Source organism: Sturnira hondurensis, unplaced genomic scaffold (genome assembly GCF_014824575.4).
Source record: "Sturnira hondurensis isolate 20B ecotype Veracruz unplaced genomic scaffold, ASM1482457v3 Scaffold0000523, whole genome shotgun sequence".
NCBI lineage: Eukaryota > Metazoa > Chordata > Mammalia > Chiroptera > Phyllostomidae > Sturnira > Sturnira hondurensis.
In genome coordinates, this window is record NW_028073154.1 from 229560 (window position 1) to 517917 (window position 288358).

Below are 288358 nucleotides of genomic sequence, written 5' to 3' on the forward strand. Positions count from 1 at the left end.
AAAAAAATTAAACTTGATCACCAACTTACACCATGCACAAAAATAAATTCAAGGTGGATGAAAGAATAAACACTAAAATATAAGTCGTGACACCATAAAAGTACTTCAGGAGAACATAAACAGGAAAATCTCAGATAATCCACACAGTAATATTTTCATTGATATGCCCCCTAGAGCAAGATACATTAAGGGAAGAATAAACAAATGAGATCTCATCAAAATAAAAAGATTCTGCACAGTTACAGAAAACAGCATTAAAAAGAAAGAGGACCAACCATATGGGAAAACATATTTGCCAATGATACCTCAGAGAAGGGGTTTCATCTCTAAAATATATAAAGAAATCACATGACTCCACTCTAGGAAGATGAAAAACCCAACTAAAAAATGGGCAAAGTACTTGAGCAGACACTTCTCCAAGGACATACAAAGGGTCCAGAGACACATAAAAAGATGCTCAGCATTTCTAGCCATCAGAAAGATGCAAATTAAAACCACAATGAGATACCACTCACAAAGCTGAGAATGGCCATCATAAACAAAGCAACAGACAGTAAGTGTTGGAGAGGTTGCACAGAAAAGGGAACCCTAGTGGCACTGTTGGTGGGATTGCAGACTGGTGGAACCACTATGGGAAACAGTATGGAATTTCCTCAGAAAACTAAAAGTGGAACTGCTTTTTGACCTGGCAATTCCACTACTAGGATTGTATCCTAAGAACACTGAAACATCAATCCAAAAGAACCTATGCACCCCAATGTTTGTAACAGCACAATTTACAATAGCCAAATGTTGGAAGCAACCTAAATGCCCATCAGTAAATGAATGGATCAAAAAACTATAGTACATTTACACAGTGGAATTCCACACAGTGGAAAGAAAGAAGGAGCTCCTACCCTTTGCAACAGCATGGATAAAACTGGAGAGCATTATGCTAAGTTAATTAAGCCAGGCAGTGAACAACAAATACCATATGATCTCAACTTTAACTAGAACTTAATTGACAAAATGAAGAAGAAAACAAAATATAACCGGAGACATTGAAATTAAGGACAGACAGACAGTCACAAGAGGGGAGATGGGGAGATAATAGGGGGAAAAGGGTGAAGGGATTTCAGGAAAAAGTATAAAAGACACATGGACAAAACCAAGCGGGGGTGGAATCAGGGGAGGGAAATGGGGATGGCTAAAGGGGCAGGGTGGGGGGGGGAGGCAAAAAACTGCACTTGAACAACAACAAAATATTAAAAAATGGGGAAAAGAAAACTTCAAATGTTAAAAAAAGAAACTCTGAAAAAATAAAGAGAGTAAAACACACGAGTTTAAGAACCACAAGTGGTCCCAACCAAGATGAACCAAAAGAAGCCTACTCCGAGACACAGCATAATTAAAATGACAAGTTTTAAAGAGAAAGACATAATCTTAAGAGCAGTAGGGGAGAAACACGAAGTAACATACAAAGTGGCTCCAATAAGACTAGCAGCTGGCTTCTCAACAGAAATGCTCCAATCCTGAAGAGAATGGCAAGAGACATACCAAGTAATGAAAAACAAAGGTCTGCAACCAAGACTACTCTATCCAGCAAGGCTCTCAATTAAAATGGAAGGCCAAATAAGGAGCTTCCCAGACAAAAGAAGGCTTAAAGGATACACTTCCACCAAAACAGCATTTGTAAGATATGCTAAAGGGACTACTATATGAAGTGGAAGGAAAAGAGTGAGAGGGAGAGAGAAGAACACAGGTACAAAGGGGATAAAATGAATAAATACCTATCAATAATAGCCTTAAATGTAAATGGGTTAAACGTTCCCATCAAAAGACATAGAGTAGCTGAGTGAATAAGAAAACATGACCTGCACATATGCTGCCTATTGAAAGGGAAGGATTGGAAAAAATATTCCAAGCAAATGGACAGGAAAAAAAAAAGCTGCAATAGCAATATTTATATCAGAAAAAGTAGACCTCAATGCAAAAGCCATAAAAAGAGACACAGAAGGAAACTTCATAATGCTCAAGGGAAGACTCCATTAAGAAGACACACATTGTAAACATATATGCACCAAACATAGGAGCAGCCAAGTATATAAGGAAAATCTTGAAATATTAAAGAAAGATTTAGACAGCAACAGACTTCTACTAGGTGATTTTAACACCCCACTGTCAAAAATGGATTGTCCTTCCAAACAAAATATCAACAAGGATATTGTGGCATTGAACAATGCCCTAGATCAAATGGACTTAACTGATAAATATATAAATAAGTATATATATAACCTTTCATACCAAAGAAGCAAAATACACAGTCTTCCCTGTTCTTGGATTTTTAAAAATAGCCTGAGAAAAATAGGGGTTAGCTCTTCCTTAAATATTTTCTAAAATTCTCCTGTGAAACCATACTGTCCAGGGTCATCCGTGTGCTAGTTTTTTTTTTTTTTTACTGCTTCAATCTCATCAGCTGTTATTGGTCTGTTCAGGCTTTCTGCTTATTCTTCATTCAGTTTTAGGAGATTATATGTTTCTAGAAATTTGTCAGTTTCACCCTGGTTTTCAAATGTCTTGGCATATAGTTCTTCGTAGTAATTTCTTACAATCCTTTGTACCTCTTATAATCTCTTTTTTTTTCATTTCTGATTTTATTTATTTGGGTCCTATCTTTTTCTTAATGATTCTGCTTAAAGGCTTTTTGATTTTGTTTATGTTTTCAAAGAACCAGCTCCTGAATTTGTTGATTGTTAGAACTGTGCTTTTAGTCTCTGTTTTTTAATTGTGCTCTGACCTTGGTTATTTTTTTCCTTCTACTCCCTCTGGGCTTTGCTTGTTTTTTCCTCTACTTCTTGTAGATGTAAGGTGAGGTTGTTTATTTGAAATGTTTCTATCATTTTTAGGTAGGCCTGTATCTCTAACTTCCCTCTTAAAACTGCCTTCACTGTGTCCCATAGGTTTTGGAGTATTGTGTGTTTATGTTCATTTGTTTCCAGAAACTTTTCCATTTTTTGTTTGGTCTCTTTTTTATCCCATTAATAATATCATGGTATTCAGTCTCCATGATTTTGAATGCTTTTGAATTTTTTCCTTGAGGTTCATTTCTAGTTTCAAGCCACCATGGTCTAAGAAAATGCTTGATATGATGTCAATTTTCTTGAATACGTTGAGGCCTGTTTTGTGTCCTATCATGTGGTCTATCTTTGAAAATATTCTATGTGCATTGGAAAACAATGTGTATTTTGCTTCTTTGAGATGAAAGTTATATATATATATATATATGCACACACATATATATAATCAGTTAAGTCCATTTGATTAAATGTGTCATTCAGTTCCACAATATTGTTGATATTTTGCTTGTCAGATCTATTCATTGTTGTCAGTGCAGTGTTAAAATCACCTACTATAATTGTTTCTGTCTGTATATTTTTTAAAAAATATTTTAATTGATTATGCTATTACAATTGTCAATTTTTCTCTCTTTTATTTCCCTTTGGCCTACACACCCCCACTCACTTGCTATCCCCCAACTTAGTTAATGTCCATGGGTCATACACATAAGTTCTGTGGCTTTTGCAGTTTCTATTCTATTCTTGAATTACCAACTGTTTATTTTTTACCTAATATTTATGGTACTTACTCCCTGTACCTTTTCTCTTGTTCCCCCTTTCCCTTACCCAGTGATAACCTTCCATGTGATCTCCATTTCTGTGAATCTGTTTCTGTTCTAATTGTTTGCTTAACTTGTTTTTTTTTTTTTAGGTTCAGTTCTTTTTTATTTTTTTAATTTAAATTACTTTATTGTTGTTCCTTACAGTTCTTGATAGCTGTGATTTTGTTGTTCATGGTTTTAGTCTTATTTTTCTTAGGTAAGTCCCTTTAACATTTCATATAATAAAGGCTTGGTGATGATGAACTCCTTTAACTTGACCTTATCTGAGAAGCACTTTATCTGCCCTTCCATTCTAAATGGTAGCTTTGCTGAATAGAGTAATCTTCAATATAGGTCCTTGCCTTTCATGACTTTGCATACTTCTTTCCAGCTCCTTCTTGCCTACAAGGTTTCTTTTGAGAAATCTGATAGCTTTATGGGAACTCCTTTGTAGTAACTGTCTCCATTTCTTTTGTTGCTTTTAAGATTCTCTCCCAGTCTATGTTGGCACCATACTGAATCAATTCTGTGAGCATTCTGATTACTAGTGTTTTGAACTGTACATCTGATAGGTTAGCTATCTCTTAGTCAATTAGTTGTATTTATTTTCTGGAGCTTTGATCTGTTCTTTCATTAGGGCCCCCTTTTTTTGTCTCAGCATGCCTTTTCTGTAGTACAAGGCAGAGCCTTATGTATTAGTTAGGGCAGGACAACCCACATCACTGCTCTGTGGGGCTATATGTGGGGGAGGGGTTCAAGAGGGAACAATGCCACTTGCTCAGCTCTCTGCTGGCTTGCCTTCACTTCCTCCACTACCCACAAGCAAATTGTACTTTTCTGGTGCTGCAGTGAGTGGTTTTGTGTACATTCCAAGACCCTATAGGTCTCTCCAATGAACTCTCCTGTGAGGCTTGGACTTCCTCCCACCTCTTCGACACCCACAGGTTTTTTCAGTCAGAGGTTTTGAGGCTTTATCTCTTTACACTAGAGCTTTAGGTTTTGTGGTCTCTCTTACTCTCTAGTTGTTCTCCTGGTTTATCTGCAGACAAATGTTGGACCACCTGCTATGCCATCCACTGCCTCAACTGTTCCAACAGCTGCCTCCTTGCTATGAGTCCCCTTCACCCAGCTGCCCATCTCCATCCCTCCTACTGGTCTGGGTGAATATTTCATCTTTAACTCCTTCGTTGTCAGACTTTCATACAGTTCAATTTTCTGGAAGTGCTGGTTGTTTGTTGTTTTTAATTTTGTTGCTATCTTTCTTTTGGTTGTATGATCAGGCACAGTGTATCTACCTATGGCTCCATCTTGGCCAGAAGTTCCCCCATTTCTTTCTTGAAATCCTCCAAAATGTTCCTTATATATTTGGGTTTTCTTATGTTGGGTGCATATATGTTTACAATGTTCACGTCTTCTTAATAGATTCTTCCCTTGAGCATTGTGAAGTATCCTTCTGTGTATCTTTTCATGTCCTTTGTTTTGACACCTATTTTGTCTGATATAAGTGTCGTTACCCCAGGGCTTTTTTTCCTGTCCATTTGCTTGGAATATTTTTTCCAATCTTTCACTTTCAGTCTGTGTAGATCTTTCATTCTGAGTTGGGTCTCTTGTAGGCAGCATATGTGCAGGTCATGTTTCCTTATTCGTTCAGCTACCCTATGTCTTTTGATTGGAGCATTTAATTCATTTACATTTAAGTTTATTACTCATAGGTTTTCGTCCTTGCCATTATATCCCCTTTGTACCTGCATTCCTCTCTCTCTCTCTCTCTCTCTCTCTCTTCCTCTTTCAAAGCTCTCCCCTTAGCATTGCAATGCTGGTTTGGTGGTTTTAGCCTCCAAATTTAGCTTCCTTTTGTAGTGAAAGCTCCTTAGTTGCCTTCCATTTTAATTGAGACCTTGCTAGGTATAGTTCTCTTGGTCACGGTTTTGCTTTTCATTAATTGGGATATTTCTTGCCATTCTCTTCTGGGTTGTACTATTTCCATTGAGAAGTCAGCCTCATGTAGACTCCCTTGTATTTTACTTTCTATTTATTCCTTGCTGCCTTTAAAATTCTTTCTTTGTCTTTGAATTTTGCCATTTTAATTATGATGTGTCTTGGAGAGTGGCTTTTTGGGTTCCTCTTGATTGGGACCCTCTATGTTTCTGTCATCAAATTAAGGAAGTTTTCCATCATTACTTTTAAAAATAATTATATTCTTTTTTAATATTTTATTTATTTATCTTTAGAGGGGAAGGGAAGGAGAGAAGGAGAGAAATATCAATGTATGGTTGCCTCTCGTGAGTCCCCTGCTGGGAACTGGCCTGCAACCCAGGCATGTGCCCTGACTGGGAATCAAACCATGATCGTGTGGTTCACAGGCCCGCGCTCAATCCACTGAGCTACACCAGCCAGTGCCATACCATAGTTTTTTGATCCATTCATTTACTGATGGGTACTTAGGTAGCTTCCAATACTTGACTATTATAGATTGTGCTGCTATGAACATCAGGGTGCATAGGTTCTTTTGGATCGGTGTTTCAGGGTTCTTAGGAAATACTCCTAATAGTGTAATTGTTGGGTCAAAAGGCATGTTCATTTTTAGTTTTCTGGGAAAATTCTATACTGTGTTCCATAGTGGTTGTACCAGTCTGCAACCCCACCAACAGTGAACTAGAGTCTCCTTTTCTACTGTGTTCTTGAATTCAGAAATTGTATTCTTCATTTCCTCTTGGACCTTGTTGATTGTTACCATGTTGTTTATTGTGCTGATTTATGTGCAGTAAGCTCTTCACAGTTTCTCTGTAGTTTCTGTTAGTTCTCCCTGAGTTCATTGATCTTCCTTATAAGTACCGTTTTGAATTCAATATTTGAAAGTTCACTTCCCTCTATTTAATTTAGCGTTCATTCTAAAGATTCATAGTTTTTTAAAATTGGGGGTTGTTTTGTTTGTTTTTACAATATTTTTGAGACTCTCTTTGTTTTCTTCTGCTTCTTAAATTGATCTGTTTTGAGTCCTTGTCTTTGTAGTGTGAACCTCTATGGTAGGAGACCTGTGAGACTCAGCGATGCAGTCTCATTGATATCCTAAATTTGATGCTCTTGGAATGCCCTTTATGACATTTATGTTGGCTCTCTGAGTGTAATTGGGTTTTGATTGTTGTTGACTTTTTCTGTGGTGGTTCCTTCCCTCCAGATGTTTGACTGAGGGTCACTCCACCCACCATGTCTTGTATGCTGTTTTGCAGGCACTGCAAGAACAAAACCACAAAGCCCTGGAAACAAACCCATACTCGAAAAATTACCCCCCCCCCCGAAGGATCCCACTATCAACTGCAAATGAACCAGTGCTGATAAAGATGTAATGAGATTATGAGTATTAAGCTAAAGGAGAGTGAATATGAGATGACCTTCTGAAAGAAAAACGCTTTTGATAGGGGAAAGGGAGGAGCACTAATAAGAGTTGAACATCAGAGCAATGTGAAGAAAGTAAAATTTACTTTATGAATAAAAAAAGGAATTCACCAACAGTGGACCAGAGTCCCCTTTTCCCCACACCCTCTCCAACATTTGTTGTTTATTGCTTTGTTTATGATAGCCATTCTCACCGGTGTAAAGTGGTATCTCATTGTGGTTTTAATTTGCAACTCTCTGATAGGAAGCGATATTGAGCATGTCTTCGTGTGTCTCTGGATCTTCTGTATGTCCTCCTTGGAGAAGTGTCTGTTCAAGTCCTTTCCCCATTTTTTAATTGGGTTAGTTGTCTTCTTAGAGTGAAGTCGTGTGAGTTCTTTGTATATTTTGGAGATTAAACCTTTGTCTGAGGTATCATTGGCAAATATGTTTTCCCATACACTTGGTTGTCTTTTTATTTTCATGCTGTTTTCTTTAGCTACGCAGAAGCTTTTTATTTTCATGAGATCCCATTTGTTTATTCTTTCCTTTATATTCTTTGCTCTAGGGGACACATCAGTAAAAATGTTGCTGCATGGAATATCTGATATTTTCCTGCCAATGTTCCCCTCTAGGACTTTAATGGTGTCACAGCTTATATTTGAGTCTTTTATCCACCTTGAATTTATTTTGGTGTATGGTGTAAGTTGGTGTTTGAGTTTCATTTTTTTACATGTAGCTGTCCAGTTCTCCCAACACCATTTGTTGAAGAAACTATCTTTACCCCATTTTATGTTACTTCCCCCTTTGTTGAATGTTGGTGGTACTGCAGACTGGTACAACCATTATGAAAAACAGTATGGAATTTTCTCAGAAAACTAAAATTGGACTTGCCTTTTGACCCAGCAATTCCACTACTAGGATTGTATCCTAAGAACCCTAAAACACCAATCCCAAATAACATATGCACCCCAATGTTCATAGCAGCACAATTTACAAGAGCCAAGAGTTGGGAGCTAACTAGGTGCCTGTCAGTAAATGAATGGATCAAAAAACTATGGTACATATACACAATCGAATTTTATGCTGCAGAAAGGAAGAAGGAGCTCCTACCCTTTGCAACAACATGGATGGAACTGGAAAGCATTATGCTGAGTGAAATAAGCCAGGTGTTGAAGGACAAATACCATATGATCTCACCTTTAACAGGAAGCTAAACAACAAAACAAACAAGCAAGCAAAATATCACCAAAGACACTGAAATAGAGAACAGGCTGACAGTGACCAGGGGGGAGAGGGGAGGGAATTTCAGGGGAAATAGGGGAGAGATTTAGAGGAACAAATATAAAGGATACATGGACAACAACTGAGAAGGGTGGAAATGGGAGGGAGGGGGAGCATAGGGGGGTGGGATGGGATGGGAGTAATAGACAGAAAACTGTACTTGAAAAATAATTAATTAAAAAAATTGGAGAAAATGAAAAAAAAGTAATTCAGAATGCGGAATAGAGTATGAGAAGAAAAGCATATAATATTAAGTTTAAACAGAAAATAAAATAAAATAAAATGATAGAAAGGAAGAAAAATTAAGGAAAAAAGTAAATAAGCAATAAAAATATAGGGGCCAAAGTACAGAGAAAGATCCACTACAGTACTACCAACAACAAATGAGCTAAAATTGATATAGTTGGCATGGGAATAAGAGAGGAATAAGAAACAAAGAAAAGCTTAAGATATGTCTAGAGGAATGGGAAGTGATTTTGAAATGATAGAGGAAGAGATAATTCTAGGAATGAGGAAAATAACCAGGCTAGGATGGGGAAAATCTAAAATTTGAGATGAAAAGGGAAAAAAGGAGAATAAAGACAAATAAAAAGGTAGAGTGAAAGAGAAGTAGAAGAAATAAAAATAATTAAAAAGGATAATACAGGGAAAAACTAAAAATTTAAGATGAAAAGGAGTAGAAGAGGGGATCAGTAAAATTTGATATTTGAAATACAAAATTAGTGAAGATTCAGTAATAAAATTGAAAAAATGCAACAACTTCCTTAATCACAACCAACTAGAAATATTGCTAAAGGTGAAGCGAGAACACAGGTATTTTAAGAGAAGGAAAAAGGAATGTGAGATGACCTTGATGAGAAAATTGGTTTTGTGTATCTGGATGGAGAAGAACTAGTAAAAGTGTGGAATGGAAACAAGTTGTAGCAAGAGGAAAAACAAAACTTAAAATGAAAATAATGAGAGAAAAGAAGAAGGTGAACTACGGTAAGAGAAGGGAGGAGCAAAAATACGTGAATTGAAATAAACAAACAGTAGTATAAAATCTAGTGTCTTACTATGCACAAATTTGCTGGACAAGCAGTGAATGTTCAAAAGCTATGCAGGAAAGAAAATATTGGTAATCATGGAGAAGACCATAGTGGGCTTTGTCGGTGGCCTCTAGTATTTAGCACTATTTTTTTTTTCTGTATCTGCCTCTGGTGATGTCCAAAGTTGATTCCATCTGACCTTAGGCAGCCTGTTTGAGACTGCCAGAGATCTACTGTCTGGGGCTGTCTCCTTCAGTTGTTAATCTAGTCACACCAGCAGTCAGGCTTAAGGCACATAATGAAGGGCAGAATCCCTCTGAGGGTTGGGGCTATTGTTTCCCCTCAGGCTGCTGCTGCTCCAACAGGAGTGATCTTCTTGAGCAGGATGATTGCTGCGATATGGGGCTTGGATCAGCACTGGAATCCTGGAATCTAGTCTCTCGGATCTCTCTCCAAAGCTTCCATCCCCAGTCTGTCCTCAAGTGTCTCTAGTCCACTGTACCCCCATTTTGCCATGGATTTATTGTCTATGACTGTCTCCTTCAGTTGTTAATCTAGTCACTCTGCACTCAGCAGCTAGGTATAAGCACCACAGAGCTGGGGCAGAGTTCCTCCTGGGGTCAGGGCTATTGTTTTCCTTCAGGTTGCCACTGCTCAGGGAAGTGATCTGTCTGAGAAGGGTGGCTGCTGCCATATGGGAGATGATTTTGCACCAGGATCCGAGCATCTACTCTGTCAGTTACCTTCCCAAAGTTTCCATCTCAAGTCTCTCCTCAGACATCTCCAGCCTTCTCTGCCTCCACCTTTGCCAGAGCCCAGGGTATGTGATTGAAATGAAAATTTATGTGTTGGCCCTTTAAAAGGGCTCTTTGCATCCCTCTCTCTCCACTTTTGGCAGAGAGCAATCCTGCTACTTTTCTCTGCTGGTTGTTATCTGTGTATTTTTTGGGCTCTGGTGCTCTAGGCTGGAGATCCCATCTCAGGATTTAGACCTTACTCTTCTCAGGGGATCCAACCTGCTGCTTAATTATCCCTCCAGCACCGCCACCTGTGGGCACCCAGCCAGCTCTCTTGAGTCTCCACTTCACTCCTTACCAGACAGGTTGTACCAAAGCTGATTCTACTTTCTGTCCAAGGTTATAAAGCTTCTCTCTCCTATTGTTTAGATGTTTGTTCTGGGTGGTTTCTGCACGATTTAGTTGTAACTCCAGATTGGTGCTGGAAGGAGGTTAGTATGCTTCCATTTACTCCTCCATCATCTTCTCCCCCTTTCACCTTCTTTCAGTCAGCACTGAAACCCTCTTCTCTCTGACGGATGTCAGTATTTTCCATGTGCCTATGAATCTGCTGCTATTTTGTTCATTGGGCTGTTTTGCTAATTTGATTCTACATGTAAGTGAGATAATAATATATTTGTCTTTCTCTGGCTATCTTATTTCACTTAGCATAATTCTATCTAGGTCCATGCACACTGTCACAAAATGTAAGATTTCCTTCTTTTCATGGATATATAGTATCCCATTGTATAAATGTACAGTAACATAACTTTTTAATCCACTCTTCTACTGATAGGCACTTGGGGTGCTTCAAATCTCGGCTATTGTAAATAATGCTGCAAGGAACATTAAGGCTGCATATACTGTTATGAATTGGTATTTTGGGATTCTTAGGGTATAGTTCATGAAGTGGAATAACTGGGACATAAGGCAGTTTCATTTTTATTTTTTTGAGGAAACTCCCTACTGTTTTCCAGTGTCTATAGCAGTCTGCATTCCCACCAACAGTGCACTAGGGTACCCTTTTCTTCACAACCTCACTAGCACTTGTTATTTGTTAATTTGCTTATGATGACCATTTTGACCAGTGTGAAGTGGTATCTTATTGTGGTTTTAATTCGCATTTCTCTGATAATTAGTGACCCTGGTCATCTTTTCATATGTCTATTGACCATCTGTATGTCCTCTTTAGAGAAGTGTCTATTCAGCTCCCTTGCCCATTTTTAATTGGGCTGTCAGTCTCCTTGGTGTTGAATTGTATAAGTTTTTCACATATTTTGAAAACTAACCCCTTATCAGAATTATTATTAGCAAATATGTTTTCCCATTCAGTGGTTTCTCTTGATTTTGTTGATGAGTTCTTTCACTGTGAAAAAGCTTTTCAGTTTGATAGAGTCCCATTTTGAAAAATTTCTCCCTTGTATCACTTGCCAAAGGAGGTGCCAAAAATTTTGTTATGAGAAGTGGTTGATATTTTACTGCCTTTATTTTCTTCTAGAATTTTTATGGTTTTGTGATTTACATTAAATCTTTAATCTATTTAAGTTTATTCTTCTGCATGGTGTAAGATGGTGATCTAGGTGATCCAATTTTTTGCATATATCTGTCCAATTTTCCCATACCATTTATTGATGAGTCTTTACCTCATTGTATGTACTTGTTTCCTTTGTCAAATATTGGTTGAGTAAAAAGATGTTTGTTTATTTCTGGGCTCTCTATTTGGTTCTGTTGATCTATATGTCTGTGTTTATACCAGCACCATGAAGTTTTGATTACTATCTCATTATAGTTTGATATCAGGTAATATGATACTTCAAATGTTGTTGTTTCTTTAATTAAATATTTTGTTTATTTAATTTTTAGTCAGATGAGAAGGGAGGAAGAAAGAGAGAGAGAGAAACATCAATGTATGGTTGCCTCTCACATGACTCCCACAGGAAACCTGGCCTGCAACCCAGGCATATGCTCTGATTGGGAATGTAACTACTGACCCTTTGGTTTGCAGGCTGGTGTTCAATTCACTGAGCCACACCTACCAAGGCTGTTCTTTTTAAAGATTACTGGGACTATTCAGAGTCTCCTGTGGTTCCATATAAATTTTTGAAATGGTTATTCTACATATATATGAGATATCATTGGCATTTTTACAAGAATAGCTATGAATCTGTAGATTTGTTTGGGTAGTATGGTCCCCAGATTTTTTCCTATGAATATAAATGTTACATGCTTCCACTTATTTATGTATTCCTCAATTTGTTTACAGTATCTTACAATTTTCTGAGTATAGGCCTTTTACTTTCCTGGTTAAATTTATGCTGAAATACCTTATTTTTTGCTGCAATTATAAATGAGTGGTTTTAATTTTTATTTCTTTTTTTGTAATGCCTTTTCTTTTTTCTTTCTTTATTTATTTAATTATTTTTCAAGTACAGTTTTCTATTACTCCCATCCCATCCCACCCACCCCCATGCTCCCCCTCCCTCCCATTTCCACCCTTCTTTGTTGTTGTCCATGTGTCCTTTATATTTGTTCCTCTAAATCCTTCCCCTATTTCCCCTGAAATTCCCTCCCCTCTCCCCTCTGGTCACTGTCCCCCTGTTCTCTATTTCAGTGTCTTTGGTTATATTTTGCTTGCTTATTTCTTTTGTTGTTTAGCTTCCTGTTATGCTACTGATTTGTGAATACTAATTTTGTAGTCTGATACTTTGTCTATTCAAATTATCTGATTCTTCTTATTCAGTTTTGGAAGATTGTACATTTCTAGGAATTTATTCATTTTGCTGAGGTTGTTCAATTAGTTGGCGTATACCTGTTCATAGCATTTTCTTACAATCCTTTGTATTTGTATGGTGTCAGCTGTTACTTTTCCTCTTCCATTTCTGATTTTTTTTATTTCAGTACTCTCTTTTTCTCTTTATGAGTCTGGTCAAAGGTTCATCAATCACGTTTACATTTTCAAATAACCATCTCTTTGTTTCATTGAAATTAAGTTAGAAATAAATCTGTAAGGAACTCATATCACTCAACATTAAAAAACACACAATCCAATTAAAAACTGGGCAGAACACCTGAGTAGACATTTCTCCAAAGAGAACATACAGATGGCCAATGTACATATGAAAAGATGTTCAACATCACCAATTATTAGGAACATCTGTCACAATGGCTATCATCAAAAACTCAACAAATAACTAGTGTTGGTGAGGGTGTGCAGAAAAAGATTCTTATGTGCAGTGTTGGTGGGATTATATATTTGTGCAGCCACTTTGAAAAATACTATTGAGATTCCACAAAAAATAAAAAATAAAATTACCACATAACCCACCATATAAATATTCTGGATATTTATGTGAAGGAAACAATAACACTGATTTGAAAAGATATGTATATCCCTATGTTCATCACAGCATTACTATTTTTAAAGATATTTTATTTTTTCATTTATTTTTAGAGAAAAGGAGGGAGAAAGAGAGGGAGGGAAACACCAATGTATGGTTGCCTCTCATACACTCCCAAATGAAGACCTGGCCTGAAACCCAGTCATGTGCCCTGACTGGGAATCAAACATGCTGTGACCCTTTAGTTTATAGGCTGATGCTCAATCCACTGAGCCACACCAGCCAGGGCTCATTACACCAGTATTTATAATAACAAAAAAGGGAAGCAACAAAAGTGACTTCATATATATATAATTTACTCATTAATTGCCATATTCTATTTAATGGCAAAATATTTTACATAAATATTGTTCATGTGCTTAGTTTTCTCATGTAATATTTTTGTGAAGTTTATTGTTTATGTACTCTTATTTTCTGTATTTCCTTAATTCTTCCCATTTCTTATCCTACTGTTTGTTCAAGGTAAAAATGGTGAAGAGCTGGCAGAGTAAATGAAATTAGTCACAACCTCAATTTTAGAATATTACCTCAAAATAATACACTTTCATATCAGCTGTATGTAACTATTTTATGTTAAATATTGTCATTTCTTCCTTTGGAATAAATAATTTATTCTGTAGGAGTAGAACACAACTCACAGTAATGCTGAAGATGTCAAAAATTCCCCATGACACTTACCATGGCCAAGCATTTGAAGAAACTAAATATATTGTATCCATACAGATACATGACTTTTTAAGTCTTTTTCTCCACCATCTTTCTGAATGGATCTAAATTTTTATGAGAATAGTTTCCTTTTTCCCTAAAGCACTTCCATAGACATAGTCCTTGCATTATAAATTAAAGAATCATTAGCTACTTGTTTCAAGATCTATAATTTATTTTAAAGAAATCATTACTTCTGTGACACTTATACAGGTATACATTGGCTTCTCAATTTACTCCAAATCTTACTCTATCGTTCACATTTTCCTTATATCTCTGGTTTTATGTTTTAGTTATTACATAATTTATTTAAAAAGTTCTCTACTTTCCATGCTTTACTAGTTATTTTAAAGATTTATTTAATTCTTATGAGAGACACATATAGAAAGACATTGATGCAAGAAAGAAACACCAATTTGCTGCCTCTTGCATGTGCTTCAACTGGGGATAGAGCCTGCAACTCAGGCATGTGCCCTGATTGAGAATGAAACTGGCAACCTTTTAGTTACTCAACCACACTCCAACCAACTGAGCCGCACCAGAAAGGGCCATTGTATACTAATTTTGGTATGTTCTATGGAGAGGAGTATAACAGGTGTGTGTGTGCAAATTTAACAATTGTCCAGTTACATGAGTTTTGGTAAATTCACATGCCAATGTAAATTATAACAAAATCAAGACAACATTTTCATCACCTTGAAAAGTTTCTATTGTGTCTTTCCAAGACAATTCTTTTCCCCAGTTCAGGAAAAGTATGTCATGGATTTTTTTTATAAGTGGGACCATATGGTGTGTATTCCTTTGCTTCTGGCTTCCTTCATGCAGAATGCTTTTTTTTTTTTTGAAATTTAGTCATATTGTTACATGTAGCAGGAATCTGTTTCTTTTAATTTCCAAGTATATTTGATTTTAAAGATTTGCCACAACTTGTTTATCACATGTTGGTGATCATTTTTTGTTTACAGTTTTTTACTATTATGAATAAATATGCTATGAATATCTGTAGACAAATAAAAATGAACACATACTGTTTTTCTCTTAGATAAATACCTAGGAGTGAAATTCTTTGTCATACAGTAAGTATATGCTTAACTCTAAATGAACTGGCAAACTAATTTTAAAAATTGTTGCATCCTGCTCTGACTGGTGTAGCTCAGTGGACTGAGTGCAGGCCTGCAAACCAAAGGTTCACCGGTTTGATTCCCAGTCAGGGCATGTGCCTGGGATGCAGACCAGGTCCCCAGTAGGGAGTGTGAAGAAGCAACCACACATTGATGTTTTTCTCTCTCTCTTTCTCTTTACCTTCCCCTCTCTCTAAAAATAAATAAATAAATAACATCTTAAAATTGTTGCATTCTTTTACATTTCTATGTTATACATGAGAGATTTCATTATTCCACATCCTTGCCAACACTTGATATTTTTAGTGTTTTAAATGTTATTGATTCAAATGTGAGTGCATTAGTATCATCTTGTAGCATTAATTTGAATTCCCCTTATTATGAATGATGATAAGCATTTTAATAGCTTATTTATTTTGTAGGGGTTCAGAATTCCTCCAACTTTAATGGTGGGATAAGATCAGATGGCCACTGAAGGTAAAATTCAGTCCCCAGGTGCAATCACAATGCTGTTAATATGCTTATTTACTATTTAGATGCTCCTCTGTGAAATGCTTGTTTGAACTGTCTGTTAGTTTTAATTAGGCTTTTTATACCCATAATGATTCATAACATTTTTATACATTCTTTTTTTTAGTCTTTATTTTTTTTATTTTTCCCCCATTTTTTATTTAATTATTTTTCAAGTACAGTTTTCTGGCTATTACTCCCATCCCATCCCACCCCCCATCCTCCCCTCTCCCTCCCATTTCCACCCTTCTCAGTTGTTGTCCATGTATTCTTTATATAGGTTCCTCTAAATCCCTCCCTTATTTCCCCTGAAATTCCCTCCCCTCTCCCCTCTGGTCACTGTCAGCCTGTTCTCTATTTCAGTGTCTTTGGTTATATTTTGCTTGCTTGTTTGTTTTGTTGTTTAGCTTCCTGTTAAAGGTGAGATCATATGGTATTTGTCCTTCAACACCTGGCTTATTTCACTCAGCATAATGCTTTCCAGTTCCATCCATGTTGTTGCAAAAGGTAGGAGCTCCTTCTTTCTTTCTGCAGCATAAAATTCCATTGTGTGAGTCTTCTGCCATATATATGAATTTTGGGAGTAACATTTTTTCTGAAGTATATTTTTCACAAACTATTGTTTACTATGTTCCTTTTCTTGCATCATTCAGTTTATTTCCTGCTTTCATTATTCCTCAAGATAAAAACAGGGAAGAGTAAGAGCAGTGAAAAAGAATAGTCCCAACTTAAATTTGAGTATGTTGCCACAGATTTTTGTCTATCATCTAATAGTTAGTTGCGTACCTAGCTCTCACTAAATTGAGTTTTTGTGAGAGCAAGTATGATAAATTTTAAATAAATACCTTCAAACATATCTCCTTCTGACATCCATTTCTTGTCATGTGGTAGAAGAAATCAGTTCATTCAACAGGAGACACTAACAACTTGGACTTGGACTTTGCATCCCACAGCTTAATATGACTACTATCATAAAGAAGGTTTTTTGTTTGTTTATCTTTAAAAAAAAACCAACTCCTGGATTCACTGATCCTTAGAATTGTGCTTTTAGTCTCTATGTCATTTAATTCTGCTCTGATCTTGCTTATTTCCTTCCTTCTACTTACTCTGGGCTGTCTTTGTTGTTGTTCCTTGAGTTCTTGCAGGCGTCGGGTTAGGTTGTTTGTTTGAAAGATTTCTGTCTTCTTTAGCTAAGCCTCTATTGCTATGAACTTCCCTCTCAGGACTGCCTTCACTGTGTCCCATTAATTTTGGGTCATTGTAGAAACATATACCGGGTTCATGGATTAGAAGAATTAACATAATCAAAATGTCTATACCACTCAAAACAATCTACAGATTCAATGCAATACCTATTAAAGTACCAATGGTATATTTCACATAGAACAAATACTTCAAAAATTTATATGGAACCATAAAAGACCCCAAATAGCAGCTGCAATTTTGAGAAAGAAAAACAAAGTAGGAGGAATCACAATACCTGATATCAAACTGTATTACAAGGCTACTATGATCAAAATAGCCTGGTACTGGCATAAGAACAGGCACATAGACCAATGGAATAGAACAGAGAGCCCAGAAATAAACCCAACTCTCTAAAGTCGATTAATATTCGACAAAGGGAGCAATAACATAAAATGGAGTAAAGATAGCCTTTACAACAAAGAGTGTTGGGAGAACTGGACAGCTAATGAAAAAAATGAAACTCGAGCACCAACTTACACCATACACCAAAATAAATTCAAGGTGGATAAAAGACTTAAATATAAGCAATGAAACCATTAAAGCCCTAGAGGAGAGCATTGGCAGGAAAATCTCAGATATTCCTCGCAGCAAGATTTTTACTGATACATCCCCTAGAGCAAGGGGAAAGTATCCCCTAGATACTGGCTAAGGAAAACAGTATCAAGATAAAAAGAGAAGCAACAGCTTGGGAAAACATATTTGCCAATGATACCTCAGACAAAGGTTTAATCTCCAAAATATACAAAGAACTCACTCGACTCTACTCAAAGAAGATGAGCAACCCAATTAAAAAATGGGCAAAGGACTTGAACAGACATTTCTTCAAGGAGGACATACAGAAGATCCAGAGACACATGAAAAGATGCTCGATATTGCTAGCTATCAGAGAGATGCAAATTAAAACCACAATGAGATACCACTTAACACCAGTCAGATTGGCTATCATAAACAAAGAAACAAACAACAAGTGCTGGAGGGGTTGTGGGGAAAAGGGGACCCTAGTTCACTGTTGGTGGGATTGCAGACTGGTACAACCACTATGGAAAACAGTATGGAATTTTCCAAGAAAGCTAAAAATGAATGTGCCTTTTGACCCAGCAATTCCACTCTTAGGAGTATATCCTAAGAACCCTGAAGCACCAATCCAAAAGAACCTATGCACCCCGATGTTCATAGCAGCATAATTTACGATAGCCAAAAGTTGGAAGCACCCTAGATGCCCATAGGTAAATGGCTGGATCAAAAAGCTATGGTACATTTACACAATGGAATTCTATGCTGCAGAAAGGAAGAAGGAACTCCTACCCTTTGCAACATCATGGATGGAACTGGAAACCATTATGCTGAGCAAAATAAGGCAGGCGGTGAAAGACAAATACCATACGATCTCACTGTTAGCAGGAATCTAAACAACAAAACAAACAAGCAAGCAAAATATAACCAATGACACTCAAATACGGAACAGGCTGACAAGGTCTTGAGGGAAGAGGGGAGAGACTCATAGGGGAAAAGGGGATGGACTCCCATGAACAAGTATAAAGGACACATGGACAACAACTAAGGTGGGGGGGAGAAATGGGAGGGAGGTGGGGAGCACTGGTAGGGGGCAGGGCTGGCAATATAAAACAGAAAACTGTACTTGAACAAGAATTAAATAAAAATTAAAATTAAAAATTAAAATAAAAAAGAAGTTTTATTTTGTGAATTTAACATGGCTAGTGTCTATTGTGCCCACAGAAAATTTGGTTCGCAAAAGTTGCTTTAAAATTTCATATTTTCCAAGGAGATACTTGAGCTATATATTAAGGGAAGCCTCTAATATAAATTAATGTGATTAAAAATCCCTCTAGGTTTTTGCATATAACTAAACAAGATAGATATTTTAATATGATATATTATTCTCAAAGAATCTAAACACATTTCAATAAATAATGATGATGATGGTGATGATAAATACTGCAAAAGAAGCAAGCAAACAAAATTTAACCAGAGACGTTGAAATTAAGAAAAAACTGACAATAAGCAGAGGGGAGGTGTGGGAAATAACAGGGAAAAGAAAGGAAAGGGTTATCAAGGAAATGTATGAAGGACCCATGGACAAAGCCAAAGGGGGATAGGATTGAGGTTGGGAGGTGGGGGTGGATGGAGTGGGGGAAAATGTTGGTGGGAAAATACAGACAACTATATTCAAACATCAATAAAAATAAAAATAAGTAAAAACATTAATAAAAAATATATATATATAAACATTACCAATTGGACTGTATTTATACTATCTTACTACAGCAAGTGATTCTAAAACTCAAGTGGATATATTAAACTTGATGTAAATAAAAATATATTTATAACATATTTAAAAACTCACATGCAGTCATTTGCTTCTCAGAAATGTCAAAAATAATTTTTCAATTGGCTATTAAATTTATATGTACAAAAGAAAGGAATTTGTTTATAACCCACAACATTGTACAAATTGTTCTGAAAATTGTTCTTCATTCTAATAATAGAAATAATCCACTAAAAAAGTATGGCCCAATGTTATCCAAAGCTTCAAACTACACAATATAATGCAAGAAGAACAGGGCTGAGACTTTTGGTTTTGAAAAAAATTAATGCCTCAATACTACAACAAAAATTGGAACGATTCTTTTTTTTCTTTCATTAGCTATTGAAATTTTATTAATATTTATTTGCTGTCATGCTGTCACGATATTTTTTATCTTTCTATTTTTATTTATTTTTCTAAATGTTGTTCAAGTACAGTTTTCTGTCTTTTACTCCCATCTCATCCCACCCATCCAACCCTCCCCACCTCCCTCCAATTTCCACCTCCCTATTTTTGTCCATGCGTGCTTTATACTTGTTCCTGTAAACTCTTTCATCCCCCTTTCCCCTGAAATTCCCTCCCCTCTTCCCTCTGGACACTGTCAGCCTGTTCTCTATTTCAGTGTGTTTGGTTATACTTAGCTTGTTTGATTGGTTTTTTGTTTAGGTTCCTGTTAAAGGTGAGATCATGTGGTATTTTTCTTTCACCACCTGGCTTATTTAACTTAGCATAATGCTTTCCAGTTCCATCCATGCTATTGCAAAGGACAGGAACTCCTTCTTTCTTTCTGCTGCATAGAATTCCATTGTGTAAACATAACATGGTTTTTGGATGCATTCATTTACTGATGGGCACTTAAGTCTCTTCCAGCACTTGGCTATTGTAAATTGTGCTGCTATGAACATTGGAGTGCATAGGATCTTTTGGATTGGTGTTTCAAGGTTCTTGGGGTATAATCCTAGCTGTGGAATCACCAGGGCAGAAGGGAAATCCATTTTTATTTTTGTGAGAAAAGTCCATATTCTTTTCCATAGTGATTATACCAACCTACAACCCCACCAACAGTGCACTAGGGTTCCCTTTTCTCCACAACCTTTCCAACACTTGATGTCTGTTGCTTTGTTTATGATGGCCATTCTGATCAGTGCGAAGTGATATATCATTGTGGTTTTAATTTGCATCTCTCTGATAGCTAGCAATATTGAGCATCTTTTCATGTGTCTCTGAATCCTCTGTATGTTCTCCTTGGGAAAGTGTCTGTTCAAGTCCTTTGACCACTTTTTAACTGGGCCGCTTGTCTTCTTAGAGTGGAGTCATGTAACTTCTTTGTGTATTTTGGAGATTAAAACCTTGTCTGAGGTATCATTGGCAAATATGTTTTCCTATACAGTTGGTTCTCTTTTTATTTTAGTACTATTTTCTTTAGCTGTGCAGAAGCTTTTTATTTTGATGAGATCCCATTTGTTTATTGTTTCCTTCATGTCCCGTGCTCTAAGGGACGTATCTGTTAAAATTCTGCTGCATGAAATATCTGAGATTTTCCTGCCAAGGTTCTCCTCTAGGATTTTAATGGTGTCATGGCTTATATTTAAGTCTTTTATCACCTTGAATTTATTTTGGTGTATGGTGGAAGTTGGTGCTCGAATTTCATTTTTTTTTTGCACGTAGCTGTCCAGTTTTCCAACACCATTTGTTGAAGAGGCTTTCTTTACTCCATATTATGTTGCTGCCCCTTTTGTCACATATTAATTGACCACAGAGATTTAGGTTTATTTCTGGGCTCTCTGTTCTGCTCCATTGGTCCATGTGTCTATTTTTATGCCAGCACAAGGCAATTTTTATTGCAGTGGCCTTGTAATACAGTTTGATATCAGGTATTGTGATCACTCCTACTTTGCTATTCTTTCTCAGAGTTGCAGCAGCTATTAGGGGTCATTAGTGGTTCCATATAAAATTTTGAAGTGTTTGTTCTATGTCTGTGAAATATGCCATTGGTACTTTGATAGGTATTGCATTGAATCTGTAAATTGCTTTGGGTAGTATGGACATTTTGATGATGTTAATTCTTCCAGTCCATGAACATGGTATATGTTTTCATTTGTTTGTGTCTTTTTTATTTCTTTCATGAGTGTTGTGTAGTTTTCTGTGTACAGGACTTTTACTTCCTTGGTTAGGTTTATTCCTAGGTATTTTATTTTTCTTTTTGGTATATCAAATGGCATCTTTTCATTACTTGAGCTTCTGCTGTTTGATTGTTGGTATACAGATATTTCTTTGATTTCTAGATATTGACTTTTTATCCTGCTGTTTTGCCAAATTCATTTATTAGGTCCAGCAGTTTTTGAGTGGAGTCTATAGAATTTTCCATGTACACTTTCATGCCATCTGCAAACAGTGACAGATTTGTTTCCTCCTTTCCAGTTTGGATACCTTTTATTTCCTTTTCTTGTCTGATCACTGGGGCTAAAACGTTCAATACTATATTGAATAGAAGTGTTGAAAGTGAGCAACCTTCTCTTGTTCCTGATCTTAGTAGAAAAGATTTTATTTTTTCCCATTGAGTATGATGTTGTCTGTAGGCCTCTCATATATGGCCTTTATTATGTTGAGGATTCTTCCCTCTATTGCCATTTTGCTGAGTGTTTATATCATAAATGGGTGCTGCAACTCATCAAATGTTTTCTCTGTATTTATTGATATGATCATGTGATTTTTGTCTTTACCTTTGTTTATGTGGTGTATTACATTTACTGATTTGCTCGTGTTGAACCATCCTTGCATCTCTGGAATTGGATCCCACTTGGTGATGGTGTATGATCTTTTTAATGTATTGTTCGATGTGGTTTGCCAATATTTTGATGAGGACTTTAGCATCTATGTTCTTTAGCAATATTGGCCTAAAGTTTTCTTTCTTTGTTTTATTTTTATCTGGTTTGGGAATTAGGATGATGTTGGCTTCATAAGAAGAGTTTGAGAGTTTTCCATCATTTTGGTTTTTTGGAATAGTTTGTGAAGGATAGGAGTTAGCTCTTTCTTAAATGCTTTGTAGAATTGTCCTGCGAATCCATCTGGTCCAGGGATTTTGTGTGACTGGAGTTTTTTTGTTTTTTTTTACTGCTTCAATTTCATCTGCTGTTATTGTTCTCTTCAGGCTTTCTGCATCTTTTTCATTGAGTTTTGGAAGATTATATTTTTCTAGAAATTTATCCATTTCACGTAGGTTTTCAAATTTCTTGGCATACAGTTCTTCATAGTAGTTTCTTACAATCCTTTTTATTTCTGTGGTGTCCATTGTAATCTCTCCTCTTTCATTTTTGATTGTGTTTATTTGGGTCCTCTCTCTTCTTGATGAGCCTACTTAAAGGTTTGTCTATTTTGTTTATCTTTTCAAAAAACCACCACCTGGATTCATTGATCCTTAGAATTCTGCTTTTAATCTGTGTCATTTAATTCTGCTCTAATCTTGGTTATTTTTTTTATTCCTCTTAGCCCTTGGCTGTCTTTGTTGTTGTTCCTCAAGTTCTTGAAGGAGTAGGGGTAGGTTGTTTGTTTGAAATGTTTCTATCTTTTTTAGGTAAGCCTGTTTTGCTATAAACTTCTCTCAGGACTGCTTTTGCTGTGTCTGATAAATTTTGAGCTGTTGTGACTTCATTTTTGCTTTTTTCCAGAAAATTTTGTTATCTTCCCCAATTGCAATCTTGCCCCATTCATTGTTTGATAGCATGCTATTCAATCTCAATGTCTTTGAGTGTTTGTTTTTTTTCCCCTTTGTGTTGGTTTCTAGTTCCAGTCTCTTGTGGTTGGACAAAATGCTTGGTATGATTTCAATTTTTTTGAATTTGTCGAACCTTGTTTTGTGTCCCATCATGTGGTCTATTTTTGAAAATAGGCCATGTGCATTTGAGAAGAATATGTATTTAGCTTCTTTGGGATTAATGGTATATATATATATATATATATATATATATATATATATATATATTAATCTAGTCTATTTCATCTAGGGGTTTGTTCAATGCCACAATATCTTTGTTGATATTTTGTCTGGGAGATCTGTCCATTTTTGACAGTGGGTGTCAAAATCCCCTACTATAATTGTGTTGCTGTCAATATCTTTCTTGAAGTCCTCTAAGATTTTCTTTATGTATTTGGGTGCTCTTTTTTGGGTGCATATATATTTACAATGTTTATCTCTTCTTTGTGGATTATTCCCCTGAGAGTTATGAAGTGACCTTCTGGGTCTCATTTTATGGCCCTTTATTTGAAGTCTATTTTATCTGAGTATGGTTACCCCAGCTTTTATTTTCCTGTCTATTTGCTTGGAAAATTTGTTTACAGCCCTTTACTTTCAATCTGTATAGCTCTTTTGAGCTGAGGTGCGTCCCTTTTAGGCAACATATGTGTGGGTCATGTTTTCTTGCCCATTCAGCTAATCAATGTCTTTTGACTGGAGTATTTAATCCATTTATTTTTAAATATATTTTATTAATTATGCCATTGCAGTTGTCCCATTCTCCCCTTCACTCCCCTCGACCCTGCACAACCCTCCTCCACCATTTCCCCCCTCCTCAGTTCATGTCCATGTGTTACAAGTTCTATAGATTCTGTATTTCCCATACTATTCTTGCCCTGCCCCCTGTCTATTTTCTACCTACCATTTATGCTACTTTTTCTCGGGACCTTCTTCCCCGTTCTCCTCCTCTCACTCCCCTGTTGCTAACCCTCCATGTGTTCTCCATTTCTATGGCTCCACTCCTAATCTAGCTGTCCTCTTAGTTTGCTTTTGTTTTAGGTGTGGTTGTTAATAACTGTGACTTTGCTGTCCTTTCACTATTAATATTTTTTATCTTCTATTTCCTATGTAAGTCCCTTTAACATTTCATATAATAAGGGCTTGGTGATGATGAACTCCTTGAACTTGACCTTATCTGAGAAGCACTTTATCTGCCCTTCCATTCTAAATGAAAGCTTTGCTGGATAGAGTAACCTTAGATATAGGTTCTTGCCTTTCATGATTTCGAATAATTCTTTCCAGTCCCTTCTTGCCTGTAAGGTCTCTTTTGAGAAATCAGCTGACAGTCTGATGGGAACTCCTTTGTAGGTGACTGTTGCCTTCTCTCTTGCTGCTTCTAGGATTCTCTCCTTCATTTTCATCTTGGCTAATGTAATGATGATGTGCCTTGGTGTGTTCCTTCTTGGGTCCAACTTCTTTGGCACTCTCTGAGCTTCCTGGGCTTCCTGGAAGTCTATTTCCTTTGCCATATTGGGGAAGTTCTCCTTTATTATTTGTTCACATAAGTTTTCCACTTGTTGCTCTTCCTCTTCCCCTTCTGGTACCCCTAAAATTCAGATTTTGGAATGTTTAAAGATGTCCTGGAGGTTCCTAAGCCTCTCCTCATTTTTTTAAATTCTTGTTTCTTCATACTTTTCTGTTTGGTCATGTTTTCTTCCTTCTGGTCCACTCCCTTGATTTGAGTCCCAGTTTCCTTTCCATCACTATTGGTTTCCTGTGCATTTCCCTTCATTTCAATTAGTTTAGCCTTCATTTGTTCCTCTAATTTGTGACTAAAATCAACCAATTCTGTGAGCATTCTGATCACCAGTGTTTTGAACTGTGCATGTGATAGGTTGGCTATCTCTTGGTCACTTAGCAGTATTGACTCTGGGGCTTTGAGCTGTTCTTGAGTCAGAATGTTTGGTCTGTTTGTACCTGTTATGTATGAGGGGTGGAGCCTTCGGTGTTCACCAGGGCGGGGAAACCCAGTTGCTGGGTTGTGATGTTGATTTGGGGGCAAGGTCATAGAGGGGCAATGGTGGTCCTCTCTGTTTCTTCCTGCAACCCGCAGGGGCCTGCTTGGTCTGTCTCACTGCTCACTCCTTTGCTTGGTTTGTCTGTATGCAAATGTGTGGCCGCAGGCAGCCAGCCATCTTGCACCTTCACTGGGTCTGCCTGTTGCCACCCCATGCCTGGGATCTGCCAACTGCCATCTGTGCACCTGGGTCAGTCTGGCCGATTTTTCCCACATGACCTGTCTCCACCAGCTGCTGGCTCCACCCCTCTTGCCAGTCTGGCTGAATGGTTTATTGTTGTCAGACTTCCATACACTTCAATTTTCTGTGTTTTGGTTGTGTTTTTGTTACTAAAACTTTGTTGTCTTTAAACTTGGTTGTGCAAGGAGGCACAGTGTTTACACCTACGCCTCCATGTTGTCTGGAAGTTTCTAGAATAATTACAGTTCTAACAAATGCATAATGGAAGGAAGCAATGCATTGTAGAGGAGATAAAATATATTCATATTATAAGCTCCTTCTCTAATAAGAATATTGTTAGTGCCACTGATGCAACTTTAGATAAATTTCTCAAAAAGTAGAATGTTTTGTAGTGTTAAGTGTACCTTACATAATAAGATAAATATATAACAAAATATATATTCATTTCTCACTGCTTGGTAAAAGCTCAAGGGACCCCTCTTTGCATCAGTAAAAAAAAAAACATGTCAAGGGGTTATGGTGAAGATGGAGGTATAGGTAGACACGCTTCATCTCATTGTACAACCATAAGAAGGAGCACAACTAACCTAAAAATGAAAAGCACCCAAAACTGTAAAAAATACACCCAGACCTGTACAGAAATCTGACAACCAAGGATTTGAAGAAGATATGTTCATGTAGACAAGTTGGGTGTGCAGAGACAGGGAGTCCAGGTGGAAAGGATGTGGGGAGGTGGTGGTGGCTGACAAAATGGGTGGTCCCACATTCATTTGTGGTGGATAAGAATGAGGGAGAAAACTTGTGAGCCAGCGATCCAAGCCCCTGGCCATATGGTGCAGACCAGGGTTTCAGCACTGGGAAATAAAGCCTCATAACTTCTAGCTGTAAACTCAGTAGGGGTTGAGTGGTGGAAGAAACTGCTGGTTTCTCAGGAGAGCACAGAATGTATGCAGACCCACCCACCCTATGAACCACAACCAGAACAGCAGCTAGAGGGGTGCCAATTGCATATGGAAAGTAGATGGAGTGACTGGAAAAGAAGCAAGAGCTAGGCAAGCTCCCTAATGTCAGCCAGTAGTGGCATTGGCCCCTCTTTCACCCCTCTTCCATACATGGAGCCACAAAGCAGGGAAACAGGTTGCCCTGCTCTGGTGAATACTCAAGGCTCTTCCCCATACAACTTAACAGGTGTATTAAGGCAGGAAATCAAAGCAGGTCTACCTAGTACATAGACACAGGGAGGCTGCCAAATGAGGAGACAAAGAAATATGGCTCAAATGACAGAACAGTACAGAACCCCAGAAAAATATCTAAGCAATGAGGAGATAGCCAACCTATTAGATGCAGAGTTCAAAATACTGCTGATCACAATGGTCAAAGATCTCATTGAATACATAAAAGCAAAAGGGAGGAGATTAAGGCTATACCAATGTAAATAAAAAAAAATCCATGGGAAACCAGCAGTGAAGGGAAGGAAGCCAGGCTTCAAATACACAATTTGGAACATAAGAAAGAAAGAAATATTCACCTGGAACAGAAAGAAGAAACAAGGATTCAAAAAGAAAGAGATTTTAAGAAGACTCTGGGACATCACTAAAACAGCCAACATCCAAATCACAAGAATGCCAGAAGGAGAAGAAGAAAAGCAAGAAATTGAAAACTTATTTGAAGAAATAATGAAAGAGAACTTCCCTAATTTGGCAAAGGAAATAGATTATATAAGTCCATGAAGCAGATGGGTCCCATACCAGTTGGACCCAAAGAGGTCCACACCAAGACACATCATAATTAAAATGCCAAAAGTTAAAGATAATGACAGAATCTTAAAAGCAGCAAGGCAAGGGCAGAGAGTTACCTACAAAGGAGTTCCCATAAGACTGTTAGCTGATTTCTCAAAAGAAACTTTGCAGGCAAGAAGGGCTGGAAAGAAATATTAAAAGCGATGAAAATCAAGGATCTATAACCAAGCTTACTCTATCCAGCAAGGCTATTATTTAGGATTGAAGGACAGATGAAGTGCTTCTAAGACAAGTAAAGCTAAAGGAGTTCATTATCACAAAGCCCTTATTATATGAAATGTTAAAGGTTCTTACTTAAGAAAAAGATCAAAAGTATGAACATTAAAATAACAACAAACCCGCACTATCGACAACTGAATCTAAAAAACAAAAAGTAAGTAATCAACTATAACAGAAATAGAATCCTAGATATGGAGGTCATTTGGAGGGTTATTGGCTGGGAGAGGAAGAGGGAAAATGGAGAAAAAGGTATACATATTTAGAAGCATAACTGGGTAGGTAAAAATTAGACAGGAGATATAAAGAACAGTATAGGCAATGGAGGAGCCAACGAACTTATATGCACGACCCATGGACAAGAACTAAGGGGGAGGTCGCTGGAGGGTATGGGGTTACCAGTCAGAGAGGGGGCAAAGGGGAAAAAATTAAGACAACAGTAATAGTATAATCAATAAAATATACTTTGAAAAGAGAACATGTCATGCTTATGAATTTAAATTAGTACTCATTAATTAGAGACGTTTGTAATACAAAGAGTGTAAATGTTGAGTGCGGGAAAAATTGTGCATAGCAGCCTTGGGTGAGTCTCAGTCCACAAGAGAATGATTATGGCAAAGCAGAGCAACTTAGATTCAAACTGGGAGAGAAAAGGGAGACCCAGATATGGTAGAGGTTATCATGGTTTCTATGGGAACACAATAAAAAACTTCTAATCCTTTGAATGTTCGTTAAAGTCTTGACATTCTTTGGATCCAAATTTCTAGAGCAGATCAAGTCTTAGAAATAAATATCATACAATTCAACCTTTTGACAGGCCTTATAACTATCCTGTGCAGTTGGGAACTATGACTCTATCTGTTTTAAAGATGAGGAAACTAAAATTTAAAGAGGTTAAATCCATGGTTGTACAGCTAGCAATTATTATAATTAAGAATTTAACTTTGGTTGTCTGATTTCCAAGTCTGTGTTCCTAAATATCATACTATATTGCATAAGAAGTCAGACAGCGATTTTACATTTATGCCAGCATAAGTGTGATTCTTTCATTTTTAACATGATTTAAGAAAAAGAGAAGCCCTGGCTGGTGTAGCTCAGTGGATTAAGCGCGGGACTGTGAACCACACAATTGTGGTTCGATTCCCAGTCAGGGCACATGCCTGGGTTGCAGGCCAGTCCCCAGCAGGGAACTCATGAGAGGCAACCATACATTGATGTTTCTCTCCTTCTCTCCTTCCCTTCCTCTCTAAAGATAAATAAATAAAATCTTTAAAAAAAGAGGAAAGAGGTAATTTCACTCTAAATTACTTTTCAGTGGTCTAAACTGAGGCATTTGTTTATTAACTCAATAAACAACATGCCAGTTGCACGGGAAAAATTTGGAACATGTTAAAGAGCATACCATGTATTAGGTAAGATAAAATGATTTACAATATCATTTTCTATCTTTAGTTTTTTTCCTACCTTTTTCATGTACATAGATTAAGGAGGATTTGAATGAAAATGTGGAAGACAGATTGTGGGTATGGTATTCCAGAGAATACATCCACGGAAAAGTTTTTAAGTCTGAAACAAACAAAAAAATCGTAGGGTTCAGTGGAAATACTGGTAATAGTAAATATTTTGGTTTGTATGACATATAGAATTTATAAATGGGATAACTAGAAGAGGGCTCAACATCATAGAAGACATTGAATTCTAGACTAAGGAACATGCATTATATCTTGGGGCCAATGCAAAATAATTAGTTTTGAGAAAAAGTGAGATATTGAGAGTTTGGTGTTTAGTTATTGTTATGTTTTGATTTACATATCAGTTTGAGTGCAAAACGCTAGAAGTAGGTGGGAAAAATAGAAAACTCATGAGGCTATGAGAGAGAAGAAGTGATGTGAACCTAGAGAAGATGGTAGTAAGGTGAAAAGTTAAGGCTGTGTGAAAGAATTGTTAATTTATTAACACAATTTTAAAATACTACCTACTCTGAGTAAACATGTGTATTGGGAAACATTATGAAGTCTGCAAACCTAAGGCCCAGTTTTGTTATATTTAACTTTGTACAAGTTATCAACACTCATATTTCTCCAGTGTATATGAGAATATATAATATTTAAATTTGTATAAAATACCTGCAAAATATAGGGTGCAAAGATTCTCAATACATGTTAATTTCCTTATCTTTTCCCTTTGTGTTTTTATTTCAATGGTACAAAAACAAGACAATAGAATATTAGTATTTTAATCTATGCTTTTAATATAACTTTGACATTTTAGAGTTAAGGGAGTTCCAAGGACCAGGCTAATCATTCTAACCAAAAAAAACAAAACACCTTTTACAAAATAAAGGCGGACTATATGGAGCAAAATAACAGCCTAGAAAGCTCTAAGCTCTCATTCTCCAACAGCAACATTTAATAAGGAGAAGGAGAAGGAGAAAGCAGCAACTGACTGAATAAATTTTATTGGAATTCTAGAAAACAGGCTCACAGCAACCAGGTGAATCACTAATTAAGAAAAAGTCATCTTCAAAATGGGTAGAAGATTTGTGGCGTTTTTACTTACTCTTTCCCCACCCCCTCCCCAGCAGTGGTTTTCATCCAGAAGCTCCACCAGCCAAGTTCTGTTCCATCCCTGGAACCAGAGTCAGAAAGCAGACTTTATTTGAAAATTATTGTGTATATTCGTTCCAAACTATCCAAGGATTACCTGAAAAACTGATGCAATGTGCTTGACTCTTCTTTGCATACGTAAGAACTCAGACAGGAAAAACAGTAGACACTGAGGACAAAAGCTGCAAGGTAAACTATACACCCCAGATAATTGGAGCAAGAGATCACTGGTAAAAATATAATATATACCATTTATACACGGAAGAACAGCTGGGTTGAAACTCTGGGAAATTAAAACAATCAAAAACCACTGTGGCTAGGAAGACAGCATGCATGCTCAAAAAAGACCTGAGAAGGCCTTAAGCTTTCACCTTGGGCAGATAGCTAGTCCCCTAACAAGCCTAGTTAAGTGCTGAAAGAGTTTACTAGCACAGAGTCTATCTATAAAGATTGAAATAGCTATTTTTGTTCTTGTTGTTGTTTGTCTGCTTCATTCCTTTTGGTTTTTAAATTTTGGTGTGTTGTTTATTTCTTGCCATTCAAGGTAACCTCTGTGAAAAAATTAGCTGAACATGAGCAACTTCAGTGATCACATACAACAAAAATTAGTTTTACAAAAATGCTACATACCTGAAGCTAATACAAAATAATATTGAATTTGAACTGTAATTTAGAAATAAAATTAAAATCAGTATATAATATAAAATATTGACTGCAAAAAAATTTAGAAAGTCACAAAACAAATGGACTGCTACTGCTTTCAACAATTAAAGAAAAATATAAAACAAAAAATAATCCCTGGGGAAGTGGAATCATGTGATTTCCAGAGTTATCCATTAAAATAGTCAAATGCCAAAGATTCTACAAAGATCATAAATAATACATAGAAACAAAAATTATGGCTTAATTAAATAAACAAAATAAATTGACAGACACCATTTTAATTACCCCCTAATAAATGTGTTGAATAAAAAATGACAAAATTAAATATATTAAAATCTACAATTAATATAGATATGATAATCCTCATGCCACAAGCATAATAAATAAACTTTTTTTAGGATCTTATTTTTGGTGTTTAGATTTCAGTAGGGTTTATATACAAGTTTGTCTTCATTTTGTTTGTTAGCTCAGGCTTTTTATTAGATTCCTCTTGTGAGCAAATTTATATTGTGTTTGTCTTCCTCTGACTGGATTATTTCACTTAGCATAATGTTCACATAGTTGGCTGACAGCTCTAGGGAGGCATTAGGGTGTGGAGGGATTAAGCGAAAAAGAAAAAGAACCCATGGACCTGGACAACAGTGTGGTAATTGCAGGGGCAGAGGTGGAAGAGAGTATAAGGGGGATAAACAATAATGGAAAAATACAATAAAAATAAATTAATTAAAAAAAGAGATCCAAGATGATGGACCAGGAAGTGGAAGCCACAATAACCTCCTCCCAGGAACAATCTGGAATCACAACAAAATTGTAGGAAAATCATCCAGAATAAACAACTGAACAATAGTGGGAGAGAAGCCTTATAACCACAGAAATACAGAAGACAAAGTTCCACCACAATGTGACTAGAGGAGAGTACAGAGGAGACACAAGAAGGCTGACTACACTCCCATGGTGGGTGGCTGAAGTGCCAGGGGAATATTTCAGTGGCTGGGGGGATCCCTCTAAGAACTGTGGAGTTTAAACCCCAGTATGGGCTCCATAGCCTATAGCACCAGAGCAGGAAAAGAACCTATATAACATCCAGCTGTGAAAAGCAGCTGGGTTTCTGTATGCCTGGAAGAGATGGTTGGAGTCACAGAGAGCCTTTTAAAGAGTCAATGCACAAATTTTTATTTGCAGCCACTTACCCTGAGCTCTGGCAAAGGGGAGGGGGGAAGAGTGGACTAGAGATGCTTGAGGAGAGACAGGGGACAGTGGCTTTGGGGAGAGAACTGAGGGGGCAATGACCAGCACCCAGGTGGCTTCTCCCTCAGTTCTTCAGGAGCCATCTTGCTCAGGCAGACCACTACCTTCTAGTGACATCAGCCTAAAGGGATACAATAGCTTCACCCACAGGAATTACTCTGCCCCACCCTGTGGAGTTTAAGCCTCAGTGCTGAATACAGACTAGATTAACACCTGTAGAAGTCAGCCATAGATTGAGAATCTCTTGTACTCTCAAACAGGCTGTCTAAGGCCAGAATGGAACACCATCTGACATCACCAAAGGCAGATCCAGGAAGGAAAAAAAAAAACAGTGCTAAATACTAAATGCTACCAACACAAATTCCACAGTGGTCTTCTTCATGATTTGGATATTTTCTCTCCTGAATATCTTTCTAACATTCATTTCTTGTCCTTCCAGTTTGTGCATATTAAGTCACCAGATTTTATACTACAGTTTATTACAAATCTCATATTTTGCTCCTTCCTTCCCTCATCCTATTTACCTTCTTTTTCATTTTATTATTTTCTTTTTTTTAATATAATTTTTATTTAATTCTTGTTCAAGTACAGGTTTCTGTCTTATAATCCCAACCCTGCCCGCCCCCCACCCCATGCTCCCCGCCTCCCTCCCCTTTCCACCCCCCACCCTTAGTTATTGTCCATGTGTCTTTTATACTTGTTCATGTGAGTCCATTCCCTTTTCCCCTATGATTCTCTCCCCTCTCCCCTCTGGGCCCTGACAGCCTGTTCCATATTTGAGTGTCATTGGTTGTATTTTGCTTGCTTGTTTGGTTTGTTTAGATTCCTGTTAATGGTGAGATCATATGATATTTGTCTTTCACCGCCTGGCTTATTTCGCTCAGCATAATGCTTTCCAGTTCCATCCATGATGTTGCAAAGGGTAGTAGTTCCTTCTTCCTTTCTGCAGCATAGAATTCCATTGTGTAAATGTACCATAGTTTTTTGATCCAGTCATTTACCGATGGGCATCTAGGCTGCTTCCAACTCTTGGCTATCGTAAATTATGCTGCTATGAACATCGGGGTGCATAGGTTCTTTTGGATTGGTGTTTCAGGGTTCTTAGGGTATACTCCCAAGAGTGGAATTGCTGGGTCAAAAGGTACGTTCATTTTTAGTTTTCTTAGAAAATTCCATACTTTTTTTCATAGTGGTTGTACCAGTCTGCAAAACCACCATGAGTGAACTAGGGTTTCCTTTCCCCACAACCTTTCCAAAACTTCTTTGCTGCTTTGTTTATGATGGCCATTCTGACCAGTGTGAAGTGGTATCACATTGTAGTTTTAATACGCATCTCTCTGATAGCTAGTGATATTGAGCATCTTTTCATGTGCCTCTGGACCTTCTGTATATCCTCCTTGGAGATGTGTCTGTTCAAGTCGTTTGCCCATTTTTAAATTGGGTTGCTTGTCTTCTTAGAGTAGAGTTGTGTAAGTTCTTTATATATTTTGGAGATTAAACCTTCTCTGAGGTATCACTGGCAAATATGTTTTCATATACAGTTAGTTCTCTTTTTATTTTAATACTGTTTTCTATAGCTATGCAGAAGCTTTTTATTTTGATGAGATTCCATTTCTTTATTCTTTCTTTTGTATTCCTTGCTTTAGGGGACATAGCAGTGAAAATGCTGCTGTGTGAAATATCTGAGATTTTCCTGGCTATGTTCTCCTCTAGTACTTTAATGATGTTATGGCTTGTATTTAAATATTTTATCCACCTTGAATATACTTTTGTGTATGATTTAAGTTGATACTCGAGGTTTTTTTTTTTTTTTGCATGTAGGTGTCCAGTTCTCCCAACACCATTTGTTGATGAGACTATTTTTACTCCATTTTATGTTACTGCCCCCTTTGTCAAATATTAATTTCCCATAGAGACTTGGGTTTATTTCTGGACTCTCTGTTCTGTTCCAGTGGTCCATGTGCCTGTTTTTATGCTAGTACCAGGCTGTTTATATTATAGTGGCCTTGTAATACAGTTTGGTACCAGATATTGTGATCCCTCCTACTTTGCACTTCTTTCTTAAAATTGCAGCAACTATTTGGGGCCATTTATGGTTCCATATAAAATTTTGAAGTGTTTGTTTTATGTCTGTGAAATATGCCATTGGTACTTTAATAAGTATTGCATTGAATCTGTAGATTGCTTTAGGTAGTATGGATATTTTGATGATGTTAATTCTTCTGATCCATGAATATGGTATATGTTTCCATTTGTTTGGTCTTCCTTGATTTCTTTCTTCAGTGTTGTGTAGTTTTCTGTATACAGTTCTTTTAGCTCCTTGGTTAGGTTTCTTCCTAGGTATTTTATTTTTCTTATTGCTGTATCAAATGGGATTTTTTTCTTGATTTCTGCTGCTGCTGTTTCATTGTTCATATTCAAAAGTGCCTTTGATTTCTGGATATTGACTTTGTATCCTGCTGTTTTGCAAAATTTATTTATTAGGTTGAGCTGTTTGGTGGAGTATATAGGATTTTCTATGTACACTATCATATCATCTGCAAACAATGACAGTTTTGTTTCCTCCTTTCCGATTTGGATGTCTTTTATTTCCTTTTCTTGTCTGATTGCTGTGGCTAGAACTTCCAAAACTATATTAAATAGAAGTGGTGAAAGTGGACAACCTTGTCTTGTTCTTGATCTTAGTGGAAAAGCTTTCAGTTTTTGCCCATTCAGTATGATGTTGGTTGTAGGTTTTTCATATATGGCCATTATTATATTGAGGAATGCTCCCTCTATTCCCACTTTGCTGAGTACCTTTAACATAAATGGGTGTTGTACCTTATCAAAAGCTTTTTCTGCATCTATTGATATGACCATGTGGTTTTTGTCCTTGCTTTTGTTTATATGGTGTATTACATTTACTGATTTGCATATATTGAACTATCCTTGCATCCCTGGGATGAATCCCACTTGGTCCTGGTGTATGATTTTTTTGATGTATGGTTGGATGAGATTTGCCAATATTTTGTCGAGGATTTTAGCATCTATGTTCATCAGCGATATTGGCCTAAAGTTTTCTTTCTTTGTTGTGTATCTATCTGGTTTGGGAATTAGGATAATGCTCGCTTCATAAAAAGAGTTTGGGAGTTTCCCATCATTTTGGATTTTTTGGAATAGTCTGTGAAGAATAGGGGTTAGCTCTTCCTTAAATGCTTTGTAGAATTCTCTTGTGAAACCATCTGGTCCAGGGCTTTTGTGTGATGGGAGTTTTTTGATTACTTATTCAATTTCATTTGCTGTTATTTGTCTGTTCAGGCTTTCTACTTCTTCTTCATTGAGTTTTGGAAGATTATATTTTTCTAGAAATTTGTCCATTTCCTCTAGGCTTTCAAATATCTTGGCATACAGTTCTTCATAGTAATTCCTTACAATCCCTTCTATTTCTTTGGTATCAGTTGTAATCTCTCCTCTTTCATTTCTGATTGTGTTTATTTGTGTCTTCTCTCTTCTTTTCTTAATGAGCCTACTTAAAACCTTGTCTATTTTGTTTATCTTTTCAAAAAACCAACACTTGGATTCAGTGATCCTTAGCATTGTGCTTTTAGTCTCTATGTCATTTAATTCTTCTCTGATCTTGGTTATTTCCTTCCTTGCACTTGCTCTGGGCTGTCTTTGTTGTTATTCTTCAAGTTCTTGCAGGCATCCGGTTAGGTTGTTTGTTTGAAATGTTTCTATTTTCTTTAGGTAAGTCTGTATTGCTCTGAACTTCCCTCCCAGGACTGCCTTGGCCGTGTCCCATAAGTTTTGGGTTGTTGTGAGTGCATTTTCATTTGTTTCCAGAAACTTTTTGATTTCTTCCCTAATTTCAATCTTGACCCATTCGTTGTTTAATAGCATACCATTCAGTCTCCATGATTTTGGTTGTTTTGGGTTTTTTCTTTTGGAGTTGGTTTCTAATTTCAATTCCTTGTGGTCAGAGAAAATGCTTGGTATGATTTCAATTTTCTTGAATTTGTGGAGGCTCGTTTTGTGTTCCATCATGTGGTCTATCTTTGAAAATGTTCCATGTGCATTTGAAAAGAATGTGTATTTAGCTTCTTTGGGATGGAGGGCTCTGTATATATCAGTCAAGTCCATTTCATCTAGGGTGTTTTTTAGTGCAGCTATGTCTTTGTTGATATTTTGTTTGGAAGATCTGTCCATTTTTGACAGTGGGGTGTTAAAATCCCCTACTATAATTGTGTTGATGTCAATATCTTTCTTGAAGTCTTCTAAGATTTGTCTTATATATTTGGGTGCTCCTATGTTGGGTGCATATATATTTATGATGTTAATGTCTTCTTGATGGATTCTTCACTTGAGTATTATGAAGTGACCTTCTGGGTCTCTCTTTATGGCCCTTTTTTTGAAGTCTCTTTTGTCTGATATTAGAATTGCTCCCCCGGCTTTTTTTTCTTGTCCATTTGCTTGGAAAATTTGTTTCCAGCCTTTCACTTTTAGTCTGTGATGGTCTTTTGTCCTGAGGTGGGTCTCCTGTAGGCAGCTTATGTGTCGGTCCTGCTTTCTTATCCATTCAGCTATTCTATGTCTTTTGATTGGAGCATTTAATCCATTTACATTTAAGGTTATTATTGATAGGTACTTATTCATTGCTATTTTTGTACCACAGTTCCTCTCTGTCTCTCTCTTTTCCTTCCTTTCCATAAAGGAGCACTTTTAGTATTTCCTGTAGAGGTGGTTTGGTGGAGGCATATTCTTTTAGAATTCTTTTGTCTTGGAAGCTCTTTATTTGGCCTTCTATCTTGATTGAGAGCCTTGCTAGGTAAAGTAGCCTTACTGGTAGGCCTCTGGTTCTTGTTACTTGGAATATTTCTTGCCATTCTCTTCTTGCTTGGAGTGTTTCCATTGAGAAGTCAGTAGCTAACCTTATTGGGGCTCCCTTGTATGTTACTTCCTTTTTCTCCCTTGCTGCCTTTAGGATTCTCTCTTTGTCTTGAAATTTTGCCATTTTAATGATGATGTGTCTTGAAGTGGGCCTCTTTGGGTTCCTCTTGAATGGGACTCTCTGTGATTCCTGTATTCGTGTAACTTTTTCTCTCATCAAATTAGGAAAATTTTCCATCATTACTCTTTCAAATAGGTTTTCTATCCCTTGTTCTTCTTCTTCTCCTTCTGGTATTCCTATTATTCGGATATTATTACGTTTCTTATTATCTTGCATTTCTCTCAGTCCATCTTCATTCTTTTTGAGCTTCTTTTCCCTTTCTTGCTCTTTCTGGGAGATTCTTTCTACTGTGTCCTCCAACTCACTGATCCGATCTTCTGCCTCATTGATCCTGCTTTTCATTCCTTCTACTGTGTTCTTCATTTCAGAAATTGTATTCTTCATTTCTTCTTGGCCTTTGCTGATTGTTTCTATTTCCTTTTTCATGTTCATATAGTTTGTGGAGAGCTCATTGTAGCTCCCCTCTAGTTTCTGGTAGCTCCCCTCTAGTTTCTGGTAGCTCCCCTCTAGTTTCTGGTAGCTCATTGTGAGCTCTTTGAATTTCATGATAACTAGTTCTTTGAATTCAATATCTGATAGCTGACTTGCCTCTCTTTCATAACATTATTTCTGAGACTTCCACCTTTTCTTTCATTTGGGCATTGTTTCTTTGTCTTCCCATTGCTTATGAGACTCCTCTTGTTAGCTTCAGCTTCTTAAATTGATCTATTCTGACTCCCTAGGTTTATGGTGTGAACTTCTGTGGTAGAATTCCTGTGAAATTCAGTGGTGCAGTCTCCTGCATGTATCTTGATATTCTCTGCTTCCAGCTAGTCCTTTCTTTGTGTGTGTGTGATCAGCTGGAGGGGGAGGCAAAATGATTTATGACTGGAGGAGAGTACTTTATGATATTTATAGTCACAGCTGGTAGAGAGGAGATAGAAGATCTTTAGGCTCTATATAGTGTTAACTGTAACCTTCAACCCAATTTGCCACCTCTAGGAAAGAATAGACCAAAGATAAGTCTCTTGTTGGGGAGGGAAGGCTTGTGAGTTGTATCTAGAAAGCAGTGAGGTTGCAGGTGGTCAGATTTTGAGGTAAGGTGAGTGTAAAGAATAGTAAATAGACGTAGTGTGTGAGCAAGTAGAGTTAATCACTACAGTAGTAGAATTCAGGAACCTGTAAAGTGGGCTAAGACCGGAGAGATGTGTTGTGAAGTATTTACAGTGGTATAGAAAGCAACAAACAAACAAACAAACACACAAAAAAGGGCAAGAGAAATGAGGAAAAAGCAATAAGTTTGGGGTGAAATGAAGAAGGACTAAAACAGGAAAAAAGAAAGGAGAGGAACAGAGTACTGAAAGACACGGCAACAATAAAATTAAAAAATATATACGATTACTGAAAAAAGTTTAAAAATAAAAGTAAAAACAACAACAACAACAACAACAACAAAAACTCCTTCCTTGTTGGTTTCAAATTGTCCAATCCGGTTTTTCTGGTTTCAGCAGCGGGACCCCTCTGTGGGCTGGGTTGTAGGCCTAGGCGCACACCTGCCCACCAGCCAGGCTAACAGACTGGGGTGCGGGTGCCCGCCCACCTGACAGGCTGCCTTGGTCCCGCGGGATCTGGTACTGTCCTGTGGCTGGGTGAGAAGCAAATCAAGCTGCCTTCACAGGAGAACACCTCAGTCCACTTTCCAGTAAAAACTTTTCCAGAAAGCGTGCCTTTCAGCCCAGCCCAATCCCCAACCTGACTGGTTAGGACAATGTTCCTCTCAAATTTCCTGGGCTGGCAGGCTGGTGGGCTGGTGACCACAGAGATGGCAACTCAACATGGCCCCCTGTCCTTGCCACCCTCCCTGCACACCTAGGGAGACAGGTCTCTGCCACCCAGCCCCACCTAGATGGTGAGGGAGGGAGCCAGCTCTTCCAGGGACCCCGCAGCCGGCCCAACCCTCCACTGGGTGCTGGGCTCCCTATGAGTCCTCCGTGGCACTGGCCACAGACAGAAGCCTCTACACCCCTAACACAGCGGCAGCTGCGGCTCTGAGGCATTTTGGGCTGGCCCAGGGCAGCCGGTCCTGCCACTGCCGCTTTTGTCTTTACTCAGTTGCTGGGCTCCCGCTGAGTCCTCTGTGGCAGACGCCCCAATGCTGGCCATAGACAGAAGCCTCTGGGCCCTGGAAGCTGCAGCAGCAGCAGCTCCGAAGTCTTTATGCGCCGGCCAATGGCTGCTGTCCCCCCGCCGCCGCCACCGCTGCTGCTGCCCTTGACTTTTCTCAGAGTTGCCAGGCTCCCGATGAGTTCTCAGTGGCAGATGCCCCTGTTGCTGCTTACAGATGGAAGGAAGCCTCTGGGCTCCAACTACTGCGGCAGCCGCGGCTCCGAGGTCTTTACGCACCAGCTAATGGCTCTGGCCGGTCTGGCCACCTCCATCCTTACTCGCGTCCCTGAGACCCCAAGGACCTCTAGCTGTCTTGTTCGTCACTATCTCTGGTCTCTTATTTTCATAAATGCTTGGGAATTGTTGGTTGGGGAATTGATTGCGCTGTTCTTCTGTGAATCTGCCAGGATTTTCTCCCAGGTGTAGGAGAATTGCAGTCGCTCCGTCCTACTCTGCCTCCATTTTTTTTTTCTAACCGTCTTCTTCCTGATCTTAGTGGAAAAGCTTTTGTTTTTGTTTTTTGTTTTTTTGCCAATTGAGCATGATGTTGGCTGTAGAACTCTCATATATGGCTTTTATTATATTGAGGAATGCTCCCTCTATTCCCATTTTGCTGAGTGTTTATATCATAAATGCGTGCTGTACCTTATGACATGCTTTTTCCGCATCTATCGATAATACCATAAATTTTTTTGTCTTTGCTTTTGGTTATGTTGGGTGTTACATTTACTGACTTGTGAATGTTGAACCATTCTTGCATCCCTGAGATGAATCCCAGTTGGTCATGGTGTAAGATCTTTTTAATGTATTGTTGGATGTAATTTGTCACTATTTTGTTGAGGATTTTAGCATCTATATTCATCAGCAATATTGGCCTAAAGTTTTCTTTCTTTGTTGTGTCTTTGTTTGGTTTTGGGATTAGAATAATGTTGGCTTCATAAGAAGAGTTTTAGAGTCTTCCATTATTTTGAAATTTTTGGAATAGCCTTTGAAGAATAGGGATTGATATTCCTTAAACACTTTGTAGAATTTTCCTGTGAAATCATCTGGTCCAGAGATTTTGCGTGATGTGTTTTTTATTACTGCTTCAATTTCATCTGCTGTTATTGGTCTGTTCAGGCTTTCTGCTTGTTCTTCTTCATTGAGTTTTGGAAGATTATATTTTTCTAGAAATGTGTCCATTTCACCTAGGTTTTCAAATATCATGTCATACTGTTCTTCATAGTAATTTCTTACAATGTTTTGTACTTCTGTGGTGTCAGTTGTAATCTCTTCTCTTTCATTTCTCATTGTGTTTATTTGGGTTCTCTTTTTTTCTTGATGAGCCTGCTTAAAGGCTTCTCTATTTTGTTTATCTTTTCAAAAAAGCCAGCTACTGGATTCATTGATTCTTACAATTGTGCTTTTCATCTCTATGTCATTTAACTCTGCTTTGATCTTGGTTATTTCTTTCCTTCTATTAGCCCTGGGCTGTCTTTGCCGTTTTTCCTCAAGTTCTTATAGGCATAGGTTTAGGTTGTTTGTTTGAGATGTTTCTATCTTTTTTAGGAAGACCTGTATTGCTATGAACTTCCCTCTCAGGACTGCCTTAGCTGTTTCCTATGAGTTTTGGGTTGTTGTGAGTTCATTTTTGGGTTTTTCCAGAAACGTTTTGATTTCTTCTCTAACTGCATTCTTGACACATTCATTGTCTAGTAGCACGATATTCAATCTCCATGACTTTCAATGTTTTGTTTTTCCCCCTTAAAGTTAGTTGCTAATTTTAATCTCTTGAGGTCAGAAAAAATGCTTAGTACAACTTCATTTTTCTTGAATTTGTTGAGGCCTTGTTTATGTTCTATCATGTGGTCTATCTTTGAAAATATTCTATGTGCATTTGCAAAAAAGTGTGTAGTTGGCTTCTTTGGGATGAAGGGCTATATATATATATATATATCAGTTAAATCCATTTCATCTAGGGCATTGTTCAGTGCCACAATATCTTTGTTATTTTTTGTTGTTGTTTTGAAGACCTGTCCATTTTTGACAGTGGGGTGTTGAAATCCCCTACTGTAATTGTGTTACTGTCAATATCTTTCTTGAAGTCCTCTAAGATTTTTATTATGTATTTGGGTGCTCCTATGTTGGGTGTATATATATTTACAATGTGTATGTCTTCTTGGTGGATTCTTCCTTTGAGTATTAGGAAGTGACCTTCTGGGTCTCTCTTTATGGCCCTTTTTTAAAGTCTATTTTATCTGATAGGAGTATTGTTACCCTGGATTTTTTTTCCTGTCCATTTGCTTGGAAAATTTGTTTCCAGCTCTTTACATTCATTCTGTGTAGGTCTTTTCCAGAGATGGGTCTTTTGTCCAGAGATGGGTCTTTTGAGGGCAGCATATGTGTAGGTCTTGCTTTCTCCATTCAGCTATTTTATGTCTTTTAATTGGAGGATTTAATCCATTTACGTTTAAGGTTATTATTGATAGGTACTTATTCATTGCCATTTTCATACCTGTGTTCCTCTCTCTCTCCCTCTTTTTCTTCCTTTCCTTAAAGCAGTACCTTTAGTATCTCTTGTAGAGTTAGTCTGGTGGAGGTGTATTCTTTTAGATTTCTTTGTCTTGGAAGCTCTTTATTTGGCCTTCTATCTTGATTGAGAACCTTTCTAGGTAAAGTAGGCTTGGTTGTAGGCCTCTGGTTCTCATTACTTGGAATATTTCTTGCTGTTCTCTTCTGGCTTGGAGCGTTTCCACTGAGAAATCAGCAGCTAACCTTATTCGGGCTCCCTTGTATATTACTTACTGTTACTCCCTTTCTGCCTTTAAGATGCCCTGTTTGTCTTGGAATGTTGCCATTTAAATTATGCATCTTGAAGTGGGCCTCTTTGGGTTCCTCTTGATTGGGACTCTCTGTGTTGCCTGCATTTGTGTGACTTTTTCTCTCGTCAAATTAGGTAAGTTTTCCATCATTACTTTTTCAAATAGTTTTTTTATTCCTTGTTTTCTTTTTCTCCTTCTGGTATCTCTATTATACAGATATTATTATGTACCATATTTTCTTGTATTTCTCTTAATCCTTCTTCATTCATTCTGAGCCTCTTTTCCTTCTCTTGCTCTATCTGCATATTTTTTCTACTTTGTTCTCCAGCTTGGTGATTCAATCTTCTGCTTCATCAGTCCTGCTTTTGGTTCTTTCTACTGTGCTCTTCAATTCAAAAATTCTGTTCTTGATTTCCTCTTTGCCCTTGTCAATAGTTTCTATTTCCTTTTTCATTTTGATATGGTTTGCAGTGAGTTCATTGTAGCTTCCCTGTAGTTTTCAGTACCTCATTATGAGCTCATGGAGCTTCCTGATATCTATTGCTTTGAGCTCAATATCTAATAGTTGAGTTGCCTCTATTTCATTTAGCATTCTTTCTGAGGCTTCCTCCTTCGCTTTTATTTGGGGATTGTTTCTCTGTCTTCCCATTGCTTGTGACACTCTTCTTGTTAACTTATGCTTCTTAAATTGATTTGTTCTAGCTCCCTGGGTTTGTGGTGTGAACTTCTATGGTAGAATATCTGTGAGATTCAGTGGTGCAGTCTCCATGATCTCCCAGTCTCACTGGTCTTAGGCTGTTTTTTAAGTTAGTTCTGTGTATATCTTTGGGTTTTGATTGTTTTGGGTCTCTCTTTGATGGGTCCTTCCCATCTGCTGGTTAACTGAGAGTCACTCTCCCCCACCCAACCTTTTGTATTTTGTTGTGCTGTGAAGGCAGGTTTTGTTGAAGCTGGTTCCTCTATGTATACAAGGCTTTGAAGATTCTCTTTTGCTCTTGTTCAGTTGTTTTTACTGGGTAGTTTCTCCACTATTCAGTTCTATTTTCATATAGACCCTGGATTAAGGTTTGTGTTGTTTGCACTCCCTCCTTCACCTTCTTCTGTTGTTATCTGTTGGTGGTTCCTTTGTTGTTGGGTTTCCTCATCCAGTGTATATCCTGCTGTTCACCACTTCCAACTACTCTTTTTTGTTCTCAGTTGGAGGGGGAAGTCAAAATGGCTTAAGGCAGCAAGAGAGTGCTGTATGATATTTACAGTAGTGGCCAGTAGAGACGATACAGGAGATCTTTTGGCTATGTATAGTGTTAACCGTAATCTTCCACTCAACTAGCCACTTTTTAGAAAGGATGGAAAGAAAATAAGACTTTTGTTGGGGAAGAAAGGCTTGTGAATTGAATTAGAAAGCAGTGAGGTTGTGGGAAGTCAGATTCTGGGGTAAGGTGAGAGTAAAGGATAGTAAATAGGTATAGTGGTTGAGAGAATAGAGTTAACCACTATAGTAATAGAGTTCAGGAAACTGTGAAGTGGGCTAACATCTGGAACCAGTGTTGTGAAGTATTTACAATTCCATGGAACACCTATTATTTACAATAATATTAGAGCAACAATCATATGACAGAATCTATTTGATCTGAATAACAAGAATTCCCCAAATAGTGTCCTCTTTTCAATTTTTCTTTTCGAGAAATTCCTCCTACTCAAGCCTTTGGGTCAGAGCCCATCACTGTATGACTCTCAACTCTCCAGACCCAATGTCCACAAACTCTGCAGGTGCTCACAGCCCCTCTTTTTTGCCACTTAGTCCTTATTCCCTTCTCTGTGACTTCAAGCAACTAGGTCTCTCTTGCTGCTGCTCAAATCTTTGACTGGAGAGGGGGCAGTTGACCTGGCTCTCTCCAAAGGACTCTTTGGCAGACTCAGTAGGAACCAGGTAAGGGCTGCAGCTGCCCTGGTTCCTGTGCTGGTCCCTGAGATCTTATCATCCTGAAGCACTCTCCTTACCATCTCTTTTTTCACTGTCCACTACAATGTTCAGTCTCTTATTCTCATATATGCTGAGGTACTGTTGGCTGTTTGTTCTGTTCCTTTGTAGATCAGCTAGGTTTTTCTCCCATGTGAAGGGGGAAGTGGAATCTGCTCCCTCCTACCTCACTGCCACCTTCCTCCTCTTCTTTACTTGTGATGTAAATTTTATTGTTTTTTTTTTTGCCTTGCCCTTATTCCCTATTTTTATTATTACTTCCTCATTCTACCTTCTGGAAATCACTTTTCTTTCACTTAGTAATAGCATATTTATTTCTCCTTTCTTATAATAATTTTAATATCTTTACACCCTTATTAATATCTTCTCTTTTGCTCTTTATAGTGTGATTATGGATGGAGGTTATTTTTGCAGGTGTTGGTTTGTTTCCTGGTTTGTGTGGCATTGTTCTGGAAGCACCTGCACAACCGCATAGAACATGTGGTGGCTGGAGTGAGTTTATGTCAGCCAGACAAAGGGAAGGACCACAAAAGAAAAACCCAACAACAATCAAAACCTAATTATGACCAAATTACATGAAACTCATTGTTGCTGCAGATGATAATCAGATGGCACAAGGGAGCTCTGTTTTGGGATGATGGAGTAACCAAAGACAGCCTTGACAAGCACCGTATTGGAAAATTTTTACATAAACACAAATGAAATGAGGCTTCAATTCATCAGCATATGGGGGGGATGAATGACTTCTGTTAATAAAGTCAATCTCATAAATAATGGAAACAAATAGTCATTTAAATTTACTCATTAACCAGATAAAATATATTAAATGTTAACATGAAATTAATAGTGTTATTCTAAATGAACTAGTAGAAATCAACTGATCATGAATATCATCATTGATTCCAGTTGCCAAAGGGATGTTAACATTGGGATTTACATTTCACTATACTTATAAACTTTACTCTTCATTGGTTTCTAATATTCTGTAAAATGTGATTTTTAAAAAATCAATCTAAAGTTATTGTACATTATATTACAACACGAATACTAATGGTTATATTATGTGTCCTAGAATCAAGTTTAAACATATTTAGTGGGATTTAAATAGTTCTATTACCCTAAGTATCAAATAAAACTGTAAACTAGTGACTAAATATATGTGTGTGACAAAGACATAATTAAAACAAGTGATTTTTAGAAACCTAATTATGACCAGAGAGTCAACATAAATGACATAAAGGGCATCCCAAGAGCATAAACTTAGGAGATTAAGGAGACTGCACCACTTTATCCCACAGGTCTCCTACAATAGAAGGTCACACTATGAAGACAGGGACTCAACGAAGATCAAACTAAGAAACAGAAAAAAATGAGTACATAAAAGGCAAAGAAAGAAACAACCCCAAATAAAAAAGAATGGAGGAATCCCCAGAAACAGTGCTAAATGAAATAGAGGCAAGTAAACTATCAGACATTGAGTTTAAAATAATATTTATAAGGAAACCCAATGAGCACAGTGAGAACTGCAAAGAACTATGAAGAAGCTACAGGCAACTTGCTGAAAACTATACATGCATATAATAGGACAAAAAAGTATCAACTATCAATAAAAGCCAGGAGTAAATGAAGAATAAAACTTCTGAATTGAAGAATACAGTAAAATTAATTAAAACCAGCCTAGATGAAGCAGAGGATCTATCTAGTCAGTGAGGTGGAAGACAAGGTATCAAAAATTTTCACAGACAGAGGAACAAAATAAAATAAAGACTCAAAAACCATCAAGAGTATTTGAAGAATCTGCAGGACAACATGAAACATAATAACATCCATAGGAATACCAGAAGGAAAAGAAGAGCAAGGCATAGAAAACCTGTTGGAAAAAGTAATGGCAGAAACCTTCCCTAGTTTGATGAGAGAAAAAGTCACATAACTCCAGAAAGCACAGAGGATCCCATTCAAGATGACGTCAAAGAAGCCCACTCAAAGCCACATTATTATAAAAATGGAAAATCCTAAAGATAAAGATGGAATATTAAGAGCAACAAGTGAGAAACAGCTAGTGACATACAAAGGCGCCTCAATGAAGCTATCAGCTATTTACTCAACAAATACACTATAAGCCAGAAGGGAATGGCAAGAAACAACCAAGTAATGAAGAAAAAAGGTATGCAACCAAGACTACTTTACCCAGCAAGGGTCACATTTAAATGGAAGGAAAAATAAGGAGTTTCCAAGGCAAAAAGAAGGTTGAAAGAATACGACTCTACAAAACCAGCAATGCAAATGATGATAAAGGCATTGCTTTAAGAACAGAAAGAAAAAGAGAAAGACGTGGAGAAACACAGACACATAAGGGGAAATGCAATGAATAAGTAAATATCAATAATAACTTTAAATGGAAATGGATTAAATATTCCAATAAAAAAACATAGGGTAGCTGAGTAGATAAGAAAACATGACTCACACATATGCTGTCTACTAGAAACCCACCCCAGAAAAAAAGACCCAGGCAGTGAAGGGTGAAGGGTTAGAAAAAAATATTACAAGCAAATGGACAGAAAAAAAGCTGGGGTGCAATATTTATATCAGACAAAATAGACTTCAAAAGAAAGGCCATAAAAATAAACAGAGAAGGACACTATAACACTCAAGGAAATAGTCCATCAAGAAGATATAAACATTATAAAATATATATGCACCCAACATAGCAGCACCTAAATACATAAGGAAAGTCTTGGAGGACTTCAAGAAAGATACCAACATTAACACACTCAGAGTCGGGGATTTTAACAACACATTGTCAGCAAAGGATAGATTTTCCAAACAATGAAACAACAAGGATACTGTGGCAGTGAACAACACTCTATGTCAAATGAACTTAATTGATATATACAGAATCTTTCACCTTGAAGAAGCTAAATAAACATTCTTTTCAAATGCACATGGGGCATTTTCAAAGATAGACCATGTGGAAATTCACAAAACAATCCTCAACAAATTCAAGAAAATTGAAATCGTATCAAGCATCTTCTCAGATCACAACAGCTTGAATCTAGAAAACAGCCTCAAGGAAAAAAAAAACTCAGAAACATTCTAATTCACAGAGACTGAATGACATGCTATATAATAATGAATGAGTTAGGATAAATGAGATAAAAATGAGATCAAGGATAAATTTAAAGTTTCTCAAATCAAATGAAAATGAACACTTGACAGCCCCAAACCTTCAGGACACAGCAAAGGCAATCCTGAGAGAGAAGTTTATAGCAATACAAGCCTATGGAAAAAAAAGATAGAAAACGTTGAAGTAAAAAACTAACCCTACATGGACAAGAACTAGAGGAACAACAACAAACAAAGCCCAGAGCAAGTAGAAGGAAGGAAATAAAATTAAAACAGAATTAAATGAGCCCTGGATGGTGTAGCTCAGTGGATTGAGCGTGGGCCTGTGAACCAGACGATCGCGGTTCGATTCCCAGTCAGGGCACATGCCTGGGTTGCAGGCCGGTTCCTTGCAGGCTAACTACCAGCAGGGGATGCACAAAAGGCAACCATACATTGATGTTTCTCTCCCTCTCTCCTTCCCCTCTAAAAATAAATAAATAAATAAAATCTTTAAAAAAACAGAATTAAATGACATAGAGACTGAAAGAACATTGAAAGAAGCAATAAATAGAGTAGCTGATTCTTTGAAGAGATAAGCAAATCAACAACCCTATAACCAGACTCATCAAGAAAAGGAGACAGACGTCATAAATAAATAAAATCAGAAATGAAAGAGGAGAAATTACAACTAATACCACAGAAATAAAAAGGATTGTGTGAAATTAGTATGAACAAATATATGCTAAGAAAGTTGACAACCTGGGTGAAATGGTCAAATTGCTAGAAAATATAATCTTCCAAAAGTGAATCAAGAAGAAGCAGAAAGACTGAATAGATTGATAACCATTAATGGAATTGAGCAGTATTCGAAAACTCCCAGTATACAAAAGCAATAGACCCGATGGCTTCACAGGAGAATTTTACCAAACATTTAAAGAACTAAGTTCCAAAAACTATTTTAAAAAATTCAAGAAGAGGGAAGACTCCCAAACTCTTTTTATTCTTTTTTCTTTTAATTTTTTTAAATTGTTGTTCAAGTATAGTTGTCTCCATTTCCCCACCACCACCACTCCCCCTCACTCCATTGATCCCCACCACCCATCCTCGATCCTACCCCCATTTGGCTTTGTCCACATGACTTTTATATGTGTTTCTTGACAACCCTTTCCCTCCATCATAGCCTTCCATCTCACCTGTGGTTACTGCCAGTTTGTTTTTTATTTCAATGTTTCTGGTTATATTTTGCTTCCCTGTTTGTTTTGTTGATTAAGTTCCACTTGTAGGTGAGATAATATGGTATTTATCTTTCACCACCTGGCTTATTTCACTTTTCATGAGGGCAGTATTATCCTAACTTCAAAACCAGGTACAGACACAGCAAAGGAAAGAAACTACAGGCCAATATTGCTGATGAATATAGACACCAAAATCTTCAATAAAATATTGGCAAACTGGATCCAGCAATACATTAAAAAGATTATGCACTGTGATCAAGTGGGATTCACCCCAGGGATGCAAGAATGCTATAATATTCTCAAGTCAATAAGCATATTACACCACATAAACAAAATGAAGGGAAAAATCACATGGTCATATCAATAGATGCTAAAAAAGCATCTGATGAAGTACAGCGCCCATTTATGATAAAAATGATTAGCCAACTAGGAATAGAGGGAGCATACCTCAACATGATAAGGACATATATGAGAAACCTACAGCCAATATCATATTCAATTGACAAAAGCTAAAGCTTTCCCTCTAAGATCATAAACAAGGCAAGGATACTGCTTTCACCACTTTTACTCAACATAATGTTGAAAATTATAGCCACCACAAGTGATCAGGCAAAATAAATAAATAAAGACAACCAAATTGTAAAGGATGAAGTAAAATTCTCATTGTTTGCAAATGACATGATAGTGTACATAGAAAATCCTATAGGCTCCAGTGAGAAACTATTCTACCTAATAAGTGAATTTTGCAAAAGGTGAGATACAAAGTCAATATTCAGAAATCAAAGGTATTTTTTTCATGGAAGCAATAAAATATCAGAAACAGAAACTAGTAAATAAATTTCATTTACTATGGCAACAAAAATAAATTAAGTTCCTAGGAATAAACTTAACCAAGGGAGTAAAAGACCTGTACTTGAAAACCTACAGAAAACTCAAGAAAGAAATTAAGGAAGATGCAAATAAATGGAAGCATATACTGTGTTTATGAATTGGAAGAATTAATGTAATTAAAATATTCATGCTATGCAAAGTAATCTATATATTTAATGCAATTTATTGTAAAATACCATTGACATATTTCACAGATTTAGAACAAATATTTTGAAAAGGCAGGACAACTTTAACTGAACAATAATAAAAATTTGTGAAAGTAAATAAAGACAATTTATAAGGAACCAAAAATAACCCCAGATAACCTCAGAATCTAAAGAAAGAAGAACAAAGAGGAATCACAATACCTGATATCAAACTTTACTACAAGGCCACCATAATCAAAAGAGACTGGTACTGGCATAAAAACTGACACAGATCAATGGAACAAAATAGATAGCTCCCAAATAAACCCATGTTTCTATGGTCAATTAATATTTGACAACAGGGACAGAAGCATAAAATGGAGTAAATATAGCCTCTTTAGCAAATGCTGCTAGGAGATTTGGAATGGTACATGCAAAAAAAAATGAAACTTTACCACCAACAAACACCATACACCAGAATAAACTCAAAATAGATAAGACTTCAACATAAGTCATGACACTTTAAAGGACACATAGAGGAAAACCTAGGCAGTAAAATTTCAGATATGCCATGCAGCAATACTTTCACCAACAAATCTCCTAGGGCAAGGGATATAAAGGGAGGAATAAACAAATTAGATAACATCAAATTATAAAGCTGTTGCACAGGTAAAGTTACCATCATCAAAATAAAAAGGGAACCAATTTTATGGGAGAACATATTTGCCAACAATACCTTGGACAAGGATTTGATCGCCAAAATATATAAAGAACCCATACGACTCAATGCCAGAAAGATAAATAATTCAATAAAAAAATGGCAAAGAACCTCAATAGACAGTTCTACAAGGAGGACATACAGAGGGCCCATAGTCATGTGAAAGGATGCTCAACATCACTAGCCATCAGGGAAATGCAAATTAAAACCACAATGAGATACCACCACACACCAGTCAGAATGACCATCATTAACAAATCAACAAACAACAAGTGCTGGTGAGGGTGTGAAGAAAACTGGATCCTAGTGTACTGTTGGTGGGAATGCAGACTGGTACAACCACTGTGGAAAACAGTATGGAATTTCCTCAAAAAACTGAAACTAGAACTGCCTTTTGACCTAGCAATTCCACTGCTGGGTCTGTACCCCTAAAAATCCTGAAACGCCAATTTAAAAGACCCTATGCACCCCAATGTTCATAGCAGTGCAATTTGCAATAGCCAAATGCTGGAAACAGCCAAAGTGCCCATTAGTGAATGAGTGCATCAAAAAAATGATAGTATATTTACACAATGGAATACTCCACAGCAGAAATGAAGCAGGAACTCCTACCCTTTGCAACAGCGTGGATAGAACTGGAGAATATTATGCTAAGTGAAATAAGCCAGGTAATGAAAGAGAAACACCATATGATATTACCTATAACAGGAACGGAATGAACAAAACAACTGAACAAAATAGAACCAGAGGCATAAAACCATGGAAAACACTGATACGGACCAGAGTGGAGGGGGAAGTGAGTAAAGGAGGAAAGATGGGGATGGGTCTAGTTAAAAAAAAAACAAGTATAAAGGACCTATGGCTATGGAGGACAGTGTGGCAATTGACTCCAGGGAACAGGGGTTTGGGTGGGGTGAGGATATCCCAGCCATCCTATGCTGAACCAGTCCAAGGCTGTGACCAGAGTTCCTTCTCCCATTCAAAATACCATCCTTCTAGAATTTCATGGAGCTGCTGAGTTGTGCTCCAAGCAGGTCCGCTTCTCTCCCTACCACTGTCAGGCCTCAGGCTCCCTCCTTTTCAGAACCACCATTTTGCCACATGGCTCCCAGGGTCAGCTGGTCCCCAAAGCACCAGCCCACCTGTCTACGTGGTGGGTCCAAGAGAAGGAGAGAGGGAATGTGAGCCTCTCTCCCTTCCCTAGGTTTATATAAACTACCCCTGTGGGCAGGGCCTGGTGCTCCAACTTCCATTAGCTTCTGAAGTGTCTGTCCTCCAACCCCAAACAATCCCATCTCTTTTCAGGCTAGACTGACAGGACTTGACTGGACTGGAAGAGAGTAGGAAGGCTTTCCCCTTAGCCAATCATCTTTGCTAACCTCGTGCATGCTTGGCACAATGGCTTCCTCTTTCCACATCATGCCTGAGGGTGAGGATTGATCTGACATCATAGGCACAGTAAGCCTGGTTATGCAGCAAAGTTATGCTTCCCCTGTGGCCCCTCACCTCCACTCCCTCTCACATTCTGGGCAGTAGCCAGGCTACCCATACTAGCCAGGTTCCCAATGTCAATATATGGAATATTCTAGAGAATATTCTACACAAGTTGAGAAAAATGCATATTCTATTGTTTTTGGTGTAGGTTTGTTAGTACTAGTTACAATATGAGATTGCTCAAGACCTATTATTTCCTTAATTATCTTCAGTCCAATTATTCTTCTCATTATTGAAAATGAGATATTGAAATCTCAGATTGTTAGGAACCTCTTCTTTCATTTCTGTCAGTATATTTTGGGGTTTTGCTTTTAGATGCATATATGTTCATAATTGTTACATCTTGATGGACTGAATATTTTATCAATATACAATGCCCTTCCTTGACTGTTGCAAAAATTTTTACCTAAATTCTAATTTGTAAGTACTGGTATAGGTTCTTTAGCTTTCTTTTGGTTACTGTTTTTTATTTATTTATTTATTTATTTATTTATTATTTTTTATTTTTAAAATTTTTTTTATTTAACTTTTGTTCAAGTACAGTTTTCTTTCTTGTATTCCAAGCCCTGCCCCCCCCAGTGCTCCCCATGCCCCTCCCATCTCCGCCCCCCATCTTAGTTATTGTCCATGTGTCCTTCATACTTATTCATGTGAGTCCATCCCCTTTTACTCTGTGCTTCTCTCCCCTCTACCCTCTGGACCCTGTCAGCACGTTCTGTAATTCAGTGTCTTTGGTTATATTTTGCTTGCTTGTTTGTTTTGTTGTTTAGTGTTAACATGGAATATATTCTTCATATTTTTACTTTCAAACTATTTGTGTATTTGAATATACAGTGAGTTACTTGTCACAGTATATAGCTGATTGTACTTTATTACCTATTTCTCCATATCTTCATACTAAATGAAGAGTTCTATCAATTTATATTTAAAGGAATTACTAATAATAAGATACTTATTTCTTCCATTTTGCTATTTGTGTTCTATGCTATGTATTTTTTGTTCTACAGTTCTTCTATTAGAGACTCTTTTGTGTTTTCTCTGTTGCTGTTGTGTTATACTGCTTTTATTCTCTTCTAATTTTCTTTTCTGCACTTTTTAGATATTTCTTTCATAGTTACCATGGGGACTGCAGTTAGAATCTTATAATTATAATAATCTAATTTGCATTAATACCAACTTACCTTTAGTATCATTCAAATTTCTGCTGCCAAACACTTCCGTTTTCTCTATTCATGTTGTTATTTTCACTAATTACATGTTTACACATTGTATGCCCACTTGCATATTTATAATTATTCCTTTATGTGTATGTTTTAAATCACATATATAAAGGAGGATTTATAAATTAAAATAAAATAATTTCAACTTTTATATTTGCTTATTTAATTTTTTCAATGTGCCTTATACTTCATATAGCTTCAAATTACTGTCCACTGTCCTTTTCTTTCAGTCTGAAAGAATCCTTTTAGCATTTGGGATAGTGCAAGTCTTCTAGCAATGAACTTTCACAGTTTTATTTTTAACCTAAGAATTATTTAAGGGTAACTTTCCTGAATGTAGAATTTTTAGTTGGTAGTGATTATTTTCCAACACTTTAAATATACAGGGTCCAGCACAAATAACACCCATTTTGTTACAAAATATTTTATTACAAAATCATAAGCATGTAATTCTGTAACCTAAAAATATCACGCTCAAGCATACCATATTGTATTTTAGGTGAAATGTTCAAGTTAAAACTATAATTAATACACCTGTAGTATTACCCTACCAACCACACTCAAGCAAGCCTTACTTCTGCTAGACCATGTATTATTCTATTGCCTTCTGTTCTCAAGGATTTTGATAAGAAATCAGCTGTTAACCTTCTTGAGAATCTTTTCTACCTGAAATGTTATTTTTTAAAATTTGTTTCAGGATTCTCTTTTGTTCCTTACTTCAATAATTGGGTTGGAGTATGTCTGTATGTGCATCTGTCTTGAGAGTTTTTATAGTTTTGTGCAATTCTTTGATGTGTAAATCTGTGTATTTTACCAAATTTGTAGATCTATTTTATTAAATTTATCAAATTAAAAAAATTGGCCGTTATTTCATTTTTAATAGGTCATTTTATTATATTTTTCTATTGCCATTTATCTCCCCTGTACCTCCTTCCATCTCTAACCACTCCTCTCCTCCTGTAATTGTCATATTGTTGTCCATGAGTTCTTTTTCTTTTTGGTCAATTCCTCCACCCACACCCCAGAGCTGTCAGCCTCCTCTCTATCTATGAGTCTGTCTCCATTTTGTTTGTTAGTCCAGTTTATTCATTACTCAGTGCTATTTACAATAGCCAAGATTTGGAAGCAGTCTGAGTACACATCAGCAGATGAGTGAATACAAAATTGGTGATACATTTACATAATGCAGTACTACTTGGCCATAAAAAGAAGAAAAATTTACCCTTTTGCACAGCATAGATGGACCTGGAGAACATTATACTAGGTGATATAAGGCAGTCAGAGAAAGTTAAAAAATACCATATGATTTCAATCATATGTGGGATCTATTGGCCAACATTTCTTTAAAAAAAATCGTTCTGCACCTTACTCTCTTACTTCTCTTAAGACTCCTATAATGTGAATATTTGCAAGCTTGATGGTATCCCACAAGTCTCATAGATTGGTACATATGTTACAACTGATGAAACTGCATGGAAACATGATAGTCACCCAAAGTCCATAGTTTACCTTAGGGTTTCACCCTTGGTGTTGTACATTCTATGGGTTTAGACAGATGTATTATGGCATGTATCCACAATTACAGTATTATACAGAGTAGCTCCACTGACCTAAGAATTGTCTGCACTTTACCTATTTATCCCTTACAACCTCCTAACACATGTCAACAATAAATCTGTTTACTGTTTCCAGTGCATTTTGTTTTCCAGAAATTGTCATATACTCAACATAATACAGTATTTAAACTTATCAGATATTATTTTTGTACTAAGTATTAGACAATAAAGTTTCCTCTATATCTTTCTGTGGCCTAATGACTCATTTCTTATTTAGCGCTAAATAATATTCCATTATATGAATGCTAAATGATATATTTTTATTATTTTTATAGATTGTGCAATTTATTCATGAGAATTGCATAGCTAATTCATCAAATATTTTCATTGACTACCATTTATTTCTTTAAAATTTATATTTATTGTATTTTTATTACCTTGTATCCTCCTATACCTACCTTTCCATCAATCAGCACAGTGTCAATGCCCATGCACCCTTTTTCCTTTGTGCTTTATCCCTCCACCAACCAACTCCCCCAGAGCTGTCATCCTGCCCTCTATCTATGAGTCTGTCTCTAATTTGCATGTTAGGTCACTTTGTTCATTAGATTATACATATGAGTGAAATAATATGGTATTTGTCTTACTCTGGCAAGTTATTTCACTTAGAATAATGTTCTCTAGGTCCATCAATGCTGTCGTAAATGGTAATTTTTTTACGACTGAGTAGTACTCCATTGTGTAAATGTCCTGTAGCTGTTTTATCCACTCATCTACTGATGGACACCTGAATTGCTTTCATATCTTGGTGATGGTAAATAATGCTGCGATGAACATAGAAGTGCTATTGTTCTTTCAAATTAGTGATTTTGGTTTCTTCAGATACATTCTCAGAGTGAAATTAATGGAACATAGGCATTTCTATTTTTATTTTTTTGAGGTATCACCATACTGTTTCCACAGTGGATGAACAAAAGTGCATTCCCAACTTTGCACATCCTCACCAACACTTTTTGGTTGGTTTATTAATTATAGTAATTTTGACTGGTGTGACATGATATTTCATCATTATTAATTAATATTTCTCTGACTATTAGTGACATTGAGTATATTTTCATATGACTCATGGCCATCTCTATGTTCCATTTTGAAAGGGCTCTATTCATGTCCTGTCCCTATTTTTTAATTGAATTGTTAGGTTTTATTTGGTATTGAGTTTTAGAAGTTCTTTATAAGTTTTGGATATTAATTGCTTATCCAATATATCAGCGAATATGTTATCCCATCCAGTGGGTTGTCTTTTCTTGTGTTGATGGTTTCCTTTGCTATGTGAAAACTTTTTAGTTTTATGTAGTCCCATTTGTTTATACTTTCTACTGTTTCCCTTACCTGAGGAGACATCTTAAACAAAATATTGGTATGAACAGTGTCAGAGATTTACTGCCTATGTTATCTTCTAGGATTTTTGTGGTTTGGGGTCTAATATTTAACTTTTATACCATTTTGAATTTATTCTTATGTGTGGCATGAGGAGGTGGTCCAGTTTCATCTTTCTGCATGTATTTGCCCAATTATCCCAGCATCATTTATTGAAAAAAAATAACTTTAGCCCATTGTTTCTGCTTGGTTACTCAGTCAAAAATTAATTGATCACAAAGATGTAGATTTCTTTCTGGGCTCTCTATTCTGTTCCATTGATCTTTCCATCTCTTTTTGTGAAGTACCATGCTGTTTTGATTACTATGGCCTTATAATACAGGATGATATTAGGCAGCATGATTTCTCCAATTTTGTTCTTCTTCCTTGAAGAAGGAAGGTAGCAATTCTTATTGCTACCAGGGCATTTTCTGGTTCCATATACATTTATCAAATACTTGTTCTTAGTCTGTGGATAAGCTATTGGTATCTTGATATGAACTGCATTGAATTTATACACTGCATTGTGTAGCAAGGACGTTTTAATTATGTTAATTCTTTCTACCCACAGCATGTATGTGCTTTCGTTTATTTGTTTCTTTTACAATTTATTTCTCCAGTGTCTTATAATTTTCCAAGTACAGGTCTTTTACATTTTTGGTTAGATTTACTCCTAGGTATTTTTTTGACACAATTATGAATGGGGTGTTTTATTTATTTTTCTTTTTGTTGGTTTATTTGTTTCTTTTGTTTTCTTATTATTTTATTTTTAAATATATTTATTATAATTGTTCTTGAAGTAAAGTTTTCTTTTACTCCCATCCAAGCCCACCTCTCCAGTGCTCCCCACTTCCCTCCTATTTCCAGCCTCCTTAGTTTTTGTCCATGTGTCCTTTACACTTGATCCTGTAAACCTTCCCCCTTTCCCCTGAAATTCCCTCCCCTCTCCCTTCTGGTCACTGTCACCATGTTGCCTATTTCAGTGTCTTTGGTTATATTTTGCTTGCTTGTTTCTTTTGTTGTTTAGCTTCCTGTTAAAGGTGAGATCATATGGTATTTGTCCTTCAACACCTGGCTTATTTCACTCAGCATAATGCTTTCCAGTTCCATCCATGCTGGTGCAAATGGTAGGAGCTCCTTCTTTCTTTCTGCTGCATAGAATTCCCCTGTGTAAACATAACATAGTACTTGGATCCATTCATTTACTGATGGGCACCCACGTTGTTTCCAGCACTTGGCAACTGTAAATTGTGCTGCTATGGACATTGGGGTGCATAGGTTCTTTGGGGTTGGTGTTTCAAGGTTCTTAGGATACAATCCTAGTAGTGGAATTGCTGGGTCAAAAGGCAGGTCCAATTTTAGTTTTCTGAGAAAATTCCATACTGTTTTCCATAATGGTTCTACCAGTCTGCAATCCTACCAACAGTGGGCCAGAGTCCCCTTTTCCCCATACCCTCTCCAACATTCGTTGTTTATTGCTTTGTTTATGATAGCCATTCTCACAGGTGTAAAATGGTATCTCATTGTGGTTTTAATTTGCATCTCTCTGATAGCAAGCAGTATTGAGCATCTCCTCATGTGTCTCTGGATCCTCTGTATGTCCTCCTTGCAGAAGTGTCTGTTCAAGTCCTTTCCCCATTTTTAAATTGGGTTAGTTGTCTTCTTAGAGTGAAGTTGTGTGAGTTCTTTGTATATTTTGGAGATTTTTATCTTTGTCTGAGGTATCATTGGCAAATATGTTTTCCCATAGAGTTGGTTGTCTTTTTATTTTCATGCTGTTTTCTTTAGCTTCACAGAAGCTTTTTATTTTCATGAGATCCCATTTGTTTATTCTTTCCTTTATATTCCTTGTTCTAGGGGACATATCAGTTAAAATGTTGCTGCGTGAAATATCTGAGATTTTCCTGCCAATGTTCTCCTCTAGGACTTTAATGGTGTCACGGCTTATATGTAAGTCTTTTATCCACCTTGAATTAATTTTGGTGTATGGTGTAAGTTGGTGCTTGAGTTTCATTTTTTGACAGGTAGCTCTCCAGTTCTACCAACACCATTTGTTGAAGAGGCTATCTTTGCTTCATTTTATGTTACTGCCCCCTTTGTCAAATATTAATTGACTGTAGAGAGTTGGGTTTATTTCTGGGCTCTCTGTTCTATTCCATTGGTCTATGTGCCTGTTTTTATGCCAGTACCAGGCTGTTTTGATGACAGTGGCCTTGTAATACAGTTTGATATCAGGTATTGTGATCCCTCCTACTTTGTTCTTTCTCAACATTGCAGCTGCTATTCAGGGTCGTTTATGGTTCCATATAAATTTTTGAAGTGTTTGTTCTGTGTCTGTGGAATATGCCATTGGTACTTTAATAAGTATTTCATTGAATCAGTAAATTGCTTTGGGTAGTATGGACATTTTGATGATGTTAATTCTTCTCATCCATGAACATGGTATATGTTTTCATTTGTTTGTGTCTTTTTTATTTCTTTCTTGAGTGTTGTGTAGTTTTCTGTATACAGGTCTTTTACCTCCTTGGTTAGGTTTATTCCTAGGTATTTTATTTTTCTTTTTGGTATATCTAATGGCATTTTTTCATTACTTGTGCTTGTGCTGTTTCATTTTTGGTATACAAAAATTTCTTTGATTTCTAGATATTGACTTTTTATCCTGCTGCTTTGCCAAATTCATTTATTAGGTCCAGCAATTTGGGGGTGGAGTCTATAGGATTTTCCATGTACACTGTCATGTCATCTGCAAACAGTGACAAATGTGTTTCCTTCTTTCCAATTTGGATGTCTTTTATCTCCTTTTCTTGTCTGATTGCTTTGGCTAAAAATTCCAATACTATATTGAATAGAAATGGTGAAAGTGGACAACCTTGTTTTCTTCCTGATCTTAGTGGAAAAGATTTTAGTTTTTGCCCTTTGAGTATGATGTTGGCTATAGGCCTCTCATATATGGCCTTTATTATGTTGAGGAATCCTCCCTCTATTCCCACTTTGCTGAGTGTTTTTATCATAAATGGATGCTATACCATATCAAATGCTTTCTCCACATCTATTGATATGATCATGTGATTTTTGTCTTTGCTTTGTGTATGTGATGTATTACATTTACTGATTTGCAAATGTTGAACTATCCTTGCATCCCTGGGATGAATCCCACTTGGTCATGCTGAATGATCTTTTTACTATATTGGTGGATGCGGTTTGCCAATATTTTCTTGAGGACTTTAGAATCTGTGTTCATCAGTGATATTGGCCTGAAATTTTCTTTGTTTGTTGTGTCTTTATCTGGTTTTGGAATTAGGGTGATACTGGCTTCATAAAAAGGGTTTGGGAGTCTTCCATCATTTTGAATTTTTTTTGGAATAGTCTGTGAAGAATAGGAGTTAGCTCTTCCTTAAATGCTTTGTAGAATTCTCCTATGAAAGCATCTAATCCACAGCTTTTGTGTGATGTGAGTTTTTGATTACTGCTTCAATTTCATCTGCTGTTATTGCTCTGCTGAGGCTTTCTGCTTTTCCTTCATTGAGTTTTGGAAGATTATATTTTTCTAGAAATTTGTCCATTTCACATAGGTTTTCAAATTTCTTGGCATACAGTTCTTCATAGTAATTTCTTACAATCCTTTGTATTTCTGAGGTATCACTTGTAAAATCTCCTGTTTCATTTCTGATTGTCTGTATTTGGGTTCTCTCTCTTTTTTCCTTCTTAAGCATGCTTAAAGGCTTTTCAATTTTGTTTATGTTTTCAAAGAACCAGCTCCTGGATTCATTGATCTTTAGAATTGTGTTTTTAGTCTCTACATCATTTAATTCTGCTCTAATCTTGGTTATTTCCTTTCTTCTACTTGCTCTGGGCTCTCTTTGTTGTTGTTCCTCCAGTTCTGGTAGGTATAAGGTTAAGTTGTTCGTTTGAAATGTTTCTATCTTTTATAGGTAGCCCTATATTGCTATGAACTTCCTTCTTAGGACTGCCTTAGCTGTTTCCTATGAGTTTTGGGGAGTTGTGAGTTCATTTTCATTTGTTTCCAGAAACTTTTTGACTTCTTCCGTGATTTCATTCTTGACCCATTCATTTTTTAGTAGCATGCCATTCAATCTCCATGATTTTGAGTGTTTTGGGTTTTTTCCCTTGAGGTCAGTTGCTAGTTTCAGTCCCTATTTTTCAGAGAAAATACTTGGTGTGATTTCAATTTTCTTGAATTTGTTGAGGCCCGTTTTGTGTCCTACCATGTAGTCTATCATTGAAAATGTCCATGTCCATTTGTAATGAATGTGTATTTGGCTTCTTTGGAATGAAGGGCTGTATATATATCAGTTAAGTCCATTTCATCTAAAGCATTGTTCAGTGCCACAATATCTCTGTTGATATTTTGTTTGGAACATCTGTCCATTTTTGTCAGTGGGTGTCAAAATCCCTACTATAATTGTGTTGCTGTCAATATCTTTCTTGAAGTCCTCTAAGATTTACTTTATGTATTTGGGTGCTCCTATGTTGGGTGCGTATATATCTATAATGTTTATGTCTTCTTGGTGGATTCTTCCCTTGAATATTATGACATGACCTTCTGGGTCTCTCTTAATGGCCTTTTTTTTGAAGTCTATTTTGTCTAATATGAGTATTGCTACCCTGACTTTTTTTTCTTATTTGTTTGCTGGTAAAATTTGTTTCCAGCCCTTCGCTTTTAGTCTGTGTAGGTCTTTTGTTCTGAGGTGGGTCTCTTGTAGGCCACATATGTGAGGGCCATGCTTTCTCAATCATTCAGCTATTCTATGACTTTTAATTGGAGCATTTGATCCATATACATTTAAGGTTATTGTTGATAGGTACTTATTAATTGCCATTTCTGTACATGTGTTCCTCTCTGTCTCTCTCCTTTTTTTTCTTTCCTTAGAGCAATTTCTTTAGCATGTTTAGCAGAGCTGGTTTGGTGGAGGTGTATTGTTTTAGATTTCTATTGTCTGGGAAGCTCCTTATTTGGCCTTCTATCTTGATTGAGAGCCTTGCTAGGTAAAGTAGCCTTGGTTGTAGGCCTCTGGTTCTCATTACTTGGAGTATTTCTTGCCATTCTCTTCTGGCTTGGAGTGTTTCCATTGAGAAGTCAGCAGCTAACCTCTTTGGGGCTTCTTTGTATGTTTCTTCTTGTTTCTCCCTTGATGCCTTTAAGATTCTCTCTTTATCTTGTAATTTTGCCATTTTGATTATGATGTTTCTTGAAGTGGGCCTTTTTTCTGGTTCCTGCTGATTGGGACTACCTGTGTTTCCTGGATTTGTGTGACTTTTTCTCTCACCAAATTAGGTTAATATTCCATCATTACTCTTTCAAATAGGTTTTCTATCCGTTGTTCTTCTTCTTTTTCTGGTATTCCTATTATTTCGATATTATTACATTTCATATTGTCTTGCATTTCTTAAATCTCTCTTCATTCTTTCTGAGCCTCTTTTCTTTTTCTTGTTCTTTCTGTTTTTTTTCTACTTTGTCCTCCAACTCACCTATCTAATTTTCTGCTTCATCGATTCTGCTTTTGATTTCTTCCAGTGGGTTCTTCAGTTCATAAAGTGTATTTTCATTTCCTTTTGTTTTTGTTTTAAGATTTTATTTATTTATCTTTAGAGGGGAAGGGAAGGAGAGAAATATCAATGTATGGTTGCCTCTCGTGAGTCCCCTGCTGGGAACTGGCCTGCAACCCAGGCATGTGCCCTGACTGGGAATGGAACCATGATCGTGTGGTTCACAGGCCCGCACTCAATCCACTGAGTTACACCAGCCAGGGCTCCTCTTGGTTCTTTTGATAGTTCCTATTTTCTTTTTTATGTTGACATAGTTTTCATTGAGTTCATTGTAGTTCCCCTGTAGTTTCTGGTATTTCATTGTGATCTCTTTGAATTTTCTGATAACCATTGCTTTGAATTCAATATCTGATAGCTGACTTGCCTGTATTTCATCTAACATTCTTTTTTAAATTTTTGTTTATCTTTGGAGGGGCAGGGAAGGAGAGAGGGATAGAAATATCAATGTATGGCTACCTCTCATGTGTTCCCTGCCAGGAACTGGCCTGCAACCCAGGCATGTCCCCTGACTGGGAATTGAACCATGATCCTCCAGTTTGCAGGCCTGCACTCAACCCACTGAGCTACACCAACCAGGACCATCATCTAACATTCTTACTGAGTCTTCCTCCTTTCCCTTTATTTGGGAATTGTTTCTTTTTCTTCCCATTGTTTGTAAGACTCTTCTTGTTAGCTTCAGCTTCTTGAATTGATCTGTTCTGGCTTCCTGGGTTTATGGTTTGAACTTCTATGGTAGAATACCTGTGAGATTCAGTGTTGTGGTCTCCTTCATCTCCCAAGTTCACTGTTCTTGGGCTGTCCTTTAAGTTGTCTCTGTGTTTGTCTTTGGGTTTTGATTGTTTTTGTGTCTTTCTTTTGTGCATCCTTACCACCAGCTGGTTAACTGAGAGTCACTCTGTCCACCACCTTGTGTAATTTGTTGTGCCGGTGAGGGCAGGGTGTGTTGAAGTTCTTCTTTATGTATAAGGTTTTGAGGATTCTGTTTTGCTGTTTTGTTCAGTTGTTTGTACTGGGTAGTTTCTCCACTATTTAGTTGTATTTCCAGATAGGTCATTGATTGAGGTTTGTGTGGTTTCCACTCCCTCCTTCACCTTCTTCTGTTGTTATCTGTTGGTGGTTCCTTTTTTTTGGGGGGGGGGTTCCTCTTCCAGTGGGTATCCTGGTGTTCACCATTTCCACCTACTCTTTTTTTGTGATCAGTTGGAGGGGGAAGGCAAAATGGTTCATGACAGCAGAAGAGTATTCTGTGATATTTACAGTAGCAGCCAGTAGAGAAGAGACAGGAGATCCTTTGGCTATGTATAGTGTTAATCATGATCTTTAACCCAACTAGCCACGTTTTAGAAAGGATGGAATGAAGATAAGACTCTTGTTAGGGAGGTAAGGCTTGTGAGTTGGATCTAGAAAGCAGTGAACTTGTGGGAGGTCAGATTCTGTGGTAAGGTAACAGTAAAGAATCGTAAATAGGTGTAGTGTGTGAGGGAATAGAGTTAACCACTATAGTAATAGAGTTCATGAAACTGTGAAGTGGGCTAAATTCCGGGAGGGGTTTTGTGAAGTATTTACAATTTTATGGAACAGCCATTATTTACAACAATATTAGAGCAACAGTCAGGTGACAGAATCTATGTGATCTGCATAACATTAATAGGGAGTATAGAACTTTGAATAGTGTGCTAAAGGGACAGAAGTGACATGAAGGATAGTAAATTAGCAATATACTGTGGAAGAGAGAACAGGGGAAACCTGTCAAATGATACCATATAACCAACCAAGCAAAGAAGACTATACAGAAAGTAGAAGAATACAAATATACTATTAAAATAAAAGATTTGAGAATAATGAAAAAATAATAATACAAATAGGAGGTAAGTTGTAGTTTCTCTGCAATAGCAAAGTGAAATTTGTCTTACTGTCTTAACTGTTGGGATGCCCCTCTTTGGGTCCGACTCTGGCCCTTTCACAGTTCCAAGTTTTTGTCTCACTTGCGGGTATTTTTTTAAAAAGGTAGAAGAAAGAAGGAAGAGGAGGTAAAATTGGAAAGAAAGGAAGGAATAAAACAAGAAAGAAGACAAGAGGAAAAAGGTATTGAAAGATAAAACAATAAAAACAATTAAAAATAAATATTACTTTAAAAAAAACCAAACAACTCTTGTTGGTTTGAAAGTGGCCAAACCTGTTTTTCTGGTCTTGCTGGCTGCAGCAGGCTGAGGGGAAATTGGTGTGGCTTTTCTTCCTTCTAGATGTATACTCATCTAGTCTTGTGGGCACTCTCCCAAGAGCTAGTCTGGTGCCTCTCGTGGGAACCTTAGGTGGGGGATATAGGTCTTTTTTTCCCAGGGGTTTATCCCCGTGGGCTAGGGTGTGACTGCGTGTGCCTGGCCAGGCTGCCTCAGTCCTGTGGGTTTGGTCATGAACCCTTCCCAGTGCTATGGGGGAACGCAGACCCTTCTTTGCAACCTCGGGGTCAATGCCTAGCAGCTGTCACAGGAGAGTCCCCCAGTTTTACTTTTTGAGAAATTCCTTCTACTCAAGACTGCCACTCCGTACAGCCCAATTCTCCAGCCAGCCTGGTGACTATCAGGGTCAATGCCTGACACTATGCAACTCTCAACTCTCCCAAGCTGGCAACCAGACTCTGAGGGTGATCACAGCCCTTGTGTGTTTGCCTCTTTGTCGTTATTCCCCAGTCTGTGACTTCAAGCAACCAGATCTCTCCCAGTGCTGCTCAAACCCTGCTTGGCCAGGGAGGGAGGGAGCAGTTGACCTGGCTCTCTCCCAAGGACTTTGTGGCAGACCCACTGCTCCCAAAGAGTCTGTGGTAGACCCAGTGTCAGCACCAGGCACCAGGTATCTAGCCTGGGGCTACAGCCACAGTCCCTGTGCTGGTCTCTGGGACCTTATTGTCGTGCAGCAGTCTCCTTACTGTCTGGTTTTTCAGTGTCCGCTACAATTTTTGGTCTCTTATTTTCATATATGCTGGGGCACTGTTGGCTGTTTGCTCTGTTCCTCCATAGATTGGGCAGGTTTTTCTCCCATGTGTAGGGGGAAGTAAAAACTGCTCCCTCCTACTCCATTGTTATCCTCTAGCCAAGTTTGGGAATGGTTTTCTTAATTTATCTTTCTAATGGTTTTCTTAATTTTCTCTTTCTCTTTCATTTTTGGCAAATAAAATGCAACTTATTTCTGGATATTAATTTTGTATCCTACAATTTTATTGAATTCATTTACTAGTTCTAGCTTGTTGGTAGAATCTTTAGGGTTGTCTATGAACAAGTATCACATCATCTGCAAATGACATCTTACCTCTGCCTTTCCAATTTGGATGCCTTCTGTTTATTTTTTATTTTTCTATGAATTTATGGCTTGAGCTTCCAGGACTACATTGAATAAGAGAAGTGAAAGCAGACTCCCTTGTCTTATTCCTGATCTCAGGGGGAATACTTGTAGTTTTTTCATAAATGGGTGCTGGATTTTATTCAATGATTTTCTGCATCTGTTGATAAAATCATGTGGTTTTTTATCCTTCGTTTTGTTTTTTATGAAGCATATAACATTTATTGATTTGATAATGTTGGGTTAACCTTTTATCTCTGGAATAAATCCCACTTGATCAGGATGTATTATCTATATCATACATTGCACTATTTGGATTGCTAATATTTGTTGAGGATTTTAGCATGTATGTTCATCAGGGATATTGATGTGTACTTTTCTTTTTTTTTTTATAGCGTCTTTATCTAGTTTTGGAACTAGGATAAAGCTAGCCTCATAAAATGAGCTAGAGAGTTTTCCTTCCTGTTGAATTTTCTGGATAAATTTGAGAAGGATGGGTGCTAGTTCTTCTCGGAATGTTTGATAAAATTCACCTGTAAAGACATGCAGTCCAGAGCACTTTTTTGTTGGAAGGAATTTTTTTATTACTGCTTTAATTTCACTTGTGTAATTTGTTCAAATTCTTTTATCCTTCCTGATTTAGTTTTGGAAGTTTGTATGTTTCTAGGAATTTATGTATTTGGTCCAACTTGTCCAAACTTGTTTGCATGCAGTTGTTCATAATATTTTCCTACAAACCTTCGCATTTTTTGGTGTCAGTTGTTATTTCTTTAATTTCACTTCTGATATTTTAAAGATTTTAGTTATTTATTTATAGAGAGGGGAATTGAGTAATAAAGAGAGAGAAACATCAATGTATGGTTGCTTCTCATATGCTCCCCACTTAGGACCTGGCCCACAATCCAGGCATGTGCCCTGACTAGGAATCAAATGAGCAACCCCCTAGTTCATAGGTTGGCACTCAATCTACTGAGCCATACCAACCATGGCTTACTTCTGGTTTTACTTATTTGGATCGTCTATTTTTTTCTTTATGAGTTTGGTTATATGTTTACTAGTTTTGTTTATCTTTTCAAAGAGTCAATTATTGGATTCAATTCTTAGGGGTGGGTTTGAAGGGTATAAATTGAGTTATTAGTTCAGAGTATTTGAGCTTCTTTCTTTTTCTAGTGCTTTTATTTAGTTTCTGACTTTGAGATCTTTCCGCATCATTTTGCAAGGTTTTTCTTAAAGTTACCCCTTTGTGGAAATGTATCTCTTTGTTGAATCTCCTGAAATTTTTATTGATTTGCAATTCCTTCATTTTGGAACAAATCCTTAGTTATCTCAAATGCTATGTTTGGTGTTTTAGCATTCCTTTTATTGTTTGCTATATATGTTCTCTTTGATGTTTTGATTTTCTAGTCTTCAAGCAAAGTTTTTATCTTGAGTTCTCAATGCAGAGTTCTCAACATTATATGTTTGAATACTTTTTATTGAGGTTAAGTTTTCAAATAAAATTATTAATAATTGCATTGTCTCTCCCTTATTTGGTACTATTTGATAGCATTTCCAAAACACATGGCTGGCAGTTGTATTTTCTCTCTTTTTATGGTTGTTGATCTATATTTGCCCCTTTTTTTCTAATAAAATAAACTGTATTATGGCTCCTAAGCTGTTATTCAAGTCAACTGTCTTTTTACTATATTTCACATGTTTAAGTCATAAATGGTATAATGATAACATTTTGTTTAGCCAAGCAGAGGTACTCCTTGGGACCCTTATTATCAAAGTAATTTTAGGCTATGTATCTTTTCAGTGGCCATTATGGCATACCACTGGCATGTTGCAATGATTCAGGGTTTGTTTTCTAAGATCTCATACACTTACATTTAATTCAATTCAAGTAAACCTTGATGATATGAAAAAGATCCAATAACATTCAACTAAGACTCTAAAGCAATTTCTACATGCAATCAAAGAATCAGGTACTTGACAAATCAAAAAATTCTCCTGTTAAGTAAAGCTAAATAAATAATATGCAGTGACCAGTGCTCCATTTGTCAAAAAAAGTGAACTGAAAGAATTAGTAAAAAATATAATGTTTGTTTGTATTTCAGTTTTCCAGCTTTCTTTGGTCATGGAAATAAAACCATGTTGTTATTTCAGTAAAAGTGTCCACAGTAAAGGCCTTAGGAAATTTGTGAACTTTATAAGAAAAAATTGTTCTATTTGGAAGTAAACTTTTATCAAAATTGTAACATTAAATGAAAGTTTGACTTTTTAAAAACCAGGACCAAAATTAACTCAGGTTTATTATTATGAAGATATTAAAAGCTAAATTTTACCCCCCCAAAACAATTATTGGATTAATTGCTCTTTTGTATTATATTTAAGATTGTATTTTATTTATTTGTGCTCTGATTTTTATTATTTTCTTCCTTCTACTCACATTGAGCATTGTTTGTTCTTTGTAAGTTCCTTTGAGACTGAAGTTATATTTTGGGGGACTTTTTCTTGTTTCTTGAGATAATCCTGTAATGCTATGAATTTCCCTCTTAAGAATGCTTTTCCTGTATCCCACAGATTCTGGGTTATTATTTTCTCATTTTCATTTGTTTCAAGATATATTTTAATTTCTTCCTTGATGTCATTGTTGACCCATTCACTGTTTAATAATATGTTATTTAGTTTCCATATCTTTGTGTATTTTTCAGTGTTCTTGTGATTAATTTCTAGATTCATAGCATTGTGGTCTGAGAGATGTTTGATATGATTTCCATCTTCTTAAATTTCTTGAGATATTTTGTATTCTAACATATGGCCTATTCTAGAAAACAATGTTCCCTTGCAAAGAATGTATATTCCACTGCTGTGGGATAAAATGTTCTGTACATATCAATTAAATCCATTTCATCTAGTTTGCTATTTAAGGCCAATGTCTCATTTTTGTTGTTCTGTCTTGAAGATCTATCCATTGAAGTCAATAGGGTGTTAAAATCCCCCAGTATGAGTGTCTCTCTCTTAATGTTCATCAATATTTGCTTCACATATAAAGGGGCTCCTATGTTGAGTGCATAAATGTTTACTAGGGTTATATTCTCTTGTTGGATTGTTCCCTTTATCATTATGTAGTGTCTTTTTTGTCTCATACTATAGGCTTGGTTTAAACTCTATTTTCTCAGACTTAAGTATTGCTACCCCAGCATTTTTTCCTTTGCATTTCATGAAATATCATTTTCCATTCCTTTAATTTTAGCCTGTGTTTATCTTTCATTCTGAGGTGGCTTTCTTAGAGACAGCCAAGAAACAAGAAACCCATATATATGGGTCTTGTTTCCTTATCCATTCAGCTGCACTGTGTCTCTCAATAGGAACATTTAAGGTATTACATTTAAAGTGATCATTGATAGATACATATTTATTGACATTTTAATTTTAACTATTATCCCCCCTTTTTTCTTCTTCTTTTTTCTTGAAGCAAGTCCTTTAACATTTGTTGCTGTACACTATGGTGTTAACAAGCTCCTTTAGCTTTTTCTTGTCTGGGAAGCACTTTATTTCTCCTTAAATTTTAAAAAGTAGCCTGCTGAGTAAATTAGCCTTGGTTTTAGGTCTTTGATTTTCATCTCCTTGAATATTTTAGTCCAATTTCTTTTGGTCTGAAATGTTTCTGTTAAGAAATCAGATGAGAGTCTAATGGGAGCTCCGTTGCAGGTAACTAATTGCTTTTCCCTTGTAGTTTTTAGGATTCTCTCCTTCTCTTTAAGCTTTGCCATTTTAATGATGATGTATCTTGTTGAGGGCCTCTTTGGGTCCATCTTGTTTGGGACTCTCTGCACTTCCTGGACTCGTGTCTTTACCTTTACTAATTTAGGGATTTTTCTGTTATTTCTTTAAATAAGATCTCAATTCTCTGCTTTCTCTCTTCTCCTTTTGATATTCTAATGATGCAGAATTTGTTATGCTTCATGTTGTCCAAAAGGTTTCTTCAAATCTCCTTATTTTTAAATTACTTTTTCTTTTTCCTTCTCTGTTTGGGTCTTTTTTTTTCCTACCACGTCTCCCAAATCACTGAATCGCTCCTGTGCTACATCTAACCTACTGTTTATTCTTTCCAGTGTATCATTTATTTCATATTTTGCATTCTTTATATATGACTGGCCCTTTTTATTGTCTCTATGTCTTTTTTCATGCTGTTGAGTATCCTTATAATTATTACTCTGAAATCTGTATCTGATAGATTGCTTGCCTCCATTTCATTTAGTTCTTCCAGAGAGTTCTCTTGTCCTCTCATTTGGGGCTTGTTTCTTTGTCTTTTCATGTTGGTTGCCTCTTTCTATTTGTTTCTATATATTAGATATATCTGCAAAGAATCTGATGAGTGCCTATGTCAGAAGCTGCCTGTGACTGGCCCTGGACAACCTGTTTGGAGAAACCAATGATCCACAACTTTTGGCTCTCTCTGCTGGGGCTGGGTGTGTGCAGAAAGAAAAAAGCTGTGCCCTGGCTGGTGTAGCTCAGTGGATTGAGCACAGGCCTGTGAACCAGAGGATCACGGTTCAATTCCCAGTCAGGGCACATTCCTGGGTTGCAGGCTGGTTCCCTGCAGGCCAACTCCCAACAGGGGATGCACAAAAGGCAACCATACATTGATGTTTCTCTCCCTCTCTCCTTCCCCTCTAAAGATACATAAATAAATAAAATCTTTTTTTAAAAAAAGAAAAAAGCTGTGCCCTGGGCTGGGGAAAAGTCAAGTAAAGTCTCAGAGCTCCAAGATATCTGCCCTTACCTGCAGGCATTCTGTTAGGCTTGATCATTGCAATTGCCTCCAGCTGTATTCTTCAGCAGACTAGCTTAAGTTTCACAGTGTGGGGTGAAAGGTATTCCTGCAGGTGGGGCTCTTGCTTCCCCCCAGGCTGATGACATATGGAGGGAGTGCTCTTCCCAAGGAAAATGTCTTCTACAGTATGAGGGATTATTTAGCAGAGGGATCCTAGTGGCTAACACTTCAGCTCTTTTCCTGGAGACATCAATCCCAGACTCTCCTCACATTTTTTTGCTCTGTCCCGCTCTTCCTGTGCTGAAGCCGAGTAAGTGGCTATAAGCAAAATTTTGTGCATTGGCCCTTTAGTAGCATCTCTGGATCTCTAGTCATCTCTCCCTGCTGGACAGAACTCTCAATGGTTTTTACAGCTGGCTGTTAGTTGGATTCTTTTCTGGGTCCCAATACTCTAGGTTGGGGAGCCCAGCTTGAAGTTTTGACCCCACACTTCTCAAGGGGAACACCCAGCCAGTGAAATATTCCTCCAGAAATAAGCTGCTGTCCATGGGAGCCCAGCCATCCCTCTCGGGACTCCACACTTTCTACCCATTTTGTTGTAATGATGTAGTTTCTTCTGTAAGTTCTTGAGTATAAGGCTTCTCTCCAGCTAGTGTTTGGTTGGTTATTCAGGATGACTATTCTGTAATTTAGTTGTAATTCCAGTTTGTTGCTGAAAGGAGGTTAGCATGGCCTCCACCTATTTCACTTCCATGTTACGTCTCAGCTCATCAAACTTTAATGAGGATCTTTTCATGACAATGTATTTATTGATTTACTTACTAAAGGATTTTGTGGTTGCTTTCATGTTTTAGCAATTATGAAAATCCCTGCTATGAACATTGGTGTGCAGTTTTTTTTTACTTGACATATATTTTCAACACCTGTGGGCGAATACCAGTGAACATATCACTGGATCATATGGTAAAAGTATGTTTACTTGTTTGTAATTAATTAATTAATTTTATAACATTTTTAATTGTTGTTCAAGTACAGTTGTCTCCATTTTCTCCACACAACTCCCCCTGCCCCACACCTTCCCCCCTCCCCCCTCAATCCTAACCCCTTTGACTTTGTCCATGTGTCCTTTATAGATGTTCCTTTATTACCCTTCCGCTTTTTAGAACCACCAAACTATCTGCAAAGTGGCTGTATCATTTTGCATTCCCAACAGTAGTGAATGAGATTTCCTGTTGCTCCACATCTTTGTCAGCATTTGGTGTTGTCAAAGTTCTGGATATTATCTATTCTCACAAATAGGTATTGGTACCTTATTGTTGTCTTAATTTGTATTACTGTATTAAATTATGTTGTAAAGCATTTTTTCGTATGATTATTTATCATTTGTATATCTTCTTTGGTGAGCTATCTGTTAAGATTTTTAACCTTTTTCTTCAATGGGTTGTTTGTTTTCTTATTGTTGAGTTTTCAGGGTTCTTTGTATATTTTGAATAACAATTCTTTATTAAATGTGTCTCCTGAAAATATGTTCTCCCTATCTGTGGCTTTTTTCTCATTCTTTAGACATCATCTTTTACAGAGCAGAGTTTATAATTTTAATAAAGTTCAGCTGATCAATCATTTTTTGTGAACTGTGCCTTTGGTATTGAACCTAAAAATTATCACCAAACCCAAAGCCATTTAGGTTTTCTCTTGTTTTGTTTTTTTTCATAAGCTTTAAAGTTTTCTGTTTTATATTTAGTTCTATGATCCATTTTTGCTTTCACTTTTGTGAAGGGTATAAAGTCTTTGTCTTAATTACATGTTTTACATGTATATGTACAGTTATTTCAGCACCATTTGTTGAAAAGGATATCTTTGTTCCATTGTATTACCTTTGCTTTATTGTCAAAAATCAATTGAGTTTATGTACATGGGTATATTTCTGAACATTCTATTCTGTTCTATTGACTACTTGACTATTATTTTATGACTACCACACTGTCATGATTATGGTGGCTTTATAATAAATCTTTGGGCTAGGTATAGTCAGTCTTCCACTTTTTTGTCTTTTCCTTCAATATTTTTGTTGAATATTCTGGATATTTTGACTTTGCATGTAAGGTTTAGAATCAGCTAATGGATGCCCACAAAATAAAATACTGTGATTTTTATCTTGATTTCCATGAATAGAGAGATCAAATTAGGAAGAATTGATGATATCTTGGTCATATTGAATCTTCCATTCTATCATAATTTAGTATCTTTCCATTTATTTAGTTGTTTGATTTTGTTCATCTGAGTTTTGTGGTTAGAATAATATAGACATTGTATGTGTTACCGTTAGAGTTATATCTAAGTTTTTCATTTTGAGGTCTATTAATGTAAATAGTATTGTGTTTTAATTTCAGATTCCACTCGTTCATTGCTGGTATATAGAAAAATATTAATTTTTCAATATTAATTTTATATCCTGCAACTTTGTTATAGCCACTTATTAATTTCAGGAGGTATTGTTGACTCTTTTAATTTTTCTACAAACTTATAATTTATAAATATTATATATTTATATTTTCATCTCTTTATCTGCCATATGAACTGATTAATTCCCAAGTACTAGTTCCTAACTAATTAATTTTTTTACACTTTTGATGAGTATTGAGCTAGTCCCATTTACTATTTTTTTACTTTAAATGACCATAGATTTGCTTCATTGAACTTCTGATTATTTATTTTTCATGTATATCCCATAGTTGCATCCCTTTATTTAATAACTTAACTTTATTGTTTATAGATTGTATTTCCTCATTTGTTTCTTAGGTCTGGGGTCAGAAAATTTATTCTGTAAATGACTAGATAGCAAATATGTTAGGATTTGCAGGCTATATGTTCTCTGCTGTAAGTATTCAACTCTACCTTTATAATGTGAGAGCAATAATATGAAATATGTAAAATGTGTCTATTTCTAAGTGAAAGTAAAATTTGAAAATCATAAATTATTGTGTCACAAAATATTAATATGCTTTTTCCTTTTATTTTATTTTATTTTTAGATTTTATTTCTTTATCTTTAGAAGGGAAGGGAAGGAGAGAAGCAGAGAAGTATCAATGTATGGTTGCCTCTCATGAGTCCCCTACTGGGAATTGGCCTGCAACCCAGGCATGTGCCCTGACTGGGAATCGAACCACGATACTCTGGTTCTCAGGCCTGCGCTCAATCCACTGAGCTACACCAGCCAGGGCCTTTAATTTGCCTTTTTAACTATGTGAAAATATATAAACTGTTTTTAGTTTGCTGGCTATATAAAAACATTACTTATAGTTTAACTAATTTAGATGATATTAAATATATGATTTGGTGTAATTTGAATTTGCTTTATTATTTGTACTGCATTCTGGGTAAAATTATTTATTTTTTAACTTATCTGTAGGTTTATTTCCTTTTTAGTGTTATTTGTTATTCCATAGTTTGAAACTTTATTAGGAAGGTCTATTTTGAATGGGATTATTTTTTCTTTCTCTTTCAGAATGACATCTCTTATTAGTGACCCGGGGCCCATGAATCTATGGTGATATACAATATGTAACAATTCCAAAATATGTCAAACCACTTTCATGTTCTTTTTCAGATTCTTTCAGCCTTGTTTGTCTTCAAGAACTTTTGCCATTCATTTTAACCTAAGCTGAGATGGAGTTACAAATTTCAAATGCAAACTATCTGAATATATCTTACCTCATTATGCACTAGATCCTTCGTTTCCTTTGCTGAACATTCTTGAAGCTGAAGTTTATATCTGCCCACATTCCATCAAAGTATTGGAATTAAAATCTGAGGCATGAAACTTTCCCCAATAGGAGATAGGAGCTGGTATATAAATTCTTCTTTGTCCCCAAGGTGGACTTCCCTAAGAAACAATTATTTGACCCCCTGCAAGAAAGTAGGATTGAGAAACACTACCAAGTGATGACAGGTTTGGTATCTTATGTTGATTTTAACTTTTTTAAATTGCCCCAATCTTCTTTTTCTTTTATGTATGCTTCCAAAATTATATTCCTAATTGGGAAAAAAAAGAGCATTCTGCCTCCTGTTCTGTTTTCTGGTGAATTCAGGGTAAGCCTGCCACTAAGCTTGCAGTTTGGCTAGTTTGGGTCATTTTATTTCTGTGACTTTTTATGCTTCTCCCTCCAAAAACAATGCTAACACCACTTCTGGTCCCTGATTTTACTTAATGAACCTTTCTGTAATCCTGCCACCAGTATTTTTTCCTCCACAGTAATTGATTTCTAGGTTATTTCTACATTCATCCAGCCCTTAATCTCAGTAAGGCATAATGTTAACCTTAGCTTACAACTGTGTATTTCTTTTCAATTTCTCATCCAGAAAAATAGTTATTTTGTTTATAACATTATTTTGTTTAACAAGTCATCTTTCATTACTATATTTGCAGATGAGGGAGAGAGTACAAATTGACATGGGAATGGTGAAAATTTCTAAACAGAGACATTTGTGTGAAAATATTGACAAAGATAACAACAATTTGATGAATAAGGTACAATTCTGATAAATTTATCAGTTTGAATATTTTTAGGTTGAAAATTCTCTGAACACGATCAGCATCTACAATTTTTAGCTGAATATCTATAGATAACCTCCCTATCTCTTCCTAAAATCTGTTATTTCTTCATTAGGGACTTATTTTTTTTATTTGAAAAGCTTTGCTAAAGTAAACATTCTCCACTAATAATTTATTTCCATGAATGGATGGCCTGAGTGATGATACAGTGTAGTCGACTAAATGATGGTTCCCATAGATGTCCATATCCTAATCTCGAGAACCTGTGAATAAGTTACCTTACATGACAAAAGGAACTTTGTGGATTTGATTAAGTATCTTGATTTAGGGAGGTTATATGCCATTATCCCAAATTGCCTTATTTAATCACATGGATCTTTATAAAATGGAGGTAGGGGGAACAAAGTCAGAACAGAAAATGTGTCAACAGAAACTAAGAGTTTGGAGTAATCTGAAGAATAGACCATCAGCCAAAAACACCCTCTAGAACAGGGGTGACAAATTCATTTTCCCCAGGGGCCACATCAGCCTCATGGTTGCCTTCAAAGGGCCAAGTATAGTTTTAGGGCTGTATAAATGTAACTGTTCTTAGCAGTTAAGTGAGACCTTGGTACTGCTGCTGGGTAGAAACAAGGCATCAGGCCAGATAAAATAAGGTGAAGGGCCGGATTTGGCCCATGGGCCTTGTTTTTACCACCTGTGTTCTGCAAGATGCAAAAGGCAAGGAAATAGATTCTTCCTTCAGAGTGCTGAAGACTGAGCCTAGTTTAGAGAAGGAATCAGCCTTGTGAAAACCTTGTTTCTTACCTGTAAGTTTCATTTAAGATATATGACATCTAGAACTATAAGACAAAAATAAGTGTATTATTTTAAGGCACTAGCTTTGTACTAAAATGTCATAGCAGCAATAGACAGCTAATACATATGACCATAGCTGTACTTGTGCCATATATTTGCTCTACATAGAAATCTAGAATTTAAATATTTGTAACTTACATACAGAATACATCAAAAGTCAGCCTGGGCTGGTGTGCCTCAGTGGACTGAGTACTGGCCTGTGAACCAAGGGCCACCAGTTCAATTCCCAATAGGGAACGTGCCTAAGTTGCAGGCTATGTCCCCATTAGGGTGTTTGTGAGAGGCAACTACACACTGATGTTCCCTTCCCTCTCTTTCTACATCCCTTATGCTCTCTAAAAATAAATAAATACAATAAAAATTATATCAAAAGTCACCTTACAAACCAAAACTTACAAACTTAAATGACATATTTTATTTATTTATTTATCATTTTTTTAATTTAATTCTTGTTTTTTTTTTATTTTTATTTAATTCTTCCTCAAGTACAGTTTTCTGTCTTGTATTCCCAGCCCTGTGGCCCCCAGTGCTCCCCACCTCCCTCACATCTCTGCCCCCCACCTTAGTTATTGTCCATGTGTCCTTTATACTTGTTCATGTGAGTCCATCCCCTTTCCCCTATGATTCTCTCCCCTCTCCCCTCTGGACCCTGTCAGACTGTTGGGTATTTCAGTGTCATTGGGCATATTTTGCTTGCTTGTTTTTTTTTTTTTGTTTAGATTCCTGTTAATAGTGATATCATATGGTATTTGTCTTTCACCGCCTGGCTTATTTCCCTCAGCATAATGCTTTCCAGTTCCATCCATGATGTTGCAAAGGGTAGTAGTTCCTTCTTCCTTTCTGCAGCATAGAATTCCATTGTGTAAATGTACCATAGTTTTTTGATCCAGTCATTGACCGATGGGCATCTAGGTTGCTTCCAACTCTTGGCTATCGTGAATTGTGCTGCTATGAACATTGGGGTGCATAGGTTCTTTTGGAATGGTGTTTCAGGATTCTTAGGATATACTCCTAAGAGTGGAATTGCTGGGTCAAAAGGCACGTTCATTTTTAGTTTTCTTAGAAAATTCCGTAATATTTTCCATAGTGGTTGTACTAGTCTGCAATCCCACCAACAGTGAACGAGAGTCCCCTTTTACCCACAATCTCTCCAGCACTTGTTTGTTTCTTTGTTTATGATAGCCATTCTGACTGGCGTAAAGTGGTATCTCATTGTGGTTTTAACTTGCATCTCTCTGATAGCTAGCGATATCGAGCATCTTTTTATGTGTCTCTGGATCCTCTGTATGTCCCCCTTGGAGAAATGTCTGTTCAAGTCCTTTGCCCATTTTTTAATTGGGTTGCTCATCTTCTTTGAGTGGAGTAGTGTGAGTTCTTTGTACATTTTGGAGATTAAACCTTTGCCTGAGGTGTCATTGGCAAATGTGTTTTCCAAACCTGTTGCTTCTCTTTTTATCTTGATACTGTTTTCCTTAGCCATGCAGAAACTTTTAATTTTGATGAGATCCCATTTCTTTATTCTTTCCTTTATGTCCCTTGCTCTAGGGGATGTATCAGTAAAAATCTTGCTGTGTGGAATATCTGAGATTTTCTGCGAATGTTCTCCTCTAGGATTTTAATGGTTTTGCCCCTCATATTTAAGTCTTTTATCCACCTTGAATTTATTTTGGTGTATGGTGTAAGTTGGTGCTCGAGTTTCATTTTTTTGCATGTAGCTGTCCAGTTCTCCCAACACCATTTGTTGAAGAGGCTATTTTCACTCCATTTTATGTCCTTGCCCCCTTTGTGGAATATTAATTTGCTGTAGAGATTTGGGTTTATTTCAGGGCTCTCTGTTCTGTTCCATTGGTCTATGTGCCTGTTTTTATGCCAGTACAAGGCTGTTTTGATTACAGTGACTTTGTAATACACTTCTGTATCAGGTATTGTGATCCCTCCTACTTTGTTCTTCTTTCTCAAAATTCAAACTGCTATTCCGGGTGGTTTATGATTCCACATACATTTTTAAACTGTTTTTTCTATGTCTGTGAAATATGCCATTGGTACTTAAATAGATATTTCATTGAATCAGTAAATTGCTTTGGGTAGTATGGACATTTTGATGATGTTAATTCTTCCAATCCATGAACATGGTATATGTTTCCATTTGTTTGTGTCTTCCTTGATTTCTTTCTTCAGTGTTGTGTAGTTTTCTGCATACAGGTCTTTTACCTCCTTGGTTAGATTTATTCCCAGATATTTTATTTTTGTTTAGCTATATCGAATGGGATTTTTTCTTGATTTCTGCTTCTGCTGTTTCACTGCTAGTATACAAAAATGCCTTTGATTTCTGGGTACTGACTTTCTATCCCGCTGTTTTGCCAAATTCATTTATTGCGTACAGCAATTTTAGGGTAGAGTCTACAAGATTTTCCATGTACACTGTCATGTCATCTGCACACAGTTACAGCTTTGTTTCCTCCTTTCCAATTTGGATGCCTTTTATCTCCTTTTCTTGTCTGATTGCTTTGGCTAAAAATTCCAATACTATGTTGAATAGAAATGGTGAAAGTGGACCACCTTGTCTTCTTCCTGATCTTAGTGGAAAAGATTTTAGTTCTTGCCCATTGAGTAAGATGTTGGCTATAGGTCTCTCATACATGGCCTTTATTATGTTGAGGAATCCTCCCTCTATTCCCACTTTGCTAAGTGTTTTTGTCATAAATGGGTGCTCTACCTTACCAAATTGTTTTTCTGCATCTATTGATATGATCATGTGATTTTTGTTTTTGCTTTTCTTCATGTGACGCATTACATTTACTGATTTGAGAATATGGAGCCATCCTTGCACCCCTTGGATGAATCACACTTGGTCATGGTGTATTATATTTTTAATGTATTGTTGGATATAGTATAAAAATATTTTGTTGAGGATTGTAGCATATATGTTTATCAGTAATATTGACCTGACATTTTCGTTTTACTCCATTTTAAAAGTATATAAAATCTCTTATTTTATTTTATTTTATTTTATTTTTTAATATATTTAATTATTTTTCAAGTACAGTTTTCTGTCTATTAGGTTTTGGGATTAGGATGATGCTGGTTTCATAAACAGAATTCTGGAGTCTTCCATCATTTTGGATTTTTTTGGAACAGCCTGTGAAGAATAGGGATTAGCTCTTCCTGAAATGCTTTGTGGAATTCTCCTGTGAATCCATCTGGTCCCGGAATTGGTGTTTTGGGAGTATTTTTTATTATTGCTTCAATTACATCTGCTGTTATTGGTCTGTTCAGGCTTTCTGCTTCCTCTTCATTGAGTTTTGGAAGATTATATTTTTCTAGAAATTTGTCCATTTCACCTAGATTTTCAAATTTCTTGGCATACAGTTCTTTATAGAAATTTCTTACAATCCTTGGTTTTTCTGTAGTGTCAGTTGTAATCTCTTCTCTTTCATTTCTGATTTTGTATATTTGGTTCCTCTCTTTTTTTTCTTGATGAGCCTGTTTAAAGGCTTGTCAATTTTGTTTATCTTTTCAAAGAAACAGCTTGTGGATTCATTGATTCTTAGAATTGTGCTTTTAGTCTCCATGTCATTTAATTCTGCTCTTACCTTGGTTATTTTCTTTTTTTCTACTCTCTCTGGGCTTTCTTTGTTTTTGTTCCTCGAGTTTTTGTAGGTCTAGGGTCAGGTTGTTTGTTTGGAATGTTTCTATCTTTTTAGATAGGCCTGTATGGCTATGAACTTCCCTCTCAGGACTGCCTTTGCTGTGTCCCATAAGTTTTGGATTGTTGTGAGTTCATTTTCATTTTTTTCCAGAAACTGTTTGATTTCTCCCCTAATTTCATTCTTGACCCCTTCATTGTGTAATAGCATGCTATTAAATCTCCATGATTTTGAGTGTTTTGGTTTTTTTTCCTTTGAGTTTGATTTTCAGTTTCAGTCCCTTGTAGTTGGAGAAAATGCTTGGTATGATTTCAATTTTCTTGAGTTTGTTCTTTCGTTTTATGTCCTATCATGTGGTCTATCTTTGAAAATGTTCCATGTGCATCTGAAAAGTATGTATATTTACCTTCTTTGAAATGAATGGCTCCATATAGATTAGTTAAGTCCATTTCATCTAGAGTGTTGTTCAATACCACAATATCTTTGTTAATATTTTGTTTGAAAGATCTGTCTGTTTTTGGTAGTTGGGTGTTAAAATCCTCTACTATAATTGTGTTGCTGTCAATATCTTTCTTGAAATCCTCTAAGATTTTCTTTATATATTGGGGTGCTCCTATGTTGGTTGCATATATATTTACAATGTTTATGTCTTCTTGATGGATTCTTCCCTTGAGTATTATGAAGTGACCCTCTGGGTCTCTCTTTGTGTCCCCCTTTTTGAAGTCTATTGTGTCTTATATGAGTATTGCTTCCCCAGCTTTTTTTTTCTTGTCCTCTTGCTTGGAAAATTGGTTTCCAGCCCTTTACTTTTAGTTTGTGATGGTCTTTTGTCCAGAGGTGGGTATCTTGTAGGTAGCCTATGTGTGGGTTATGCTTTCTCACCCATTCAGCTATTCTATGTTTTAATTAGAGCATTTAATCCATTTATGTTTAAGGTTATTATTAACAGGTACTTATTCATTGCCATTTATGTACCTGTGTTCCTCTCTCTCTCCCTCTTTTTCTTCCTTTCCTTAAAGAAGTACCTTTAGCATCTTTTGTACAGTTGGTCTGGTGGAAGTGCATTCTTTTAGACTTCTTTTGTCTTGGAAACTTTTTATTTGGCCTTCTATCGTGATTGAGAGCTTTGCTGGGTAAAGTAGCCTTGGTTGAAGTCCTCTGGTTCTCATTACTTGGAATATTTCTTGCTATTCCCTTCTTGCTTGGAGTGTTCCCATTGAGAAGTCAGTAGCTACCCTTATTGGGGCTCCCTTGTATGTTACTTCCTTTTTCACCCTTGCTGCCTTTAGGATTCTCTCTTTATCTTCGAATTTTGCCATTTTAGTGATGATGTGTGTCAAAATGGGCCTCTTTGAGTTCCTCTGTATTGGTACTATATGTGATTCCTTGATTTGTGTGAGTTTTTCTCTCATCAAATTAGAGAAATTTTCCCTCATTAATTTTTAAATAGGTTTTCTATGCCTTCTTCTTGTCCTCCTTCTGGTTTCCCTATTATTTGGATATTATTTTGTTTCATATTGTCTTCTATTATTCTTAATCCCTCTTCTTTTTTTATGAGCCTCTTTTCTTGCTGTTCCTGGGAGTTTTTTTCTACTTTGTCCTCCAACTCACTGATCCAACCTTCTGCTTCATTGATCCTGCTTTTGAGTCCTTCTATTGTCTTATTCAGTTCAGAAATTGTATTCTTCATTTCCTCTTGGCCTTTGCTGATAGTTTCTATTTCCTTTTTCATGTTGATATAGTTTGAGGTGAGTTCATTGTAGCTCCCCTGTAGTTTCTGGTAGCTCATTGTGAACTCTTTGAATTTCCTGATAACCAGTGCTTTGTATTCAATATCTGATAGTTGACTTGCCTCTATTTCATCTAACATTCTTTCTGAGGCTTCCTCCTTTCCTTTCATTTTGGGGTTGTTTGTTTGTCTTCCCATTGTTTGTGAGCCTCTTCTTATTAGCCTCAGCTTCTTAAATTGATCTGTTCTGACTCCCTGGGTTTATGGTGTGAACTTCTGTGGTAGAATACCTGTCAACTTCAGTGGTGCAGTCTTCTTTGGGTATCATGGTGTTCTTCACTCCCATCTACTTCTTATTTTTGTACAATCAGTTGGAGGGGGAGACAAAGTGGTTTATGACATCAGGAGAGTATTTTATCATCTTCATAGTCACAGCTGGTAGAGAAGAGATACAAGATCTTTAGGCTATATATAGTGTTAACTGTAATCTTCAACCCAACTTGCCACTTTTAAGAAAGGATGGACAAAACATAATTCTCTTGTTGGGGAAGGGAAGGCTTGTGAGTTGGATCTAGAAAGCAGTGAGATTGCAGGCCGTCTGATTCTGAGGTAAGGTGAGAGTAAAGCATAGTAAATAGGTGTAATTTGTGAGCAAATAGAGTTAAACACTACAGTAATAGAATTTAGGAACCTGTAAAGTGGGCTAAGATCTGGGAGATGTGTTGTGAAGTATTTACAATAGTATAGAACAGCTATTATGTACAATAATATTAGAGCAACAATCATATGACAGACTGTATATGATCTGGATAACATGAATAGGGGTATAAACTTTTGGTAGTGTGCTAAATGAAAATAAGTGGTGTGAAGTATAGAAAATTATCAATACACTGTGGAGGAGAGAACAGGGGAAACCTGTCAAATGATACAATATAACCAGGCAAGGCAAAGAAGCCTATACAGAAAGAGGAGGAATACAAAGATACTATTAAAATATAAAAGAAGGAAGAATAATGAACAAATAATAATACTAATATGCAGTAACTTGTGGCTTCTCTGCTATAGCAAAGTAAAATTTGTCTCTCTGTCTCTACTGTTGGGATGCCCCCTCTTTGGGTCCAACTCTGGTCTTTTCACAGTTCCAAGTTGTTTGTGCCACTGTGGGTAAAAGAAAAAAAGCAAAAAAGGCAGGAGAAGGGAGGAAAAAGTGATAAGTTTGGAAAGAAAGGAAGAAGGAATGAACCAGGAAAAAAGAAAGGAGAGGAAAAAAGTATTGAAAGATAAAACAATAGTAAAATTAAAAAGATACAGGATTACTTAAAAACAAAAACAAAAACATCTCTTGTTGGTTTCAAACTGGCCAAATAGGTTTTTTGGCTGCAGCAGGCTGAGGGGCGATTCCTGTGGTCTTTCTGCTAGAGCTTTCCCAAGAGCTAGCCTGGCACCTCTCCCCAGCCCCCCATGAAAAGGATCTAGGTTCTTTTAGGAGCACTTTCCCCAGGGGTCCTCGCTGTGGGCTGGGGTGCAAGCACAAGCGTGCCAGCCAGGCTGTTTGGATCCCGGGAGATCTGGCTTGGTTTTTCCCAATTCTTAGAGAAAACTCAAGGGCGTCTATCCATCCTCAGGATTGCTGTCAGGCTGGGTGGGGAGCAGGCCAAATGGCTGTCACAAGAGAATTCTACAGTTTACTTTCCAAAATTTTTTTCAAGAAAGCCTGCCTCTCAGCACAGCCTAATCCCCCAGTCAGACTGGTGACTATCAGAGTCAGAGCCCGACAGTGTGCCTCCCAATTCTCCTTGGCTGGTGACCACAGAGTCCGTGGTTGAACACAGCCCTTTGTCTTTATTACCCTCTCTGTAAACTCAAGCAGAAAGATCTCTCTCTGGTGTTGCCCAACCTTGCTTAGAGGGGGAGGGAGGGAGCTAATGACCCAGCTCTCTCCCAAGGACCCAGGCCTGAGGCTCCCAAAGAGTCTGCCCAGACCCGCCAGGTGCTGGGGCTCCCAAAGAGTCCGTGGTAGATGCACTGGGCACCAGGCGCTGGTAGCCAGCCGAGGCCACTGGGCACTGGCTGAGGCCACTGCAGCTCTTGTCTTTGCTCCAGTCCCTGAGACCCTACTGACCTGCAGCCGTCTCCTTACCATCTGGTTTTTCAGTGTCCATTACAATTTCTGGTATCTAATTTTCATATATGCTTGGGAACTGTTGGCTGTTTGTGCTGTTCCTCCATAAATCGACCAAGATTTTCTCCCATGTGTACAGGGAAATGGAATCCACTCCATCCTACTCCGTCGCCATCTTTCTCCAGATCTTAAGTTTTTCTTGATTGTTAAGTGAAATTTCCTGATTTCAAATCTTATAGCTCAATAAAAATTAAAACATTGCATAAACAGACACTGTATATACTAAGCAAAACATCTGTAGCAGGCTGTTGTGTTTGCTTATGTTATGGGAAGTCTGCAATCTCCTTATTATGTCTTGAGAACTCTGTGTCAGGAAAAGATCTCAATACATAACAGGCCTGCTTGGGGAAAATACTTTTTCAATCTCTTACTGTCACTGAACCAAAGTGGGGGTTCAGCTGCCTGCCACCCCAACAGGCAAATTCCAGAGGCAGAAATTGGTGAGAAAGAAGAGAAGTCCTTATTCAAATCATGCACAACTTGGAAGAATGGTATGCTCTTGTCTCAAAAGACTATCCCTTCCAGAAACCCAGAGGAAAACTCAGCCACCCTCAGTCAGACTAAAACCAAAGGCAGCATTGAGATTTCCTTCTCCCATTTAAAATACTATCCTTTGGAAACCACAGTCATCTGCTGAGTGGCCATCCAGGTAGCTTAGCTTGTTCCAGGTTGCTTTCTGGTCTTAGGCTCCTTCCTTAGAACCTATGTTTAGGGCCAGTGCCACCATTGGCCACGTGGCTTCCAGGACCAGAAGGTCCTGTAAAGGCACTGACCTGTACATTCACAAGGGGGCCCAGAGAATAGTCCCTTCCTTCCTCTGGGTTTTTATTAGTTTTCCATGTGGGCCAGACCAGGTGCTTCTCTTAGGGCAAATATCCACATGCTTTGGGTTCAGCCCTTAACCAATCCCTTCTTTTCCCCAGAATAGACTGAAAGGTTTCTTCAATAAAGCACTTCCCTTTGCTGCCATCTTGACTTCTATGGCACGTGTGCCTTCCTTCTCCTGGTCCCACTCCCAGTCAGGTACCAGAAGTGGGTAGGAGGGCTTCCCCCCTGTGTCCAATTGTATAGCTAGCCTTGTATGTGTTCAGTGTAAAGCTTCCTTCTGTCACCATCCTGCCCTGTTCCTGGGATTTGTCGCCAGGAGCAGATTATGCTGCTCTGAGGTGGTGCCTTCTCAAGGCACTAGATTGGTTACCTGGGCAAAGAGGTCTCACCCTGCTTCGGGCAGATTGCAATCTCCTCCTGTGGTCCCCTCCTTTTCCACCATGGTCTGACCAAACTATCAGTATTATTTCCACTTTCAAATAAATTTATTTCACTAGATTAAGGATGGGGATAGTGAATTTCAATGTTTGGTTATAAAGGTATACTACGCAATTGCATAGTTTTAGTGTTTTAACAGATGACTCGTAAAATCCTCATTTAAACTTTCTTTTAAAACCACATCCTTTTTATTTCATAGAGTGTGCCATAGAATACCATATGTTTCTGTAACCAAGGAGCCACAGACATTTTGAAAGACCATGTACTATTCTAATTAACATAATTCCCCAAAGGAAACAATTCTGTGAAACTTCAGAATACAAGGAACTGAAGAGTATGCTTCCTGGAGAGGGATAGGAGGAGAAAGAAAGGAGATAATTGCTGATGGCCTCATAGCAGGTGTTTTCCCCTCAAGAATAATGATGACACTGCTCATATATTCAGGGACAGCCTCATATGCTCCTTGGAAACTTTATACAGATTTCTTTTTGTAAGCAAGTCAAGCGTCTACATCTGAGGCAAACAACTACATGCTTTAAATGGTGCTTCACAGACTGAAGGCCCTAGTAACAAAGCCAGAATAAAAGTTTATCAAGGCGGTAACACCTAATTCATGGCTAGTAGACTTAAAAGATCATGTGTGGTCTGATATCAAAAAAGATGAAAATGAATTAGCGGCATTAAAAGAGGAATCTTGACAGCTAGTGAGTTTCATAAAGAAATACTGATTAATATATTTGATGGCTGAATACTAATCACTGCATAGTTGCTCTCTGGCAGGGTCAGAAATTATAAACTGCCAGTCCAGGGAATCACAACATGTGGTCTAGCCATCTGGTAACACTTTCTGAGAGTATGGATATGCTCTATATCTTCCCTTTTTGTTAAGAAAAATTATTTCAGCCCTGGCTGGTGTAGCTCAGTGGATTGAGTGCGGGCCTGTGAACCACACGATCGCGGTTCGATTCCCAGTCAGGGCACATGCCTGGGTTGCAAGCCAGTTCCCGGTTCCCGGCAGAGGACGCACGAGAGGCAACCATACATTGATATTTCTCTCTCTCTGTCCTTCCCTTTCCCTCTAAGATAAATGAATAAAATCTTAAAAAAAGAAAAATTATTTCAATATCTATGGCTGAAGCATGGAAAGGTCTAGTATTTAAAAGAGGAAGCAGAGGGTTTTTTTTTTAATGTTTCATTTTGGTAGGGCCTCAATTTCTTTGTTTCCTCACAAATATCTTGAGCACACAGAAGTAAATCCTTTGAGTTCCCCTGGAACAACTTGCCAAGACATTATAGTAAAGAGGCAAATCCTTGGGGTAAATGTTAGAGTCTTGGAGTCCTTTATTTGCAACTCTTATTTCTGGGCCAGAGGCTATGCTTGTATTTAAAATATCCTCAACATATTATAGATGCATTCAACCAGAGGTTACAGGATAAGGACCTTGATTAGGGCATTGATTCAGTCATTTGGCAAACTATGTAAAACCTGTGTTGGTGATATGGGAGAAATAAAAAAAAGCATACATAGTTCTCAAGGTAGACTCTTAGAGTCTAAGAAGGAACAAGTATAAAAACTATAATTTATGACACAGTAGCATTTATTGAGAACATTATGTACAGAATCATATTTAATAATTGAAGTGATACTGCAAGACATGTGCCATCATGTTTCTTTTGCAAATATTGAATTTGACATTCACACAGAATTAGTGATTTACCCAAGGTCATATAGTTAGTGAATGGCTGAGCTCAGTTCAAACCTATGTTATCTCACCACATAACCCAATGGATAGCTAGCTGTCCAATTGTTTTATTGGAGGATGAGTGATAGGATCTTCTATTTCCTCATAGTGATGGTGTCACCCCAGAGTGACTATTTTTAAGATATATACTCATAAACGCAAAATAAAACTATGCATTCAAAGGAAATAAAACATCTTCAGTCTTTTATGGAACAAGTTACTAAGACATTCTGAAAACACAATTCTAGATCTCAAACACAGGGACCTTTCAATTTTCATCTTAGCTGGAAATCTTCCTGGTATAAAGAAACAAATTGAAGATAATGTAGTTCTATGAGTAGGCCAGTTCTTTGATATCATTCTGGCTGCATATCTAATTATTTCTGCAATTAAAACAACTGACCTTGCCTTACAAATAGTCTAAAAGAGTAAAAATGCAGTTTTAGTAGCCATTCAAAACCAACCTGTCCTTCTTACCAATCCCCAACCCCCCCTATTAATCTCAGAATGTTTGCAAATATTATAAAATAATAGCACATTTCAAACAGAACCCTCCTGCAATTAAGAAAAGAAAGGATATTTGCCTTTCACTGCCTGGCTTATTTCTCTTAGTATAATGCTCTCCAGATCCATCCATGCTGTCACAAAGGATGGGAATTTTTTTTCTTTCTGTTGCATAGTATTCCATCCTGTAAATGTACCATAGTTTTTGATCCATTCACTTGCTGATGGGCACTTAGGTTGCTTGGCTATTGTAAATTGTGCTGCTATGAACATTGGGGTAAATACTATATGATTTCATCTATAAGTGGATCCTAATCGACAAAACATACAAGTAAGCAAAATATAACCAGAGACATTGAAATTAAGAACAAACTGAGGAGAAGTGGGAGGGAACAATGGAGGTTAAGGGGGAAGCATTTTCCGGAACATGTATAAAGGACACACGGACAAAACTGAAGTGGGGTAGGATCATAGTGGAGATGGCTGAGGGGGGGGAATGGAGACAATTGTACTTGAACAACAGTAAAAATGTGAAAAAAAGAAGAAAGAATAAACTTAGTTATTCTAGATCTCTAATAATAATAGGCAAATATGCCCCAAACTCCTTCTTTGAGAAAAGTTGCATCCTTTCTGTATGTCCTTGAAATGTAAATTTTCTATGTTGTGTTCCCTGGAATGCAAGCTTAAAGTAGATGATTCGCCACAAGAGAAAAATGGGAACTATTTGGAAACAAATTGAGCAAATGAAAAACATTAAGCATATTTTCCACAAGTATTAGTAAAATCTTTTAGCCATCTGAGTGAATAGCCTTAAATTATTCCATCTGCCAGAAACATAATTTAGATTTCAGCTATTCTTTTATAATCTAGGGAAGTTTGTATTATTATACATGACACATAGCTAAAGTTGTAAAATAAAATTTAAAACTGTGTTTCTCTGTACATTTATGTATATTATATGTATGTATGTATGCTATGCACATGTGGGTTTTTTTTTTACCTCATGATGATATTACCAAAATAATTTCTAAAAGAGCTCTTTTTAATTGGCTTAAATAGAAATAAACAGTTAAGTTAAATATTCTCTCAGAAAAGAAGTAACTAACAAAATGCCTTTCCGGGTCATATGGCTTTGTTAATCTTTGGCATGTAAGAACACTCTTGGTTTGGCAAAATAAAATAAAAAAACAAAATAATAAGTTAGTATGCCATCAAATTTGTCATTATTAAATATAATGAAGATGTACAACTATTAATCTATTCATGTTTAATAGACAAATTTATGTTATATCTCTGTTACAAAAATTTGTTAGCAAGGAAAACAACTTAAGATAATGGCTAGCTAGCTGTTTTACATCTCATGAATTGTTTAATGACTAATCCAATCCAAGAAAAATTGTCAAAAAATTGAATTAAATAGATGTAAGTGGGACAAAAGTTTATAAATGAATTTACAACAATAATTGTGTTTTATAATGTTTACTTAAATATAACTTCCAAATATCATATAGTATTTCTCTTTCACTACCTGGCTTATTTCACCTAGCATAATGCTTTCCAGTTCCATCCATGCTGTTGCAAAGGGTAGGAGCTCCTTCTTTCTTTCTGCTGCATAGAATTCCATTGTGTAAATGTACTGTGCTGTTTTGATCCACTCATTTACTGATGGGCACCTAGGTTGCATTCAGCACTTGGCTATTGTAAATTGTGCTATTATGACCATTAGAGTGCATAGGTTATTTTGGATTGGTGTTTTAGGGTTCTTACATATCTTTGGTAACTTAGAGTTTTTCAAAGCTAAGTTAAATGATGATTATTCATTGGCTATCTAAATCACTCCCCCCCCATTTTTCCTGTTTATTGATCTGTAAATTTTATTAATTTCAACTTATAACTGGAAATTCATACCTTTTGACCCCTTTCTCCAAGCTCCCACCCCCACCCCTGCCCATCACCAATCTTTTCCCTCTTTCTGTGACTTTCAAACATTGAAATGGTTAAACATTAATAGCTAAACATAAGTTTATGTAATTTGGGCTTCTTAATTTTTACAGAGATACTTGGGTCAATTAGATATTTGGTTCTGTTAGTAAACATGTTTTGTGCCACATTGAAAAATATACTATGAGGGAGCATAGACTTCCAGAAATTATGAAATGATTTATTTGTATGATTGCTAATCTACAGAATGCTGGTGTGCCAGAGTTCACAATTACTACCAGTGCTCTATGTCTCTAAAGAGATGTTATTCTGAAGAAAACAACAACAAAGAATAGACTAGACAGATTTTCTCCTTATATTCTTCTGTTTGTCAATCACATAAATTTAGAAAGACTATGCCTTTGCCTCATGCTCTTATGTTTTCATTTTAAGAAACAGCTTATTATTTCCTTATGTTTCTCTCACAGCTATTGCTGGGTATGTCAAGGGAGGAAATGTTAGTGAGGTGAGATAAAATTCAACCATTTCTACATGTTGATGAGCTGACAGATGGAATATACCTGGACATTTCTTTTTTCAATTCTCACCCCAGGTGAGAATAACTCAAATCCTTCTTGAGTTATACTTCTGGAAAAGAGGAATTTGTAAATCTCAGGGCAGGTGAAATATTGAGCCAATAGCACTATGGTGGTACACCAAGCAAGGTTGGGATTTGGCGTCTGACCCAGTATGTACATTTATTAGTTGACATCTATTCAGCTGTCATTTCTTGATGATTTCATTTTAACTCACTGACATTGTTGCTACCCTCAACACAGGAGTCCATCACAAACTAGATAAATTATCTGATTATATAAATGAAAAATCATTTAGATTACAAGTAAAGTAAGAAATTCTCAGTATCTGTCATATGTTTTATAAAAGAAAAACAAACTGACATCTCTCAAACAAATCAAAGGCTGGTGATTAGAAAGACCTCCACAGCTGGCAATAACGTAACAAGGCTGCTTCCTAAAGAAGAGGAAAACCTGCTTCCTGGAAAAAATAGAAGAGGTTAAAATTTTACCCTCCCACCCAGTAGTTCAAAGGATGAAAATAAATTTCTGTTTATACACAAAAAGAAACAGGATATATATTTTTTCTAAGAAAAATGATCATTGTAAAAAAGTAATGCCCTAGCCCTGGCTGGTGTAGCTCAGTGGATTAAGTGCAGGCCTACAAACCAAAGGACTTCGGTTCAATTCCCAGTCAGGGCACATGCCTGGGTTGCAGGCCAGTTCCCAGCAAGGGACACATGAGAGGCAACCATACATTGATATTTCTCTCCCTCTCTCCTTCCCTTACCCTCTAAAGTTAAATAAATAAAGTCTTTTCAAAAAGAGTAATGCACTGATTGGTGTGGTTCAGTGGATTGAGTGTCAGACTGCAAATCAGAGGGTGGCTGCTTTAATTCCTAGTTTGGGGCACTTGCCTGGTTTGTGGCCAGCCCAGGTGGGGGGGGTATGTGGGAGGCAACCACACATTGATGTTCATCTCCCTCTCTTTCTCCCTCCCCTCCCATTTCTAAAATAAATAAAGACATTTTAGAAAAGTTACTATTGTTGAAGGTTTACACAAAGAACTTCCATATGGAATAAACAAGGGATATGGAGATTGCAGAATTATAGACAGCATAAGCTATATATAGTGTACATGGTCAAATACACCTACTTCTATTCATGTAGAAGGACAATTGTATCTAAAAAGGTGAAAGGACTTATCCTGAATTTCACTGCCTCTAAGTCATAAACTCAGGCCAGAAATCCAAAGAATGATTTCGACTATACCACAATGCTACTGAAAGGTATGGAAAGGGGACAGGGGAATTATGTTTCTCCTTGTTGATGTATGTATGTTTGGTTTTTATTCCTCTTAGAACAAGTGGTCCAGTTTAAGTCCATTATGTAGCAAAGATGGTAAAGGGAGATCATAAAATATTCATTTGCTAAATGTGATTCATTTCATATAGAAATATATATCTCACTCAATGAACTGTATGCTCCTTGAGGTCAGTTACGGTTGTGCTTTCTTGCCTTCACCACCTTTCTTACTATCATAGCTTGAAGTATTTGAGTACAGCAAATTTATATAAATGAGAAAATTAATTTGTATCATATATCATTTTGTAGTCATGTTTTGCAAATATAAAATGTAACATATGTGTGATTTTCAGAGAAATTCTATTACACTCTTAGCAATTCTTGCAGACTTATAGGCAATACATGTGTTAGAATTATACATAATTTACTGTTTTAGCCAATATTTGTGTAATATGGTACAGTTCAGTTCATATTGACAAATATATTTGAATAATTTTTACTGTTTACCTTATATTTTCCTTTCCCATTGTTATTATTCCTATCTTTTGTTGTTTATCTTTTTCTGGATTTATTGGGATGACATTGATTAATAAAATTATATAGGATTCAGGCATACAATTTTATAATATATTGTCTGTATATTGTATTGTGTGTTCACTACCTCCAATCAGGATTTGTTCCATCACAATTTACCCCCATTTTACCCTCTTCTACATCCCCCTACCCCACTTTACCTCTGGTAATCACCTTACTGTTGTTTTTGTCCATTAAGTTTTTTTTCTTAATCATTTCACCTTTTTCACCCTTCCCCTTACATCTTCTCTTCTAAAGCTATCAGACTGCTCTTTGTATCTAAATGTCAGTTTCTGTTTGCTTTTGTTGTTTTGTTCATGTCCTTTATTTAATTTTAATTATATTGTTTCATTTTTGTGATGTTGAGTTTTGTATGTTTTTTATAAATTTTGGATATTATCCCATTATCAGATGTGCTACTGGTGAATGTGTTATTCTGTTCCATGAGTTTTCTTTTTATTTTGTTGATGTTTCCTTTGCTCTGCAAAATCTTTTAAGTTTGATGTAGTCCAATTTGTTTATTTTTGTTGTTGTTGTTTCTCTTGCCCAAAAAGATATATTGGTGAAAATATTGTTATGAGAAATGTCCAAGATTTTGCTGCCTATGTTTTATTTTAGGATATTTATGGGTTTGAATGTAACATTTAAGTCTTTAATCCATTTTGAGTTTAATCTTGTTTGTGGCATAAGAAGGTGGTGTAGTTTCATTTTTCTGCATGTATCTGTCCAATTTTCCCAACACCATTTAACAAATAGACTACCTTTACCCCATTGCATATTCTTGATTCCTTTGTCCCTATCAATTGACTGCATAAGCATGAGTTTATTTGTAGACTCTCTATTCTGTTCCATTGGTATATATGTTTGTGTTTATTCCTGTATCAAGTTGTTTTGATTACTATGGCTTTGTAATATAGTTTGTTGTCAAGTAGTGTGATTCCTTCAACTTTGTTCTTTTTTCTCAAGATTTCTGTGTCTATCCTGGATCTTCTGTGGTCCCATATAAATATTTGAATATTTGTTCTAGTTCTCTGTTGGTATCTTGATAAGAATTGTATTGTATCTATTGATTGCTTTGGGTATTATAGCCATTTTAATGATGTGAATTCCTATCCATGAACACAGTACATCTTTTGACTTCTTGGTACCTCCTTCAATGTCTTCAGTGTCTTTTAATTTTCCAACTACAGGTCTTTTTACCTCCTTGGCCAAATTTATTGCTAGGTATTTTTGATGCTATTGTAAATAGTATGTTTTTTCCATTTCTGATAGTTAATTATTGGTTTACAGAAATGCAGTTGATTTCTTGATATTTATGCTGTATCCTGCTACTTTACTGAGTTAATTTATCAGTTTTAGGGTTTTTTGGTGGAATCTTTAGGGTTTTCTAATTTGTATTACTTTGTAAATCCTTCCAAAATAAGCATGGATCAATGGTACAAAACTTGAACATCAAAACGTGATAGTAATAGTAATGATAGTGAAATATTGTTTCTTAAAACACAGTCATAAAGTCAAATAATGATTATATATATTATATATAATATACATATATTTTATATTATATACATTATATACTACTATATCCATTATATATTACACACACATACTACCTTTACCCCATTGCACATATATGACAAGGTTGGTCCAGAAAGTATCCATCCATATTGGTCCGATGTATCCATTGTACATAGGACAATAACACCTTAGTCCCCCTCAAAATAGGCACCTTGGGACCTCACACAGTTCTCCCAGCATCTCTTCCACTGTTCAAAACACTGAAAAGACCTCTGTTGGAATGGCCATAAGCTGCACTGTTTTATTTCTTAAATGTCATTGACAATCTGAAATCTCTGCCTTTTCAAAGGTGATTTTAGTTTTGGGAAAAGCCAGAAATTTCAGGGCACCAAATATGGGCTGTAATGGGGACGGAGTCACCTGGGTGATTTGATATTATGCCAAAAAATTCTGCACAAGACATGATGCATCAGTGGGAACATTGTTGGGATTAAGTTTCCAATCTCCAGTTGCCCATAGTTGTGGCCTTCTGAATCATTTGAATAATTTCCCTGAAGGAATGTTCAAGCTTAAAGCAAAACTTGAAACAGATCCATTGCTCCACTCACTCAGTCACTGTGAATGTGATGGCTACAGAGTACACATGTTCACTTAATGGTGTCTACTGCCCCCACTGAGAAGTAGTACAGTGAAGAGATCATTTTTCATGAATGCCCATTCCAATCCACCCTCCTTGGCTACAAGGTCACACCAATACCATGCACATCATTCTCATTATATTATCAATAGCTGGACTTTTTCCAGACAGAATATATATATATTCTGTCTGGAATATATATATATATATATGGAGAGAGAGGGAGAAAGATTTTGTGATAATGGTACATGTGACTTAGCAAATGTGATTATACTAAGGAAGCAGACAAAAATTATAGGGTGGGTTGAAGATGAATTTATATAATTTTAAACATCTGTCAATTGGCCTACCTCAGCAGTGACACATTGTCATGAGTTTCTTATATATAGCCTGTCATTTAAGGGATGTGATATCTTACTTATTTTTATATTGAAGATGAGATAGCAGAATTGTATAAGATGACTGAACTGTGATGCAAGCAGCTTGATTACCAAGAGTTTGACTCTTTTGGAACACTTGGTAATGTTATTTACTCAATAGAGAAATAAATAAATGACACTTCTTTGGGTATATTTAAAAACCATATCTGAAAGTTGCAAAAGAATATTAATACACATTTCCTAGAATTGAAAGAAACTGGAGAGTAGATGTGAAGTTCATTTATATCTAATGAGCAGTGTAAACATGCAGCCATCCAACTTTTGCATATGATGCATTCATCAGCATAGCCACTGAAAAAGTGCTGAAAGTATTCTTAAATAACAAATACCTACCTTTTGTGACAGCATGCATGGAACTGAAGAATATTACATTAAGTGAAATAACCCAGTTGGTGAAAGACAAATACCATATGATCTCACCTGTAAGTGGAATGTAATGAACAAAATAGAACCACAGGCATGAAAACATGAAACGGACTGAAAATGACGAGAGGGGAGGGGAGGGGGATAATGGTGGAAAAAGGGGAAGGAACTAGACAAAGAACGTGTATGAATGACCCACAGACACGGACAACAGTGTGGGAATCAACTGTGGGAACGGTGGTAGGATGGGTGGAGGGGAGAAAAGCAGGAAAAATTTGGACAACTGTAATAAAATAACAACAAAAATGATTAAATAAAAAATAAAAATATATTTTAATAACTTGTGATCTAATTTTGATACAAATATCTACCAATATTTGATGGAGTCATCACATAATTATATTTTATAAGCAAGAAAGTTAAAACTTTCAAACTTCATTTAAATAAAGCCTAACAAAAGATGACTGAATATAAAAACTAACCTATTAGTTAAATTTGTTATAATTGAGCAGGCTATAGATGCATCTGCAAAAGCTTGCAAAAAGTGAATTAATGTTAAAATGGCACATATTTTTGTTATTTAAAATTACAATTAATTTTTTCACTTACCTAAATGTGATAGTCCTGTGTGTGGTAAATGCCCTTTAATTGTTGACTATGCCTAGATTTTGTCAAACACAGAGCTAGATGAATCATACAGTTCTCATAGTACTCTATATTTTCTCACTGCCTTCTTGATGCCCTGCTCTTTTCACTGTAGTCTCTAAGAAAACTGATAAACAATAAGCCAAACCTGCAATTACTTTTCTTTTACTAAACATCCCCAATACCTTCTTAAAGTAACTAGAACCAAACTTTTCATCAGTGAATACCTGTTCCAATAGATGCTTTTCTTTTCTTTATTTTGTTTGGTTTTTAAACATTTAAATTTTTTTCAATTATAGTTGTCATACAATATTGTATTAGTTTCAGGTTTACAACTCAGTGATTAGACATTTATATAACTTATAAACTGATCATGCTAATAAATCTAGTTCCCACCTGGAACCATAAATATTTCACTTATATGCAGAATCTAAAGAACATATATATATTTGTTTTTCACAAGAAAGAAAGCTCATGTGGCTGCTACTCTCCTCAGCCTTACAGAACATCCTTAGGAGTTGCATTTGACCATTTATTTCCTTAACCAACTCAGATGCTCTCATTAAGATATTATTCTATCCTAGAAAACTACCTGCTGTGTATTCTATTTTAGAAGTACACTTATCATTGCTGATAGTGTCATCTTGCTTTTAGAAACATTCATGGAAACAAGCATTCAAAAAGTGACAATTTTTTTGAAAGTTTGAAAACTTCTCTGTAGGAGTTCCAGTCCTCAGAACAAACACAGGCTGAGCCTAACTAATACAACAACAAAAGAGCTAAAATACCACTCAAACCATAATATCATGATAATAATATTATTATAAGGTGATACAGAATAATCATCAATGTTAGCTGCCCTGCATTGTTTCCCACTTTTTCTAATGCTTCACGTTGATTATCTCAATTAACATTCACAGAAGTCTATATAAATGTATAAAGTGAAGCTCAGAGATGTTAGGAAATTTTCCCATGGTTATCCAAATAATAAATGGGCCAAAGCATCTGAACCCAAAGCATCTGCTCTTTTCACCAACCCAATTCATTTTTGTACCATCCAGGAATGGAACCTAACTTTTAAAACAGGTATAAATGTGATAAAAATTTGAAGTAAGTAAGCTGAGCTCTTTCTGAGTTTATATGGTGAAAAAAGCAGTGTCTTCTGACATTTTGACTCTGCTATATTTTTATCTACAGACATTTTTTTTGCTTTTGGTTTTCAAGAGAAAATTGTACAAATTATAGAAACCTGAGAAGATAGTCATGATTTATTTTTGCTTGTTCTCTGGTGTTGTGGAGCACTCTGCCTGGTTTCAGGAATTATAACTCTCTACCCCTTGTGGCTTAAGGATCAGTGTGTGACTACCTCTGGAATGCAAGCGGCAGGAGACAAAGCTTGTCTCTGGTAGCAAATGCTACCTCAGTTTCCTCTCCCTTCCCCCAAAGCTTGGTCAAAAGTCAATGACAGGTAAGACCCTTCACAGTGGGGGACAACCTAAGCCAGACTTGATCACTTGGGAGGCCTTCATGGAAGGACTCGGGGGGCTACAACAAAGAGCAATGGACTCTCACCCCCCGGCTTTGACAAAGTCGGAGTTCCCATGTTCTCTGGGAGAAGTGCTTCCTGGCTCTAATCCCCTTAGGCCTGAATTGGGGAGAGGTTCATCTCCTTGCCTTGCTAGAGCGTGTCCTGGGGAAAAATCTGGCATCACAAAGACTTCCTGATATACCTGTGAAATCGGCTCTGCTGAGAATGCTTTCATTCATATGTTAAGGGTTTGATCAGGAAACCCTAAAACTCTGTTCCTGACACTCCGAAGCCCTCAGATTTTTTTGAAATGTTATCTACTGTTGGATTCTTGCCACCTTGTATTCCTGTGTATTACAACCCAATAAAAGCCCTGGAGGAGGGGGCTCAAGGCCTTTTTTCTCATGGGAGAAACTGGCCACTGCTGGCCTTTTTTCCCCTGAGAAACTGGCCACTGCCCATGGCCTTTTTTCCTCTGTGAAAATGGCCACTTCTCCTCCCTAAGCAGATCACATCATGTCTTGGTCATATTTACTTTCATCCGTGGTACAAGGGGGCACTTGTGAGAAAAGTCGCTCCAACACTCTGGCAAGTACATTACATATATGACTTCTTGTTTTTAGGATAACCCTTCAAATTATACAGTTTCATTGCCATTGAATATATGAGGAAATAAAGCTTGGAAGGACAGTTACAGAACTAGAACCTGAGTTCCTATATTCCTAAGAGTCTTAATGTCTACATTGCTGTTTTAGTAATTAGAAGCATTTTGGTGCTGATGCCCTCATCTCTAACCATATCTTCTCCTGAAGCAGCTTTTGTCATAAAATATGTTAAATTAAAATCAAATAGGAAAATATTCATTTGCAAAACCTTTTTTCAAAATATTAAGGGAGAATTATGAAACCTTATCTTTAATCAGGCTTTGGGTGTGCCAAATTTAATTTTTACCAAATGAATATAATTCATCAATTATGTTGATAGAATCTAAACCATAGTTTGCTTTATTTGCCAATAGGTGGATTATTGAAATATACTCACATAAGATATAGTAGCTCAGAAATATGAGGCTTCTCTATTATATACAGACACCAATTACCAAAATATACAGATTTCTCTCCTATCCCACCCCTATTATACACCAGCTTATTTTTATCATTCATTTATTGTTAAAATAATTCTGTATAACACACCACCTAAAAACATATGGCCTTTAAAATAATAATCCTTTATTTAGGTCAGAAATCTGTTGGTTGGCAATTAAAGCTGTACTCAGATGAATGGTTCTTCTGGTCTTAGAAGGGTTTCTTTATATGTCTGGTGTTTGGTGGTTGATAGTTGAGTGATAATGGTGTCAGGGACACATGTCTTTCATTATGCAGCAGTCTAACCTAAGCCCATTCTCATGTTGAAGTGACAGTACCAAGAAGAGGCAAAAACACACAAGCACTTTTTAAATGCTTTGCCTGAACTTCTGGCCAAGACAGAGGCATAGGTGGAAATACTCTGCTCTTCACACAACAAAATTTAAGGACGACAAAGATTTAGAAACAAAAACACAACCAGAACGAACAGAAAATTGAACTGTACAGAAGTCCTACAATGAGCCATTCATCTAGACTGGTAAGAGGGGCAGAGTTGGCAGCTGGCAGAGAGGGTAGTGTTGGGAAAAAGTGGTCATTGGCAGACCCACAGGCACAAGGAGAAAACAAGCAGACCCACTAAGGTGCACAGGGCAGATGGCTGACAGCAGACACACATTTGTGTGCAGACAAACCAGGCAAAAAACGTGCAGTGAGAAAGACCACACAACCCAGGGCCCCAGAAATGGTAAATAAAGCCTAAAAGCACCAATTAAAAAACTTGTGGAGGTTGAGGTGCCAAGAGAGACTCCCACCCTCACAGGAGAGTTCCTTGGAGAGACCCTCAGGGTCCTAGAATGTACACAAGCCCACCCACGCACAACCAGCACCAGAAGGGCCCAGTTTGCTTGTAGAAAGTGGCAGAGGGGACTGAAATCTGAGAGTGAGCAGAGCAAATGCCATTATTGCCTCTCTGACCCCGCCTCCATATTCACCATCACAACTCTTAGGTTGTCCCGCCCTGCTGAACACCTAAGGCTTCGCCCCTTATACATAACAGGCGCGAACAGACAAAAAAATTATGGCTCAAATGGAAGAACAAATCAAAGCCCCAGAGCCAATACTTTTAAGTGACCAAGAGATAGCCAACCTATCAGGTGCACAGTTCAAAACACTGGTGATCAGGATGCTCACAGACCTGGTTGATTTTTGTCACAAATTAGATGAAAAAATGAAGGCTACACTAAGTGAAATGAAGGAAAATGCACAGGGAACCAAGAGTGATGAAAAGAAAACTAGGACTCAAATCAATGGAGTGGACCAGAAGGAAGAAAGAAAAAGCCAAAGAGAAAAGAATAAAGAAACAAGAATTCAAAAAAAATGAGGAAAGGCTTAGGAACCTCCAGGACATCTTTAAACATTCCAACATCCGAATTATAGGGGTACCAGAAAGGGAGGAGATAGAGCCATGAGTGGAAAACTTATTTGAACAAATAATAAAGGAGAACTTTCCCAGTCTGGCAAAGGAAATACACTTCCAGGAAATCCAGGAAGCTCAGAGAGTCCCAAAGAAGTTGGACCCAAGAAGGAACACACCAAGGCACATCATCATTACATTACCTAAAATTAAAATGAAGGAGAGAATCCTAGAAGCAGCAAGAGTTAAGGGGACAGTCACCTACAAAGGAGTGCCCATCAGACTGTCAGCAGATTTCTCAAAAGAGACCTTACAGGCAAGAAGGAACTGGAAAGAAGTATTCCAAGTCATGAAATCCAAAGACCTACATCCAAGATTGCTCTATCCAGCAAAGCTTTCATTTATAATGGAAGGGCAGATAAAGTGCTTCTCAGATAAGATGAAATTCAAAGAGTTCATCATCACCAAGCCCTTATTGTATGAAATGTTAAAGGGACTTATATAAGAAAAAGAAGATACAAAATATGAACAGTGAAAGGACAGCAAACTCACAGTTATTAACAACCACACCTAAAACAAACTAAGAGGACAGCTAGATCAGGAGCAGAACCATAGAAATGGAGATCACATGGGTTAGCAACAGGGGAGTAGGAAGAGGAGAAGGGGGAAGAAGGTACAGAGAATAAGTAGCATAGGTGGTGGGCAGAAAATAGACAGGGGTAAGGGCAAGAATAGTATGGGAAATACAGAATCCATAGAACTTGTGACACATGGACATAAACTAGAGGAGGAATGTGGGTGGGAGGGGGTGTGCAGGGTGGAGGGGAATGAAGGGTGGGAAATGGGACAACTGTAATGGCATAATCAATAAAATATATTTTTAAAAATGCTTTGCTTACATTGTATTTTCAATTCTCCAACTAGCCAAATCAAATCACAAGGCCAATTCTATATTTTATAAAGGGCTAATGATACCGAGAGGCGTGACACATATGATCATTAAAACAATACATATGTCATATTTCACTCTTTTCATAATTATTCAAATCCTTCCTACATGCAAAATATGCTTACCTCCAACCCAGGATCTCAAAAGTCTCATTAGGTCACATCATCAGGCCAGAATCCAGTATGTCATGATCTATATAATCAAGTACTGATGTGGCTCTCAGATGAGGAACCAAAAACCAATGAAATATAATGACAATTTATTGCCTGCCCATATATGCAACATTCAGTGATGATATAGGGATTTGATAATTATAAAACGTTCTTCTTCCGAAAGGGAAAATGGTAAATCCTAGCCCTGGTATACATATATAGCAATTCCCATCAGATAACTATGGTCAGGACCCTACAAAGTAGGAGTGGGGAAACTTTCTTAATTATATTCCATTACACTCATGACAGTGGCAAGCCAATCCATTGTTCTCCATGTTCCATAACTTCACTCTCTGATTTTTTCTTTTTTGCTTGGTAATTTCTGAAGAGGGGATTGAAATACATGATTTCTAAGCAACGTTTTAGCCTGTATCCTGCTCACAGAATATTGAAGGCCCACTTCTTCTCTGAGTTTTATACAATCTCATTCTTTTTAATTAAAAAAGAAACTTTTAATCCACACCAGAGTATATACTTATTTATTTTAGAAAGAGAGGAAGGAGAAGACAGAGTGAGAGAGAAGAAATATTGATGTGAGAGAGAAACATCAATCAGTTGCCTCCCATTCATGCCCCAACTAGAGATCAAATCCATAACATAGGTACGTGCTCTGACTGGAAATTGAACCAGCAACCTTTCTGGTGTACCAGGCAATGCTCCAACAAACTGAGATATTTAAATCACTAAGTATTTAGCTTGCAAATCTGTGGGTTAATGATTTACAATTGACCTACCTGTGCCATTCTTGTCATCTTGAGCTCAATCACTTGTTTAGAAGATGGCTGGCTATCAACCAGGGTAATAGCCATGATTGGGCCATGTCTTACATCATCCAACAGGCTAGCCTGGAAATTTTATGCTAAAGAAGGCAGAGAAAAAAGGTGGGTAGAAACAAGTGTTTTTCAAGTCACTGATCATACTAAATTTTCTGATGTTGCATTGGCCAAAACAAGGTTTACAGTCAATCTCAGAGCCAATGTGAGGAGGAAATGCCAAATGATGTTGACACTGGGATACATGAAAAATCTGGGCCATTAATTCAATCAATCTAAAACATTTGTTATATAAAACTCTCAAACATGATAACATTTTTTCTAATAAGATGATATACATCTCCAGGAAAAGAAATTGCTATGTCTTTTTTACTTTTGCAAAGAATGGTAAAAAATATTTTTGAAATTGAAGATATGGAAAACAAAGTAATAGTTCAAAGAGATAAGGACTTACATAAGGATTTTTAATATCCAATGCCTATAGGGTTCAGGAAGGTACTATAATTAATTAACCCAATAGGAGCAAGAAACAATGGGTTTTGGTAGAAACTGTGGTGAATTATAAAGTCCCATTAAGAAAAACCAGCCACTCTTCAATTTAGTATATCAGTATCTCAAATATAGGCAAAGTGTTGTCAAATGTTCTAATTTTTTCAAAAGAAACTGAAAATCAAATTTTATGGGAAATCTCCTGCTTTTCAATTATTGCCAAATAACAAAATAAAAGGTGAAACAAACAAAACACTGAGAAAACTATTTATTACTAGACGATTTCCAAAATAAAAATCAAACTGTCCACAACTGCAACCTGGATCTAAACCATAGATTGCTAGTTAGTGATATTTGCTTTAGACCTTTGTAGGTAAATGGTCTTTAACTTTTCTTTAAATTAGTTGAGGTATAATTAGCAAGTAAAACAGAAAGATATTTCACATTGTACACTTTAAGTATTTTACCATTTTGTCCATTATACCTCAATAAAGGATTCTCTCCATCGAGTTAGTCAACACATTTATCTATCACTTTACATATGTACTTTTTTCTTTCTTTTTTCATTTTTTGATGAGAGTATTTGAGTTCCACATTCGACCAAACTTCTCTTATATGATATTGTGATCAACTACAATCACTATGTTATGCATTAGATCCTTAGAGCTTATTCATCTTCTAACTAAAAGTTTGTATCCTTTTATCAATCTCTCTATTTTCTGCAACTTCCAGCCCCTACCATCTTCCTACTTTCTCTTTCTATGAATTTGACTTTTTTTAAGATTTTATTTATTTATTTATTTTTAGAGGGGAAGGAGAGAGGGAGAGAAACATCAATGTATGGTTGCCTTTTGTGCATCCCCTGCTGGTAGTTAGCCTGCAAGGAACTGGTTTGCAACCCAGGCATGTGCCCCGACTGGGAATCGAACCGCGATCATCTGGTTCGCAGGCCCGCACTCAATCCACTGAGCTACGCCAGCCAGGGCTGAATTTGACTTTTTATATTGATTTATTTTTTATTTTTCAAATATTTTATTATTGTTCAAGTACAGATGTCTGCCTTTCCCCCACCGCTCCCCACCCCACCCCAGTCATCTCCACTTCCCTCCCCTAATTCCACTCCCTCTTGGTTTTGTCCATGTGTTCATTATACATGTTCCTGAAAACCTTTCTCCCCTCCCCCCCCAATATCCCTTCCCACTTCCCCTCTGGTTACTGTCAGATAGTTCTTAATTTCAATTACTCTGGTTATATTTTGCTTGCTTGTTAATTAGTTTCCACTTAAAGGTGAGATCATATGGTATCGGTTTTTTACTGCCTAGCTTATTTTACTTAGTGTAATGCTCTCCAGTTCCATCCATGCTGTAGACAAATCTACATGGTACCACCCAGATGTGGAAGTTTTTCAAAAAGTCGAATTCATGAAAAAACTATGGTACATGAATTTGACTTTTTAAAAAACTTCCACATGTAAGTGGTACCATATGGAATTTGTCTTTCTCTCTCACTTATTTCACCTAGCATAATGCTCTCTAGTTTCATATTTTCTTTATACATTCATCTTTCAATGAATACTTAGGTTGTTTTCATACGTTGGTAATTTGTGAATAATGCTGCTATAAAGAAGACAGTAAAGATTATAGATGGTATTTTATTTCAAATTCAGTACATCACAAATTATTCTAATCTTGCAATGAGTTGGAAGTTAACACATAATCTAAGAATTTTCTATTTTCATGTAGATATTTTTCTTGTTTTGATAATGACCATGCAAATGAACAGGTTATAAAGATTAAACCTGGACAAAGCCCAATTCAAACTGGTATAGGCTTAATGAGAATCTGACAAAATACCTTATTTTTCTTTCTGGTGTTTCCCATATATGTTAGTCTCCATAGAAATCTGGGGTTTTCCATAAATATGAATGTTCTGAAAAAAAGTCATTAAAGAAAGTCTAAGACACATCCATGATTCACAAACTAGGAAGGTCAATCAAATTAACTCTACTCATTAGCACCAAATATACAGCAAAAAATAGTCAAGTTCTGGTAGAACTCTTAGGTTTACTTTTTTCCAGTATTGTGAAGAAATAGTACATGAAGATTGTAGAGACTCAAGAGGCTTAGTAAAAATGACTTGAACAAATGTAAATTTAACTGCTAAGATATATTTTAGTACCTATCTCATACTTTGGTACACTAAAAAAAGATGGTTTGCAAATAAGTGGGTTTTGTTGGACTTGGACTATAAAAGCATAAGATTCTTTTAGCAATCAACTGGACAAGTATTCCATATAATATTAAATTTTGTTCCATGGCAATAAGGAAAAAGTCTGATCAGTTTCAACCACAAATGGTAATCCCTTTTTCATTTCCATTCCTGGATGGTTTAGAATTGTGATCACAACCCAATTCTGGATACAAACTAAGGAGATGTCTGGCAACTCCTTATTTCTGGGTTATTTCTGGGAAAGGTTTCCTCAAAGATTTAAGTAACCATGCAGGATGAGGTGAAATCTTCTGTTGAACATATCCTTATCTGGATATGTTGCCTGGATATGTCTTTCAACAGTGAATTATAGATTGGGGTCTCAGGGACGCGAGTAAGGATGGAGGAGGCCAGGATGGTGGCAGCCCTTGGCTAGCACATAACAGCCCTGGAGCTGTGGAGGCCTCAGCTATTGGGGCCCAGAGGCTTCTGTCTGTGCCCAGCGAGAGGGGCATCTGCCAGGGAGAACTTGGCGGGAGCCTGGCAACCCTGAGTAAAGTCAAGGGCGGAGGCAGCTACAGCGGCAGCAGGACCACAGCCATTGGCCGGTGTGTAAAGACCTCAGAGCTATGGCTGCCACAGTGGCCGGGGCCCAGAGGCTTCCGCCTGCGCCCAGTGACAGGGATGTCTGCCACAGAGGACTCATCGGGAGCCTGGCACCTGTGAGTAAAGTCAAAAGCAGTAGTGGCAAGACCAGCACCTGGACCAGGACCATTGGCTGGCGTATAAAGACCTCGGAGCTGCTGCTGCCACAGCTTCCAGGGCCCAGAGGCTTCTGTCTATGACCACCATCCGGGCGTCTGTCACAGGGGACTCACTGGGAGCACAGCACCTGTGAGTAAAGACAAAAGCGGCAGCGGCAAGGCCGGCTGCCCTTGGCCAACCCTAAACACCTTGGAGCCACCGCTGCCACTGAGTTACAGGTGTAGAGGCTTCTGTCTGCGGCCAGTGCCACAGAGGACCCATAGGGAACCGAGCAGCCAGTGGAGCATTGGGCCAGCTGCGGGGTACTTGGAAGAGCTGGCTTCTTCCCTCACCATCTAGGCGGGGCTGGGTAGCAAAGACCTGTCTGCCTAGGTGTGCAGGGAGGGTGGCAAGGACGGGGGCCATGTTCAGTTGCGATCTCTGTGGTCGCCAGCCCACCAGCCTGCCAGCCCAGGAAATGTGAGAGGAGCATTGTCCTAACCAGTCAGGTTGGGGATTGGGCTGAGCTGAGAGGCAGGCTTTCTGGAGAAGTTTTTACTGGAAAGTGGACTGAGGTGTTCTCCTGTGAAGGCAGCTTGACTTGCTTCTCACCCAGCCACAGGACTGGGAAGGACCACTACCAGATCCCGTGGGACCCAGGCAGCCTGTCAGGTGGGTGGGCGCTGGCACCCCAGTCTGTTAGCCTGGCTGGTGGGTGGGTGTGCACCTGGGCCTACAACCCAACCAACAGAGGGGTCCTACCGAAACCAGAAAAACCAGATTGGACAGTTGGCAACTAACAAGGGAGGAGTTTTTTGGGTTTTTTTTTAACTTTTTTTTTTACAACTTTTTTTCAGTAATCGTATATATTTTTAATTTTCTTGTTGCTGTATCTTTCAGTATGCTGTTACACTCCTTTCTTTTTCCTCTTTTAGTCCATCTTCCTATGACCCTAAACTTATTGCTTTTTCCTCACTCCTCTTGCCCTTTGTGTGTTTGTTTGTTTGTTTGTTGCTTTCTATACCACTGTAAATACTTCACAACACATCTCTAGGGTCTTAGCCCACTTTACAGGTTCCTGAATTCTATTACTGTAGTATTTAACTCTACTTGCTCACACGCTACATCTATTTACTATTCTTTACTCTCACCTTACCTCAAAATCTGACCACCTGCAACCTCACTGCTTTCTAAATACAACTCACAAGCCTTCCATCCCCAATAAGACACTTATCTTTGGTCTATCCTTTCTTAAAAGTGGCAAGTTGGGTTGAAGATTACAGTTAACACTATATAGAGCCTAAAGATCTTCTATCTCTTCTCTACCGGCTGTGACTATAAATATCATAAAGTACTCTCCTGCTGTCATAAATCATTTTGCCTCCCCCTCCAGCTGATCACACACACAAAAAAGAAAGGACTAGGTGGAAGCGGAGAACATCAAGTAACTGCATGAGACTGCACCACTGAATTTCACAGGTATTCTACGACAGAAGTTCACACCATAAACCCAGGGAGTCAGAAAAGATCAACTTAAGAAGCTGAGACTAACAAGAAGAGTCTCATAAGCAATGGGAAGATGAAGAAACAAAGCCCAAATGAAAGAAAAGGTGGAAGTCTCAGAAATAATGTCAGATAAAAGAGAGGAAGTCAGCTATCAGATATTGAATTCAAAGCACTAGTAATCAGGAAATTCAAAGAGCTCACAATGAGCTACCAGAAACTAGAGGGGAGCTACCAGAAACTAGAGGGGAGCTACAGTGAGCTCTCTGCAAACTATATCAACATGAAAAAGGAAATAGAAGCTATCAGCAAAGGCCAAGAGGAAATGAAGAATACACTTTCTGAACTGAAGAACACAGTAGAAGGAATGAAAAGCAGGATTGATGAGGTAGAAGATCGTATAAGCGAGTTGGAGGACACAGTAGAAAGAATCTCCCAGAAAGAGCAAGAAAGGGAAAAGAGGCTCAAAAAGAATGAAGAGAGACTAAGAGAAATGCAAGATAGTATGAAACGTAGTAATATCCGAATAATAGGAATACCAGAAGGAGAAGAAGAAGAACAAGGGACAAAAAACCTATTTGAAAGAGTAATGATGGAAAATTTTCCTAATTTGATGAGAGAACAAGTTACACGAATCCAGGAATCACAGACAGTCCATTTCAAGAGGAAGCCAAAGAGGCCCACTTCAAGACACATCATCATTAAAATGGAAAAATTCCAAGTCAAAGAGAGAATCCTAAAGGCAGCAAGGGAGAAAAAGGAATTAATATATAAGGGAGCCCGAATAAGGTTACCTACTGACTTTTCAATGGAAACACTCCAAGCAAGAAGAGAATGGCAAGAAATATTTCAAGTAATGAGAACCACAGGCCTACAATCAAGGCAATGTTACCCACCAAGGCTCTCAATCAAGATAGAAGGCCAAATAAAGAGCTTCCAAGACCAAAGAAGTCTAAAAGAATATGCCTCCACCAAACCAGCTCTACAAGACATACTAAAAGAACTCCTATAAAGAAAGGAAGGAAAAGAGAGAGACAGAAGGGAACTGTGGTACAAAATGGCAATGAATAAGTGCCTATCAATAATAACCTTAAATGTAAATGGATTAAATGCTCCAATCTAAAGACATAGAACAGCTGAATGGATAAGAAAGCATGACCCACACATAAGCTGACTACAGGAGACCCACCTCAGGACAAAAGACCATCACAGATTAAAAGTGAAAGGCTGGAAACAAGTTTTCCAAGCAAATGTTCAAGAAAGAAAAGCCAGGGTAGCAATTCTAATGTCAGACAAAAGAAACTTTAAAAAAGGGCCATAAAGAGAGATCCAGAAGGTCACTTCCTAATACTTAAGGGAAGAATCCACCAAGAAGATATTAACATCATAAATATATATGTACCCAACATAGGAGCACCCAAATATATAAGAAAAATCCTAGAACACTTCAAGAAAGATATTGACAGCAACACAATTATACTAGGGGATTTTAACACCCTATTTTTAAAAAATGGACAGATCTTCCAAACAAAATATCAACAAAGATATAGCTGCACTAAACAACACCCTAGATGAAATGGACTTGACTGATATATATAGAGCCCTTCATCCCAAAGAAGCTAAAGACACATTCTTTTCAAATACACAAGGGACATTTTCAAAGGTAGACCATATGATAGGACAGAAAACAAGCCTCAACAAATTCAAGAGAATTGAAATCATACCAAGCATTTTCTCTGACCACAAGAGACTGAAATTACCAACCTACCCCAGAGGAAAAAAACCAAAACGCCCAAAATCATGGAGACTGAATGGTATGCTATTAAACAATGAATGGGTCAAGATTGATATTAGGAAAGATATCCAAAAGTTTCTGGAAACAAATAAAAATGAACTCTCAACAACCCAAAACTTATGAGACACGATGAAGGCAGTCCTGAGAGGGAAGTTCATAGCAATACAGGCTTACCTAAAGAAAATAGAAACATTTCAAACAAAGAAAATTACCTGACACCTGCAAGAACTGGAAAAATAACAACAAAGACAGCCCAGAGCAAGTAGAAGGAGGAAATAACCAAGATCACAGCAGAATTAAATTACATAGAGACTAAAAGCACAATTCTAAGGGTCAATGAATCCAAGAGATGGTTTTTTGAAAAGATAAACAAAATAGACAAGCCTTTAAGTAGGCTCATTAGGAAAAGAAGAGAGAGGCCCCAAATAAACACAATAAGAAATGAAAGAGGAGAGATTACACCTGATACCACAGAAATAGAAGGAATTTTAAGAAATTGCTATGCAGAACTGTATGCCAAGAAATTTGAAAACCTAGGTGAAACGGTCAAATTTCTAGAAAAATATAATCTCCCAAAACTCAATGAAGAAGTAGAAAGCCTGAACAGACCATAAATAGCACATGAAATTGAAGCAGTAATCAAAAAAAACCCCATCACACAAAAGTCCCAGACCAGATGGTTTCACAAGAGAATTCTACAAAGCATTTAAGGAAGAGCTAACCCCTATTCTTCACAGACTATTCCAAAAAATCCAAAATGATGGGAAACTCCCAAACTCTTTTTATGAAGCCAGCATCACCCTAATTCCAAAACCAGATAGAGACACAACATAGAAAGAAATTTACAGGCCAGTATCACTGATGAACATAGATGCTAAAATCCTCAACAAAATATTGTCAAATCATATCCAACAATACATAAAAAAGATCATACACAACAACCAACTGGGATTCATCCCAGGTCTTCAAGGATGGTTCAATATACACAAATCAGTAAAAGTAATACACCACATAAACAAAAGCAATCACAAAAACCACATGGTCATATCAATAGATGTGGAAAAAGCTTTTGATAAGGTACAACACCCATTTATGATAAAGGTACTCAGCCAAGTGGGAATACAGGGAGCGTTCCTCAGTATAATAAATGCCATATAAGAAAGACCTACAGCCAACATCATACTAAATGGGCAAAAACTAAAAGCTTTTCCACTAAGATCAGGAAGACTACAAGGTTGTCGACTTTCACCACTTCTATTTAATATAGTATTGGAAGATTTAGCTTCAGCCATTAGGCAAGAAAAGGAAATAAAAGGCATTCAAATTGGAAAGGAGGAAACAAAACTGGCATTGTTTGAAGATGACATGATAGTGTACATGGAAAACCCTATAGCCTCTACCAAAAAAACTGCTGCATATAATAAATGAATTTGGCAAAACAGCGGGATACAAAGTCAATATCCAGAAATCAAAGAACTTTTTGTATACTAACAATGAATCAGCAGATGCAGAAATCAAGATAGAAATCCCATTTGATATAGCAAAAACAAAAATAAAATATCTGGGAATAAACCTAACCAAGGAGGTAAAAGACCTGTATGCAGAAAACTACACAACACTGAAGAAAGAAATCAAGGAAGACACAAACAAATGGAAACATATGCCATGTTAATAGAAGAATTAACATCATCAAAATGTCCATACTAACCAAAGCAATTTACAGATTCAATGCAATACCTATTAAAGTAACAATGGCATATTTCACAGATATAGAACAAACACTTCAAAAATTTATATGGAACCATAAGACTCCGAATAGCAGCTGCAATGTTAAGAAAGAAGAACAAAGTAGAAGGGATCACAATACCTGATATGAAACTGTATTACAAGGCCAATGTAATCAAAACAGCCTGGTACTTGCATAAAAACAGGCACACAGACCAATGGAACAGAACAGAGAATCCATAAATAAACCCAACTCTCTACAGTCAATTAATATTGGACAATGGGGGCAGTAACATAAAATGAAGTAAAGATAGTCTCTTCAACAAATGGTGTTGGGAGAACTGGACAGCTACATGAAAAAACTGAAACGCGAGCACCAACTTACACCATACACCAAAATAAATTTAAGACGGATAAAAGACATAAATATAAGCCCTGACACCATTAAAGTCCTAGAGGAGAACATTGGTAGAAAAATATCTGATATTTCATGCAGCAACATTTTTACTGATATGTCTCCTAGAGCAAGGAATATAAAGGAAAGAATAAACAAATGGGATCTCATCAAAATAAAAAGCTTCTGCACAGCTAAAGAAAACAGCATGAAAATAAAAAGACAACCAACTGTATGGGAAAACATATTTGCCAATGATACCTCAGACAAAGGTTTAATCTCCAAAATATACAAAGAACTCACAGGACTTCACTCTAAGAAGACAACTAACCCAATTAAAAAAATGGAAAAGGACTTGAACAGACACTTTTCCAAGGAGGACTTACAGAGGATCCAGAGACACATGAAGAGATGCTCAATATCGCTTGCTATCAGAGAGATGCAAATTAAAACCACAATGAGATACCACTTTACACCGGTGAGAATGGCTATCATAAACAAAGCAATAAACAACAAATGTTGGAAAGGGTGTGGGGAAAAGTGGACTCTGGTCTACTGTTGATGGGATTGCAGAGTGGTACAACCATAATGGAAAACAGTATGGAATTTTCTCAGAAAACTAAAATTGGGCTTGCCTTTTGACCCAGCAATTTCACTACTAGGATTGTATCCTAAGAACCCTAAAACTCCAATCCCAAAGAACCTATGCACCCTAATGTTCATAGCAGCACAATTTACAATAGCCAAGAGTTGGAAGCAACCTAGGTGCCCGTCAGTAAATGAATGGATCAAAAAACTATGGTACATATACAGAATGGAATTTTATGCAGCGGAAAGAAAGAAGGAGCTCCTACCTTTTGCAACATCATCGATGGAACTGGAAAGCATTATGCTGAGTGAAATAAGCCAGGTGTTGAAGGACAAATACCATATGATCTCACCTTTAACAGGAAGCTAAACAACAAAACAAACAAACAAGCAAGCAATATATAACCAAAGACACTGAAATAGAGAACAGGCTGACAGTGACCAGAGGGGATAGGTGAGGGAATTTCTGGGGAAATAGAGGAGGGATTTAGAGGAACATATATAAAGGATACGTGGACAATAACTGAGAAGGGTGGAAATGGGAGGGAGGGAGGGAGCATGGGTGTGGGAAGGGATGGGAGTAATAGACAGAAAACTGTACTTGAAGAATAATTAAATAAAAAATGGAAAAACATATATAATAAACATATTATTAAAATGAAAAAAGAAAAAACAGTGAATTATAATTTAGCATGATTTGAACTATCTGATTGAGTCACTGAAACAACCAGCTGCCACTCCCCCCTTGGACTGTTTCTTTTGTGAGAGAGACTAATTTTGTTTTTAACCAGGTGATTTGGGTTGCTCTGTAAGTTATAACTGATGATAAAATGTTACACTTTTGTAAAAGATAGGCAGTTGAAATCTGAACTTTAGGTAAATAATTTATTTTGAGATGTTGATATACAGATTTGTCTAATTTTCTTTATATAGGTATAAATAAATGGAGCGTTAGAAATTACCTTGAAGCAATTAAATACGTATGTTTCCTTCAATTTATAGGTCATTGACCTAAGAACCTTTGGAACTTGATATAATGTGAAGTATACCTTCTTTTTTATAATACATGACATAATTTTGTTTAGGTTAGTTTATATTATTCATGGATCATTATGACAATATTAATTGATGATGTATCATGTAGGGTAAGGACCTACTTTTGTTTGCTTTCCAATAATTATCCTGATAACCTATATTATTTGAATAAATAACCCCTTGTAAATGGAGATGAAATGTCATATTTTCAGCACTTTTTCTCTATATACTTTTAGATGGTTGTGACTATGCAACCTAACAGGCATTAAAAGTCTGACAGATTGCATAATTTTATGTAGGATCTATGTACTCAACTATCTTTTGAAATGACATCTACAAAGTTTTCTTACATTATTGTGTCATTATAGCTTAAATACATAGAATGCATTTTATTTTTATTTTATTTTTTAATGGAATGAGAGCAGTGAATATTTATTACTCACTCATCCATTCATTAAATGTTTTCTTTATTAAAATTTTTCATTTATTTATTTATTTTTAGAGGGGAAGGGAAGGAGAGAAGGAGAGAAATATCAACGTATGGTTGCCTCTCATGAGTCTCCTGCTGGGAACTGGCCTACAATCCAGTCATGTGCCCTGAGTTCGAATCAAACCGTGATCGTGTGGTTCACAGGCTCGCACTCAATCCACTGAGCTACACCAGCCAGGGCCATAGAATGCATTTTAAGTGAAATATTTGAAAATTTAAATGGTTTACCATATTCTTTGTCTCTTACAGAGTGCCTGCACTTAAAAAGACCTGATATATATGGTCTTAAACTGCCTCTTCAGAAATATAGTGATATAATTTGTTCACAGTTTCTAAGATGTCAATGTTTTCATATTATGTCTCTGAAATTAAGATGAATAATATGTTCTAATTTAACCGACGTTCTTCCTTAATGATGGTTAACATAACACTTTGTCTTAGATTTGATGAAATGCAATATTTTAAAAATGTTTAGCTGTTCCTGGCAAGTATATAAAATACAGACATAAGTTAGTGAAAGAAAGCCATGTAGGGGGTTGGTTCTGTTTGCTATACTGCAGCAAGGACTGAAAATAGAATTGGGGCAGAACATGAGTACTTACTTTTTATACACAATGACCTTGTAATTTAGAGCATGAGATTAGAAACTCTGAAAGGGATTTTCAAGGGCTCAGTAGGTGGTTTATCCTTCCTGGGAGGTGGAGGTGAGATTTACCCCATTTTTTAATTCACCCTAGAGTTAGGATTGGTTCAGTTGTTGCTTCCTTGGTCTTTCAAATAAGTCAAAACAAAGACATGGTGATAATGCCAGTGCTATATTCTATGTGAAGACACAGAGTCACCATCTCTTCTTTGTTCCATTTCAACATGCCTAGCGGGGCTGAGTCAAGTTCCCCAAGAAGGTTGTATAATAAGCCCAAATAATTATCAGCCTTATAGACTGCCTCTGATTAAACAAAACAATGGCATATGTTTATAAAGTTATGTTGCTTTATACTTTTCATCACAGAGATAACTACATTACAAATAAATTGGTTTTCTCTTCTTCAAGTCTTTTTTTTTATCTCATGGTGAGATGCATTATCTCCACTTCTGAGTATTGCATTAGAAAAAAGTAGCACTACATTAGAATATGTTTGAAGTGACCAGAATAGTGAAAAACTAAAGTGATGCATTATCCCAGTTTTCTGGGGATTGAGACAGTTTCCAGGATGTAGAATTTTCAGTTGTGAAACCAGGAAAACAAAGAAAGGCAAGTCTGTTACCCGAAGAAGAACCAGAATCCATGTTGTACAAAGAAACGCTAAAGTGTTTCAGGATATTTATCCTGTTGAAGATTTTGGAGAAGGCATGATAAATTCTTCTGTACATATTTAAAGACTTCTGTCATTATCTTTTGCATAGTTCTAAGAGGTTACAAAGATCCATAGGTAAAGTTACAGATTTTGGTTCAATATAAACAAAAACAATTCATAATAATACCAGCTTAAACATACCATAGCCTAGATCAAGAAGTAGACTAATGAAAACCCTCAAGTAATGGGAGTTCAGTGTAAAGATATATCAGGAGAGTTATAGACAAGATTCAAATTTTTGGAGGAGAAAGAGATTGGATTATACAGTTTTTAGGGTCCTTTTCAATTTTGTCTTTAGTGTCTATGATTCTATTAGGATTAGAGGTTATTTGGATTTCAGGAAGAAGACCAATATATGTTTGAAAAATCTCTCATTCATCATTAAAGTGTAATAGAAGAATTTTGAAATAGCAAAATAAGGAGAAACATATGGCAGAAGAGAAATTTAAATTAATCTGAGGTTAGTGTAAAAAGTGATGTAAGCTGTCAAGTCACTTTTGAAGCAGCCTCGGATAAGAGATCAGCCATGGGTGAAGAAAGACCATTTTAGAAGAGAATGGGAAACAGTCGCTGAGGATGGTAAAGTAATTCAAGCGTTAAATTAATTCTTACACGTTTACCAAAGGATGACGAAAAATACGCCTACTCTTCTGTGTCTCAAAAAAAGCACTTAAGTCACCAGGGTGACTGAAATGCCAAATACCCAGACAAGATCAGTGCCAAGTATTAACCCTAAATTTGCCTGCATGAAATTTATATATCATCCAAGAGAGAAACTCTGACCCTGTCCTGGACTCCTTACATTTGGTTTAAGTAGCACCAGGGACTAGCAAAAATGTGAATCATGCCCAAAGTACTTCCATCCATCTGGGACCAACCAGTTTTAGTGCCCAGAGGGCAGAGCAGCCCTTTACAAGATTGAATGAAAAAGAACTGGTTAAACTGTAGATCCTGAGGCACTAATACAAATATGAATTTCACTTTCAAAACCTTACTTTCATATCTACTTGAGTTTGATAATTTGCAAAACTTTCCCACTCCTATTTCTTTATATATGTTAAAGATGTTTTTTGTCTTTAAAATAATAGAGGCATGAGAGTAAAATCCAATCTGTTCCAAATAAAGTTACAAAGAACACAACCCCATTACACTTACTGGATTCCTACTGAATGCACAGTTCTGTATTAATTATTGTGGAATTAAAATGAAAAAAAAATAGTTCCATTATCTGAAGTCACTGAGCTTACAGTTCCTGGAGCAAGACAGGACAAAAATATTTTAATTTGACAAATGTTAATTGAGCACTCATGAAGAGTGCTTTCACACAGTTGTTTTAAACTGGATATTGTCCACATGTTATAAGTGAAGAAATGTGAATTTTCCACATGGTAACTGTATGTATCTTTTTGCCCTAGACCCAGTTTATACCTATCATCACTGTGAAATTTTAACAGTACCTTTTTTACTTTCTAAATGTCCCTAGGGTTGATTATAAATTGTATTGTCGCCACAATTATAACAGTAGTAGACATGGCAGGCATGAGATTAAAATGACAGTCTACCCTGCTCCATGTGGCTCAGTTGGTTGGATGTTGTCCCACAAACTGAAATGTTGCAGGTTTGATTCCCAGTCATGGCACATGCCTTGGTTGCATGCCTGATGCCTAGTCTGGGTGTGCACATGAGGTAACCACACATAGATGTTTCTCTCCCTCTCCTTCTACCTACCTTCCCCTTCTCTAAAATAAATAAATAAATAAAATATTTTACAAAAATAAAATAGTAGATAAAATAAAATAATAATGTGACAGTCTGCTGCTTTCTTATGCTCTTTTGAACATGGTCTTAAATTGGATGTTCTGCAGTAAGAATATAACAGAAATCAATTGCTGTCTTCTGAAAGTCCACTGCTAACATTACAACTTCCAGGCAACTACTCATTCATCTTCATGTAAGCACTTTTGTCCCTTTGTGGCCTAGGTTACCTACTCAGTCGTCTCATCTGATCTTTCCTACTTATATCACAGTTCAATTGATATACCACACATTTCACTTTAGGACTGTAGAACCTCAATATTTGCATTATTCATGCATTCAAAACCCTGGCATCAAGCTTTCTTGAGTCTAAAATCACAATCAATTTATATGGGACATCCATGCTCATGACCACTTATTGAATATCAAATAATTATTAGGAACTATTCTACCTATTAAAAACTAAAACTCCAATACCTTTCATATACTAAAATCTTCTTTTATACCAGATTTACTACCATAATTACTTCCTAACCAACTTATTTCAATCTCATTCATAGTTACTTACTGTTGAATGGCCCCCAGTTTTCTGCCAGATAATCAAAGTATTTCTGGTCTCACTGTCTTTTCTTTTCAGCCTGGACTCATCTATGTAAATCTACTCTGTTCCTATTTTTTTTAATTTAAATAACATGAAAATAGTAATAAGTTTGTAGTTATAGCACCTCACATAAAATCCTGTGTTAAACTGTATATTCAATATATACATGTTGAATAAAGGAATTATGACTAAGAGATTGCCTGTTATGGGCTGAGTTTTCTCCTTCTAATTCTCATAATAGAGTTATAAATAGCATATCTGAATGGGTGAGCTAGTATAGTACTGGCCTAATTATGCTTTAATAATTAGTCAATTTCTCAGGTGAGCTAGCTTGATCCAAACTACTACATGAAAATAAAGTAATATCCCAATCTTTATTCAGTTATACCACTTACTATTGGCTTTATGATTAGATTTTATGGTATTAGTACTTGTAAAATTTATTCCCTCCTAGGTACTTAACAACTTATTTTGATTGTTGGCTGGTAGGTATGCAGTGGCTGCTGACCTTTAGGATCATCCCCTAAACAGCAGGATGCCCTATAGGAATAGTCAATTTATTGCCACAGTTAACATTACATATTGTATATAAGAAGTGCTCTATAATTTACTGATGGATACACATATTGTCTTATTCACACATGCACTGAAAAAATAAAACTAATTATATAAAAAGAGCCAAATGAGAACATTTTAAAAATTATATTTCTAAAAATAGGTACTATTTATCAACCAATATTTTCAAAATATAAATACCTTTATATAATAAAATCTTTATTCATAAATATTTGACTATTTTAAAATGTTCTATAATATATTAGTAGGCTTTTGTGAAATTTAATTTTTACTCACCCTGAAATTTTCTTAAAGTCCAGCTTTCTTTGTAGTTCTGCAACCTTTATTTAGTTTTACTGCAATAGTCCTTGGTAGGCTTATGTTTTTGACAGTGGTAGACTAGATATTTTTAGAAGATTCATCAACTGAGTACACCAAGATCTCTGTAAAACAAAAATAACACTTTGATATAAAATAATGTAATATAATATAAATTACAAACAGAATATGTACATTCTATATATGTGTGTGTTTACAGCCCATCCTCACTTAGCATCATCAATAGGTTCCCAGACCTGTAGCCAAACAACATAAAATGAAACCAATTTTGTAATCGGCTACTTGGTATAAACAAGAGTTAAATTTCTATAGCATGTCTTTAATGTTATAACAAAATGGTATTGAATGAAACATTATTTGAGAACCTGATGCATGTATGTATGTACTTTAGAACTTATAAAAGAAGAGGATTTGTTTTAAACATATAGGGGTTTTAGTTGGGAATTTAAGGAGCTACACACCAGAGTAAAGGCAGACAAAACCCTCACAGAAACACTCATGAATTAAAGAAACCTGGGGTTGCTAGCACTTTTACCTAGCTATTTGCCAGAATAAAAATGAAAACACTTCTTGAGGAAGATAATTGATTTAAAACTTCAAATTTATCTACAATTTTGTGCACAATTATTTACATTTAAATAAAAATATAGCCATATGCAAATACATTATTTAAGACAAAAATAAACACTAAAATAAACAAACAGGAGATTCATATATTGGAGTATCAAACAAAGACAACAGAATAATTGTGAGTAACTATTGTCAAAGAATTGAAGAAAATAAAATTTGGCAGAGAGCTAGAATCCAAAAATTATTTATAGATGCAGGCAATAGTATGGGGATTACCAGAGGAAAATGGGGGAGGTAGAAGAGTGTCTAGGGGAGATAAATGATGCTCTAAAGACACTTGACTTGGGGTGGTAAACATATAATACAATATACAAGTGATGTATTAAGGATTTGTACACCTGAAACTTAAATAATTTAAATAAACAATGTCACTACAATGAATTCATTAAAAAAGAAAAAAGAATCATATGGAAATTCTAGAATTTAGAGAGAGATACAGTCTTTGAAAATATGAACTCAAAAAAAACGCAAAACAAGTCAATGGTGATAAAACCAACAAGCAAGTAAAATATAACCAGACATGGAAAAGAACAAACTGACAGTGACCAGAGAGGAGAAGGGAGGGGAAACAAAGAGGAAGGGTCAACTCAAGGAACATGTATAAAGGACCCATAGACAAAGACAATGGGGGGTGAATGTAGGAGGTGCAAGTGGGTAGAGGAAGGAAGAGTAATGGGGGGGAATGGGGACAACTGTAATTGAACAACAATAAAAAACGTAAAAAAATATCAATGCCAAAAGACAATATTGAAATCAGCCAAAGGCAGTTTTCATTTTTTTAAATATATTTTATTGATTATGCCATTACAGTTGTTCTGTTTCCCCCCTTCATTCCCCTTCACCCTGTACACCCCTTCCCCCCACCATTCACCCCTTTAGTTTGTGACCACATGTCTCAAGTTCTTTAGATTCTATATTTCCCCTACTATTCTTGCCTTCCCCCCTATTTTCTACCTACCATCTATGCTACTTATTTTCTGTACCTTCTCCCCCCTTCTCCTCTTCCCACTCCCCTGTTGCTAACCCTCCATGTGATCTTCATTTCTATGGTTCCGCTCCTGATCTAGCTGTCCTCTTGGTTTGCTTTTGTTTCAGGTGTGGTCGCTAATAACTGTGAGTTTGCTGTCCTTTCACTGTTAATATTTTTTATCTTCTTTTTCTTAGATAAGTCCCTTTAACATTTTATATAATAAGGGCTTGGTGATGATGGACTCCTTGAATTTGATTTTATCTGAGAAGCACTTTATTTGTCTTTCCATTCTAAATGAAAGCTTTGCTGTATAAAGCAATCTAGGATGTAGGTCCTTTCATTTCATGACTTGGAATACTTCTTTCCAGCTCCTTCTTGCCTGTAAGGTCTCTTTTGAGAAATCCGCTGACAGTCTGATGGGAACTCCTTTGTAGGTAACTGTCCCCTAATCTCTTGCTGCTTCTAGGATCCTCTCCTTCATTTTAATTTTAGGTAATGTAATGATGATGTGCCTTGGTGTGTCCCTTCTTGGGTCCAACTTCTTTGGGACTCTCTGAGCTTCCTGGATTTCCTGGAAGTGTATTTCCTTTGCCAGACTGGGAAAGTTCTCCTTTATTATTTGTTCAAATAAGTTTTCCACTCATGGCTCTACCTCCTCCCTTTCTGGTACCCCTAAAATTCAGATGTTGGAACGTTTAAAGATGTCCTGGAGGTTCCTAAACCTCTCCTCATTTTTTTGAATTTTTGTTTCTTCATATTTTTCTGTTTGGTCATTTTTTTTTCATTCTGGTCCACTCCCTTGATTTGAGTCCCAGTTTCTTTTCCATCACTATTGGTTTCCTGTGCATTTCCCTTCATTTCAATTAGTTTATCCTTCATTTTTTCATCTAATTTGTGACTAAAATCAACCAGTTCTGTGAGCATCCTGATCACCAGTGTTTTGAACTGTGCACCTGATAGGTTGGCTATTTCTTGGGCACTTAGAGTTATAGGCTCTGGGGCTTTGAGTTCATCTTGAGCCATATTTTGGACTCTTTGTGCCTGTTACATATGAGGAGCGGAGCCCTAGGTGTTCACCAGGGCAGGGCAACTCAGTTGCTGGGTTGTGAGGCTGTATGAGGGGCAGAGTCAAAGAGAAGCATTGGCAGTCCCCTCTGCTGCTTCCCACCACTGGAGCCTGCGAAGTATGTCTCACTGCTTGCTCCTTTCCTGGTTTATCTGTGCGCAAATGTGTGACCGTGGTCAGCCTGCCCCCTTGCACACTCATTGAGTCCGCCCATTGCTACCCCACACCTGGGATCCGTCCATGGCTGCCTAGGCACCTGGGTTGGGGGATCTTTCCTGCCCAACCCTGCTCTGCTGCTGGCCCCGCCCCTCTTATCGGTTTGGTTGAAAGGTTTGTTGTTGACTGACTTCTGTATAGTTCAATTTTCTGTGTTTTGGATGCATTTTTGTTTACTAAATCTTTGTTGTCTTTATTTTATTTTTCTCAGTCAAACTCTGGTATTTTTTGAACTTGAAAGCAATTTCTTTCCAAACATTTTTTGGCTTGTTTTTTGTTTTTACAAGTGTTATATAGCTTCAGTTACAGCACAAAAACAATTTCATTAAGCTTCATCCTCAGTTGATACACCTACAGTTACATACACACTTCCCCATGGTTCCATTACTAATTCACACTGATCTTGGCCTCATAATGTCTAGGCTTATGAACAATATTTAGAAGGATTTTATAATGCTTAAAATTTTCAAAAACCATTTTTTGTTTTTAATTAGCAAAAAGTTTTTTGTCAAGATTTCTTTTGTTCAATTAATTTTTTATTTAATTCTTTTTCAAGTACAGCTTTCTGTCTTATATTCCCAACCCTGCCCAGCCCCGCACCATGCTCCCCACCTCCCTCCCATTTCCGCTCCCCACCCTTAGTTATTGTCCATGTGTCCTTTAGAATTCTTCATGTGAGTCCATCCCCTTTTCCCCTATGATTCTCTCCCCTCTCCCCTCTGGACCCTGTCAGCCTGTTCCATAATTGAGTGTCATTGGTCATATTTTGCTTGCTTGTTTGTTTTGTTTAGATCCCTGTTAATGGTGATATCATATGGTATTTGACTGTCATTGTCTGGCTTATTTCGCTCAGCATAATGCTTTCCAGTTCCATCCATGATGTTGCAAAGGGTAGTAGTTCCTTCTTCCTTTCTGCAGCATAGAATTCCATTGTGTAAATGCACCATATTTTTTTGATCCAGTCATTGACCGATGGGCATCTAGGTTGCTTCCAACTCTTGGCTATCGAAAACTGTGCTGCTATGAACATCGGGATGTATAGGTTCTTTCGGATTGGTGTTTCAGGGTTCTTAGGATATGCTCCTAAGAGTGGAATTGCTGGGTCAAAAGGCACGTTAATTTTTAGTTTTCTTAGAAAATTCCATACTATTTTCCATAGTGGTTGTACCAGTCTTCAATCCCACCAACAGTGAACTAGGGTCCCCTTTTCCCCACAACCTTTCCAGCACTGGTTGTTTGATTCTTTGTTTATGATAGCCATTCTGACTGGTGTTAAGTGGTATCTCATGGTGGTTTTAATTTGCATCTCTCTGATACCTAGTGATACCGAGCATCTTTTCATGTGTCCCTGGATCCTCTGTATGTCCTCCTTGGAGAAATGTCTGTTCAAGTCTTCTGCCCATTTTATAATCGGTTTGCTTGTCTTCTTTGAGTGGAGTCGAGTGAGTTCTTTGTATATTTTAGAGATTAAACCTTTGTCTGAGGTATCATTGGCAAATATGTTTTCCCAAGCTATTGCTTCTCTTTTTATCTTGATACTGTTTTCCTTAGCCATGCAGAAGCTTTTAATTTTGATGAGATCTCATTTGTTTATTCTCTCCTTTATATCCCTTGCTCTAGGGGACGTATCAGTAAAAATATTGCTGAGTGGAATATCTGAGGTTTTCTTGCCAATGCTCGCCTCTAGGGCTTTAATGGTTTCATGGCTTATATTTAAGCCTTTTATCCACCTTGAATTTATTTTGGTGTATGGTGTAAGTCGGTGCTCAGGTTTCATTTTTTTGCATGTAGCTATCCAGTTCTCCCAACACCATTTGTTGAAAAGGCTGTCTTTACTCTATTTTATGTTATTGCCCCCTTTGTCGAATATTAATTGACTGTAGAGATTTGGGATTATTTCCGGGCTCTCTGTTCTATTCCATTGGTCTCTGTGCCTGTTTTTGTGCCAGTACCAGGCTGTTTTGATTACAGTGGCCTTGTAATACTGTTTGATATCAGATATTGTGATCCCTCCTACTTTGTTCTTCTTTCTCAAAATTGCAGCTGCTATTCTGAATCTTTTATGGTTCCATATAAATTTTTGAAGTGTTTGTTCTATGTCTGTGACATATGCCATTGGTACTTTAATAGATATTGCATTGAATCTGTAAATTGCTTTGGGTAGTATGGACATTTTGATGATGTTAAATCTTCCAATCCATGAACATGGTAAATGTTTCCATTTATTTGTGTCTTCCTTGATTTATTTCTTCAGTGTTGTATAAGTTTTCTGCATACAGGTCTTTTACCTCCTTGGTTAGATTTATTCCCAGATATTTTATTTTTGTTTTTGCTATATAAAATGGGATTTTTTCTTGATTTCTGCTTCTGTTGCTTCATTGTTGTTATACACAAATGCCTTTGATTTCTGTATATTGACTTTGTAACCTGCTGTTTTGCCAAATTCATTTATTAGTTCCAGCAGTTTTTTGGTAGAGGGTATAGTGTTTTCCATGTATACTATCATGTCATCTACAAACAATGACAGTTTTGTTTCCTCCTTTCCGATTTGGATGCCTTTTATTTCCTTTTCTTGTCTGATCCCTGTGGCTAGAACTTCTAATACTATATTGAATAGAAGTGGTGAAAGTGGGCAACCTTGTCTTGTTCCTGATCTTAGTGGAAAGGCTTTTAGTTTTTGCCCATTGAGTATGATGTTGGCTGTAGGTCTTTCATATATGGCCTTTATTATGTTGAGGAATGCTCCGTCTCTTCCCATTTTTCTGAGTGCCTTTATCATAAATGGGTGTTGTACCTTATCAAAAGCTTTTTCCGCATCAATTGATATGACCATGTGGTTTTTGTCTTTGCTTTTGGTTATGTGGTGTATTACATTTATTGATTTGCATATATTGAACCATCCTTGCATCCTGGGATGAATTCCACTGGGTCGTGGTGTATGATCTTTTTGATGTATTGTTGGATGCGATTTGCTAATATTTTATTGAGGATTTTAGCGTCTATGTTCACCAGCGATATTGGCCTATAATTTTCCTTCTTTGTTGTGTCTCTATCTGGCTTTGGAATTAGGGTGATGCGGGCTTCATAAAAAGAGTTGGGGAGTTTTCCCTCCTTTTGGATTTTTTGGAACAATCTGTGAAGAATAGGGGTTAGCTCTTCCTTAAAAGCTTTCTAGAATTCTCCTGTGAAACCATCTGGTCCAGGGCTTTTGTGTGGTGGGAGTTTTTTTATTACTGCTTCAATTTCATTTGCTGTTATTGGCCTGTTCAGGTTTTCTGCTTCTTTTTCATTGAGTTTTGGAAGATTATATTTTTCTAGAAATTTGTCCATTTCACCTAGGTTTTCAAATTTCTTGGCATACAGTTCCACATAGTAATTTCTTATGTTGTCTTTAAACCTGGTTGTGGGAGAAGGCACAGTGTTTCCACCTATGCCTCCATCTTGGCGGAAATCAAAGGCAGTTTTCAAAAATTCCCATTACCTTCCAAAGAGCACCCATAGGAGTAATAGCTGATTTTTTTCAATAGAAAGAACTAAGGGGAGATTAAAACAGCTCTTTAGGTGGGGAGAAAAAGTAGACGACTGCAATTGAACAATAAAGTAATTTAAAAAACTTTTCTTCAAAGTACTGAATGCAAAAAACTGCAAATTCACCATATTATTTACACTGAAAATATCTTCATACACTGAAGCAAAATGAAACATCTTTAAACAAACAGAACCTGAAAGAATTAATTACTAAAAAATGTGCAGTAGCCTTGGCTGGTGTAGCTCAGTGGATTGAGCACTGGCATGCGAACCAGATGATTGTGGTTCGATTCCCAGTCAGGGAACATGCTTGAGTTGCAGGCCAGTTTCCAGCAGGGGCCAGTTCCCTGCAGGGGATGCAGGAGAAGTAACCATAAATTGATGTTTCCTTCCTCTCTCCTTCCCTTCCCCTCTAAAGATAAAGAAATAAAATATTTTTAAAAATCTGCAATAAAAGATGTACTAAAAGGGAAATGTCTATGAGAGGGAAATGATCTAAGGTAAAAGTAGAGTAATATAGAATAATGACCTTTTTAAAGGTGAATTTGAATGTTGACCACTTAAAGCAATAAAAATGCTAAATTAGATGGCTTTAAATGTGTATAGACTCAAAACTCATAACAACAATGTCACAGAATGTAAGAGGGGTATGCATAGAGGTAAAGTATTAAAAGCTTCTTATATGCTTGGGAAGTAATAAAAGCACGAATTTACATTACACTTTAATGGGCTAAGGTGCATGTTGTAATGTCTAAAGTAACCATTAAACAGTATGAAATGATTTATTACTAACAGAACAATGAAAGAACTAACAAAGTAGAAAAGAAATACTAGAAAAAACTCACTTGATCAAAAAAAAAAAAAAAAAACAAGAACAGAGAAAGAAAGTATAGGCCAGAACCAGCCAAAAAGAAAATAATGACCACCATCACCAAACCAGTATTACAAGAAATGTTGAACTGTCTTTGTTAGTAAGAAGAAAAAAAACAAACTAAGATTGAAAACAAGGACAGTGGGGTGGGGATTGTCTTTGGGCGCCGAGGTTGGATGGGGCAGGGGAGAGTAACAGAAGGAAAAGTGGGGACAATTGTAACCGAACAATAAAAAACTATATGCACATAAAAAAATGCAATAAGACTGGAAGATGGCAGCATCAAAGTATGTGAAGCTGAATCCACTTGCTTGTGCACCCAACAGGGACACATAGCTGATCTTCTGAAAAACAGAGTGAACAGCCAATGAGATCCGAGGTTATATGAAGTTTGGAAACCAAAGATTGCAGAGAACATTGAAAAATAGATGGTAAAAAGTTGTATATAAATGGTAATGTCCCTGAGTTCTGTGCAGGGACAACAGCTACGGTGGTCCACTGGCCTAGTACCTGTTTCCTGGGATGGCAGCTGCTGTAGGATCTTTGGAGGAGAGCTAAGTCAGCAATTGTAACTTCATGGCTCCCTCCCCTCCCAGAGCAGGAAAGCCAGTCCTACACCAGGAGACACTTTGATGCTTAAAGTCACTGGGGAGATAAAGACACAGTGGGAGATGCACAGAGGCAGTGTTTCCCCCTGGGACTATGTTAACTGGCTGAGACAGTGCCAGAGAGACTGGGAAGCCAGGTGACACCTGGAGATGGAAGAAGAGTTGGGTTATGAAGGACCCTGACCCAGATAGTCTCCTGACTCGTCCGAGTGTTGGGCTCTGTGAAAAGCCAGGCATTTGTTAAGAATAACCATGCAAATAAAAAAACAAACTGACAGTAACTGGAGGGAACAGGGAAGGAGGACAAAGGGGGAAAGAAGAAGGGTCATCAAGGAACATGTATATAGGACCCAAGGACAAGGTCAAGGTGGAGGGGAAAACTGAAAGTGGGAGGTGGGTTGGGTTAGGCAGGGAGAGCAATGGGGGTAAAATGAAGGCAACTTTAACCAAACAACAATGAAGTAAATAAATAAAACTTTCTTTAAAAAAAAAGAATGGCCAGTGCAAACAAGGGGAATTTGCTCCAAAAAAGCTTCTCAGCCACTATTTAAAGAACTCTCCCATGCCCTGGCTGGGCCAGAGAATACAGAGGAGGGGGGGGGCATGACTTGCTCCAAATCAGGGTGCCTCACAGACTGATCAAAGGGGGCCAGCAAGGGTTCAGAGTGGAAGCAGTCCCCAGAGAGACTTAATATAATAGGGGAAATAAGTTGCACTGAAGGGACTTCACAAGTGCTCAGTGCCCTCAGATCAGCAAAGAGGGAGGAAGTGTGCAAGTTGTTTCCACTTGGTTCACCTCATGGACTAATCAAAGGGTGGCACAACAAGGTAGATTAAAGGCCCCAGTGCGGTGCATATGGATAATGGGGGACTTACAGAACTCTGAGGGCTTAGACTTCAAGTTTGACACCTGTGAATATTGGAGCAAAGATTGGGCCCCAAAAGCAAACCACAAGAAAGGGAAAAGAATGGAGCCCAGCCTGCCTCTGCCTGCAACACCCAGGAAGACCACCAGAACTCATTTGGTGGGTTCAAAATCACCAGGACTTGTGTTTTTGTTCTTTCTTTTTTATTCCAAGTGTAAGACAACAAGACCTAGAGCTTTGAAAGTATCAAAGACAGATACAGAGAGAGATCAGAAGGCAAAAACCACCAACTGAGGAAAAATTCATTTCACTATCCTATATAATTTGCAATTTTTATTTTTATTTTTTAGTATTTATTTTTTTATTTCTCATCCATATGTGTGGTTTTCATTGTTAGATTTAATTGTTTCAGTGGTTTTCTTTGTTCTCTCTTTCATATTTCATTTTATTTTCTCCCTTTACTTCACTCATATTCATATTTCACATCACTCTTGGTCTTTCACTTTTTACACTTCTTGTTCAGGTCATATATTTTTGTCACATCAGTATTCCAATTCCCAGACAGCATCCTTCCCCGGTCTTAGTCCATTTCACTATCTTCCTGACCTTTAATACTTTTCTGGTTAACTTTATTCTCTCGCACACCACCCCAAGTTTCTGTTCCTTTTCTCTCACTATATCTCACCATCTAACCTCTCATAACTGCTCTGCTTTCTGGATTCAGCTCACATTCTTTTTCCCCTCCAACAGAAGTCTTACCTCTTTTTCACCTTTAAAAAGAAGTGGCTATTTAGATGAAATAATCATGGTTATTGCTATACTTCTACAAAGGATCTCCTATTTGTTCTCTACTTTTTGGTACATTAGATACCATAGAATATTCTCCTGCTGTCATAATTCACTCCATCTTTGCCCTGCTCCAGGTCACATACAAGATAAGGTGGAAGTTTTGAATACCATTAAGCTCAGTGGAGGAGAGAACCCATCAACAAAGAAGCCACCAATGGGTAAAACCCAAGTACAAAAAGAGAATATACTTAAATAGAAAAAGGGCAACCTTAGAGCATCCAGACAAGGAGATAAAAGAGACCACACCACTGAGTCCCACAGAAGTCCTATCATAGAAGTTCACCCTATGAAGACAGCTAGCAAAGCAGAGCATCACAAATTGCAGAAACAAACAAAAACACTCACCTACAACGGGGAGACAAACAAAGAACTGGCAATTGAAAGGGAATGGAAGAATCCCCACTAAAAGAGCTCAATGAAATGGAGGCAAGCAAGCTACCAGACATAGAATTCAAAAGAATGGTGATAAGGATGCTCAAGGAACTCACAGATAGCTACAAGAAACAGAATGAGAACTACAACAAGATGTAAAAGGAAATAGAAATATAAACAAGATCCAGGAAAAATGAAGAATACAATTTCTGAAATAAAAAAAAAACACACTAGAAGGAATTACAAGCAGGCTGGATAAAGCAGAGAAACAAATTAGTGAGCTGGAAGACAAAGTGGAAGAAATACTTAGGTAGAGCAGCTGTACAAAAAAAGACACGAAAAATACGAAGATAGAGTAAAAGAACTGCAAGAGAATATGAAAAGCAACAATATTCGAATCATAGGAATACCAGAAGGAGAAGAAAAGGAGCAAGGCAAATAAAACCTGTTTGAAAAAATAATGACAAATAACTTTCCAAACCTAGAGAAGGGAAAAACCACAAATGTTCAGGAAGCACAGAGTATCCCAATCAAGATGAACCCAAATGTCTACTACAAGTGGCATCATAATTAAAATGCCAAGTTTTAAAGATGAAGAGAAATTCTTAAAAGCAGCAATGGAGAAACAAGAAGTATACAGATGAGCTCTGATAAGGCTAGCAGCTGATTTCTCAATAGAAACACTGCAAGCCAGGAGAGAATGGCAAGAAATATTCCATGTAATGTAAAGCAAAGTCCTGCAACCAATACTAGTCTACACAGTAAGATTCTCAATTAAAATGAAAGGCAAAATAAGTAGTTTCCCAGATAAAATACAGCTGAAAGAGTACACCTCCACCAAACCAGCACTGCAAGATAAGCTAAAGGGACTGCTATAACAAGAGGAAGATAAAGAGTGAGAGACAGAGCAACACAGGTACAAACAGGGAAAAATGAATAAATACCTATCAATAATAACTTTAAATCTCAATGGATTAAATACTTTACTCAAAAGACATAGGATAGCTAAAAGGATAAGAATACATGACCTGGACATAAGGTGTCTACAGAAAACCTACCTCAGAATAAAATATCTACACAGACTAAAAGTGAAGAGTTGAAAAAATATTCCAAACAAAGGGACAGGAAAAAAAGGTGGTGTAGCAATACATAGATCAGACAAATAGGCTTCAAAACAAAAACCATAAAAAGAGACACAGAAGGATACTTCAAAGACTCAAGGGAAGAAAATATCAAGAATACATAAACATTGGAAACATATATGCATCCAACATAGGAACGCACAAATATATAAGCAAAATCTTGGAGGAATTCAAGAAAGATATAGAAACACTTATACTAGGGGGCTTTAACGTCCATTGTCAAAAATACATATAACTTTAAAAAAATATCACCAAGGATATTGTGGCATCGAATAATGCCCTAGATTAAATGTACTTAACTGATACATATAGAACCTTTCATCCACAAGAAGCAAAGAACATATTCTTTTCAAATGCACATTGAACATTTTCAAAGATACCATATAATAGGACACAAAACAGACTCAAAAAATTCAACTAAAGGAAAACATAGCAAGTATTTTCTCTAGCCTCAAGGTCCTGAAACCAGGAAACTACCTCCAGGAAAAAATTCAAAAGCACTCAAATTCGTGGAAATTTAATATCATGCTAATAACCAATGGTAGGTTAATAATGAGACCAAGACCTCCAGCCAAGATGGAGGCATAGGTAGATATACCATGCCTTCTCACACAAACAAAAGGAAAACAACAAATTTAAAAACAAAAAAGCAACCAGAAAAGACAGAAAATTGAACTGTGTGTAAGTCCCATAACGAAGGAATTAAAGAAGAAACATTCATCTAGACCGATAGGAGGGGCGGAGACAGGCAGCTGGGCAGAGAGGATTCATAGGAAGGTGGTGCTGGAGATCCTAGGTGGGCAAGGTGGTGGCTGATGGACCTGGTCAGGTGGTGGATGGTGGGCAGGGTGGTTCCACGTTCCTGTTCAGATAAACCGGGAGGAACAACTGGGGAGAGAGATAGACCATGCAAACCAGGGTTCCACTGCAGGGATATAAAGCCTCAAAACCTGTGAGGGTTGAGGCAACAGACAATACTCCCGGCCTCACAGGAGAGTTTATTGAAGAGATGCCTAGGGTCCTAGAACATACACAAACCCATCCACCTGGAAATAAGCACCAGAAGGGCCCAATTTGATTGTGGGTAGTGGGGGAAGTGACAAAGATGGCAGAGAGCAGAGAAAGCAGCACTGTTTCCTCTCGGACCCCTCCCCCACAGACAGCAGCACAACACAGTGACATGGGTTACCCCACCCTGATGAAAACCTAAGGCTTCGACCCTTACTACCTAACAGGCACACCAAGACAAGACAAAATGGCCCAAATAAAAGAACAGATCGAAGCTCCAGAAAAAATACAACTAAGTGACTAAGAGATGGCCAACCTATCAGATGCACAGTTCAAAACAGTGGTAATCAGGAAGCTCACAGAATTGGTTGAATATGGGTCGCAAATTAGAGGAAAAAAATTAAGGCTATGAAAAGTGAAATGAAGGAAAAAGTATAGGAAACCAACAGTGATGGGAAAGAAACTGGAACTCAAACCAATGGTTTGGAGCAGAAGGAAGAAACATTCAATCTGAACAAAAAGAAAAAAAAATTCAAAAGAATGAGAGGCTTAGGAACCTCCAGGACAACTATAAATGCTCCAACATCCAAATAATAGGAGTACAAAAAAAAGAAGAGGAAGAGCAACAAATTGAAAACCTATTTGAAAAGATAATGAAGGAGAACCTCCCCAATTTGGAGAAGGAAATAGACTTCCAGGAAGTCAAGGAAGCTCACAAACTCCCAAAGAAGTTGGACCCAAGGAAGCACACACCAAGGCACATCATAATTGCATTACCTAAAATTAAAGAAAGGGAGAGAATCTTAAAAGCAGCAAGAGAAAAGGAGACAGTTACCTACAGAGGAGTGCCCATTAAGTTATCATCTGATTTCTCCAAAGAAGCCTTGAAGGCAAGAAGAGCCTGGAAAGAAATTTTTGAAATCAGGAAAGGCAAGGACCTACAGCCAAGATGACTCTATCCAGCAAAACTATCATTTAGAATGGAAGGACAGATAAAGACTTCCCAGATAAGGTCAAGTTAAAGGAGTTCATCATCAACCAAACCTTATTATATGAAATGTTAAGGGAACCTATCTAAGAAAAAGAAGATAAAAAATATGAACAGGAAAATAGCAACAAAATCACAGCTATTATCAATGAAACCTTAAAAAAACAAACTAAGCAAACAGTTAGAACAGGAACAGAACAACAAAAATGGAGATCACATGGAGGGTGTCAGTGTGGGAGTGGGACAGAGAGATAGGCAGAAAAGGTACAGAAAATAAGCAGAATAAATGGTAGGTAGAAAATAGATATGGGGATGTTAAGAGAAATATAGGAAATGTAGAAGCCAAAGAATTTATGTATGGCCATGGACTTGAACTAAAGAGGAAGGGAAAGAAGGTGGGAGGGCATATACAGGGTTGAGGGGATTAAAGGGGGGAAATGGGACAACTGTAATTGCATAGTTAATAATACCTGCAAAAATAATGAGATGAAGGAAGAAATAAAAAAGTTTCTGGAAACAAATGAAAGTTACCACACAACACTTCAAAACTTATGGGACACAGCAAAGGCAATCCTGAGAGGGAAATCCATATCAATACAGGCCTACCCCAAAAGAAAAAGACAGGCCTGGCTGGTGTAGCTCAGTGGATTGAGCACGGGCCTGCGAACCACATGATCGCGGTTCGATTCCCAGTCAGGCCATATGCCTGGGTTGCAGGCCAGTTCAGAGCAGGGGACTTACAAAAAGCAACCATACATTGATATTTCTCTCCTTCTCTCCTTTCCTCCCTCTCTAAAGACAAATAATTTTTTAAAAAAGAAAAGAAAATCACAGATTCATTTCAAATGAAAACCTAACATCTATCTACAAAAACTGGAGGAACAACAACAAACATATCTGAGAGTGAGTAAAAAGAAAGAAATAACAAAGATAAGAACCGAGTTATAAGACATAGAGACTAAAAGAACAATCCAAAGAATCAATAAATCCAGGAGCTGGTTCTTTGAAGATATAAACAAAATAGACAAGCCTTTAAGCAGACTCATCGATTTTAAAAAAGAGGACTCAAATAAACAAAATCAGTAATGAAAGAGGAGAGATTATAACTGATACCACAGAAATACAAAACATTGTAATAAATTATTACAAAGAACTATATGCTAAGAAATTTGAAAACCTTGGTGAAATGGAAAAGTTTCTAGAAAAATACAACCTCCCAAAAGTGAATGAAGAAGAAACAGAAAGCCTAAAAAGATGAATAACATCTAGAAAAATAAAAGCAGTAATCAAAAAAACACCTGGCACACAGAATTCCTAGATGAGATGGTTTCAGAGAGAATTTTACAAAGCATTAAAGGAAGAGCTAAACCCTATCTTCCTCAGACTATTTCAAAAAATTCAAGAGGAAAGACTCCCAAACTGTCTTCACAAAACCAGCATCATTCTAATTCCAAAGCCAGAGAAAGACACAACAAAGAAAGAAAACTAGAGGGCAACATTGCTGATGAATATAGTGCTATAATCCTCCAGAAAATATTGGTAAACAGCATCCAGCAATACATTAATAAGAGCATAACCATGATAAAATAGGTTTCACCTCATGGATACAAGGATGGCAAAATATTCACAAATGAAAAAACATAATACATCACATGAGCAAAAGGAAAGACAAAAATCACATGATCATATTAATAGATATGAAAAAGCATATAATAACATACACAACCTATTTATGATGAAAACACTCAGTAAAGTGGTAATAAAGGGAGTATACCTCAATATAATAAAGATCATATATGAGAAACCTACAGTAAATGTCATACTCAATGGGCAAAAACTAAAAACATTCACAGTAAGATCAGGAACAAAACCAGGATGTCCATTTTCATCAATTCCATTCAACATAGTAATAGAAGTCCTAGCCACAGTGATCACACAAGAAAAAGAATATAAAGCATAAAAATTGGAAAGGAAGAAGCAAAACTGTCAATGTTTTCAGATGACATGATAATGTACATAAAAGATTCTATAGACTCCACCAAAAACTACTAGATCTGATAAGTAAATTTGGCAAATCAGGATAAAACAGTCAATATTAAGAACTCAAAGGCATTTTTGTACACCGACAATGAAATATCAGAAACAGAAAGCAGGAAAAACATTCCATTTGATATTGCAATAAGAAAAATAAAGTACTTATCAGTAAACCTAACCAAGGAGGTAAAAGATCTCTACTCAGAAAACTACACAACTCTGAAGAAAAAAAATTAAAGAAGATACAAATAATGGAAGCATATACCTTGTTCATGGATTGAAAGAAGTAACATCATCAAATGTCCATACTACCGAGAACAATTTGTAGATTCAATGCAATCCCTATTAAATTACCAATGATATATTTCACAGATATATAACAAATATTTCAAATATTTATATGGAACTATAAACAACCCCAAATTGTTTTACCAATTTTCAGAAAGAAGGACAAAGTAGAATGGATCACAATACCTGCCATCAAACTATATTATAAAGCCAGAGTAATCAGAAGAGTCTAGTACTGGCACAAGAACAGACACACAAACCAATGAAACAGAATAAAGAGCCGAGAAATAAACCCACGTCCCTATGGTCAATTATATTCAACAAAGGGGGTAGAACCATAAGATGGAGTAAAAATAGCCTTTTCAACATAGGGTGTTAGGAAATCTGGATAGCTACTTGCAAAAAATGAAACTTGATCACAAACTTAGACATACACAAAAATAAGTTCATGGCAGATAAAAGACTTAAATATAAGTCTCAACACCATAAACGTCCCAGAGGAGAACATAGACAGGAAGATATCAGATATTCCACACAGCAATATTTTCACTGATATGTCCCCTAGAGCAAGGAACATAAAGGGAAGATTAAATAAATAGGACTTCATAAAAATAAAAAGCTTCTGCATGGCTAAAGAAAATAGCAATGAAATGAAAAGAGAACTAACAATCTGGTTACATAAATTTGCCAGTGATGCCTCAGACAAGGGTTTGATCTCCAAAATATACAAAGAACTCACTCGACTCCACTCAAAGAAGACTTACAATCCAATTAAAAAATGCACAAAGGACTTAGCAGACACTTCTGCAAGGAGGACAAACAGAGAGCCCAGAGACATATGAAAGGATGCTCAACTTCACTAGTCATTAGACAGATGTAAATTGAAACCAAAAAAAGGTACAACTTCACACTGGTCAGAATGGCCATCATAAGCAAATCAACAAACAATAAGTTCTGGAGAGGTTTTGTAGAAAAGGGTACCTTAGTACATTGTTTGTGGGAATGCAAACTGCTGCAACCACTGTGGAAAACAGTATGGAATTTCCTCAGAAAACTAAAAATGGAACTGCCTTTTGACCTGGCAATTCCATTGCTGGACTTATATCCTAAGAATCCTGAGATACCAATTCAAAAGAACCTATGCACCCCAATGTTCATAGCAGTACAATTTACAATAGCCAAGTGCTGAAAGCAACCTATGTGCCAATCAGTTAGAAAGTGGATCAAAAAATGGTGGTGCATTTACACAATGGAACACTATGCAGCAGAAAGAAAGAAAGAACTCCTAATATTTGTGACTGCATGGATGGATCTGAAGAGCATTATGTTAAGTGAAATAAGCCATGCAGTGAGTGACAAATACTATATGATATCACCTATAAGTATTACCTAATCTACAAAACAAATAAGCAAGCAAAATATAACCAGAAACATTGAAATAAAGAACAAACTGACAGTAACCAGAGGGGAGGTGGGATATGATAAAGGGGGGGAAATACGAGAAGTGCAGTCAAGGAACATGTGTAAAGGACCCATGGAGAAAGCCAAAGAGTGGCTATGATGGGGTGAAAATGGAGACAACTGTACCTGAACAAAAATTATATATGCATACATATATGTATGTATGTATGCACATATATATAAGCAATAAATAAATATCTATCAACATTTACTTTTTTAAAGATTTTTTAAATTTATTTATCTTTAGAGGGGAAGGGAAGGAGAGAGGGAGAGAATATCAATGTGTGGTTGCCTCCTGTGAGTCCCCTGCTGGGAACTGGCCTGCAACCCAGGCATGTGCCCTGACTGGGAATCGAACCGTGATTCTTTGGTTCACAGGCCTGCGCTCAATCCACTGAGCTACACCAGTCAGGGCTATCAACATTTACTTTAAACGCAAGTGAATTAAATGTTCCAATCAAAGACATGTGGAGGTTGGATAACAAAATGACATCCTACATATGCTGTGTATAAGAGACTCACTTCAGATTGAAAGACATACCAGATTGAGAGTAAAGGAATGGAAAAACATATTTCATGAAAATTGAAAGAAACAAACAAAGAAAAGATGCCATAGCAATACTTACACAAGACAAAATACATCTAAAAAACAAAATAAACAGAACAGCAGAAGAGAAACAGACTCATAATAGATATTGGGAACATGTTGAGGGTTGACATATAAGAGGGGTTTAGAAGGATAGGTGAAAAAGTGAAGGGATTAAGAAGTACAAGTTGGTAATTACAGGATTGGTGTGGGAATGTAAAGTACAGCATAGGAAGTACAGTCAATAATATTATGATAACTATGCATGGCGTCAGGTGGGCATTAGGTTTATTGAGGTAATTAGTTAGTGAATTATATAATGTCTCATCTCTAGGTTGTATACCTAGAACTAATATAGCATGGTATGCCTACTGTACTTGAAATATAAACAATTAAAGTAAAGAAGGAGTGTATATAGTAAACTGGTAGACATGAACCCACATACATCAGTAACTACACTTAAAATAATGAGTGTAGACTATAAACAAAAGACATTGTCAGACTAAAACCGAAAATAAAACCCAAACACATGCTGTTTACCAGAGATAGCAATTATAAAGAAATGTAACTCCTGGAAGTAAAGGGTGAAAAAATTATACCATGCATACAACTAACTGAAAGGATACTAATATAACTATACTAATATTAGCTCTGAGGTAGAAAATATAGAGGGGAGGAGATTAGGAGGCACATTTTGTAATAATAAAATGTCAACTCAGCAGGAAGGACTAATTTTAAATTTGCTTGTACCTAAAAATATAGGTAAAGTACCTTGTACCTTAAAACTATGTAAAGCACACATTAACAAAAGAAAAAATGTACAAACCCACAATCAGATTAGGGGAAATTAACACATCTCTCACAATAAGCGACAGAACAACCAGACAAAAATTAGTGAGGATATAGAAGATATAAACAAATGGTCTTAGTTTGGGCTTTCCCAGAAGCAGATCTGGATGGAGACAAGGTTTTCAATGCTAATAATGGATTCAGGTAGTACAGGAAATATTGGTAGTAGACCAGGGAATTGTTGAAGGAAAGGAAAGCCAGCCACTGCAGTAGGTAGTAGAGGTTATTCTTGTGAGTCATCTCTGAGAAAAAGTTAAAAACAAACAAACAAACAAACTTCATCACTCCTGTCTCTTGTGGCTCAGTGGATTTAGTTCAGGCCTGTGAACCAAAGTGTAGTCAGTTCAATTCCCAGTCAGGGCATATGCCTGGGTTGTGGGACTTTAACAAGTCCCCAGTAGGGGACACATGAGACACAATCACACATTGATTTTTCTCTTCCTCTCTTTCTCCCTCCCTTGCCCTCTCTCTAAAAATAAATAAGTAAGATCTTAGTTAAAAACTTCTTCAGTATTATCCCAAACAAGGGGAAATAGATTTGGAATATTTATACACCTACTTCCAAGATTCATCTGTGAGAGACTACTATCTAGGGGAATAAACTCTCAAGCACTTCTGACCTATAATGTGCCTTTGGCAACGTGAGCTTCTGCCTTTCTGGAAAATGCCCTTGGTCATAGCATCATAAGTTGCTAGCATTTTGTTTTGTTTTGTTTTGTTTTTAGGCATTTTCTTTATTTTTTATTTTTTTATTTTATTCTTGTTCAAGTAGAGTTTTCTGTCTTATATTCCCAGCCCTGCCCACCCCCCCACCAGTTGCTAGCACTTTGAAGTAAGCCAGAGAACATGGTAGTGTCCCAAGGATATGAGTGAGGCGCTAACAGCATCTGTTACAACAATTAACAAGAATGACCTAATTATCACTTATAATACACTGATCTGAAAAACTGTAACATACATATTATTCCCAAGTACACATGGAACATTTATCAAAATAGGACATATGCTGGTCCATAAAGCAAGTCTCAACAAATTCTACATGACTAAAATCATACTGAATATGTTCACTAAACACAGTGAAATTAGAATTTAATAAGAAAATGAGAGGGAGGGTTAAGATGGCGACAGAGTAGCACCGAGGGAACCCAGCTCTAGTGCATCTGGTGGAAAATCCGGGCAGATTTACCGAAGAACAACATAATCAGCCAACAGTTCCCCAACATTTGTGGAAGTGACGGAGGAACCAAACAGCGGCAGGTCGGTAAGGAATCCAGAAGGCAAGTGAAGATAAAAGCGGCTGCGTGCCCCCGGGAGGCCGCGGGCTGCGCCTGGCCCTGGCGGGCCAAGGGCAGACGAACTCTGGTGGAGAGTGAGTACCGACGAGAATTGGCGCCCAATGGGGGCTGGCACCATCAGGGGTAAACAGGAGCCCAGTCTGAATCCAGGGCAGGGACGCCGGTGACCGGAGTGAATGCTGGAGAACCAGTGGACTGGCAACACACTCCGTGGGAGAGAACTGACTCTCCCCTCCCTGTCTAGGCAGGCAGGTTAGTACCAGGCAGAGACCCGTGGGCTTCAGTTAACGTAAAGGGTGGCAACTGCGGACGCTTGGTCGCCAACCCGCCAGCCCACCCGCCCGAGGGATTTAAGAAGGACACTGTCATTGCTGGTCTTTTGGGATTGGGCTGGGCTGAGAGACAGGCTTTGTGGAGAAGTCTCTATTGGGAAAGCCTGGGTACTGCACGGGAAGGAAAAGGACGGTGCCGTATACCACGGGACACAGGCAGCCTCAGGGGGCTGTGTGCAACCACAGACCAATCAGCAGCCTGCTAACCTGCACCTGCAAACCTGCCCTCAGAGACGGGGCAACCAGAAAAACCGGTTTGGACAATTTGAAACCAACAAAGGAAGGGTGCTTCCTTTTTTTTTCTTTTCTTTTTCCTCCTCTAGTGTGTGTGTGTGTGTGTGTGTGTGTGTGTGTTTTCCCTCCCCCCTTTTTCTCTTTTTTTCTTTCTTTCTTTTTTATTTTTATTTATTTTTATTTTTTATTATTATTATTTTTATTTTTTTTCTTTTTCTCTCTCAACCTCTTTGTAATTAATCTTATATATTGTAAACTGTATTGTTGCTCTATCTTTCAATACTCTGTCCCTCATTTCTTTTCCTTTTTGTCCGGTTTTAGTCCTTCTATTCTTCCCAAATTTTCCGCTTATTCCCCTTTTCTCCTGACTTTTGCGTGTGTGTGTGTGTGTGTGTGTGTGTGTGTGTCAGATTGTTTGTTTGTGCGTTGCTTAGTTTTCTTTTGAGGTATATTATTATTATTTTTGCATTATTCTTACTCCTTTTGTCATTTCAAGAATATCTTTGTATCCCACCTCTTTCTGTACAGGTTTTTTTTACTCCTGGCTCGGTATACTGTACTACCTGACAGGTTCCCACTGCTCCTTCCTCCACAGTGTTTTGCTGATTTTCTATACTTCACGCGATTTCCTTTGCTATACTACCCAAGCTCTATAACCCCCATTTAGACATATCACATAGAATTTATCACTTGAGTGCTCCTCTAATATTAGTGTAAATAAGGGCTCTTCTGTACAACAGTAATACTTCATAACACATCTCTCGGACCTTAGACCACCTTACAGGTGCCTGAATTCTACTACTCTATTTACTGACGCGCTACATCCAGTTACTAACCTGTACTGTCACCTTACCTCAAATCTGACCACCCGCAACCACACTGCTTTCTAGATACAACTCACAAGCCCCCCTTCTTAACAAGGCACTTAACTTATGCCCGCCCTTTCCTAAAATTGGTAAGCTGGGATGAAGAGCACGGTTAACTCTATACATAGCCTAGATATTGTCTATTTCTCCTCTGCCCACTATGTCTGTAAATAACATAAAATAACTTTCTGCTATCATAAACCATTTTGCCTCCCCCACAACTGATCACACACGCACAATAAAGAAAGGAGTAGGTGGAAGCGGAGAACAACAAGATACCTGCAGGAGACTGCACTGGTGACTTTCACAGGTATCCTACCACAGAGGTTCAAACCATAAATGCAGCGAACCAGAACAGATCAATTTAAGAAGTGGAGGACAACAAGAAGAGTATCACAAACAATGGGAAGACAAAGAAACAATCCCCAAATGAAAGAAAAGGAGGAAGCCTCAGAAAGAATATTAGATGAAATAGAGGCAAGTCAACTATCAGATGTGGAATTCAAAGCACTGGTTATCAGGAAATTCAAAGAGCTTACAACGAGCTACCAGAAACTACAGGGGAGCTACAATGAACTCTCTGTAAACAATACCAATATGAAAAAGGAAATAGAAACCATCATTAAAGGCCAAGAGGAAATGAAGAATACAATTTCTGAACTGAAGAACACAGTAGAAGGTATGAAGAATAGAATCGATATGGTGGAAGATCGCATAAATGAGATTGAAGACAGGTTAGAAAAAATCTCCCAGACGGAACAAGTAAGGGAAAAGAGAATCAGAAAAAATGAGGAGAATTTAAGAGAAATGCAAGACAACATGAAATGTAATAATATCCGAATAATAGGAATACCAGAAGTTGAGGAAGAAGAACAAGGGATAGAAAACCTACTTGAAAGAGTAATAACGGAAAATTTTCCTAAGTTGAGGAGAGATAAAGTCGCACGGATTCAGGAATCACAGAGAGTCCCCAGCAGGTGGAACCCAAAGAGGCCTAATGCAAGACACATCATCATTAAAATGGCAAACCTCCAAGACAAAGAGAAAATCCTAAAGGCAACAAGGGAGAAAAAAAGAAGTGACATACAAGGGGGTCCCAATAAGGCTGGCTACTGACTTCTCAATGAAAACATTCCAAGCAAGAAGAGGATGGCAAGAAATATTCCAAGTAATGAGAAACAGAGGCCTACAACCAAGGCTACTGTACCCAGCAAGGCTCTCAGTCAAGATACAAGGCCAAATAAAGAGCTTCCAAGACAAAAGAAGTCTAAAAGAATACGCTTCCACCAAACCAACTCTACAAGAATTACTAAAAGGGCTGCTTTAAGGAAAGGAAGGAAAAGAGAGAGACAGAGAGGAACACAGGTACATGAATGGCAATGAATAAGTGCCTTTCAATAATAACCTTAAATGTAAATGGATTAAATGCACCAATTAAAAGACACAGGATAGGTGAATGGATAAGAAAGCATGACCCACACATATGCTGCCTACAAGAGACCCACCTCAGGTCAAAACACCATCACAGACTAAAAGTGAAAGGATGGAAACAAATTTTCCAAGCAAATGGACAAGAAAAAAAACCCGGGGTAGCAATTCTCATATGAGACAAAATAGACTTCAAAAACAGGGCCATAAAGAGAGACCCAGAAGGTCACTTCATATTGCTCAAGGGAAGAATCCAGCCCTGGCTGGCATAGCTCAGTGGATTAAGCGCGGGCCTGCAAACCAGAGGATCACAGTTGGATTCCCAGTCAGAGTACATGCCTGGGTTGCAGGCCGGTTCCTTGCAGGCTAACTACCAGCAGGGGACTCACAAAAGACAACCACACATTGATGTTTCTCTCCCTCTCTCCTTCCCTCTAAAGATAAATAAATAAATAAATAATCTTTAAAAAAAAGAATCCAGGAAGAAGACATTAACATCGTAAATATATATACACCCAACATAGGAGCACCCAAATATATAAAGAAAATCCTAGAGGACCTCAAAAATGATATTGACAGCAACACAATTATAGTAGGGGATTTTAACACCCCACTGTCAAAAATGGACAGATCTTCCAAACAAAATATAAACAAAGATATTGCAACATTAAATGACACTCTAGATGAAATGGACCTAATTGATATATAGAGAGGCCTCCACCCCAAAGAAGCTAAATATAGTCTTTTCAAATGCACATGGAACATTTTCCAAGATAGATCACATGATAGGACACAAAACGAGTCTCAACAAATTTAGGAAAATAGAAATCATACCAAGCATTTTCTCTGATCACAAGGCCCTGAAATTGGAAACTAACCCCACAGGAAGAATCCCAAAACACCCAAAAGCATGGAGACTGAATGATATGCTATTAAACAACGAATGGGTCAAGATAGAAATCAGGGAAGAAATAAAAAAGTTTGTGGAAACAAATGAAAATGAACTCACCACAAACCAAAACTTATGTGACACGGCCAAGGCAGTCCTGAGAGGGAAGCTCATAGCAATAAAGGCTTATCTAAAGAAAATAGAAACATTTCAAGCCAACAACCTAACCCGATGCCTCTAAGAACTTGAGGAACAACAACAGAGACAGCGCAGAGCAAGTAGAAGGAAGGAAATAACCAAGATCAGAGCAGAATTAAATGACATAGAGACTAAAAGTACAATTCTAAGTATCAATGAATCCAGGAGTTGGTTTTTGAAAAGATAAACAAAATAGATAAACCTTTAAGTATGCTCATCAAGAAAAAAAGAGAGAGTACCCAAATAAACACAATCAGAAATGAAAGAGGAGAGATTACACCTGATACAGCAGAAATAGAAGAGATTGTAAGGAATTACTATGCAGAGCTGTATGCCAAGAAATTTGAAAACCTAGATGAAATGGACAAATTTCTAGAAAGATATACTCTTCCAAAACTCAATGAAAAAGAAGCAGAAAACCTGAACAGGCCAATAACAGCAGCAGAAATTGAAGCAGTAATCAAAAAACTCCCATCACACAAAAGCCCTGGAGCAGATGGTTTCACAGGGGAATTCTACAAAGCTTTTAAGGAAGAACTAACCCCGATTCTTCACAGGCTATTTCAAAAAATCCAAAAGGAGGGAAACCTCCCCAACTCTTTTTATGATGCCAGCAACATCCTAATTCCAAAACCAGATAGAGACACAACAAAGAAAGAAAACTTCAGGCCAATATCGCCGATGAACATAGACAATAAAATCCTCAATAAAATATTAACAAATCGCATCCAACAATATGTCAAAAAGATCATACACCATGACCAAGTGGGATTCATCCCAGGGATGCAAGGATGGTTCAATATTCGTAAACCAGTAAATGTAATACACCACATAAACAAAAGCAATCACAAAAAAACATGATCATATCAATAGATGCAGAAAAAGCTTTTGATAAGGTACAACACCCATTTATGATAAAGGTACTCAGCAAAGTGGGAATAGAGGGAGCATTCCTCAATATAATAAAGGTCATATATGAAAAACCTACAGCCAACATCATACTCAATGGACAAAAAGTAAAAGTTTTTCCACTAAGATCGGGAACAAGACAAGGTTGTCCACTTTCACCACTTCTAATCACTATAGTATTGGAAGTTCTAGCCACAGCAATCAGACAAGTAAAGGAAATAAAAGGCATCCAAATCGGAAAGGAGGAAACAAAACTGTCATTGTTTGCAGATGACATGATAGTGTACATGGAAAATCCTATAGACTCTACCAAAAAACTGCTCGAACTAATAAATGAATTTGGCAAAACAGCAGGTTACAAAGTCAATATTCAGAAATCAAAGGCATTTTTGTATACTAACAATGAAACAGCAGAAGCAGAAATCAAGAAAAAAATCCCATTCGATATGGCAAAAAGAAAAATAAAATATCTGGGAAGAAACCTAACCAAGGAGGTTAAAGACTTGCATGCAGAAAATCACACAACACTGAAGACAGAAATCAAGGAAGACACAAACAAATGGAAACATATACCGTGTTCATGGATTGGAAGAATTAACATCATCAAAATGTCCATACAACCCAAAGCAATTTACAGATTTAATGCAATACTGATTAAAGTGCTGATGGCATATTTCACAGACATAGAAGAAACACTTCAAAAATTTATATGGAACCATAAAAGACCCCGAATAGCTGCCACAATTTTGAGAAAGAAGAGCAAAGTAGGAGGGATTACAATACCTGATATCAAACTATACTACAAGGCCACTCTAATCAAAACAGCCTGGTACTGGCATAAAAACAGGCACATAGACCAATGGAATAGAACAGAGAGCCCAGAAATAAACCCAAACCTCTACAGTCAATTAATATTTGACAAAGGGGGGCAATAACATAAAATAGAGTAAAGATAGCCTCTTCAACACATGGTGTTGGGAGAACTGTACAGCCACATGCAAAAAAATGAAACTCGAGCACCAACTTACACCATACACCAAAATAAATTCAAGGTGGATAAAAGACTTAAATATAAGCCATGAAACCATTAAAGTCCTAGAGGAGAGGATTGGCAGGAAAATCTCAGACATTCCAGGCATCAATATTTTTACTGATACGTCCCCTAGAGCAAGGGATATAAAGGAAAGAATACACAAATGGGATCTCATCAAAATTAAAAGCTTCTGCATGGCAAAGGAAAACAGTATCAAGATACAAAGAGAAGCAACAGCTTGGGAAAACATATTTTCCAATGATACCTCAGACAAAGGTTTAATCTCCAAAATATACAAAGAACTCACTCGACTCCACTCAAAGAAGACAAGCAACCCGATTAAAAAATGGGCAGAGGACTTGAACAGACATTTCTCCAAGGAGGACATACAGAGGATCCAGAGACACATGAAAAGATGCTCGATATTGCTAGCTATCAGAGAGATGCAAATGAAAACCACAATGTGATACCACTTAACACCAGTCAGAATGGCTATCATAAACAAAGAAACAAACAACAAGTACTGGAGAGGTTTTGGGGAAAAGGGGACCCTAGTTCACTGTTTATGGGATTTCAGACTGGTACAACCACTATGGAAAACAGTATGGAATTTTCTAAGAAAACTTAAAATGAACGCATCTTTTGACCCAGCAATTCCACTGCTAGGAGTATATTCTAAGAACCCTGAAACACCAATCCAAAAGAACCTATGCACCCCGATGTTCATAGCAGCACAATTTACAATAGCCAAGAGTTTGAAGCAACCTAAATGCCCATCGGTCGATGACTGGATCAAAAAACTATGGTACATTTACACAATGGAATTCTATGCTGCAGAAAGGAAAAGGAGCTCCTACCCTTTGCAACATCATGAATGGAGCTGGAAAGCATTATGCTGAGTGAAATAAGCCAGGCATTGAAAGACAAATACCATATGATATCACCTTTAACAGGAATGTAAACCACAAAATAAACAAGCAAGCAAAATGTAACCAAAGACACTGAAATACAGAACGTGCTGACAGGGTCCAGAGGGTAGAGGGGAGAGAAGCACAGAGTAAAAGGGGATGGACTCACATGAATAAGTATGAAGGACACATGGACAATAACTAAGACAGGGGGTGAAGATGGGAGGGGGGGTTGGGAGCACTGGGGGCGGGGCAGGGCTGAGAATACAAGAAAGAAAACTGTACGTGAACAAAAGTTAAATAAAAAAAAATTAAAAAAAGAAAATGATAACCAGAGAAATCTACAACTGTTTGTATAGTAAATACATTCTCAATAACTCACAGCTCCACTTTTCAGAAAAACTAATGTTGTCCACTGGTGAAGGAAAAACCTCTTCGAGATGCAAAAAATGGATGCCAAGACATGAAAATCAGTCAGAGAAGAACGGTAGTAAAAAAAGCATGTTCCATACAGAGGAAATAACATCTGTGAAGGTTAGAGAAGTCAAGGAAGTCTTCTTGGAGGAGGTATCTACAAATGGTCCTTAAAAGATTACTAAGCTTTGGCTGGGCAAAAGGAAAGGAAATAAAGTACATCCAGGAAGAAATATCAATATGAATAAAAATAGGAATAAACACCACGGGGTAGTGTGAATGAACATTAATGAAATCTAGGTTCTTCATTAGGGAGACATGAGGAATTAAGTTGGAGAAGTAGGGTGGGATCAAATAATGATGCATAGGGTAAATATTTTATTTATGGCCCAATACACAAAAGATGTCTGTATATACACTTATGTAGGAAGATTCTCTTTATAAAGGAAAGCTTCAGTAGAACATTGTTTAAACATTTAAATTTACCCACAGAGATATTAAAAACCACTGAGTAAATATATTCTTTTAATAGCACATGTAAAAGTGGTCCACCTTCTGTTCCAGGGAAGGCATTCCTCTGTTTAGTGTACATTGTAACAGCAGGTTGCTATCAAACTCAATATGATTTATAACAGATTGTTATAGTAGAACTATCTAAGCAAGCTCATTCTTGGTCTTCCAGAAATCCAGCAGGAATGGACCATTTTGGTTAACTGAATATTCTGTACATACACCATGCAAGCACAGAAGGTTTAGCAACATTTACAAGATCTGAGCATACCTCAAGTCAGTTAATGCAGATTAAGAACCAAAAATTCATGTGAATAAATTCTCTCAGTTCATATCAGTTTATCTTTCTTTGATGATTCAGAATGTTCCTTAGGATCTTACAGGTAGAATCTCAAGGTCATTTACGAATACATTGATCCTCACTAAATTGAGTTTAAAAATGCCAAGCTTACAAAAATGTCAAGGATTGCTGGAGAAAAGAATATATTTATTCTAAACTAACATGGGGTCCTGGCTGGTGTGGCTCAGTGGATTGAATGCTGGCCTGTGAACAAAAGGGTTTCTGGTTGGATTCCCAGTCAGGGCACATGCCCAGGTTGTGGACCAGGTCCCCAGTAGGAGGTGCATGACAGGCAACCACACATCAATGTTTTTTTCCCTTCTCTTCTCCCTCCCTTCCCATCTATAAAAATAAACTTAAAAAGTCTTTTTAAAAAGGAATTGTCCTTTTAAAGTAGTATGGGAAAAAGAGTAATGGGGTATTGGGAAAATCTTCAAGAATATCCTGCCAAGAGCTGTACAGGTTTGGAAAAGGAGAGTATCTCCTGTGCTGAGCATGAGGGATATTGGACTATGTATTCCCCCATTATAATCATCATGAAATATATTGCTTTAGTACTAAATCATAGTAGATACATTCTACAGCCCTGTTCAGTTACAATAATTGTGTTCTATGTCCTTAGTCTAGCCTCTCATTCCAAGATGAGAATGGATCATCCTCCTCAGATTCTGTCCCATTAGGTTCCAGATCTCCAGAGTTCTGTAATCCAGGACACTGTTCATAAAGAAATCAGGGTAGGACACCATAGTAGGAATCTACAGGGACAAGGAGATGTTGCAGTATATGCAGGATGAAATGGAGAACTCAGAAATAAGACAAAATATATTCTACCATTTGAATTATTTTGAGGTCCAAATAGTATTTTGGAAAGAACTAATATCCAGTAGGATTAAATATTCACAGCAATTATTATTATTTTTATGTATATCATATTATGTTTATGAAATTATGACTTGTTGATTAGGCTCCACTTATAGGAGAGATCATATGGTATTTGTCTTCCACTACCTGGCTTATTTCACTTAGCATAAAACTCTCCACTTCCATCCATGCCATTGCAAAGGGTAGGAGCTACTTCTTTCTTTCTGCTGTGTAGTATTCCATGGTGTAAATGTACCACAGTTTTTTGATTCACTTATTTATTGATGGGCACTTAGGTTGCTTCCAGCATTTGGTTAATCAACAAAACAAAAAAGTAAACAAAATATAATCAGAAACATTGAAATTAAGAACAATTTGACAGTAATCAGAGGGGAGATGGGATGGGATAATGGTGGGAAAAGGGAAAAGGATTTTCAGGAACAAGTATAAAGGACACATGGACAAAACCAAGGAGGGGTGGGATCAGGGATGAGAGGTGGTGATAGCTGGGGGGAAAATGGAGACAACTGTACTTGAACAACAATTCAAAAATATTAAAACTAAAAAAAGTAAAATATTTATGAAATTATGCCCATTTTCAGACTAGGAAACTGAAGTTCAGTGATGTTAACTGAGTTAATTAATGTATGTAAGGTAACCTATCCATACTCACTAAGCTAATACATTTTTTAATCAGTATTTAAATTCAGATTTGTCTGATTCCTTCACTGCTCTTTTCACCATTCCACACACTCTCACATTCATTTTTGCAAAAGCAAAAGCACAGGAAGGAAAAGAGAAAAGTAGTAAAAGCTCTTCTGCTGAGTGCTATATGTCAGGTAGTGAAGTAGGCACTTCTCATGGGTTATGTTATCTTAAAAAGTTTGAGAAATCAAGGTCCAGTGAACTAAGGTAGCATATCCGAAGTTACATAGTAAGTGGGGAGATCAGAATTTAAACCTAGGCTCTGGTATTTCAGAGTCTACTTTGTTAAGCACTATATTATATTTGACAATAGGAAAACTATAAATATCTTAACCTGACCTCTGGACCTCAAAATAAGTATGTCCAGAGGCCTTCATCCAGCTAGGATATAAATACCCAATTAGAAAGTTGTAGCCATATTTTCAATTTGTTGTGTTATTTTCTCCTAACACTCCATGAAAAGATACTGCAGTATTTAACAAAGAAGAGTAAGAGAGGAATTTGTTCATGTACTTGGAAAAAGGCTATCTCCTGAAGCATACAATGCCTAATTTGAAGGGGCAAAAACTGGCTCAGAGCTCAGGTAATACAATTATGGTGGACACAATTATATCAACTAATGTCAGATGGCCCCAGATAAACTCCCCACCTATTTTGAAACTTCCTACTCTTCTTTAATCTTCCCCAGCATGTTTATTCATTCCAAAGGAAAGGGAAAAAATGTAATACAGCTCCCCTCTGTCAGAAGCATCCAGGAAGACCAGCAGAACACTCTTGGCAGGTTTAAAGTCAGCAGGAGGCATTTTTATTCTTCCAAGTGTAAGACAATAAGACCTGGAGCGGCGAAAGGATCAAAGACAGATTCAGAGAGCGACCAGAAGGCTAACACCAAAAACTGGGAAAATATTCACGTTGCTATCCTACAGAACTTGCAATTGATTTTTTAAATTTAATTCTTATTCAAGCACAGTTTTCTGTTCTATATTTCTAGCCCTGCACCCGCAGCACTCACCACCTCCCTTCCATTTCCTCCCGACCTTAATTAATATCCATGTGTCCTTTATAATTATTCATGTGAGTCCATCCCCTTTTCCCCTATGATTCTCTCCCCTCTCCCCTCTAGACCCTATCAGCTGGTTCCGTATTTGAGTGTCATTGGTCACATTTTGCTTCCTTGTTTGTTTTGTTGTTTAGATTCCTGTTAAAGGTGAGATCATATGGTATACGTCTTTCAGCGCCTGGCTTATTTAGCTCAGCATAATGCTCTCCAGTTCCATCCATATCGTTGCAAAAGGTAGGAGGTCCTTTTTCCTTTCTGCAGCATTGAATTCCATTCTGTAAATGTACCATAGCATTTTTTAAAGATTTTATTTATTTATCTTTAGAGGGGAAGGGAAGGAGAGAGGGAGAGAAATATCAATGTATGGTTGCCTCTCATGTGTCCCCTGCTGGGAACTGGCATGCAACCCAAGCATGTGCCCTGACGGGGAATCAAACCTCGATCCTGTGGTTTGAAGGCCCAGGCTCACTCCACTGAGATACAACAGCCCAGGCTCTGTACCATAGATTTTTCATCCACTCATTTACCAATGGGCATCTAGGTTGCTTCCAACCCTTGGCTATCGAAAACTGTGCTGCTATGAACATCGGGGTGTATAGGTTCTTTTGGATTGGTGTTTCAGGGTTCTTAGGATATACTCCTAATAATGGAATTGCTGGGTCAAAAGGCACGTCCATTTTTAGTTTTCTTAGAAAATTCCATCCTGTTTTCCATAGTGGTTGTACCAGTCTGCAATCCAACCAACAGTGAACTAGGGTCCCCTTTTCCCCACAACCTCTCCACCACTTGATGTTTGATTCTTTGTTTATAATGGCCATTCTGACTGGTGTAAAGTGATATCTCATTGTGGTTTTAATTTGAATTTCTCTGATAGCTAGCGATATCGAGCAACTGTTCATGTGTGTCTGGATCCTCTGTATGTCCTCCTTGGAGAAGTGTCTGTTCAAGTCCTTTGCCCATTTTTTAATTGGATTGCTCATCTTCTTTGAGTGGATTTGAGTGAGTTCTTTGTATATTTTGGAGATTAAAACTTTGTCTGAGTTATCATTGGCAAATAGGTTTTACCAAGCTGTTGCTTCTCTTTTTATCTTGATACTGTTTTCCTTAGCCATGCAGAAGCTTTTAATTTTGATGAGATCCCATTTGTGTATTCTTTCCTTTATGTCCCTTGCTCTAGGGGACGTAGCAGTAAAAATATTGCTGCATGGAATATCTGAGATTTTCCTGCCAATGTTCTCCTCTAGGGCTTTAATGGTTTCAAGGCTTCTGTTTAAGTCTTTCATCCACCTTGAATAAATTTTAGTGTACGGTGTAAGTTAGTGCTCGAGTTTCATTTTTTTGCAGGATCTGCCCAGTTCTCCCAACACCATTTGTTGAAGAGGCTATCTTTACTCCATTTTATGTTATTGCCCCCTTGGTCGAATATTAATTGACTGTAGAGAGTTGGGTTTATTTCTGTGCTCTATGTTCTATTCCATTAGTCTCTGTGCCTGTTTTTGTGCCATTACCAGGCTGTTTTGATTACAGTGGCCTTGTAATACAGTTTCATATCAGATATTGTGCTCCCTCCTACTTTGCACTTCTGTCTCAAAATTGCGGCTGTTATTCAGCGTCTTTTATGGTTCCATATAAATTTTTGAAGTGTTTGTTCTATATCTGTGAAATATGCCATTGGTATTTTAATAGGCATTGCATTAAATCTGTAAATCGCTTTGGGTAGTATGGGCATTTTGATGAAGTTAATTCTTCCAATCCATGAACAGGGTATATCTTTCGATTTGTTTGTGTCTCCCTTGATTTCTTTCTTCAGTGTTGTGTAGTCTTCTGCATACAGGCTTTTGACCTCCTTGTTTAGGTTTATTCCCAGATATTTTATTTTTGTTTTTGCTATATAAAATGGGATTTTTTCTTGATTTCTGCATCTGCTGATTCATTGTTTGTATACAAAAATGCCTTTGATTTCTGGATATTGACTTTCTATCCCGCTGTTTTGCCAAATTCATTTATTAGTTCGAGCAGTTTTCTGGTAGAGGCTATAGGACTTTCCATGTACAGTATCATCTTATCTGCAAAAAAATCCAGGTTTTTTTTTCCTGCTTTCCAATTTGAATGCCTTTTATTTCCTTTTCTTGTCTGATATCTGTGGATGCAACTTCTAATACTATATTGAAAAGAAATGGTGAAAGTGGGCAACCTTGTCTTGTTCCTGATCTTAGTGGAAAACATTTTAGTTTTGCCCATTGAGTATGATGTTGTCTGTAGGTCTTTCATATACAGCCTTTGTTATATTGAGGAATGTTCCCTCTATTCCCATTTTTCTGAGTACGTTTATCATAAATTGGCGTTGTACCTTAACAAAAGCTTTTTCTGCATCTATTGATATGATCATGTGGTTTTTGTCTTTGCTTTTGTTCATGTGGTGTATTACATTTACTGATTTATGAATATTGAACCATCCTTGCATTCCTGGGATGAATCCCACCGGGTCATGGTGTATGATCTTTTTGATGTATTGTTGGATGCAATTTGCCTATATTTTAATGAGGATTTTAGTGTCTATGTTCATCAGCGAGATTGGCCTGAAGTTTTCTTCCTTTGCTGTGTCTCTATCTGGCTTTGGAATTAGGATGATGTGGGCCTCATAAAAAGAGTTGGGGAGGTTTCCCTGCTTTTGGATTTTTTGGAATAGAATGTGAAGAATGGGGTTAGCTCTTCCTTAAAAGCTTTGTAGAATTCCCCTGTGAAACCATCTGCTCCAGGGCTTTCGTGTGATGGGAGTTTTTTATTCCTTCTTCAATTTCTGCTGCTGTTATTGGCCTGTTCAGGTTTTCTACTTCTTTTTCATTGAGATTGGAAGATTATATCTTTCTAGAAATTTGTCCATTCAACATAGGTTTTCAAATTTCTTGGCATACAGTTCTACATAGTAATTTCTTACAATCCCTTCTTTTTCTGTGATATCAGTTGTAAACTCTCCTCTTTCATTCCTGATTGTGTTTATTTGGGTCCTCTCTCTTCTTTTCTTGATGAGCCTACTTAACAGCTTGTCTATTTTGTTTATCTTCTCAAAAGAAAAACCCTCCTGGATTCATTGATCCTTAGAATTATGCTTTTAGTCTCTATGTCTTTTAGTTGTGCTCTGATCTTGCTTATTTCCTTCCTTCTACTTGCTCTGGGCTGTCTTTGTTTTTGTTCCTCGAGTTCTTGGAGGCATTGGGTTAGGTTGCTTGTTTGAAATGGTTCTATCTTCTTTAGGTAAGCCTGTATTGCTATGAACTCCCCTCTCAGGACTGGCTTCACTGTGTCCCATAAGTTTTTGGTTGTTGTGAGTTCATTTTCATTTGTTTCCAGAAACTTTTTGATTTCTTCCCTAATTTAAATCTTGACCCATTCATTGTTTAATAGCATACCATTCAGTCTCCATGATTTGGGGTGTTTTGGGATTCTTCCTGTGGGGTTAGTTTCCAATTTCAGTCCCTTGTGATCAGAGAAAACTCTTGGTATGATTTCTATTTTCCTGAATTTGTTGAGACTCTTTTTGTGTCCTATCATGTGGTCTATCTTGGAAAATGTTCCATGTGCATTTGAAAAGAATGTGTATTTAGCTTCTTTGGGGTGGAGGACTCTATATATATCAGTTAGGTCCATTCCATCTATGGTGTTGTTTAATGCTGCAATATCTTTGTTGATATTTTGTTTGGAAGATCTGTCCATTTTTGACAGTGGGGATTTAAAATCCCCTAGTATAATTGTGTTGCTGTCAATATCTTTCCTGGGTTCCTCTAGGATTTTCTTTATATATTTGAGTGCTCCTATGTTGGGTGCATATATATTTCTGATGTTAATGTCTTCTTGATGGATTCTTCCCTTGAGTATTATGAAGTGACCTTCTGGGTCTCTCTAAGGCCCTTTTTTGAAGTCTATTTTGTCTGATATGAGAATTGCTACCTTGGCTTTTTTTTCTTGTCAATTTGCTGGGAAAATTTGTTTCCATCCTTTCACTTTTATTCAGTGATGGTCTTTTGACCTGAGGTGGGTCTCTTGTAGGCAGTATATGTGTTGGTCATGCTTGGTTATCCATTCCGCTATTCTATGTCTTTTAATTGGTGTATTTAATCCACTTACATTTAAGGTTATTATTGAAAGATACTTACTCATTGCCATTTGTGTACCTGTGTTCCTCTCCGTTTCTCTCTTTTCCTTCCTTTCCTTAAAGCAGCCCTTTTAGTAATTCTTGTAGAGCTGGTTTGTTGGAGGCATATTCTTTTAGACTTGTTTTGTCTTGGAAGCTCTTCATTTGGCCTCTATCTTGATTGAGAGCCTTGCTGGCTAAAGTAGTCTTGGTTGTAGGCCTCTGATTCTCATTACTTGGAATATTTCTTGCCATTCTCTTCTTGATTGGAATGTTTCCATTAAGAAGTCAGTAGACAACCTTTTTGGGACCCCCTGTATTTTACTTCCTGTTTTCCCTTGCTGCCTTTAAGATTCTCTCTTTGCCTTGGAGTTTTGCCATTTTAATGATGATGTGTCTTGCAGTAGGCCTCTTTGGGTTCCACATGATTGAGACTCTCTGTGATCCCTGGATTCATGTGACTTTTTCTCTCATCAAATTAGGAAAAATTTCCATTATTACTCTTTCAAATAGGTTTCCTATCTCTTGTTCTTCTTCTTCTACTTCTGGTATTCTTATTATTAGGATATTATTATGTTTCATATTGTCGTGCATTTCTCTTAAACTCTCCTCATTATTTCTGATTCTCTTTTCCTTTACCTGCTCCATCTGGATATTCATTCTATTCTGTCCTCTAGCTCACTTATGTGGTCTTCTGACTCATCGATCCTACTTTTCATACCATCTACTGTGTTCTTCAGTTCTGAAATTGTATTCTTCATTTCCCCTTGGCCTTTGCTGAATATTTCTATTTCCTTTTTCATATTGATATAGTTTGCTGAGAGTTCATTGTAGCTCCCCTGTAGTTTCTGGTAGCTCGTTGTAAGCTCTTTGAATTTCCTAATCATCAATGCTTTGGATTCAATATGTGATAGTTGACTTGCCTTTATTTCATCTGTCAATTCTTCTGAGACTTCCTCCTTTTCTTTCATTTGGGGATTGTTTCTTTGTCTTCCCATTGTTTGTGATAGTTTTCTCGTTGGCCTCAGCTTCTTAAATTGATCTGTTTTGGTTCCCCAGGGTTATGGTGTGAACTTCTGTGGTAGGATACCTGTGAAATTCAGTGGTGCAGTCTCCTGGAGGTATCTTGGTATTCTCTGCTTCCATGTACTTCTTTATTTTTTGTGCATGTGTGATCAGTTGCTGGGGAAGGGAAAATGCTTTATGATAGCAGAACAGTATTTTATGTTATTTACAGTCAGTTGGTAGAGAAGAAATAGACAATCTTCAGGCTATGTATAGTGTTAACCGTACTCTTCCTTCCAGCTTGCCACTTTTAAGAAAGGATGGACAGAACATTAGTCTCTTCTTGGGCAGGGGAGGCTTGTGTGTTGCATCTAGAAGGCAGTATGGTGCAGGTGGTCAGATTTTGAGATGGGGTGAGAGTAAAAGTTAGTAACTAGGTGTAGTGTGTGAGCAAATAGAGTTAATCACTACAGTAATAGATTTCAGGAACCTGTAAGGTGGTCTAAGGTCCGAGAGATGTTTTGCGAAGTATTGGCAGTTGTATATAACAGCTACTATTTACAATAATATTAGAGCAACATTCACGTGACATACTCTATGTGATCTCTCTGAATGGGGGTTATAGAGCTTGGGTAGTATGCCCAAAGAAAGCAAGTGGTGTGAAGTATAGAAAATTAGCAATACACTGCGGAGGAAAGAGCAGTGGAAACCTGTCAAATAGTACAATATAACCAGCCAGGACTAAGAAACCTGTACAGAAAGAGGAGGAATACAAAGATATTATTAAAATAAAAAAATAAGTGAAAATAATGTAAAAAAACAATAAGACACCTAAAAGAAAACTAAGCAACAAACAAACAAGCAATCCAACACACACACACACAAAAAAAGAGTCAGGAGAAAGGAGGAATAAGCGAAAAGTTTGGGAAGAAAAGAAGGACTAAAACTGGACAAAAATAAACAATGAGGGACAAAGTTTTGAAAGATAGATCAACAATACAGTTTAAAAAATATGAGATTACTTAGAAAAAAAGGTTGGAAAAAAACCCCTTCCTTTTTTGGTTTCAAACTGTCCAAACCAGTTTTTCTGGTTGCAGTAGGACTTTTCTTTGGGCTGGTATGCAGGTGCGCCCCCTCCGGTGCTCACGGGCACATGCTGGAACCAGGCTACCAGATGGGGATGCGGGCTCCCGAACCCGCAGCAGGCTGCCTGGGTCCCAAAGTATCTGGCACTGTCCTTCTCAGTCCTGTGGCGGGACCCAGTTGTTCCCACCCCTCCCCTGGATGGCTGCTGGGCTGGTTGGGTCGTGAGGCAAGTTGCTGTTACAGAACATCTCAGTTCACTTTCCAATAGAGACTTCATCACAGAGCCTGCCTCTCAGCCCAGCCCAATCCCTAAAAGACCGGCTACTACAGCGTCTTTCTCAAATCCCCCGGGCTGGCGGGCTGGTGGGCTGGCCACCACAGAGTCCGAAGTTGAACAGGGCCCTCCCCCCTGCCACCCTTTATGTAAACTTAAGCCTTCAGGTCTCTGCCAGGTATTGCCCAGCCTGCCTAGACCGGGAGGGGGGGCAGTCAGTTCTCTCCCACGGACCCTATAGCAGGCTGATGGCTCCCACGGAGTCTGTTGTAGACCCACCTGGTGCCGGGCTTCTGAAGTTCCCTCCTCCACAGGCACTCAGCACTGGACCCAGACCGGGGACTCTGTTTCCCACTGATGCCTCTAGGCGCTGGCCCAGATCGCCCTCCGCTTCTTGTCCATACTCACGCACTGGCCAAGGTCTCCTGCCATGGGCTGCAGCAGCCTGCCTGGTGGGCACAGCCTACCATGGGCGCAGCCCACCACCGAGGAGGCCACGGGCACAGCCGCTTTTGTCTTCACTCGCCTTCTGGAGTCCTCGCTGACCTGCAGCTGTCTGTTTCCTCTGTCACACTCTCTGGTCTCTTATTTTCATAAATGTTGGGGAATTGTTGATTGATTATGCTGTTCTTCGGTAGATCCACCTGGATTTTCTACCAGGTGCAGGGGAGCTGGGTTCCCTCCGTGCTACTCTGTCCCCACCTTAATCTCCTCTCTATGTAGTGTCCTTTGTCTCTTACTATAGCTTTAGTTTTAAAGTCTGTTTTGTCAGATATAAGTACAGCTATCCCAGCTTCTCTTTTTCCATTTGTATAAAATACCTTTTTCCATACCTTTACTTTCAGTCTGTGTGTATCTTTCAGTATAAATTGGGTCTCCTGGAGGCAGCACATATATATGGGTCTTGTTTTCTTATCCATTCAGTATCCTGTGTCTTTTGTTTGCAGCATATAAGCCATTTCCATTTATGATGATTACTGGTAATAGATACATATATAGTACCACTTTGTTGTTAGAATGTTTTCCTCTGTTGTTGTTGTCGTTGCTCTTCTTCTTCTTCTCCTTCTCCTTCACCTTCTCCTCCTCCTCACCTTCCTTCCCCTGTCCTCCTCCTCCTCCCCCTTCTCTTCTTCTTAAAGCAAGCACTTTAACATTTGTTGTGGTGCTGGTTTGGTATTAACAAACACTTTTAGCTTTTTCTTGTCTGAGAAGCTCTTTATTTCCCGTTTGATTTTAAATGATAGCCTCATTGGGTAAAGTAGCCTTGTTTGTAGGTCCTTGCTTTTCATCACCTTGAATATTTCCTACCACTGACTTTTGGCCTGAAATATTTCCATTGAGTAATCAGATTCCCTTGTATGTAACTACCCGCTTTTCTCCTGTGGTTTTTCAGATTCCTTCTATGTGTTTAAGTCTGTCATTTTAATTATGAGGTGTCTCAGTGTAGGCTTCTTTTGTTGCAACTAGTTTGGGACTCTTTGAACTTCCTGGGTTTGTGTTTCTTTTTCCTTCGCTAGATGAGGAAAGTTTTTGGTCATTATTTCTTCAAATAGATTCTCTCTTGCTCTCAAGTAGGTCCTTGCTTGCTCTCTTCTCTTTTGGGTAACCCCATGATGTGGATGTTGTTCTGCTTCATGTTTTCCAAAATATTTCTTAAGCTCTCTTCATTTCTGAAAATCAATTTATCTTTTTGCTGCTTTACCTGAGTGGTTGTTTTTCTACTTTGTCTTCCAAATCATTGATATGATCTTCTGCTTCACCTAACCTACTTTTTATTCCTTCCAGTGTATTATTTATTTCAGATATTGCATTCTTTATCTCTGATGTGTCCTTTTTTATGGTTTCTATGTCTTTTTTCATGCTTTTGAGTATCCTTATAATTATTACTTTAAACTCTCTGTATGATAAATTGTTTGACCCTATTTCATCTAGTTCTTCTGGAGAATTATTTTGTCCTATCATTTGGGGTCTGTTTCTTTGTCTTCCTATTCTGGTTGCTTCTTTGTATCTTCTGGCTTAGTAGTTAAACTAATCAGTCATTAAACTGATCATTTTTTAAGCTAAGCAAGTCATAATCAGCATCCAGACTTAAGCTCTACAGTATGGGGTAAAGTAATTTCTGTTGTCAGTGGTCTTGGTTCCCCTCAGTCTGATATCACTCAGAGAGGAGTAATCTACCTGAGAAAGATGACTTCTGCAATATGGGGAATGACTCAGCTCGGGGGATGTGGCTGAATCACTTAAATTCTCTCCCTAGTGCTACCAACCCCAGACTGTCCTCAAGCATCTCTAGTCTACTCTGCCTTCCTTCTGCCAGAGCTGAGTGTAAGTGGCTGCAAAAGAAATTTTGTGCATTGGCTCTTTAAGAGCTCTGTGTGACCCCAGCCGTCTGTCCCTAGCAGATAGAAACCTTGCTGCTTTTCAGAACTGGATATTATCTGGGTCCATTTCTGGCTCTGGTGCTATAGGCTGGGGGACCTAGCTTGGGGTTTAGACCCCACACTTCTCAGGGGGACCTCCCAGCTCCTGAAATATCCCTCCAGCATTTCAGCTGCTGCCTGTGAGAGCCCAGCTAGCCCCCTTGCACCTCCTGTACATTCAGTACCAGTCTCACTGTGGTGAACTGGTTTCTTCTTTATGTCCTTGGTTATAAGGCTTCTCTTCAGCTAGTGTTCAGTTAATTATTCTTGATGATTTCTCTACTATTTAGTTGTAATTCCAGATTGGTCCTGGGAGGAACTGAGTTTAGATTTCACTTCTGATTGAATCTTCATGCTTCCCTTCCTAAATAATGTAGCTATATTGTGACAGAAGGCTTCAGTATTTTTGTGTTTGTTTGTATGTTTCTTTTTAAACATCAGGATAATCCCTTGAAGATTCATAGCACCGTGATGGATTGTTAAATTATCTTACACCTCCTTCCAGTAATTAGATTTAGCTTTAGATGTTTTTAGGTGGAATAAGGGAAGTAAAATTCGGTGATAATACCCCAAATATGAGTTTGAAGCATTTCAACAGATTGTTTTAACACAAGGTCCTATCATTCAAAGAAAAATACATCCCTGCATACAAACAACCAAAATAAGTTTAGACTAAAAACCCTATATGAGTAATTCCAGTAAATTTATATTTGTAGAAATGTTTATACTATGTATGTGTGTGTATATACATGTACACACACACACACATATATATATAGTTCTGTAAATATGTTGAGTGTGTTGATCAAGACACATTGCATTCAATCAATTGGTATGAATTACTCTCCTGTATATTTCTTTTGTTTTTCTTCTTCTCCTATCTTCTTCTTTTCCTCCTTTCATTAAACATGTGTTAAGCACTGTGCTATTTGCCAGGAGCTCTACTAGCTTCTATTTATGGGGGATACAATCAGGAGTAATTTATAATCTCTGCACTCAAACAGTTAACAGTCTACTTTCTATTCACTTACTCAGCATCCTTATTAACTGACTGTTAGACAAGTCTGTTACAGCAGTAAGCACTGGTTGGTAAGGTAGCACACATAAGTGTCATCTCAAATTAAAAGTACAACTGGAAAAGCAGAAAACTGTCTAATAATTTTTTCCCTGTGTAAAGGTAAGCCATCACTAATAACTCATAGTTGAAGTACTAATTTTATTTCACTATAGTCAAGAAGTTTATCCTGCCCAGTTTTCAGAAAATAGAGTAGGCTAACTTGTAGAGCTGCGATTCCCTACCAAGTTGAATAATCAGATATAAGTTTGTATCTGTTTTCTTAGAGCCTAAGCAATATAGAAATGAGAATACACGATGTCTAGTGCCTCTTAAGACACTAAATAATGATTATAATTATATAAAATAACATATAGTCCATTCTATCTTTTCCTCCCTCTTCTAGTTAAAAAACTGCTTATCATTTTGGGTTATAGCCCAGTGAACACAGAACAGCATCAAATTTCATATCAAAAAGTCCATGGTGCTATAATAATATTTTTCCTCCTATGTGTTCAGTCCCAAAGTTTAAAGTATATTAAATCTTTCTGTGGAAATTTTTTTAGTGGAGAGATTTATATACCCTGAATTTGATATCCGTCAAGGATTCTGGGATTTGAAATTGAATTAAACTGTGATGAAAACAAATAAGGGTCAAAGCAAAGTCACTGCAAAACTTCTTAGTTTGGTCTCTGATAAGAACCATTTAGGGAAAATAAACTCCTTAATATAACATTACTACTACCGCATTTGCTTTGCTTCATTTGAAATGGAGAAGAAATTTTCAACTGAATCAAAACTATATTTTTTCTGCTGATGCAAACATACACATATATTTTATTTGCTGTGATTAGTTTTTGTTTGTTTTTGACAGCCTCTTCTGAATGTCACATGCAGTCAAGTGAATGCTTTTCCTGTAGACTTTATGCAATTATTTCCAATAGGAAAATAAAATTTTTAAAAAACTTAAAATTCCATATTCAGTAAGAACATACAAATATAAGTTTGTGACTGGAAATACCACCAAATTCACACACGCACTTGCATTCGGAGAGATAAAATGTTAAAATATGCCCTAATCTCATTAATTTTTATAATTTCAACCCTTACTTTTAGAAACTAAATTTATAATCTTTACCTTTACACCTGTCTTTTCTACGAAATATCTCCACCTGACTTTTGCACATTACCCTGATGTAGGAATAGCATATCAAGCATAAAGCCAAATGTGTGATTCCCAAATAAAATATTTGTGTATGTTTGCATCAGCAGAAAAAATATAGTTTTGATTCAATTGAAAATTTCTTCTCCATTCCTCTCAATCTTCCTTATTTCTATTACTGTAAATAAAAATCTTTTTTCTAATCATTTGAGTTATAAACATTTTATCTCAATCTTTGCCCTTCATTTTGGCTGCTCACATGTAACTTATCATTATATCATGTTGAAAATTCCTTCACAGTGACTACCATCTTTCTTTTCTTGCCCATGATTTCTACCCAATTTTAGAGATCTATCATCTTTAGTCTTAAGTACGGTGATAATTTTCTAAATGGGTCATATTCAGTCTGTGACATTCCAATTTACTTACCAAAACACTACCAAAATTTTTGTTCTTGAAAATATTATTTGCACACATCATATTTCCTGAAAAACCTTCAGTTACATTCCTAGTTGTTTAAAGAACAATGTCTGAAATGTGTAGCCCAGAATTCAAGTTCCCACATATTCAGGCTAAGATACAAGTATTTAAAATTATTCATTTACAAGAATAAACAAATGGGATCTCATCAAAATAAAAAGCTTCTGTGCAGCTAAAGAAAACAGCATTAAAATAAAAAGACAACCAACTGTATGGGAAAACATATTTGCCAATGATACCTCAGACAAAGGTTTAATCTCCAAAATATACAAAGAACTCACACGACTTCACTCTAAGAAGACAACTTACCCAATTAAAAAATAGGGAAAGGACCTGAACAGACACTTCTCCAAGGAAGACATACAGAGGATACAGAGACACATGAAGACATGCTCAATATCGCTTGCTGTCAGAGAGATGCAAATTAAAACCACAATGAGATACCACTTTCCACCAGTGAGAATGTCTATCATAAACAAAGCAATAAACAACAAATGTTGGAGAGGCTGTGGAGAAAAGGGGACTCTGGTCCACTGTTGGTGGGATTGCAGACTGGTACAACTACTATGGAAAAGAGTATGGAATTTTCTCAGAAAACTAAAATTGGACTTGCCTTTTGATCCAGCAATTCCACTGCTGGGATAATATCCTAAGAACCCTAAAACACCAATCCCAAAGAACCTATGCACCCCAAAGTTCATAGAAGCACAATTTACAATAGCCAAGAGTTGGAAGCAACCTAGGTGCCCAGTAGTAAATGAATGGATCAAAAACTCATGGTACATTTATGCAATGGAATTCTATACAGCAGAAAGAAAGAAGGAGCTACTACCCTTTGCAGCAGCATGGATGGGACTGGAAAGCATTATGCTGAGTGAAATAAGCCAGGTGTTGAAGGACAAATACCATATGATCTCACCTTTAACAGGAAGCTAAACAACAAAACAAACAAGCAAGCAAAATATAATCAAAGACACTGAAATAGGGAACAAGCTGACAGTGACCAGAGGGGAGAGGGGAGGGAATTTCGGGGGAAATAGGGGAGGTATTTAGAGGAACAAATATAAAGGATACATGGACAATAAGTAAGAAGGGTGGAAATGGGAGGGGGAGCACAGGGGTTGGATGAGATGGGAGTAATAGACAGAAAACTGTACTTGAAAAATAATTAAATAAATCAATAAATAAAATAAAATTATTAATTTACATTAATCAGAGGCATATTGTTTCCTTTCCCACATTATAAAAAAATGAATGAGGAGACAAAAAATACTAAGCAATAAGGAAGAAAGCAGGATTTTAATTTTAAGTACTTTGACAGAATTCCATACTGTTTTCCACAGTGGATACACCAGTCTGCATTCCTCCACAACCTCACCAGAACTTATTTTCTGTTGGTTTGTTTATGATGGCCATTCTGACTGGTTTGAACTTGTATCTCACTGTGGTCATAATATGCATTTCTCTGATGGATCACAATGCTGCATACTTTCATATGTCTCTGGGCCCTCTGTATATCCTCCTTGGGGAAGTCTCTGTTCAGGTCTTTTGCACATTTTTTAATTGGATTGCTTGTGTTCCTGGTGAAGAGTCATGTGGTCAAGTCATTCACCCACCAATTCCACGGCTATGATTATGCCCTAAGAATTATGAAACACCAACTTTAAAGAACCTGTGAACCTCAATGTTCATGGTAGCTCCATTTACAATTACCAAGTGCTGGAAGCAATCTAAGTGTCCATCAGTAAATGCATGGATCAAAAAATATTGTACATATACACAATCAAAAACTACATAACAGAAAGAAGGACCTCCTACCCTTCATGACACATACCTCCTACCCATGGATGGAACTGGAGATCATTATGCTAAGTGAAATAAGCCAGGTAGTGAAAGACAAATATCATATGATCTCACTTATAAGTAAGAACCTAATCAAGAAAACAAACAAGCAAGCAAAGTATAACTAGAGGCATTGAAATAAAGATCAACCTGACAGCAACCAGTGGGAAGGGGGAAGGGCAATAACGGGGAAAAGAAAGGGAATGGTCATGAAGGATTATGTATACAGGACCCATGGGCAAAGCCAAAGGGGAATAGGATTGAGGGTGGGAGTTGGGAGTGGTTGGGGTGGGGGAGACTAATGGAGAGAAAAATGGAGACAACTATAATTGAATATCATAAAAGTAAATAATAAATAAATAAATAGCAATTTAAAAATATTAGTAGAGACATTGAAATAAAGAACAAAGTGACAGTAACCAGAGGGGTGGTGGGAGGAGATAATGAGGGGAAAGGGAGGAAGGGTCATCAAGGAACACGTGAAAAAGACACATGGTGAAAGCCAAAGTGGGGTAGGATTGAGGACTGGAAGTGAGGATGGGTGCTCCTCGGGGATACTGGGTGGAAAATGGAGACAACTGTATTTAAACAGCAATAAAAAATGAGAAAAAAAAAAGAAGGAAACAGAATTGTGAGCTAAGTCCATGCTGCCTCTGCCTGTTTCTTTGCTTATACTATTCTATCAATCTGCAGAATAATCACTGATGCCATCCTTGTCCAGTAGATGCCTACCCATTCTTAATAAATTCTTATGTCCACAGTAATCACTCTGTTTGATCTTCTCTAGCTCTATTTCCTGAGTTACTTACTTGCAGTTAGCATCCTCTGCCTTGTATTTAAATGCTCTCTCTGGAAATCATTTCACTCTCCATTTAGATTGTCAGGTAACTTAGGTGAGGACAAGGCCTTGCATTTCTTTTGTAGCTTTTATTAACTGTAGACAAATGGTCAACACATGCTAATATTTGATTATCGAGTATTTACCAAAATTTTGCTTTTCTTTAATTTACAGTAAAAATACTTGATTAGATTCAATTCTTCATTTTATTGGTGCCAGTTTGTGTGTCTGTGTACAGACCTAGCCCAAATTAGCATGCTATTTCTACAAATTATAGCCTGTAGTGCCATAGCTAGCATCTCTCTTCAGATTGAGTTTCAAACTAAATGTTTCTTTTAAGCACATCAGTCAAAAAGGAAACTGGTTCACAGTTACTTAAAGTGGTTTGTATTTTATGGTCCTATGAAGGTTTCACATTGCAACTGCTGAGCTTTAAAAACACAGAAACTAGAAAGAGGGTACAAGGAACCACCATCTGTCCCTATAAACAATTACCGGCCGACCATCTGCCCACAAACAGGGTAATGATGTTAATGCTGGTGATATCTGACTGAAATACTCTCTCTCCATGGAGCCAAAGAAAAAGAACCCATTAAAAAGTGCTGATCTTTCTAGCTGTTGTTTGTGAATGTTTTCTCCCATACAAGAATCTGTCATTTGATTTATATCTCTATGCTTTTCACTATGTATTGAATTTATTTTTCATGACCTATCTGGAGACACCTGAATCTTTTCAAATCTTTGCCCCTATCTACAAGTTACCAGAAGGAATTAGTACAACTGTGGTATATAATTTATACCTATTCAAATTGAACCAAAGTGTCCAACACATTTTAAATGAAAAATAATACTAGAGGGATTAACAATTAACCTCAGGCTCAAGCTAAGCAGGATGTAGAAACCCACAGCCAAATGAAAATGAGCTCACCTGTTTTTCAAGGTAAAGTCCACAAATTTCACAATTGAATGTAATTGTTCTAATGCACTCACTGCTTTGTTTATTTTTCTGTGATCAAAACTGAGGTAAATTAGCATTTGAGTGACAGTGAATTCTTTCTTCTTTGAATTTGGGCAGACTCCATCCACTCATTTAAGCCAGGGCATGGCTATTTGACAATACACAGATTGTTACATGTGACTTAAAGGATAAAATCAGTCTTGTTTATGGTATTAAGTCTGTGTCATAGTTCATTCAGCCCAGATTCCTTTTTTATATGCAGATGTTCTAAAAGATATGATGGGTTAGTTCATAGCTTTTATCAATAAGATATATCTAAAGGTTAGGAATATTAACAAAATAGGTTATGTGGATTTTTATCAAGTGCCACTTCTTGACATCCTTGAATTAACTAAGTGTCAACTCAAACAGCCCTATATTTACTTATTGATCTGGAAATTACTTATAATTCAAGTATAGACTCCATTTTCAATAAAATAGTTTTTGATATATTTGCTGTTTTATAAATTCATGTGAGATAGAGATTTTGCCAGCATGTTTTATATATAAACTGAATTTATACATAAAAAATACAGTGTTGTTTATCAATACTTTTTGTCTTGCCTTTAATTGTCTATATTCTTTTAGGGATTTTTAATTGAATTTATTGGAATGACATTGGATAATTCATTTGTACAGTTTTCAGGTACACAATCTTGTAACACAGAAACTGTACATTGTATTGTTTTCACCACCACAATATAAGCCTCATTCCATTACCATTTAACCCCCTATACCCTCTTCTACCTCCTCCACCCCCGCTTTCTCTCTGGTAATCACCATACTGTTGTTTGTGTCTATGAGTTTTTTTTTCCTTTGTTTAATCCTTTCACCATTCTACCTTTGGGCATGTAGGTGGGAATGTGGACTGGTGCAGCCACTGTGGAAAGAAGTATTGACATTCCTAAAAAAAAATAGAACTTCCTCACGGCCCAGTGATTTCACTTTTGGGAATATATCTGAAGAATCCTGAAACATGAGTTTGAAAGAATATATGCATCCCTATGCTCATAGCAGTGCTATTAACAATAGCCAAAATTTGGAAGCAGCCCCGTGCTCATCAGTATATGAGTGGATAAAAAAATGTGTTATATTTGCCAATGATACCTCAGACAACGGTTGAATCTCTAAAATACATAAAGAACTCACATGACTCCACTCTAAGAAGACAAGCAACCCAATTTAAAAAAAATGGGCAGAGGACTTGAGCCTGGCTGGTGTAGCTCAGTGGATTGAGCATGGGTCTGTGAACCAAAGGATCACGGTTCGATTCCCAGTCAGGGCACATGCCTGGGTTGCAGGCTAAGTTCCCAGGAGGGGACGCAAAAGAGACAGCCATACATTGATGTTTTTCTCCTTCTCTCCTTCCCTTCTCCTCTAAAGATAAATAAATAAAATCTTTTTTTCAAAAATAAATAAATACTAAATGTGCAGAGGACTTAAACAGACATTTCTCCAAGGAGGACATATGGAGGATCCAGACACACATGAAAAGATGCTCAATATAGCTATCTATCAGAGAGATGCAAATTAAAACCACAATGAGATACCACTTTACACCAGTCAGAATGGCCATCATAAACAAATAAACAAACAACAAGTGCTGGAGAGATTGTGGGGAAAAGGGGACCCTAGTTTATTGTTGGTGGGATTGCAGACTGGTACAACCACTATGGAAAACAGTATGGAATTTTCTAAGAAAACTAAAAATGAATTTGCCTTTTGACCCAGCAATTCCACTACTAGTATTATATCCTAAGAACCCTGAAACACCAATCCAAAAGAACCTATGCACTCCAGTGTTCATAGCAGCACAATTTACAATAGCCAAGTGCTGGAATCAACCTAGGTGATCCATCAGTAAATGAATGGATCAAAAAACGATGGTACATTTATACAATAGCATTCTATGCAGCATAGAGAAAGAAGGGGCTCCTACCCTTTGTGACAGCATGGATGGAACTGTAAAGCATTATGCTAAGCAAATTAGGCCAAGTGCTAAAAGACAAATACCATATGATCTCACGTTTAACAGGAACCTAATCAACAAAACAAACAAGCAAATTATAACCAAAGACACGGAAATAGAGAACAGGCTGACAGTGACCAGAGGAGAGAGGGGAGGGAATTTCAGGGGAAAAGGGGAAGGATTTACAGGAACTAGTATAAAGGACACATGGACAACAACTAAGGGGGGTGGAACAGGAGGGAGGTGGGGAGGGCTTGGGGGTTGGGCTGGGGTGCGGGGAAATGGCAGAAAACTGTACTTAAACAACAATAAGAATAATTTTTAAAAAGGATAAAGAGATCCTGGCTGGTGTAGCTCAGTGGACTGAGTGCGGGCCTGTGAACCACATGATCGCGGTTTGATTCTGAGTCAGGGCACATGCCTGGGTTGCAGGCCAGTTCCCGGCAGGGGACTCACGAGAGGCAACCATACATTGATGTTTCTCTCCTTCTCTCCTTCCCTTCCCCTCTAAAGATAAATAAGTAAATAAATAATAAAAATGTTTTAAGAAATAAAAAAGGTAAAGAAAAGCAATGCCATAAACTGTTTTGAAAAAAGTATTTTGAGGAATATAGAGTTTAAACACATATGAAATTTTTTACTCTTTCTATGTGACTATCCTGAATAGAGCTTGTGCTAACTTTCTAGAAACAAGAAAAAATTTACTATATCCTATCACACTCTATATGTTTAACATTTGAAATCAGCATTGACTAGCTACAGTGCTGCTATAAAGGTAGTTTATTTTTTTAATATCTGGTACTGGTGAGAACAAGAAAGAATAATAGAATAAACAGCGACACAACAGTTTTTGTCCTTTTTAAAAAATTTCTATTTCCATTTGAGTACAAACCATGTTCTTTGCTTAATGCCTGATCCACTACTCTCATTTAAAAATTTTAACATCAGGTCAATTTCATTTATACTAAGAAAATATATACTAACTTCAATCCTATGAATAACTGATCAGTCAATCAAAAAAGAACAATCAGCCCTGGATTGTGGTTCAGTTGGTCAGAGTGTGGTGTTCTACACCAAAAGGTTGTGGGCTCAATTCCCATTTAGGCACATACTTAGTTTGCAAACTCAATCCCCAGTTGGGGTATGTACATAAGATAACCAAACAACGTTTTTCTCTTGCACATCAACATCCGTCTCTCTCTCTCTCTCTCTCTCTCTCTCTCTCTCTCTCAAATCAATAAACATGCCTTCTGCTGAGGATTTAAAAAAATCAAAACAAATGCCCACTGGGCTCTTCTACAGGAGGTCTACACATGTCCACTGGGGCTACTGCCATGTTTCTATTGTTACTTACAAAGTTACAGCACATTTTGTGAGTACTCAACACCAATATCTATGGGCAACAGAAAATAGCTTTTGCCGTCACTGCAATTAAGGGTGCTGGATAAAGATATGCTCAATGATGTCGAGGAAAGCAGATATCAATCTCACCAAAAAGGCAGGAGAGCTCACAGAGGATAAGGTGGAATATGTGATCACCATTATGCAGAATCCACACCAGTACAAAATCCCAGACTGACTCTTGAACACAGAAAAGGACAAAAGGGATGCAAAATACAGCCAGGTCCTGGCCAGTAGTCTGGACTGCAAGCTCCATGAAGACCTGGAGCACCTGAAAAAAACACATACTCACTGAGGTCTACACCACTTGTGGGGTCTTCCTGTTCAAGGCCAGAACACCAGGACCATGGACCACTGGAGATACACTATGGATGTATCCAAGAAGAAATAAGTCGGTATGCATTGTCTGTTAAATAAATAGTTTATTCACCTAAAAATGTCCACTGGAATTGACAGGCATCATCACCAAGAATAAGTTACAGAAACAATTTTATTTCATCCTTCATGAATTCTAAATACCAGAATTTATATTCATTGAGATGGGTAGTTCCTTAAGATATTTAAAGATGTCTACCTACATTTTTCTTTGGCTTAGGTACTCTGATTAATAACTTCTGACTTAAAAGCTGTTCACCTATACCCACACCAATACAAATACTATTCTAGACACAGTCCTTTCTTTAAAAATAGAACCAATAGCAACATAAACCATCTGAATACTTAACATGACATTGGATTGCATGTACTAGTTATCCTATTGTTTACCTACTTGGCACTCATCCCTTTCTTATTCATTGCTACCCATATCCATATTTTGTTCAGCAATTGGCTTGTCTAATGCCACAGGGATCTTATCTCTTCAGTTTCAGGGGATACACTGTAATTAGTCTAAGCAAATCAAGGTAATCCCATTTCTCTTCCTTGAATAATGTAAGAGTAGCTGTTGTAAGATATAGGTTTACTTGCTCAAAAAAAAGAAAGGATTTGTTAAACTAAACGTGTGAGAATGTGATACATGGATAGCAAAATGCTGAAATCATTTTGCAAAAACACAAATAACCAAATTAGTAAGACTGGCCAAATACAAGGAATGAACTTGGATCTTTGATGACATTACACCATCCTTTAACCAACCATTGGTATCTCAGAGTTTCCTATTTCTCATTTTTTAAATTTTATTACAGTATAATTGGCATATAATATTATGTTAATTTTAGTTGCAAAACATAGTTATTTGTCATTTACATATCTGATGGAATGATCACAACAATGAATCTAATAATCATCTGTCACTGTGCAAATCTATTACAATATTATTGATTATATATCTGTGCTGTACACGATATCACCATGGCTTATTAATTTTATAACTGGAAGTGTGTACCTCTGTTCCCACTGACCTTTTAGTTCATCCACACACTCCCATTCCCTCTGGCAGATATAAATTTGTTCTTCCTCTACAAGTATGTTTTTGTTTTGGATGTTCATTTATTTTGTTTTTAGAAACCACATGTAAGTGCACTTACATGATATTTGTCTATCTGTGCCTCACTTATTTCACTCAACATAACACCTTCACATCCTATTTATCCATTCTAATGATAAATAAATGCAGATTTATATCAGGTATTGTGATCCCTACTACTTTGTTCCATATTCCCAAAAGTTCTGTGGCTATTTGGCATCATTTTTGGTTCCATATAAATTTTTGAACTGCTTGTTTTGTATTTGTGAAATATGTCATTGATATTTTAATAGTGGTTGCACTGAGTCTATAAATCACTTTGGATAATATAGAAATGTTGAGGATGTTAACTTTTCCAATCCATCAACACTATATATTCATTCTTCCACTTATTTGTGTCTTCCTTAATTTCTTTACTCAGTGTTGTTTATTTTTCTTCGTACAGGTCTTTTACCTCCTTGTTAAGGTTTATTCCTAGGCACATCATTTTTCCTGTTGTGAGAACAAATGGTTTTTTTCCTAATTTCTGTTTTTTTTAATTTAATTCTCGTTCAACTACAATTTTCTGTCTTATATTCCAGGCCCTGCCCTCCCAGTGCTCCCCATCTCCCTCCCATTTCTGCCCCCCACCTTAATTGTTATCCATGTGTCCTTTATACTTGTTCATGTGAGTCCTCCCCCCTTTCCCCTGTGATTCTCTCCCCTCTGGTCCCTGTCAGCCTGTTCTGTATTTGAGTGTCTTTGGTCATATTTTGCTTGCTTGTTTGTTTTGTTGTTTAGCTTCCTGTTAAAGGTGAGATCATATGGTATTTGTCCTTCACCGCCTGGCTTATTTCCCTCAGCATAATGCTTTCCAATTCCATCCATGATGTTGCAAAGGGCAGGAGCTCCTTCTTCCTTTCTTAAGCATAGAATTCCAATGTGAAAATGCACCATAGATTTTTAATCCAGTTATTTACCAATGGACATCTAGGTTGCTTCCAACTCTTGGCTATCATAAATTGTGTGGCTATGAACATCGGGGTGCATAGGTTCTTTTGGATTGTTGTTTCAGGGTTCTTAGGACATACTACTAAGAGTGGAATTGCTGGGTCAAAAGGCGTGTTCATTTTTAGATTTCTTAGAAAATTCCATACTGTTTTACATAGTGGTTGTACCAGTCTGCAATCCCACCAACAGTGAACTAGGGTCGCCTTTCCCCTCACCAGCAATTGTTGTTCGTCTCTTTGTTTATGATAGCCATTCTGACTGGTGTTAAGTGGTATCTCATTGTGGTTTTAATTTGCATCTCTCTGATAGCTATCGATACAGAGCATCTTTTCATGTGTCTCTGGATCCTCTATTTGTCCTCCTTGGAGAAGTGTCTGTTCAAGTTCTTTGCACATTTTTTAATCAGTTTGTTCGTCATCTTTGAATGGAATTGTGTGAGTTATTTCTACATTTTGAAGATCAGACCTTTGTCTGCGGTATCATTGGCAAATACGTTTTCCCAAACAGTTGGTTCTCTTTTTATCTTGATACTTTTATCCTTAGCCATGCAGAAGCTTTTAATTTTGATGAGATCCCACTTGTTAATTCTTTCCTTTATGTCCCTTGCTCTAGGAGACATATCATTAAAAATATTGCTGCATGGAATATCTGAGATTTTCCAGCTAATGCTCTCCTCAAGGGCTTTAATAATTTCATGGTTTATATTAAAGTTTTTTATCCACCTTGAATTTATTTTGGTGTATGGTGTAAGTTGGTGCTCGAGTTTCATTGCTTTGCATGTAGCTGTCCAGTTCTCCCAACACCATTTGTTGAAAGGCTATCTTTACTCCATTTTATGTTACTGTCTCCTTTGTTGAATATTAATTGACTGTAGAGATTTGGGTTTATTTCTGGGCTCTCTATTCTGTTCCACTGGTATGTGTGCCTGTTTTTATGCAAGTACCAGGCATTTTTGATTACAGTGGCCTTGTAATGCAGTTTGATATCAAGTATTGTGATCCCTTCTGCTTTGTTCTTCTTTCTCAAAATTGTGGCTGCTATTTGGGGTGTTTTATGATTCCATATAAATTTTTGAAGTGTTTGTTCTATGTCTGTGAAATATGCCATTGGTACTTAAATAGGTATTGCACTGAATCTGTAAATTGCCTGGGCAACATGGATGTTTTGATGATGTTAATTCTTCCAATCCATGAACACAGTCTATGTCTTCCTTGATTTCTTTCTTCAGTGCTGTGTAGTTTTCTGCATACAGGTTTTTTACCTCCTTGGTTAGGCTTATTTTCAGATGTTTTATTTTTGTTTTTGCTATATTGAATGGGATTTTTTTATTGATTTCTGCTTCTGCTATTTCATTGTTGGTATACATAACTGCCTTTGATTTCTGGATATTTACTCTGTTTTATTTTAATTTTTATATTTTTTTAATTCTTGTTGAAGTACAGTTTCTGTGTTATATTAACTTTGTATCCCGCTGTTTTGCCAAATTCATTTATTAGTTCGAGAAGTTTTTCTGGTAGAAGTTATAGGATTTTCAATGTACACTATCACGTCATCTGTAAACAATTCCAGTTTTGTTTCCTCCTTTCCAATTTTAATGCCTTTTATTTCCTTTTTTGCCTGAACGCTGAGGCTAAAACTTCCAATACTATATTGAATAGAAGTTGTGAAAGTGGACAAACTTTTCTTGTTCCTGATCTTTGTGGAAAAGATTTTAGTTTTACCCATTGAGTATGATGTTGGCTGTAGGTCTCTCATATATGGTCTTTTTTATATTGAGGAATGCTCCCTCTATTCCCATTTTTCTGAGGGCCTTTATCATAAATGGGTGTTGTACCTTATCAAAAGCTTTGTCCACGTCTATTGATATGATCATGTGGTTTTTGTCTTTGCTTTTCTTTATGTGATGTATTACATTTACTGATTTATGAATATTGAAACATCCTTGCATCCCTGGAATGAATCCCACTTGGTCGTGGTATATGTTTTTTTTATGTATTGTGGGATGCTATTTCCCAATATTTTATTGAAAATTTTAGTGTCTATGTTCATCAGAGATATTGGCCTGAAGTTTTCTTTCTTTGCTGTGTCTCTATCTGGCTTTGGAATTAGGATGATGCGGGCTTCATAAAAAGAGCTGGGAAGTTTTCTCTCCTTTTAAATTTTTTGGGAAAGTCTGTGAAGAATAGGGGTTAGATCTTCCTTAAAAGCTTTGTAGAATTCTCCTGTGAAACCATCTGGTCCAGGGCTTTTGTTTGATGGGAGTTTTTTGATTACTGATTCAATTTCATCTGCTGTTATTGGTCTCTTCAAATTTTCTGCTTCTTTTTCATTGAGATTGGAAGATTATATTTTTCTAGAAATTTGTCCATTTCACCTAGGCTTTCAAATTTCTTGGCATACAGTTCTCAATAGTAATTTCTTACAATCCCTTCTATTTCTGTGGTATCAGGTGTAATCTGTCCTCTTTCATTTCTGATTGTGTTTATTTGGGTCCTCTCTCTTCTTTTCTTGATGAGCCTACTTAAAGGCTTGTCTATTTTGTTTATCTTCTCAAAAAAACCCCAACAACTCCTGGATTCAATGATCCTTAGAATTGTGCTTTTAATCTCTATGTCATTTAATTCTGCTCTGATCTTGCTTATTTCCTTTTTCTACTTGTTCTGGGCTGTATTTGTTGTTGTTCCTTGAGTTCTTGCAGGCGTCAGGTTAGGTTGTTTGTTTGAAATGTTTCGATCCTCTTTATGTAAGCCTGTATTGCTATGAACTCCCCTCTCAGGACTGGCTTCACTGTGTCCCATAAGTTTTGGGTTGTTGTGAGTTCATTTTCATTTGTTTCCAGAAACTTTTTGATTTCTTCCCTAATTTCAATCTTGACCCATTTGTTGTTTAATAGCATACCATTCAGTCTCCATGATTTTGGGTGTTTTGGGTTTTTTCTTGTGGGGTTGGTTTCCAATTTCAGTCCCCTGTGGTCAGAGAAAATGCTTGGTATGATTTCAATTTTCTTGAATTTGTTGAGTCTCATTTTGTGTCCTGTCATGTGGTCTATCTTTGAAAATGTTCCATGTGCATTTGAAAAGAATCTGTATTTAGCTTCTTTGGGATGACGGGCTCTATATATATCAGTCAAGTCCATTTCATCTGGGGTGTCATGTAATGCTGCAATATCTTTGTTGATATTTTGTTTCGAAGATCTGTCCATTGTTGGCAGTGGGGTATCAAAATCCCCTACTATAATTGTGTTGCTGTCAATATCTTTCTTGAGGTCCTCTAGGATTTTTCTTTATATATTTGGATGCCCCTATGTTGGGTACATATATATTTACAATGTTAATGACTTCTTGGTGGATTCTTCCCTTGAGAATTATGAAGTAATATTCTTTGTCTCTCTTTATGGCCCTTTTTTGAAGTCTGTATTTTCTGATATGAGAATTGCTTCCCCGGCTTTTTTTTCTTGTCCATTTTCTGGGAAAATTTGTTTCCATCCTTTCACTTTTAGTCTGTGATGGTCTTTTGATCTGCGGTGGGTCTCTTATAGGCAGCATATGTGTTGATCATGCTTGGTTATCCATTCTGCTATTCTATGTCTTTTAATTGGTGCATTTGATCCATTTACATTTAAGGTTATTATTGAAAAGTACTTATTCATTGCCATTTGTGTACCTGTGTTCCTCTCTGTCTCTCTCTCTTTTCCTTCCTTTCCTTAAAGCAGCCCTTTTAGTAATTCTTGTAGAGCTGGTTTGTTGGAGGCATATTCTTTTAGACTTCTTTTGTCTTGGAAGCTCTTTTTTTTTTTTTTGGCCTTCTATTTTGATTGAGAGCCTTGCTGGCTAAAGTAGCCTTGGTTTTAGGCCTCTGATTCTCATTACTTGGAATATTTCTTGCCATTCTCTTCTTGCTTGGAATGTTTCCATTGAGATGTCAGTAGCCAACCTTTTTGGGACCCTCTGTATGTTACTTCCTGTTTCTCCCTTGCTGCTTTTAGGATTCTTTCTTTGTCTTGGAGTTTTGCCATTTTAATGATGATGTGTCTTGCATTAGTCCTCTTCGGGTTCCACCTGATTGGGACTCTCTGTGATTCCTGGATCCATGTGACTTTATCTCTCCTCAACTTAGGAAAATTTTCCGTTATTACTCTTTCAAATAGGTTTTCTATCCCTTGCTCTTCTTCTTCTCCTCTGGTATTCCTATTATTCGGATATTATTACGTTTCATGTTGTCTTGCATTTCTCTTAATCCGTCTTCATTCTTTCTGATTCTCTTTTCCTCTACTTGCTCCGTCTGGTATATTCTTTCTACTCTGTTCTCTAGCTCACTTATGCAGTCTTCTGACTCATCGATCCTACTTTTCATACTTGTACTGTGTTCTTCAGTTCAGAAATTGTATTCTTCATTTCCTCTTGGCCTTTGCAGATAGTTTCTACTTCCTTTTTCATGTTGGTATAGTTTGCTGAGAGTTCATTGTAGCTCCCCTGTAGTTTCTGGTAGCTCATTGTGAGCTCTTTGAATTTCCTGATAACCAGTGCTTTGAATTCAATATCTGATAGTTGACTTGCCTCTATTTCATCTAACATTCTTTCTGAGAATTCCTCCTTTTCTTTCATTTGGGGATTGTTTCTTTGTCTTCCCATTGTTTGTGATACTCTTCTTCTTTTCCTCAGCTCTTGAATTGATCTGTTCTGGTTCCCTGGGTTTATGGTGTTAACTTCTGTGGTAGGATACCTGTGAAATTCAGTGATGCAGTCTCCTGCAGGTATCTTGGTGTTCTCCGCTTCCACCTACTTCTCTTGTTTGTTTCCATCTGGTCAAACTATTTCATCTGGTCTCACTAGCTATAGCAGCCTGAGAGGCTATTAGTGTGGCCTTCCTCATTTCTTGGTGAACCCAACCTGTCTCACCAGTGCCCTCCCAAGATCCAGATTGGTTCCGCTCTCCAGCACCCCACTGAGAGCAGATTTTTTTTCCAGGATTCACAGTCCTGTCCTGGCATGAAGGCACGCGCTCCCAGCCAGGCTTTCATGGTCTTGCAGGCTTGGGCGCGGACCTTTCCCAGTGCTATGGCAGAACGCACAGGGCAACTCACAATTCTCCCAAGCCAGCAACCACGACCTGACTCCTGGCATTTTTCAGTCTGTGCCTGGCTGGGAATGGAGGGAGCTGATGGAAGGCTCTCTTCCAGGGACCTTGCTGGCAGCCCAAGGCTCCCAGAGTCTGTGAAAGGCCTGACTCAGACCTTGTGCTACAGGGAGCGCAGGGGCAACTCTCAGTTCTCCCAAGCTGGCAACCACAGCCTGACTCCATGAGTTATCAGAGCTTCTGGTTTGCTTCCTAATGCCCACTCCTCTTTCTGCCACTACAGACAAAACAATGTCTCCTGGTGTTTTTCAATCTGTGCCCTGCCAGATAGAGAGGGTGCTGATGACTGGCTCTCTCCCAGGGTCATTGTTGCCCGCCCTCGGCTCCCAGAGACCAACGCAGACCGGCCAGGGCTCTGGTGCTTCTCGGCAGAAGGCCTGCAGCCTCTGCACTGTTCCCTTGTACCTTGTTGACCTGTGGTCGTCTCCTCTCCTCAACCTCTGGTCACTCGGTGTCCGCTACACTTTCTGGAGTCCTACCTTCCTATATGCTGGGTCCCTGTTGGCTATCTGCTGCGCTCCTCCGCAGATCAGCCCGGTTTTTCTCCGGCGCATGGGGGGAAGCGAAATCCTTTGTCCTACTCTGCCACCATCTTAAAACCTTCTCCCCTAATTTCTGTTTTTGATATTTCGTTATTGGTGTACAAAAGTATCTTTGATTTCTGAAAATTCACTTTGTATCCCATTGTTTTGCCCAATTCATTTATTTGGTTGAGTAGTTTTTTGGTGGAGTGCATAGGGCTTTCAACGTATACTATCATGTCATCTATAAACAATGACAGTTCTACTTCCTCTTTTCCAATTTGGACGCCTTTTATTTCTTTCTCTTATCTGATCCCTGTGGCTAGGACTTTCAAAACTATATTGAATAGAATAGAGAAAGCAGACATCCTTGTGTTTTTCCTTGACTTAGCTAGAAAGGTTTTAGCTTTTGCCGATTGAGTATGATGTTTGCTGTAGTGTTCTAATTAATGGCCTTTACTATGTTGATATATGTTCCCTCTATGCCCATTTTGCTAAGTGTTTTTATCACAAATGGATGCTGTTCCTTATCAAACTCTTTTTTATGCATATATTGATATGATCGTGTGATTTTTATCTTTTCTTTGGTTTTGTGACATATTATCTTTATTGATTTGCAAATATGTACCATCCTTGTATACCTAGATTGAATCTCACTTGATCATGGTATATGATCCTTTTGTTGTATTGCTTGATGTGGTTTGCCAATATTTTCTTAAAGATTTTAGTGTCTATGTTCATCAGCCACATTAGCCTGTAGCTTTCCCTTTTTGTTGTGTCTTTTTCTAATTTTGGGATTAGGATTATGCTGTCTTTGTAAGAACAGCATGCAAGTCTTTCTCTCTTCTTGGATTTTTTAAATAGTCTGAGAAAGATAAGGATTGCCTCTGCCACAAATGTTTTGTAAAAGTCTCCTGTGAAACTGTTCGGGCAAGGACTTTTGTGTTCAAGGAGTTTTTTTATTATTGCCTCGATTTTGTTAATTGCTGTTAATAATCTATTCATACTTTCTGCTTCTTCTTCATTCAGGTTTCCAAGATATTTTTCAAGAAATTTGGCCATTTCACCTAGGTTTTCAAATTTCTTGGCATATAGTTGTTTCATAATTTGTTGCTATCCTTTGTATTTCTGTGATACCAGTTGTAATATCTTTCATTTCTGATTTTCTTTATTGGGTCCTCTCTCTGTTTCTCTTGATAAATCTGATTAAAGGCCTATTGATTTTGTTCATCTTTTCAAAGTACCAGGTCCAAGATTCATTTATCCTAAGAACTGTACTTCTAGTTTCTAGGTTGTATAATTCTTCTCTGATCTTCATTTCCTTCCTTCTACTCATGCTGGGATTTGTTTGTTGTTGTTCCTACAGTTCTTGTAGATGTAGCTTTAGGTTATTTATTTCAAATGCTTCTATCTTTTTATAAGTAGGCCTACATTGCTATGAACTTCCTTCTTAGGACTGCCTTCACTATGTTGCATAAATTGTGGATTCTTGTGAGTTTATTTTCATTTGTTTGCAGTCATTTCTTGATTTGTTCTTTGATCTCATTCTTAATGTATTCATTATTTAATAGCATGCTATCCAATCCCCATTAATCTGAGTTATTTCCTTGAGGTTGGTATCTAGTTTCAGGCCCTTGTGGTCTGAGAAAATTCTTGATATGATTTCAATTTTCTTCAATTTGTTGAGGCTTGTTTTGTGTCCTGTCATATGGTCTACCTTTGAAAATATTTCTTGTAAACTTGAAAAGAATCTGTATTTTGCTTTTCTGGGTTGAAAGGTTATATATATATAACCTTTCACATAACCTGAGTAAGGTTATATATATAACCTTTCAACCTAGGGCATTGTTCAATGTTACAATATCCTTACTAATATTTTATTTGGAAGATCTATCCATTGTTGACAGTGGGGTATTCAAATCCCCTATTATAAGTGCAGTGCTGTTTACATCTTTCTTGAAGTCCTCTAAAATTTTCCTTATATAGTTGGATGCTCATATGTTGGGTGTATACATGTTTATAATGTTTATGTCTTCTTGATGGATGCTTTCCTTGAGTGTTATGAAGTGTCCTTTTGTGTCTCTTTTTATACCTGATGTTTAGAAATCTATTTTGTCTGAAATGAGTATTGATACTCTAGCTCTTTTTCCTGTCCTTTTGCTTGGAATAGTTTTCTCTAACTCTTCACTTCCAGTCTGTGTAGGTATTTTGTTCTGAGGTGGGTCTTGTGTAGACAATGTATGAGTGGGCCATATTTTCTTACCCATTCAGCTTACACTAGGTCTTTTGATTGGAGTACTTAATCCATTTACTTTTAAGGTTATTGTTGATAGTACTGATTCACTGTTCCTCTTTTGTACCTCTGTTCCTATCTCTCTCTCTTACTCTTTTTCTTCCTCTTTTTATAGGAGACCTTTTAGTACATCTTCCGATGCTGGTTTGGTGGGTGTGTATTTTTTCACCATTTTTTTTTTGGTCTGGGAAACTCCATATTTTGCTTTCCACTTTGATTGGTAGTCTTGCTGGATAGAGTAGTCTTGTTTGCAGGCCTTTGTTTTTCATTACTTAGAATATTTCCTGCCATTCTCTCATGGCATGTAGTGCTTTTGTTGAGAAATCAGCTGCTAGCTTTATCAGAGCTCCTTTGTATATTGCTTCATATTTCTCCCTTGCTGATTTTAAGATTCTCTCTTTATTTAAAGCTTTACACTTTACTTATGATGTGTCTTGGAGTAGGCATCTCTCGGTTCATCTTTATTGAGGCACTGTGCTTCCTGGACTTGCATGGTTTGTTCCCTCCACAAGCTCAGAATTTTTGTCATTATTTTTTAATTTATTTAATTTTTAAGTTTTTTTTTTACTTATTTTTACTTTTAGAGAGAGGGAAAGGGAGGGAGAAAGAGGGGGAGATAAACATTAATGTGTGATTGTCTCTCATGGGGCCCCCAATGGGGACCTGGCCTGCAACCCAGGCATGTGCCCTGACTGGGAATCAAACTGGTCACCCTTTGGTTCACAGCCCAAACTCAATCTACTGAGCTACATCAGCCAGAACTGTCATTATTTTTTCAAACAGGGTTTCTATCCCTTGCTCCTTTTCTTCTCATCTGGCATTCCTATGATTTGAATGTTGTTGCTTTTCATATGCTCTTGAAGTTCTTTTACTCTATCTTCACATTGTTTGTGTCTTTTTTTGTAGATCTGCTCTACCTAAGTATTTCTTCCATTGTGTCTTCAAGATCACTAATTTGTCCCTCTGCTTCATCCATCCTGCTTGTAATTCTTTCTAGTGTGTTTTATATTCCGAAAATTATATTCTGCATTTTTCCCTTGCCTTGTTTATAGTTACTATTTCCTTTTTGATACTGTTGTAGTTCTCATTCAGTTCCTTGTAGTTGTCTGTGAGTTCCTTGAGCATCCTTATAACCATTCTTTTGTATTATATATCTGATAGTTTGCTTGCCTCCATTTCATTTAGCTCTTTTAGCTCTTCCATTTCTTTTGATTTCAGGTTCTTTCTTTGCCTTCCCACTTAAATGACTTTTTTTCTTTGTTTCTTAGATTCTCAATGCTCTTCTTTGCTCTCTGTCTTTGTAAGGTGAACATGTATGGTAGGAGTTCTGTGTGACTCAATGGTGTTGTCCCTTTGGTCTCCTTTTCTGTATAGTCTAGCATTGCCCTTTCTTTCATTTGCGTGGGTTCTCTTGTTGTACTTGGGTTTTACTTGTTGGTGGCTCCTTTGCCGGTGGCTTCTCTCCTCAGTCAGGTTAACTGGTATTCACTATTCCCATATTATCTTGTATGTGATCAGGGACTAGGTGAAAGCAAAACAGAGTAAGACCATGGGAGAGTATTTTATGTGATTTGAAGCACAAACATGTAGAGAAGAGATAGGGGGTCCTTTGGAGAAGTACAGCAATAGCCATGATATTTCACCCCACTAGCCACTTTTTATAAAAGGTGAAAAAGAGATAAGACTCTTATTAAAGGGGAAATTAATGTGAGATGATTCCTGAAAGCATAGTCCTTATGCTAGGTAAGATGGTGAGATTTACCAAGAGTAAGGGATAGAAATTTGACATAGTGTGCAAGAGAATAAAGTTGACCACAACAGTAATAAAGTTCAGCAAGATAAAGAAATGGGTAAGCCCTGGCTGGTGTAGCTCAGTGGATTGAGCACAGGCCTGCAAGCTAAGGGATCATGGTTCAATTCCCAATCAGGGCACATGCCTGGGTTGCAGGCCAGTTCCCAGTGGGGGACCCACAACAGGCAACCACGCACTGATATTTATCTCCCTCTTTCCTTCCCTTGCCCTCTAAAGATAAATGAATAAAATCTTTAAAAAATGTTGAAAAATATTTCACATGAGTAATTTTTATTGTTTTATCATGATATAATTTGTAAAAATAAAAATAAATTACAAAATAAAAAAGAAATGGACAAAGATCAGAGAAGGGTGCTATGTGGGAATTGGAACAACAACAATATTACAAGAAATGTATGATCTGAATGGAAAAAATAAAAAGACCAAGAGCAGTGTGTTATTGTAATATGAGTGAAGTGAAGGGAGAGAATTAAAATGCATTATGAAAGGGAAAACAAAGAATACCAGTCAAACAATGTAATTTTAAAAAAGTAAGAACACTAAATGGAAGGAAGAAAAAGAAAACAATAAATTAATAATAAAATAATAATAACAAAAAATAAAAGTAAAAAATAAAATGCAAGTTCCATAGGATAGCAAAGTGAATTTTGTCTCAGTTGTTGGTTTTAGCCTTCTGATCTCTCTCTGGACCTGTATTTCTCCCTACCACAGTCCCAGGTCTTATTGCCTTACACTTGAAGAAAAACAGCCTCCTGTTGACTTTAAACCCACTAAGTGGTTTCTACCAGTCTTCTGTTTGGGGTTTTGGGTTTGTTTAGTTTCCTGTGGTTCTTTTTTTTTGGGGGGGGGGGCTTGATCTGGGCTAAAATATTCACAGGTGTCCAGCCTGCAGCCCAAGCCCTAAGAGCACTGTGTGGCTCCCACTGTCCATATACACCAGGCTGGGTGTTTAATCCACCTCTTTGTGCAACATTTTGATTAGTCCCTGAGGTGCATGGAGAGGGAGTGACTCACATGCCTCCTCCCCCTTTGCTGACCTGGGCACTGCACACACAAATTCCCTGCAGGGCTGTTTAGTCCCCCTATTAAATTAAGTCTCTCTAGGGACTGCTACCCACCCCCGAGCCCTTGATGTCCCACTTTGACCAGTCCATGAGGTGCCCTGATTTGGAGCAAATTGTGCCCCTTCTCCTTCTCACTGGCCTGACCACAGCGCATGAGAGTTCCTTGCACAGTGGATGATAGCCTTTTTTTTAAAAAAAGAGAGAGAATTCCCTTTGGTTGTGGCTGGCCATTCCTAGCAAGGCCTTTTTACACAGCCCAAATCTCTGACCAGCCCTGAGATCATCTTGGTTAGTGTCCATCGCGATCCAACTGTTTTCCCATCTCCAGGTATTACCTGGCTCCCCAGTTTCTCTAGTACTGTCCCAGCCAATGACCACAGTCCTAGCTGAGGAATACCACCTCTGTGTGTTTCCCAGTGCATTTTATCCCTCTCCCAGTAGTGACTTCAAGCATCCAGGTGTCTCCTGGTGCAGGACTGGCTTCCCTGTTATGGGAGGGGAGGGAGCTGTGAAGTTACAATAGCTGATCCAGCTCTCCTCCAAAGCTCCTGCAGCAGATGCCATCTCAGCACAGGTCCCAGGGACCTTCCCATTAGTCTACACAATCTCCTGTCTGTTTTTAAATATCCTCTGCAACCTTTTACTTCCAGACTTCACATAACCTGAGATTCTGTTGGATGTTAACTCTATTCTTCAGGACACCAGCTAGGTACCACAGTTGGGTACATGAGCAAGTGGGTTCAGCTCCCACCCACCTCGCTGCCATCTTCCACTCTTCCCTCTTCCAGGTCCTTATTCATAGTTTCCATGTCTTTTTTTCATGCTGCTGTATTTCTGACTAAGTTCCTTGTAGTTCTCATAAAGTTCCTCATAGTTTTCACTGAGTTCCTTGTACATACTTATAACCAGTATTTTAAATTCTCTGAAAGATTGCTTGCCTCAATTTTATTTAACTCTTCTTCTGGGGATTCCTCTTTTTTTCAATTAGGGATTCTTTGTCTACCTATTTTAGGTGACTATTTTCATTTGTTTCTGCATCTCAGGATGCTCTGCTTTGTCTGCCTGTGTTCATAGGGTGGCCTTCTGTGGTCAGAGTTCTGTGTGACTCAGTGGAATAGTGTCTTTGATCTCCTGAGGGATGCTCTAAGTATGCCCTTTTTCAGTTTGTGTTGGCTTTCTTGTGTTGATATTGGTGGCTCATTCATTGGTGGATTCTCCCCTGCAACTGGCCAACTTAGAGTCAAAACCCCTGCTATGTCTTATATGCACCCACTGTGAAGCATCTTCTGTGCACCTTGGCTCAAACTTCATGTCAGCTAAGATTCAGTTGTTCAGATTATTTGTTGGAAGATCAGTTGGGAATCTAAGTTGGGGCCTAGAACAAGTGGATTCAGCTTCTGCCTACTTGGCCACCATCCTCCCTTCTCAGAATATCATGAGTTGTGAAGAGACTGCCAGATTCCCCAAATGACATCTTAATATGACCACCTAATTTTTTCATGGGGATTAGGTATAGGTGTTACTTTCATCCAACAACCACAGTTAGATCATTTTATATTTCCTAGTAGTAGACATCATTAGAATTGATACCTAAACTATCAACTAAATCAAAGTCATTCTGCCTCAGAACTTGTGAATCTCCCTTTGATCTTCTTTTCTCCACCTCTTAATTTGACAAGTCTCAAACCTAATTAGTCTTCAAGTTCATTTTTGCAGATAATTTGCTGGATGCTGTGATGAATGCTGGCTTTGGTTGAGAAAAAGATACAGAACATCCTTGTCTGAGGTTTATGGTCTAGTGTTTTCATTCTGTCTCTAATCTCATACCCTCTACCATTATTCCAAACTAGATGTTTGTTTGCTTTCCATGCATGCTCTCACTTATCCAATATATTTAGGAGATATTTACAGGTTTTCCCTGTTGCTTACAGAAACCTGAAGAACATTTTTGGCAAACATGTATATAGTTTGTATTGTTTAGAAGAAGAATTTGTGAACAAATCTTTTGGTATCAGCTTCATGATAGTCCAAAATTTCACTTGATTCGACATATCCTTTTTCTCCCAACACTATCTTGCAGAAGGCATCACACTAGTCTGGTTAAGTTGTTTTTCTCAAAATTGAACAAAAGCATTTATGATATCATAAATTGTAACTCAGGTTGCCTTTATGCATAGAAATAAATCACACTGACAGGTATTGTTAAAATACTGTTATAAGTAGATATTTCAAGTATATTGTTGATTAAACCTTAGAAACATCAGCACCAAATGGTTATAACATTGGATCCCAAACCCAAAACTCATTTTGCCATAGAAACTAACTTTGGTACAATATTATGAATTAATTTTTGAAATAGTAATTTGTATATTCAGAATTAAATATTTCTTTATATAAAATGTCACAGTTCTGATTTTTCAAAATATTAATGATCACAATCTATACTTTGAGTACATTTGGAAAAGTACCTATTACAACTAAGCCTGGGCAAGTGCTTCGTGATGTTCAGGAATCATCTACTATGTCCTTTTTTATTATACTTTGCTTCCTCCCTTCCAAGTTTAAAATCATCTCAAATTCAGCTAGCTAGAATGTATTAGTTGCTATCTGGGTAATTTTAATTTTATTACCTTTGCAATGCCAAGATTACAAAATTGTGTTGTTATCAATGTAAGTTACAGCCTATTCTTACCCAGCTATTTTGATAAAATATTTCCAAAAATAATAAAGGAGAACTTCCCCAATCTGGCAAAGGCAATAGATTTCCAGGAAATCCAGGAAGCTCAGAGAGTCCCCAAAAAGTTGGACACAAGGAGGAACACACCAAGGTACATCATCATTACATTACCTAAAATTAAAATGAAGGAGAGAATTCTAGAAGCAGCAAGAGATGAGGGGACAGTCACCTACAAAGGAGTTCCCATCAGACTGTCAGCGGATTTCTCAAAAGAGACCTTACAGGCAAGAAGGGGCTGGAAATAAGTATTCCAAGTCATGAAAGGCAAGGACCTACATCCAAGATTGCTCTATCCAGCAAAGCTTTCATTTAGAATGGAAGGGCAGATAAAGTGCTTCTCAGACAAGGTCAAATTCAAGGAGTTCATCATCACCAAGCTCTTATTATATGAAATGTTAAAGGGATTTATCTAAGAAAAAGAAGATAAAAATATGAACAGTGAAAGGATAGCAAACTCGGTTATTAACAACCACACCTAAAACAAAAGCAAACTAAGTGGACAGCTAGATCAGGAGCAGAGCCACATATGGAGGGTTAGCAAAAGGGGAGTGGGAGGAGGAGAAGTGGGGAGAAGGTATAGAGAATAAGTACTATAGACGGTGGGGAGAAAATAGACACAGGGGAGGGCAAGAGTAGTGTGGGAAACTTGAAGCTAAAGAACTTATGACACATGGACATGAACTAAAAGAGGGGAGTGTGGGGGGAGGGGATGTGCAGGGTGTAGGAAAATGAATGGGGGGAATGGGACAACTGTAATGGCATAATCAATAAAATATATTTTAAAAAAGATTTCCATGTTGGTTCCTTTTTATGCTGCATTTATTTGCTATACTTTAATTTCTGAACAGACAATAATTTGAAGAAAGATGCACTTCTTTTTTTAATATATTTTATTGATTATACCATTACAGTTGTTCTATTCCTCCCCTTCATTCCCCTCCACCCGCACACTCCCTCCCCCACCATTCTCCCCTCCTTAGTTTATAACCACGTGTCTCAAGTTCTTTAGATTTTATATTTCCCCCACTATTCTCGCCCTCCCCCTATCTATTTTCTACCTACCATCTATGCTATTTTCTGTGCCTTCTCTCCCCTTCTCCCCCTCCCACCCCCCTGTTTCTAACCCTCCATGTGTTCTTTATTTCTATGGTTCCACTCCTGATCTAGCTGTCCTCTTGGTTTGCTTTTGTTTTAGGTGTGGTTGTTAATAACTGTGTGTTTGCTGTCATTTCACTGTTAATATTTTTCATCTTCTTTTTCTTATATAAGTCCCTTTAGCATTTCATATAATAAGGGCTTGGTGATGATGAACTCCTTGAACGCAACCTTATCTGAGAAGCCCTTTATCTGTCCTTCCATTCTAAATTAAAGTTTTGCTGGATAAAGCCATCTTGGCTGTAGGTCTTTCGATTTCATGACTTGGAATACTTCTTTCCAGCCCCTTCTTGCCTGTAAGGTCTCTTTTGAGAAATCCGCTGACAGTCTGATGGGTACTCCTTTGTAGGTGACTGTCCCCTTATCCCTTGATGCTTCTAGGATTCTCTCCTTCATTTTAGTCTTGGCTAATGTAATTATGATGTGCCTTGGTGTGCTCCTTCTTGGGTCCAACTTCTTTGGGACTCTCTGAGCTTCCTGGATTTCCTGGAAGTCTATTTCCTTTGCCAGACTGGGGAAGTTCTCTTTTATCATTTGTTCAAATACGTTTTCCTCTCATGGCCATTTCTTTCCCTATTCTGGTACCCCTATAATCCGGATGTTGGGACGTTTAAAGATGTTCTGGAAGTTCCTAAGTCTCTCCTCATTTTTTTGAATTCTCATTTCTTCATTCCTTTCTGGTGGGATGTTTTGTTCTTCCTTCTGGTCCACCCCCTTGATTTGAGTCCCACTTTCCTTTCCATCACTATTGGTTTCCTGTGCATTTCTCTTCATTTCAATTAGTTTAGCCTTCATATGTTCCTCTAATTTGTGACTGTGTTCCTCTAATTTGTGACTATAATCTACCAGTTCTGTGAGCATCCTGATAAATAGTGTCTTGAATTGTGCTTCTGAGAAGCTGGCAATTTCTCGGTCGCTTAGAGTTATTGGCTCTGGGACTTTGAGTTCTTCTTGCGCCATCTTTTGGGCTGTTCGTGCCTGTTCCGTAGCAGGATCAGAGCCCTAAAGTGTTCACTAGAACAGGGCAACTAAGTTGCTGGGTTGTGACGTTGTATGTGGGGCGGGGTCAAAGAGAGACAATGGCTTCCCGTCTGCTGCCTGCCGCCACGGCCCCGGCGCCTCAGCCACCACCGTCACCAGGCCCACGCGTTTCGTTCCACTGCTCGCGAGTGTGCCACCACCGTCGCCCTCCACCACTGGGTTTGCCCCCTGGGGCCTGTGTGGTCCGCCTCACTGTGCGCGAATGCGCAACCGCGGTCAGTCTGCCCCACACCCCGACTGGTTCCGGGCTGCCTGCGCGCCTAGGTCGGGGGATCTGTCCTGCCGGACCCAGCTCAGCTGCTGGCTCTGCCTCTCTTACCATCCTGTTGAAGGGTTCGTAGTTGTCGGACTTCCGTATAATTCCATTTTCTTGTCTTTGGGTGTGTCCTAGTTCTCCAAACCTTTGTTGTATTCAAACTTAGTTGTGGGAGAAGGCACAGTGTTTCTACCTATGCCTCCATCTTGGCAGAAGTCCAGTTTAGAAAGATGTACTTCTGAGTGATAGAAAAGGGAAAATGTGTTTTACTACAAGGTGGGCAACAAAGGCTCCTTTAAAAAAAATTAAAATGTACCTAAAAGCTCTTCTTAACCTTAGTAAAGTTCAAAGCCATGGAAAAACTCCAAAGGATATCAAACACAACTCAGTTTAAATATTTAAATATAAAAGTTGTTAAATGAAAAGTGGGAATCTTCTTAGCCATCTCCATTCACTTATCTACTCTCCCCTCAAAAACATACAAAATCTCCAACCTGGTTTTGCTTGACGAAAGCAGCAGATTCACTTATACTGAATAGTCCCATCTGGAAATTCCAGTCCCAATCCTTCTGCTAGTCTTCTGCAAGCTAGTTTCTAGCTCTCTTGCACTTAGAATTTATCCTTCAATTCACACCCCTCTTCAACTAACAACTCAAATAAGCTCCAGGAAGCACTTATGTAAATAGCTCCTCATCGGATTCCATCTTAAAACAGAATTCTTGTGAGTCTAAATCCATTCTCCTGCCTACCTTTTAACATATTAAATTCACTTATTTGAGAGCACCATCACAAGCATGCTGTTTCACAGATAAACTTACATAACAGGATTAGGAAATCTTCACATTTTGTCTCAGAGTATTTAAAAGTCAGAGGGAAGATTTGACTCATATTTTCAAATAAATTTATTCTTTCTTCTTTTTTACCAATTCATTTCAACAGTGGTTAACTATTTTATTTATATCACTTCATTTTAACTGTATTTGTACTTACAATTTTCTTAATGTATAACTCAGAATAAAGAAGTTTTTAGTAAGTTCTTTCTTATTCTTTAAGGCAGAACCTGGTTATAACTTTCTATATTTTTATTGTTTTCAATTTTTTTAAATTTAAATTTAGAGTGAGAGGAAGGGAAGGAGAAAAGGAGAGAAGCATCAATGTGTAGTTGCCTTTCATGTGTCCCTTGCTGGGGACCTGGCCTGAAACCCAGGCATGTGCCCTGACTGGGAATCGAACCCATGGCCCTTTGCTTTGCAGGCCCACACTCAATCCACAGAGCTACACCAGCTGGAGTTGACTATAACTTTCCAATTACTTCCTGAATGAAAAACTTCTGTTAAACTCAGAGATGGATTGTTGGGTATGTGACAACTGGCAGAAGAAGGAGAAGAAGAAGGAGGAGGAGGAGAAATAATCAGTACATTCACCGATTGTTTTTATATATTCAGTGTCATTATTTTCTATCAATTTGACAGTAAATAATTAGTGACATGAATCTCTGTGTTTTCTGAAACAGATGCATGAGAAATGTGAGATGACTAATTGAAATCAGGTGAAATTTTAGAAAAAATGGTTGAGAGAAGAAAAAGGAATATTTCCTTTTTGCAACCAATGTGCTTAGTGACTAAGATCTTTTAAAAAATATATTGTAGTGTAAGAACACTTAACACGAGATATACACTCTTAAAGTTGATTTCAGTTTTGGGAAAAGTCATATGTCACAGGGCTCCAAATCTGGGCTGTAGTGGGGTTGAGTCACCTGGGTAATTTGATGTTTCACAAAAAAACTTTGCACAAGACGTGATGTATGACTAAGCACATTGTCATGATGAATCTGCCCATCACCCATCACCCATAGATGCAGCTTTCTGAATCTTTTGAACAGTTTCTGTGGAGGAATGTTCAAGCTTAATGCAGAATTTGATGCAGATTTGTTGCTCAGTCATTCTGAATGCAATGACTACACTGTACACATGCTCACTTAACTGCATCTACCACCTCCACTAACTATAGTGAAGTACTCATCATTCACACATTCACATTCTAGCCCATTCTCTTTGGCTGCCAAGTTATATTAATGCCACACAAACTATTGTTATAATAACAATGTCTGGACTGTTTCTGGAGAGATCTTATATAGTATTATTATGTAAATAGTATTTTTAAATCCTCACCCGAAGATATGTTTATTGATTTTTACATGGATCAGTGTGACTTGGGATTGAACTTGCAACCTAGATATTTGTTCTGACTGAGAATGGAACCCACAACCTTTTGGTGTATGGGACAATACTCCAACCAAGGAAGCCATCTGGCCAGGGCTCTAAGTGTGATTCTTAATTGGATAAACTTACTGTAGTTCAATTTCCAGCCAGGGCACATTCCTGGGTGGTGTGCCAGGTCTCCAGGGAGGGGTGCTCAAGAGGTACCCATACATTGATGTTTGTCTTCCTTTATTTCTCGCTCCCTTCCTCTCTAAAAATAAATAAATAAAATCTTTTTTAAAAAGTTAAACAAAAAAATATTACAAAGAGAGAAAAGGCACCCAAATCTCTCAACCCAGAGATATTTATGACTAATATTTTAGAGAAAAACTTCTTCAAAATTTTAGTTTTTAACTATGCCAATGTGAGCACATGAAAATCCTATAGCTCTGGATGACATGGTTCAGTGAGTTGAATGCCTGCCTGCAAACTGTATGGTTGCCAGTCAAATTGCCAGTTGGGACACATGCATGAGGTGTGGCCCAGGTCCCCAGCTTGGGGTGTGCAAGAGATAACCAGTTGTTTCTCTGTGCATCAATGTTTATCTCCCTCTCTTTCTTCTTCCGTTTCCCTCTCTCTAGAAAAAATTATAAAAGGGACCATTCTATAATGCAGATTGTTAAAATTAAATTTATTGGGGTGACATTGATAATAAGATCATATAGGTTTCAAGTGTACATTTCTATGATAACAGATCTGTATATCACACTGTAGATTTATAACAAAATGTTACACTCCACAATACAGCATTCACTCCCAAACTGTATTATAAGTCTCATCTATCACTGGAGTCAAAGTGTTGGATTTTAGTTAGAGATCTGCTACTACCTAGAAAAAATGTATTGCTTATTAGTGTCCTGGGAAATTGTCTAATGGCAGATTCTATAGTCATAATGAAAAGTCAGACAAGATCAGTTGCGTTAAGGGTAGTATGGCCGTAGAACATAATGAAAGGTGATTGACAAAGAATCTTGCATTAATCTGACCATCAACACAGTTTTATTGTATGTTAATTAAAATGTTAAATTACCAAATAATTTCAAGTCAAAGATGTAATGAGTTTCTAGTATGTACAAATATATACTAGGTATTGATGATGAGTAGAAGAAAAAAATAGAGATGGGAAGATAGCTCCTGTTCTACCAGGGCTCACAGTATGATGGAAGAGATTCAACTCACTGTGATAGTAGGTTGAATGCAAGAAAATCTGCAAAAGAAAAAAAAACATGACATGATATTGACTTCTTTTCTGTGGAAGAATTATTTATGTACATCTTACTCATCCCATACAGAATTATAGTTTACATACTTTGTCAATATTATAATTATTTTGGATTTTCTTTTTTCTTTTTTAATTTACTTATTGTTAAAGTACAGTTTCCTGTCCCCCTCTCCAATTCCAGCCCACCCCCCCAGATCCCCACCTCATGCCCATTTCCACCCCCTTAGTTGTTCTCCATGTGTCCTTTATACTAGTTTCTGTTAATCCTTCCCCTTTTCCCCTAAAATTCCCTCCCCTCTCCCGTCTGGACCCTATCAGTCTGTTCTGAATTTCTGTCTTTGGTCATATATTGCTTGTTTGTTTGTTTTGTGATTTAGGTTTCTAATAAAGGTGAGATCATATGGTATTTGTCTTTCAACGCCTGGCTTATTTCACTTAGGATAATGCTTTCCAGTTCCATCCATGCTGTTGCAAAGGGTATAAGCTCCTTCTTTCTTTCTGCTGCATAGAATTCCATTGTGTAAATGTACCAAATTTTTTTGATGCATTCATTTGCTGATGGGCATCTAGATTGCTTCCAACTCTTGGCTATTGTAAATTGTGCTGCTATGACCATTGGTGTGCATAGGATCTTTTGGGTTGATTTTTTTAATGATAACTTTATTATTCTTTTTTTTAAAAGATTTTATTTATTTATCTTTAGAGAGGAAGGGAAGGAGAGAAGGAGAAAAATATCAATGTATGGTTGCTTCTTATGAGTCCCCTACTTGGAACTGGCCTGCAACCCAGACATGTGCCCTGACTGGGAATCAAACTGCGATCGTGTGGTTCACAGACCCACGATCAATCCACTGAGCTACACAAGCCAGGGCAAGGTTCTTTTGGATTGGTGTTTTAGGGTCTTTAGGATAATCCTAGCAGTGGAATTGCTGGGTCAAAAGGCACATTCATTTTTAGTTTTCTTAGAAAATTTCATACTGTTTTCCATAGTGGTTGTACCAGTCTGCAATCCCACCAAGAGTGAACTACAGTCCCCTTATCCCCACAACCTCTCCAACATTTGTTGTTTGTTGCTTTGTTTATGATGGCCATTCTGACTGGTGTAAAGTGGTATCTCATTGTGACTAAAATTGGCATCTCTCTGATAGCTAGTGATATTGAGCATATTTTCATGTGTCTCTAAATCCTCTGTATGTCTTCCTTGGTGAAGTGTCTATTCAACTCCTTTGCCCATTTTTTAATTGGGTCGCTTGTCTTCTTAGAGTGGAATCGAGTAAGTTCTTTGTATATTTTGGAGATTAAACCTTTGTCTGAGGTATCATTGGCAAATATGTTTTTCCAAACAGTTGGTTCTATTTTTATATTAATAATGTTTTCTTTAGCTGTGCTGAAGCTTTTTTATTTTGATGAGATCCCATTTATTTATTCTTTCCTTTACTTCCCTTGCTCTAGGGGACATATCAGTAAAAATGTTGCTCTGTGAAATATCTGATATTTTCCTGCCAATGTTGTCCTCTAACACTTTAATGGTTTAACAGCTTATATTTAAGTCTTTAATTCACCTTGAATTTATTTTGGTGTATGGTGTAAGTTGGTGCTCAAGTTTCATTTTTTTGCATGTAGCTGTCCAGTTCTCCCATTACCCTTTGTTGAAGAGGATATTTTTACCCCATTTTATGTCATTGCCCCCATTGTTGAATATTAATTGACTGTAGAGAGTTGGGTTTAATTCTGGGCTCCGTGTTCTGTTCCATTGGTCTATGTGCCTGTTTTTATGCCAATACCAGGCTGTTTTGGTTACAGTGGCCTTGTAATACAGTTTGATGTCAGGTATTGTGATCCCTCCTACTTTGTTCTTCTTTCTAAAAATTACAGCTGCTATTCGGGGTCGTTTATGGTTCTGTATAAATTTTTGAAGTGTTTGTTTTATGTCTGTGAAATATGCCATTGGTACTTTAATAGGTATTGCATTGAATCTGTAAATTGCTTTGGGTAGTATGGACATTTTGATGATGGTAATTCTGTAAATCCATGAACACGGTATTTGTTTTTATTTGTTTGTGTTCTCCTTGATTTCTTTCTTCAGTTTTGTGTAGTTCCTGCATACAGGTCTTTTACCTCTTTGATTAGGTTCATTCCCAGATACTTTATTTTTGTTTCGGCTATTTCCAATGGGATTCTTTTCTTGATTTCTGCTTCTGCTGATTCATAGTTAGTATACAAAAATGCCTTTGATTTCTGGATATTGACTTTGTATCCCACTGTTTTGCCAAATTCATTTAATAGTTTGAGAAGTTTTTCTAGTAGAAGGTATAGGATTTCCCATGTACACTATCATGTCATCTGCAAACAATGACAGTTTTGTTTCCTCCTTTCCGATTTGGATGCCTTTTATTTCCTTTTCTTGTCTGATCACTGAGGCTAAAACTTCCAATACCATATTGAATAGAAGTGGTGAAAGTGGACAAAGTTTTCTTGTTCCTGATGTTAGTGGAAAAGATTTTAGTTTTTGCCCATTGAGTATGATGTTGGCTGTAGGTCTCTCATATATGTCCTTTATTATATTGAGGAATGCTCCTTCTAGTCCCACTTCGCTGAGTATTTTTATCATAAGTGGGTGTTGTATCTTATAAAAAGCTTTTTCCATATCTATTGATATGATCATATGATTTTTGTGCTTGCTTTTGTTTATGTGATATATTACATTTACTGATTTGCGAATATTGAACCATCCTTGCATCCCTGGGATGAATACCACTTGGTCATGGTCTATGATCTTTATAATGTGTTGTTGGATGTGATTTGCCAATATTTTGTTGAGGATTTTAACATCTATGTTCATCAGTGATATTGGCCTGAAGTTTTCTTTCTTTGCTGTGTCTCTATCTGGCTTTGGAATTAGGATGATGCTGGCTTCATAAAAAGAGCTTGGGAGTTTCCCATCATTTTCGATTTTTTGGAATAGGCTGTGAAGAATAGGGGTTAGCTCTTCTTAAATGCTTTGTAGAATTCTCCTGTGAAATTGTCTGGTCCAGGGCTTTTGTGTGATGAGAGTTTTTTCATTACTGATTCAATTTCATCTGCTCTTATCGGTCTGTTCAGACTTTCTGCTTCTTCTTCATTGAGTTTTGGAAGATTATATTTTTCTAGAAATTTGTCCATTTCACCTAGGTTTTCAAATTTCTTGGCATACAATTCTGCACAGTAATTTCTTACAATCCCTTCTATTTCTGTGGTATCCGTTGTAATCTCTCCTCTTTCATTTCTGATTGTGTTTATTTGGGTCCTCTCTCTTCTTTTCTTAATGAGCCTAGTTAAAGGCTTGTCTATTTTGTTTATTTTTTCAAAAAACCAACTCTTGGATTCATTGATCCTTAGAATTGTGCTTTTACTCTCTATGCCATTGAATTCTACTCTGATCTTGGTTATTTCCTTCCTTCTACTTGCTCTGGGATGTCTTTGTTGTTGTTCCTTTAGTTCTTGCAGGTGTCAGGTTAGGTTGTTTGTTTGAAATGTTTCGATCTCCTTTAGATAAGCCTGTATTGCTCTGAACTTCCCTCCCAGAACTGCCTTCACTGTGTCCCATAAGTTTGGGTTGTTGTGAGTTCATTTTCGTTTGTTTCCAGAAACTTTTTAATTCCTTCCCTAATTTCATTCTTAACCCATTCATTGTTTAATAGCTTACAATTCACTCTCCATGATTTTGTGTGTTTGGGTTTTTTTTTTCCCTTTAAGATTGGTTTCTAGTTTCAGTGATTTGTGGTCAGAGAGAATGTTTGGTATGATTTCAATTTCCTTGAATTTGTTGAGACTCATTTTGTGTCCTATCATGTGGTCTATCTTTGAGAATATTCCATGTGCATTTGAAAAGAATGTGTGTTTAGCTTCTTTGGGATGACGGGCTCTCTATATATCAGTGAAGTCCATTTCATCTAGGGCATTGATCAATGCCGCAATATCTTTGTTGATATTTTGTTTGGAAGATTTGTCCCTTTTTGACAGTGGGGTGTTAAAATCCCCTACTATAATTGTGTTGCTGTCAATATCTTTCTTGAAGTCTTCTAAGATTTTTCTTAGATATTTGGGTGCTCGTATGTTGGTTGCATATATATTTATGATGTTAATGTCTTCTTGGTGCATTCTTCCCTTGAGTTTTATGAAGTGACATTCTGGGTCTCTCTTTATGGCCCTTTTTTTAAGTTTACATTTTCTGATGTGTGTATTGCTACCCCAGCTTTTTTTCTTGTCCATTTGCTTAGAAAATTTGTTTCTAGCCCTCGCTTTCAGTCTGTGTAGGTCTTTTGTCATTAGATGCGTCACTTGTGGGCAGCATATGTGTGGGTCATGCTTTCTTATCCATTCAGCTATTCTATATCTTTTGAGTGGAGCATTTAATCCATTAATGTTTAATGTTATTATTGATAGGTACTTATTCATTGCCATTTGTGTACCTGTTTTCCTCTGTCTCTCTCTTTTCCTTCCTTTCCTCAGATCCGTCCTTTTAGCATCTCTTGCAGAGCTAGTTTGGTGGAGGCATGTTCTTTTAGAGTTCTTTTGTCTTGGAAGCTCTTTATTTGGCCTTCTATCTTGATTGAGAGCCTTGCTGCGTAAAGTAGCCTTGGTTGCTGGCCTCTGGTTCTCATTCCTTGGAATATTTCTTGCCATTTTTTTCTTGCTTGGAGCGTTTCCATTGAGAATTCAGTAGCTAACCTTATTCGGGCTCCTGTGTATGTTACTTCCTTTTTCTCCCTTGCTGCCTTTAAGATTCTCTCTTTGTCTTGGAATTTTTCCATTTTAATGATGATGTGTCTTGAAGTGGGCCTCTTTGTGTTCCTCTTGATTGGGACTCTCTGTGATTCCTGGGTTTGTGTGACTTTTTCTCTCATCAAATTAGGGGTGTTTTTCCTCATTACTTTTCCAAATACACTTTCTATCCCTATTCTCCTTCTTCTTCTTTTTCTCGTGTCCCTATTATTCAGATTATTATATTTCATATTATCTTGCATTTCTCTTAATCCCTCTTCATTCTTTCTGAGCCTCTTTTCATTTTCTTCTTCTTTCTGTGCGTTTTTTCTACTTGTCCTCCAACTCACTGATCTGATCTTCTGCTTCATTCATTCTACTTTTGATTCCTTCTACTGTGTTTTTCAATTCATAAATTGTATTCTTAATTTCCTCTTGCCCCTTACTGATAGTTTCTATTTCCTTTTTCATGTTGATATAGTTTGCGAACAGTTCATTGTAGCTCCCCTGTAGTTTCTGGTAGCTCATTGTGAGTTCTTTGAATTTCCTGATAACCAGTGCTTTGAATTCAATATCTGATAGTTGACTTGCCTCTATTTCATCTAACATTCTTTCTGTGGCTTCCCCTTTTCCTTTCATTTGGGGGTTGTTGTTTTTTTTGTCTTACCATTGTTTTTGATCCTCTTCTTGTTAGCCTCAACTTCTTAAATTTATCTGTTCTGACTCCTTGGGTTTATGGTATGAAATTATGTGGCGGAATGCCTTTGAAATTCAGTGGTGCAGACTCCTTCATTTATCGTGGTGTTCTCTGCTTCCACCTACTCCTTCTTCTTTATTTGCGTGATCAATTGGATGAGGAGGCAAAGTGGTTTATGACAGCAGTGGAGTATTCTGTGATATTTACAGTAACAGCTGGTAGGGAAGAGACAGGTGATCCTCTGGGTATGTACAGAGATATCCGTAATCTTCAACCCAACTAGCCACTTTTTAGAAAGGATGGAAGGAAGATAAGTCTCTTGTTGGAGAGGGAAGTTTTGTGATTTGGATCTAGTAAGGAGTGAGGTTGAGGGAAGTCAGTTTCTGATGTAAGGTGAGAATAAAGGATGGCAAATAGGTGTAGTGTGAGAGAGAATAGAGTTAATCACTACAGTATTATAATTCAGGCAGCAATGTAGTGGGCTATGATCGGGGGGGGGGGTTGTGTAGTATTTACAGTAGTATGTAATAGCTATTATTTACAATAACATTAGAGTGACAATCATATAACAGAATCTATGATATACCAAGATTAGGGAGTATTGGACCTTCAATAGTGTGGTAGCTGGGCAAGGGAAATTAAAGGACAGTAAATTAGCAATACACTATGATTGAGGGGACAGGGAAACATATCAAGTGATACAATATATCCAGCTAAGGAAAAGAAGACTATACAGAAAGAGGGGGAATACAGAGATACTATTAAAATAAAAGATGTAAGAATAATGACAAAATAATGAAAAAATACAAATATGCAGTAACTTGTAGTTTTTCTGTTATAGCAAAGTGAATTTTGTCTGTGTTTCTACTGTTGGGATGCCCCCTCTTTGAGTCCACCTTTGGTCTTTTCGCCTTTCCAAGTCTTTTGTCTCACTTGGGGGGGGGGGCGAAAATAAAGAAAAAAATGGCAGCAGATGGGATGAAAAAGCAGTAGGTTTGGAAAGAAAGGAAGAAGGAATAAAACAAGAAAGAAGAAGAGAGAGGGTAAAAATATTGAAAGATTAAAGAATAATAAAGTTAAAGGAATAAAAGTTTGTTTAAAAACAAACAAACAAACAAACAAACAAAAAACCCACCTCTTCTTGGTTTCCAGCTGGTCAAACCTTTTCTTCTGGTCACACTAGCTGCAGCACCCTGAGAGGCTATTAGTGTTGCCTTCCTCCCTTCTCAGTGAACTCAGCCAGTCTCATCAGTGCCCTCCCAAGATCCAGACTGGCGCCACTCTCCAGCGTCCCACTGAAAGCAGATTTTTCCCAAGATTCACAGTCCTGGCCTGGGGTGTGGGCACACACTTCCAGGCAGGCTTCCCTTGTCTCTCAGATTTGGGCACAGACCTTTCCCAGTGCTATGGCAGAATGCACAGGGCGACTCTCAATTCTCCCAAGCTGGCGACCACAGCCTCATTCCACAGGTGATCAAAACTCTCTGGTTTGCTTCCTAGTGCCCATGACTCTCTCTGCCACTCCAAACAAACCAATCTCTCCTAGTGTTTTTCAATCTGTGCCTGGCCAGGGAGGGAGGGAGCTGATGACTGACTCTTTTCCAGGGGCCTTGCTGGCAGCCTGTGGCTCCCAGAGTCCCGGGCAGACTCCTCAGGCTCAGTGCAATAGGGAACACACACACACACGTACAGGTGACTCTCGATTCTCCCAAGCTGGCAACCACAGACTGACTCCCCAGATTATCAGAGCTCTCTGGTTTGCTTCCTAATACCCACTCCTCTCTCTGCCACTACAGGCAAACTGATTTCTCCTGGCGTTTTTCAATCTGTGCCTGGCCAGGTAGGGAGGGTGCTTATGGCTGGCTCTGTTCCAGGGTCCTTGCTGCCAGTCCTGGGCTCCCAGAGACCAAGGCGGACCAGCTGGGGCCCTGGCTCAGCCCGGAGGAGGGCCTGCAGCCTCTGCACTGTTGCTCGGACCTTGTTGATCTGCAGTCGTCTCCTCTCCTCACCGTCTGGTCATTCAGTGTCCACTACACTTTCTGGAGTCCTACCTTCCTATATGCTGAGTCCCTGTTGGCTATCTGCTGCACTCCTCCGAAGATCAGCCTGGTTTTTCTCTGGTGGGAAGCGACATCCTTTGTCCTACGCAGCCACCATCTTCCCTCTGTTCCTATTTTGGATTTTCAACAGTGCCTTTTACATAGTCAATTGTTAATAAATTTTAATTTAATTCTAAACTGCCCTCTAATTGTGAGTTTAGAAGCCCATAGAAGGCTATTTTTCTCTTTACAGTGATATGACTGTGGTATGGCTTTGGCCTTCTAAGTTTATATAAATGTGTAAGAAACAATAAACAGATAAATATATTGCCTTTTTAATTTTGTTTAAAAATAATTATGATGGAAATCAATAGTCAATAATATAGTTGACTACCACCATCTAATTTTGAGCCATTCATTTTCATTATCTTGACCTCAGTGGTTATATTTGGGTTCATCCAATTCCAGCATCCAGTGATCCCTCCTTTGACTAAAGTTCTCCTTAAGCAACTTCCTCATTTCTCCACTCAGAAAGTTTTCTCAAAATGAGGTTAATATGCACCATTTTCTTAAAATAGTAGCTAACATCCCTTAACTCCCAACCTTTCATCAACCCCCCTTCCACTGAGGCTTTCTTCCCACCACTCCACTGAATGTACTTTTCTCAATATCAATAATGAGTTTCATTTTATTAAATCCAATGGTTATATTTCTATTTTCATCTTCTAAACCTCTCTATAGCATTAAACAGTTTATCACTATCTTGTTCTCAAATTTCAGTCATTTGTCCTCCATGGCACCTTGCTTTCTTGTCTTTCTTCCTAGTTCTTTGACTTCTCCAGATTCCTTGCCCTGTCTCCTCTGAGAATCATGCACTAATTGCTGGGATGTCTTCTCCTGAATGTCTATATTTTTATAATATGTGATTTCATAAAACCCAATGGCTCTTATACCAAGGACACATCCTTTTATATCTTCATCTGTGAACAGTAGACTTTTACACGAAACTTCACACTTGACACCACTAGTCCAATGCTAAATAGGACACTGCAAGTTAATTTGTCTAAAACTGAAGCCTGATCTAGAACAATTCTTTCCAGTATGTTAAAGATTAAATTACTAGAATGTTCTACAAACACTGAAAACTTTGAAAATGGAATTTACCATAAAACAATTTTTAAGGATACTGACAAAAAATTCATTTTTATCCTATTAAATAGTAGACCTCTTTTCAATTGTGAACTTTCCACTTTTTCATACTTTACAATTTTCTGCTAAGAATTACTTTTTTCATTCAGTTTAAGAGGATTCAATTTTTCCTCACTGAGCATGGTTATAATAGTTACTTTCAAAGGTTTATTTTGTAATTCTATCATCTAGATAATTTCAGGGTGCTCATCTGTTGATTTTCTTTTCCCTTGAGAAACAGACACATTTTCTTGGCTATTTATATGATAAAATATTTTGAACCATGTCTTGGGTTTTGAATAAGATGTAAGATTTTGTTTCCTTTTAAAATTTTCTGGAAAATATTAATTTGGTTTTGGTTTTATTTTAGCAGGCAATCAGCCTGGTTATCTCACCTTATTTAGGCAATGGTTTCAATAGCTGTTCAGTTTTCAAAGCCTTTTCTAAAGCCTTCAGATCTATCCTACACATAAACCTCTCAGTGGTCAGTCTTGGACTTCAGTGTCATTGTACACTGCACTTCTATCCTTTTAAAAAACAATTAATGAATTAGTTATATTAAATTTATTGGGGCATTATTGGTTAATAAGTTTATGTAAGCTTAAAGTGTACACTATTATAATACATCACCTGTATATTACTTTATGTGTTTATCACCCAAAGCTTAGTCTCCTCCCACCACCATATATTTGAGCCCCTTTACCCTCTTGCAATTTTATTATATTTTTAACTTTTTAACTTTTTATTTCATTGATTATGCTATTACAGTTGTCCCAATTTCCCCCTTTTTCCCCTCTACCAAGCACCCTCCATTCCCTCTAGCGATCCTCCTCTTTTGTTCACATCCATGTAAGTCATGCATGTAAGTCCTTTTCCCCTTGCCTATTCTGTAACTAACAATTTGTACTTCTTAATCCCTTCACCTTTTCCCCCATTTCATCAGACCTCCCTCCTTACTGAACAACATACCAATGTTCTCCATATTTGTGAACCTGTTTCTCTTCTACTTGTCTGCTTAGTTTGTTTTTAGATGCAATTGTTGATAATATTATTTATTGTCATTTTGATGTTCGTAGTATTGATCTTCTGTTCTTAAATAAGTCCCTTTAACATTTCATATAATAATTTGGGGCCAATGAAATCCTTTAGTTTTTACCTTGTCTGAGAAGCACTTTATCTGTCCTTTGATTCCAAATGATAGATCTTTCTGGATAGAGTAATCTAGATTGTAGTTTCTTGCTTTTCTTTTTTTATGTTTTATTTAAGATTTTATTTATTATTTATCTTTAGAGAGGAAGGGAAGGAGAGAGGAAGGGAAATATCAATGTATGGTTGCCTCTGGTGTGTCCCCTGCCGGGAACTGGCCTGCAAACCCAGGCATGTGCCCTGACTGGGAATCGAACTGCGATCGTGTGCTTCTCAGGCCCACACTCAATCCACTGAGCTACACCAGCCAGGGCTAGGTTCTTGCTTTTCATCACATTGAGTATTTCTTGCCAGTCTCTTATGGCTTCCAACGGTTCTTTTCAGAATTCAGCTGCCAGTCTTACGGGAACTGCTTTGTAGGTAATTTTCTGCTCTCTCTTGCTGCTTGTAAGATTCTCTCTTTAGAAACAGGTCCTTGTGGTAGGTGGGAGCAGAGCTCACTTCTCCCTCCACCCAGCTGGAATGCCTAGCCAATCTTCTGAGGAACAGAGTGAACAGCCAATGGAATCCCACCAGATATGAAGTTGGGAGGCCAGAATTGTAGAGGAAATTGAAAAACGGATAGTAATGAGATTGCATTAGGATGGTTAGGTTCTTGGGACCTGCACGGGGACCAAGGCCACTGCAGCCCCAGGCCAAGCACCTGCAGCGGGATCCTTGTAGGAGAGCCAGATCTGAAGCTCCCTTCCCTACCAAAGTAGGGAGGACACCGGACATCAGGAGAGAGCTGGATGCTTGAAGTCTCAGGAGGGAATAAAGATAAATTGGGAGACACACAGAGGCAGGATTCAACTGCAGGGACTTTGGTCACCAGCTATGTCATTACCAGAGAAATTGGGGAGCTGGGTGACACCTGGATAAGGGAGAAGAGTTGGGCCATGTCTGACACTGGCTCAGATAGTCTCTGGTCTGTTTGGAAAGTTGGGCAGTGTGGAAAGTCAGGTACTTGTTAAGAACAGTGAGCTTAAGCAGGATTTTACTGAAAAAATGTTCTCAGCTACTGTTTAAAGAACTGTCATACAGTGGCTGCATTCCAAAGAGGAGGGAGGAAGTACACTGCATGAACCATTCAGAGGAGAGCATCAGGGCTCAGGGAGCTAGCAGTCCCCAGAAAGACTTAATTTGCTGCAGGAGTTGAACAGCCATAAAGAAAATTTGAGAGTGTGCAGCACCCAAACCAGCAGAGAGGGAGAAAGTGGTCTGTGAGTTGCCTCTGATTTGTGCGCTTAACAGGCAGTGCAACTGGTGTATTAAAAGCACTGGTCAGGGGAAGGAGGCTTTTTTTCCCCTTATTTTTTTTAATTTATCTTTTTTCCCCAAGTGAGACAATAAGACCTGGAGCTCTAAAAGGTCCACAGACAGATCCAAAAGGGAGCACAAGACTAACCCAAACAACTGAGAAACTGAGACAAATTTCACTTTGCCATCCTATAGAACTTGCATTTTATTGTTTATTTATATTATTATTTTTCATTTTTTACATTTTATTTTATTAGCATTTTTATTTATCTTATTTCTCCTCAGTTTTCTTCATTTTATTTGTTTAATTGCATTGTTTGTTTTCCTTGTTCTTTCTTTCATATTTTCTTCTCTCACTTTACTCATGTTCCAATAACACACTACTGTTGGTGGTGTACTTTCTATTCTTGTTAGTCAAATAATGTATTTCTTGCCATATTATTGTTATACTCTCACTATATCTCATCATCTAACCTTGAACAAGGACTTTGTTTCCTGGATTCATCTTATAATTCTTCTCCACTCTAACAAGAGTCTTATCTCTTTTTCACCTTTTTATAAAAAGTGGCTAGTTGGGTGAAATATCACCATTAAGGTTACACTTATCCAAAGGACCTCCTATATCTTCTCTAGTTGTTGGTACTTTAAATCCCCTAGAATATTCTCCAGCTGTCTTAATCCATTTTGCCCTTCTTCTGAAACTGATCACATACAAGATTAGACAGAAGCTATGAACACCAATATACCTACAGGAGGAGAAAACCCACCTACAAAGGAACCACCAACAAGTGAAAACTCACATACAACAAGAGAGCCCACACAAACAAAAGGGCAAATCTAGAGCATCCAGACAAGGAGATGAAAGAGACCACACCACTAAATCCCATACAATTCCTACTATAGAAGTTCACCCTACAAAGAAAGCTAGCAAAGTGAAATGTCAGGAAGAACAGAAACCAACAAAAACACTCACCTAAAATGGGAAGACAAAAAAAAACCTTCAATCAAAAGGAATGGAAGACTCCCCACTAAAAGAATGAAATGGAATGCAAGCAAATGAATGCTAATGAAATGGATGCAAGCAAACTATCAGATATAAAATTCAAAACAATGCTTATAAGGATGCTTAAGGACCTCATGAACAACTACAAAAAAACTGAGTGAGAACTACAGCAGTATGAAAAAGAAAACAAAAACTATAAACAAAAATCAGGAAGAAACAAATAATACAATTTCTGAAATAAAAAAAAAACACTAGAAGGAATTACACGTGGGCTGAATGAAGAAGAGGACAGAATTGGTGAACTGGCAGACAAGGTGGAAAGAAACATACTGGTACAGCAACTGCACACACAAAAAGACTTAAAAATATAAAGAGAGATTAAGGGAACTCCAACATAACATGAAATGCAACAACGTTCAAATCATACGGGTACAAGGAGAAAAAAGGAACAAAGGATAGAAACCTTGTTTGAAAACTCAATGGCAGAAAACTTTCTAAACCTGGAGAGGGAATAAACCATGCAAGATCAGGAAGCACAGAGTATCCCAATCAAGATAAATCCAAAGAGGCCTACTCCAAGAGGCATCATAATTAAAATGCCAAGTTTTAAAGACAAAGAGACAACTTAAAAGCAGCATGTTACAAACAAGAACTAACAAACAAAGGGGCTCTGATAAAGCTAGCAGCTGACTTCTCAACAGAAACACTCCAATCCAGGAGAGAATGGCAAGAAATATTCCAAGTAAAGAAAAACAAGGGCATGCAACCAAGAATACTCTACCCTACGAGGCTCTCAATAAGATGAAAGGTGAAATAAGGAGTTTCTCAGACAAAAGATGGCTGAAAGATCACATCTCCACCAAACTGGCACTACAAGGCATGCTAAAGAGACTAGTATAAGAAGAGGAAGGAAAAAAGAGAGAGGAACACAGATACAAAGGGGGGAATGAATAAATACATACCAATAACAACCTTAAATGTTATTGGATTAAATGCTTCAATCAAAACACATAGAGTAGCTGAATGGATAAGAAAACATGACTCACACACATGCTGCCTACAAGATACCCACCTCAGAACAAAGACCTATGCAGAAAGTGAAGGGTTTGAAAAAAATATTCCAGGCAAATGAAGAGGAAAAAAGGCCAGAGTAGCAATATTCATATCAGACAAAATAGACTTCAAAACATGGGCCACAAAGAGACCCAGAAGGACACTTCATAATACTCAATGGAAGAATCCACCAAGAAGACATAAACATTGTAAATATATATGCACCCAACATAGGAGCACCCAAATACATAGAGAAAATCTTGGACTTCAAGAAAGATATTGACAGCAACACTATTATAGTAGAAGATTTCAACCCCACACTGTCAAAAATTGATAGATCTTCCAAACAAAATATCAACACAGATATTGTAGCATTGAACAAGGTCCTATATCAAATGGACTTAACTGATATGCGTAGAACCTTTCATCCCCAAAAAGCAAAATACACATTCTTTTGAATGCACATGGACCATTTTCAAAGATAGATCACAAGATGGGACACGAAACAAGCCTCAACAAATTCAAGAAAATTGAAATCATATCAAGCATTCAGACCACAAGGAACTGAAACTAGAAACATCAAGGAGAAAACTCAAAAAGAGTCAAATGAATGCAGATTGAATACCATGCTATTAAACAATGAATGGATTAAGACTGATATGAAGAAAGAAGTAAAACAGTTTCTGGAAACAAATGAAAATGAACTCACACCACTTCATGACTTATAGGACACAGTGAAGGCAGTCCTGAGAGAGAAGTTCATAGCAATACAGTCCTATCTTAAAAATATAGAAACATTTGAAATAAACAACCTAAAATGAACATCTGCAAGAACTGGAGGAACAACAATAAAGAGAGCCCAGAACAAGTAGAAAGAAGGAAATAATCAAGCTCAGAGCAGAATTAAATGACATAGAAGCTCCTTTTTTCTTTCTGCTGCATAGTATTCTACTGTATAAATGTACCATAGGTGTTTTTTTTATCCTGCAATTCCACTGCTGGGATTATATTGTAAGAACCCTGAAACACCAATCCATGAGAATTTATGTACCCCAATGTTCATATCAGTACAATTTACAATAGCCAAGAGCTGGAAGCAACATAAGTGCCCATCAGTAAATGCGTAGACCAAAAAACTATGGTACATTTACAGAACAGAATACTACACAGCTAAGTGAAATAATCCAGGTACTGAAAGACACATACTATGTGATCTCTCCTATAAGTGGACCCCAATCAACAAAACCAACAAACAAGAAAAATATAACCAAAGACAGTGAAATTGAGAACACACTGGCAGTAACCAGAGGGGGTGTGGGAGTGGATAATGGAGGGAAAAGGGAGAAAATGTTTCAGGAGTATGTATAAAGGACACATGGACAAAACCAAAGAGGGTAGGATCAAGGCTGGGGAATGGGGATTGCTGATTGAGGGAGAGTGGTGGGGTTAAAATGGAGATAACTATACTTGAACAATAGTAAGAAAACGATTTTCCTTTTATGTTTAGCCTTTGTCATTTTAATTATGACATACCTTGGTGTTGTCCTCTTTATGTCATGTTGTTTGAGAATGTCTGTGCTTCCTGGACTTATATGTCATTTTCCTTCACCAAATTAGGGAAGATTATTTTTTCCAAATAGGTTTCCAATTTCTTGCTCTTTCTTTTCTTCTGGCACCCCTCTGATGTGAATGTTGGAATACTTGAAGTTGTCCCAAAGATGCCTTACATTATCCTTGATGTTTTGGATTCTTTTTTTCTTCTTGCTGTACTTACTGAATGACTTGCTTCCTTATGTTCCAAATCATTGATTTGATCATCGGCTTCATCCATTCCAGTGTTGATTGCCTGAAAATTATTTTTTATTTCAATTAGTGTTCTCTTCATTTCTGTTTGGATCATTTTTATGCTGTTGGAGTACCCACTGAGTTCCTTCAGCATCCTTATAATCAGTGCTTTCAACTCTGCACCTGATTGATTACTTGTCCCCATTTTGTTTAGTTCTTTTTCTAGAGTTTTGTTGTATTCTTTCATTTGGACCATCTTTCCTTGTATCCTCATTTTAGCAGCCTCCCTGTTTGTTTCTATGTATTAGGTAAAGCCACTTTGACTCTGTGTCTCGGTAGTGTGGCCTAATGTAGTAGGTGTCCTATAGGTTCCAGTGGCACAGCCTGCCCTATCCCCCAAGCTGGGTAATAAAGTTTTGCTCTCCATGAGGACTGAGTAGTCCCTCCTCTTATAGTTGAGTCTTGATTATTGCTATCAGGTCAATGGATGGTATTTACACAGGCCAGAAAACTGATAGGAATGTCTTTGACCACTGGTTGGCAACCACATGCCTCCATGGCTTGTGGAGGTTGTTAGGTGGAGGTGCTCCAAAATGATTTATCAATATCCACTGGGTTCACAGGCTCTGGGGTTTCCTGGGTGGTACAGGCCAAGGTCAGTCACCACCTGTGTTCTCTATGGGGCCTCTTGGTATAAGTTATTATGTAATTTGCAGATGACTGCTGCTGGTGCCAGGCTTGGGGTCACTCACCAAAAGGTATGGGGGCTGGGTTCTGCTGTTCCTTGTTGAATGGATTTAAGAAGATCTGAAGCCTGTGCCTAGCCCAGCCATTCATATGGAAAAGCTACTGTTACCAGCTTATGTGGGGCCATAAGTTGGATGGGACAGAGACTTAGGTAATTGTTGAGACAAGGCTGTGTGAGCCAAGTTGATGGAGACTCAGATATGGTGCCACTGCACTGTGTCTCTGTTTGGGGGAGGGCTCAAACAACAATGGCTACTGTCTGAAGTTGTGTCTGGGAGGAAGCTGCCCCTCCTCTCTCGCCCTGATGACAGATACTTCAGTTCTTCCTCACATGCCACTGGTAACATTCAAACTTCTTCTCCTCAGTTGGATCCCACAGGGAGTGAATCTGAATAAGTTCTTGTGTGGGGCCTTCCAAGAAGAGATGCCTGAGAGTCCCACATTTTTTCCCACTGACCCACCCCTCACTGGTTTTTATAGCCAGAAGTTATGAGACTTATCTTCTCGGTACTGAACCCTGAGCTGTGTGGTCTAGTGTGGAGCTGGGATTCCTCTCTCCTGGGATATTCTTCTGTTTTATATCCACCACATGTGGGTTTGAGACCAGCCAATTACACATATCCACGTCTCCTCCCCTCCAGCCCTCCTACCCATGTAGATGAATGTGGTCTCTCTTTATTTCCTTAGTTGTCAGATTTCCATACAGCTCAATTTTCTAATGGTTCTGAGTGATATTTGTTCTGTAGTTTAGCTGTAATTTTGCTGTGCTTGTGTGAGGGGATGAGCTGTACTTACCTATTCCTCCACCTTTAATGGATATTCTGTACTTTCATTCTTAAAGCCTGTGTTATGTTTTTTTCTTTGTTTGTTTCTATTCTATATATGCATACTTTGGGGATTAGACTGAAATTTAATTGATTAAAGAACCTCCTTTAACTTTATCTTCTAACTATACCTCCTCTCACATCTTCAGATCATGCAATATCTTCTTCCAGGTTCCTCTAGTTAGAGACTGTCTTTGCTCTCAGGACTTTAGTTCTCCATATTGCCTCTTCTACTGCCACAGTAGCTACATAATTTCTTGTTTAGAACTTGCCTCAGGGAAAGGCCAAGGGATAAAAAAGAGGAAAAAACGGAGAGAAAAACAATTCATGGATTCTTCATACACTCTCCCATTTATGGAGTCCTATTTCCCTAGTCCTCTGGCTAAAGAGACATGGTTTATCTCAGAGGTTTTGCTCTCTGTACTCGAACTGTAGTTCTAGGAATTAGTTCACCCTTGGATGAAAGCTAGTCAAAAAAGAAGAAAAGATTTTTTTAATTGTAAAAAGAAAACCTACTGACACTTTATATATTTAGTATCTTTAGGCAGTTGTTTTTTGTATTCTGTCAAATAGTTTCAGTTGTCATCAATTAGGAAATAGATTGTAGTGACTTAATATTAGCCAGTACCAGAAGTCTCACCATCTCTTTTATTCATTCCCTCTTGCTTGTTTTCTGTCTTCTCCTATTAAAATGGAATTTTCAAGTATACTCTCATATTTACTGCTGAATTCCCAGTGCCAAGATCAGTGCTGAGTGAATAGTGAGTTCTCAATATGTATTTGTTGAATGCATTAATTAAGTAATTAATATATAGTTTTACTTCCATTAATGTTCTTCTAAAAAGAACATGGTTTTAGGACCGTTCAAGGTCTTGTCTCATTTCATTATGCTATTTCCTTTTCATGACACTAGACAATAGTCTCTCTATGAGGTTTAGTTTAGGAGGGTGGGTGTTAAAGTTAGAGGATCACTTGAAAATATATTATAGAAGGTGTACAAAAATTAAAGAAAACTGAGCCGCTATCTTGTATAGACCCTAAATCAACCTCAACTTGTTTCTATTAGTGTTGCCCTATATTGGAAACCTTTATGAAATTAACTCAAGACCTCTAAAGAATTTCAACATTTTTTAAAAGCGACATTTAAAAAAATCTATTCTCAGAAGTGACATTTTCAAAATCCATTCTCAGAAGCCAACATCTTAGTAAGATACTCCTTAAAATTTAAATGGTATGTAAGCTGCTGTTTACCAGTTCTGAGCTTTTTTCCTTTCTGGAGATAAGATATTAAAATGGCCTATAATAATTTAAAGAAAAGAACACTGTGACTATCTTTTGCCCTTGTTATGCACTGAGGCAATTGATTTGAATTTTCATAGGCACACAGGAATCATTATGCTAGCAGTAGAGCAAGAACAAAATGAACTAAATTTAATGAGTAGCTGGGTATTTGAAAAATTTAGTACCTCTAATAGCAAGTATCACAGAGACAGTATCAACAAATCTTTTTCTGTATCTGATGGATGAACATCCAAGTAGACTGAAATTGTTTGAGAGTCTAGAAGGTGAAAGGATCCCAGATCACCTACCTGGAAAAACAGTATAGGGTCTCTTTACCTTTACCTCTTCAACTGTATTTTTTAGGATGTGTATAATTTATGTGAATTATTACTGCAGTTCTATTGGACAATTTTAAGGTATGGAATTAAAGTAGTTCTGTCCATTATATAAAAAGACAATACAGTTCAAATTAGGACATAATTAAGAAAAATTTCTATTGATAACTATGGTAGGAAAATAGAAATAAACTGGAACTTTCCTAGACAAACCTAGTTGTATGGTTTGTCGAAGAGCTGTGATATAATATAGACATTATGATAAACCATCTATAATATCTAATTCAGCTAAACTCACCAAACATACTAAAACTCATTAAGAGTAAAAAATTTTGTTGCATATATTAAAAAACCACAACCCTAATGACAATCAAAAAAAGGAAATCAGTTATCATTTTATGTGGGAATCTAAAACTTTACTTTTAAGATAGACTGTTAAAGAAAAAAATTATTCTTGACATAACAGTAGGAACTGTCTCTCAGTTTAACCAAATAGCCCTCATTTAAGAGTAAAGTTCTCAGTAGATTTTTTCCTAATATGTGGAAAAAATTCTAGCATTAGAAAAATTACTATATTGTAATTCCCAATGAATTAATTTGTTCAAGCAATAATCATCTATGACAAATCATTAGATGAAAGATTTGGGGGAAATTCCATAATAGAGACATTATACTGATATCACTATCATCCAAACCCATCAAATGCTTCATATAAATAAATGTAGGGGGGAAAGGCTTTATGTCTCTCTTGATATGATGCAATATGAATTGTAAAGTACAACCTGTGACATATTCTTACCAAAATCAAATTGAATCTAGAGCTAATAAATCCTTAAGAGATAATTTCTTACTTATAGAAAATAAAAGCACATAAACACAATTTAAAAAAATGGGGGAGCAAATCATGTAGATTATGAGATATACAATATTACAAGAAAACTGGAGGGCAAAAGATGGTGGGGGCCTGAATGGGAGTCACACTAACCTCCTCCCAGGACCAATCTGGACTTACAACTAAATAGTGGAGGAAACATCCAGAGCAAACAACTGAGTGATAGCGAAAGAGAAGCCTTGTAACCTCAGATAGACAGAATAATCAGCTTCAGCACAAAGAGACTGGTGAGGAATACAGTGGAGACTTGAAAAAGTTGGCCAAACACCCATAAGCAGCAACACAAGGAGGATAATTAATCAACTGGTTGGATCCCCCTGAGAAGTGTGAGGTCTAAACCCTAAGCTGGGATTCCCAGACTAGAGCACCAGAGCTGAAAAAGTACATAGATAATAACCAGTGGTGAAAAGGTTGCTCTCTGCCAGAGACAGATGGCTGAGATGTAAAGAACTATTTAAATGGCCAATGCAAAAATTTCAATATCCAGCCACTACCCTAAGCTCTGACAAGGGTGGGACAGAATGGGCTGAAGATACCTGAGGAGTGACTGAGGACAGAAACTTTGAGGAGAGAACTGAGAGTAGACACCAGGATCCTGATGCTGTCATTTCCCATATGGCAGTACCCATTCTGTTCAGGCAGACTACTCCCCGGCAAAGCAGCAGCAGCCTGAGGGGAAACAAAAGCCCTGAACCCAGGGTTGGGGATTCTACCCTGAACAGTGCTGCTTAAACCTGACTGCTGAATGCAGAATGACTATATTAACAATTGAAGGAGTCAGCCACAGTCAGTTGATCCCTGGCAGTCCCTGAACAGGCTGCCTAAGGTCAGACTGGGTCAAAATCTGACATCACCAGAGGTGGATTCAGAAAGAAAAAACAGTGGTAAATACTAGAGGCTACCAAGGCAAAATCCACTGTGGCCTCCTCTGTAATTAGCAATATTTTCTTTCCTGCATAGCTTTTTAACATTCATTTCATATTCATGAAGTTTGTGCATATTTAGTAGATTTTATACTACAGTTTATTTCAATTCACGTATTTTGCCTCTCTTTTCTCTTACCCCATTTTGCCTTCTTTTTTCCTTTTAAAAATTGTTTTTTTCTGTTCCTACAACTTATTCCATTCCACACTCTTACTATTTCTCCCCCATCCAAACACACAAAAAAATCAATGTTCTTGTCAATGGTCATCTCATATCCTTTTCCCCCAATCTTGAAATACCTGTGTTCTCTTTCCACCTTTAGCAATCTTTGCTTTTTGGTATAGATAGAGTAGTTATTGTTACATATTTTTCAATTTTATCTCTAGATCTTCACTAATTTTGTATTTCTAATCTCTAATTTTACCAGTCCCCTGGTACTGGTAATCTTATTCTAATCTTTTTTTGTGTCAAATTGTTAATTTTTCCCTGTCTTACCTTGTTTTGGTCTTTGTTTTTCTCTCTTATTTTCCTCTTTACTCCTGCCCTTTCATTTTTTCTTTATTCTCCTTTTTTTCTTTTTATTTTCATCTCAAATTTTTATTTTTTCCCTGTTTTAGCCTGGTTTTTGCTTCTCACTCTTAGTATTACCTCTCCATTTATTATTTCAAACTCACTTCCATTCCACTAGACACTTCTTAAGTTTTCCTTTCTTTCTTTTTTCCCTGTTATTTCCATCCAATCTATATTAATTTTAGCTAATTTGTTGTTAGTAGTGTTGTGGTGGATCTTTCTCTCCAATTTGGCACCTATATTTTATTGTTTATTTACTTTTTACTTTTTTCTCACTTCATTCTATTTCATTTTATATTAATTTCTGTTTAAACCTAACACTACATGCTTACCTTCTTATATTCCATTCTGCCTTCTTCATTCCCTTTTTAATTTACAATGCAAACTATGCTTTCTCTCTTTGCATTGCTCCAACCTCCAACTCTTATTAGTGCTCCTCTCTCTATCCTCTCAAAATTATTTTTCTTTCAAGAAGTCATTTCATATACACTCTTCTTTCTTATAATTGTCTTAATCTCTTTACGTTGTATTAATACCAGTTCATTTGTTGTTGATAGTGGGATTGTGGGGGGAGTTATTTTGTCTGTGTTAATTTGTTTCCTGGACTTTGTGGGGGGTTTTTTTAGTAGCACCTGAGCAACAGCATACAAAACATGGTGGGCAGAGTGACCCCCAGTCAACCAAGCTGGAAGAAAGGACCCACCAAAGAACAACCCAAGGACAATTAAATACCAATTACATCCAGAAAGCCAACATAAATGGCATAAAGGGCATCTCAAGAGCATCTAGATGAGGAGATCAAGGAGACTGTACTACTATATTTCACAGGTCTCCAACTATAGGAGTTCACACAACAAAGTAAAGGAGTCAAAACAAATCAGCTTAAGACACAGAAGCAAACAAGAAGAGTCTCAAAAATAATGGAAAGAAAAAGAAACAACTGCCAATTGAAAGTAAAGTAGAAATTCTCAGAAACAGTGTTAAATGAGACAGAGGCAAGTAAGCTATCAGATACGGAGTTCAAAACAATAGTTATAAGGAAGCTTAATGAGCTCAGTGTGAATTACTGAAAACTAGAATGAAGCTACAAGGAACTTACTGTAAACTATGACAGCATAAAAAAGGACATAGAAACAATCAACAAAAGCCAAGAAGAAATGAAGAACACAATTTCTGAATTGAAGAACACAGTAGAAGGATTCAGAAGTAGGCTAGATGAAGCAGAGGATCGAATCAGCAAGCTGGAGGATAAGATATTAAAAAATCCCAGAAAGAGCAAGAGAAGGAAAAAAAACACTCAAAAAGAATGAAGACAGGTTAATGGAACTGTAAGACAACATGAAATGTAATAATATCCATACAATAGGGATACCAGAAGAGGAACAAAGAATAGAAAACCTGTTTTTAAAAGAAATGATGGAAAAATTTTCTAATTTGATGAGAAAAAAAGTCACACAAGTCGATGAAGCACAGAGGGTCTCAATCAAGAGGAACCCAAAGAGGTCCACTCCAGGACACATCATAATTAAAATGGCAAAATTCAAAGACAAACAGATTATCTTAAAGGCAGTAAGGGAGAAACAGGAAGTAACATACAAGGGAGTCCCAATAAAGCTAGCAGTTGACTTCTCAACAGAAACACTATAAGCCAGAAGGGAATGGAAAGAAATATACCAAATAATGAAAGGAAAAGGCCTGCAATCAAGACTACTTTACCAAGAAAGGCATTCAATTAAGTGGAAGGAGGTATAAGGAGTTTCCCATACAAAAGAAGGCTAAAAGAATACACCTCACCACACCAGCACTGCAAATTATGCTAAAGGGACTGCTTTAAGAAGAGGAAGAAAACTAGTGAGAAAGGAACACAGTTACAAAGGGTATAAAATTGCAATGAACACATACCTATCAAAAATAACCTTAAATGTAAATGGATTAAATACTCCAATTAAAAAGGCACAGGGTAGCTGAATGGATAATAAAACATGACCTGCACACATGTTGCCTACAAGAGATCTGCCTCAGAACAAAAGACCTACACAGATGGAAACTGAAGGGTTGGAAAAATTTGTTCCAAGCAAATAGACAGGAATAAAAAGCCAGGGTACCAATACTTACTTCAGACAAAATAAACTTCCAAAAAACAGCCATAAAAAGAGACACAGAAGGACACTTCATAATACTCAAAGGAAGAATCCATCCAGAAGATATAAATATTGTCTATATATACAACACTCAATATAGAACATCCACATAAGAAAAATCTTGTAGGACTTCATGAAAGATATAGACAGCGGCACAATTATACTTGTGGATTTGAATACCACACAGTCAACAATGGATAGATATTCCAAACAAACTATCGATAAGGATATTGTGGAATGGAACAGCACATAGATAAAATGGAATAAAGGTTATATATAGAGGCTTTCATGTCAAAGAAGCCAAGTACACATTCTTTTCAAAAACACATGGAACATTTTTGAAGATATACCACATGATAAGACACAAAACAAGCCTCAAAAAATTCAAGAAAATGCAATCATATCAAGCATTTTCTTGTACCACAATGGCTTCAAACTAGAGACTAGTCTCAAGGAAAAAAAAACCCAAAATGCTGAAATTCATGAAAACTGAATAGCATGTTATCAAACAGTAAGTGGGTTTACAATGACATTAAGGAAGAATTTAAAAAGTTTCTGGAAAAAAGTTAAAATGAATACAAAACTGTTCAAAACTTAAGAGACACATCAAAGGCAGTCCTGAGAGGGAAGCTCATAGCGATACAGGCCTACCTAGAAAAGATAGGAACATTTCTTTTTTTTAATTCTTTTTTAAAATTTATTTAATTATTTTTCAAGTACAGTTTTCTATTACTCCTATCCCATCCCACCCCCTGTTTCCTCCTTCCCATTTCCACCCATCTCAGTTGTTGACCATGTATCCTTTATATATGTTCCCCTAAATCCCTCCCCTATTTCCCCTGAAATTCCCTCCCCTCTGGTCACTGTCAGCCTGTTCTCTATTTCAGTGTCTTTGGTTATATTTTGCTTGCTTATTTGTTTCGTTGTTTAGCTTCCTGTTAAAGATGAGATCATATGGTATTTGTCCTTCAACACCTAGCTTATTTCAACAATATAACCCTATATTTACAAGAAATGGAGGACCAACAACAAAAAAGCTCAGAGTGAGTAGAGGAATGGAAATAATCAAGAACAGAACTGAATTAAATGACATAGAGACTGATAGAATAATTCAAAGGATCAATAAATCCAGAATATGGTTCTTTGAAAAGATAAACAAAATTGACAAGCCTTTAAGCAGACACATCAAGAAAAAAGGGAGGAGACCCAAATAAATAAAATTAGAAATGAAAGAAAAGAAATTATTGTTAGGGTTGGTGGGGATAGGAGGAAGCCCTGACTGGACTTTGCCAAGACAGACATCCTCACAGTAATCTGAGTCCGAAGAAGAGACCACCAATGCTGTATTGCTGCTTTGTTCAGAGGGAACCAATCCCCACCTTCCACGGGGAGCCAACGAAAATAAAACCCCACTACATTCCCTGCCTGGGTGCAACTTCCCTGGCCTGAGATTCTGAAGACCGGGGAACCTTGCCCGGGTGCACAAACCCCAATAAAGCTCTTTATTGCCTACTTTATGGCTGATGGGCATTTCTTTCTTGGCGGAGCCTAAGAAAACCTCTCAATTATAACTGGTAGTAGAGAAATACAAAGGATTATAAGAAATTACTATGAACAACTATATACCAAGCAACTTGAAAACCAGAGTGAAATGGACAAATTTCTACAAACATATAATCTTCCAAACTCAATGAAGAGGAAACAAAAAGCTTGAACAGATTGATAACAGCCAGTGAAAATGAAGCAGTAATGAAAAAATTTCCACCACAGAAAAGCCATGGGATAAACTGTTTCATAGGAGAATACTACCAAATATTTAAGGAATAGTTAACCACTATCCTTTTCAAACTACTCTAAAAAGTTCTAGAAGAAGGAAGACTCCCAAACTCCTTTCATGAGGTGAGCATCACTCTAATTACCAAACCACACAAAGACACAACAAAGAAAGAAAATTACAGGCCAAAATCACTGATGAACATAGAAGATAAATTCCTCAACAAAATATTTGCAAATTGCATTCAGCAATTCATCAAAAATAATTAAAAATATGAACAGTGAAAGGACAGCAAACTCACAGTTATTAACAACCACACCTAAAACAAAAGCAAACCAAGAGGACAGCTAGATCAGGAGTAGAACCATAGAAATGAAGAACACATGGAGGGTTAGCAACAGGGTAGTGGGAGGAGGAGAAGGGGGGAGAAGGTACAGAAAATAGCATAGACAGTGGGTAGAAAATAGATAAGGGGAGGGCAGGAATAGTAGGGGAAATATACAATCTAAAGAAGTTGAGACACGTGGTCATAAACTAAAGGGGGGGAATGGTGAGGGAGGTGGTGTGCAGGGTGGGGGGAATTAAGGAGGGAATAGAACAACTGTAATGGTATAATCAGTAAAATATATTTCAAAAAATATCATACAACATGATAAAGAGGGATTCGTCCCAGGGATGCAAGGGTGGTACAATATCGGCAAACAACAGCAAAATGAAAAGGGAATCAACCATATGGGAAAACACACTGGCCAATGTACCTTGGACTAGGGTTTGATCTCCAAAATACATCAATAACCCACTTGAATCCACAACAGGAAGACAAACAATCCAATTAAAAAGTGGGCAAAGGACCTGAACAGACACGTCTCCAAGGAGGACATACAGAAGGACCACAGATATATGAAAGGATGCTCAGCATCACTACCCATCAGAGAGATGCAAATTAAAACCACAATGAGATACCACTTCACAGTAGTTAGAATCACCATCTTAAATCAACAAACAGCAAGTGCAGATAGATTGTGGAGAAAAGGGAACCCTAGTATATTGTTGGTATAGCCACTGTGGAAAACAGTATGAAATTTACTCAAAAAACTAAAAATGGAACTGACTTTTGTAACAGCAACTTCACTGTTGGGATTATACTGTAAGAATCCTGAAACATTATTTTACCTTAGGGAATTTCACTGTTTGGGTAAAGACTGTGTAAGTAAACTTTACACTGAGAGTGATTCTGAGAGTGATTCTGTTTATAGATTCTGAGAGTGATTCTGTGTATATATAGTAATGAAATTCTTGGTGCTTGTTTTGGTTAATTGTCAAACATTCAGGGAGAGCAGAAAAGGAGCCCCAGTAGAAAATACCTGCTGGGTTCACCCTGTAGTTACAACAGTTGATACCTTTAGAGCAGGTTTATTGTATTTCTGGGTTTGTTACATTCTGGCTTTGTATCTTTCCTTCAGTATAAATGACTAATTTTCCATTTAAATTTGGTGTGACAATCATAAAAAAGGAGGGACTCATGTTTATTAATTGGGAGTTAATTTTTGTGGGATTACTGCACTTCCAAAGTTTTTTAGAAGTGCAAGCTGAGAAAATGAACAAATTCCTATGTTGTAACAGTTATGATGTTCTTTTTGAAAGTTTTTTGATGTAACACCAATTTAGAAATTACAACATACAATTTGAATGATGGAAGGTTACCTTTGTATTTTAAAACATTTTCTTTTCTCTTGATTGTTCAAATACTGGCTTTCTGTAAAAACATTATCATGTTAAATTTAGACTAGTGAAATATCAATAAATTTTGCTGCTTGGGCCGTTTTACTTACTACCTTCAAAAAAAAAAAAACAATCCTGAAACACCAATCCAAAAGAAACTATGCAAACTAATGTTTGTCGCAGCACAATTTACAACAGCCAAGTGCTGGAAGCAATCTAAGTGCCCATCATCAAATGAATGGATTAAAAATCTATGGTATATTTGCACAGAAAATTTAATATAATGAAAATGGAATATAATGCAGCAGAAAGAAAGAAGGAGCTCCTATCTTTCTTGACAACATGGATGGATTTGCAGAGCATTATACTAAGTGAAATAAGCCAGGTGTTGAAAGACAAATATAATATGATCTCACCTATAAGTGGAACTTAATCAACAAAACAAACAAGCATGCAAAATAGAACTAGAGACATTGAAATAAAGAACACACTGACAGTAACCAGAGGATGGAGGGAGAAATATCCTGGGAAAATAGGAGAAGGGTGGTCAAGAAACACATATAAAGGACACATGGACAAAGCCAAAAGGGTAGGATTGACGGTGGGAAGCAGGGATGGATGGGGACAGGGGTAGTTCTGTGGGGGAAAATAGAGACAACTGTACTTGAATAAAAATGTTTTTAATTTAAAAAATTGGGACTTCCAGCCAAAATGGAGGTATAGGTGGAAACACTGTGCCTCCTCGCACAACTAAATTTAAAAACAACAAAGTTTTAGTAACAAAAATGCAGCCAAAACACAGAAAATTGAACTGTACAGAAGTCGCACAACAATTAACCATTCAGCCAGACTGGTAAGAGGGACAGAGTCAGTGGTGGAGCAGGGTTGGGCAGGAAAGATTATTCAGTGGGACCAACCCAGAAGCAAAGACAGAAGCAGCTGGCGGATCCAAGGCGTTGGGTGGTGACGGGCAGACCCAGTGAGGGCATAAGGTGGCAGGCTGATCACGGTCACACATTCGCGTGCAGAAAAACCAAGCGAAGGAGCGAACAGTGAGACAGACCGCTCAGGCTAGGGCCCCAGCGATGGGAATTAGAGCCTGAAAGCACCAATTGGAAAGACTTTCGGGGTCCAGGTGCCGGGAGAAGCTCCCAGGCTCACAGAGAGTTCGTTGGAGAGAACCACAGGGTCCTGGAGGGTACACAAGCCCACACACCCGGGAACCAGCACCAGAAGGGCCCAATTTGCTTGTGGGAAGCCAAAGAGGGGACAGAAATCTGAGAGAGGGTGTAACAAAGGGCCATTTCTTTCCCTCTCTGACCCCGCCCCCAAGTACAGCGTCACAACCCAGCCACGGGGTCGCCCCACGCTGGTGAACACCTAAGGCTCCCTCCCTCATACATAACAGGTGTGAACAGACCAAAACATGGCTCAAGAAAAGCTCAAACCCCAGAGCCTATAATTCTAAGCAACCAAGAAATAACCAACCTTTCAGATGCACAGTTCAAAATACTGGTGATCAGGATGCTCACAGAACTGGTTGATTTTAGTCACAAATTAGAGGAACAAATGAAGGCTAAACTAATTGAAATGAAGGGAAATGCACAGGAAACCAATAGTGATGGAAAGGAAACTGGGACTCAAATCAAGGGAGTGGACCAGAAAGAAGAAAAAAATGACCAAATGGAAAAATATGAAGAAATAAGAATTCAAAAAAATGAGGAGAGGCTTAGGAACCTCCAGGACATCTTTAGACATTCCAACATCCAAATTATAGGAGTACCAGAAGGGGAAGAGGAACAGCCACAAGTGGAAAACTTATTTGAACAAATAAAAAAGGAGAATTTCCCCAATCTGGCAAAGGAAAGAGACTTCCAGGAAATCCAGGAAGCTCAAAGAGTCCCAAAGAAGTTGGACCCAAGAAGGAACACACCAAGGCACATCATAATTCCATTAGCCAAGATGAAAATGAAGGAGAGAATTCTAGAAGCAGCAAGAGATAAGGGGACAGTCAGCTACAAAGGAGTTCCCATCAGACTGTCAGCTGATTTCTCAAAAGAGACCTTATAGGCAAGAAGGGGCTGGAAATAAGTATTCCAAGTCATGAAATCCAAAGACCTACATCCAAGATTACTCTGTCCAGCAAAGCTTTCATTTAAAATGGAAGGGCAGCCCTGGCTGGTGTAGCTCAGTGGATTGAGTGCGGGCCTGCGAACCACATGATCGCGGTTCGATTCCCAGTCAGGGCACATGCCTGGGTCGCGGGCCAGTTCCCAGGAGGAGACTCATGAGAGGCAACCATACATTGATATTTCTCTCCTTCTCTCCTTCCCTTCCTCTCTAAAGATAAATAAATAAAATATTTTAAAAAAAGAATGGAAGGGCAGATAAAGCGCTTCTCAGATAAGGTCAAATTCAAGGAGTTCGTCATCACCAAGCCCTTATTATATGAAATGTTAAAGGGACTTATCTAAGAAAAAGAAGATAAAAACTATAAACAGTGAAAGGACAGCCAACTCAGTTATTAACAACCACACCTAAAACAAAAGCAAACTAAGAGGACAGCTAGATTGGGAGCAGGAACCATAGAAATGGAGATCACATGGAGGGTTAGCAACAAGGGAGTGGGAGGAGGAGAAGGGGGGAGAAGGTATAGAGAATAAGTAGCATAGGTGGTGGGTAGAAAATAGACGGGGGGAGGGCAGGAATACTATGGGAAATACAAAATCTAAAGAACTTGTGACACATGGACATAAACTAAAGGGGGGGGCATGGTGGGGAAGGGGTGTGCAGGGTGTAGGGGAATGAAGGGGGGAATATGACAACTGTAGTAGCAGAATCAATAAAATATATTTAAAAATAAAAATACAACTACGAATGAGAAAAAAATTTAAAAAATAAATAAGCCTAAAAAATTGATAAGTGTATAATATAGGTATTAGGAGTTGGAGGCACATTTCATACGTCTGTATATTTATGCATGTTTGAAATATTTAAATTTTAAAAGAAGAAATTTATGCAGTTTTAATTGCCTGAAAATAGTCACTATATAAACATATAGTCATATTTTGAGAAAAATATAATCCTAATATAATCAACATATGAAGTTATTTGCAGTCATTTCTAAACTTGAGGAAAAGATTATATTGAATTAACCCAAATTTGTCCAAGTCTTCTTGATGATCAGTGAAAAATATGTGCAGAATTGTTAGGAATAGGAATTCAGACATGAATAGAATGAAGGGCTATTGGCAATATATCAGTCTCACCTTTAACAGGAACCTAAACAACAAAACAAAACAAGCAAGCAAAATATAACCAATAACAGTAAAATAGAGAACAGGCTGACAGTGACCAGAGAGGAGAGGGGATGGAATTTCAGGGGGAAAGGGGAAGGGTTTACAAGAACAACTATAAAGAACATGTGGATGAAAACTAATCGGGGTGGAAATAGGAGGGAGGTGGGGAGCACTGGAGGGGGTTGGACTGGGATGGGAGTAAAAGACAGAAAACTGCACTTGAACAACAATTAAAATAAAATTTTTAAATAAAAAAAGAATCTGATTGGACCTGCTTATATAATGAATTCCTTAAACTAATCCCTGTGGTTAAGGGGATGAGTGCCTTTTATTTTTTGGCCAATGTTCATTTTTTAAAAAATTTTATTAATTTATTTTAGATACAGTGGAAGAGAAGGAGAAACAGTGAAAGAAAAAAAAATATGTGGTTGCCTCTTGCCAATCTCATACCAAGGAACCTGGCCTGCAACCCAGGCATATGCCCTGACTTGAAAATGAACCAGTGACCCTGTGGTATGTAGGCTATCACTCAATCAACTAAGGCACACTGGCCAGGGATGGCTTCTATTCTTAACAAGAAAAATAATTGATATTGAGTCATAGCTACTTTTCATATAAATCAGGGAAATTAGCACTTTAAATGTACTGGATATTTATTTTTAAAAGCTTGAAAATTACAAAGTACTACCAGAAAAAATAAAATATACCATAAGAATACCACCATGTAATATGAAATGTTAATTTGTCAGTCTTTACCATTTAGTTTTTATAAAATTTTTATCTGTATACATGTAATGAAGACATATACATTAAACATACATAACTTATCATAGTACAAATATAGTTTTACTTTTGAAATCCAAATCTTCATGTAATATGAATAAATTAAAATGATCAAATGCAAATAGTTTTAAATTATATTTTTCTTTTACTTTTTATTCTTTGGCTTAATAGACTACTTTATTTTCATCAAAATAATAAAAACACATGGCTAAAATATTTTAACAGTATTTTTATGGATATATTTATTGGTTTTCAATTACAGTTATCCCCATATTCTCTTAATCACTCTCCTCACTCTCTACCAACTCCCACCACCCACCCACAACCCTATCTCCTTGTGGCTTTGTCCATGGATTCTTTATACATGTTCTTTGACTACCCTTCCCCTTCTTGCCCACATTATTCTCCTCCTGCTCCCATCTGGCTACTGTAAGTTTGTTATTTATTTCTATGTCTCTGGTTATTTTTGCTTGCTTGTTTGTTGATTAGGTTCTACTTATAGGTGAGATTATATGATATTTTTCATTCACTTTCTGGATAATTTCACTTAGCATAACGCTCTCCAGTTCTACCTACTCTATCAAGAAAGGTAGGAGTTCCTTCTTTCTTTCTGCTGCATAGTATTCCACTTTGTAAATGTACCACAGTTTTTTGATCCACTCACTTACAAATGGGCACTTAGGTTGCTTCCAACACTTGGCTTTGGTAAATTGGGCTGCTGTGAACATCGGGGTGCATAGGATCTTTTGAATTGGTCATTCAGGGATTGTGGTTATAATACCAACAGTGGAATAGTAGGATCAAAAGGCACTTCCACTTTTAATTTTCTGAGGTGCACAGCGGCTGCACCAGTCTGCATTCTCACCAACAACGTACTAGGGTTCCCTTTTCTCCACAACCTTGTCTGTACTTTTTTCTTGATTCATTTATAATGGCAATTCTGACTGGTGTGAAGTGATATCTCATTGTGGTTTTAATATGCATCTCTGATGGCTAGTGATGCTGAGCATCTATTCATAGGTCTCTGGCCCCTCTGTATGTCCTCCTTGGACAAGTGTCTGTACAGGTCCTTTGCCCAGTTTTTAACTGGATTGTTTGTCTTCCTGTTGTGGATTCTTGTGAGTTATTTACGTATTTTGGAGATCAAACCCTAGTCCAAGGTACATAGGTCAATGTGTTTTCCCATATGGTTGGTTGCCTTTTCCTTTTGCTGTTGTTTTCTTTATCTGTACAGAAACTTTTTAATTTTATGAAGTCCCATTTGTTTCTTTTTTCACTGTATGTCTTTTGTTCTGGGGGACATATTGATGAAAATGTTGCTGCATGGAATATCTGAGATTTTCCTGCCTATGTTCTCCTCTAGGACTTTCATGGTGTCACAACTTATATTTAAGTCTTTTGTCCATCTTGAATTTAATTTTTTGTATGATGTAAGTTGGTGGTCAAGCTTCATTTTTTTGAAGGTAGCTGTCTAGCTCTCCCAATACCATTTGTTGAAGAGGCTATTTTTAGTCCATTTTATGTTTCTGTCCTTTTTGTCAAATATTAATTGACCATAGCGACTTGGGTTTATTTATGGGCTCTCTATTCTGTTTCATTGATTTGTGTGTCTGTTTTGATACAAGTACTAGACCGTTTTGATCATTGTGGCCTTGAAATATAGTTTGATGTTAGGTGTTGTGATCCCTCCAACTTTGTTTTTCTTTCTCAAATTGCTGCAAGCTTTTTAAGCCATTTATAGTTGCATACAAATTTTTTAAATGTTTGTTCTATATCTGTGAAATATGTCATAGGTATTTAAATGGGATTTCATTGTACCTATAAATTGCTTTGGGTAGTATGAACATTTTGATGACATTAATTCTTCCAGTCCATGAGCATGGTACATGCTTCCATTTGTTCGTGTGTTCCTTAATTTCTTTCTTCAGAGTTGTATAGTTTTCTGAGTAAAGTTGTTTATCTCCTTAGTTAGATTCATTGCTAGGTACTTTATTTTGTTGTTGTTGTTGCTCTAGAAAATGAGATGTTTTCCATGATTTCTGTTTCTGATGTTTCATTGTTGGTGTACAAAAATTCCTTTGCATTCTGAATATTTATTTTCTATCCTGAAGTCTTGCCAAATACACTTACTAGGTCAAGTAGTTTTTCGTTGGGAGTCTACAGGACTTTCTATGTACACTATCATGACATCTGAAAACAGTTACAGTTTTACTTCCTCTTTTCCAATTTAGATGTCTTTCATTACCTTGTCTGATTTCTGTAGCTAGGACTTCCAATACTATGTTGAATGTAAGTGGTGAGAATGGACACCCTTATCTTGTTCCTGTTTTTAGTGTGAAAGCTTTCAGTTTTTGCCCATTCAGTATGATGTTGTCTATAAGTTTCTCATATATGGCTTTTATTATGTTGAGGTATGCTTACTTTACTCCCACTTAATTATAATTTAAATTGGAAATGTTTTTCATGATATGATACGGACACTGGCCTGTAGTGTCCGCATCATTATGGATGAAATGACACATTCACACAGACTACTGAGTCCTGTGGAAGAGAAGGGCAGGCATGGATTTTCTCTCAAGGGGAACAAAAGCCACAGCCCTTGTCGGGACCGACCTTTATTGGGTTTCTTTGAGCATTACATGATGGTCCTCATTTACTATGCACAGGTTTGCTTTAGGTGGGTTACCTTTCACAGAAAACAAAGGAGAGGATGCTGATAATCACATCACAGAAGAGAGATATTCTCAAATGGAAAGGCAAGAGTGGTTGAACCAGTTACACTGGTCCTAGGAAGGTTTAGCATGGTTTTTAGGAAGTTACTTTGCAGTAAATGTTTGCCACAAATCTGGGTGAGGTTTTTTTTTTAGCAAACAACAAGACTCAAAGTGGCCTAGGTACATAGCAGGCCTAATCCTCCATGGGAGAACCTATCCATGGGTGTGGTTCCTGTGCATCTTCCAGTGGGAGATGGACCCACGCCACACAGAACAGTCTCCTACAATGATATATTCCATTGTACAGATATTCCATATCTTATTTAAACATTGTTCTAAACTTAGGAAATTACATTGCTAACAATTTTTCTTTGTTATCTTTTATATTATACAAAAATAATTTAACATAAACCTTTCTATGTCTGTCTGATTATTTTTAAGATGAATTCCCAAAAATCTAATTACTAGGTTTTGAATATAAATATTTTCAAGCTTCTTGATACTTACTGAAAAAATTTTCAGAACAATTATAACTTAATTATCTTCCAGTAATGGATAAGGTGTTAATCTTAATCAGATATAGTACATTTGGAAAACGAATGTTTTGGGTTTTTTTTAGTCGGTACTGTTTCTGATCCTGCTTCTTGTTATTAGGCCAGATGAACATATCATTTCATTTTTTTTTGTAGCAACTATTGGTTTAAATAATGGTTAAATGACTTATGAAGGCAAATTAGCCATGGCTGGTGTGGCTCAGTGGATTGAGTGACCTTTGAAAAAAAGGGTCATCATTTCAATTCCTAGTCAGGGCATATGCCTGGGTTGTGGGCCAGGTCCCCAGTAGAGGATACATGAGAGGCAACCACACATTAATTTATCTCTATTTCTTTTTCCATCTTTTCCTATCTAAAAATAATTAAATAAAATATTTTGATAAAAGAAGGCATATTAGAATCTTTCCTGTGGTTGATATAAATACACTAGGTAAAAATGCCTTTCTATTTTAAGTGAAGTTGTTAAAATTGAGATTCTGTATCTCATAACCAATATAACATCAAGAAGTCCTATGTATGATATGAAAAAATGTGTGATATACACAAAGCAAAGCACAGGTGTCACTTGCAGTTTTGAAGACAATAAGAGATAAAAATCCAAGAAACAAAGGAAAAAGAATCAATGTCATCAAAACAGTGGCCTTAGTTTCTTCAGTTTTCAAAATAATCCAATTGCATGCCAGTAACCTTTTCTAGAAAAAAGTTCAATGACATTTAAAGAAATGTAATAATATTCAGCATGCAACAAGCTGAGAGTCACAATGCCTGGCATATCCAATATTACAAATTACTCAAAGAAGCAAAAAAATATGGCATATAATGAAGAAAAACAAGTAAAATCAACACAGAAATGAAAAAAGATGATAAAAATTATAAATAGGGACATTGAACCAATAATTATAATTATATTCCTATATTTAAGGATGCAAAGTGACACAAAATAGTAAAGTCATATAAGTATTTTTAAAAACTTCAATTCAGTTTACAGATATAAAAAATACAAAGTCTGCCCTGGCTGGCATAGCTCAGTGGATTGAGCACAGGCCTGTGAACCAGAGCATCGCGGTTCGATTCCCAGTCAGGGCACATGCCTGGGTTGCAGGGCCAGTTCCCTGCAAGCCAACTTCCAGCAGGGGACCCATGAAAGGCAACCATACATTTATGTTTCTCTCCCTCTCTCCTTCCCCTCTAAAGGTAAATAAATAAATAAAATCTTAAAAAAATACAAAGTTTGAAAGAAAAATTATTTTCTTACTTTTGTTCAAGTGCAGTTGTCTCCATTTCCCCACCACCAATTTCCCCTGTCCTACCCACTCCACTTCCCACTCTCAGTCCTATCCCCCACCCCATTGGCTTTGTCCACGAGTCCTTCATACATGTTCTTTGATGACCTTTCTCCTTCTCTCCTTCATTATTCTCCTCTATCCACCCTTCAGTTTACTGTCAGTTTGTTTTTTGTTTCAATGTCTCTGGTTATATTTTGCTTGCTTCTTTGTTTTGTTGATTAGGTTCCATTTATAGATGAGATCATATGGTATTTGCTTTTCACAGCCTGGCTTATTTCAGTTAGCATAATGCTCTCCAGTTCCATACATGGTGTCGTGAAAGGTAGGAGCTTCTTCTCTCTTCTGAATAAAGCACCCATAAAGATTCAATCCTTGCCTCTATTTATTGGGTTTGGGAGAAATTCTTAAAATGGTATTGGACATTTCAGAATGCAAGATTAGCCCTGGCTGGTATGGCTCAGTGAGTTAAGTGCTGGCCTATGAATCAAAGGGTTGGCAGTTTGATTCCCAGCCTGGGTTCCGGGACAGGTTCCTAGTTGGGGGCATGCGTGAGGCAACCACACATTGATATTTCTCTCCCTCTCTCTGTCCCTTCTCCTCTTTCTAAAAATAAATAAATAAAATGTTTAAAAAAAGAATAAAAGATTAGTGAACTTGAAGGTAAAGCAATAGAAATGATAAAAATTGTGAAAAGTAGATGAAAAAATTGGAGCATCAATGACCTATGAACAATTTCAAGTAACCTGATTATATGGCATTAAAGTTATTGAAAAATAATAGAAAATTTTAAGTAAAAAATAAAATTAGAATCAATAAACCATAATCTTATTAAACTTAATGACAGTTATTAACCCAGAGATGAAACAAGTTCAAATAATCCAAGAAAAAGAAATTTGAACAAAAGTATATCAAGTCACATCCAAATTAATTTGTTTAACAAAATGTGCTAAAAAATAGTTAACAGTAGTCATTGAAAAAACACATATATACAAAAGAAAAATATAAGAATTATATTACACTTAAAATTATTATATATCTCGAAGGCTGTTATCTGACCACAACAAATTTACATTGGAAATCTATATGCAAATATCCAGAAAATTCCAAAATATTTAGAGACCAAGGAGATACTTTGAAATAACATTTCTAAATAATCCATGAGCCAAAGAAGTAACCAAAGAGAGGATTCGAATAAATTTGGAATAGAATGATAATGAAGACATAGCATGTCAAATTTTGTGTAATGCTGCTAAAGCAATGTTGAGAGGGAAAATTATAGTACTCCTATATACAGGTATTCCCCATTTTTCAAAAGTCTGTGTATCATCTTTTCACTTTAAGAAAGGCCTACATTATTCCCTGTTTTTGATAGCTGAAATAAATACAAAGAGGATTTTTCCTGTTACAAAAAAAGATTGAAAGTGAAATTAGCATTCAACATTTGTTTTGCAGCAAGCTGTTATACAGGCATTATGCTCCTGAAGCAGAAAGAGTGGCACTGCCAAAGTCCTTCCCCAGGACTACACTCAGCATCAGGCTGCCATAGCTTTGAATGGTGTCTGTGAGCATCCTAGCTTTATCTTGATTTATTTTTTGCATTTCTGATCTTACTATATGTTAGTACTATTGTAGGTTTTCTGTCTTATTTGATATGATTTAGTAGGTTAATTAGGTGCTTTGAAATCGCTCAAAATTTTCTCCATAAAAATAAGTAGTGATTGTTTCTTTGTTTTACACCATTTTGGCTTACAAAAGGTTTTATAGGAATGCTCTACTTTTGGATAGTGGGAAAAACCTCTACTTATATTAGAGTAGAGGACAGTTTTCAAAACTAGACATAAAAAACTAAAATAACAAAAGGAAACTAAACCTAAAATGATGTAGCAAAAACAAGAACAGAAAACAATAAAATGGAAAACACAAAACCAATAGATAAAATCAATAAAACCAATAACTCATAATTTTAGAGAACTGATAACATTTTTGCTGGGCTAATTAGTTCAAAAAGAAAATTAAAAATTATCAATATCAGCAATGAGAGAAGGGATATCACTAAACATTCTAAATATAAAGGTAATAAGTGAATATTATTTCAAAACTATTGTAAAATTATAAAATTATGCGACTGCAGTTAAATAAGGTGAAATTGACATATTGTTTAAAAGGCACAAAGATCATTTGAACAAACAAATAACATACATTGTACTATATATATAGAAAAACTCAATTTTTTGTTTATAACTATAACACACATATGCCTCAAAGTCAAGATGGTTTCAATCTGAAGTTCTACCACACATTTAATAAAATATGAATTCTAATAAACTCTCTTTCTAAAAATTGAAGAGGATACTATGCTGCCAAATGCCTGCTATGAAGCTAGCATTAACAATCAACTCCATTACAAAAAATATACCATACCTAAAGATTATTATTCTCTCATAAACATTAATGCAAATATTCTTTAAAATATTTTAGCAGATGTAATCCAACAGTATATAAGGTCAATAATAAATTGTGATCAATAGGGGGCTTTCCTAGGAATACAAGGCTCATCTGACATTCTGAAATCAATTAGTGTAATATACCATATCAATAGGCTAACAAAAAGACACATGCAATTGTCTTAATGAGAAGAGAAAAAGGCATTTGACAAAATCTGGCATGCACTCATGGTAAAATTTTTCAGATTAGAAACAGAAGAGAAGTTCATCTTGATAAAGGCCATCTGTAATAAAACATCATACAACACACTTAATGGTGAAAGACTGCCTGCCTGCCTTCTAATATTGTAAAGCATGTAATATCTGCTCCCTCCACTCAACCTAGCATTATACCAGATGTTTTAGCCAGTGTCATAATGTAGGAAAAACAAATAAAAAGATACATATTTTAAACACAAAATAGAAACAAAGCAAAATGTTTCAATAACCCATCTTCCCAGATAAAACAGTGAGAAATGATTGTGTTGGAAATCCACAAACCATAATCTTCGGTCTTCTTTTCTCTCAGATGATGTACTGAGATTGTTTATAGTGGAAGGTATGGATCCAAATATCTGTGGCCTCTTCAACACAAATAGAGATGACTCAGCATCTCAATAGTCTCCTCACAAAGTCTGGGCTGGTAATCAGGAAAAACACACTCTTGACAGTAAATTAAGTGAGTCATTTTGCACTGATTTGCATTTTAGCAAAGGAGAACTTACCAAGTTCATCTTGGTTTAGAATGCTTATAAGAATTACAATGTTTAACATTTTTAGAATGTTAAACATTGAAGATACTGAAGATATCTGAAGACAAAGAAGATACTGAAAGGCCAGGACAACAGAAAGAGATATGGCAAGTATCTGTGCAAAATGGGATAACTTCATCCATATCCTACAGTCAATATTCAGATGGGGTACAGGGTCTAGAGCTTTTCTCATTTGTCATGTCACCTTCTCAAGATAAAATCTATTGGCCAAAAAGAGGGAAATAAAATTGTTCAAAAGAAAAGCTATTAAACTGGTCTCACCCTGGCCTGGTTGCTCAGTTGTTAGGACATTATCCCCAAACACCAAAAATTGCAGGTTACGTCTCCAGTCTGGGCACATAAAGTGCTTCCCAGATAAGGTCAAGTTAAAAGAGTTTATCATCACCAAGCCCTTATTATATGAAATGTTAAAGGGACTTATATAAGAAAAAGAAGATTAAAAAAATGATCAGTAAAATAACAACATGCTCACAGTTAACAACCGAACCTAAAACAACAACAACAACAAAAACTAAGCAAACAACTAGAACAGGAATGGAATAACAGAAATGGAGATCACCTAGAGGGTTATCAGCAGGGGAGTGAGTGGAGAGAGAGGAGGGGAAAGGTAGAGAGAATAAGTAGCATAAATGATAGGTAGAAGATAGACAGGGGAAGGGTGAAAATAGTATAGGAAATGTAGAAACCAAAGAACTTGTATATATGACCCATGGACATGAACTAAAGGCAGGGGGGAATTCAGGTGGGAGGGGGTGCACAGGGTGGATGGGAATAAAGGGGGGAAATGGGACAAATGTATCAGCATAATCAATAAAATATATTTAAACAATCAGGCTGTCTGATACAGCTAAAAAAGAACCAAAGCCAAACTTTAAAAAAATCTTCTTCATGTTTTTTTTAAGAAATACAACTTTTAAAAAAATATTTTATTTATTTATATTTAGAGGGGAATGGAAGGAGAGAGGGAAAGAAATATCAATGTATGGTTGCCTCTTGGGCATCCCCTGCCTGCAACTGAGACATGTGCCCTGACTGGGAATTGAACTGTGATCCTCTGGTTCAAAAGCCCACACTCAGTCCACTGAGCTACACCAGCCAGGGCTCTTCTTTGTGTTTTAAATGGTTAATCACTCCCAGCTTCTGCCTAAGGCAAAACACCTCTGCCTCAACAGCATGGTTATAACTGTGGACACAATCACAAATAAAATTGTATGCTGTCACCACAACTCAGAGCCAATCATATAGAAGAGTTGGATGAGTAGCCACCCTGACTCCTGCCATTTTCCTCTCTATCTTTGTTCTATATTCCCCAAATCTGCTATATGAAGAAGAAATATATGCTTAGCAGTTCAGAAATATCAGTGTACAAAATACAAATCTTCAGAGATTTTATTCAAGATTTCACTAAGCCAAAGCCCACCTCAGTATGACCTGAAGATTAGAGAAACCTTTGGCAATCTTAAAGATTCCAATCATTCTGCTCCATTCTTCATAAATAATGTTTTAACCTACTTTTGACTTATCTAAATTTTCTATAAAATTGGGAAATAGAAAATATATATCACTTTTACATAGATAACATATTCTGCTTTATGAAGCAGCAATGTTTTTCCTTACCAAATCAAAATAAACAAACATGTGAGGAGTGTGTTTCCAAATTTTTAATGTGTTGAAAACAATAAGGTTGTTCAGAAATAGTGTTAGACTGAGCCACATCTCAACGATAAGGAGAAGAAAGCCAGTAATCTGAATCTCTTTACCAGACAACCAGGCAATTAAATGTACAAGAAAGACAAGGAGACAATGCTTACCTTAGTGAAACTACTTTCCACACTGAGGAAGTAGAAGGTTACTAACCATTACGACACTAGTTATAGCCAATTGATCATTTTCCTGGCATCATTTCATGTAGCAATGAGGATGTGTGTAGCAAGAAATAATATAACACAAATAAGTAAAATTAAATATGAAAGGGAAATGACAAGAAAAAATCTAAATTAGGCATAGGATAGTAAAGGAATATAACAGATATATCCCAAATTAAAAATAAGCTGACAAACAAAATACTTGTAGAAACAGAGACATGGATACATGGAACAGACTGACAACTGTCAGAGAGGAGGGGAGGGGAGACTGGATGAAAGAAAGTGAAGAGATTAGCCAAAGAACATATATGCATAACCTATATACACAAACAATAGTGTGGTGATGGCCAGATGGAAGGGGGGTGAATAAGGTAAGAGGGGGGCAAGTGAGGAGTAGAAAAAATAAAGTAAAACTAAAAAGAAGACAATCAAAAAGATCATGGCAGACATGAAAAAGCAATGAAGTCACATTTCCACCTCATGAAGAACTACATTTGGTATATTTTATTCAGATTAGGTTTTAATAGAAACAAAGCCTTGCGAATCTCTGAACTTTCCAAACTGTTATTTTGTTTATTTGTAAAGTGACTTGAGAATTACTATTAAACACATTCTGAAACCAGGCCAATTCCAGTAAACTTATCTCTATGTATTGTAAAAAGAATGAATGAATGAGTGAATAAATAAAATATATGAACAAATTAAATTTTGTCCTAAAATTAAATTTGGAGAAGAGTTGTCTGTTTTCTGTGCAATGTCATTCTCATGACAAGGGGTCAGAATGTATTTCATCCTGAGCTTGACATGTAGCAAATGGGAGACTGTGGTCAGTTATAATGTCAAGACCTGTTCTCCTGCTGTACCAGCTAATAACATTGCAGAAATCATGACAAATATCTGTTTCTGTATCTTCTCCTTGGCACCAATTCCCATGTTCTCAGGCTGTTGAGGCAGGTGTTGAAACATAGAGGTAGTGATTGCTGCCTTGGGTGACCAGCTTTTTCCAGGACCTAAGCAATTGTAAGGCAGTCTGGGACTAGCGAATTAAAGCTATCCATCAGGCTTGTTGCACCACACTGAGCAAGTACTGCTGCTGACAACAGTGAGAATTGAGCTCTCACAAGAAGAATGGAAATGCAAGAATTGGAGTTGTAAAATTAGGAGCCATTTCAGGAAACAGACTGGTAAGGTGATGAACTATTATTCTATCAGAGTTTAAAGCCACACTTAGGCTTGACCAAGAGACACAGTCTCATTTGTCAGGGAAAGTATTGGTAGCCCATAAGATTACAAGGGAAAAAAGTTAAAAGCTTTTAATGTTTTAGGCACACATGAAAGAACTAAGTAGGCTGTCTTTGTTACCTCCTAGTACCAAGCAGGCCAGCTTTAATGATCAAAAGCAGTTAGTGTTTAGTCTACAATCCCACATGTCCCAATCTCTCCATTTGTCACCCTTTTTCACTTTATGAAGAGGCAAAACATGTCACTGGACCAAGCCTGTTATCTCTCTGTTTCCCAACTCAGTTGGTGTCTCTACATTTATTATTTCATTTCTAGAAGAATAAAAAATTATAACCCAGGTAAACTGATGAACTCAAATCAATGTGGAGGTTTAACCACAATGTACTGGATTACGCATTCCCTATCCCCCAGATGCTAAATCAGTTGTACTTCTCTACTTCTGTACTTGTCTTTCAAACTTCCAGGAAAACTTCATCTCTAGCATGGTTATAACTATAATCTTTTTCACATTTATTCCATTCAAACCTAATTCTGAAGGCACTTTATCAAACAAACTTAAGTTGTTCATGAAATATGTTGTTACTTGAGAAGTAGAATTAACAGACTACCTTATCAAAATATCTCATGTCATGACCCTGGTAGTGATACCTCATTCATTCATTAACAAAAATTCATTGAGTAACTCCTCTGTAAGGTTTGTGTGTGGGGGTGTGTGTTACCCATTATGCTAGAGGCTAGCAATACAATACACTGAGGAGAAAGACAGGAAAAATCAATGTTTCAACTGTGTCAAATGTGCCTCAATAGAGATAGAGATAAGTATGGAATGCTATAGTAACACAGGGAGGAGAGAGACATGTAACATTAGACCACGAGTAAGAAAGCAAGCAACTTAGTGGAAAGTGTAAGATAGAGATACCAAATGTCAGATTTTCTTGCTTCAGAATTCAATGAGGCCAGCCTTGGAAAAATAATGGTATCCGTATTCATTCATTTCAGGCTTCTATGTTTTTGCACAGGTTTTATAGCCTAGGTCAGTTTCCCAATAGAACTGTCCCCAAATATAGAAATAGTCACTATCTGCACTGTCCAATATGGTAGCCACTTGCCACATAATGATGTGTGAGCACTTGAAATATGGCTAGTGCCATTGAGGAATAGAATTTCTGATTTTTCTTATTTTTAACTAACTTAAATGTAAATTGTCACATGTGGTTACTGGTTACCATATTACACAGCACAGGTCTAGACAGTGTGAAAATGAATGGTATATGAACCCTTTACTGGCAATTAGTACAACAGCTAAAGCTAAATCATTTATTTCTGGTATTACTGCCACAATAAAATTCAGAGCCCTTACCATGTTAACACCTAAACTTCTGAGTTTATTGAATTGATCATTCAATCATCATTTTCTTCTATCCCCAGTCTATTATATCACTACCAGATTACTTTATAAAATGGGAAGTTATACAGGAAATGGGAGACCACTGAATGGTTATAAATGTGTAAAAAGAATGATCAAAATCCAAAATCTTTATTGAATTCAAAGTCTTCTTAATTTAATTGCAACCTACTTTTTCAACATTTTATCTCATTATACCACTCATACATACTAACCTCAAACCTAACTCCAACTGTCACCACTATTCAAATATGCACAGAATTTTACTATTCCTATGTATTTGTTTAAGTCACCAACTTTTGCTGGAATGTTCTTTCTTTATCATCTCTGACTTTTGAATCCTCCAAGCCAAACATAAATGCCACCTTTTCCAATTAGACCTTCCCAGATTTTCCTCATCCAGCTGAAATTAATTTCTTACTAACTAATCTGTTTTATACACCCTATAAGATTACAAACATGACCAATAACCAATAGTTCAAGTTTCTGCCCAGAAATATATAGATGTGAACATTGATCTCCTAAAGCCTGTGTATGGATCTCATGCTATAAACCTCTAAATGAAGTTTTCTTTTAGTTCAGATATTGAATTTGACTGATTTAAAAAACATTTTTGGTGGCCTATTTCTATAATGCATTGCACATATTTAAATAGGTTTCATAGTCAAATAAATTTAAGCAACCCTTCATGGGGAAAAAACCCTCTGAAAGTCACAATGTGCAAGACTATAGGGTTTCTCAGAACTTTAACAAATTGATGAAATTGATTTAACTCAGACATTTTAAAACTTGAGTAACCCTAGAGCTTTAATTTTTACAGTCAGTCTATTAACATTTTATGGCACAATATGGTATTATGGGATACAGTTTAAGAAACACATTCATTAATAAATGGAAACTCATTTGAAAATATTTCTGAAGATCGACATTTAGGCTTAGAGTTACTATTTTAAGCATTGCTGTATTACATTAACTTGTTGGAAATACTTGCAAGATGAAGCAATTACTGTGTACGTACTCTAGCTCATGTTCTGTGCTAAAAGTTAGGGGAGGGACAGAATACAATGAACTGGGAATACGGAGAAAAATAAGATATGGACAAAGCCTGCCAAAATACTGATCCCTTTAAATTGTGGATGTCTACAAATGTCCCTGTTAGTTTTCCAAAAACAATGAATTACTGGAAAATACAACACATACTGTAATTAAATGTTGGGGAGAAAACCCAGATTGTTGGCTCACTACAGTGTTATCTTGTTCTTTGTGTTGGTTGTTATTCTCTGACAATGTTTTTAGTATGATTATATGGTTCAATGGACATAACTGGAGGGGATGGAAGAACTGGTAACTTAGCATGGTAAAAATGAAAGAGGATAGTGACATGGCATGAAGAAGAGCAAGGATGAAGCTCTGGCTGTGGTGGCTCAGTGGATTGAGTGCTGGCCTGCGAACCAAAGGGTCTCTGGTTTGATTCCCAGTCAGGGCACATGCCTGGGTTTTGGGGCAGGTCCCCATTAGGGGGCACATGAGAGGCAACCACACACTTTTGTTTCTCTCCTCTCTTTCTCCCTCCCTTCCTCTCTCTCTAAAAATAAATAAATAATTTTGTAAAAGAAGAGCAGGAATGAGATAATTCTGAGAATACTTCTGAGAATTACAAAGCCTCAGTGTGTGTACAGCACCTAATGGCTCTGAAATGTCATTATCTTCTGGTAACCACACCACCTGGAATTGTCTAATTTTTATTCTCCAAGTATCAAGGCAAAAAAAAAGATGTGTGTGCAAAAGACAAATAAATTGGCAAGGCTGTCTGGAAAGCTTGATGGTTCTGCTTGAACAGCAGTCAGAACTGAGCCATGTAATTTGGAAAGGAAGCCTCATTATCGAATAAACACAATAAACACAGTTTATTTATTGTTCCAATGTTTCATAAATATTATTTATTTTGGAAGGGAAGCATAATGGCAGAGTCATAGGGAGCAATTAGCATTGCTAGCAAAATAAAATGGAAGAATCCTGAGACTGGCTGGTAAGGAAGGGTATGGCTGCATTCCTGTGTAGCATTTAATTTGAAATTTCATCTAAAGGCAATGGGGAATCAGTAGCGTGAGAGCAACTCATCAGTAATGTCCAGCCACCTCTTGGACATTGTTCATTTTATTTTTTTTATCCATATTTTTTTTGTTTTTTAAATATTTTATTTATTTTTTAAAGAGTGGGAAGGGAAGGAGAAAGAGAGGGAGTGAAACATCAATGTGTGGTTGCTTCTCATGTTGCCCACCACTGGGGACCTGGCCCATAACTCAGGAATGTTCCCTGACAGGGAATCTAACCAGCGACCATTTGATTCACAGCCTGTACTCAATCCACTGAGCTACAGCACCCAGGGACATAAAAATTTATTGTTGTTAAAGTACAGTTGTCTCCAATTTCCCCCTACCCCTCCCCCAGCCCCACTCAATCTTGCCTCCTACCCTCGAATTTACTCCCCTTTGACTTGTCCATGTGTCCTATATATATGTCCCTTGATGGCCCTTCCCATGTTTCCCCCCACTATCCCTCTCACTCTTTCCCTCTGGTTACTGTCAGTTCTTTATTTCAGTGTCTCTGGTTACATTTTGATTGCTGGTTTGTTTTGTTCATTAGGTTCTACTTACAGGTAAGATCATATGGTATTTGTCTTTTTACCACCTGGCTTATTCCACTTAGCATAATGCTCTCTTTCCAGATTCATCCATGCTGTTGTGAAGAGTAGGAGCTTCTTCTTTCTTTCTGCCTGTGTGGTATTCCATTCTGTAAATGTGCCACAGATTTTTGATCCATTCATTTGCTGATGGGTGCTTAGGTTGCTTATAGTTGTGGCTATTATGGAGAAGAGGGAACCCTAGTACATTGTTTGTAGAAATGCAGACTGGTGCAGCTACTGTGGAAAACAGTTTAGAATTTCCTCAGAAAACTAAAAAAGGAAACACCTTTTGACCAGGCAATTCCACTGGTAGGATTATAACAAGGTGCAGCCAGGAGTGGGACCACCAAAAAACAATTTGGAATGGGGTCCAGAGCTCAGGGTGTCCATGAAATATTAAGATGTCTGGACCCCCACCCCCCAAGGGGAAGGGACAAATGGAGCAGGGCCATTGAGAGTTGTCTTTTGAAAAAAAATTAAATTTATTTAATTATTTTTCAAGTACAGTTTTCTATTACTCCTATTCCATCCCCCTGATGCTCCCCCCTCCCTCCCATTTCCACCCATCTCAGTTGTTGCCCCTGTATCCTTTATATATATTCCTCTAAATCCCTCCCCTATTTCCCCTGAAATTCCCTCCCCTCTCCCCTCTGGTCACTGTCAGCCTGTTCTCTATTTCAATGTCTTTGGTTATATTTGGCTTGCTTGTTTGTTTTGTTGTTTAGCTTCCTGTTAAAGGTGAGATCATATGGTATTTGTCCTTCAACACCTGGCTTATTAAACTGACCATAATGCTTTCCAGTTCCAACCATGCTGTTGCAAAAGGTAGGAGCTCCTTCTTTCTCTCTGCGGCATAGAATTCCATTGTGTGGTCTGCCACAGAGGACCCATCGGGAGCCCGGCACCTCTGAGTAAAGACAAAAGTGGCAGCGGCAGGGCTGGCTGCCCTCAGCCAGCCCGTAACACCTTGGAGCTGCCATGTTAGGGGTATAGAGGCTTCCAACTGTGGCCAGTGCCACAGGAGGACTCACTGGGAGCCCAGCACCCAGTGGAGCCTTGGGCCGGCTGCAAGGTCCTTGGAAGAGAGCTGGCTACCTCCATCCCCATCTAGGCAGGGCTGGGTGGCAGAGACCTGTCTGCCTAGGTTTACAGGGAGGTTGGCAAGAACAGGGGGCGATGTTCAGTTGCAATCTCTGTGGTTGACAGCCCACCAGCCTGCCAGCCCAGGAAATTTGAGGGGAGCATTGTCCTAACCGGTCGGGTTGGCAATTAGGCTGGGCTGAGAGGCATGTTTTCTGGAGAAGTTTTTATTGGAAAGTGGACTGAAGTGTTCTCCTGTGAAGGCAGCTTGACTTGCTTCTCACCCAGCCACAGGACTGGGAAGGACAAGTACCAGATACCGTGGGACACAGGCAACCTGTCCGGAGGGGGGGTTCCTGCACCACAGTCTGGTAGCCTGACTGGAACGTGGGAGTGCACCTGGGCCGACAATCCAGCCCACAGAGAAGTCCTGCCGAACCCAGAAAAACGGGATTGGACAGTTTGAAACCAACAAGAGAGGGGTTTTTTTTTAAACTTTTTTTAATCTTTTCTAAAACTTTTCTTCAATAAACATATATTTTTTAAATTTTATTGTTGCTGTATCTTTCAGTACTTTGTTCCTCTCCTTTCATTTTTCCTGTTTTAGTCCTTCTTCCTTTCATTCCAAACTTACTGCTTTTTCCTCATTTCCCCTGCTCTTTTTTGTGTTTGTTTGTTTGTTTGTTTGTTTGTTGCTTTCTATACCACGGTAAATACTTCACAACACATCTCTTGGATCTTAGCCCACTTCACAGATTTCTGAATTCTATTACTATAGTAATTAACTCTACTTGTTCACATGCTATGCCTATTTACTATTCTTTACTCTCACCTTACCTCAAAATCTGACCAGCCACAACCTCACTGCTTTCTATATACAACTCAGAAACCTTCCCTTCCCAACAAGAGACTTATTTTTGTCCATCGTTTCTTAAAAGTGGCAAATTGGGTTGAACATTACAGTTAACACTATATAGAGCCTAAAGATCTTCTATCTCATCTCTACTGGCTGTGACTGTAAATATCATAAAGTACTCTCCTGCTATCATAAACCATTTTGCCTCCCCCTCCAACTGATCACATGCACACAAAAAAAGGATTGGTGGAAGCAGAGAACATCAAGATACCTGCAGGAAACTGCACCACTGAATTTCACAGATATTCTACCACAGAAGTTCACACCATAAACCCAGGGAGTCAGAAAAGATCAATTTAAGAAGCTGAGGCTAACAAGAAGAGTCTCATAAACAATGGGAAGACAACGAAACAATGCCAAAATGAAAGAAAAGGTGGAAGTCTCAGAAATAATGTTAGATGAAAGAGAGGAAAGTCAGCTATCAGATATTGAATTCAAAGCACTAGTAATCAGGAAATTCAAAGAGCTCACAATGAGCTACCAGAACCTAGAGGGGAGCTACAATGAGCTCTCCACAAACTATATCAACATGAAAAAGGAAATAGAAACCATCAGCAAAGGCCAAGGGGAAATGAAAAATGCAATTTCGGAACTGAAAACACAGTAGAAGGAATGAAAAGCAGGATTAATGAGGCAGAAGATCGGATCAGGGAGTTGGAGGACAAAGTAGAAAAAATCTCCCAGAAAGAGCAAGAAAAGGAAAAGAGGCACAAAAAGAATGAAGAGGGACTAAGAGAAATGCAAGATAATATGAAACACAATAATATCTGAATAATAGGAATACCAGAAGGAGAAGAAGAAGAAAAAGGGATAGAAAACCTATTTTTATTTGAAAGAGTAATGATGGAAAATTTTCCTAATTTGATGATAGAAAAAGTTACACAAATCCGGGTATCACAGAGAGTCCCATTCAAGAGGGACACAAAGAGGCCCACTTCAAGACACATCATCATTAAAATGGCAAAATTCCAAGACAAAGAGAGAATCTTAAAGGCAGCAAGGGAGAAAAAGGAAGTAACATACAAGGGAGCCTCAATAAGTTTAGCTACGGACTTCTCAATGGAAACACTCCAAGCAAGAAGAGAATGGCACGAAATATTTCAAGTAATGAGAACCAGAGGCCTACAACCACGGCTACTTTACCCAGCAAGGCTCTCAATCAAGATAGAAGGCCAAATCAAGAGCTTCCAAGACAAAAGAAGTCTAAAAGGATATGCCTCCACCAAACCAGCTCTACAAGAAATACTAAAATGACTGCTTTAAGAACAGGAAGTAAAAGAGAGAGACAGAGAGGAACTTTGGTACAAAAATGGCAATGAATAAGAACCTATCAATAATAACCTTAAACGTAAATTGATTAAATGCTCCAGTCAAAAGACATAGAATAGCGGAATGGATAACCAAGCATGACCCACACATGTGCTGCCTACAGGAAACCAATCTCAGGACAGAAGACCATCACAGACTAAAAGTGAAAGGATGGAAACAAATTTTCCAAGCAAATGGAGAAGAAGAAAAAAAGCCGGGGTAACAATTCTAATATCAGACAACATATATTTCAAAAAAAGGCCATAAAGAGAGACCCAGAAGGTCACTTCATAATACTCAAGGGAACAATCCACCAAGAAGACATTAACATCGTAAATATATATGCACCCAACACAGGAGCACCCAAATATATAAGAAAAATCCTAGAATACTTCAAGAAAGATACTGACAGCAACACAATTATACTAGGGGATTTTAATACACCGCTGTCAAAAATGGACAAATCTTCCAAACAAAATATCAACAAAGATATGCAGCATTAAACCATACCCTAGATGAAATGAACCTAACTGATGTATATAGAGCACTTCATCCAAAAGAAGCTAAATACACATTCTTTTCAAATGCACATGGGACATTTTCAAAGATAGAACATATGATAGGACACAAAATGAGCCTCAACAAATTCAAGAAAATTGAAATCATACCAAGCATTTTCTCTGACCAGAAGGGAATGAAATTAGAAACCTACCCCAGAGGAAAAAAACCCAAACACCCAAAATCATGGAGACTGAATGGTATGCTATTTAACAATGAATGGGTCAAGATTGAAATTAGGAAAGAAATCAAAAAGTTTCTGGAAACAAATGAAAATGAACTCACAACAACCCAAAACTTATGAGACACAACGAAGGCAGTCCTGAGAGGGAAGTTCATAGCAATACAGGCTTACTTAAAGAAAATAGAAACATTTCAAACAAACAACCTTACCCTATGCCTGCAAGAACTCGAAGAACAACAACAAAGACAGCCCAGAGCAAGTAGAAGGAAGGAAATAACCAAGATCAGAGCAGAATCCAATTAGACTAAAAGCACAATTCTAAGGATCAGTGAATCCAAGAGTTGGTTTTTCGAAAAGATAAACAAAATTGGCAAGCCTTTATGTTGGCTCATTAAGAAGAGAGAAGACAAAAATAAACACAATAAGAAATGAAAGAGGAGAAATTACAACTGATATCACAGAAATAGAAGGGATTGTAAGAAATTACTATGAAGAACTGCATGCTAATAAATTTGAAAACCTAGGTGAAATGCACAAATTTCTAGAAAAATAAATCTTCCAAAACTCAATGAAGAAGTAGAAATCCTTAACAGACCAAAAACACCAAATGAAATTGAAGCAGTAATAAAAAAAAAACCATCACACAAAAGCCCTGGATCAGATGGTTTGACAGAAGAATTCTACAAAGCATTTAAGGAAAAGCTAACCTCTATTCTTCACAGACTATTCCAAAAAATCCAAAATGATGGGAAACTCCCAAACTCTTTTTATGAAGCCAGCATCGTCCTAATTCCAAAACCAGATAGAGACACAACAAAGAAAGAAAACTTTAGGCCAATATCGCTGATGAACATAGATGCGAAAATCCTCAACAAAATATTGGTAAATTGGATCCAACAATACATTAAAAAGATCATACACCACGACCAAGTGGAATTCATCCCAGGGATGCAAGGATGGTTCAATATCCACAAATCAGTAAATGTAATACACCACGTAAACAAAAGGAAAGACAAAAAGCACATGGTCATATCAATAGATGCAGAAAAAGCTTTTGATAAGGCACAACACCAAGTTATGAAAAAGGTACTCAGCAAAGTGGGAATAGAGGCAGCATTCCTCAATATAATGAAGGCCATATATGAAAGACCTACAGCCAACATCATACTCAATGGGCAAAAACTAAAAGCTTTTCCATTAAGATCAGGAACAAGACAAGGTTGTCCACATTCACCATTTCTATTCAATATAGTATTGGAAGTTCTAGCCACAGCGATCAGACAAGAAAAGGAAATAAAAGGAATCCAAATCGGAAAGGAGAAAACAAAACTGTCATTGTTTGCAGATGACATGACAGTGTACATGGAAAATCCTATAGCCTCTACCAAAAAACTGCTCGAATTAATAAATGAATTTGGCAAAACAGCGGGATACAAAGTCAATATCCAAACATCAAAGGCATTTTTGTATACTAACAATGAATCAGCAGAAGCAGAAATCAAGAAAAAAACTCCCATTTGATATACCAAAAACAAAAATAAAATATCTGGGAATAAATCTAACCAGGGAGGTAAAAGACCTGTATGCAGAAAACTACACAACAGGGAAGAAAGAAATTTAGGAAGACACAAAAAATGGAAACATATACCGTGTTCATGGATTGGAAGAATTAACATTACCAAAATGTCCATACTACCCAAAGCAATTTACAGATTCAACGCAATACCCATTAAAGTACCAATGGCATTTTTCACAGTCCTAGAACAAACACTTCAAAATTTATATAGAAACATAAAAGACCCTGAATAGCAGCTGCAATGTTGAAAAAGAAGAACATGGTAGGAGGGTTCACAGTACCTGATATCAAACTGTTTTACAAGGCCACTGTAATCAAAACAGCCTGGTATTGGCATAAAAATAGGCAACTAGACCAATGGAACAGAATAGAGAACCCAGAAATAAACCCAACTCTCTACAGTCAATTAATATTCAACAAAGGGGGCAGTAACATAAAATGGGGTAAAGATAGCCTCTTCAACAAATGGTGTTGGTAGAACTGGAGAGCTACCTGCCAAAAAATGAAACTCAAGCACCAACTTACACCATACACCAAAATAAATTTAAGTTGGATAAAAGACTTAAATATAAGCTGCTACACCATTAAAGCCCAAAGGATAGCATCAGCAGGAAAATCTCAGATATTCCACACAGCAACATTTTTACTGATATGTCCCCTAGAGCAAGGAATATAAAGGAAAGAATAAACAAATGGGATCTCATCAAAATAAAAAGGTTCTGCATGGCAAAAGAAAACAGCATGAAAATAAAAAGACAACAAACTGTATGGGAAAAGATATTTGTCAATGATATCGCAGACAAAGTTTTAATCTCCAAAATATACAAAGAACTCACACGACTTAACTCTAAGAAGACAACTAACCCAATTAAAAAATGGGGAAAGGACTTGAACAGACACTTCTCCAAGGAGCACATACAGAGGATCCAGAGATACATGAAGAGATGCTCAGTATCTCTAGCTATCAGAGAGATGAAAATTAAAACCACAATGTGATACCACTTTACACCGGTAAGAATGGCTATCATAAACAAAGCAACAAACAATTGTTGGAGAGGTTGTGGGGCAAAGGGGACCCTAGTTCACTGTTGGTGGGATTGCAGACTGGTACAACCATTACGGAAAACAATATGGAATTTTCTAACAAAAATAAAAATAGATCTGCCTTTTGACCCAGGAATTCCACTGCTGGGATTATATCCTAAGAACCCTAAAACACCAATCCAAAAGAACCTATGTACCCCAATGTTTTTGGCAGCACAATTTACTATAGCCAAGTGCACAAGCAACCCAGGTGCCCATAAGTAAATGAATGAATCAAAAAATTATGGTATATTTACGCAATGGAATTCTATGCAGCAGAAAGGAAGAAGGAGCTCCTACCCTTTGCAACATCATGGATGGAACTGGAAAGCATTATGCTGAGCAAAATAAGCCACGCAGTGAAAAAGAAATACCATATGATCTCACCTTTAACAGGAATGTAAACAACAAAACAAACAAGCAAGCAAAATATAACCAAAGACATTGAAGTACAGAACAGGCTGACAGGGACCAGAGGGGAGAGGGGAGGGAATTTCAGGGGAAAAGGGGAAGGATTCACAGGAACAAGTTTAAAGGACACATGGACAAAAACTATGGGGGTGGAAATGGGAGGGAGGTGGGCAACACCGGGCGGTGGGCTGGGATGGGAGTAAAAGACAGAAAACTGCATTTGAACAATAATTAAATTTAAAAAATGTACTATTTTATTTCTAAAAAAAGAGTTAGGATGAAGGACACTGCCAAATATCTTATAATGAATACTTGTAGTATAATCCTCCCCTAATGATGCCCATACCCCAAAACTATACAGCCAAAAATATCAAAAGTGATTAGGTTAAAAATCCCTGGCTTAGAGGTTTCTGTAGTCTGTTTACTTCTTCATAACTAGTGGTATATTTGAAGTACTGTAATTTGGTTGGTACATATTTTTATAATGAAGACAATAATAGAAAATAGTGGCAAAAATTCAGACTTAAAAATTCTCATAATAGGTTTTCAAAATTGTTTTCTCTTTTATTGGATATATGACTATAATTAGGCTATAGTACCTCTTCATGTCTTAGTTACACCTTTAAATAATGAGTTTTCCGATAATTAAAAAATGATAGATGTGAAAAAATTTAGCATAGTGTTTGACATATATGAAACATTCAATACATGCTGCAAATAATGGAAATAAATATTTATTAATTTATTTCTAAAATAAGCACTTTTCTATTTAAATGTTATGTCATACAAGATGAAAAATATAGCACTTTTGTCTATTTAATGCTAATTTATTTGACACCTTAGGAGAGACCTTTGTAGATACATAACAGTGATCTAGTAAAGTCAAATATTTTCAATGTTTTCTAAATGGTCATTAGTTACAGACTGTGATGTTTTTTAATTAACAATGAGGAAAATGCCTCTTTTCATAATAAGGAGCTGTCTATACACAGAACACAGTTCAAACAAAAGAATTCAAACATATTTTTGCCATCATCTATGATATAAGAAGATAGGTAAGTGAAAGAGCAAGACATCATTTGATAAATGGGTTCATTTGTGGTTTGAAAACCATTTGTGTAGGATCAAATCACAAATGGAACAGTCTCAGGTAGAAATGCTATTTTTACATTATTATATAGGTTTCAGGTGTATAATTCTATAATACATCATCTGTATATTGCATTGCATTTTTACCAAACAAACTCAAGTCCCCTTCCATCACTGGTTATCCATCCTTTACCTCCCCTCAGTCTCTTTCTCTCTGGCTATCACCATTCTGTTGTTAATGCTCATGAGTTTTTTTCTTTGCTTAATCCCTTCACATTTTTCAGGCAGAGATGGTTTTAGTTACATAAAGAGTGCCTGAGGTTTGTCATCATAATCACACATAATTCATTGACTTAAAGATTATAGCAGAAATTGATCAACAGCTGTGGGTGAATTCATTGTGGTTGTATTGCCCACCCTTCCATTTTTATGTCTTTGTGTTAAGGACGCTGCATCTTCAGTGCAAGTGTTCTGGGCTTCTTATTCATCACTAAGCTACAGATTACATCAATATTTCATTTGCAAAGCATTTTTACACTATTATGTAAACAATGCCTAGGGTAACTGGCCCGTGTCTTCTAGTTTGTTTTGGGGTAATATCACTAATATACCCTATCAAGTAATAGGAAAACAACTAAATCAGCCAGGCAGCCTGATAAATTTCATACAATAGAGTAATATTTATAATTTCATTACTTGAGTCAAATGGCTGTTTTACTTTGAACCTTATTTAAAAGGAGAGTGCTGTTCCAGCTTTGTTAGAGAGTGATATGATGACACAAATTGTTCTAGAAAGTATCTTCACAGAAAATTTTTTTCTAGCCCCAATCTGCCCTTCTTTCCTTAAGAAACATCTATGTGATATAAAACTCCAAAACATATTGAGAAAAAAAGAAAAGCAATGTCAACAATTCTTTGGTTATTAACACAGAACATATTTTAACAAAACTTTTATTTACATGGGGTAAAAGTCACTAATCATAATATTTCCTCTTCAGTTTAAACCCTCATGATTATAACATAATTGGTTACCTGGAATTATCCAAACTGTACTACATCCACTTTTGTACCATAAAAATTGATGACTATGTATATTTTATGCTTAATCTTGATCATCTGTATAATTTCAGAAAACTTTGAACCATTATATTGATAATGCCAACCCAAATAAAATTTGGGGGGAAGCTTATTAATAGGAGTAGTTATGTATAACTCAGGCTTTGGAGAAAATATTCGAGCCCCACTGACCCAAAATGTTATTTCTGTGTTTGCTTTTACAATTACCTGATATGAAAAACACTTTATTTTTTTATTTTCCAATCCATTTTGAGGTAATCCTGTAGATGTGGACAGCTTTGTGATCAATATCTTGATTATTTTAAATGATATAGCTCAGATTTTGAAGACATTCCAGAATAAATGATAGAAATATTTTCTAGTGCTCTCTCTCTCTCTCTCCAGGCCACATGCTCTCTCATTTTTAAGAGCAATTTGCTTTATATGAAAGCACTGCCTGCAATTACAGCTTAGAAAATGACAGCATTGTATGCTCCTTTGACATGCTGCTAAACTACCATGTGTTATTATTTTCTAATCAGTGAATAAATGGGAAATTTCTATGCATCAATGATTTTTAGCTGAGAAAAAACACACCTAAAAATAAAGCTTGTGCCAATGTGTATATTTTGGCAATCTCTGAATCAAAAGAATAGTGACAGGAGTGACTGGAGGATAAAAGAGAATAATTAAAGTTATTTTTAGGCATATATATTATATAAATCAAATTATTTGGTATAAGTTTTGAAATGAAGTTTGAAAAACTGAACTAGGCTCTATAGTAAGTAACTCTACTTGTATGCAATATTATTTTTTATTTTAATGTCTAATTAAATGGGAAAGTAAAAGTAGTACATAAACAAGCTTTATATATTCAATGGATGATTCATCACATCTGATTCAAACCTAGCTCAACGATAATTTTGCTGAGGTCATTTAACATGTAGCACTGGAATGCAAACAGTATAAAAGAGGGGAGACATTTGCTTTCTCCTGGAAGTTGCAGAGATATTGATACAACAGATGTGGAGTGTTTATTTTTAAAATCAAAGAATTTTATTTTTTAACCAACAATATATGAATTAACCTTATACATTTCTGCTATGAGCAATTAGTATTTTGGCATGATCACATTCCAGTTATTAAAATATATACTGAACTTTATTTAATTTTTTGTTGATTGAAAATTGCACTAGAATAGATTTTCAGTCATTTAAGAATGGTTAATTTTATAGATAATGTAATACCAGAGCAATTACATTCCAGTAATAGTACCAAATTATGAAAAAGGTCAGTTTGTGTAATTTGACCAGAGGATCAGCCCATGTAGCTAAGTGTTGCAGAATCCAGGAACCATTTAAATTCTTAAAAACGGAGATACACAGCCATGATTAGGAAGAAAAAAAGAACCAAGAAAGAAAGAGAGAGCCAGAGAGAGAGAGAGGAAGGAAGGAGGGAAGGAAGGAAGGAAGGAAGGAAGGAAGGAAGGAAGGAAGGAAGGAAGGAAGGAAATGAGATCAAGAATCAAAATGTTATGATCAAGAGAATATCTAGGATGGTTTATGACCATATCAAAACCAGGCCTAATATATTGAAAATTTCTGTTTAATGCATGTATCATGATGCTCTACTTGCAGTAACATTTTTTTATTGTTGGTCAGTTACAGTTGTCCCAATTTTTTTCTCCCCCTGGTGCTCTCCCTGCCCCTTCCATCCCCTGCTCCCAAAGACAAACCCACCCCATTGTCCTTGTCCACGGGTTATTTGTAGATGTTCCTTGACTTGACCCTTCTTTCCTCTTTATACCCCTCTCCACTCCCTCTGGTCACTGTCATTGTGTTCTTCTTTTGAATGTCTCTGGTTCTTTTTTGTTCATTTGTTTGTTTTATTGATTAGGTTCCACTTATAGGTGAGATCATGTGGTATTTGTCTTTCACTGCCTGGCTTATTTCACTTACCATAACACTATCCAATTCCATCTCTTCTGTCATGAAGGGTGGGAGCTCCTTCTTTCTTTCTGCTGCATAGTATTCCATTGTGTAAATGTACCATAGTGTTTTGACTCACTCATTTGTTCATGGGCACTTAGGCTGTTTATAGCACTTGGCTATTGTAAATAACACTGCTATGAACATTGTGGTACATAGATTCTTTTGAATTGGTGTTTAAGGGTTCTTAAGGTATAAGCCCCACAGTTGAATCACAGAATCAAAAGTCAGCTCAAGTTTTAGTTTTTTGAAGAAATTCCACACTGTTTTCCACAGTGGCTGCACCAGTCTGCATGCCCAGCAACAGTGTACTAGGGATCATTTTTCTCCACATCCTCATCAGCACTTGTTGTTTGTTGATTTGTTTATGATGGCCATTCTGACCACTGTAAAGTGGTATCTCATTGTGGTTTTGATATGCATCTATCTGATGGCTAGTGATGTTGAGCATTTTTTCAGTTGTCTGTGTGTCTTTTGTATATTTCCCTTGAAGAAATATCTGTTCAGGTCCTTTGCCCAATTTTTAATATGATTGTTTATCTTCCTGGTATTAAGTCGTATGAAATCTTTATATATTTTGGAGATCAAACCCTTGTCCAAGGTACATTAGCAAATATGTTTTCCCATATGGTTGGTTCCTTTTTGATGTTTCTGATGTTTTCTTTAGCCATTCAGAAGCTTTTTAATTTGATGTAGTCCCATTTGTTTATTCTTTTCTTCATATAACTTGCCCAGTGGAAATATTGCTGCATGTCATACCTGAAATTTTCCTGCCTATGTTGTCATCTAGGACTTTTATGGTGTCACAACTTATATTTAAGCCTTTTACCCATGTTGAGTTTATTTTTGTGTGTGGTGTAAGTTGGTGGTTTAGTTTTCATTTTTTCCATGTACCTGTCCAGATCTCTCAACACCATTTGTTGAAGAGGGTATTTTTACACCATTTTATGCTCCTGCCCCCTTCCTCAAATATTAATTGACCATAGAGACTTGGTTTATTTCTGGGATCTATATTTTGTTCCACTAATTGATGTGTCTGTTCTTATGCCAGTACCAGACTGTTTTGATTACAGTGGCCTTGTAATATAGTTTGATATCAGGCATTGTGATCCCTCCTACTTTGTCCTTCTTTCTTGAAATTGCTGAGGCTATTTTGGGGTCATTTATGGTCCCAGATTAATTTTTTTAAATATTTGTTCCATGTGTCCCATGGAAAGTCTGAAGAATTTTGTTTTTGTCAAATCTCACTAGGTAACACCTGCACATTTGGTCCTTGTGAATGAGGTCTTCTCATTCTTCTCCCTCTTACCTTGGTATCAGCCAACTCTGCCTTGCATCTGCAGAAGGTCTTTATAAGAGCAGTTTTTAAGCCCCTTCTCTATTTGTTGATTACTTTTGCTATTACCCCTTATCCAGGAGCAGAGAATAGTTGCCTGCATTGTGTGGGCCAGAGAGAGAGTTTTCTACACTTTCTCAAGAGGCAGGTGGGATTTACCTATACTCTCCCTCCAAAAAGTGGGGTTTTGCTTGAACCCTATGTCACAAAGGTTATGAGTCTATCTCTCACTCAGAAGAATTGAATCTTTGCCTGAGTGCTGGGGGCAAGACAGTTTACTTTTCTTCCCCCAATGGCTTAAAGAAATTTCTTTATACAAAAGGATTCAAGGAAGATCATGGAGCTTTATAGTGGTCTTGCAATGAAGCCTGTACCCCTTTATGAAAAGTTACTCTGTTTCATCTTCTGCCCTGCTCAAAAAAATTTTGTGAGTAATCAGTGGAGGCCCATGTAAATGCCTGTAAAGTCAAAGCTCATTCCCCTTGGGTTGGGGGCTTCAGGTTATTCTAAACTGATATGTTAGCCCACAATCATCTATTTGGAATTTGTCAACATTTTAGCTGCTTTATTCTTAAGCACTTCTGTTATGCCTTCTTATGTTTCCCATGAAATAGTTCATATTTCTTATATCTCTTCAGAGGGGATTGTCATTTATTGTAAATGAGATTTTTCATAAATGAGATTTTTCATTTGCCTTGTAAGCACAGCTCTCTGCTGGTTTTAAAAGCAGCTTTGATTTTGCAAATTATTTGGTATTTTTTGCATTATGGAAATGGGGACAAAATTCTCTTGCAACTTTCTACATTCCAAGCAGAAATAATAATTCACAATCAACTGCATGATGTGAAAATTATCAAACCATATTATGTAGCTTAAAACATAAGCAAATAAAAGTATATGTGACAACAATTACACAAATAGCAGAGGATGAAATATAATTATACTATTATAAGGCTTTTATATTTTACCATGAGGTGAAATAATATTAACTTTAAGTACTCTATAAGTTAAAATACACATTTTAATTTTTAAGCAAAAAATTTAAAACTAAGGCAAAAATGTACACCTAAATGGCCAGTAGAAAAATTAAAATGAGATACTAAAACTATTTTTAATCTAAGTACTAAAAGCACTGCAAGTAAAAATTCTAAAGACAAGAATAAATGGTACATAGCACAAATAAAAATTTGTCAAAAGAATAAATTTAATCCAACAACATAGATCAATATTTTAAATGTTAATAGTTTAAAATTTCCATTTATAAGCAGATATTGCCATTCTGGATAATAAAGAACAACTAAATATATGCTGCCTACAAGAAATTTACTTTAAATATTGAAACAATTGAAATCTAATGGATATGAAAATCAAAGCTAAGAAAAACATACTAGTTTCAGGTAAAGAAGACATCGAAACGAGCAATTCCTTAGGTAAAAGATATTTCATGACATAAAAATTAATTCATTAGGAAATAAAATATGACCATGACTTTCAACATTTCTAATAACATGTAAAGAGAAGATGACAAAAATAAAGCAAAAATAGATAAAAATCCATCATCACACCTCAAATTACAGCATCCCTCTCTAAGTCATTAATAGTAAAACTATATATTTTTTACATTGTTTTTTTGTAGTTTTCTTTTTTTTTATTTAATTCTTGTTCAAGTACAGTTTTCTGTCTTTTACTGCTGCATGGAATATCTGAGATTTGCCTGCCAATACTCTCCTCTGGGCTTTAACGGTTTCCCGGCATATATTTAAGTCTTTTATCCACCTGTAATTAATTTTGTTGTATGGTGTAAGTTGGTGCTCGAGTTCCATTTTTTTTTGCATGTAGCTGTCCAGTTCTCCCAACACCATTCGTTGAAAAGGCTATCTTTACTCCATTTTATGTTACTGCCCCCTTTGTTGAATATTAATTGACTGTAGAGATTTCGGTTTATTTCTGGGCTCTCTGTTCTATTCCATTGGTCTCTGTGCCTGTTTTTATGCCAGTACCAGGCTGTTTTGATTACAGTGGCCTTGTAATACAGTTTGATATCAGGTATTGTGATCCCTCCTACTTTATTCTTCTTTTTCAGCATTGCAGCTGCTATTCAGGGACATTTATGTTTCCGTATAAATTTTTGAAGTGTTTGTTCTATGTCTGTGAAATATGCCATTGGCACTTTACTAAGTATTGCATTAAATCTGTAAATTGCTTTGGGTTATATGGACATTTTGATGATGTTAATTCTTCCAATCCATGAACACGGTATATGTTTCCATTTTTTGTGTCTTCCTTGATTTCTTTCTTCAGTGTTGTGTAGATTTCTGTATACAGGTTTTTACCTCCTTGGTTAGGTTTATTTCCAGATATTTTATTTTTCTTTTTGCTATATCAAATGGGATTTTTTTCTTGATTTCTGCTTCTGCTATTTCATTGTTGGTATACAAAAATGCCTTTGATTTCTGGATATTGACATTGTATCCCACTGTTTTGCCAAATTCATTTACTAGATCGAGAATTTTTTTGGTAGAGGCTATAGGATTTTCCATGTACACTATCATGTCATCTGCAAACAATGCCAGTTTTCTATCCTCCTTTCCAATTTGGATGCCTTTTATTTCCTTTTCTTGTCTGATCACTGAGGCTAGAACTTCCAATACTATATTGAATAGAAGTGGAGAAAGTGGACAACCTTGTCTTGTTCCTCATCTTAGTGGAAAAGCTTTTAGTTTTTGCCCATTGAGTATGATGTTGGCTGTAGGTCTTTCATATATGGCCTTTATTATATTGAGGAATGCTGCCTCTATTCCCATTTTTCTGAGTACCTTTATCATAAATGGGTGTTGTACCTTTTCAAAAGCTTTTTCCATGTCTATTGATATGATCGTGTGGTTTTTGTATTTCCTTTTGTTTATGTGGTGTATTACATTTACTGGTTTACGAATATTGAACCATCCTTGCATCCCTGAGATGAATTCCACTTGGTCATGGTGTATGATCTTTTTGATGTATTGTTAGATCCGATTTGCCAATATTTTATTGAGGATTTTAGGGTCTATGTTCATCAGTGATATTGGCCTGAAGTTTTCTTTCCTCGTTGTGTCTCTATCTGGCTTTGGAATTAGGATGATGCTGGCTTCATAAAGAGTTTGGGAGTTTTCCCACCTTTTGGATTTTTTTGAATACTCTGTGAAGAATAGGGGTTAGTTCTTCCTTAAAAGCTTTGTAGAATTCTCCTGTGAAACCATCTGGTCCAGGGGTTTTGTGCGATGGGAGTTTTTTTATTACTTTTTCAATTTCATCTGCTGTTATTGGCCTATTTAGGTTTTCTGCTTCTTTTTCATTGAGTTTTGGAAGATTATATTTTTCTAGAAACTGTCTATTTCACCTAGGTTTTCAAATTTCTTGGCATGCAGTTCTGCATAGTAATTCCTTACAATCCCTTCTATTTCTGTAGTATCAGTTGTAATCTCTCCTCTTTCATTTCTGATTGTGTTTATTTGGGGCCTCTCTCTTTTTTTTCTTGATGAGCCTACTTAAAGATTTGTCTATTTTGTTTATCTTCTCAAAAAAACAACTCCTGGATTTATTAATCCTTAGAATTGTGCTTTCACTCTCCATGTCATATAATTCTGCTCTGATCGTGGTTATTTCCTTCCTTCTACTTGCTCTGGGATGTCTTTGTTGTTGTTCCTGGAGTTCTTGGAGGTGTCAGGTTAGGTTGTTTGTTTGAAATGCTTCCATCTTTTTTAGATAGGCCTCTATTGCTATGAACTTGTCTCCCAGGACTGCCTTCACTGTGTCCCATAAGTTTCGGGTTGTTGTGAGTTCATTTTCATTTGTGTTCAGGAACTTTTTGATTTCTTCCCTAACTTCAATCTCGACCCACTCATTGTTTAATAGCAGACCATTCAGTCTCCATGATTTTGGGTGTTTTGGGTTTTTTCCTGTGGGGTTAGTTTCCAATTTCAGTCCCTTTTGATCATAGAAAATGCTTAGTATGATTTCTATTTTCCTATATTTGTTGAGTCTCGTTTTGTGTCCTATCATTTGATCTATCTTTCAAAATGTTCCATGTGCATTTGAAAAGAATGTGTATTTAGCTTCTTTGGGATGAAGGGCTCTATATATATCAGTCAAGTCCATTTCATCTAGGGTGTTGATTAGTGCAGCTATATCTTTGTTGATATTTTGTTTGGAAGATCTGTCCAATTTCGACCGAGGGGTATTAAAATCCCCTACTGTGATTGTGTTGCTGTCAATATCTTTCATGAGGTCCTCTAGGATTTTATTTATATATTTGGGTGCTCCTGTTTTGGATGCATATATATTTATGATGTTAATGTCTTCGTGCTGGATTCTTCCCTTGAGCAATATGAAGTGACCTTCGGGGTCTCCCTTTATGGCCCCTTTTATAAAGTATATTTTCTCTGATATGAGAATTGCTACTCCGGGGTTTTTTTCTTGTCCATTGGCTTGGAAAATTTGTTTCCATCCTTTCACTCTTAGTCTGTGATGGTCTTTTGACTTGAGGTGGGTCTCTTGTAGGCAGCATATGTGTGGGTCATGCTTTCTTATCCATTCAGCTATTCTATGTCTTTTAATTGGTGCATTTAATCCATTTACGTTTAAGGTTATTATTGAAAGGTAATTATTCATTGCCATTTATGTACCTGTGTTCCTTTCCGTTTCTCTCTTTTCCTTCCTTTTCTTAAAGCAGCCCTTTTAGTAATTCTTGTAGAGGTGGCTTGGTGGAGGCGTATTCTTTTAGACTTTTTGTCTTGGAAGCTCTTTATTTGGCCTTTCTATCTTGATGGAGAGCTTTGCTGGGTACTGTAGCCTTGGTTGTATGCCTCTCTTTCTAGTTACTTGGAATATTTCTTGCCATTCTCTTCTTGCTTGGAATGTTTCCATTGAGAAGTCAGTAGCCAACCTTATTGGGACCCCCTTGTATGTTACTTCCTTTTTCTCCCTTACTGCCTTTAGGATTTTCTCTTTGTCTTGGAGGTTTGCCATTTTAATGATGATGTGTCTTGCAGTAGTTCTCTTTGGGTTCCACCTGATTGGGACTCTGCAATTCCTGGATTTGCGTGACTTAATCTCTCCTCCACTTAGGAAAAGTTTCTGTTAGTACTCTTTCAAGTAGGTTTTCTATCCCTTGCTCTTCTTCCTCTCCTTCTGGTATTTCTATTATTCAGATATTATTACGTTTCATATTGTCTTGTATTTCTCTTAAATTCACCTCAATTTTTCTGTGTCTGTTTTCCATTACTTGGTCTGTCTGGGAGATTCTTTCTATCCTGTCTTCAATCTCACTTATGCGATGTTCTGCCATATCGATTCTGTTCTTCATACCTTCTACTGTGTTCTTCAATTCAGGAATTGTATTCTTCATTTCCTCTTGGCCTTTAATGATGGTTTCTATTTCCTTTTTCATGTTGGTATAGTTTGCGGAGAGTTCATTGTAGCTCCCCTGTAGTTTCTGGTGGCTCGTTGTAAGCTCTTTGAATTTCTGATAACCAGTGCCTTGAATTCAGTATCTGATAGTTGACTTGCCTCTATTTCATCTAACATTCTTTCTGAGACTTCCTCATTTTCTTTCATTTGGGGATTGTTTCTTTGTCTTCGCATTGTTTGTGGTACTCTTCTTATTGGCCTCAGCTTCTTAAATTGATCTGTTCTGGTTCCCTGGGTTTATGGTGTGAACTTCTGTGGTAGGCTACCTGTGAAATTCAGTGGTGCAGTCTCCTGCAGGTATCTTGGTGTTCTCCATTTCCATCTACTCCTTTCTTTATTGTGTGTGTGTGATCAGTTGGAGGGGGAGGCAAAATGGTTTATGATAACAGAAGATTATTTGTTATTTACAGACACAGTGAGTAGAGAAGAAGTAGACAATCTTTAGGCTATGTATAGAGTTAACCGTGCCCTTTGACACAACTTGCCACTTTTAGGAAAGGGTGGGCATAAGTTAAGTGTCTTGTTGAGAAGGGGGAGCTTGTGAGTTGTATCTAGAAAGCAGTGTGGTTGTGGGTGGTCAGATTTTGAGGTAAGGTGAGAGTACAGGTTAGTAACTAGGTGTAGCATGTGAGTAAATCGAGTAATAGAATTCAGGAACCTGTAAGGTGGTCTAAGGTCTGAGAAATGTGTTATGAAATATTACAGTTGTATAGAACATCTCTTATTTATGATATTAGAGCAACACTCATGTGATAGACTCTATGTGATCTGTCTAAATGGGGGTTATAGAGCTTGGGTAATATGCCAATGGAAAGCAAGTGAAGTATAGAAAATTAGCAATACACTGTGGAGGAAAGAGCAGCAGAAACCTGTCAGGTAGTACAATATACCCAGCCAGGACTAAGAAACCTGTACAGAAAGAGGAGGAATACAAAGCTATTCTTCAAATAAAAAAAGAAGTAAGAAGAATGCAAAAAATAATAATACACCTAAAAGAAAACTAAGCAACACACAAGCAAACAATGCAACACACACACACACACACACACACACACACACACACGAATCAGGAGAAAGGAAGAATAAGTGGAAAATTTGGGAAGAACGGAAGGACTAAAATCGGACAAAAAGAAAAAGAAATGAGGGACAGAGTATTGAAAGATAGAGCAACAATACAGCTTAAAAGATATAAGATTATGTATAAAAGAAGTTGAGAGAGAAAAAAAGGGAAGAGGGAAAAAACCACACACACACACACATAAAAAACAAAACAAAACACCCTTCCTGTGTCAGTTTCAAACTGTCCAAACTGTTTTTTTCTGGTTGAGGCCGGCCAGGCCTCTCTGAGGGCAGGTATGCAGGTGTGTGCGTGGGTGCACGCCAGCAAGCCAGGCTACCAGATTGGGATGTGGGTGCCCACACCCCTGGGAGGCTGCCTGTGCCCCATGGTATCTGGCACTGTCCTCAGTCAGGTGGTGGGACCCTGGTGTTCCCACCCCTCCCCTAGATGGCTGCTTTGCGGTTGGGCCGTAAGGCAAGTTGCTGGTGCAGAACACCTCAGTTCACTTTCCAATAGAGACTTTTCCACAGAGCCTGCCTCTCAGCCCAGCCCAATCCCTAAAAGACCGACTACGACAGTGTCCTTCTCAAATCCCCTGGGCTGACGGGCTGGTGTGCTGGTGGGCTGGTGGGCTGGTGGGCTGGTGACCACATAGTCTGCAGTTGAACACGGCCCTCTGCCCGTGTTATCCTTTACATAAACTTAAGCATACAGGTCTCTGCCCAGTATTGCCCAGGCTTGCCTAGATGGGGAGAGAGGGAGTAACTGCCTTCCTGTGGACCCTGTAGCAGGCCCACGGCTCCCATGAAGTCTGTTGTAGACCCACCGGGTGCCGGGCTTCTGGAGTTCCCTCCAGCACAGGCACCCCGGCACTGGACCCAGACTGGGGCCTCTGTTTCTCACTGGTGCCTCTAGGAGCCGGCCCAGATTGCTCACAGCTTCTCATCTGCACTCACGCACTGGTGAGGTTGCCGTGGGCACAGCTGCTTTTGTCTTCACTCGCCTTCTGGAGTCCTCGCCGATCTGCAGCTCTCTGGTTCCTCTTTCACACTCTCTGGTCTCTTATTTTCATAAATGTTGGGGAATTGTTGGTTGATTATGCTGTTCTTCAGTAGATCCACCTGGATTTTCTACCAGATGCACGGGAGCTGGGTTCCCTCCGTGCTACTCTGTCGCCATCTTCCCCTCTCTCCTAAAACTATATATTTTTATAAATTTATTGGAGTCACATTACTTAATACAATTATATAGGTTTCAAGTACATAGTTCTATAATACATCATCTGCACATTGTATTATGTGTTTATCACTCCAAGTCAAGTCTCTTTTTATCACCATTTATCACCACTATACCCTTTTCTACCTCCCCTGACGCCCCTTCCCCTCTGGTAATCGCCAATTAGTTGCCTGTGTCTGTGGGGTTTTATTTTGTTTTGTTTTGTTTTTGCTTAATCCCTTCATCTTTTTAATGATTTTATTTATTTATGTTTAGAAAGAGGCGAAGAGAGGGAGAAAGAAAGGGAGAGACAAGTCAATGTGTGGTTGTCTTTCAAGGATCCCCTACTGGGGACCTGGCCCACAACCCAGGCATGTGCCTTGACTGGGAATCAAACCAGGGATCCTTTGATCAATGTTTCAGACAGTGGCTGCTCCAATTTCCCACCAACAATGCAAAAGAGCTTCCCTCTCTCCACATCCTCACCAACAGTGGTCATTTGATGATTTATTGATATTAGCCATTCTAAACGGTGTAAAGTGATATGTTGTTTTTATTTGCATTTCTTTCATGAATAGTGATGTTGAGCACTTTTCCATATATATATTGAAAATTTGTATGCCATTTTTACTCTGTTATTTAGAAATTAAACGAAGTACAGCTAAATAACCCACAAATGAAGCTTAAAGCAGTGTTCAGATGGCAAACTATTCTTTAAATGCTTAGATTAGAAGAAAACCACTACCTTAAATCAATGATATAAACTTCTATATCATAAAACTATAAGAATAAATTGAACTCCCAAAAAAGCACATGAAAAAGATAAGAAAAAACACTTCTCCAAGAAGGATATATGGAGGGCCCAGAGACATATGAAAGTATGTTCAACATCAGTAGCCATCAGAGACATGTAAACTAAAACCATAATTAAGTACCACTCATACCAGTCAGAATGGTCATCATAAACAAATAAACAAACAAGTGGTGGTGAGGCTGTGGATAAAAGGGAACCCTGGTACACTGTTGGTGGCAATGCAGACTGCTATAACCACTGTGGAAAAGTGTGGAATTTCCTCAAAAAATTAAAAATGGAGCCCTGGCTGGTGTAGCTCAGTGGATTGAGAGTGGACCTGCAAACCACAGGATCACGGTTCAATTCCCAGTCAGGGCACATGCCTGGGTTGCAGGCCAGTTCCCAGCAGGGAACTCATGAGAGGCAACCATACATTGATCTTTCTCTCCTTCCCTTCCTCTCTAAAGATAAACAAACAAACAAACAAACAAAAAATAAATAAATAAATAAATAAATATTTTTTTAATGGAACTAACTGCCTTTTTAACGGACTAACTGGTTAGTCCACCAGTCTGATTTTTAAAAGGTTATTAACCTTTTAAAAATCAACAGCAATTCCACTGTTGATTTTATACCTTAACAATTCTGAGACACCAATTCAAAAGAACCTATGCACCACTATGTTCATAACAGCACAATTTACAATAGCTAAGTGCTATAAACAGCCTAAGTGCCTATCAATAAATGAGTATATCAAAAAAATGTGGTACATATACACAGTAGAATACTACATAGCAGAAAGAAAGAAGGAGCTCCTATCCTTCTCAACAGCATGGATGGAACCAGAGAGTGTTATGCTAAGTGAAATAATCTAGGTGTTAAAGACAAATACCATTTGATCTCACCTATAAGTGGAACCTAATCAAGAAAACAAACAGATGGTCAAAACAGAACCTGAAATATTGAAATAAAGAACAAACTAACATTGACCAGAGGAGAGGGCAGAGGGTGATAATGGGGAAAGAAGGGAAATGGTCAAGTCAAGTAACTTGTATGAAGGACCCATGGACAAAGGAATTATGCTGGAATGGAGGGGAGGATTGAATGTGGGAGGTGGGTTTTGGATAAGGCAGGGGAACATAATGGGGGAAAGATGGGAACACCTGTAATTGAACAACAACAATAAATAAAGAAAGAAATAACCAGAAATCAATAACATAGAAAATGAACAAGCAATATGATAGAATTCTAACCACTATACTGTATAACTGAAACTAATACAAAAGTATTGAATATAAAAAATTGCACATCTATATAAACAAAATTTTACTTGTTTTACATTATATCACAGAATTTTCCTATGCCATATATTTTCTTAAATTTAGCACAAGAAAAACACCCTTTAAAGGAAAAACGGAAGTGGGGATGGCTGGGGTTGGAGGAGTGGTGAGGTGAAAATGGAAACAAATGTACTTCACCATCAATAAAAAATACAGAAAAAATATAAAATAAAATAAAATACAGGGCCTGGCAAAATAATGCCCCTTTTTATTAAAATCTTTTATTGCAAAAACATAAGCATATAATTCTCTAGAATAACAATATCATGCTCGAGCACACTGTTTGACATTTCAGATGAATTGTCCAATGCTGTCCATCTCATGAGAAACATTCACATACCCTGCCAACCATACTCATGCAGGCATTATACTTCTACCAGATTCTGTATAATAAAATGTATGCACTTTTAGATTTTATTTACTTATTTTTAGTGGGAAGGTAAGGAAGGGAGAAATGGAGAGAAACATTAACATGCCTCTCACATGCACTTCAACCGGGTACCAGGTCCACAACCCAGACATGTTATCTGACCTGGAATTGAAATGGTGACATCTCACTTTGCAGGACAATGTTCAACCAACTGAGCCACAATGATCAGGGTAAATTAATGCACTTTTAGATAAACAGATAAGAATATTATAATTAAGACACAGATTTCTAGTATCAGAAAAAAAGGTAGTATTATTGCAAATTATTTTGGCTTTAGAATTATGAATTCATGCTTTAACAAGTTTATGCCATTAAATTAAAAAATCTAGATGAATTGAGAAAATTCCTTAGACATACAATACCAAGCTGACCCAGGTAGAAATAAAAAAAACTGCATGACCCTTTACCTTTTTAAAAATTATTATCTCCCAGCATCAGAGGCTGATGGTTTCACGTGAATTGTATCTAACATATATATAAGGTATAGTTTCAATTCTACAAAACTATTTCAGAAAATAGGGGAGGGAACACTTCCCAACTCATTATATGAGTATGACAAAATCTTGCTGAATAAGTAAGAAAAATACATTACAAGAATAGAAAACTATAGACCAGTATCTCATGAATTAAGACAAAAGATACTTAACAAAGTATTTATAAATTAGATTTAGCAATATATTTAAAAGATTTATAGCATTATTATATATACTTTATTCTAGAAATTCAAGGTTAGTTTCATATTTTTATTTTATTAATTTATTAATTTGTTTATTGTTCAAGTACAGTTTTCTGTCTTCTACTCCCAGCCCAGCCCACCACACCCAGTGCTCCTCCTTCCCTCCCATTTCCACCCCCCTTAGTTGTTGTCCATGTGTCCTTTATACTAGTTCCTGTAAATCCTTCCCCTTTTCCCCTGAAATTCCCTCCCCTCTGTTCTCTGTCTGCCTGTTCTCTATGTCAGTGTCTTTGGTTATATTTTGCTTGCTTGTTTGTTTTGTTGTTTAGGTCCCTGTTAAAGGTGAGATCATATGGTATATGTCTTTCACCACCTGGCTTATTTCACTCAGCATAATGCTTTCCAGTCCCATCTACGCTGTTGTAAAGGGTAGTAGCTCCTTCTTTCTTTCTGCTGCATAGAATTTCATTGCTTAAATGTACCATAGTTTTTTGATCCATTTATTTACTGCTGGGCACCTAGGTTGCTTCCAACTCTGGGCTATTGTAAGAATATGCCTTTTGACCCAGCAATTCTACTGCTAGGATTATATCCGAAGAACCCTGAATCAGCAATCCAAAAGAACCTATGCACCCCAATGTCCCTAGCAGCACAATTTATGATAGTTTCATATTTTAAAGTGTATTCATGTAATGTACCACACTAACAGAATGTAGAATAAAAACATATAACTATCTCAATATATGCAATAAAACTGATTGATAAAACTAAACAGTTACCCATAATAAAAGCTTCAAACAAACAAGGAATATAACAAACATTTAATATGAAAAAATTATCCATGAAAAACATAATTCTAACATAATCATAATAAAATATTAAATGCATTCCCTTTAAGATCCAAAAAGGACTTTTATCCCTGCTTTAACCACTGCTATTAAGGATTGTACTGTATATCCTAATCCTAGCAATTAGACAATAGAAATACAAGGCCTAAATATAGAAGAGCATAAAATAAAACTGTTCCTTTAATAGCAGAAGACATGGCTCCTCTATAATAACCTCCTAAACTGCAAAAGCAATTGCTATAAGTTAATATAGCAAGATTCCAAAATGTAAGGTCAATATAAAAACATAAATGTATATATGCATACTAACAGCCAATAAAATGTAGTCAAAATTAGTATTCTATTTTGAATAATATAAAATAGTAAAGAGAAAAAATTAAAATATATTAAAAACTTCTACACTAAAATCTGACTCTAATTATATAGAGAAATACAAAACACTTAAAAGAGCCAAAACAACATTGAAAAAATACACATTTTGAGGAATTAAACTATTTCTATTTAAGCTTACTCTCCAACTACACTGATCAAGACAGTGTGGTAGTGGCACACAAGTAGATAAACAGATCAGTGGATCAAAATAAGAGTCTGAGAAAAGGGCATATTGTTTCAAAATAATTCATACCATAATTCTATCAGGATTATATTTTTATGCAGGATGAAAGCAAAATATATGTAAAAATGTTTCCCTGAAAACACTGTACAACAATAATCATAGAGACTTTATTCAAAATAGTTCAAAATAAGTTATAATCCAAATGATATAATTTATTTTATATAAAGTTATAATTAGGCAAAATTAATCCATAGTAAAAAAATAATTTCCTCTGGAAGAGACTTATTGGAAAGGGATATAAAGAAAGTTTCAGGAGTATATATCAACTTCATCAAAATGTACATCTTTATTAATTTGTACATTTTATTGTATGTTAATTTTATCAATCAAATGGGTATAAAGGAATATTGAATCCTAAGCAAATAGACTTTAGTTTTGCAGTGTTATGGATTCACAGATCTGAATGTACCTGAGATTTCTTGCTTAAGAAAATGCATAAATAATGAAAGCCAATTCTTCCACTGTTGGGAAAATGTGCTAAACATATGAATAGAAAAATGTTACCATATACCTTACACTTTTGAAATTTCAGATATCAATGTCAATTCAAAATTTAATCTACTATATTGAAAGTTAAGATATAGTGGAATAACTTCTACAGATGATAATATAAAAATCTCATACCCAGACATTTATTTACAGCATAGAAAGGGTAGGAAGATTTTATCCAAATCATCTCATGCCCATGCCAGTTCAACTCAGTGTTAAGAGGAATCCTCTCTGCCACAACTTCCCCTATGCACAATAAAAAAAAAGAAAATTCAAGGAACATATGAAAAATGAGAGAAGCAACATTCCAACAGATGCCTCAGAAATAAAAGTTATAATAAAAGACTATTATAAACAATGGGCAAAATGAATATACTCTTACAAACATACAACCTACCAAAATTAAATCAGAAAGCAATAGATAGCTTAAACAGACCAATGACAAATAAGAAGATCGAATCAGTAATCAAAAACTTCCTAACAAAAAAAAAAAAACCGCAAAGGACTGAGAGCCTTTATGGGTGTGGGTGAGTTCTGCCAAATATTCTTGAACTTAAAAAAAAAAAAACATAAGGAACACATTTAAACTCATTTAAGGAGGCCAGTGCCACACTCATACCAAAGCCAGACAAAGATGCCACTAGAAGAAAGGAAAAACAAACAAGCAAACAAACACTACATACCTGCCCTGGCAGTGTGGCTAAGTTGCTTGCAGCATTGTCCTGTAACTGAAAGACTGCAGGTGCAGTTCCCAGCCAGAGCACATGCCTAGGTATCAAGTTCAGTCCTAATCCAGTCTCTTAAACTCCCTGGTCCAGGTGCATACCAGAGGCAACCAATGATGCTTGTTTCTCACACCAGTATTTCTCTCTCTCTTCCTTCCTCCTTTCTTCCTCTCTGAAAAACATTGAAAAAAAATATCCTCATGTCAGGGGGAAAAATACAGGCCGGTATCTCAGATGAACATTGATGCAAATATCCTCAATAATATATTATTAGCCCTGACTAGTGTGGGTCAGTAGGCTGGGCATCATCCTGTAAACCAAAAGGTTCAATTCACAGTCAAGGCACATGCTTGGGTTGTAGGCCAGGCTCCCAGTTGGGGGCATGCAAGAGGCAACCAATCTATGTTTCTCTCCCTTCCTTTCTCCCTCCTTCCCCCTCTCTCTAAAAATAAATAACTAAAATCTTAAAAATATATTATTAAATCACATTCCACTGCACAATGAAATGATTATGCATTATAACTAAGTGGAATTTATTTCTGGGATGCAAGTATCATTCAACGTATGTAAGTCAGTAAGTGTGATACATCACATTAACAAAATAAAGGATAAAATTATATAGTCATTACAATAGTTGCAAAAAAGCATTTGATGAATTTAAATGCCCATTTATGGTAAAAAAAAACTGTCAATAAAATAAGTATAGAAGGAATTTACCTCAACAGTAAAAGTCATATATTAAAAATCCCAGAGGTAACAACATAATCACCAGGGAAAACCAGAAATCATTTGTCTAAGATTTAGTACAAGGTAAAGATGCTTACTCTAGCCACTTTTGTTTAACATAGTACTAGAATTTCTAGCCAGATTCTAGACAAGAAAAAGAAATAAAAAGTATCTGATTTTAAAAATAAGTAAAATTATCTTTGTTCATAGGTAACATAATCACATATGTAGAAAACCATAAATATTCAACAAAAACTGTTATAACTAATAGATTCCGTGAAGTTTTAGAATACAAAAGAAACATACAACAATTAATGATATTCCACAAACAATGAACTTCCCCAAAAGAAAATTAAGACACAATCCCATTTATAATACCAACAAAAAAATCAAGTGGTCAGTGATAAATTTAACCAAGATATGAAAAAACTGTACACTAAAAATTATAGAAAATCGATGAAGCAAATTAAAAAATGATACAGATGATTGGAAAGACATATCATGGTCATGGATTGGAAGAGCTAATTTTGTTAAAATGTCTATACTACCCAAAGTGATATACATATTCAAAGAAATTTCTATCAAAATTCCAACTGCATTTTTATATAAATAAACACAGTATTATGGTCAAATGGAACCACAGAAAATCTCAAAGAGCCAAAGCAATCTTGAGAAAGAAGAACAAAACTAGAGGCATCACAGTTTTTATTGTGGTTTTTTTCTGTTTTTGGATGAATTATTAATATGTTGCTTTTAAGTATGACTTTTGCTTGTTTGTATTTGTGGTACATTTATCAAATCAATGATTATAATTCTTAATTTGCTATGAATTTTAATATGCATCAGGATTTATGCTGGTTATGAATTTAAAAGCATATTAAATTTGTATTACAATGGCAAAATAGTTTAAATATTTTTTAAATATTTTATTTATTTATTTATCTTTAGAGGGTAAGGAGAGAGGGAGAGAAACATCAATGTATGGTTGCCTTTCATGCGTCCCCTGCTGGAGGCTCACCTGCAGGGAACCAGCCTGCAACCCAGGCATGTGCCCTGACTGGGAATCGAACTGTGATCCTCTGGTTCGCAGGCCTGTGCTCAATCCACTGAGCTACACTAGCCAGGGCAAAATAGTTTAAATTTTTAAAGAACTATACTAAATAATAAAAAGGGGAACTAGTAATACTGATTAATATATCTAAAATATTCAGATTAAACTGGGAAGTCTAGTCATATTAAGTCAGCTAGAATTGTTTGATATTAGATAATATGTTCCAGTCCAATCCAGACCTTTTTATTTGCTATTTTAAAAGGTATGGGCTGAAATTGACTGAAAGCTATGCAGCACTCTGTCAAGGAAATCAAGAGTTTAATTCAACATATATTAATTTTAAGCAATTATGCATAAGAAACTCTGAGTTGTAGTCATATTGTGTCAAAATTCTGAATCCATGCAACCTACTTTTTCTACTGTATATACAGTTTTTCTCAATATTCTTCCCCAACATACATGTTTCATGATGTCAAAAAAGTTCTTTGTCTTATCTGACCAATCAAACAAGTCATTTTTAAGTGATAAAAAAGGTAAACTTTTTCCTCCCATTTGGGAAAAAGTCAGAAACTTTAAGCAGGAAATCAGAATCAGCTTTACTAACAGTGATTCTCGTGATCTTTAAAAATCTTATTTATTTATTTATTTGTAAAGATTTTGCTTATTTATGTTTAGAGAGAGGATAAGGGAGGAAGAAAGAGAGGGAGATAATATCACTGTGTGGTTGACAATCTTGCGTCCCCTACTGGGGACCTGGCCTGCAACCCAGGCATGTTCCCCAACTAGAAATTGAACCTGGTGACCCTTTGATTCACAGGCCCATACTCAATCCACTGAGCCACTCACTCCAGCCAGGGTTATAAGCACCTTTTTAAAATTTCCACACATAATTCTATTTTTTGTTAAAGAGTAAGTGATTGTTGACTATGGAGAGTATGCAGAAGAACTTCAGCTAAATGCTACTCTGTCAAGAAGGCTGTGGATCAAGGCCTACTAAGTTATCAGAAACAATGATATTTGCATAGGTAGTTTATCTAAAAACATAGAAAGCCTGAGTGAACATAAAATTTTAAAAGAACCTTCTGAAAGAAAAATTACAACAATTCATAATGTCGGTTTTCTTTTTATGCTTTGTTATAAAGCCTAAATTTATATTTGCTTCATGTTCCTTTCAAGAAGATGAATAAGCTATATAAAGTACAGCAATATTTAAATTATATAAAAAGCTTAGATTTAAAAATAATTTGACAGTGAGATAAATAAGAGGATCCAATTAAACAAACCCTTGGGAAAATTATTATTTCTTTTAGCAATTCAATTTTTTCATAATCTATACAAACAGTCCTTGGCCAGGTAAGTGTTTTCTAGTCTATTTTAATTTAAAAAGCAGTATGTATTAACAGCACTTCATAGCTAACAATTTTAATGCTTCTATCAAACCTGGGCATGAAATTATTCAATTCATAAATCTGTTTTTATTGCATTTTAATGGAAATCAAATTAGATCTGTTTTATCAGAGGTGGGACAAATCAACACTAAAAGAAGAAGAAGTAGTGCAAAATAGTCAATTTACATGAATAAATTTGCCTCCTTTAGAAATTAGGAAGACTTTTCATGAGAACCTAAAAAGCAACATCACTTCCCAAGCTGACTTTGAATTGATGGAATAGTGGTGAGTGTGATAAGATTTAACCAAAATATTTCCTCTTTTTTACTCCACAGTAGGTAAATTTTAAGCTTTGCTTTTCTCATGATACCTATCTAAATGTTAATATTGCACATCCCTTTCAAACTTATTGCATTACTAGGGAAGCAATGCATATCCTGTACCCAGCATTTCTGTTAAATCTAAAATAATAGGCATTATTATTTTAGAAATACTTATTCCTGAATAATTTACTCATACAGTCTGTATAATGATGATTGCAAAGCTGGCTTTTAAAGGATTTTACTAACTGTCATTGAAAGATACTATATAAAATGACTAGATGATATAGCAAATCATATTGTCCAGGAATGTAAACTAAGGGGAATTAATTTTTTTTTGTAAAAGAAAAAAACTAACCTTCACTACTATTTAAATACAAAGAATTTTCTTCAAGTCAGAACACATTTTTGAAGGTCACCTTGTCCAAATTCTTACCATATTAAAAAGGACAAATTTCTTTCTATAACACAGGTGGCAAACATAAGGCTCGAGAGCCAAATCCGGCCTTCAACCTTGTTTTATCTGGCCCTGCACCTTGTTTCTATCCAGGGGCAGCACCGAGGTCCTTGCCCCTAGTTAAGGAGTAGTCACATTTATACAGTCCTAAAATTACATTCGGCCGTTTGAGGGCAACAGCAAGCCTGATGTGGCCCCCAGTGAAAATGAGTTTGACACCCCTGTTTCTATAGCATACCTAACAAGAAACTAATATGCACTGGAATGCCTCTAGTAACAGAGTACATATCCCTATGTGATGTTGGCTCCTAAATGTGTCCACGATTGCCCACTTATTACCCTCTACTTTGTTTAGTCAGGTTTTTCTCTTTCATAAATGTCCTTAAACTCTGCTTGCCCTCATACCTGAGCAAGCAATGAAAAGCCCTTATTAGCTTATCCTGAGAACCAGCTGACAACAGCAAGATACCTTTTGCTCAGACCCTTCTGATCACGTTTTCTCATTTTCCGAACTGCCCCATATTTACTGCCTTCCCCTTTGTCATAGGTGGGCACAGGTAACCAGGTTCTTGGTGATCGTGAACAAAGAATTGAGCAGAACACTCAGAGAGTTTATATCAGAGAGAGAGACAGAGAGCAGATTTATTAAGTGATAGTACACACCATAGAATATGGGAGTGCACTAACTCCAAGCAGAGATGGGCCCTCAGTGGCTGGAAAGATTCAATTCTTTTTTGTTTATTTTTAACTATATTTTATTGATTATGCTATTAAAGCTATCTTATTTTTTCTCCTCATTATCCCCCTGCACCTGCACCAACATTCTGTCCCTTAGTTCATGCCCATGGGCCGAACATATAAATTCTTCAGCTTCTCCATTTCCTATGCTATACTTAACTTCCCCCTATTTTACCTACCAGTTATGATTTTTATTCTCTGTACCTTTTCCACCACTCTCCCCCAACCCACTCCCCACTGATAACCCTACATGTAATCTCCCTTTCTGTGATTATGTTTCCATTTCAGTTTATTGCATACTTTGCTTTTTTTTTTTAGATTCAATTGTTGATAGTTGTGAGTATGTTGTCATTTTGCTATTCAGAGTTTTGATCTTCTTCTTAGACAAGCCCCTTCAACATTCCATATAATAAGAGCTTGGTGATGATGAACTCCTCTAACCTGACCATATCAGGGAAACATTTTATCTAAATGCTAGCTAGCATTCTAAATGATAGCTTTGTTGAATAGTTATCTTGGATGTAGGTTCTTGCCTTTCATGACTTTTTAAAAAATGACTTTACTGTTGTTCAATTACAGTTGTCCAAATTTTCATGACTTTAAACACTTTTTTCCAGCCCTTTCTTGCCTGCAAGGTTTCTTTTGAGAGGTCAGCTGATAGTCTTATGGGAATCTCTTTGTAGTTAACTGTCTCTTTTCCTCTTGTTACTTTTAAGATACTCTCCTTATCTTTAATCTTGGGTAATTCAATTATAATGTGCCTTGGTGTGTTCCTCCATGGGCCCAACTTCTTTGGAACTTTCTGAGCTTTCTGGACTCTCTGGAAGTCTATTTCCTTTGCCAGATTGGGGAAGTTGTCTCAGAGGTCCCTAAGCCTCTCCTCGTTTTTTTTTTTTTTTTTTTTTTTTTGAGTTCTTGTTTCTTCATTCTGTTCTGGTTGAATGTTTATTTCTTCCTTCTGTTCCAAATCATTGATTTGAGTCCCCGTTTCCTTCCCTCCACTGTTGGTTACGTGTATATTTTCCTTTATTTCTCTTTGCATAGTGGTCACTTCTTCTATTTTGCATTCATACTGAATTATTTTTGTGGGCATCCTGATTACTAGTGTTTTGAACTCTGTGTCTAATAGGTTGGCTATCTCCTCATCACTTAGTTAATCTTCTGGAGTTTTGATCTGCTCTTTTATTTGGACCACATTTCTTTTTCTCAACACACCTGTTATGCTGTAAGGGATGGAGCCTTAGGTATTTACCAGGGCAGGGCAACCCACTTTTCTGGATTGTGGCACTGTAGGTGGGGGAGGGGCCAGAAAGGGAACAGTGCTGCTTGCTCATTTCTCGCCCCACTTTCAGTCACTTCTGCCATCATCCACAAGCAAATTGTGCCCTTCTGTTGCTGGTTCTCAGGTGAATGGGCTTGTGTATGTTTTGGGATACTATGGGGCTCTCCAGTGGACTCTCCTGTGAGACTGGGAGTTTCTCTCACCACTACAACCCTCACAGGTTTTTACAGCCAGAGATTTGGAGGCTTTAGTTTCCTGTGCTGGAACCCTGGGTTGCATAGACTCTCTTGCTCCCCAGTTGGTATTCCTGACTTATCTGCCTGCAAATGTGGGACCACCTGGTCCACCAGCCACCTCCTTACCCTCCCTGACTGCTGCCTTGCTGCATGTCCTCTCCACCCTGGCTGTCTCTGCCCCTCATACCAGTCTGGATAAATGTTTCTTCTTTAACTCCTTGGTTCTCAGACTTCCACAGAGTTCAATTTTCTGGCAGCTCTGGTTGTTTTTTGTTTTTAAATTTGTTATTGTCCTTCTTTTGGTTGTGTGAGGAAGAAAAGCATATCCACCTATGTGCCCATCTTAGCCAGAAGTTTCTCTGTGTTTTGGGGATTCAATTCTTATAGGGCATATATTTCCTGGTTAGTTTTTGGTGGGATTTTATTGCACATGTACAAAAGTTATATTACTTTTAAACCACTGCACATTCAATCTCCCATGCTTTCCCTTGATTGTTCATTCGGTGGGGAGGAAACCACAATGCTAACTTATTATAATGCTATTATATGAAGCAGAGATCACGCGGTGGTCACAGAAACATCTTCAGTGAAGGGCAGTCACGATTCATCATGATTCAACTGTTTTCCAGGAAGCATGGCAATCAGTCTTAGAACAGGGTATCTGTTCTGTATGGGTGCCCTTTGTCCTAGCCTTGGGGTACCTCTGGAGTTCCCTCATTCCTGATTACCTCCTGCCTCACCTCCCTATTTAAAAAATTGCCCTTTTTGTTTGCTTTTGAGACAGTGCAGATTTGTGGGATCAGAGCATTCTCCCTTTTTCAGTAGTCTGTCTTCTTAATAAAGACTTTCTATATCTAAGTCTGAATATGTTTTTATATGATATTCTCATTTAAAAATGTGTGAAAGCCCAAAACTTTGTACTTTAAATAATTTATATACCTCTGAACTGGTTTTGTTGCCCTGTGCAATCTCTAATTTCTTTCCACTTTCTTTCCCACTTCTCTTCATATTCCATTGCATTACAAAAAGTCATGGACTTAAACTCTAACATTATTTGATATAAAATTCTAACTCACTGATCCCCTGGACCAATCTCATGGCTATTCATGACATTTCCAATGGAAGTATCGCTTTCATATCTTTGCCAATGTGTGCACTTCTAACAGAATTTCTTTCCTAAGGTATATTTCATCCAGCAGCATTACTCTACTGAGTAGCCACTAATAACTATTCAGTATCTATTGAGTACCCATACTCTTTAACCAGAAATTTAAGTTTTTGTACAAGGAGGGGTCAGAGAAGAAACAATGCAGCTTACTCATTTCTCGTCCCACTTTCCCTCACTTTCCTAGCTTCCCATAAGTGGCTTGTGCCATTTAGGTGCTGATTTGCAGGTGGATGGGTTTGTGTGCATTTTGGGACCCTGTGGGTCTCTCCAACAAATTTTCTTGAGAGGCCCGGCATCTCTCTAGGTGTCACAATCCCCACAGGTATTTTCCACAGCCTGTGGTTTTGAGTCTTTAGTTTCCTGCAACGAAACCCAGGGTTTCTCAATCCATCTTGCTCCCCAGCTTTCCCCCATGCTTGTCTACATGTTAATGTGAGATCATCTGTGTGATCCTCCAGCTGCTGCCTTGTCTACCCAGTCCTCCAGTCACCCCACTGCTCATCTCCACCCCTCCTACTATCCGGATGAATGTTTCTTCAACTCCTTTGTTGTTGGATTTCCATGCAAATGTTTTTTTGGCAGTTCCAGTTTTTCTTTGTTTTTAAATTTATTGTTATCCTTCTTTTGGTTGTGCAAGGAATGAAGTGTTTCTGCCTACACCTCCATCTTCTAGAACTGATGGTTTTAGTTCAGACATATTGCCATAATGATTTTATGGTTATGACTATAGAAAGAGGTTTAGTAAAATATCTTCTAATAATTATTTATTGCTTTCCTACCACATTTTCAGCTCCATCCTAGACATTATGGATAAGAAGAAGATAATTCTGGAATCTACATCTTAAATATTCAAAGAATATATATTATCTCGGAGTTAGAAAGAGTCCTAATGTAAATACAGGGTGGGGCAAAGTAGGTTTACAGTTTTTCATATGGAAAATGATACAATAATTAATAAATAATAATATTAGAATAGATTCTGTTTCTTGTGATCATGTAGCAGGAAACCTGCCTAGACAAGCCTGGACAATTCAGAAGGACATGGTCTGTTTGCTGAGCCACTAAGATAAGGAAGGGTGGAGGACTTCCGCCAAGATGGAGGCATAGGTGGAAACACTGTGCCTTCTCCCACAACCAAATTTGGATACAACAAAGGTTTGGAGAACAAAGACACAGCCAAAGAACAGAAAATTGAATTATACGGAAGTCCGACAACAACTAACCGTTCAACCGGGACGGTAAGAGGGGCAGAGCCAGCAGCGGAGCAGAGTGGGGCAGGACAGATCCCCCGACCTAGGCACGCAAGTGGCCCAGACCCAGTCAGGGTGTGGGGCAGACTGACCACGGTCGCACATTCGCTCACAGTGAGATGGATCACACAGGCCCCAGGGGGCGAGGGCTGACGGCGGTGGCACACTGGCGTGCAGTGGGACAAAACGCGCGGGCCCTGATGATGGTGGCAGCTGCCGCACCTGTGGGGGCCGCGGCGGGAGGCAGCAGATGGGACGCCGTTGCTCCTCTTTGTCCCCACCCCCACATACAGCATCACAACCCAGCAACTGAGTGGCCCTGCTCTGGTGAACACCTAGGGCTCTGATCCTGCTATGTAACAGGCAGGAACAGCACAAAAGATGGCGCAAGAAGAACTCAAAGTCCCAGAGCCAATAACTCTAAGCGACTGAGAAATTGCCAGCCTCTCAGAAGCACAATTCAAGACACTATTTATCAGGATGCTCACAGAACTGGTAGATTATAGTCACAGATTAGAGGAACATATGAAGGCTAAACTAATTGAAATGAAGGGAGATGTCCAGGAAACCAATAGCGATGGAAAGGAAACTGGGACTCGAATCAATGGAATAGACCAGAAGGAAGAACAAAACATCCAACCAGAAAGGAATGAAGAAATGAGAATTCAAAACAATGAGGAGAGGCTTAGGAACCACCAGGATATCTTTAAATGTTCCAACATCCAGATTATAGGGGTACCAGAAGGGGGAAAGAAACAGCCACAAGTGGAAAACGTATTTGAACAAATAATAAAGGAGAACTTCCCCAGTCTGGCAAAGGAAATAGACTTCCAGGAAATCCAGGAAGCTCAGAGAGTTCCAAAGAAGTTGGACCCAAGAAGGAACACACCAAGGCACATCATCATTACATTAGCCAAGATGAAAATGAAGGAGAGAATCCTAGAAGCAGCAAGAGATAAGGGGACAGTCACCTACAAACGAGTACCCACCAGACTGTTAGCGGATTTCTCAAAAGAGACCTTACAGGCAAGAAGGGGATGGAAAGAAGTATTCCAAGTCATGAAATCCAAAGACCTACAGCCAAGATTGCTTTACCCAGCAAAACTTTCATTTAGAATGGAAGGACAGATAAAGTGCTTCTCAGATAAGGTCAAGTTCAAGGAGTTCATCATCACCAAGCCCTTATTATATGAAATGCTAAAGGGACTTATATAAGAAAAAGAAGATGAAAAATATTAACAGAGAAAGGACAGCAAACTCACAGTTATTAACAACCACACCTAAAACAAAAGCAAACCAAGAGGACAGCTAGATCAGGAGAAGAACCAAAGAAATGAAGAACACATGGAGGGTTAGCAACAGGGGAGTAGGAGGAGGAGAAGGGGGGAGAAGGTACAGAAAATAGCATAGACGGTAGGTAGAAAATAGATAGGGGGGAGGGCAAGAATAGTGGGGGAAATACAGAATCTAAAGAACTTGAGACACGTGGTTATAAACTAAGGGGGGGAGAATGGTGGGGGAGGGAGTGTGCAGGTGGAGGGGAATGAAGGCAGGAATAGAAGAACTGTAATGGTATAATCAATAAAATATATTTTTTAAAAAAGATAAGGAAGGATGAGGAACTAAGTAGCTAAGAAGTAAGAACAAAAGAACATTGTATGACCCTATCAGCAGCCCTGCTTTCTTGCTTCTGTCAACCTGCTTCTGCCACATAGGCTTAGTAAAATTGCTTCCACATGCTACACTATATAAACAAGTCGCTGTCTGAGTTCAGGGCCCAGAATTTGTAGACTGCCTCCTCTGAGTCTGTGTGCGTAAATAAAGTTCCACTCCATACACCCGAAAGCGGCTGAGTTGTTTTCTGTAACATTTTGGTTCCCTGCCCGAGAAATAACTCACACGAGCAGGCCTTTTTTGCCTCCGGTGAAGGCAACTGGGGAGTGACCAAGAGGGAGCCCGGTGGCCAAAGGGAAGCGTGCGCCCTGGTGATTTCAGGTCCCAGACACCCCGGGATTTGTGGAAGTCATCCTCCAGACCGCTCTTCGACCCGGGCAGGTGGAGTGAGGACTGGAACTATCCGGACCTGAGAAGGCACCAATTGTTAAGTGCCCCGGGGACCAGAGCCTGAGACCAGGCCCACCCCTTGTGGATGAAGGAGAGACTGATCACCTCTCAGGCAGGCAATTAGCCATAAGTCCTCTGGAGGCCAACTGGCCATCTGGAAATAGAAACGTATCCCCACCTGGGCAGTCCTACTTGGGCGGGACTGTATAAACTCTCAGATGTTTGTCTGTCTGTTTGTGTGTGAGTGACTGTGTTTGTGGCTCCACGGGTGAAAAACCTACAGAGCAAGAGTGGGGCCCAACCTATGGTTTCTTGGTCTGTCATACGCATAACGGCTGGGAGTTTAACCCGGATTCTATGCGGGTAGCCTTAGCTAAGACAGACCCAAGCATCTCGCGAGAGGAGAGGCCGGGGGGGGGCAAAACTGAAAACCCCATCCCTTTGTTTGTCTGCGTCATTCTGGGAGGGTCACCATGGGCAAAGGACCTTCCACCGTGTTAGACTGCATGCTGCAAAACTCTGACCGATTCCTGGGCCAGGAACCAAGAGTAAAAAGAATGATAGATAAATCTAGATGAGCAGAAATATGTATAAAGGATGTGAAAGTTTTAAACCTGGAGTAAAGGAAACCTCAAGTACTTGTTTTCTGGTTTCATGGGGAAAGATCAAACTTCATACTCTGTAGGAAAGTAAACAAGGAAAAAGAAAAAGCCCACTGGCAGGCGACAAAGACCAGGGTTACATGAGCCTACAGTCCTCAGCCTAGCTGGCTTAGACCCAGACTATACCACCACAGGGTTTTAAAAAACTCTCCCACTCCCCTCAGAAAGGCCCTGGCCAGAGATCTAAAATCATTCAGCAAGAAGGAGACTCACCCAGTGTTACTTCAATGTGTAGATGACCTCCTTTCAGCTGCACCAACCCAACACCGGTGCTGGGAGGGCCCTTGCCAGCTGTTCGAACTGCTAACCAAGACAGGGTACTGGGTATCATTAAAGAAGGGGCACAAATTGAAACAGAGTGGGCATGACAACCTGGAGGACAGGAAACTGCTGAGGAGAATTGGAAGTTGCCAGACTCAAAAATATATGTCCCCCAGGGGCAAGCCAGCAATCTAGTGAGGCAGTGCTACAGCCTCACTCATATGGGCAAGACATCCCTAGAAAACCTGTTAAAAAGGTACCTTTACTTCCCTAACCTGGCTGTGCTCTGTGCCTCTGTGGTGATGCAGTGTGTTATGTTTGCCTGGAATAATGCGGCAGGACACCCAGGGATAAAACCAGGAGTATGGCACTCAGGGAGGCAGCAGTTTGAGGACTTGCAAGTGGACTTTACTGAAGTCAGACCCAGCTGGGGGTATGGTGGAAGACTACCTCTTAGACTTCATATGCACCTTTTCTGGTTGGGTAGAAGCCTTCCCCACCAGGACTGAGAAAAGCCAAGAAGTTACCCGGGCACTGATGAGGGAAATCATCCCAAGGTATGGATTGCCCCCGACTATTGGGAATGACAATGGTCTGGCTTTTGTTTCAAACATAATACAGGAGGTAACAAGGCTCCTCCATATCACATGGATTAGAAATGCCCCTAACCCTTCAGGCTATACCCCATATTAGTTAGTCTTTGGGAGACCTCCTCCCATCCTCAGAATAGATAAAGGGGGACCCCAGACCTCCCAGGGTGACATTGCCTTCTGGGGAGGTGAGGCCCACTACAGCTTCTCCCGCTCTGCAAGAGGGAGAAGTCTCCACCATGGATTCGCAGCCTCTGCGAGTGGGCTCTGCTCACCTGGGGTTGACAGGGGCCTCTTTGGCTCCCAAAAAATGGAGCTACAGGGCCCCCACCTTCACCGGTGGGCAGAGCGTGCTCTCCACCTGCATTGGTGACTGTAGCCTCAGTGTTCCACCCCCAATGGGTGGAGGGCGGCTCTGAAGTGTCCCTATGCCCACAGGTGGAAGGGGTCTTGGGGGCCTCCAGGGCCTCTTTAGCTCTGGAGACTGGAGCCAGAGCCTTGGGGCTGCCAACGCAGGTGGGAAGAACCAGAGTCTGAGTGCTGCCATTTTGGGTAAAATGGATGAGCCACATGAGTGCTCCACCATGGAGGACAGAGCATTCATGGGCGTCGCCATCTTGGACAACCCCGCGTGCATGGGTGCCACCATCTTAGAACGGGCTAAGGCTTCATTTCAGATTATGAGCTGTATGCTGCTGCTATGTGGACATTGCAGCAGTCAGGTTCTCTGTGTAACTGGTTCTGATAGGAATGGCTCTGGTTTTGAAGGTCATGAACTAAGGTGCAAGGCTGACCATCTTATTTATAGGGTGTTTGCAAGGTCTAAGCTTCAGAAAGGTGCAAAATGTCCCTGTGAATCTAGGGACTTTTAGTAGAAGATGCCTACAGTGCTAGGGACTTTTAGCTGCCAGGTACTGAATTTAATTAAGTGCAGTCCTTCCCAGTGTGGGAAAGGAACAGGGATTAAAAGTGAATTGTGGATAAATATGGACAGGTAGAAAGGCTATAGAAGGTTTGAGTTTTGCAGAAAGTCTGTAGGAAGCTATAAAAATAAATGGAAATGTGAAAGTTTTGGAAAGAAATTATGTGGTGTTAGTAATAGAAAGTATATGGCATGGAGATGCATCTTGATGGGTATTAGAAGGAGAAAGATTTTCCTTCAAGCTTTGTGTTTTTCTCCCTATCTGATCCCTCCAGAATTTGTCATTCTGAAGGAATGAATGATGATGTAACATTTCTTTGCATAAAGCCAATAAGACCAGTCATTAACAGTGGTTTTGTTAACCAGGACTTTGACTGGAATGTCACACCTGAAGGAGGCATGTATGGGTTCTGGTCATTACCAGAAAGCTGAAAGGAACTGGGATTGACCTGTGAAGCTAGCGAAAGCCCACAAGAAAAGCCTGGTATTTTGGTTGGTTGTGCGGTTCAAGCCAGTCTTTCCATGGAAGGAACAAAGGTTGCTTTCTTGAAAGATGTCTAAAAAGGAACCTGTAGGCACAATGGAGGCTCAAGGATTTGAGTGAAATGACTGGTACAGGCGAAGCCAGAAGGCAGGTGTGTGGCTCTCCTTCTATGCCCCAAGGGGAGGACTGAGAAATCAATCTAAGGGTTCCCTGTATGAGTTCCAGCAAAGGGGACTTAAGGATCAGAAGTGATCCAGGCCACTCTTGGTGTGTTTATGCAAATGACCAGTCAAAATCAAAAGCAGGACCCAAAGTAGTCCCTGTAATAACAATAAGGGTGATCTTAAGGAGAAAAACTGTGGTTCAAGGAAAATCACTATGCTTAGTATTGGACATCAGAATGGTGCAGCTAACTGTCTTGAAAGTTTATTTTCATTTAAGAGTTGAAAGCAGGTTTGTGATGTCACTGAAGATGTACAATTTATAGGTGCAAAGGACCTGTCAAATTGCCACTGTAAATATCATTGCAGGAAGGACCTTGCAATGGAATGTCTTCCCAAAAGACAGTCTCACAGGCGCAGAGACTGGTTTGGGGATTATTGTGTGAATTAAACTGTGTGTTCTTCTATTTTCATAGGGCATATGACTATGACCTGCCTATGCCTATGGATGATTAGTTACATATAGGCCTCACTTAAGGAGCCCATCTTCGTCATCGCCCCCCTGAGACTCAACAGTTTGGTTGAACTAAGTAGTTAGGTTGATAAAGGGTTGGGGCGGCCTGTGAGCTTCACTTTAGAACTGATCTTCCCTTTTCTATCTTGATAGCTTGGACAGAAAGGGCTCAGAAATCTAAAAGGAGGAAAATTCTAATGTATTCCCCTCAGCCCGAGTGAAGTATAGTGGGCCACAAGAGTCTTGGATAGGTGTAGCATGCCTTGTACACCTTCCTCCAGATAAGCCATTCTTTACTGAAGTCCCTGCCTTTGTCATTTAATAGTTATGATTTAATTGTGCTTCCAATTTCTTGCCTAATCTGTCACCTCCAGAATATGACCTGACCAGAAGGCCAATGGTCCAGTAATGCCAGCCTTTGGACACCAAGCCTGCGACTTCTTGGTGACAGCCAACTGACCAGGACTCTGTAAGGTTCTTCTCCTTGCAGGAAGGACTCCCTCCATGCTGCACCCCCTCCTCTTTTAGGGTACCCCTGACCCAAGGGTAGGTAGAACAACGTCTATGTCCAGCTGGAAGTAGTTACAAGAATATGAGACCTTTGTCCATTGTCCTTTATATGATTCCAGAAGGAGAAAGGAATCTCAGAACCCCTCCCTAATAGTAAATCACAGGAGGATAAAAATGATGAGGAAAGAAACCTCATTAATACTCTGAATCCAGGGAAAGAGGGGACTTGTACGTTCCTAAGAGAGGAATATTGCTACTATGTAAATCAGTCAGGGATCATAGCAAAGAAAGTTAAAGAAATCAGAGAGAATATAAACTGCCACACCAAAGAAACAGAAAGTTAAAATTAGAGAAATTAGGGACTGAATCCCCAGGCGTGGGTCCAGTAGATACTACCCTTTCTTGGGCCACTAATCATACTTAGGTTTAAGCTTTGGCTCCTGTATACTATGGACTATATATACCCAGAACCTAGAAGCTACAGTAACTCACAGAACAACTGCCAAGATCCTGTCCCTCCAGTGGGATCATTATCAGAAGATACCCCAAGATACATAGGCTAGCCTTGTAGTGATGCTAGACCAGTTAATGGTACTGTCAAGCATCAAAAGGGGGGAGATGTAGCAGGAGACCTGCCTAGACAAGCCCAGACAAGTCAGAAGGACACGGTCCATTTGCTGAGTCACTAAGACAAGGAGGGGTGAGCAACTAAGTAACTAGAAAGTAAGGACAAAAGAACATTGTATGACCCTATCAACAGCCCTGCTTTCTCAGCAGCCCTGCTTTCTTGCTTCTGTAAACCTGCTTCTGCCACGTAGGCTTAGTAAAATCGCTTCTGCATGCCAAACTATATAAACAAGCCCCTGCCCAAGCTCGGGGCCCAGAATTTGGAGACTGCCTCCTCTGGGTCCAGGCAAGTAAATCAAGTTCCACTCTGTACACCTGAAAGTGGCTGAGTTGTTGTTTGTAACAATCACAATGATAAACCTACTTTTATCCCACCTTGTATTGAAAATAAAAGCTCATTTTAGGCTGTCAGCTTCTGGACATGATACACTAACTCTGTTAAACCAACCATACTTCCAATAATCAATAGAAAAGCTGGATATAATATTTTAAGAATATTGTTTTAAATATGAATGTCATATCTTGATTGCAATGATGGTTACAAGGATTTACATTTGAGATACAATGGCACAGAACTGTAAACACACATTGTACCAAGATACATATCCTTAATTTGATATTGTACTATAGCTATTAAAATGTAACCATTGGAGGAAACTGGAAGAAGGGTACACTGTATCTCTCTGAACTGTTTTGTACTTTCCTGTGAAACTATGACTTATTTTAAAACCAATATTTTTGTTAAAGATATATTTGAAGGTATCATGAAGCTACAAATAAAGTCGGGGCTTGAGGGGTAATGGTCCCAAGAAGTGAAAGAGAGATGTGAACTCAGCATATGGCACTGCATCACTGCATCACTACCATAACTGATAGCCAAAAAGATAAGAATTTGAGCATGATTTTCAGCATTACTCATGGAGATACGGAGATGAAATTGAAATTTAAAACTGGTCGAGTTGCTTGGCCCTGTATAATAATCTAGTTTTTCAGGTGACTCATCTTTACAGGGTTGTATGTTTAAAGTAAAAATAGACCAGCTTTCTCAATGATTGAATCTCAGACTCTATTCAGCTCATATTCTTACTGAATTGATCTTTCCCTAGCTTAAAGGCCAAATTCAAAAGCCTCAAATTATCTCTATATTTTTCCTTTATTAAAAGAATTTTATTGTATAGCTTTCCATCACCATGTAGCCCCCTTATACAACCCTTCCTCCTGCAATCACCACACTGTTGTCCAATATCTATGAATCCTTTCTCCTTTTTGTTCAATCCCTCCATGCCCTAACCTCTCCCCCTTAGCTGTCATCCTGCTCTCTATGAGCCTGTCTCTATTTTGCTTCTTAGTTCAGTTTGTTCATTAGATTCCACACATGAGTAAAATCACATGGTATTTGTCTTTCTCTGACTGACTTATTTCACTTAACATAATGTTTTCCAGGCCCAACAGTACGGTTACAAAGGGTAATATTTTCTTCTTTTCTATGGGCAAGTAGCAGTCCATTGTGTAAATATTCCATCATTGTTTTATCCACTTATCTACTGATGGACCTATGGGCTGCTTCCATACCTCAGCATTTGTAAATAACACTGCAATGAATATAGGGGTACTGTACAATCTCTGGCATGGAATGTAAAAAATTAACCAGCATACCATGCCTCAAGATCAACTAATGCAAAATTAACAAGAAAAATGACAGGCTTCTGAAGATGGCGGCCAAGTAGGTGAGAGCTGAGTCCACTTGCTCTTGCACCCAACTTGGATACTTAGCTGATCTCCTGAAAAAAAATGAAATGAATAGTCAGTGGAATCTTAGCTGATGTGAAGTTTGGAAGCCAAAGAGTACAGAATAGGCTTCAAAGTGGGCAGTAAGGAGGTTTTATAGGTGGACAGGTAAAATCCCCAGGTGTGGTGTCAGCAGCCACATTGCCAGCAGCTCTAATAACACCTGCAGCTCTGGCACCTGCATCCATTCAGAGCCTGGTCAGAGATAGCAGTGTAGCAGCTCCCTCCCCTTCGAGGTCAAAAAATCCTGAGACCCAGGTTAGGAGTGACTCAGATACCCAAAGTTATCAAGGAAAGACAGGCTACTCACACACATAGCTAGTGGCACACCCATAGTTGTAGCAGCAAATGCCAACAAAGACAGTGCCAGAGAATGAGAGTGATAATATATGCACCTGGATCTGGGGGAGGATGAGAGCTGCAGTTAGCCAGACTGTGATAGACTCTTGAATTTTTGGAGAGGTGACATGTAAGGAAAGCCGGATAGTGACTCAGTGCTACAGTGGGAGCACCCAGAGAGGCTTTTTTAAAAGGGGAGCCGAGGCATGCTGAGCATGGACTCCACATGTGCAGCTGCCCTGCCGACAAAAAAAAAAGAATTAAGAGCACGATATGCTCCTACTCAGTGCAGCTGGACAGATTGACCAAAAAGGTACAAAACAGTGATTTCTCAACTACAGCCTGGTGCAGCTACTCAGAGTGCAGGCCGTGGTATGCAGTGAGGGCTTCGGTCTGGGAACTGTGCACTTCAGATTATTTAAAGCCAGATTAAGCCCCTTTCCGTGGCAGAACCTCAAGGAAGGAAAGATTGTGCCCAGCCCCCAACTCCTGCAGGAGCCAGGGAAGATCTGCAAAACAAGCTAGGCAGGCTTAACAACACTGCAGGGGGCATCTCTGCAAAATAAATACTGCAACAGCAATGCCTTTAAAGGGCCCATATGGAACTCCTCACAGGGACATGGAGTACACTGAGTACCAAGGCCCTATTTCACAGGGAGTTCAGAATGTGGTGTTGCAGGGGGATTCAGGGCCATGCCCAGCCTTGCCTCACACACAGAACTGCCATATACACCAGGCAGGAGAGAGCTGACACTCTTACACAGATTGTCCTTCCCCCACTCCATGAAACTGACAGCTATTTAATCAGAAACTATATGTTATTAGAAATAAGCTGGGACAAACTAAGAAGGGTGGTATAGGCACAGTGGGAACACACCAACAATTTTCCCAGAAGACTGAGTATCTCTCAGGGGAGACTCAGAAGCTCCACCCTCTTGATTGCAAGAGAAGCTCCCTCTAGAGGCAGGTGAAGGAAATACAGGTTGTGTTGCCAGAAGTTGGATGACCCACCCCAGGACCTCAAGCTGATAAAAAAACCAGAGATGGATCCAGAAAGAGATCAGAGAGCAAATACCAACAGCTAAGACTAATAATATTTCTCCTTGAATTTCATCTCTTCCTCAGAACTTGTGGTTTTTACTTTATTCTTTTTTTTTCTTACAGACTTTTCATATTTTTTATGTTGCTTCAATTCTATTCCAGCTAACTCACTACTCTTGGTCTTTATTTGTTACTCTTTTTATTCAGAATATATATATATATATATATATATATATATATATATATATATATATATATAATGTATATATTCATATTACTGTTAGTTAAAATCCCACATAGTACCCTTCCTTGGCCTTACTCCATTTTGCCTTCTTCCTGACTTTTCTTATTGTTGTTGTAACTGTATTTTATCTGATGCTACAGTATCTTCCTATACCTTACTCTTACTATTTCTCCTCCATCTATCCTCGCTAAAGCATTCTTTCTTGACTCAGCTCATGTTGTTTTCCCCTCACTTATAATAGTCTTATTTCCTTTCCACCTTTATAAATTGTGGCTTGTTGGGAGAGGATTTCACAATTATTGCTGTTCTTCTCCAACAGCATTCCTATTTGTTCACTATTTTCTAGTACTTCAAATCCCATAGGACACTCTCCCCCTGTCTCACTCCATTTTTCCCCTCCCCTACCCTTGATCAGTTAAGTTAGGCATTTTATTTTATATTTTATTTTATTTTTCCAATCCTTAGCCCGGGTCTTATCCCTTACTTTTGTTAGTCTTCCTCCCCCATCCTCTCAAAATCATTTTTCTTTACTGTAGACATCTCATATTTACTTTTCTCTTTTCTATAATATTCTTATTCCCTTTCCATGTTTATTAATCTTTACTCAGTTGTTGCTATTATTGACTCTGCTGTGGTTTTTCTGCAAATTTGTTCCCGTTGGTTAATACCTTTTTAATTTTACTTCAAACCTCATAGCATACTCTTTGTTCAATTGCTGTTGATATTGCTAATGTGGCAGGTTTTTCTTTTCTGGTCTTTCTTTTCTCCAGCCAGAATTTGGAGACTGCCTCCTTTGGGTCCACATGCATAAAGTTCCACTCTGTACACCTGAAAGTGGCTGAGTTGTTTTCTGTAACACTGTGTCTGACAGATTGCCTCACTTTCATTGAGCTATTTTTCTGTGGATTCCTCCATTCTTTTTAATTGGGGTTCTGTCTTTGTTTCCTCGTTTGATGTGACTCTTTTTGTTTGTGTCTATATCTCAGGATGCTCTGCTTTACCTGCCTGTCTTTGAGGGGTGGACTCTGTGATAGGAGTTCTGTGGGATTCAGTGGTGCAGTCTCTTAGAGCTCTTTATATGGATGCTCTAGTGTTGCCCTCTATTTAGTTTGTGTGAGCTCTCTTGTTGTACTTGGGCTTTGCTTGTTGGTGGCTCATTCATTGGTGGGTTCTCCCCTCCTACTGGATGACTGGTAGTCAGAATTCCTGCTGCATCTTATATGTTGTTGTACAGGTATTGGTTAACAAAGCAATATTACAAAAAATCAAACATACACCAGCAAAAGAAAAACCTTCATGCCCAGACTCATGATGGCAGCCCAGTAAACTTGTAATAATACGGGAGTCCTGGCAGGTGTAACCAATTGTGGGAGGAGCCAGAAATGGGGTTGCAAAGTAGGACTGGTGCGGGGGGGGGGGGCGGGGGGAGGGAATTTAAACCCAGACACATGGTAGCCATTGGGGAGAAAGTCATGCAGTTTCAGCAGAGTTAAGACCCCTGCAGTCATGTAAGGGAGAGCCACGCGCTTTTGGTCAGAGTGCTGACCCCTGCAGCTTTGGTAGAAGAGGCCCACGCGGCTTTGGGGTGCTCCCTTTGGCTGTGTGGCCTGGGAAGAAGGAGAGACTTTGCCTGGAAAAATGGGTATGGAGAACTCTTGCCAGTGGACCGTGAGAAGGTGCCACATGACTTTGAATTAACTGGAGACCCTGCCTGGACAGCAACACAGCTCACGGTGCCAGTGACCTAAAACACAGACATGTGCTTCTTTTCCTGAGATTCGGTGCCCCGAATTAGGGCATGGGGAGAAGGAAGTGCTGTGGGTGTCTGTGGTTATCCTAAAGTACTTTGATAGTTTTATGGGGACATCGGGTCACTACTTTAAGTCTGTACAGCTTTAAATAAACATTTTGTTTCCTTTTCACAAATCTCTGGCATTGAGAGATGTCTTTCCAATTTGGTGGCTGACAGATGAGCACAGTAGGTATTAGTATACCATCCTTGGGAGAGGCCCCTGTTTTCTGTAGCAGTTTTTTGGCATCCCTCAGTGGCCAAGTATTGCCCACTCCCTTGGACCTCTGTTCGGTAAGAGTTTCAAGCAACTGTGATCCGAGAGGATGCTTGATTTTTTTAAAGATGTTATTTATTTATCTTTAGAGGGGAAGGGACGGAGAGAGGGAGGTAAATATCAATGTATGGTTGCCTTTCTTGCATCCCCTGTCGGAAACCGGGAACTGGTCTGCAACCCAGGCATGTGCCCTTGACTGGGAATCGAACCGCGATCGTGTGGTTCGCAGGCCCTCGCTCAATCCACTGAGCTATACCAGCCAGGGAAGGATGCTTGATTTAATTCTAATTTTCTTGAATTTCTCCAGGTTTGTTTTGTGTGTTACCATGGCATGTATCTTTGAAAGTGTCTTATGTATGTTTTAAAATAGTGTGTACTTTGCTTCTTTGGAGTAAAGTATATATATGAATTCCATTTAACCTAGAGTGTGGTTCAATGCCACAATACCCTTTTTAATTCTTTGCTTGTAAGATCTATCCATTGTTGACAATGTGATATTAAAAGCCCCTACAATGAGTTAGTTGCTATTGATATCTTTCTTGAAGTACTCCAAGATTTTCTTTTATATACTTATGTGCTCCTATGTTGGGAGCATATATGTTTATAAGGGTTGTATTTTCTGTAGTGACCTTCTTGGTCTCTATTACTTTTATTTAAATATTTTATTTATTTATTTATCTTTAGAGGGGAAGGAGAGAGGGAGAGAAACTTCAATGTATGGTTGCCTTTCGTGCGTCCCCTGCTGGGAGTTAGCCTGCAAGGAACCAGCCTGCAACCCAGGCATGTGCCCTGACTGGGAATCGAACCGCGATCGTCTGGTTCGCAGGCCCGCACTCAATCCACTGAGCTACGCCAGCCAGGGCGGTCTCTATTACTTTTGTTTTGAAGTCTACTTTGTCTAATATAAATGTTGCTTCCTCACCTTTTTTTGTGTCTGTTTGCTTGGAATATTTTATATATCCCTTCACTTTAAGTGTGTCTTTTGTTATAAGTAGGGCCTCTCAAAGAAAGCATATAGATAGGTCATGTTTTCTTATCTTGATTTTGATAGAATAAAGGGAGAAGAAATACTAAGAGTAAAGAATGAAAACCAGGCTAAGAGAGAAAAAATAAAATTTAAAATGAAAAAAGAAAGGGCAGGAGAAGGCAAAATGGAATAGGAAAGGGGAACAGTGAAATTTGAGATTTGAAATACAAAAGTAATAAATATCTAGGAATAAAAATGAAGAAATGCAACAACAACAACCACATCAACGACCAATGAGCAGATTGGTAGAAGTGGAGTTAGAATAAGAGCATTTTAAGAATGGGAAAAAGAGCCCTGGCTGTGAACGAAAGTGTCACCAGTTCAATTTCTAGTCTAGGGCACATGCCTGGGTTGCAGGCCCGGTCCCCGGTATGGGGCATGTGGAAGTCAACCACACATTGATATTTCTCTCCCTCTCTTTCTGTGTCCCTTCCCCTCTCTCAAAATAAATAAATAAAATTCTTTTGAAAAAGAATGGGAAATGACTAATGACAAGAAAAATGGTTTTGACGGGCTGGAGGGGAGACAAATAGTAAGAGTTTGGAATAAAACCAACCCATAGCAAGAGAAAAAATAAAATTAAAAACAAAAATAAGAATAGGAGGAAGGAAGAAGGTGAAATGGAGTAGGAGAAGGGAGGAGCAAAATATGAGATTTTTAATTATCTAAAATAAAAAAATCTAGTGAAATAATGGGCACAAACTTGAAGAAAAAAGAAATGATTATTTAAAAGCTATTCGAGGAGAAAAACAAATGATGAAGAAAGAAGATGGTGAATTAGCCTCAGTAGAATATAGTGTTTACCACTGTCTTCTCTTATGGATTCGCTCCTGGTAATGTCAGATCTTGTCCCTGTCTGGCCCTAGGCAGCCTATTCAAGATGACCAGTGGCCCACAGTCTATAGCTGTCTCTTTCATACTTAGCTGGTCCCTACTGTACTGCCCTGCCAGCTTTCCATCAGAACAGGGTCCGGGATTGTTTCCTCTAATAACCTGAGAGGTTTGCTCATACATTCTCCACCTGACTCCAGACAGGCCCTCTGGTGCGATAAAAAGGATGGGATCACTGGGTCACCCTGTTCGGTCTTCAGGAAAGTTGGTGGGGGTATTCCTCTGCCTCTTTGCCACATGTCTTGGTCTGTCCTAGATTCTTTCCAATAATGTATGATTCCTGGTGAATTAGCTGTCCCTTTCCTGTGAGGGGCCAATCTGTCTAAAAGGGGCAGCTCTTTCCAGCTTGGCACAGAAAGCAAGCATCAAGGCTGAGCAGGGCCCTGAACATCCTTTGTTGCTCTGGTTTCTAATCTCTCTGCTCTGCTGCTTTCAGAAGATCAGGGCCCAAGGAACAGTGTAGCTTGTAGTGTCTGGTAGAAAGGGCTGTTTGAGAGGTTTGTCTTCTTTCTTCTGTGGGAATGTGTCCAGCAGGGCGCTCCTGAGACAGGCCTCACTGATCTGCAGAGCCTGTAATCCTGCAGGTGTGGGTTGGGCACACCTATCTATAAGGGGACCTTCCCTGGCCTAGGGGACCTGCCTGGCTACAGTGAACCTCAGGTGTTCAGCTCCTGGCTATCCAGTCCCCAGCCCACTGTTCTCTCGAAGGAGACTCAAGCACAAATTCTCCACTCTGCACAGTGCCCTGCTTACCAGCCATGCTTGGTCAGGTCCCACAGTCCCTTCGGCATGACTCTATCACTGAGTTCTTTGTTGGCAGAGCCACTGTGTACATGCATACACAGATGTGATTACAGAGACCCTGCTGAGTCTCAATTCTTAGCTCCTCTTTTAAGAGCTTCTCTGTGGCCCCCACCATGCAACACCAAGCTCTGGGGGGCCTGCTCTCCATATGTTCTCTTTCCCCAGAAAGCACAAAGACTCTCTTGTTCAGGGCTAGACATAGTCTGCCAGAGCCTTTAACAGCATTAGATAAAGTTTCTCTCTCAATCTCTCCCACATGATGCTGGGAAGAGTCCCACAATGATACTATAACATGGTGTGGTGGCAGGGTGCTCTTGCCACTCCATCCAGTGATTCTTAGCCTCACTCAGGTGGGCCTGCTTCTGCCACACTGTTACTGAAGCCAGCACTGCTCCAGCGTCTCTCTCTGCCCCCCTGAGCTTGGAGCTCCTGAGTTGATCTGTAGCCTCAGTCATATTCTCTCCTGTTCAGATTCTGCTCCTTCCCCAATAAAGTCTACAGTCCCTGGATTCTGGGCCCTGGTGGTAGTAGATTGCACGGCCCTGCCCAGGGTGGAGGGCACAGAGACATGGCTAGGTGCCAAAGTGGGGCCACTCTGGAAGCTTCTTACCAAGGATATTTTTAACTCCTTAAAATGGCTCCTTTAACATTTCTGTAATGCTAGTTTGGTGGTGATGAACTCCTTTAACTTTTTCTTGTCTGGGAAGCTGTTTATGTCTTCTTCACTTTTAAGCAATAGCCTTTCTGTGTTGAGTAGTTTTGGTTGTAGTTTCTTTTTTTTTTTTAAGATTTTATTTATTTATCTTTAGAGGGGAAGGGAAGGAGAGAAGGAGCGAAATATCAATGTATGGTTGCCTATTGTGAGTCCCCTGCTGGGAACTGGCCTGCAACCCAGGCATGTGCCCTGACTGGGAATCGAACAGCGATCATGTGGTTCGCAGGCCCGCGCTCAATCCACTGAGCTTCGCCAGCCAGGGTTGGTTGTAGTTTCTTGCTTTTCATCATTTTGAATATTTAATGTTAAGTCCCTCTGGCCTAAAAAGTTTCCGATGAGAAATCAGTTGATGGTGTAATGGGAAATTTCTTGTACATAACTTAATGTCTTTCTCTTGCTGCTTTTAAGTTTCTCACTTTGTATTTAACCTTCACCATGTTACTTATGATATATCTTGGTATAGGTCTGTTTGGATTCATCTTGTTCAAGACTCACTGCACTCCTTGGACTGGTGTGTCTTTCATCTTTCCCAGGTCAGAAAAATTTTCAGTCATCCCATATAATTGAATTCACTGGGGTGACATTTGTTAATAATATCATACATGTTTCATGTGTACAACTCAACAAAATGTCATTAGCACACTGCATCATCATGCAGCCATTGCCCCTTGCAAAGTTTCTCTCTCTATCCTCATCCCCACTTTGCCTTCTTCTACATACCCCCACCACCCTTTCCCTCTGGCTATCACCATACTGTTCTCTGTCTTTGAGATTATATATATATTTTTTTAATCCCTTCATTTGCTTTCATCCAACCCCTCACCCCACTGACAGTTGTCAATCTGTTCCATGTATTCATGCCTCTTTTTTCTATATTTTATTCAACAGCTTATTTTGTTCATTAGATTCCACATATATCAAATAGGTGCTCAAACCTTTGCTCTCTTTCTTCTCATCTGGTATCTCTGTGATGCAGGGTTTTTTATGCTTGATATTGTTCTAAATGCCCCTTAATCTATTCATATTTTTTATTCCTTTTTCTTCTTGTTGCTGTGATTAGTTGTTTCCTGCTACCTTATCTTCCAAATGGCTTATTTGCTCTTCTGCTTCATCTAATGTTATGTTGATTTTCCTAGTATATTCTGCATTTCAGTTATTGTATTCTTTATTTTTTATTTTTTAAGATTTTATTTGATTTATTTTTAGACAGAGGGGGAGGGAGGGAGAGAGAGAAAGAAACATCAATGTGTGGTTGCCTCTCATGTGGCCCCAACTGAGGACCTGGCCTGAAACCCAGGCATGTGCCCTGACTGGGAATAGAACCAGTGAGTGGCCCTTTGGTTCACAGGCCAGCACTCAATCCACTGAGCTGCGCCAGCCAGGCAAAGAGAGAGTCTTAAAAGCAGCAACAGAAAATCAGTTAGTTACATACAAGGAAGTTCCCATAAGATTGTCAGCAGATTTCTCAAATAGCTATATAGCCAGTAGAGTCACCAGGTTGAAGCAGATTAAGATTTGGTCGGGTGGAGAGAAAGGTTAACACAAGAAGCATGGTGTCTGTCAATAAACCTTTACTCTGAATCCACACAACTCAGTTTCTCTCTTTGTGTCTCTGGCACTTCAGAGCTTGACTGGAATTCTTCAAAGTATAATTAAGCTGTACAGGAAGAAATGTAATGCAAGTTAAAGTTGGCTGCCACTGACAGGAACCCTAGCCATACAGGAGTTTTCCAAGGCAGAACCCCAGGATGTTGTCAGGGAGAGCTAGTATAGCTCGCCTAGCTAATGCCCTGTGAGAAGAATGCTTAACCCAGGAATGTTAGTTGTTGTGGTTCATGTTGTAAGAGGACTCAACACAGGGACTTTGGAGGCTGTCCTTCTGGTCATCATCCTGAAGCCATACAACTCAGTCCCTCCCAGTAAGACGTTGGCACTTCCTGAGCAGCTGTCCCTTCACTGACACCCAGGGTGAATGCCTATGAGCAAGACTTGGTGCACTATCCCTGTAAAAGTAGACCATGATAATACTAGATGTTAACATTAGGAGAATCTGGATAAAGAATATAAGGGGTGTATTTGTGCTACTTTTGCAAGTCTGAAGATTTTTGAAATTAAAAATTTGTTTAATTATACTAAAGGAATAAATAAAATGACCATAACTTAGTAAAGTTATGAGGGCATAAAGTTAGGTAACATTGGAATGAGACATGGTCTGTCAATATTTGACTGTGAGAAAGGTTGCCAGCATTTATGGGCTAAGGGTGAGAAACTTATATGTGATTGTAGAGCACAGAAGGGTCAAAGGAGTACATAAAATATATTTTTCATTTTTTATTTTAAAAATATTGACAGGAGAAGATGGCAGCAGAGTAGGACAAAAGATTTTGCTTCCCTCCATGTGCCAGAGAAAAACCGGGCTGATCTGCGGAGGAGGGGAGAGCATAGCCAACAAGGACATAGCATATAGGAAGGCAGGACTCCAGAGAGTGTAGTGGACACTGAATGACCAGAGGTTGAGGAGAGGAGATGACTGCAGGTCAACAAGGTACGAGGGAACAGTGCAGATGCTGCAGGCACTCCAACGGGCCGGGCCAGGGCTCTGGCTGGGGTGCCTTGGTCTCTGAGAGCTGAGGGCGGTCAACAACAACCCTGGGAGAGAACTAGTCACTGGCACCCTGCCTATCCAGCAGAGCACAAATTGAAAAACACCAGGAGAGATTGTTTTGCCTGTAGTGGCAGAGAGAGGAGTCGGCATTGGGAAGCAAACTAGAGAGCTCTGATAAGCCTGGGGGTCGTGCTGAGGTTCCCTGCTTGGGAAAACTGAGAGTTGCCCCTGCATTCCCTGTGGCATGGGGTCAGAGCCCGGTCTGCCACAGTCCCTGTGAGTCTCGGGCTACTAGCAAGGCCCCTGGAAGAGAGCCAATCACCAGCTTCCCCCCTACACAGGTGGCACAGACTGAGAAGCACCGGGAGTCAGGCTGTGGCTGTTGGCTTGGGAGAACTGAGAGTCACCCTTGTGTTCCCTGTAGCACAGGGAGAGAGCTGGGTCTGCCACAGACTCTGGGAGCCTTGGAATACTAGCAAGGCCCCTTGATGAGAGCCAGTCATCAGCTCCCTCCCTACCCAGCAGGCTGCAGACTGAAAAACCTGGAACTCAGGCCGTGGTTGCCGGCTTGGGAGAATTGTGAGTTGCCCTGTATGTTCCGCCAGAGCACTGGGGAAGGTCCGCGCCCAAGCCTGTGAGGCCAGGAACGCTTGGCTGGGAATGTACGCTCTCGTGCCAGGCTAGGGCTGGGAAGCCTGCGGAAAAATCTGCTCTCAGTGGGGCGCTGGAGAGCGGCACGAGTCTGGATCTTGGGAAGGCACTGGCGAGACCAGTCGAGTTCACCGAGATGCAAGAAAGGCCACACTAATAGCCCCACAAGCTGCTGCAGCTAGTGAGAACAGAAGAAAAGGTTTGACCAGCTGGAAACCAACGAGAGGAGTAGGTGGAAGTCGAGAACACCAAGATACCTGCAGGAGACTGCACCACTGAATTTCACAGGTAGCCTACAACAGAAGTTCTCACCATAAACCCAGGGAACCAGAACAGATCAATTTAAGAAGCTGAGGCCAACAAGAAGCGCAACAAAAACAATGGGGAGACAAAGAAACAATCCCCAAATGAAAGAAAAGGAGGAAGTCTCAGAAAGAATGATAGATGAAATAGAGGCAAGTCAACTATCAGATGTGGAATTCAAAGCACTGGTTATCAGGAAATTCAAAGAGCTTACAACGAGCTACCAGAAACTACAGGGGAGCTACAATGAACTCTCTGCAAACTATACCAACATGAAAAAGGAAATAGAAACCATTCGCAAAGGCCAAGAGGAAATGAAGGATGCAATTTGGGAACTGAAGAACACAGTAGAAGGTATGAAGAGTAGGATCGATAAGGGGAAGGCCACATAAGCGAGCTCGAAGACAGGTAGAAAGAATCTCCCAGATGGACCAAATAATGGAAAAGAGAATCAGAAAGAATGAGGAGAGTTAAATAGAAATGCAAGACAATATGAAACCTAATAATATCCAAAGAATAGGAATACCAGAAGAAGAAGAAGAACAAGGGATAGAAAACCTACTTGAAAGAGTAATGGAAAATTTTTCTAAACTGAGGAGAGATAAAGTCACACAAATACAGGAATCTCAGAGAGTCCTAATCAGGTGGAACGCAAAGAGGCCTACTGCAAGACACATCATCATTAAAATGGCAAAAATCCAAGACAAAGAGAGAATCCGAAAGGCAGCAAGGGAGAAAAAGGAAGTAACATACAAGGGGGTCCCCATAAGGTTGGCTACTGACTTCTCAAAGGAAACATTCCAAGCAAGAAGAGAATGGCAAGAAATATTTCAAGTAATGAGAAACAGAGGCCTACAACCAAGGCTATTACAGCCAGCCAGGCTCTCAATCAAGATAGAAGGCCAAAAAAACAGCTACCAAGACAAAAGAAGTCTAAAAGAATACACCTCCATGAAACCAGCTCTACAAGAATTACTAAAAGGGCTGCTTTAAGGAAAGGAAGGAAAAGAGAGAAACGGAGAGGAACACAGGTACACAAATGGCAATGACTAAGTACCTTTCAGTAATAACCTTAAATGTAAATGGATTAAGTGCACCAATTAAAAGACACAGAATAGGTGAATGGATAAGAAAGCATGACCCACACATATGCTGCCTACAAGAGACCCACCTCAGGTCAAAAGACCATCACAGACTAAAAGTGAAAGGATGGAAACAAATTTTCCAAGCAAATGGACAAGAAAGAAAACCCAGGGTAGCAATTGTCATATCAGACAAAATAGACTTCAAAAACAGGGCCATGAAGAGAGACCCAGAAGTTCATTTCATATTGCTCAAGGGAAGAATCTACCAAGAAGACATTAACATCGTAAATAGATATGTACCCAACATAGGAGCACCGAAATATATAAAGAAAATCCTAGAGGACCTCAAATATGATATTGACAGCAACACAATTATAGCAGGGGATTTAAACACCCCACTGTCAAAAATGGACAAATCTTCCAAACAAAATATCAAAAAAGATAGTGCAGCGTTAATTAACACCGTAGATGAAATGAACCTAATTGATATATATAGAGCCCTTCATTCCAAAGAAGCTAAATGCACATTCTTTTCAAATGCACATGGAATATTTTCCAAGATAGACCACATGATAGGACACAAAAAGGGTCTCAACAAATTCAGGAAAATAGAAATCATACCAAGTACTTTCTCTGATAATACGGGACTGAAATTGGAAACAAACCCCACAGAAAAAAACCAGAAACACCCAAAATCATGGAGACTGAATGGTATGCTATTAAACAATGAGTGGGTCAAGATTGAAATTAGGGAAGAAATCAAAATTTTCTGAAAACAAAGGAAAATGATCTCACAACAACCCAAACTTATGGGACACAGTGAAGGCAGTCCTGAGAGGGAAGTTCATAGCAATACAGGACTACCTAAAGAAGATGGAAACATTTCAAACAAACACCCTAACCTGAGGCCTGCAAAACTCAAGGAAGAAAACAAAGACAGCCCAGAGCAAGTAGAAGGAAGGAAATAAGCAAGATTAGAGCAGAATTAAATGACATAGAGACTAAAAGCACAAATCTAAGGATCAATGAATCCAGGAGTTGTTTTTCTGAAAAGATAAACAAAATACACAAAACTTTAAGTAGGCTCATCAAGAAAAAAAGAGAGAGGACCCAAATAAACACAATCATAAATGAAAGAGGAGAAATTACAACTGATACTACAGAAATAGAAGGGATGGTAAGAAATCACTATGAAGAAATTTGAAAACCTAGGTGAAATGGACAAATTCCTAGAAAAATATCATCTTCCAAAACTCAATGAAAAAGAAGCAGAAAACCTGAACAGGTCAATAACAGCAGAAGAAATTGAAGAAGGGATCAAAAAAATTCCCATCGCACAAAACCCCTGGACCAGATGGTTTCACAGGAGAATTCTACAAAGCATTTAAGGAAGAACTAACCCCTATTCTTCACAGACTATTCCAAAAAATCCAAAATGATGGGAAAACTCCCCAACTCTTTTTATGAAGCCAACATCATCCTAATTCCAAAGCCAGATAGAGACACAAAAAGAAAGAAAACTACAGGCTAATATCGCTGATGAACATAGATGCTAAAATCCTCAATAAAATATTGGCAAATCGCATCCAACAATACATCAAAAGGATCATACACCACGACCCAGTGGGATTCATCCCAGGGATGCAAGGGTGGTTGAATATTGGTAAATAAGTAAATCTAATACACTGCATAAACAAAAGCAAGGATAAAAACCACATGAT